Raw genomic sequence first — 288,358 nt, forward strand, 5'->3', positions numbered from 1 at the left:
GATTATCGAATCATGTGTGATGGCAGGCTGGTGACCAACAAAAGGGATCGCTCTACTCCAGTAAAACCCTCTCACACACAAAGACAACACATATGGATGTACAAGAAGCTGAAAGCCAGACTTATGTCAGGTAACACGCCATGGTCACGGTCTGTCCTGTGCATGTGGAGGAGTTTGGGAATCCTCAGCTGATCACTGGAGAGGGTGTAGGAGACGCTCTGATTAATGACTGGTGAAGCTAATCCTATTCATCCCTCCATTCACGCTGCAGTCACATGGCTATTATGGCTTATTCTGATAGCAAGGGGACCTGTGGACGCTATGAAATGTCCATTCACAGCCCAGACTTGGTAAATCACCTCGCCTATCCCGGCATTGTGGGGCTTTTGTCTCCTGATTTTTCGGCTCATTTGTAACCACTGTACATTTGAACATGGTTGATGCTCTGCTTCTTCATGGCTTTCTTTCCTGCAAAGGAGGAAAATTGAATTTTAGCAGCAGCTGAAAAGCATTTTCTGCCATAATGGAGATGTTAAGGAGCTTGGCAGAAGGCAGGCTGCAGCCAGTGTTTTAGGTGGAGTTAATGGGTTGTGTAATCTCCATAAGCAGGTGTCGGGTGGCTGAGGGGTGAGCTTAGGGGATGTAATTTCTCAAGGTTCTTCTGTTACTTTGTTGGGTGCAGGTCTTTTTTGAATTGCATGGCTAACACAGTTTTTATTTACCCATCTTGTTTATGAAACTGGCGGCTGATAAATAGTTTATGACAAATGACAACACGGCATGATTTTTTTTTTCTCATCTCCTCATCTCCTGAGTGTCTCCAATTTTTCTTATTTTCATCCAACATGTTCTCTGTAACCTGACCTACAAGTCCAGGTCCACGCACACAGATATCTTGTTACAGGGTAAAACCTGGAGCTGGTATCTGCAGACAGAGTTGAGGGTCAGAGAGTTTCTGTATTATCCACCGCGGGAGCTCTGAATTACCCTCAGATGTTGATATTTTGGAATTTCCCCGTTCTCATTCAGAATGATTGTTGCTGCCCAGCAGGAACTCTTAAACTGTCAGCCTCACTGTACTATATGGATGTGAGGCCAACCGGTCATGCAGTCAGATAGACTCCAAGCAGCAGGCTGGCTGCTATTGAGGGATGCTGTCAGTTGTGAATAGAAACAGATGAGTCCTTGTCTTGTGAAAGAATGTCTTGCAGTGATGCACACAGATTGAACACCGAACTCTGCAGCTCCACACAGCTTGTTTCCTCTTCGGCAGATTGTTTAGGTTTGATTTGTTGTTTGGTTGAATCCCACCTCTCTGGTACGGCCCCGACATAAAGTGGTTGGCAGACTGCTTGAGAAAAACACTGAATACACGCTGGCTGTGAAGCTTTCAACAACAAAAAAAGAGCCTGAGCATCAGCCTCTGAAGGAGGTCAAGCATCCAACTGACATGACAATCATTCAGGCATTTGTTCTTAATTAATATGATCATATCATCCTTCGTTACCTGACCAAAAACGTAATTATTGCTGACATAGTAGCCTTTTGTGATTCATTAGCAACAGTAGATTGGCAGGAATTGGTTTTGTTTTGGCATCTCTCGTCTCTCCTCTGCTCTTCTTTAAATAACTGTAGTTGTTGCTCAACATTCATTAGCTCCAACATCAACAAAAGATTGGATTGCCATGGTTTCCTGTGCTCAAACAAACAGAGACTGAAGTGAAACTGGTAACTGGTGATGTGATGGATGAAAACAGCAACTTTCCCCCCGTTTGTCACATTGCAGGGAAAATCCTAGAAAGACCTGGTCATCATAGAGAACTAATAAGATGGCTGGTTTCAGCAGGTAGTGAGTTTGGCAACTAAATGCTCAGTCAGTGAGTTGAGATGCTAAGTTGTGGTTACAGCATGGTCAGGTGATGTGATTAGATTGCTGTCCCTGGATACAAGCGCTATGTGAAGGTTGGTTTATTGATAAAGGGTTCTCCTGGTTGACCCGTTACTACACAATCAACAAAAAAAGATTGCCAAAACAAACTGGCTGTGTGTTGGCGTGTAGCGATGTAACCAAACAGCCCTCTCAACATATTGATAGCTTTGTCTTGCTAACCTTTCTTCCTCTTCTACTCCTGTTTTGTTACCAGCTGTCCTTTTATGCATTCATGCTCTTCGACTCCTGGATTTAAAGCCTGGCGTGCAAACTGTGGAGCCTGTGCAGAAAGCCTAGGTCAGTTTGGACTCAATTGAGGTGTGTACACGCAGAGAAAATTGATCCTTCACAGCATTACCTCAATCTGTTTGCCTTACTTTGAGAAATCCAAACCAGGTTGATTTTAGTTGAACTAACATGTCAACATGTGGCTTGAATCTCTAGTTTTCATCCAACTAATGAAATAAGTTTATGTTTGTAACGCATGAAAGTAGAGGTAGACCGATATGGATTTTTTGGGCCGATACTGATTATTTGTAGTCAAGGAGGCTAATAACCAATATTTGAAGCGGATATTCATTTTATAATCATTTTCATTCAAAATGAAAATATTGGCATAAAAACTTGAGAACAATACAAACTCCAAAACTTAACTCCATTCAAATGCCTTCAAGCATATTTTCATTAAATAGCTCCCAGGCTGAGCGGCATATTTTATAAAGTTAAATGAAAATTTAAAGATAAATAGCTAAAGTTTTCTACAGTAAATAAAGACTTCCAAAATTTCTATGTAACTGCAATAAAACTGGACAAAATTGAGTTTGTGCTGCCTTTTACAGGCATGTAATGCAGTCAAATTAATTTTCTGTTTGGTTTTACATGACTGATTTTAAATGACCATCCAGGGCTTCCATAGTGTAGACAGGGAGAAATTCTGTGCAGAGAAGCATCAGAGCCAAAACAACACAGTTTTGAATGGGTTTCATATCAGCTGTTGGATTAAAAAAAAAAGGCTGATGCCTCAAAATTCCAAATATTGGCCCGATAATCGGCCTGGGCCAATAATCGGTCTATCCCTACATGAACGTACCGATTGTCTAATTTTAGGTTTTTAAGTTTTGATAAGCATTCCTTCTAAATAACTACAATGTATCAGTGAATTAAATATATCAACAAAGAAATGTATTGAAAACAGCAGATTATAATTTTTTATGTTTCTCAACATGAAAAAAGACTATTAAAAGAGCTTTTAAAAGATAAACGTTGAAGATAGCAGTATAAATCTTTGTGCATCCAGGCTGTCGAGCATTCAGACTGACTGGTTGGAAAATCAGGATACAACAAAAGCCTCCATTCCCTTAACAACTGTGAAGAGGAGATCATTACAGCTGCAGACTGAGCTGTTGTGTTGAGCTGCCAGGTGTGAATGTGTGGTGAATGTAAAGCAGGAGAGAGCCGATAAAGGGCACAGAAAGCGTCTCTCTGTAAGTAAATGTTATCAACTCTATCCTCAGCTGTGAGAACTGTGAATGCAGCAATGCGCTGACTTCCTCACAAATATTTTTTTTTCTTGTGTGGTTATGCAACAGGTTAGGTCACTCCGTGGTCACAAAGATGTTGCCTGAAAAAAATGTCTGAGACTTAACACCCGCTAAAGTCAACAATGATGTCAGTGAGGCCTGTAGGAGCGCTAGAGCCACCTCTCTGCCGTTTCGTGCACAGTGGGGTTCTCAAAAGGAGACAAACGGGTAAAAAATATACAAGTTTCAAGAAAGTAGAGGAACTGGTGGGCATATTGGGGACATTATGCAGCAGTCTTATCAGTCAAAGTCATGCATGTGGTGAAAAAGCTGGTCTCTGGCCCAGTGCACTTAAGGCAAGCGGATTAGACTCCAGAGTATTATTAGAGCTACTGATTATCCCCTTACCTGATCCGCCTAATTCTCCCTCGAGCCTATTTATTTAGCAGAAAAGAGGAAAAATGTTTGGATTGGGCTGCAGAAAGTGAATTGGCCTTGCCTCGCTTCAGCGCTCTGTCGAGTCCAACATTGACTCCTTTGGTGTTTTTCGGCTGAACTCATTAGGTCCTGGCCTTTTGTCGCCGCCTCCCCCGCTGTGGAGTTCATGTGATTAATGCACTGCTGACCACTGAGGCCAGCAGCAAGGACTTGTTTTAGTGCCAGGGAACAGCAAACAAAAGAAAATTGTCTCTGCAAATAACTGAGAAGCATGCAGGCCTTCAAATCCGACTGGTCCCCAGACTCCTTGATGAATGCAAGCACACCAATATGTCTCGAAGAAAGTTCAACAGTAAGGTTTCCAATCCATTTGTCCTCCAGTCTGTAGCTTTAGTATGTTTGTTTGGATGTAATTACACACCCGCTGCTCCTGACCCTGTGCCCAGAAAACGGCTTTGACTTCTGCATCCCAGACAAGGAGTAGAGAATCAAACGAGAACATGAGTCGGTAAATCCTGTTAGCTGATCTTCCTGAATAGTCACACAGAAGAAGCATAAAAGTTTGTTTCAATGCTGCACCATATGCTTTTGTTTTGCTCGGTGAAACATCAACAGGTGATTGGAGGAGGCAGGAGTGCACAAAATATTTCATCACCTCTGCGCCTGTCTTTGGATAAACAGGCACAAATGGAGATTTGGCAGTTGTGGCTCGATGATGAGTGTGTGTGTGGTCCTGCATGTGATTCAGTGTGTGTCTGTTCTGTACTCATGCACTATTAACCTCCCGCTGAGTGTTGGGACTGCAGCCAGGGTCAAGCTTAACTATCACCTTGTCAACAACAATGTTCTGATGCTGCTGCTGATTATATATACGTGCATTCTCTGCAAACAAAATCCAACACTGTTTTCTGATACTTTGTTCACTGGTGAAGTTTGTTTTGCTGAATAAGATGCAGTAATACAGGACTGATCATGTCCAATGATATTATTATTCATTCAGTGGCGTGCATCACAAAACATTAATATTATGGATGTAGTTTTTACGTCATGCAGCCATGAAGCACATTTTATACCTACATGTACCTACTAAATGTGCTGTGCTTGTCCCTGACTTCCTCATCTGTGTAGCTGGGTAAAGAGCACAGGGTTGATTAACTAGAGCTTCTTCTGAGGCCAAATGACTCCTTGTTACACGAAAGGGTCAGGGAGTCAGCTGCTTTAGTTAAAAGATCTAATACGGCTGCACACTTAATACCAGAAAACACGCAGCCAGTGACTAACTGCTGAGTTTAGAGAAGAATTTAGATGTGAAATAGAAAAGTATTTCACCTCAGGTTAGAGGAATGCAAATGTTATTGAAAGAAGATGGCTAACTGTTTGCTCTTTTGATTTAGAAGTTAGAAACTGTGCTATCATGTAGTGCTGCACGATTTGGGGAAAAGGTGCGATTTGCGATTAGGTGGACAATATTGCGATTGCGATTGTGCTTGCGATTTAATAAAAAAAAGTTGTGTCATGATGAGTCTACAGACTTGCTTGGTTATCATGGAGAAAAATCTGAATTGCATATGCTGACATTGCAATTGCGATTGCGATATCCTCTTTTGCGATTACGTAATTGCATGTGCTGACATTGCGATTGCGATAATCGTGCAGCCCTACTATCATGATAAAGTTGCACCATTCCTGTTGCATTCGTTCAATCAAATAGATTTTTTGTCATATGTTGTTGCTGTCTACTTTTTAAAGGGGCAAAAATTCAACTAAGAACTCTTTATTGCTGTAGGATATCTTGTTCCATATGTGTGACAAGACCCTCATGCAAATTACCCGGCAAAACATGTTGGCAAAAAAATATCATTTAAAAGAATATACTAATTTTTTTTGAAAATTATTTATTCATTTTTTTTTTAGTCAAAATGATGAGCTTACAGTTTTTAAGTAACAGTACCACTGATTCCAGAGCAGTCAGTGATCCCTGGTGATGGACTCTTATCAGCCTGTTTTGGTTGAGTTAACATTAAACTCTCCTCATTCAGCGCTCCTTCTTTCTTCTCTCTTATTTGTAACCATAAGTACCTCTCACCTGTTCCTTAACTGTCACAAGGACCGGATCCACTATTAAAAATATTCATGTTGTTTGGCTGCTGCGTTAGCATGCTAACTAAAATTAGCATTTTAGTCACTGTTCACCAATGTTAAGCAATACGATCATAATGGAAACTAAGTCACATGACAGGAAAGCTGGTTGATATGTATGATGATGATATAATGTTTGATGAGCAGTTTGTTGTAGTGGACAGGGTGAGACAGACCCCAGAGGAAGGGTCATTTGAGGATGCTAACATATTTTTTTAACCACAGTGTCACCGAGCAGAGGTGAACTGTTCTGAACTAGTTTCCATTGATTATCTCAATTTTACTTATGGAATCAATCCTGAATTTATTGAATCAGAACATGGCAGGTGTAGAGAAATAGCTCACCATTGTAATGGGTATTATGTCATAAAGAAAAATGTATCCAAGACAACCAAGGAATAAATAATATAGGAATTACATCCAAACAAAGCTCTAACCTCTCCTCTTTTCTCTTCTGTTCTTTCCTTACAGTGTCCAGGGACATGAAACTCAACCCTCAGCAAGCTCCATTATATGTAAGTATCGCCACTCATGGTAGAAATACAAAGGCCTAACCCCAGTCTCCACTATTAAGCCTCAGCACTGAGCTGTCAAGGGCTTTAATGGTATTGAGCCTGCTGTGTGTGCGTATGTGAGTCCATGAAGGCTCGACATAGTATGAAATGAAGAATAGGACACGCTTTCATCACATCATAGGTTGCCTGGATACAAGATAGGCCATTAAATGATAAAAAATCCCACCTGCACTGTGTAATGGTGGCTCAAATTACAGTGTTTATATATTTTAGAAAACTATCAAAACTCAGAAAATCCATTACTGTTCAACCTTTACAAATATCTACTTGTCTATTATTTATACTGCTTATTCCATTCAGGGTTGTGGGTGGCTGAAGCTGATCCCAGCTGTAATCAGGCTGCAGTCAGGGTACGCCCTGGACAGAATGCCTGTGCAGTGATAAACAAGTGTTCATTATGACACCCTGGAGCAATTAAAAGTCACTAATTAACCTAACGAGTGTGTCTTTGGACTGAGGGAGGAAACCTGGAGACAGCCTGCAAACTCCTCGCAGGAGATCCCAAGACCAGGAGCTGCAGGGACAAGGGAGGGTTTTGCCCCTCCTGCAGATGTCTTAATAAATAAAAAAATAAAATAAAAATTCAAAACACTTTTTTTTTTTTTTTTTGCCTAAACATTTTTTATACCACCACAACACGGGTGATCTTACTGGAAGCATTTAATGAGCAACAGAGACAGATGCCTGCACATTTTTTTATTTTGCAGTGAATTGTCTTCTGAGGAATTCTCCATAAGAGTTTGCAAAGAATGTGGACTTTTATTGCCTACCAGGGGCATGGGTTCCCTGTAATATAACATGTATGCAAGGAGATTGGGATTAGGCCATGAAAGCTGTTTCTGCCGTGCACACACATTTTCCTCCCCTCACATAATGAGTCCGCCCACACAGGTGTTTTCACTTTGTTGGATCACACACCTCCTCCTCTCTGAGTCGATGTGCCTGAAGGTGTGTTTGTTACACCTGTTAGGGCGGATACTTACACCTGTATCATCCTTATTAGTGTTGTATACGGAGCCAGGTCAGCTCATGTAATTCCTGGAACAGCTCCGCCTGTCCTTAACCTGAGAACCGGTCTAATTAACCGTAATAACTGAAAACTACAGTAAGGGTGTGCAGGGCCAGAAAGAGCAGAAAGCAACTTCTGACTGCATGCAAATCAACTGAATGTTCAATGTTTGCTGACTGAGAAACATTTATACCTTTATTGCTCTGCTGACTGTCCTCTGTTCAGGCTATACACAAACAGCTTGGTAAAGATAGCATGAACAAATTAGTCAAGTCTTTTACTTTGACACAATTTTGAGAGCTTTCACCTTGTTGTAAAACAGACTCTTACACTTACTTTAAAAGCAATGCCACAACCAAACCACCAGCCAAAACCCTGACTTTATCTGTATACCTCTTTTTAATGCCCGTCACCGCTGTCATCAGGTCACAGATCCGATTAAATGATTTAAATCAAGCAGGATTAAAAGTCATTGTTTACATTATCCCCAGCAATGTTTCACAGGAAGAAGTACAAGGGGAGATCAAACAGAATTTTTTTTTTGTTGGAATTTGTTGTGTACTTGATCAGCAAAGTCAGACACATGGAGGCTTTTTTCTTTAGAGTTATTTCATACCAAACAAAGTTCAAAGCCCAGTAAATCACGGTAAAGGTAAAGTAGCATAAGGTATGTTTCAGACCGTGTTTATAATTTTACATAGGTAGAATTGTAAAATTTGGAAGAGTTTTAACAGTAATCTTAGAAAACTTGTAACTGTTAATAAACCCATAAAAACTAAGGAGTATGAATAATAATAAATAATTGATTCCAAACATGACTCTATATTATAATTCATCAATTAATAGAAAGTATAATTTTAAATCTGCCTGTGTATTTACTTAAATAAACTTAAAATAAACTTTGACTCTACTCAGGCCCAGTTCATGTGTCAGTTTAGCTAATTCATCACATTCTTTCATTGTATTTCCAATATCATTTAATAGGGGTGTAACGGTACATGTATCCGTGCCGAACCGCTCCATAAGGCTGTTGGGTTTGGTACAGTGCTGTATTTGAACGAGTACAGTAAGTTTACGTTAACCGCTGCACATGGCTCTTTAATATTCACGTGAGTACTTGTCTATGATTGGCTGAGCAGGGAAGGCGTTTTAATATTCATGAGGAAAGCACTTTGCGATCATGTGCGTATCATGTGGACGTGACGTCTCAAGGTGAGCCAATCAGAAGATAAATATCAAAGAGCTTCAGTAGCCACAGGAGCTTGTGTCTGAATTGTGCATCATGGCTGCTGCTAACGACCAACCAGAGCTTGAAGAGCCTCCCCCCTCGCTGTATAATGGCAAGTTTTTGGTTTAATAAACATGCTAAACAAGCAAATGGTTTTGCGTTGTTCCATACTGTACCGAAAATGTACCAAACCGTGACCCTAAAACCAAGGTATGTACCGAACCATGATTTTTGAGTACCGTTACACCCCTATCATTTAAATATGTAAATGAATAAAAGATAATAGATATTTATGAGACCTGGAATAGAGATGTAGTGTAGTGGTGATTTAGGCCAAGCTTACCTGTCTTTATAAAAACTGAGGTAATCCCTCAAAAACAGAGAATTATGAGGTGCTTTATACTGTGTGTGCATTGAACAACAAGCACACAATAAAGTTTGTATTTTCTCGTCACGGTGTTTGATGAAAAGTGTTTGCTCCATATCTGATTTCTCTAAAGTCATTTCATTCATGTTTTGTAAAGCAAGTGTTTACTTTTTAATAAGACACATCCATCCACTTCACCAAATGCTTTAAGTAATAATAATAATATGCTAAATTAAATGGGTCAAAATTTTAAGAAGTCCCTTATAAGCACAGTCCATTTACCATACTGTGGATTCCCTATGAGGGGAACACCTGGGTGGCCGTCTCACCAGTGGATGGAGGGTTCAGGTGGAGAAGGTGCAGCTCGTGGCTGAGCTCCTCTCAGATAACTGATCTACCCACCGTGTCACAGAGTGTGGCAGCCACCCTGCAGAGGTTATCCCAGCAGCTCCAAATCCCCTGTCTTATTCTTTGTCCCTATCCAAAGCTTGTTACGTCTGCTGAGGGTCAACTTATTTGCTGAAAGGTTTTCTTTGTGGCTCAAGTTCTTGGTTGTCATCGCAGGATACTTAGAGTGGAGCTCTATGCACCTGACGACCCTGAAATGTCATGACCCCTATTACCTGAAGCTGTGAATGAAGCTTTTATACCTGGAGCAAGTGTGCTACTTTATTCAAGAAGTACTCAAATATTTATTTATTTATTATAGCTGGATATTTATTGTTGTTATTGTTTTAGCTTTTAGCATTGAGAAAACCACCTCTTTTTTTCTCCTTTAACGGTTTGCCTCACAGCTGATTGACCAATGCTGCCGTTCTTGACCCCAGGACTAAGGCCCTGTTTACACAACTTTTCATCCAAAAACACTAAAACCCAATGAAAAAAAATCTGAGTTTACACGTAAACGCTGAGGGTCTATGAACGCTGTAGTAAGCATGCCAGGCCCGTAGGTGGTGCTATAACTGTCTTGTCCAGAGTCCGTTTTTGGTAGATCTCCACTGAAGTAGAGTTGAGCTGATCATCTGGTGTATTGGTGAATACTAAATGCAGAGGTGGAGCAACAGATGCACATTTTGTATGAAGACAGTCAGCAGATTCAGCAGTACAAGCACAACATGGTAGTCTGCGACGCTCGTAATTTCCTCTGAAAACTGTTTACGTGGCAACGATGTCGGCAGCGTTTCAGAAAAATTCCACTCTGGAGGCCGTTTTCAAAAGTTTGCGTTTTAGGTCGGCTGTTTTTGTGTGTGAAGCTGAAATGCAACCAATTTTGCGTTTCAGGCTTAAACCGTTGTTGTGTAAACGGCCCCTAAGACTAAAGCACAGCTCAAGTTTTGCTATTTCAGGACCCGTGACTTCATTTGGAATTGGGCACAGATGAGTGGAATTAAAGTTTGACTCTAGTAAATTAGACGTTGTGAGACTACGGCTAGAGCTCTGAATGAGTTATTGTTCAGATTTTTCTTGTTTCTGTTACTTAGATTTAGTCAGTTCTGAGCAAAGGAATGACGTGTTCACCTGCATTTACTTTTTCAGCAGCAGGATGCTCTGAAAAGGCATCATGAATACTTTGGTAAAGGGAATTTAATTCATGAACTGAGGCAGGGACTAAAGAGACTCCAGACTAAAGTCCAACTCAACCTTTTGGTGACTTGACTTGGACAACGTGCTGCTGGCAGAGGGCGTACCATTAAAAAAAGGCAGTAAAAAAATCACTGTGTGCTGTTGAGGTCAGCTTGGATTGTTTGGTTTGGTAAAGGTTGGATTCCTGAGCCTGACTGAACAACAGTTACAGAAAGCACTCGATAAAGAGTTTAACAAAAGTACAAATGTATGAAATTCACAAATTTTCACCCAGATTTTTAGGCTTTTACTTCATGTTACATTGAACCTAGTGAGCCCTAACAAAAAATACATGTTCTCCAATCGTACATTTATAATTCATATTTTGCCTGTAGGCGTGTGTCAGAGGGGGACGCTCCTCGGTGAGTGTCCAGAGGCCATGAGGAAGATGCACGGGAAATGAGATTAGTCAGAGGGTGTGTGTGTGTGTGTGTGTGTGTGTGTGTGTGTGTGTGTGTGTGTGTGTGTGTGTGTGTGTGTGTGTGTGTGTGTGTGTGTGTGTGTGTGTGTGTGTGTGTGTGTGTGTGTGTGTGTGTGTGTGTGTGTCTAAAGGCTGGAGTGGCTCACACATTAACCAGCCAGACAACCTTATCAGTGATTTACAGTGGGACTCTTCAGAGGATCCAGGCGGGCCGTCAGGCCTCATTAGACTTCAGATTTCTGACACTTCAAGCAGCCATTCTCTGTGAGATAGCTCACAGAGGTTAAGTAGTCTGCTCCTAATTGTGAGATAGGTTTTAAAAATGCACATTAAAAGGACTGAAAGTTGGATGACTAAAAGTGAGGATTAGCAAAGTCCAAGTTTCAACATCAGAGCTTAAGAAACAAACAGGATGTAAAGGTCAAGGCCTTTTTGCTCATGTAGTGTAACTTCATCCTAAACTAATGAGGATGCCCTTGTTTAAATAAATGATTTATTTCAGAGGAAGGAGCAGGATGCATTATTTGTTTTGAGGATGTAAGTAGAAGCTCTTTAAAAAGTCTTCTTTCAATAACAGAGAGCAGCTCTGTTGTTTTGAATGCGTGTAAACATGCTATTTACATTCCTGACATTCAGCAGACAGTGTTTTCCACTGTGTCTTACAATGAAATGAGCAGGTAGAGGTTCAGTGTGTGACACAAGACACATGACGGTGGTGAAGGAACCTGTGACCTCAGCAACACGATGCTCTGCAGCAGAAACTGATGGAGCTCTGGATGCTACAAGCCTTTGTGAACAGAAGAACATCTGTAGCTTTTCTTTGCTAAATGTCAGAGTAATCTGCAAACCAGAGCTGATTTAATGGGTCCGTCACTTAAATTTTGCTAGAACATTTGTAAGATTGCAGTAAATTGTCCTCTGCGTTGTCCATTGGGAACATTTCTGGGTGAGTTATGTGAGTGAAAAAATGTGAGTTATCCTGCTTCCAAGAAAAGCATCTGCCACTCTTCACTTCTGTCACCAGTAAAACTCTTACAGTATTTGTAAATGCCAGCAGGTATGAATCATACAGGAAGGCAAGTGTGGCTGTAAACCTTTAACTTTTTTATAAGCTTTTTAGAGAACATCAAATTCAGGGTGCTGTTCATGGTCTGTTTGTGAAGATATAACGTTTCCAGGGAACAGGGCTGGATAAAAGGGTGAAAGGTTTGCTTGTTGGACTCAGGAGCTAAAGAGAAAAACAACTTCAGAGGTGCTATCATATTTTATTTTTACAGTTAGGTGGAGCTCAAGATAAGGAAAAATTAGATTGTGCTGCCAGAAGTTGAAATTATATCCATGAGGCATAAAACGTAATTTAAAGTTGGGAGCTTCTGCTTTATGAAGCTGACTGTAAGACCTCACATACCCCCCGTCCTTAACTTGATGGTTGAACCCAGCTCTGTAGCAGAGTGTAGGAAGGCTACACTCACACATGCATATTTAAAAAGAAAGGGGGCTGGGTTCATCGCCTCCAGCTGTTCTTTTGATGCTGCCTGTTCGCTGTTGAAGCCCCATGATTAGCAGGTCAATACCCCAGCAGGTCACTCTGTTAAGCACTTATTACCAGCAGAGAGCACGCTGCTATGCTAGGTTGGGAACACATTTGCCATTTGTGCTCGTGACACACTTCCTGTTTCTGAATCAAACCAGAAACATGTGCATCACATGAAAACTGTTTTATTGTTCCCATTCCACTCAGCAGTGTTCACTTTCAGTTTGTGTGTCTCTCATTGTCCAGCTGTGCTTCCAGCATCTCCTGCAGATGTTTCTCATCCCTGTGTCTCCACCTCCACCCCCTGCCAACACATTTGCCTCCACAAAGGACAACAATGGTCTCATTCAGAGGATGTCCTATTGTCTTTCCAGTGTCACTATTTCCATCTAAATCAATTTGAATTCATAAGCCATCAAACTCCTGAGGCCCTGGTGGAGTGAAGACACATGATACAGACATCATTCTAAAACTTAACTCAATCAGTCAAACGCATTCAAAGACAGCAGGAGTTTATGATGTTGTTTATGGAGATATGATATTAATTTTGACTAAATAAAGCAATACTGGAGCCCTCAACAATCATTTGAGCAGCCAAAGAGCCAATTCCAGCTGGATGACTTAGTGCCTGATATGATTTACCAAACGTCTCCAGCAGCACAGAGAAAACCATTTCCTTCTCTGGTTTTCTTTTGTTCACAGTGAAGATGTGGAACGTATTCCACACTAATACATTTTCTTTTTCACATGAAGTGCAAACTCACAAATCCACTGAGTCACCAATCAGTTGAGTGTTATCACAGCTTAATTTTCAGTCTGGTCTGGGGATAAAAGATGAGTTTTTAATGGAGGGAATGTCATGCCTGCTGGCTTCCACCCATCTACAACTCATTTACGCCCCAGTCTCTGCTCGGCATGTTAAAGTGGAGGCTCCCCCTGCATAGCATGGTGAAGCAAAGCCAGCATCCCTCATGCTGCAAGTGTGTTTAGTCGTGGCTCTCAGAAAGTACCTGCAGGCTGTTTCTCTTCCTGTGGCCTCTGGACTGTGTAGTCGCCTTTGAACACATTTTTCTCCCTCACTTTGCTCAGCAGCAGCAGCAGCAGCTTGCCAAACATAGACTTGCCAAGGCTGCTGGTTAGCTTTGCTGCTGTCAACCCACTGATCCCTCCTGTATGGAACAAGGGCCTGAGGCTGCCACTTTATAAGAGGGAGAGGAAGCACCTTTAACCCCGACTGTTAAGCTCACCTCAGCGGCAGCCTTCACTTCCTGCTACTTCAGGCTGTTCATGTTTGACCGTGCTGCTGAAAAGATCCAGACTCTCAGATAGAGTGGGATGAAATGTCCCATTATCCCTCCTTGGTGTCATCAGGCTCAGTCCCCCAGTGGAAAACAGCTAATTTTGAACAATATCTCTGTTTTGTTGCCTCTCCTACTCCTCAGTCTGTCCTCGGATGATTCCACTTCTTTCCCCCAACGCTCCCGCCACAACAAAGACTACTGTCTTTTGGAAAAGAGGCAAACTGCTCAATAAACTTTGAAGAACTCAGACAGTGACAAAACACATTATGTTATCAAGCTAATACAGCGTGGCTCAGAAAAGCATGCATGAATGTATTCTAAGTTAAAATTTGTTCTTAAAATTACTAATTATAATAATAAAAACTGGTGCCGAAGGTTTCCTCTGGTTTAATTTGACTAGATCACAGATTTATATCTATTCTGTTCTTTTTAAGCCACTCTGCTGCAGGTCTGATCCCAGATTCTTTTACATCCACTAGTTGTTCCTGTTGCTAATGTTGTTTCAGATTAATTACTGTTACATATTCCACCATCTGGGACAGGGACCCAATTTAATCTTTATTATGAAAACATTAGTAAACAATGTTAAAGTCATTCAGGGCTTCATTACACTGTCTTTGAATGAGAGCAAATTCAATAGTACATTTTCACAACAAACTTTAATTAAAACCCTTTTCACCGTAAAAGAGAAACAACAACAATTATGTTTTAAAGTCCCTCAGCTGCTTTACAATCAGACACAAAAGAAACATTATTTACACAGTTCAGAATAAACCTTTGTGAAAACATTCATGCCACCGTGTGACTATTAAATCAAATTTACTCAAAAAGCAGAAACATGAATGGAAACCAGAACCTACAGCTTACTGTCTTTTACTGGAAATCAGCTGCTCTGATTGACACATCTTTCAGATTTGTAAGTCCAAAGCAGATACAAGTAGCTTATGATTCCTTATGCAAGCAGATATAGATTTAGGTCAAGTTTCATTAAAACTCTTTGTAGCATCAGACTGTTTTTGGTTTGAACATGACTAGGCATTAGGGGTACACCAATCACAATTTTCTGGCCAATCCCCGATCTTTAAAAAGCTTGACCTGCTGATACCGATTTGGGCCAAATGTGATTTTTATTTTTTATTTTCTATAACTGACAGCATTTACCTTCAATGTTCTTATCTTATTTTATTGGAAATCATTGAACAACACCTGTGAAGCAATAAGATCTTTTTGTTTTAACTTAAACAACCAATAAAGTGTCCTGAGTTTTAGGACTCAGGGCAAAAAGCAACAAAGGCTGGCTGTCAGACCTCACTGAAGGTATTTAAGGTCAGTTTGGATGGATGGATGTAAGGATGGGCCGATCACCGATCCCTGATCACCGATCACCGATCCCCCAAAATTAAGGAAATTTCTATTTTAAATTAGGTACTTTTATAGGTACCGACCAAATTCTGTCAAAAGTACCGGGTATCGATTCACATGAAATCGAAAGGCACCATGTTTAGGTACCTAAATGCATCTTTGTGACTGTGAGGGAGTGGAAAAGTAGGCTATGTATCAAAGAATAAATATTTTGAATTAAAAAAAAAAGATTTCACCATTAAAATCACAAGAATTACTACATAAACACAAAAAGTACAGAAAACTGGTACCACTGAGTACCAATACCGATTGCCAGGTACCGGGCATCTGTACCATATCATTTCTGATGTGAAAGATACCCATCCCTAAACATGACGTTGGTCTGAACAGTGACGGCTGAGCTGGTTCAGAATCTTAAACAGCTTTCCTTCCATCTTTGTTAGGGCCAACTTTTATTATGCAGACTGAGTGATTGGTTTATTGAACCTCACTCTGCTCTGTCAGGCTGCTGGAGTCTGTTGTCAATAAGAGCCCAACACACTGATTGTGTTTCCCAATGTTACTCTGTGATAGCTTTCAGCACTGATTTCCAAACTGTGTGGAAATCCCAAATAAGACCTGTTCTGGTTTAAATCCAGGTTTTTGTGAAGTACTTGTGATCCTGTGCTCAGGAGAAAAGGATCAGGCCTCAACTTAAAGTAACACTTGCCTTGTCTCATCTTCTGGAATTAAACTTCTCTGACTGTGAATCACAGATTGCTCCATTTTAATGTAGGTGAAACTGTTAAAGCAACACCCCATGAAACAGTAGTGACTTCTCCTTCAACGGGGCTCTTGTGCTATACTTTCAATGACAACTGAAAAGAGAAATGGCTACTTTTTTATCATCTGTTGAAGATATCGTTTTGGGCGACGGTCTTCAAAAATGTCTGAGATGTGTTGGTAATTTTCTTCTGGATTTCCCCATGTCCCCCAAGGGACCATTTAGGGGTCTGAATATAGGCAAAGCTTCCTTGGAACTGTGACTTATTTGATACCAGAGAACAACAGCAGCAACAACAGCAATAACAGAGACCATGAAACTTTTTGCTGATGGGAAACTCTGAATTCAGAGAAACTCAGGTGAAGTGGTGAGATCACCTGCAGTGTAACAGAGCACTTGCTGATGGCTGAAACTGAGATTGGTATTGGTATGGAAAAACTCTCAGAAATAGCAGTACTGAACAGAGACAGGGCCAGGTTGTCATGTGGTACAACTTAACACGGAGTGGTTGAAGGACACCTGAACACTGTTTACAAACTGTCATTACATAAAGAAGAAGGCATAAACTGAGGTAGCTGGTCAAACCGGTGCAGCTGTTTGAGTTTCAGAACTGGAGAGTATTACGAGGATTTGTGTTTATGTCAATAGTCTCAGTGTGGATCTCCGCTTAACTGACAAAATAAGGTCAACTTTACTTGTTAACCCAGTAGAGATGTGAAAAATATTGATACAGCAATTTATTGTGATATTTTGGTCCGTGGTAAAATATTGATATTACAACACTTATTATCAGTATTTTTGTTTAAGTAAAAAATTATTTATGTTGAGTTGGAAGTACAATATGTCTTCCTCACTTCCACTGCAGCAGATGGCGCCAAAGAGCTATTCCACTGTATGTTTCCCATAAACCGTATTGTAAATATAATCTCAATGTCTATTCTAAACATTTTACTCCTAAACTTAATGATGTGGGGTTTGATGCTCTAAAAATCATTATTTTCTCTGGTCTAAGAATATGAGACAATGTGGAAGTGCCAAATTCTCGAGTGTCCGCTTGAGGCTGGCTCCGGAAGTGCCGGAAGTCACATATATACCAAGCCAAAAAAACAGTTTTCAAAGCAGAAATTAACGTATTTATAGCCTGGTTCAAAAAACATCTCACACTAAGCGTCTAACACTATTGACACAGTACGGGGGATGAATTTTTTTCTATCTCGGCCGTTCAGAGGATATTAAGATCGCAAGCTCGCCCAATCAGAGGCACAGCTCAGGGTCACGTGACCGACAGGTGCCCTATAGCTGTACGCAAAGCCCTTGCCACTGCCAATATGGCCGCTATAGTCGACCTGCTTCATTTTCTGTTTAAGAAACTGACGGGTGACGTTGGGAGATTATGTCCATGTTTTATACAGTCTATGATAGTAGACTGATAATATGATAATCATTGTCATGTGTTGCGCAATCTTAGGTTTTTTTATGAGTAACATTGGTTACACCAAGTGACATTTATCAGTTTCACCACCTGACCACATCTTTCACCAAATAATTTCTTTGCAACATGTAAGTTTAATGTCACAGTAGTTTAATGTCACAGTAGTTAAATGTCACAGTAGTTTAAGTGACAAACTTGACTCACTTCATGTTTTCAAGTTAAGTGTGTATGAAACACTGCATCTGACTTTCATTATTTCAACCACAACAAAATAGAAAAGCTGTTTTCAATTAAATAGATACTTGTTTATATTTCACAGTATTGTGATATCATGACATTATCGTATCGTGACCCAAGTATACTGATGTGTATCATATCCTGAGGCTCTTGCCAATACTCACCCCTATAACCCAGAATATCTACATCCTACGGTATGTGTGTGTATCAGCACATAGAAAACTCTTTGTGTGAACCTTTTAAGGGTGTAGACTTGGCCCACAGATATCCAGTCAGCTTGTGAAGGACTCCATTTCACATCTGACATCAGCATTTTCCTTCAAATGATAAGCTGAAATTAGATTCCCCTGCTAAGCGCTTTTGATTTAATCAGCGTGAGACCCACAAACATACAGTATGTTTACTGTAAAAGAGAATTTAGATTAAATTTAATCTTATTGGTTAAGTTGTGTGAATCACATGCTTTATTAAATGTGAGTGATATTACTCTTTAACTTTTTATGCACTGTATACAATTAAAGTGGAGGTAAAAGTATTTATGCATGGAAATATTTAAGGAGAATGGTCACAGTCACACTTTCTACAGTTATCCATTCCTGCTTTCTTTGAGCAGTCATGCAAACTTACCCCTTTAATCCACCACCTGTTTTTCCTCCTCTCTCTGTATCTGCAGGGGCGGTGTGTTCTCACAGTGCAGCTCTCTGATGAAGAGCTGGCTGCACACGATGAGGGTGTGGACTATTTCCTCCTGTTTGCTGGCAGCACACAGAGACACCTGACCAGCACCCTTAGGAGCAGTCATGACACCTTGCAGGCCCTTTGTCCGGGTAAGCTCACCTGCACCTCAGCTCGATTTACAGCCTCACTGTTACCTCCAACAGACCTGTGAGGAGCAGCTCCACCTGCAGCTTCCAGCACGTGTTGAATCTATTTTTAATTATGTTTGTCTGGCTGCAGAAACCCATGATATCAGTGCTGGTTAAAAAATAACCAACATGAATGTTAAACCACAGCAGCAGACTCCTTTTCTGGTGAATTCTCTGCAGCCGTAATGAGATATTTACAGAGAGGTTGATCAAACATACACAAACCTTTGGACTGGTTCAGTTAATCATGAGAGAAAGGGGTGTGTTATCCTTCCTCCAAATCACTTACAGAAAAACATAATGCAGTGAGGAGTTGCAGAAAAAATAGCAGTACTGAACGATATATCATCCATTGTTTTCTGCCGTTTTTTAAACCAATGTTGTGATTTTGAGACAGAAAAATAGTCTTAATTTTTCTTTTTCTGGAGCCGGCTCATTCGTCAGTGTTATTCAAACACACCCCACCTTTTCACTTTATTCAGAGTGTTAGTCAGAGGCTGAGGTCAATGGTGGCTCATGTGAGAGAGAAGAATGACAAAAGGTGGAGAAATCAAGGGTCATATGTCATGATGAATGGTAGGTGGACGAAAAAGGCAGATCTGCTGTGACACTGGGATAACCATTAGTGGTGTAGTAAAGGAAGAGGTGTTTTAGTCATGTTTTTCCACACAACACACTGTAGCTGAAAGCTCATGGCAAACAAACAAACAAACAAACAAACTTGTTTTTGTGGTGTAAAGTGACTTGTAATTCACAAACTGACTGTTGTTTTGAGTTGACTGTTCAGCTCAGGAAAAACAAATACTGATTGAATTAAAGTATCATTGTACCAAAGATTGTTTATCTAAGTTTTTCAAAAGCACTTTCTCAATGAAATTGAAGTCCACATTGATATGAAATAAATGCACATTATACAGATTCTGTGAAAATTTGACAATTGCTATTTTTTAGTATCAGGGTAGTGCCCAGGGTTGGGGAAGTTACTTTTAAAAAGTAGTGTTTGCTGTTTACACATTACTTCTTGAAAAAGTAGTCCCTTTCTTTACTTAGTTACCCTCTATGGAAAAATTTTTTTTTCCATTACTCCTTACTTTCACGTTACTTTTATGGTGCTTGACTTTGGGCAGAACCCCATCTCATTTCCTAAACGTGTATCGGCCTACATAAAGTTATACTATGGAGGACATAATGGGTCATTCTCTTGTGCTCCTTATTTTGAAAAATGCCACAGAGCACTTGACAAGAAAACAATAATACCATGATGACTGTCTGCTCTTTGCATTCTGTTTAGAGTACCAGCCTCAGTGTGGAATGAGAACCTGCTGCTATTGCGTCTTCGCGCAGCTGAGGCAGTGTTGCTGCCAAATAGGTCCCTGGGAAAAGTAATATTGTGCCCAACTGAAAGAGGAACTACGTTTTGTTACCATATTTTCAGTAGTAACACGTTACACTACTTTTTACCCCAAATAGTAGTTATGCTCAGTGGCGGACTGGGACTGAAAAACAGCCCTGGACTTTAACGCGTCCTCACCGGCCGTTCATACACTGACACGACCCGCCCGACCCGGTTTCTTTATTTAAAGCCTACCTTGCGGTAAATTTGGTTTGCAGGCAGGAACTCAGTAGTCCAGACAAGACACACAGATAAACAACAATACAACAATCAAATACAATATGTCCACCATCACTACAAAATAAATCACAGAAATTGTTTTGAGCAGAGGAAAAAATAGATCTCTTTTCTCTCTATTGAACTCCATCAGTTGGCGTGGTGTTGTCATAAAGACTTCAACATTCTGTAAATCAATCCAGTCCTGTCCGACCAAATTGGGAAGCTGAGAAATAGCATTTGTTGTTGAAGCTGATAGTCTCATTTTAAGCTGTGTATTACAATCAGGCATAGCACAGAAACTATTTTGAAGTTATTTGTAAAGTCCTCACAGTCCCTTTAATTTTTTTTCTTTTGTTTCAATGATATCATTATTATTATTCTTATTGTTGTGTTTATTATTATTATTATTACTATTATTATTATTATTATTATTATTATTATTATTATTATTATTATTATTATTATTGTCATTTATTTATTTAATTATTTATTTATGTAATTAGTTAAAGCTGTATCCTTTCAATCCTGTATTTTTAATACATACATGGCGAGTGCCCAAGTCGGGGCACCCCATTCTAAAATATCTGGACACACCCCTGCACGTCAGCGCAAATCTGTAAATCTGCAAATCTGCAGGTACGTTATGTTGCTTCGCTCATCAAAAGATAGATTTATGCTGAACAGAGGGTTCAACTTGTGGATTAGAGGGAGTTACAATGCAAAATGGGACTTAACTTTACCCAGGTAAGAGTCAAACAACTCCCCAAGCATGCGACGCGTCTCTGTCTCTCTCTCTCTCTCCAGGTAAATTGATGTGGATCGCCCATCTGCGTCCCGTCTGCTTCTCCGCAGTCACAAACAGGATGAGCGCAGACGTCTGTCACAAAATACTCAAAGGGCGCGTAAAAATAATAGAGACCATTATAGAAAGTTGTGCTCTACAAAGCCAGCAGTGTGCCTGGACATATCGTTCGCTTCTAATCCCTCCAAGACCGACATGTTAGTCCGAGACCCATCGAGACCGGTCTCGAGACCAAGACCGGTCTTGAGAACTACAAGCCTAGTGTATGAACGGCCGGTTATGCCCGACGACGGCCGCCGCTGTCGTAGGGGGTGCTGTCACCGGTCGAACCGGCCGTCAGTAGACCGGCAGCACCGGCCGTTCTGGACTTCTCCAGAACGTCCAGATGGCCAGTCCGCCCCTGGTTATGCTACTGTAACACGATACTTTGTAATTTGTTACGCCCAACACTGGTTGTGCTGGTCACTAATCCATTTATGGCATGCAGACCAAAAGTTCTTTTGATGACACTAAGCTGCTCATCAAAATGTGAGAAGCAAGATCTGACCTTTTTCTTGAAGAAAAATAGTTCTTGGATTAATTTTGTTGTTATGGTGGACACTGGAGCTGAACCGTCAAAAAGAGAAAGGAGGACAGAGCAGAAGAAAGCTGAACAGGAGACTGATAGAGTACGAGTTCAGGGCTTGAAGACCTCCGGCATAGTGCCGGAAATCCGGCGTAGACAAACCTGCCAGATTGTGAAATCCTGCAGGTCGGTCTGGCTGCCCTCCGTTGATTTCACTCGATCGAGTTCCAACTGAACCAGTCAGGAAAGAGAGGCGGGAGCTGCAGAGAGCAGCTCCCGCCTCTCTTTCACAAACAAGCAGCAGCGGCCCAAATCCGCTACGTCATACCGTGGCTTGATGCGTATTGGTCTATGATGAGTGTGACTGGCAGAACGATCGTCCAGTATGGCACTGTCCGTCTAATTTGTCAGATAAATGTGCTTCGTGAAGAGAGTAATTAATGACGGAGGCGGAGAGCAGAAGCAGCGTAGCAACCCCTTATAATGAGGCAGTGATATTGAGAGATGTTTTTGGACAACAAAGAAGCTTGGCTTCAGAGAGCAAGTTTACCACGTAATCGGGATACCCGCTCGAAAACTGCGCCGCCAGCGAGTCTGTAATCACGCAATCGGGCGCGCATGGATGTTTTTTCATCCATGCGAATTTCAATAAAACCGTCACTCCTACTAGCGACTTCGGCGGGTTGAATTATTTAATTGTAGTTTTCTGAAACGGCATCTGAAATACTAAACCCATTGCAGTATGACACTACGACACCACAACTCCCACGAGCACTGTCTGCACACAGTGTTTGCTCATTGGTCCATTCGCAAAGTCTTTTACTGAGAGGCGCCCCACACGCGCTGGTCTTCAGCCTTCGTCTCGGACACTGTGACAGCTCCCGGTGTTTAGCGCATGATAACGTGTTTTAAAACTTCACTCGCGTCTTGTTTGCTCTCTATGGTAAACGGATTCCGGGATTTAAGTCACAATCTAGCGCCAAATATTCCGTAACTTGTTAAAAGTGAGGACATTTATCAGACGGAGCTCATTTAAGCTCACATTGCACCGTTCTTACCAGTAACACTCACCTAGAGCAGGGGAGGAGGAGAAGACAGGAGCACACGTAGAGAAGTGAAACTGATCATAGATATGAGAAGCCGTAGGAACAGTATTTAAACCTCCTAATAAACAAACATTTTAAAAGTTATATGTAATAAGTTCACTCTGGAAATACTGTAAACAAACCAAATCATTCTAAATAAATGAAACTTATGGTCCAGTGTGACTTATGTAGGCCTACGTTATTTTCGTCTTCATGACGCATTTTTTTGACTGATACTACCTCAAAAAATGTATGATAGTACTACGAAGTGACTTGTAGTCCAGAAAGTATGGTACTAGTTTATTAGTGAAAAATTACTGTTGTAAATAAATATTAAAGTAGACAGTGTTTCTAGAAAGCTTTTTCAGTTTAGTTTTTATTTTTTCAATTAATCTTCAACCTTCACAACTTTCATTGAATGCAATATTATGCTCCTCCTTTAATTACTTTGTTTCAATAGTCTGCATATTTTCATATTTAAGGAGCACAACCATTTCAGAGCTGAATACCTGATTTAGGTAGTCTTTATTTGAGTGTGCACAGGGGTCATTTAAATTTAAAAAGGTTTTAAATCTATTTCAGGTAAACTTTAGCATTTCATCATCCGCCTTGATCATATCAAACATAATTATCCAACAACAAAATTGTGGACCCTACCAGAAGCGATGGCCACAGGTACTTATGCTGTATCGCTGACTGACCGTTTGTGTGAACAAAAAATTAGTGTTACTGTGTTTAATGTTGTTTTTATTATTATTATTATTATTATTATTATTATTATTATTATTATTATTATTAATAAAAACAATATTAAACGCAGTAAACGCCCCCCCCCCCCCCCCCCCCCCCCCCGCTTTCAGGCACAGGATTTTTTCCTGCTTCAAGCCCTGCAAGTTAAAACATGAGCTAAGCTGTTTGTGATAATGTTCATTCCAATCCACAGTCAGCAGTTATTCTGCAGTGGTCTGTTCAGACTTGAGAGTCTATCAATAAAATGAAGAGTGAGGTTACGTTAGCTCTGATTGGTGAAGTTTGAGTTGGTAGTCCCAAGTTGGAGTCCACTCACCTGCTGAGCACTAAACTACACAACTACAATCTAAGTTTATAAAGTTTGATTGTTGCCACATTTCAAACAGTAGAGCTAGGTAACCACATATAAAGGCATCATCTCGTTGCTTTGTATCCTGGAAAAAGTTGTCTCGAACAATAAGAACTAGAGTTAAATGAAGATCTGTTCCCCATTAAATTGATTTGAAACAAATGCAAGGCTTGACAAGAGTCATGTCTTTAGAACAGAAGGTGATAGTGCTTATGGGAAACAGAATCTTCTTTCAAGACAAACAGTACACAGGTGTCACTTCATCAATATCACGTGGATAGTTCTGACGGCGCCTATAACCAGTAGGGTTGTGTTTAAGTCTATCCGGTACAAGGTGATAGGATACGTGAAGAGGAATTGTGATTTGTTGCGCTTTAAAATGTGCTGTTTTACTCGTCAAGTAGAAAGTTCTATTTTTATTCAGTCCTAATATGATCTCATATGTGATAAAAGTCTGGTCCAACTTGAACCATGAGCTTAGTGATTCACTGCACCCTTAATAAACTGATAACAGACTGCTAGGAAAGACCAAGAATCCCGACTGGAGAGACAGATCTGTGTAAAAAAAAGTTCAGAAAAAAGAAGGTGGGGCATATTTAACAGTTTTATCTTGTGAAGAGCTCGGCTGAATTACAGCCGGCTGAAGGAGGGAGTCGGAGGAGGAGGTGTTACTCTCCTCTAACAGATTAGCTCTGCTTCACTGCTCTCTCCATCATTACACACAGAGCTCAGAGCGAGCAGCCCTGTGACCCAACACAAGGTCGCAGGATACAATTCCCAAGTGTCCTGAGAGAGTAGCTGCAGATACTGCACAGTGGATCTGCTCTCTGGCTTTGATTTAAACACCCCCAAGCAAGGCATTCAAACTCTAATATTTAACTAAAGCAGCTCATTAGCGTGTTTGTATGAACAAGGACAGAGGCTAAATGGACCACAGCGTGTCAGAGGTTTCAGTTAGAGGTGTCAGATCTGTTTGATTCTCTTTAAAGATTCACATGGAAAAAAAAAAAAAAAAAAAGTTTTGCGTCCAGAATGTGGGGCTTGACATTTTAGGGGGAAGTAAATAGATGCAGAAGGCCGTGTAATGCTCTGTAAATTAGAAGCAGCGATGTCGGCAGCACACACATTCAGGAGGCAGCCATGCAGACTTTTATTCCCTGTTTGTTGTGTTTTGACACCGGCTACGCATGTGGACTACAGTCCTCTTTAATCTGTCTTTTTGTTGTGACAGCTGAAAACACATTTCCATAAATATTCAGTTAAGTGATGAAATAATGTGTTGTTAATTCGCTGGCAGGTGCTGCTTGATCTGAGAGCTGAAAAGGGATTAGAGGAATAATTTAACATGTTTCATTTGAAAAAAATAAACATTTATTGGTATTAATTAGATATGATTAAGGCCAGTGGTGCAAGTCTGCACTGTATTGTCGCTGATTATTTTTAGAATGAATGCTGTGAAGTCTAAATCACTTTAATGCTGTCAGTGAGCTGTTGTCTCTTTGTGGTAACTGGTTATTTCATGAGCTTTGCTATGCTGAATTCATGAAAACACACTGGGATAGAATACATTTGTGCTCATTCATGATGTTAGCAGTAAACTGCTCATTGAAGATGCCCTCAGATTTTTTTGTGTTCTTTGTTGATTGATGCAGAGTGAAACTTTCCCACAGAGAGGGACTGTTAGCATTTTGCAGGGGCACAATTTAAGGGGAAAAAAATTACACTTACTTAAAGAGGCAACATCATTCTGCCAATACTTAAAAAATATGAAATTTTCTGTTTTGTACATTTTCACACCATTAAACTTTTTTTCTTAGTTTTTTTTTCCCAGCAGCACCCTGTTCTTCTTTGGAGCAGCCACTTGTGGAGAAATAAGAGACCTCAGAACATTCAGTAACTGACCAATCAGAATCGTGTGTTTACGACAGCAGTTTAATAAGATTAAACCTCCTCACCTTAGCTGATCACAAATTAAATCAATGAGGTGAAGGCCTTTTTTTCACGGCAGACGTATTACAAAGTCAGTGTCATTGAGCTGTTTCACATTCAACCAGGGCCCTGAAATTGGAGCACGTAGCTGTTAAATCATTTTTTAGAAATTGATTATTAATACATTTATTTTTATTTTTCATGCCTCTACTACTGATGCACTTGATATTAAATGTTTTTTTCTTTTTATATTTTTATATTTAGGAGGAGTGGGAGCTTTTCTTTTCTTTCCTTTTTTTTTTTTTTTTTTTTTTTTGGAATTATCTGATTGTCCCCTCTTCTTCAGATTTACTACTTTCAACATGCTAGCTTTGTGATGACAGCTAACATCCAGTACCTTCAGTATCTTCTATTTGGGCTCTTTCCATTATTTCCCCAGAGTTGCAATGCTCCAAAAATGTGCAATCACACACCTTTTTTTTTTTTTTAATAGTTGATAGTGCGTCTACTGTTGCTGAACTTATTTTATCGTGTAATGTTGCTGTGACCAAAATGTTGATCAAGTTACTACCCAAATAGAGCCAACTGCATTTAATGCTTTAGTGAAAGGTTTATGCATGAAGTTATTTCAAAAATCTGTTATCAGTTTTGCCAGTCAGTGCCAAAATTACTGGTCAGTTCGGACAATTGGTAGCTACAGCGTAGACACAACAGGGTTCAGCAACCTGTGGCTCTGGAGTCTCGTGTGGCTCTTTGACTTCCTTGCAGTGGCTTTCTGTAGCTTTAAAAAGATGTTGTTGAAAGAAAGAATTTTTCTTACTGTGGGTATTGATAATTGAAGACATTGACACTAAATAAAATCATGATTTAACATTTTGTTGAACTTAATGCATCACATTTTCCAATAAAAGCCTGTCACAGCTCTACCTCATCTCCCACAGCCCATCAACTTTTCTTGCACCTGTGGCTAACCTTGAGTTTTATATACCTTGTTAGACAAATAAAACACTGAAAAGACAAATCAGGAAAAAAACAGAGGTTTTGATAGTTATTTAATATATTTCAACCGTATTGTCTTTAATGTGAAGGTAAAATAGATTTTGTGGCTCCAAAATGACCTTAATCCAGGTGAGATGAGGCAGAATGGCTTATTTAATAGCAGACCCCTGGTCTAGAAAATTGAGAAAAAGTTAGCTGAGACTGTTCGGTTAAACTGGTGTATATTCACTCAACTGGAGCAATGTGTAACTGGTACAGGCCTGTGAGCTGGAGGACTGGAGGCTGGGGCTGCTGGCTTTGCTTATGTCAGCTACACGTGGCACATTTATATGACACAGTTTACTCACTGTCTGTAGTCTGCTGATTACTCATGGTAAAAAAAACATGGTTTTAATTTTCTGCTGTTTTTTTAGTTCTTTTTTGGTGAAATTTTTTGGAAATTAGCTGTGAGCAACCCTGGCTTAAATGTTACAGGGCTATTACTTTCTCGAAGTGAGACAGTGTTTTGGAATTCAGTACTCTGTCCTTTTTTATGGTTATATGGACGATTATTGACGTGGAAAGATAAGATACTTGCTCTGCACGAACATGTCAAAGTTTTGTGGGTATGATAAATAAACTGATTTTTTTTTTTTTTTTGAAAAACTCTCATCTTTTCATAAACTAATCAATATACCCATTATTAAAAGTCAGTTTTCCACTCTGAGCGTGGGATTGGATCATGTATTTTTCCCAGTTCCTGTTACACTCACTAACACAGTTTTTGAGTAGTTTGATCTGATTCATTTTTTTTCCACATGAGAAACAGTTGAAAAATTTCATTTATTTATTCATTTATTAATTTTGTTTTATCCTGGTTGATCATATAAGTAGAAACACACACTGACAGGTAACATAAAGTCAAACTTTTAAAGGGCCATCGTATTGTGAAAACACACATTAAGTCAACTTCTATGTCTCTTTCCTCCCTGTTCCTCACTGTGTTCTTTTCTTGATCCGTCCTCTAGCCCATGACTGCTGCGAGGTGGTGTTGGTCACCTTGTGCTCAGTCAGCCGAGGAGTCTCTGAGGACACCGAGGACGCTGAGGACTCCGAGGATCCAAAGCCCTGTCTGGGTCGCGTGGCTCCGTTGGCAGAGCATCGATTCAGCTTTGTCCAAGACTTGGCCTTTGACATGGCACAGTTTCTGGTGAGCAGCAGCACGGATCATTTCCATTTCTAAGACGACAGTGAAATAAACAGAGAAACTGGGGCTTGTAACAGATCAGGAGGGATGTAGTTACCATGGTTACAACTGATACAGCAATGTGGTCCAAGTGGCAGAAAGACAAAAGACCGTCATTTTGTGGTTTTGTCCCTGGCAAGACTTTCTGTCTCAGTCCTTGGTTTTCAATTAATGAATTTTCTTTTTTTTTTTTGAACTGTAATACATTATGAATCATTTGCTTTGCCCAGAAGATAATGTGACCAAAGTCTCACGATGTAGGCTAGAAAAGAAACATGTTCCTCATAAAATCTGAGTGTTATTTTCTTTTTCTTTTTCTTTCACTCCCCAAATTGAGCTCAGTAATGCATTTAGATGAGTCTTACATCATTTACATCTTCTGTTTTGGCATTTAGTTAATGCTCTTACGCTGAGCGTCTTAAAGCCACCGCTTCCAGCAGACTAAGCCTCGCCTCTCCCTCTGTAAAACTTGACTCATCTTTGTGATCAGGTGAGCACGGCGGGCAGGGATGACGGCCTGGATGGAGCGCTGCTGCTGGATGAGTGTCAGATTCCCCTGCAGGAGTGTGAGCGCCTGGATGAGAGCCTGGCGCTGGCCCTCCACCACCTCGCCCTGCCGCCAGGATGGAGCTTACTGGGGAACAAACTAACCAACAACACTGGTGAGACTTGGGGGCAGTGGGTTGTGTGTAGCATGTAATTTCCAGACACACCGAGTCAGACTGATTGTCTCTGCAGTGCTGCAGAAACATACTAGAAAATTATAGCTGCAGTGTCTGTGATGACACACATGGCATCTCTGGTTGTGTTTGTCTTCATGTGTCACGTGTGCAAAAACGACAAAAAAAACTTTAATTTGAAAAAAAGTTTGGATAATGTTTAACAGCAGTGCTCAGTAATGTATGCACTCAACCAGCGGTACGCTCTGTGATTGTTTTGCTCAGCGGTGAATCCAGTGGACCTTGGACCCTTCATTGATTAATCTGGCAGCTTATTTTTCTTCGCCACAACTTCTGTTACTGTTCCAATTGAGAGTTTGCTACAAGGTTGTTGAAAAGCTGCATTAAGGTTAATCAAAGTCGGGAGTGACATCATCTCAGACGTTGCAGTTTTCTAACCGTGAAAGTTAATCAGTCAAAAAACTATTCCTGATATTTTTAAGCACCTGACTTTTTGGAAAGAAATCATCCACAGTCTTGAAATCAAAGTGTTGTGTGGACTTTTCTATCTAAAATCTATCCTGCTTTCCTTAAATGATTAAACCCTTTGGATGTACTCATGAATCAGTTGTGGATTGGTATCGGTGGATATTTGGATACATCTGCAGTCACTGTGCCATGCAGATGTCAGGAGCCAGTGTTTATCTCTATCTGTCACATTTTATCTTAATCATCAGCACATAAATTCAACAGTGAGAAGCCAGCATAGCTGACTTAAGATGATTCAAAGAGGAGAGTTTTTAATGTTAGTGGGAGTCACTTCTTTGACAAACTTTAATCTGTTTTTATGGTCAAAGGTGAAAGAGAAATATTGTCAGTGTGAGAGGATTGCATCAAACCTGAAAAAGATCAGGGACACACAGTTTGTTGTAATATTAAAAGAGGAGGGATGTTTAGAGCTATATTGATGTATTGATAGCTTATCCGACAGGAAGACATGAAGAGATTATTTCTATACGTAACAGTAACATAGTTATTACAATCAGTGTTTCTATATTTGAATCCAGTATCCTTCAAGAAAAACAAAAAAAACATTTTAATGTAGAGAATCTTATGTACAACCCGATTAGACATCCAAAGATCTGCTGTGTAGTAAATCTTCATTATTTCAATAAAGAAGTTGTTATATTTGTCAAAGATAAATATTACAGGTTTGCACCTGTTACTTCTATATTCTCCCCAAAAGCCTTGTTGTTGATAGAGCTGACAGAAAACCACACACAAACAGACCAGACTTCGAGGAAATTGTTTGGCAATAACATTTGATGACTGTATTTTTAACATATATCAGGTTCCTCTGGATTTCCTGAATGATTTCTTTAAATTCTGTCTTTTACACATCAAGGTGTTGTAAACAAGTTTAAAAGTAAGACATCAACCCAGCACTGCGAGTTGATCTACGTCTGTCTCCTACGACCTGGATAGTCTATAGTAACAGGATTTTTCTATTAGGATCAATAATTGATTAACTGGGTAATCATCTGGCTAATTGCGCCAAACTGGTGGTTAGCGTTTTCTGTGTAAAGCGTGAAATGACTGTGAAGGCTTTCTGAGTCTGATCCATTGACTGTATATAGAGTGGACAGTGTGGCTCCACGATTTACCATTGTACGGTTTTGAAGCCAAAATTCCCCCGTCACAGGCGCAGCCATTGAAGCAGTTGTGCAGCCAAAGTCTGCGCAATAAAGACTGTGAGGGATTCTGGGAGAATGTGAGTGGAGCCAGGTGTCAAAAACAATAATTATTTTTTTTCTTTCGAGAGTCTAATCACTTCTTGACCCTACCTCCTGACATATATTACAATCCCCCCAAAAAATACATGAAATTGGCAGCTGTCAATCATCGTTAAACGTGACGTAGGGCCTCGTTTTTGACCTCATATAACTAATCAATATAACTCTTCAAAAAGAAAAAAAGAGGACTTGTATACAAGGCAGCCAAGTGATATCTTCAAATCACCACAACAATTGGATGTGAGACACATTTCTACGTAGTGCATTCATTTTTTTAAGTTTGACCACAGCTCATCTGGAATGACTGGAAAGCCAGATTTTTTGACCTATACTGCAGCCAGCCACCAGGGGAGCAGTTTTTGTGGCGACCTCACTTCGAGCTGAGCAAGATGACATACGTTTTTTTTTACAGTCTATGGTCTGATCCTGGTTCTTGAAAACAAATGTGGTGTCTTTAAAGTTTTAGAGATAATTGTGTTTGGATGTTAGAGAAATGCTTTGAAGCAAACTGACGCCACAGCTGAGGAGCATCACTTGTGAAGCTACAGGGCTTTAATACCTGCACAGCAAATCCTCAACATGACATGATCCCTGCGTTCTTTTATCACAGTGAATGACTTTATGTAAACAACATGATTACACAGCAGTCATTATTTCACAAGAAAGTCACCTGAAAGTGCTGAAACATGAAAGAGAATGAAAGCATTTTTCAAACAGCATATTCTGTTTTTTGACGTGATGAATACCGGAGTGAAGGTTTGCCATGGTCTGTAAGTGCTGCTCGATGCACACAGGAAATATTCACAGCTCTGAACAATAAAAGACTCAAGGCCAAAGTCAGCGTGCTGTGTAGATGGTGGCTCATAAAAACAGAAAACAGAAAGGTTGAAATCATGTCTCTAAAGAGGCTTTCATCTGACTGGAAATACGATCAAACAGCCGCGTGCGTCTGTGCTGCAGCCCGGGGCCAAACAGCGGTTTGAGCTGTGAGAAGAAGCTTTGTCAGAGCAAACAAACCCGCAGTTTTTTATTAATATTAAAGTGCCAATTTTCTCCAGCCATTGACTCTGATGACTTGAATCAGTTAAAGGAAGCCAAACGAGCTGATGTGGATGATAAACTCTGCGAGATAATTGCTCTCCGTGAAGCAGCGTAAACAAGACTTTTGGGAGCAGTCAGAGCGCGGCCTTTGCCTCGGGCTATTGTTAAGATAATGGCTTATGGTTTAACTCTGACTTGGATATTAGAGTAAACTAGCAGAACCAGCTGGAAATTTGGCCAGAATGAAAACTCTGTAAGTGTGTGGTGGAGATTGCGAGTCCACACACACGCCTTCAGATGTTTTATTCATTATTGTTTGAGCCTGAAAAGAAAAGTCATCAAATCAAATTTCCAGTAATGACCTCCCTGCCGATTAGATAAGAACTGCTTGTTATTGTTGAGGAAAGTATTCGGCTCTTTGTGGACACGCGCTCACACACACACCCAGGCTCCTTTATATTGAAGCCAGTTGTTTTGTTGTTGATGTTGAAGGCAGTTTCCTGCTGCGGTGAGTGATGTGTGCTCTAATAGGCTCTGCTTCACAATATGTCACCGCTTCAATGCAAGACGTTGAGCTGCGGTGAACTGCGGGGAGGGATGAGAGGAGCTACTTTGCTCTGCATTTATCAGATGTGTCAGCTGATGGATGGCTGCAGTCTACAGGTGGAGGTGGCGGTGGTTTATCTCAGTCATCCGTCATGTCGTGGACACGCAGCAGTCACTGATCTCACTATGGCGAGACATTTATTTCTCCTCTGGAAAATTCACTGGAAGAACTGTGATCAATACACAAATAATTTACTGATGTTTCATGGGATGTTACAGGATGTTTCACTCAGAGTCAAATAATCTTCAGCTTGTAGTTTGTCAATAAACTACTTTTTGAGTAAATGACTGAAATCCTGTTTACTCATCCTTTTATTTGCCTTGGAGTTGATAATTTAATGCAACATATTTAAATGTTTTAAGCTAAATAGTTTACTTTTAAAACCCACAGAATGAAGCCATGGTCTCACTCGTTATTATCTCCTATCTCAGGGTAAACTAGAAAAGCACTCAGAGAGCACAGACCTCCACCAAGCATATTGTGGTTGTCACGCAACACTTTAGTCCTACTTTAATGTTATACTCCCTTTCAGCAGACTGTCTGCTACAATTTGGTGTTAGTTGCAGGTTTGTACAATAATTTATTACCTGACAGTGTTGAAATTATGATGACCCAGTACATATTTCATATTCCTGATCTTAGTATCCAGAATATTGTCAGGATCTGGATCGTACTGTAACATCTGTCAGAAATTATGGTGACCTTGTCTTGTATTGTTATGCAAAGCAATCCGGCCACTTATGGCAGAGTTATATACACATATGGTGCAAATGACCCTATTTCACAATGAAAAGAATCCTTTAAAAATAGTCCTGGATCCAGATCTGGATCACCTCCAAAATTTAATCATTTCTTCCTCATCCTATAATGAGCATTTCCTGAAAATTTCATCAAGATCTGTTTGTTACTTTTTGAGTTATGTTCTTCACAGACAAACAAATATACAGACAGACTCCCCCAAAAACATAACCTCCTTGACAGAGGTAATTAAATATTGCACTGCAAAATCTAAAATCGAAGCAAGTGTTTTTTTCATCCTAATTCTCACAATTATTGTCTTGCTAGACTGAATAAAAGCCTCAATAACTGACATGTGCAGATAACAGAAAAATGTCTTGTTTTAAAACCTTAAAAAGACATAAGTGACTTTTGGGTTGCTTGTAAAGAGTATCAAATCCAGCCAGTAGGATAAGAAAAAATAGTTTGTTTAGTTTCTTAAATTGAAACACAAAGTTTTTCTAGCTCCACTGGCTGATGTATATGTATAATATATATATTTTTTTCTCCTAACGAGAAATCCTGGAGTCATTTTTGATGATTTTTTTAAGCGATACATATTAAAGACTTTTTACCAAATGAGTCTTCTATGACATCCAGTGAAACAATTCTTGCTAGAAATTAGATATTAATGCTTGCTTAGATTTCAGTTCTTTGCAGTGTGAATTTTACTGTAAAAGAACAGAGAAAACAGCTTGGAAGGACATCAAATTATTTTCAACAAGCATGGACTTAAAATCCTGCCAACATTGTTCAAATTGCTGGCCTTCAGCTAAAACACAGATAACAGTCGATCTGTTTTTTAATACTTGGACTTTTGACCCTGGTTCAATCATGTGTTTTATACCTAAAGTTCCAGAGTTGTAGCCTTTGTGTGACTGTTCACATTAGAAATACAAGGAAGTTTTGAGAGATCACTGAAATAAACTTCTTTCTACTATGAATTAACACCATATTTTCTGCAGTGTCCCCCCCAACAAAGCTGGATCAGTCTGACAGAAGCCGACTGATGATTGTCATGTATGTTATGAAGAAGCGTCGAATTTTGTGTGTAATCGTGATCATGCACAGAAACTGAGGCAGAGTCCATCACCATCCCAGTGGTAACAGATATCTCACTAGAGCTTCAAACTTTGCCAGCTTACTTAAAAAAAACAAAAAAACAAAAAACCTAGGAGACGTTCAAATCAAATATTAGAAAACACCTCCCAGGTATGTTGAGTGCCTTGCTTGCAGTCTCACTTAGTTTGAAGTACAGCTTAGTGTAATAGGAACAACTTTAATTTTTGCAGGGATTTGGTCACGAAACAGAGAAAAGCTTGAGACCAGGGACACGAGCTGAACAGCACATTTTTGGCAGCAAAGTTAATCTGCAGTTGTCCTCTCCTGAGCTACGCAAGTCTGCTTTATTGTAGTACAGCTCCAGTTGTAAGAAGCAGTCAAACTCTGAATCTTAGCCGACCCCTAATGGGATCCCCCCGGGAAAATCTGTCTGAAACGCAGCATGTTATTCGGTGTGGTGTCTTTGGACATTCTAATCTTTCAGCACTGCAACGCACTCGGTGCAGAGCAAACACATTAGTTTGGTTTTTGAAATTGGTGGTAAAATAAATAAATACTTTTCAGTACTGATAGACAGATTACAGCCAGGCCGATTATCGGGGCAGACATTTGGCATTTTGTGGCATATCGGCATCAACCTTTTTTTTGTCCGACAACCGATATGAAACCCATTCAAAACTGTGTTGTTTTTGCTCTGATGCTTCTATGCACAGAGTTTCTCCTTGTCTACACTGTGGAAGCTCTAGAACGTCATTTAAATTCAGTCATGTAAAACCAAACAGAAAATTAATTCAACTGCATAACATGCCTGTAAAAGGCAGCACAAACCCAATTCTGTCCAGATTTTATTGCAGTTACATAGAATTTTTTGAGAAATTTATTTACTGTAGAAAACTTTAGTTATTTATTTTTTAAAGTTTTCATTTAACTTTATAAATTATGCTGCTAAGTGTGGGAGATGTTTAATAAACATATGCTTGAAGGCATTTGATTGCAGTTAAGTGTTGGAGTTTGTATTGTTCAAAATTTTTACGCCAGTATTTTCACTTTGACTGCAAATAAATTTCGGCTTCAAATATCAGTTATCAGCCTCCTTGTCCACTAATAATCAGTATCGGTATCGGCCCCCAAAAATCCATATTGGTCTTTGTTACTTTTCAGTCCATGTAGGATTAAACTGACGATTATCCTTGCTGGTTTTTGGTTTTAGGGTAGAAAAAGACATTTTCTTTTCACCTGTGCAGGACTGCTAATGTTAACCTCTCTGCTCAGTGACACAATCCATTGCGGGTAAGTTACTAGGTTATGAAAGGTGTTGCAGTCAATATTTGTAATAATGTTTGAATTTTTGTAAGAACTTGTCAGTTTTAGTAAAAGGTGATTTTCCCATTGGACCCGAATCCCAATCACTTGGCAGCTGTTTTTGGGCCGCGGGCCACTTATTGAAATAGCGCTGGCTTGAACTTTACCAGATTGTGGCTGTGAATGAACGTAAATTAAAGCTGGAGTTGATTGAATTGCATTGCAGTTAATTACATTTTTCTGTGGTTAAAAAGTAAAAAAACATCCAGACATTTTGGTGTTCTCTTGTCTTGCTGTTGTGTGTTTGACTTCACAGGGATCTGATTCATCCAATATTTCACTCCATCCCAAGTTTTGGTTGAACATACATTTTCATTTCAAAGCTGCGGTACGAGCAAGAATAAAAAACTCACTCAGAGCCTCTCTGTTATTGAGATTTGCTTCTTTCATCCTGCTGTATTGCTTTATTCGGACATGATTACACAATGTAATCCAAGCATCACAACATAAAGTTGTTGTTTGTATTTAGGCTGAATATGAAATTCCTGTATCATACTACTACTACTACTAACTACTCACTGCTTCCTCATGTTTGGGGCTTGTGGAGCTGACTATTAAACAACTATTTGGACTTCAACCAAGAAGCAGTGAAGTGTTTTCTTGTTGGGACTCTGTTCAGCCATTTCATGTTGGTGGTTCATGTACCGCACCAAATAGCTGTAACTACATGGATGCCCCAAATGCCATCGTACAAAAATGTCCTGGATGTTGTAGCGGCCAGCTCTGAGGAACCCTCATCAAACCGGGCAGTAAAACATTTCCTGCTGCTGTTTGGCACTTCACATTCCAGCCCGGCCCAGCTCGGCCAATCAGAGCGTTAAATTTGACCAGTTGGCTCGAGGTTCATCGGGGCAGGCTGGTTCAGACTGGTCTCCGGTAAATGGAGTGAAACATCTCATCACCAGACACAACCAGCATTGTGAGTGCTGCCCAGTGGTTGTTGTGGTGATGATAGGAGAAAGTTTAGAGACTCATGCAACTTTCAGCTGTTTTATAACTCTTACTAAATAACTGAAAGTCTGCTAAAGGCAACAGGAAAACTTGCTTCTTGTATAGATCACATAAAAAGTTTCATTGTAGAGCTGCTGTGTCTGACTGGAAAACAGAATGTTTGCTTGTTGCCTCAATTAGATATCCAGTTTAGTGTGCAGACACTGATGGAGCAGATAATCCATTCACAGGAAGTGATAAATAAAAGCCTAAAGAGTAAAACACTATTTTTCTAGCAGTGGTGATGAAATGCTGTGTCCAGAGAATCCTGAGTGTAAAGGTTTTCTCTTTGTGCTGTTATTAATCACCACAGACCAGCCGGTGTGATGTACCTGAGCTTACTGACTCTGCATCTCAAAAGAGGAGATTTTCAAAGGCTGGTTTGACCAGCCTAGCGTGAGCAGGATCTGACTTAACAAGGTTCTTTCTTCTCTGTAATAATCCGTGTGTTCATAATAAAGCACATTATGAAGTCTTTGTTGCGAAACAACATTGTCTGACTTTACGACTCAATTTCCACTTCTTCTAAACAAGCAAACGCTTTATCTCATGTCCCGTTAAATGAGCTATAAATTAGCCTGTGGAAAGACTGTAAAAGATATTATTATGAACAGAAAACATGAAGCAACTCCTGCAGACACGGGAATTTGTTATTAATCCATCCCAGATGATAAGTTTTTTAATCATGCTCATTAATTTTGATATCAGATTACCTCTGGAATAACTCATGGTTGCAGGGAGTCTTTTTGAGTACCTGTTGCTGCAGCAGGAAGATGGTGGTCCCTGCCTGTGTGTGTGTGTTTGTGTTTTCCCATCAGTCTCCATCATGGTTGTTCTGGGGGTTGGTGTTTGATGAGGTTATTAAAAGTTTGATTGATATACGGGTCAATAATGACCTTTAATTAAAACGGGGACATCTTGGTGCAGCTTGCCTCTGCTGAAATGAAATGCTGAACTTTGATCTTGTCACATGTTTCCTCATGGCGGTCTTTGCTGTGGTAGCTTTGTTATTACATGGGAGAGGCTTTGTTCAACACTGACTCAAATAAAGCGTGACGTATCGCACTATAACACTTGATTTGTTAGCTTTCGTGTAGCCTCAAAAAATGTGTCCTACATTGTTGAACGCTCATAGACACAAACTATGTTTTCCAGAGTGTAAATGTGTACAGGTCTTTTGTTTACCAGCTCACTGTGGACCCCGTGCTGATTTAATTAGACAGCACATGGTGTTGCCAAGCTGCAGGAAGTGCTGGTATGTCGGCTACCCTGCCACAAATTGCCTGCTTGAACTTGTGCTGTCTCCCATCTCCCGTCTGTGTGATTATTTCAGTGCTTATGAATTTATTTATTCATTTCTTGTTTTTTTCTGTCTCCATTGTAGACCTGGAGCCTCAGGAGACTCTGCTGCATTTCTCAGCACGTCGGGGTCTTTTTCGAGTTACGCACTTCCTGCTGCAACGGGCTGGAGCAAGAGAGGCCCTGAGATTGACCAACAGACAAGGCCACACCCCTTTGGCTATCGCCGCTGAGCGAGGACATGAACGTCTCGTTGAGCTCCTCACAGAGTAAGCAAGAAGTACACAATATTGTGACAGTATTTAAGGTTTTGATGCTGCATGTTTTTAGCTCAAGTGAAAAAGCAGTTCAACTTCAGGTGGGTACACACTACAGGATAATCGGGCTGATTTTTGTCCTGATCTCCCCCTTACGATTAAAGCCAGCAAAGGCCAGATTGTTTGATGACATCATGTGTGATTTTCCTGTGGTGTGGGGTGTGTTAAGAGTGATTTTTCTGGTCGGAGCTGCTCGGAAGGCCTCAGATTCAGAGTTTGTAGATATTGAACATGTTTGATATTTGCAACTGTAGTGTGTGGGGCGCTCCGAGAGGAGCCAAGCAGGTACAGCGTGTAATGTCACGCATACCGGATCAAAGCCAATCAAGACGCGAGCTGACGCTACATCTTTCATGTTTGTTAACACTGAAGTCACGTTTTACTTTGCAAGATTTGGAATATTGAGCGTGAAGAAACTGAAGCTCTGCTGAAGAATCTGTTAGTGTGTGGTGTCCTCCAGAGTGCAGACCACACACTGTAAGATCAGAAGAGAGAAATCTTATGCGTTCTGTCTTTTGTTATCATCAAGTGTGTGCTCTCTAAATGTGTGAAGTTTTGTAGAATCCTGTAATGTGTACCAGCCTTTAGGAGAAGAGAAAAGCACGTGAAGTTTGTGACGGTGAAACTTGCTCTGAGTGTCAGTGAACATTGCCCTCACCGCAGTACAAACAGTGTCATGTTAATATATCAGAAAACAGACGGTGAGCTTCCTTTAGGGCTGCCTTGTTTGTCTGCTATCCTCTGTGAACTATAAAGGCGTCCAAAGAACATCACCACAAAGCCCAGCGCAGCCCAGGTTGGTACTCTCGGCTGCAGCGGGATTGTTGGAGGCCAATTGAAAATGTGTGTGCTGTCACTGTTTTTCAAGAGTCCAGAGAGATGGAAGCCACACATGACTCAAGCCTTCGACTTCTGTGTCTTGAATGTCTCCACAACATCTCCGATTGTTTAAAGTTCCCATATTCTGCTCCTTTTCTGCAGTTTAGTTTTCATTGATGTCTTCATGAAATGGTAGTAACATGTTTTGGTCCAAAAAGCCAATAAATCATTCATCAGCATTGTTTCCAGACTCTCATAGCCCCTCTGTTCAGAACGGTCTGATTTAGTGGGCGTGACCTTCATATGTAAATGAGCCACTGCTGATACCCCCCCGCTCTTCCGCATCACTGAGAGCAGCGCCACGAGCTCTGAGTGCACAATGTTTAGAAAACAGTGAAGCTTGTTAACCATAACATTACAGGCTAAAACAACAGGCTAACCACAGCTACAGTTAGCATCCTGAAGCTAACTCAGAAAATACTCACATTTCCAGGGTCCGAGGTTTGTTGGTGGATGGTTGGTAATGCGCCTGGATTCAGGACCAGTCTATTCACTAGCCCTCTGTTGTACTGTCCAAAGTTGGAAAAGCAGTCGGCTATGAAGTGACTAGCACACACATGCAGAGTTTTACTGAGTGTAGCTGGCACATTTCCTTGATAAATGAACTCTAGCCACTTAGTCTTGTCTTCTTCCAAGATGAGAAGCTCGTGCATGATGGAACTATGTGGCTGTTTACAGCCAAAAACAAAGCAGTGATGGCTCTTCAACTTTGGCATTCTCCTCCCGGGAGGGGAGTGGGTGGGGAGGGGATTTAGGGGTATCTGCTCCAGTGGACCAATCAGGTCAGACTTGCTCCTGATAGGTCAAAAAAGCTGACGTCTGCAAATCCCGGAAATTCCGAACAGCTCGTTTTAGGTCAGGATTTTACATTCACAAGCACTACTAAGTACAGGTTTTGTCATGAAATATCACATTTTGTGGGCTTGGAGGAAAGCCAAAGACCCACAAATTTCACTAAAAGACTTAATAAAGTGATTTTTGCATAATATTGGACCTTTAACTTCACTGTTATCCACACACTCTGCTGCAAAGTGTACTCAAAAGAGACTGTTTTATTTGCTCTTGTCAGTTTTTCCCCCTAACACTACCTGAGTGATAAGTAAGGTCATATTCCTTTAACATTTAATGATGAAACATTCAACTGAAGTGAAAAAACAGAGACAGCCCAAGACAAGCCTTAAAGTGGAAATAGACCCTCTTTATGTTCTTTAAGAGCTCTACTTATCCGCTGCAGAATAGTTTTCACTTAGCTCAAAATGAAGATGCCACAAGCTGAAAGACAACTAGCACTTAAAGAGCCTGCTCATTACCATATGTGCTTTACAGCTTACAGCTCAGCCTTTATGTGTTGGTAATTACATCTCCCTCATGAAAAGTGAAGTCACTCGCAGCCGGGCTGGTGACCTCAGCTGCCGGGCCTCGCAGCTAAAGCAATCCACCCAACATTACGCAAACAGATCTGCCCGAGTGGGAGGCGTCTCCTCTCTCCAGCGCTGTCTTCATGAACAGAAACACTGCACATGCTTTCACCTTCTACACTTGGAGCTAATGCAGCAGGAGGAGTGAAGTTTTCTCTGTCAGCTTATCATCTAGGAGTAGTCTCGGTGTTGGAGGCGCATTATTTTATGACAGGTAACAGCATCTGGAACTTTTTAACTGCTTACATTCATAACAGCACGGCTATGAGATGATTGATTAGGTGCTAAACTGCTCAAATAGACTTAACATAACCACAGCAACTGCAGGAAAAGAAGTCAGTAATGCACATGGATTATCACAGGGAGAAAGGGGGAGTGTAGATCAGCTGACATCACTGTTTAAACTTTCTCCTGAAAGCAGAGCTGTGCTGTGTTAGCCAATCACACCACAGACCATGCAGGATGATCTAAGTGTTTATTTCACGGCAGGGCTGAGACGGACGCAGAGACGGACAAAGGGACTGAGACCGTCCAGCAGGTTTCTACAGACGCCCGCGTGTTTTGCCACCTCCCGAGGCTGAACACACACACTCTGACTCTGAGGACCCAGCCAGGCCGTGACCTCCCGACCCTTCAGAGGAGTGTCGAGCAGCTGCTGCACTTGATCTGCCATCTCCACACTAAGGTGAGCCACAGCACCCTGACCTCTCAGCTCTCCACTTCCACTCATGCCAGTCTCACCCAGTACCTGGGCTGCTGCTGGGCATTGTTGGATTGTTTGTCTTTTCACTGCCCTCTTTTTGTAACCTTCAAGCTCAGTTTGTATAACCAGTGGAACACCTTATGCAATCACAGAGCTGGTGATTGATAAGAGCTAGAGAGCAACTCTGAGGGAAAAGCTAACGTTTATCCTCCTTCTCTTCTGTATTCTGCAGGGAGTGTCTGTGCTGGAGCTGCAGTTTGATTCTCTGCACACAGCAGCTGAGTGTTGTGATGGTGTAGAAACTGAGACAACCTGTCTACAGCAGCCTTCTTCAACATTCGAGTGCCTGAATCTGACAACAGAGGAAAACTGCTCGGTGGAAAGCAGCAGCAGCAGAGTTGATTGTGGACATGGGGAGACTTGGAATGAAGAGGGAGCCTGGAGTTTGTCTTTGAGCAGTCAAAAGCCAGAAGAACGTCCCCATGAGTATGGCCTCGGCCCCCCAGAGGACTGGGTGTGTCTCAGTTCAAACACTGGGAGAGATTGCAGCGAAAGGAGTCAGAGTGAGGAGCAGCCCGGTGTTTCCTCCCCGAGTTTGAGTGCGTGTGAAGAAGCACAGAGCGAGGCAGAAGGAGAGAGCCCCACTGTGGGAATCCAAGCTTCAACAGGCTGTGGTAAACAGGCGGAGGAAACTGATAGAGAAGAGGCTGCGATTCGGGAAGGACAGGAGGCCACGGAGGGAGAGGAAAGATCAGAGCAGGAAGTGGAGGACAGCACTGCTGGGAGGCCGGAGGAGGAGACAGACTCCACAGATCTAATAACGCCCAGTGGAGACCCCGAAGCTTTAGTCATGGGCCAGTCCCCATCGTCGGAGGGCTCAGAGGTATCTGAAGGCTCTGATCCTGAAATGAAGGATTGCTGTCAGGAAGGAGAGCACGTTGAGGAGGAGATGAAAATCAGTGAGGATCCCTGCGATGGCCTCTTTCCAGACAAGCAGGAGGCAGAGGGAGAGGAGTTTATAGACCCTGTATCAGCCCCAGGGGACCTCCCCAGCCCATCACTGATAGACTGCGGTGATGTAATCAAGGAGCCTGAGTCTGTTGTTCCACCTCTCTTGATAGAAGGCCTCCACGAGGGGGAACCTCCACCAGACACAAACAGCCTGGAACAAAACCAGGAAACAGCTGGTGGGGATTACGCTACGGAGCAGCAGTGGGGCTCGGCTCCAGAAACTGGCTGTCACTCTGAGATCTGTGCTGGAGGAGTGAGCAGTGAGGAGCGGGATGTTGAGGATGTAGCTGAACCCTCTGGATACAGTATGGAGAGGACTATTCTGTCAATGTATGAACCTTACAACACAGATGCTGATGAGGCTGCTGATGTGTCTGCAGAACATTTTCACGCTGATCCTTCACCTGAAGTAGCTCCTAACCCAGGACTGGGTGATCTCAGCTCAGTTATGACCCAGTCTATCTCTAGTGATGATGATGGCAGTTTCCAATCTGTTGCTAGCTCCACGACAGAGATATTCCACCCCACTCAGGACAGTGCTAGCTATGAGGAACAGGATCAGACGGGAGCTAAAATGGAGGAACCAAGTGCTGAGGACAACGATTCACAAACCGTGGACACAGGGCTCCCCTCAGAGCTGGACACTGATGCTGCACTGCCAGAGACAGACTGCAGCCAGACTGGCACTGAGCCTGAACCACAACTGTCACCCAGTCCCCACACAATGGAGGCTCTGTGTCCTGAGGGGACAGGAGAGAAATCTGACCCAGAGCTTTCCAAAGAGGACCTATTGGGTCAGGGGTTGGCAGAGACTGTAGAGGCCGGTGACTCTGAGCTGAACGCAGAGTTGGAGGATGTGGCGTTAGAGGTCAACGGTCCAGCAGGTGACGAGGAAAGTGATAAACCTACATTAGCGCCTTCTGAAAAAAGTGATGTGCATCTGGTGCCACAAAACCCCAAACAGGACGATGCAGAGGTGACTGTGGATGAGATTCCCCCATCCTTATCAGATGACACCATTCTGTCGGATAATGCAGAGGTCAATGCCTCTGAAGCTGAACCACCTCCTTCGGACAATGAATCTCACGCTGAGAATGAGACGACAGAAAACCCAGAGATTTGTGACACAGTGGACGGAGCTGAAGAGAACAAAAACAGTACGAGTGAAGGTGAGCTAACTGTGATTTATTTCAGTCTTCCTCCAGGTTTGTTCTACTTTCACACACTCACATACATCACAGGGCAATATGTTTGTCAACGTCCTGTTCCTAAACAAATATGCTAAATCAGATTTGTTCTTCCTGCGGAGATTAATGGCAGCAGCTCCACAAAGCTAAATGTAATGTAGCTCGCCATAATTGTGCTTCTTGAGGTTTTTATTTTATTTCTATGTCATCCTGCTGTGATGTATTGCTTCTTCAAGGGAATCCTTTTCTTATTATTTCTTCTGTTCTGCTTCCAATTGTCTCTGTAATGAGGATTCAGCTCAAAGTGACTCTCCAGGGTTTAATTTTCTTATTTAAAAACAATTAAAAAAAGACTAAACTGGGACTCTAGCACAATACATTTGCTGCATCACTTCATGGCAGGACACAGGATACTTTGTGACATGTTACATCACTGGGGTTAGCAAGCTGCTTTATATATTTGATACCGTAGGCAGTGTGTAGCTTTAACAGCTCTTCCCTTTATATTCATATGTTCTGAGTTTGACTCTGGCCACAGTATACTGCACGTCAGCAGGCAAGGTCACATTACCCATGCATGTGACGGAGTCTCCGATGCAGAGCTAGAAGGCTGGGTTCTCTAAAACAAACACAGACAGAGCCGGCTGATGGGAGTATGAAACAGGAAGTGAGAGTCTCCCTCCTCAGAGTGAGCATCCAACACTCCTCTGTCGCTTATTTTCACTCATCAGGAATGATTGTGCTGGACCCAAAGTCCAATAAAGAAAAGGTCAAGGGTGAGGTCGGTGCTGTGCGTCACAGAGTGGGGTGTCATTACAGCGAGGGGATGTATTTACAGCCTGATGGAGGGCCAGCACAGGGGATCAGGGACAAGCTCTTCATTGTTCTTTGCTTTTGAAGAAATCAAAAATTAAGAAATCAAATAGAAGAAATACAGATGAGATGTTAAGCTGTAACAAAATGTATACAAAATACACAACAAGCCTATTTTTTAGAGACTTTTCCACTTCCTTTGGCATTCATCAAGCCGTGCTCACCGAAACGAGCTGTAGAAGATAGATTCCTTTAATCCATCTCAGATAATTACACCGAACCATCAATGCACCATTTGGTTTCTGTTTTCATAATCAAAGAATGATTAATTCATTTACATCCAAATGGTTATTGTGCCCCTGGGAAATTTCCTTTTCAGGAGAGTTTTAATAGTACATAAAAACTCCAGACACAAGCTGCTATGGCACTATTGTACTCTGAGAAACTTCCCGGAGCATCTGCAGTCAGGGTGTACAGGCCCCACTTCCTTTCACTCTAACCACTTGTTATTGATTTCTATATTTTGAGCATTTTACGGGTGGACTCATTGTGTTGTTCTGTGTGCATTTCTCCAGAGGTGATGCCGGCTGAGCAAACTGTGGTCTGTGCAGCTGAGGAAGAAAGTGTATCAGCTGAGGAAACAGACTCCACCACGGTAAGATCAAAGTTCCTAAAGTCCTCATCAAATATCAGACTGTATTCTTATTGACACTGGTTAGATTAACTTGAGTCAGAGTTGAGTCATTGTTTGCCAAATGTGAGAACCTCCCTGAGCAACCTTTGGCATAAAGATACTGTGAGCAAACAGGCAGCTGAGCTGCCACACAAGAGAAAGCGGTCTTCCTCTGAATGTAACTTCTTCAAACTCTGGTGTGTCTAATTACTTCATTACAACATCATTAGTTCCACCTGTACCTCACCTTCTGCATCAAGTCAAGATGTCTACTGTGAGAAATGCCTCTCAGTCTGATTCATTTAGAAGCTACCGGCAGCTACCACGGCTATCAAAACAGATCAGCGGGGTTTATTTTGAAACGAGAAAACAAAATGTACTTTAAAGAGAGGGAGGAGTAAAAACAGGCCATGCTAATCAAGCAGACACATCAGTCAAATGGAGGATCTATAAAAACGTCCAAGCGCACTGTAAGTATGAAGGAAAGTATTCTTTCATCGCTTGAACAGTATGTTGAACATATTTCTGTCAAGAGATCCATTACATCAGAGACAAACATTCCTGTTGACATTTTTAACTTAAGCACTCATTAAACTCCCACCCCACCCAAACATCCCCTTCATGGATAACCAGTGCAAACATTAATAATAAGGATTGCTTTAAACTACTTAGAGAAGCTAGTGAGCACACAGTGACAGTAAATTTGATCAGACAGCCGTGAACACAGCGAGCAACATGTTGAGCGTGACAGAAAAACTTTGTAGTCATCATGTGTTCTCCAAAGTTTGTCTGCCTGTTTTCTCGGACTGATCCCCGCATCCTGAGAGCCTGAATGCATCTCATTTATATCCCGTGCAACATGCAATGCCGTGCATGACTTCTGCTCAATGTGGTGATGATAGGGCTTAACAATGAACTGATTCTGCATTCTGTCTGCATGGACAGGCAGCACGGCAGTGCACAAGAGTCGTGCTTCTGCAGACTCCAGATTAAGTTTGTACATTTTTTATCTGCTCAACAGATTGAAATTAATGTTTTGGAAGAAACAAAATATTTGTGCTCAGTAAAACAAAGCTGTAGCTTCATTAGCATAGGTCTTTGCTTTTGTTGATTTGCAATGCAATATTAGGAAGAGCTGGCCAAGAATTATAACTAATGCGTATGAGGAGCATAAAAACCAGAGATCTGCAGAGTGTAGGTAGAGAGCTGTCAGAAACATTGAGTAAAAACTGCTGTCTTTTTTGTTTTGTTAATACACAATGAGCGCAGATGTTTGTTAAGATATAAATGACTGGTCAGATGTCTCAAAGTAAGAGCTCTAAATTCACTTTTCTCAAGAATCCATCAGGATTTCCCAAACTCACCCTGTAAGCCGTGTTATTCAGTTCATTCTCCGCTCGGCCACAGAGCACATGGATGTGATCTTCACTAGACGAGGTTTTTACTCTGAAATGTTGCTGACTAACAGATTCCTCAGCAGCCTTAGACTGGAGAGGCTCTGCTTATTCCTGGGCTGCGGTTTAGGTCAGCGGCTTGTTCTGAATGCCAGATGTTTGACTGCAGGAGGAAACATGCAGAGTGAGCAGTGTGCTGAGGGCGCCAGCAGAGGGCGTTGTAGACCTTAAAGGCAACACTTGAGTTTGTCCTCTTGACAGATTGGAGAATTTAATGATACGCCATTTGATTCTGTTCAAATCTCCTGTGATTTATATGAAGAGCAGGCAGTTTGGATACATGAAAGGGTCACACAAGCTAGGGTGAGAGAAAAGATGAAGATGAGTCTGATCAGATCTGTGCCATTTTGATTATATTTGATTATAAAGGAAGTGATGAAAAGTTACAATTGAATCCAGTGAATCCTGTGGGATAAGGGCCACTGGGAAAAAAACCCAACACTTTTTTTTTCGAACAGAATTTTAACTTCAGACTTCTGAGATTAAAGTCAGAATTCTGACTTTTTTCTCTGAATTCTGACTTTAATCTCAGAAGTCTGAAGTAAAAATTCTATTAAAAAAACAAAACAAAACAAGTGTTTTTTCCCCCCCAGTACCCTTATCCTGCTCTGTAAAGTCTGAGGCAAAAATTCTGATAATTTTTTTTTAAAAAGTGAGGTTTTTTTTTCCCCAGTGGCCATAATCCTGCTCCATAATCGCAACATTTCTGACTTTAATCCCAAAAGTCTAAGAAAAAAATCTGAATTTTGATTTCAATCTCAGAAGTCTAAGAGAAAAATTCTTTCAAAAAAAAATAAAAAAAAATAAAAGATAAAAAAAGTTTTTTTTTTTTCCCCCAGTAGCCTTTATGCTGCTCCGTAATCCCAGAATTCTGAGTTTTATCTTAGAAATTTGAGAAAATAGGCAGAATCCTGACTTTGATATTAGAAGTCCAAGAGAAATATTCTTAAAAAAAAAAAAAAAATTAAATAATCCATAATCCTGCTCCGTTATCTCAGAATTCTGACTTTAATATTTGAAGTCTGAGAGAAAAGTCAGAATTCTGAGAAAAGAAAAGTTCTGTAAAAAAAAAGTTAGTTTTTTATTTTTTTTTCCTCAGTGACCCCTTATTCTGCTTTGTAATCTCAGAATCCTGATTTTTTTCTGAGAAAAAAATTGTAATTTAAAAAATGTTGGAAAATGATTTTTCAATTTTGTTTGTTTATTTTGTTCCAGTGGCCTGAATCCTTTTCTGTAGATATATGTTATATATATTCATAATTACAAAAAAAGTTATTTTACTATCATCTGTAATAACAGAGTTGTTGTTACTTTGAAAGGGAACACCCCGATAAAAAGAGGTATCTTTAGTGAGGCTCATAAATCTGAAGTCATCAGCTTTAAGAAGATCAGTCTAAATGATGATAGCACATAGCTGCATAAAGCGATATGGGAGGAATGTGTGAACGATTGTGTGTAAATGGCAAATAATTCAATCCTGCTTGAACCACCATCAAAAGCTTCTGAATCTTCACAATACAACAATACACAGATCCATAGTCATAAACGCTGTGACCTGTAGGCAGTCAATGCAGGAGTGTTGATGGTTTTCTTTCAGATAGGATTCCTGTGCACAGAGAAACATCTTTAACACCTGCTGTAAGAGGAAAAAGCAGCAGTTAAGGTTAATGTGCTGCTGCCAAGGCCTTTTCAATAAACACTTTGAGCCACCAGTGTTGCTTACCTTTATGTGTGCAGTGTCTGCATTTCACAGCAGCTCTGGAGATTTCACCTGTGATATTACATTTTCCAGAGTAAACAGCTCATCGAGTGTGTGAACTTCACAGCCAAGGGCCTAAAAAAAGCAGCCCTAACAATGTATTATATACTGTAATATAGCCTATAAATCACAGCCTTATTTACCACATTGTTCAGGCTTGACTTCACTGCTATATGTTCTAAACCTCAGGGAAACATTTTCTCTGTTTGTTCAGAGGTAAAAAGTATTTTTCTTTACTGATATGATCGGTCACAGTGCCCTTACCTCGATAGGATACAGTTCATTTTTTCCTATTTGTGCCTCGGTTTCTGCACTTGTTCTGCTGAAAAGCTTCTCCCACTGCTTACAACAGATGAAAGTCGAGCACAGAGGTTCAACAGCAAAATATTTTGTGGACGGGAAATAATTTCTGGTCATATTTGATTCATAAGCTGCATTAGCAGGAAACGTCTGACTCCTGTGTTTGCTGCTGTGGTAAGTTGACCCCTTGGCTGTTAAAGACAGGCATTAAAGAAAGAGTGTGAGGGATGTAAAGAGGATGAAAGAGCCAGTGGTTTGGGCTGTGAGGAGGAGCCGTTTTGCTCTCTAACATGACTCATTTTTTGTTTGTGTGTGTTTAGATGTGTGTGGCTCTGTGCTGTTCTGCCTCATCGTCTTGTTGGGAGTTGGGGTTATTCAAGCCAGGAAGATGTTTGGGGAATTAACACAGCATTATGTAACTCTATGTGACCTTAAAAGAACAGCTTTAAAGCCATTTTGATGGTACACTGACTTGTAATAGGGATCTGTGCTGCCTTCATGCAGTAACTCATGTGCAAATGGAGCCTGAACTTCTCCAGTGACTGGGGGGGTGAGATCAAACCTTACCTGTCTCACCTCAATATTCTCACTGTAGACTTTTTCAAATCTTATAAAAGGTGCAGCTTATTATTAAAATTTCATATATTGTGTGCAAACTGTGGTTCACCGGGTTCAACCGATTGTTTGCAGCGTCTGCATGAACTTTGAAACACCTGCTGCTCTGCTGGTGAGTGTGGATTAGAGGGGACTTTTATTTGTTTGTGGCTGCTGGCTTTGACACCTGAGTGTGATTGGCCGGCTGATTCGAGGATCTGAGATGGGAGACTCGTGTAAACAACCAAATGTTTACATGAATCTAAATATCACATGCTTTAAACACAGTGTTTCCCAGACCCAGTGCTGATGTGAGTGTAAATGTTGAGGTGGTGGGGACAGAAATCATTCACAAGTTTTTAAAACTTTGTCACATGATGGCAGACTGTGAGGAAAATTGGCGTAGAGTGTGGTGTCCTTTCAAAATATTGAAAATAATGATGAAATATTCTGCAATTTGACAGACAAACTCAAGGACTTGTGGGGGATGATTTTGCATTCATTTCCACATATTAGGGTAAACATTTCTTTTTTCTTTCAATCTAGCTCTTTTTGCATTCTGGTGTTTGATCATCATACTGGGTTGGCTCTTTGGTGAAACTGCACTGAACATGTGCAGAGGCTGTAGTCCTTGAAGCTGGCGACCCGGGTTTGTTTCCAGCATGTGGTCATTTGTCTCTCTGCCAGGTTCTTTCTCTATCCTCTGTCCTGAATCTCTAAAAAAAGACACAAAACCCCCAAAATAAACCTAGACAAAGACAAGAGCTTTATCATCATGTATAATTTATTGAGAGAACATAGATCATAAAATCACAGATGAAATTAATCTGCCAACCTGTCTCAACATGTGCCGGCAAGACTTCTCTTCAGCCCTTATTACATTCACGTCTGCAGCCGCCTCATCACCTTCGTGCTTTCATATCTGTGTTATAATGATGTTCCAGTGTGTCTTTTCAAGTTGTGTCACAGTGTCGGGGAAGCTTTGGGGACACACACACATACTCAGACACACACACACAGCAGTATACCGTCCTGCCCAATCCACTGACTCACAGTGATGTCATCTTGCCACAGCAACGCCGCCGTTATAACCTCTAATTCTGGCACTTTCCCCTCTGAGGATTTTATCATAAAGGTGATACATGAAAGAAGCATGGATATCTTGCAGGAAAACACTTCACAGAAGTAAAAAAAAATCAGAGCTAGAAGGCATGCAAGGTGGTTTCTCGCTGGTGCTGACAAGCTGTCTTGTGAAGCCCAACTGTAAATCTCTCAAACCAGGGATGCACCGACCTGATTCTGGTTAAAAGTTAAATCAGATATCAGTGACAAAGAGCAGATCCACAGGACCTAGTAGGTCTGTGTGTTTTTGCCAGGCAGAAATAAAATATCAACAAGGAAGACAACCACAGCAGCTAAGCAGTTTAGAGACATTTCACTTGTTTCACAAACAACTCTGATGAAAATTGACAATATGTGCAAGTTTATTCCCTTACATATCCACTCTTGAGGTTTAAAGTTAGTCTGTAATCCCACATTTACACATTTGTGAAGGCAGTTTGAATATATCTACCTCCTCCAAGGAGGTTGTGTTTTTGGGAGAGTTTGTCTGTCTGTGAACAACATAACTCAAAAAGTAACTAATGGATCTTGATGAAATTTTCAGGAAATGTTCAAAATGGGATAAGGAAGAAGTGATTAAATTTTGGAGGTGATCCAGATCACCGTCTGGATCCAGGATTTTTTTAAAGGATTCTTTATCATTGTGAGATAGGGCCGTTTTCACCATATGTGTACATAACTCCATGATAAATGGTTGGATTCCTTTGCAAAACAATACAAGACAAGGTCACCATAATTTCTGACAGATGTAAAAGTACAATCCAGATCCTGGCAATATTCTGGATTCTAAGATCTGGAATATAAAATGAATAAAATCACTTTTCAGGGCTTACATTACCCCACTCTACACTGCTCATTTGTGGTCTAACTTCAAGGCACTGAGTATGCAGCGGTTCAAAGTAGCTTACAACGATGCTCTGAGGCTTCTGCTTCATGTCCCAAGGTGGCATAGAGCCAGCCAGTTATTTGTGTCCAATCAGGTGCCAACATGTGAGGCTCTTTTAAGAAAGATGATGTTCAGTTTTATCTGTCAACTTGATCAGTCTGAGAACAACATAATAGAAGCCTTAGTCAGCCCAAAGAAAAGCTGCTATAGATTTACTTCTAAGCTGAGGCGACATTGGTGCAATAGGTTATATAAAATCTAATAGCTCTATAACCTGTACCTTATGTTTCTGGGCATCTTTCTATGTATTACTGCTTACTTTTATGTCTGTTTTGTTTGTTTGTTTTTTTTGTATATGGACCTGTGTCTGCAATAAAGATTTGTTATTATGTACTGGGTCATCATAATTTTCAACACTGTCAGGTAACAAATTATTGTCCAAACCTGCAACTAACACCAAATTGTAGCAGATAGTCTGCTGAAAGGGAGTATAACATTAAAGTAGGACTGTGCTTGGCGGAGGTCTGAGCTCTCTGAGTGCTCTTCTAGTTACATTTTATTTTGGTTTATTAAGTTCAAAAATCTTGAAGTTGACAAAACATCTCTCATTCTCATCTTCTCATCAAGGAATAGAGAATGCAAAATTAATACTGGTACCAGCTTGTATCACTATTAGTATGAGCTGGTACCAAAGCTGAGGTATTGGTATTGTGGCTTATAAAGTTTCATCAGTGCATCCCTTCTGAAACACGGTTAAATTTGTAAAAATTCCTTTTTTTTTTTTACACCTGTTTAAAAAAGGGGACCAATGCCCCTTTAACCACATCAGTGACACCATTAGCCATAGCCTCTATCTCCTCTGACAGAGTGCTCTGTGTTAGTTGAGCTCTTGTGCTACTGAACCCATCCTGCGACTATAGGAAGGCACAAATACCAAAATACTGATATTTGTGCAGGAGTGATTGTTTTTAGGTTCGATCTCTTCCATGATGCTGGAATATCATCAACAACTGAAACATAAAACACATGATACTCATCCAAAAGTAAATATCCAGGTGGGCACAATGCCTGTATTCCATGTCAGCCAGGTACAGCCGTAACGAAACGCATGTGCATGTGAGCTCCAGAGACTAGCTTGGGAGACTAGCTCTGGAGACTAGCTTGTCCTGCCTGCCCTCTCATGTGGATTGATATAAAAGCTAGGCTGTTTTATTTACTTCCATAACATCACTGTGAAGTTTTATCAACACAGCCACAGGCCATATCCATCATCTGAGAAAAGTGCAATCACTCCCTGTCGGCGTCTCACAGGTGGCCTGAAGTACGTCCTCATCCAGCAGGGGGGGTTACATCTCAACAGCATGAAGTGTGGTGATTGAATCAGTTTAACTAGTAAAGTAATAATGCCCTGCTGCCATCTGTCACAGTTTAACAATGCACTACTTTCACTGCCTGATTTATACAATGAGAGACAGAGAGAGCAAGAGATCCTCAGTCACACTGAGGGAGAGACTGAGAGAGAAAATACAGAGAGCAGGAGCATGAGTCAGGAGAGAAGTTTAGAGGCGACAGAAGAGAAGAAAAGGCAGAGAGGCAGGCAGGGAGGGAGGGAGGAAAGAGGAGAAGGAGGGAGGGAGTAAAGCCTGAGTCCTGGTGAAGTCTGCCTCTGTGGCCAGATGTGAAGCTTAGCAGACAGCTTCAGCTCTCCTCAAAAGTGCTTCTGCCGGATTTTAACCTTCTGTTCACTGCATCTGCTCTGGATATTTGAGGGGAAAATGTACGAACGACACAAGCGGAGGTACAGCCTCTGTGCTAAAGGAGAGAGGGCTGTAGACGTGGTGTTGATTAAGGTAGGAAACACATCGGCACTTCTAAACAAAGTTACGTGGTTCGATGATACTGCTACTGCTTTGATAATAACCGTCATTGAGGAGAAGCTTTGAAAACTAAGTGCTTTAAACAGGGAACACGTTATGGCTGAGGTAATAAAAGCAAAGTGAGGAATAAAAACAGAGACTGAAATCATAAAAGGAAGGCATAAAAAAGAGGCCAAAGTTAATTAATGAAGTAATTACAGAATTAAGGGAGCTCTGGGATGTGATTTAAAAGCTTAAGCTCCCTGGACAGATTGTTTCAAAGGCCTGATCAGACTTTTCTGGAAGTTGTTGAGAAAACTTATTTCTTCAGTAAAATTTAATCTGAACCATCTCAAAGTTTCCCAGCGTGTTTGGGCAAATCGGCAGCTGTCTGCCTGGAGTGTTGTGATGGGTTTTTGCTGTGTTGCACCCTGGGAGATGATTGCATGGTTGTTGATAGTGGCCCTGCGCACACACAGGGTGCTGATTATTTTGGGGTGGAGTGCGGTTTCTGGATGCATGCTGCACTCCGTCCATCTCAGTGGAATAACCGTGTATGAAACTTAATGAGGCTCAGACAGTTTAAGGTCTTTCCTGGACTTTTCAGTCAGAGAGGTCTGTACTTATTCTAAACCTATACATCTAAAACACAATAAAACATCCAGCAGGGTTTTCCGTATGTGCCGTCACACCTGGAAGCTCCTGTTGCTTTACCTCATGTGCTCTGTGGTCTGAGAAACTTTTCTGAATGGAGGCTTTAAGGGATCCCGCAGCTCTCTGAATGTCAACATACAAACTGTTTATTCACTCCAGCTTGAGTTTGTGTTTTGGCTCTAGGACAGGAGCGAGTCCTGTTGACTGTTTTGGTTTGAATCATAAAGAAGTTTCCATCCAACCGTGGAGGTGGACCTGCTCCAACCAGTGTTTATACTCATTGTGACTCCTGCATGCAGCTTAGATCCTTAGCATACTGCAAAGTTGGAACAGGTGTCATTGATTTGTTTTTAAAGAAACATCTATGGATGTACTACAGATGATGGATAATGATTAAACCTCTGATCAAGCTTAATCAATCAGTGAGTTTCTTCTTGCTGCTGCGCTGTGTGTTAGCAGAGATGGAAATTTTGTGAGTTTGTTGGTCATTCATTCTCAGTCTTTGATCCAAACTTGAACTGTATCAGAAGCTCTCACCACTCACTTTTCAACAAACCTTGCATGATCTTCAGAGCTGTGATCCAAGGCTATCGTCTGATCAAAACTTGTTCTGGCTGAAACACCTGTTTCACTCAGAGGTTAAAACCCAACCTGTTGACCAAATACAGCAGCTGTACTGGCTCATTGTCATAGTGGTCTCAGGTTCAACTTCTTGAATGATCCTTTGCTGCATGTCACCCCCCACACACACACACTTTGCCCTAATTTCCTGTGTCTCTCTGTCCTGTCAAAAAAGGCAAAAAGTCCCCAAATAACTCCAATAATGAATAATACATGATCTCTGGTAGTGACCAGGTTTGTGAACAGATACTTTTAGAAGAAGTTCAGTCAGCATCAGCCTCTTTTTATGATATGTGGTGATGAATTCATATATAAAATTGTAATGATTTAATAATTATACTACATTATGGGATTTGGAACTACAGTTAAAAAAATAAGAAATAAAAAAAATAAAATTACTCACGCACTCTTTCAGTTATGTGTTTCCCTTAGCCTTTCTCATAGCCTTAAAATGAGCTAAGCTGGCTGTTATCACACATTAAACTGAACATTTCCACTGATAGTGAAATAAAACATGACGCCACAAATCAGTGCTGCACAGGATTCAGTCTCTTTTCCATTTTAAGTCCCTGAACACTGACGTCTCCCACACCCTGCTCTGTTAAATGTTCAGCAACGGTCTCTTCATGCCTGCTCTTTAGAAATAAATAAACCACTGCTTTGACATGTTGCTGTGTAATGGCCAGTCACAACGAAGTACCTAACAGAGACAAATAGAGGGCAACTAAATTGTTGAGCTATGACAGAACACAGTAAAAACTGACACCTGCTTGACATCAGTGCTTTTAGTTTGCCTATGTGTTTCCTCTGTGTTGTAAATGTATGTCATGTAAATGCGTTACTGCAGATAAACAAAGTGTATAAAAAAGATATATAGTTATCAAAATAAACTACTTTAAAAATGTAAACCTTAAACCTGTTTGGAGGTACCTGAAAGTTACTCCACATAATCCTAGAGAAATTAAGTCATGTGCAGTGTATCCTGAGTGCTTTCACTGTTGTTTCAAGTGTGTTATTCTGTTTGCACATTTAACATGTATCAGGTGATTTGGTCCTTTCCTGGTTACTTTTTTACTCCATTTCCTTTTCAAGCTAATTTTGGATTAATGATACAAGAAATAAATCTGATTTTAAGAATAAATGGAAGTAGCTTCATCCAAACATCTCACCCTCACGTAAAATTAAAAAAAAAAAAAAAAAAAATACAGTCTCAGTGCTGATGGTGTCGTTGGCTTTCATCTGCAAATATGTTTGTTTTAGTAAGAGGTAAAAACTCCTAATATAGCATTTAATTAAGTGGAAAAAAGCTGTTCATAGTGTAAACGACAGTGTGCTAGCTATTAGTTACTAATAAATGTCAACCACAGAAGATAAAACTGATGTAATCCAGACAAAGTTACTGACTCAAGTCTGAATAATTTCCTATTACCGGATGAGTATTAGTGATAATCCCAGCTCTTAACCCCTGACCTGCAGTGCGTCATGGTGACAGTCACACTGTTTGCCGGTTCAGACTGAGGGGCACTGAGAGGAAACATCTATGAAGTGTGTCTCTGGTTTATGTGACACCTTTCTATAGTCTATTGTCACTTTCTAAACTTGTGCCTGATGTCAGCTTCTCTGCTTGGGTGACATAGCAAGGATAGCAGTGTGTATGACAGACAGAGGGACAGAGACAGAGAAAAACAGCAAGAGTGAGGGAGGGAGGGAGGGAGGGAGGGAGGGAGGGAGGGAGGGAGATATGGTGGTGTGGGAAAAAGGCTGTGCTGGGCTAACGGTTTCCTCTGGCCTCAGATGGAAACAGGCGTTGGGCCAAATGACTTCATTCCAACCAGCGTTTCACATCCCAGCATCTCTGCTGGCCTGCAGTCACAAAACACATCATCAGTCTACTCACTAAGTACAGTAACCCAGAGTCAGCCTTCACACTACACAAACTTACAAACCCAGTGCATTCCAGTGTTTTATTATATTATATATAAATCCAGACAAAATCCAGACACTTTCAGCTCTCACACATATCTAAGGTTATTTGTTTTTTTTCTGATCACAGAAATAGTTGCTCTCTCTGTCAACAGAGGGGACAACTGTTGCTGATTTGTGTCCTTGCAGCTGCTGCTTCATTCCCTGACTCTTCATTCCTTGCAGTATTGATGATTTTCTCTCTGTAGGTTAGAAAACTTCTGATTCAGGACAAGGTTCTCCAGGAGTTATACAGGTTTCTTCCTAAAGAATTCCTCACTGAGTAAAGAACCAAGGGTTACCCTTTTAACCCATCAACAGAAATGAGTCAGTGTGCTTGTTTTGATATTTGTGATATTTGTTGTTGCTTTTATGGTGATGTCATTTTAGGAAATATCTTCAACACTGCCTTTATCTGCTTCGTCGACTTCTTCTCTTGGTTTCTTCTTTTCGTGCCACTGCAAAAGATCACTCATTTTCTGTTCTGCAAACTAATTTGGCAAAGTTTTGCATCGGAAACTCTTTCTGGCTCAACCCTCCTCATTTATCCAGGCTTGGGACCAGCACTAATAAGAACAACGGCCTGTGATGCCTCGAGTTGATGGTTTGAAGCTGTGTTGTGCTTTCCTTGCAAACTTGACGCATGGAAATGAAACGCACCTGATTTGCGCGAGAGAAAGCGTGAGGCTTTTATGGCTTTAACACCCCGTGCTGCGTCCGTTGAAGTCCATTCCCAAACTGCAGGGGGCAGTGTTTCACAGACGCACGTCTACCAGAGTACTAAATCTGAGTAGAGGAAGTTTGCATTTGTTGACAACATGACAAATCTGTCCCAGAGATTTTTCCAGATTCTTTTAACCGATACCTCTTCTCTGCTAAGAGTGGCCACAATTTCACACCATGAATTATTTACCACTCGGTTATTACAGTGATCTCTGTGTGACGAGTCACACAGGTGCCTGTATTTCTGCACTTCCACCACAAGGAGATCCTGTTCTTCCACCATCTTGTCTGAGTGTCTCCGTCCAGCAGGTTAGAAATTTTCTGTGTAAAGAGGACTGTGTGAAGGGGTGTAGATGCGAAAATGGCATCATTTGTGCGCACAAAATCACTTTTTACTTTATACACTCATAAAACTTTAAGATAAAACTCCTACTTTGCTGTCGGAAACAGAAGTCAAGTCAAGTCAAGTTTATCTATAGAGCACCTTCAAGAAGGCAGCAGTCGATCAAAGTGCTGTACACAAATACATAGAAATAAATGAATATAACAATAAGAACAATAAAAATAGAAAAACATTGTAATAAAAAAGTTACAGTATAAAAACTAAAGAGTAAGGTGCCTGTAATTTGTATGAGCTTATTGATGAAACACTGGGGAGAAAAAGTGGGCCTTTAAGGAAGATTTAATGACCTCTATGGTCTGGGAGGCTCTTGTATGGATGGGGAGACTGTTCCATAGTCAAGGGGCATCCGCTGCGAAGGCCCTGTCACCTCTCAACCAAAGTCTAGTTTTGGGGATCTCCAATAGCAGTTGGTCAGAAGACCTTAGGGCTCTGGTTGGGGAGTTGCGATGTAGGACTTCAGACAGGTACAGAGGGGCAGGACCATTGAGGGCTTTAAAAGAGATTTAAAGAATTTTAAAATCGATGCGAAAGCGGACTGGGCGCCAGTGGAGGGGCACTAAAACTGGTGTAATGTGGTCATGCTTTTTTTTTTACCAGAGTAAAGTCGAGCAGCAGCATTCTGAATGAGCTGAAGGCGGTTAATGGATGACTTATCCATGCCAATGTGTAAAGAGTTACAATAGTCCAATCTACATGTAATAAAGGCATGGATAGTCTTTTCAACATCTGCCTGTGAGAAGTAGGCCTTGGTTTAGCTAAGAGATGGATTTGGAAAAAGCTTGCTTTCGCAACGGCACTAATCTGCTTATGAAAAATTAAAAAGGTTATCAAAAATTGATATTGGAATTGAAACAATGCAACAGCTTAACCAGCTGGGTGTCTTATTTACTCTCTGTCACATTAAGACTGCTGCAGGATGAGGTGTTCACTCAAAAAAAGATTACCTTATCAGGCAAAAAATCTCACACACACACTTTGTCCTCAGGGGCTAAAATCAATGTTTAAGCTAAAGTCAGTCACAGAGGCTTTAAAGGTGATGTAAGCAAAAGAGAAGCAGGACTCAGTTAAAGCTGTTTTTTTAACTATACGTGAAGATCAATTTGAGCTTGAACGTTTATCGTTTGCCGTACACAGTAGATTGGGGCACAGGATTTGAAAGTCCCATGTGACATGAGAGCTGTTACAGTTTTAGTTTTACTTAAGCTGATGTTTGAATAAACAGAGTTGTAATCAATTTATTTGTCTGTCAACACTCTGTCTTGATCTAAACAGTGCAGTGTAACCACTCAGGTAATGCTCCACTATCAAACAATGAGCTCAGGTTGTTTGTTGTTATCAGTTCCCTTGTTAAGTTGGAGTCGATGTTCCACCATGGCACGAGTTATCTTCAAATTATCAAGATTTTATGCCCTATCCACTCAGACAGGGTTAAACAAACACTGCATACATTTCAGCTGTTTCTCTTGGATGACTGTCCCTAAACCAGAGGATGCAGCTCCTCATTTCATGCTGTGTTTTTCAGTAAGTCCTTGTCAGCTCTTGTTTGCTATCAGAGTGTGACCTCTCTCTGAGGGCAGTGTAAAAAAAAGAGGACTCCAGCAAAGGCAGCATTTCATAATTTGTCTTAAAATGTAAATTTAATCTGAAACAAATCCTGAGCAGCTTTCGGGTCACTGTCTGACAGGTGGTGTGTTAGCTCTTATCCTGTTTAGGTTAAATTGAGTGCACTTTGGTGCTACAGAGACTTGCCCTCAGGCGTGCTGCCAGCGGCCCTCAGGGTGAGAACTTTGTGTGTACATACCTGGCTGGAGTCAGTCATTCAGTCAGCCATGGCATCCTCCAGCGCTGTGGAACCTTTCTGGCCACCTGCCTGTTCAGAGGGGAGGCAGTGCTCCAGGTCCTGCCTGCCCAGCTAACACACAGCAGCCCGCCTTTTTTATTTTTAAACCAGATGTGTTTTTACTGGGTACAGTTGAGATTCCCTCGACGCTACAAATATGCACTGCACTGTTCAGACTCTGCTGCCAGCTTCCAGAGGGGGGATCAGGTCTCACTCGCTCACTGACTGGCTGGTTGGTTGGCCGGCACGCTAACTGACTTAAGCACTTGTTAGAAAGATGTATGGTGTGCAGAGTGGGGAAAAAGACTTGCTGCCTTACTGGCTGCCACATTGTGCTTTCTGAGGCCTTCAACTATCAAAAATCAAAACACCATGGGTATTCTCCTGCTGTCTGGCTTCACCTACTCCAACGAAAACAGCCTCACTCAGCTGTCACTTTTCAGGAGTGTGTTGCATAAGAGGGGCATCATAGCAGCATATGAACTCTCACAAACATAAACAACTACAGCAGCAGAGCAGAAAATATTTTACCACCTCAGAGCTAACTTCATTGTAAAACAGATCGGCAGAAGTGAAACACATAATCCGGGCTAGAAGCAACACAGCTGCAGCTCAGAAACTGGCTCAAAAATCAGTGAGTGTGTATGCAAATGAAGGCTTATAATATTACTGCCCAGTTATTAAGGCATGAGTGGATCTGACGATAATTACATCTGTGTTTTCCATTAAGTTGATGTCTTTCCCTGATGTAGTTAAATGGTGTTTAGAGTTTTAAAGTGATTCTTTCAGCTGTCGCCCCGTCTGCATCAGATTGACTTGGATACAAAACAAAAGAACAGAATTACAGGAAGAGGAAGCGTTTTGTTGGTCCTTTAAAAATTTTGCCCCTAATTTTGCAATTTGCTCACTGGTGGGAATCACAGTCCGCACTGTGTGGCCCAATACATCACAGTACAGCACTGGTGTTATAACTGCTATATTCAAGGAATGAGGTGTAATTTCCCCTTAAATGAGAGATATTGAACACCCCCTTTAAGGAAAAGTGAAGGGTGAATACATTTACTGAGCGCACTCCAGTTTTGTTTCACTTTTTTTTTTTTTAAACACGTAAACCTGTTAAATGAAATTAACTTCAGCTTTTCTCTGCTTCATTTCAGCTGCTGTCTCTTTAAGGCTTAGCAAATCCTCTACCGTCCAATGAGCCAGGCCTCTGCAGGCCTGTTGGGGGCTGCACTATAGTCAGACCTTGGTGTTTGAGGCCCATCCTTCCAATGTGTCATGAACTAGTTAGGAGATCCGTATGTGATGATCTTATTGTTTCAGCAAGTCTCACAAAGATCTCATTGTTTTTTTTTTTCTTTTTTCTTGTAGTAATGAACCGTTGATCAGTTTACGGACAAATTCAGGGATTTCTTTTTTTTCAGATATTTTCAGATATTTTTTTCAGAGGTGTGTACAGAAAAAGAAAAAGTCATTTTAGGTACACAAAACAGAACAACTTAGGAACAATGAGAACATTTTCATTCACACTAATTCACACTAAAAGAACAAAAAGGACAAGACAGCACACTCAATTGACACAGAGTATCAACAAGTGGACAAGTGGTCTCGAGAAAAGGAAAGACAAGGGGAAATAAAAGGAAGAGAAGAAAGACAAAATACACCTTTATATATAATAATATTCAAATAAATAAATAAGTAAATAAATGAATAAATAAATAAAACCAGATGGATTTCTACAACATATGAATAAATGGTAATTGAAAGATCTGCACACATCAAATATGAACATCCAACATTATTACTTAATATCTGTGTAAAATATGAGAAAGCAAAACACCCCGTCTTTAAGACATTTTAAAAACAAGTACACATTTTTGTCTAAAAGGTCATAAAAAGTCATATTACATGCCTAAACCAAAACATTAACATATTTTATGTCAACCTGTACAACTGAACCCATAAAAACCACTCCTTTCCTCCTTAGCCTCCAGCAAGTTTGTAGCATGTAGTATGTAGTCTTTCATTTGGCAGCAACTGTCATATATTAGTCCCCATAGACCATGGGGTCTGTTGGGGTCCTGGACTCTGGAGTGACTGAAACCCTTTGTGTCAACTCTTTTTCTTTCTTCCTCTGTCTTGTTTCAGTGCATCTCTTCGCTTCTTTTTTTCCACTGCTGTCCAACAATGTCCAACTCTCTTCTCTTGCCATTATGCTGCTGTCAACTTTATCCTCAGTCAATTAACTCTTACTCATGTTCCCCTCATTTATATCATTAGCGGCTCTTCAGGGAGTCAGGAAGTAGTGATGCAGTGAGTCAAACTGACAGGCTCATCTGTTTAGAGCGCTGTATTATTTTTCAATTAAAATATCGATAATTTAATCATACAAGTTGGTACGAGGATATATTGCTGCATCAATATTTTGTCCCATCCCTGCTGCACACAGAGCTCTGTGGTGAAGAGACCTGGTTGGCCAGCAGGTGGTCCAAAGGTTTGTAAAGATGTTCTTTTGAGGAGAGTGCAGGCTCAGAACTCCATCATCTGACAGTGGTACAGCCTCTGTGAGGGATTGCTTCCTTTCTGAGGCTTCCTGTCTGTCCAGCAGAAAACCAGAGAGACTTTCTGCGAAGACTTCCTCTTCTTTGTGTTGTCTGGATCTACCATCTGACTGGCAGCTTAAAGCTGCTGTGAGGAGCCTGAGTTTGTGTTAATGTCAGCCTCTGTGTTGGAAAAGTTGTGCACATTATCACTTTGTTATCTTGTCCTGTAGATGCTAGGTTAAGTTTTCTCCCCCTGCCCTGTTTTAAAGGGTGAAATATGTCACTCATTTAAGTCTTAAAGTGCAGCTTAAACTGCAAACAGGCCGTTTCCAAAGTGTGACCATAGACCATCGTACGGTTTTGAAGCCAAAATTCCCCCGTCACAGGTGCAGCCATTGAAGCAGTTGTGCAGCCAGAGTCTGCACAGATGTGACAAAATACTGATTTTGTTTTCTTTCGAGAGTCTAATCACTTCTTGACTCTACCCCCCAACATATTTTACAAAACGGCAGCTATCAATTATCATTAAACGTGACGTATAACCTCATTTTTAACCTCTCATAACTGATAAAAACGAAACTTTTCAGAAAAAAAGAGGACCTGAATACAAAGCAGCCAAATGATATCTTCAAATCACCACAACAACCGGATATGAGAAACATTTCTAGGAGGTGTATTATTTTTTTAAAGTTTGACCACAGCCCATCTGGAATGACTGGGGAGATGGATTTTTTTTTTTTACCTTTATTGCAGCCAGCCACCAGGGGGAACAGTTTTTGTGGCGACCTCACATTAAGCGGAGCAAGATGACGTCCATGTTTTTTTTACAGTCTATAAGTGTGACACGTCCTCCCCAGCAAGGTTTTTTTAGGTGTAAGGCATCACAACAAAGAATCTGTGAATTTTTTTTTTTTTTTGTGGATTTTAGAGGAAACATCAGCATAAATTCACGTCTGTGTTAAAACGAGTAGAAAAAACCCCACCTTAGTTTTAAGGAGCAAGGGCTGAGTTATAGTTATAGACCAAGTCTGTGAGCTCTTCTCAGCTACACTTACAACAGGTATCTGTTTAAAGACAGTACTTCAAGCTAAATGTCATTAGATGATGCAGATTAGTCTAAGACTACATCATGGTAGATTATGTTGTGCCTTTTTAATCCACCTATGGTTATAAAGTCACAATGCTAGATGGCCATCCCTGAATCTGAAAGGTTGTCAAACTCAGGCATTATGAGTCAGACGTTGTTGACATTTGGGGCCAGGCCTTATTTGGACAGAAAAGCACTGCAGCCTTTGAGACAAGTATTTCTGTTTTTGTTTAGTTTGTAGAGCCGTTTATGACTGTGGTATTTAATGCAGTATCCAGTACATGCTAATCACAGCTGCTCCTTCCACATACATGCACATCAGGAGGTGGAGCATGGTGGGATGTAGCTCAGTGGAAGAGTTTCCTTCAGACATGTTTGTTTCAGACAAACAAAAACAAACTGCTCTGAATTTTCATGTGGTTTTTCAATACAACATGAAGTGAGAGCTCACAGCCTATTGTTTAAACTGACTGGAACATATCCCACACTGTCTCTTACTGTTAGGCGGTGAGATGACAAAAACATTATATTGGTATCCTAATAACTTCAGATGTTAAAGCTGGTCTAACAAGAGGGGTTTGAGGCAGATCAGATCTTGAAGTTTTGAATAACCCGTTTCTTCGCCACACTGAAGCCTGATTTATTCTTGCCTTTGATCTGCGCCGTAGATTTGCATCACCCTGTATCTGTGCAGAATCCTAAATATGTATCCTGACGTGCACCTCCTTGGAAATGCAACTGTTTACATAACTTAGGCCCAAAGCCTTGCTCTTGGTCCCCTGGAACAAAACATACTTCACTTACCATCTTACATCTCAACGTGTCAATTCAGGTGCAGCCACATTAATTCAGTAAACACATTTAAAACAAGTCCTGTTTTGTAAACTTAGATAAGAGCAGAGAAGCAGTCACGAAGTACAGCTCTACTTCTTATTGAAAAGTTAAGCATTGCTCATCCTTAATGCTACTCGTTATCTTTCAGATCAGAAAGCTGAAAGTAAGGTCACTAAGCTGCTTGGCAGAGTGAAAAATGCTATAACCAAAGTGGAAAGCCTCTCCCTCTCAGTGCTCTGTGTCTGAAGTTGTTGTTTGCAGACACAAGGTTAAATTTCTCAAACAAATGACTGTTGAAGCAGCTTCAGGGTTGCTATGCAACAAGCATCACTGAACTGAGTGTCGATGTGAAAGAAGAGGTTGATGCTGTGATTTAAACTGAAGACACTTCTCTCTGTCCACACTCTTTTATTCAGGATTTTCTCATCCATTCAGTCTAACACTCTGCACATAACCTGCAAAAATAAACGAAAAGGTGCGAGTACAATACAGGTTACATGAACAACAGTTACTTCCACTTAAAAACTCATCACAATGAGAGTTTATTATTAGAGAAGGGCTTCTGTAACAGATCAAAGAGGCCTGTAAAACCCCTAAATCTCCTTTTTGTCCCTTTAACTTTGATTTAATCTGCATTTTATTCAGGAGCCTTTGATTTCATTTGAAGTTCTTCAGTCACTGCTCTGTTGTAAGGTCAGGTCATGTTTCCTTTTGTGATTTGTAACACTGGCAATCATTCGACTTCTAAGAAAAACCTGTGTGTGCGTCTATGTGTGTGTTTTTATCCATCTGTGTTTGTGTGTGAGTATGATGCTGTGTGCACACTGGCGCCCTCTGTGACCAGCTAATCTTTCCTCGTCAGCGTGTTTGTTCTCTCTCAGCGGGCCCCGTTTGATATCTGAACACAGCTGTGAGAAAAGAAGGAGCCTGTGTGTGCATGTGAGGGTGTGTGTGTGTGTGTGTGTGTGAGTGTGTGTACTGGGGGTGGTGGGATTGTTTGTGATGTGTTTGAGACTTGATGAGTGAATAAAAGGAGCATAAGTGTTTGTAATGTGTGTGCATGCTTGCTTGCAGCCCTGTTGGCTGATTGCAGTGCGTGCACACTTCGCCAGTTGTTTTGTGAGTGGCTGTCGCTCTCTTTGTGTTTGAAGGAATGTGAAAGTGTTTAGTGGTTGTGGATTCTTAGGGACACACTCACACTGATACTCACACACCACTCCCGGGCTGGCAGAACAGAGCTCAGTGTTTGTGTGGCTCTCAGCGGGGCTGTCAGTAGTCTGCTCTGGGACAGTTGAGGCTTGGTTATTTAGAACTTGAACTCAGCTCCCTCAACCCCCCAAAGCTTTCTGGGAGTTTGACCTTGCTGGTTTGTTGGGACTCGCTCATCCTCTTCAGTCTTATGTCCCTGATTAGTTTTTTTTAACCTCCTGACTTAGATCGCTGTTTGCCTCTGAGTTTTTTTTTCCCTCAGTACCACTGAACTGTTCCTCTGAAGTTTTGTTCTCTTTCTTTTTTTATTTGTTTCTTTCTCTGTCTGACATAAACCCATTCCTCTTCGGAAGTTAACTAAATATTGTGTGTTTCTCCTATTTAATTAAGACAAAGTAAAAACAGACTCACTTCAGTTTGTAAACGTAATGTGGACAAAAGGTGGGTTTAAAATCAGTGCTCACTAATAACATAATGTTATATGTATAGCAGGCTCTGGTAGATTGGTACAACTAGTCTAAAATTCCCTTCACAGGTTAAAAACTACAGAAAGTCAGAAACCAAAAAGCAGAATCAAAATTCACACCTAATTAGATCAGAGGATCTCAGGAATCAAAGGCACTGCAAAAATCTGAAATCTTATCAAGTGTTTTTGTCTTCTTTTCAGTAGAAAATGTCTTTTTAGGCGTAGTATGAGTCACATTCGCTTGACTCCAGAAAAAATGTCTTGTTTCAAGTTATTTAAAGACAAAAATTAGGTCTGAATTGCTTGAAACAAGCAAAAAAAAAATCTGCCAAAGGGATAAGAGAAAAGTTACTTGTATTAAGACATTCTTCTAGTTTCAAGCAAATATTAGAGCAAATTTCTCTTGTTTCATTGGCAGATTTTTTGTACTTGTTACAAGCGATTCAGACCTCATTTTTGTCTTCAAATAACTTGAAACAAGACATTTTTTTGGACTGATAAGTTGAATGAGGCTCATATTGAGTAAAATAAGACAATTTTTACTTAAAATAAGACTAAAGCACTTGATAAGATTTCAGTTTTTTGCAGCGTGGTTCCCAAATTGAACTGGTTTCTCATACCAAAGCTAGGGATGGTTACCTTTCACATTTGAAACGAAATGGTACAGATGCCTGGTACCTGGCAGTCGGTATAGGTACTCAGCGGTACCAATTGTCAGTGCTTTTTTGTGTTTATGTGATAAAAAAATCGATTTTTTTCATAATGAAATATTACATTTTTTCAACTTAACATATTTATTCTTCAGTATATAACCTTGTAATGCTGTGTTCATGTCCAGCATGGAAAATCACAGTTTCTTCCTCTCTCTCACAGTCACAAAGATGCATTTAGGTACCTAAACATGGTACCTTTTGATTTTACGTGAATTGGTACCAGGTACTTTTGACATATTACGGTAGGTACCTATAGAAGTACCTAATTCAGTACCCATCCTGGACCACAGTCTAATGTTGTTCACAGATGTGTATCATATCCCTGATTTGATGGAGATTCAAACTTATTTGCATCCAACAGAGATATTCCAGCACATTACCTGCTTATTTCCCTTCCCTTTGCTTTGTTTTTCCTCCATTAGTAAGGTTTTTATAAATGCACTGCTCTTTAATATTCACACATTCCCTGTCTTTATGTGAAGCAAAGCCTGTCAGGTGTGAATTTCATGTTGTAACGACACATGCAGGTTGTTTCTTTGTCTCCAAAGCACTCGTACCTCTTTCAGTCAGAAGACTTAATACTGACTCCTATCCAGTTTGAGCTCTTTTCTGCCCACGGGGGAAAGTTGTTTTCATTTAAGTTCTTCTCAGCGTGACAGAAAAAAGGTTAAACGTATTATCGACTCAGAGGACTTCACCTCCATAGAGCTGATAAACACTCCAGGATCCATACAGAGCTGCCCCCTGAAAGTCCATAGTTCAGATTGTCTGTGGAGAAGACCCTGGTCAGCTCCCACTTTCCAGTCAAATCTCTGCACTTTGCAGCTGCTTTGTCCACAGATAAATGCAATTAAAAGGCTGGCTGTGAATTTTATCAACAGTCTTAAAGTGACCCTTCAGTGTTTTTTACAGCTCTTAACTGGAGACTGAATTGTCCCCAGAGGTCTCCTCTTCTCCCAAACAAATGAACCTGGTAATTAAAACTGGTACACATTGAATGAAACACTTGAAGCTAAGAATCAGTGTTTCTCCGATGGTCAGTGGAGACAGTTTGTCAGGACAGGCTGAAGCTTGGCTAGCTTCTTTGTTTGCTCAGCTCTTCAGTTAATCATTCAGAGTTTTCAGACAAACTCTGTTTATCAACAGAGATGTCCTCCTTTTCCATCAAGACCAGACAAATGAAAAGTTATAAATCCTGTGTAACTCCATCATACTGTGTTACTGTAACTAATACGTCATTCTCTTTTTGGTGCTTTTGATTTTGTGTTTCACGCCTAAAGATTCAGTGCTTCATTTTTATGTTAGCTCTGTTTTTTTTGTTTTTTTTTAGAGTTTGTGTCAGTGGGTGGTGACAAACAAACATTGGGAAACATTCATACACTACACAATAAAGATGACTTAACATATAAAAATAAAGTCCAATAGTGATGCAAAAACAGTCCTTCAATAAATTAAAACTAATCAGATCAAGAGATATGATAAATAATACTGAGGTAATTTAATACTGGGGCACCTGTGTAGAGCTTAGCAGCAATAAATGGATTATAAATTGAATTATGAATTAATGTGTACTGTGAATATTTAAGAGTCCCAGACTCAAAATCAAAACCTGTGCAAGACTATTAAAATCTAAATAATACTAAACGTGTTTTGAAGTGTTATGGATGGCCTGGGGATATGTGCTGCTCTGTAATCCACATGTTCTGGTCTCAATGCTTCTCAGTCTCCTTTGTGAGGAAGTTAAACAGGCAGTTAGCTGGGTAGGGCAATGGAACCACACATCAACACATTTTAGTATAAGATCCTGAGGGTGCTGGGTAGCTGGCGAGGTTAATCCTAAATCCTGTCTGTTTACCCATGTCTGAGTTTGTCTTCTTGTATGTCTTGGACGGGATGTAACTGAAATTAAATTTCCCCTCAGGGATCAATAAAGTTTTCTGATTCTGATTCTTTTAGTAAAACACAAAACCAGCACTAAGAAACGTGGAACTCAGCTCAAGAAAAAAAAGAAAATCTGCCAATTAGATGAGAGAAAAGTTACTTCTATTAAACCATTTTTCTATTGTAGAGAAACTTAACAAACACATTTTTTCTTATTGGCAGTTTTTGTCTTTACTTGTTAAAAGCATTTCAGAACTCATTTTTGCCTCTACATAACTTGAAATAAGACTCATTTTTGGACTGGTCAGGTATGATATGTAGCTTATATCAAGTATAATATACTTTTTTTCTACCAAAAATCAGACAAAAACACTTGATAAGATATCAGTTTTGCAGTGAATCTGGCCAAACACTCTTCCTCTGATTTAACTCTTTAAAACAGAGCTATATCCTCTGAAGACCAGCGTCCACATGTGCGAACATTCTGCCTCTCAGACCCATAATACCTCATTTTTTAAACTTTGACTGATTAGCCACATTCAGAGACACTGCCCACATCTTTTTTTTTTTTTTGGTGAAATCAAAACATTACACACTTTTTAGTAGAAAAAAAAAATGAAGTAGAATAAAACTACTAACAAACAACTGATAAAGAACTCATAACATAAATACCAAACTTCACATTCAAATAGTTTAGTTATTTTACTTGTTAGGTCTTACTTATCCCAAATAGCAAGGTGAATTAAAAATCGCACACCAAAAAAAAGTTTGGGTCTTAAGAGGTTAAAGTGCAATGTATCATATATGAGAAAAATTCTGACCATTATTTTACGTTATGTCATTTTAAACTGTTAAGTTAGAATTTTGATATGCGTGTAAATGAATTTTCCTTGACTTTTCGAGCCGACCTGAAGTGGACACTGGAGGAACTTCAGTATTTTACACTTCTACTTCTGCTTCATTTTTATCAGCGCCTCTTGTGTTGAACAGCCCCTTCGCCTTGTTTGTCTGATTCCTCTTTCACTTGAAAGGTTGTGGTTTCGGTTTAGGGACCTGTCTGAACCTCGCCTGGAGGTTCCTTTGTACAAACCTCGTGCTGCAAAGTTTAAAGGGCCTCACTAAAGCCTGTTGATCTGAGCCAGACTTAACCTGGGTTTAATGGGTTAGGAGGGAAGATTTAAGGAGGGGAGAAAACATGACAGAAGAAACAAAGCTTTGAAGGGGAGGTTTCATCTTCACTCTGTCACAGAAGCTTCAATTCAGAAAAATAAGACTCTTAAGAAAAACATGTGTTAACCAACAAGGCTTTTGTAACTCTTATCTCTTCTGAAGAGCAATCTGGCTTTGTCAATCTGTTTTAAACTCTCCCTGTTTATGTGAGGGACACTTCCAAATCAAAGCTCATCATCATCTTCTTTTATCTACACGTCATTGATGGAGTTCATTAAAACACAATGAGCTCCTCTGAGTCTCTGCGAGCTTCTCATTCAGAGCTGACAGTCAGCTCTGCACAGCTTTGGCCAAACTGCTGTAGCTTTTGTGCCGCCTGCAAGAGGGGGGTGCCTGTGGTTTGTGTAGCTAAAACCAACACACACACACGCACACACTCAAACACCAACACACACACAGCTGTTCCATAGATATTCAGACCACAGAGGAAGCAGAGCCGCAGCATTGTGTGTTCACAGCCAACCACAGTTCCCTGTCACGCAGCGTGTGTGTGTGTTTTTGTAAGTTAGTGTGTGAGTTTCAGTTGTAACTGTGAGTTACAGGAGCCTGCGTGTGCCAAACAAACCCAGTGAATACTCTTAAGTCATCTGTTATAAAGAGTGTCTTGTCGTTGCCTCCCATCCTGTGCACGGAGCAACGCTTCCTAACTGCCACGCTGCTCTGCATCATTATTTCTTTGTGGGTGACAATCACATGTTGCTGAGGCTGATTCAGTGTCTTCCTGTTTCTCTGTAGATCCACCGAGACAGAGAGGCGTCTTTTCATCAGCCTTGCAGCACTCAACACTCAGGTAAGAGCTGCTTTCTACCGCTAATGATTGAAGCTTTGTGTTGGATGAGAGGATTATAGACTTAAATGACTTTTTTGTACACTCCTGTGTTTTTTTATTCTTTAGTTTTACATGTTTTTGTGTAGTGTGATAAACCACCGCATGGTTATTCTCTCATCTGTGACTAATGTGCAGAAGTAGGTCATTTGTGCATCATTGTTTATGCTGGAAGAAGCTTCATCCTCTGTCCTATGGAGCCCGTTTGTTTGAAGTGACAGCAGCTGGATGTTTGTGTGCTGACTTTTTCAAACTGTCTGTGGAAAGTATCACTGACACAAAGCAAAGGCACTTTCATCGTTTGAGCTTCAGTATTTTGACAAGAGCCTCTTCTCGGTAAATTCAGTACTGTAAAGCCAGCTTAGCAGCCACTGTTTGCCTTTTAATGCTCAAAGAAGAACGTTCACACCACCAGTCTTCACTCAGCTGGTGAGAAACGAGTTAAAACTTGAACCACTTTGACTTTAAGTTACTCGGTACTGCTTTTGTTTGTGTCGGGATGAAGCCTCAAATCATCCCTGATTGTTTTTGTATTTAAAATGATGATGTTTAATTTAACTTGAATAACTTTAATTGGTAAAAAATATTCAAACTACCTTGGCATTGCCAGTTTTGTCATCATGAGTGGAAACTGAAATTGTAATCTATCTCAGAGAAAGATAACTGTTGTCTTTGTTGGTTTAATCTTTTGTCTATTTTTTACATGAAAACGTGGCTGGGCTAAATGCTACACCTGAAACTGAAACCTTACTGAACAGTTCTATATTTATACATTAAACAAGTTCAACACTTGTTGGAGGCGTTAACTGTATGACCATTTTGAAAAAGGGTGCTTATCTCTATAAACTGTCTGTAAAATAAACTTTGTTGCAGCATCTTCATAAAGCAGAGGGAAGCTCCTTACAAATACTTTCCATCTTATCGTCTCATCAAGTGTTTTACAAGTGATCAAACATCATGTGAAGTTTCATTTAAAGAGGCTGATGCTGGCTATAAGCATAAAGATGAAACGATACTGAGCTGCTCAGGGGGGAAGTCGTGGTTTTTCAGTTGGCCCAGTTGCCTCAATGCAAAAGGCTTTGTTAACACGACTAATTAACACATGAACTAGTGGTGTCTCAGGGGCCCCTGTCATGCTTCAACCATTGACATTGTGTTTATAATTTCAGGCGAATCAGGTTCTAAAATTGTAAACAAAACTTGCATTTTTACCTTTACCTCACAGTGGGAGATTCTCCCGATCGCATGTGCTCTCACAAACTGGAAACTCTCAGGGCTTTTTTAGCTTCTGCTGAAGGGAGAGGAGGCTGAGGATCTTACAGTTTAATCTGTTAGTTAGAATAGAACAGAATAGAACAGAACAGAACAGAACAGAACAGAACAGAATAGAATAGAATAGAATAGAATAGAATAGAATAGAATAGAATAGAATAGAATTGAATTGAACAGAAAAGAATAGAATAGAATAAAATAGAACAGAAAAGAATAGAATAGAATAGAATAGAATAGAATAGAATAGAATAGAATAGACTTCATTAACCCCCAAAGGTTATGCATCACGTGCTAACATAGTATAATGTGCCGCACTGGAATAGATTGTGTAGTTTATATACAGTGGCTGAAGTTCATTTAATTCACATGCTCCTACAAACCATTTATGGATGGAAAAAACAAGACCACACATATTTATAGGTTAACAACTGTAGAAACGGTTTGTCACCTACCTCATCACTCACAACTGACTCTTGTCAGCTAAGACTCCAGACTAAAGTTAACTTTTATCGATTGCTTGTTCCTTTTATCTATTTTAACAACAATATAGGTTAAACAGATATGAATTAAATAGAAATTGTAAAAAAATGTACCACATAATATTAGACAAAAAGTTAATAGAAAATGACAGTTACACGTTTACACAGAAACAGCGTTTCAGCTGACCTAAAATGAAAACTTTTGAGAACAGCTTCCAGAGTGAGATTTTTCTGAAATGCTTCCAACACTGTTGCCGTGTAAACAGTGAGCCGGTGTTTTCAGTGGAAAGACCAATGTCACACTCGGCTTCCCGTGAGCACATACAGCAGGACAACAGTACCATTGTTACGATCGTCGCAAACTACCGTGTTGTGCTTGTGCTGCTGTATCTGCTGACTGTCTTTCAACAAAACGTGCATCTGTTGCTCCACTTTTTCACTTAGTATTCCCGAATACACCAGATGATCGGCTCAACTCAACTTCAGGGGAGATCTCTCAAAAGCGGCTTCTGGACAAGACAGTTATAGCACCACCTACAGGCCAGGCAGATTTTTTCACTTCGTTTTAGCGTTTTCAGATGAAACGTTATGTAAATGGGACTTTATTCTCCTCACAGACTGCTACAAGAAAACCACCTGTCAGTCAAGTCAGCCATATCCTTAAATGAGCAAAACTCTTAAATTTAATAACTTAAAAAAATAAAAAGTTGTAAACAGAAATAAATAAAACACCTTCTGTGAGCTGAGAAATCATATACTCAGCCTCCAATAGGTTTTTTGAACCAGGCTGTAAACATGTTTATTACTGATGTAAGAAACTGCGCCTTTGCCTTGCTGTTTGTGGTTTCTGGTCTTTCTGCCACCAGCCTCAAGTAGAATCTCTAAAAACAAAACAGCACAGGTTTCACAGCCACTACAGGCAAGAGCAGGTCTTACTTAGCTCATTTTAACAAACTCTAATCAAAGCACCAGACTCAGTGAAACTGAGCTCTACATTTGGTCATTTTCAGAGCTTTTCTTTGCCAGGGAGCCCATTCGTTTTTTTCATTATTTGCAGACTTGACACATTCATGCCTTTCTGCACTGATCAGCTGCTGGTGTCTAGGATGTACGAGTCACTTATATAACGCTGTTACCCCACCCGCCGGCTCAGGGTGAAAACTCCCAAATATTAACTGCTGTATTAGCTCACTCCAGCTTCCTCTGATGAAGTCAGGGAAATTTTAGAAGAGCATTGCAAGAGCAAAAGGGTTACAGTTTTATAGCACCCAAAGCTGAAAGCAGTTGACACCAGCTCAGAGTCTGCAAGTGCAAATATCCCTAACCTGAGCGTCTTTAAAGAGCAGGAGGAAGACGGGTTACAAAAAAAGAAACCCACACAAGCCCAGGTGGAAAATGCAATCTTCACCCTGAAAGCCCCCACTCTTAGTACTGTCTCTCTTTTAGGTGACAGTGTTATCAGCTGCACCCCCCTGTCAGACAAATCCTAGCCTGCAACATTTTGGATCCTGACATATACGGGTACATAGATACAGACACAACAAGAAAGGAAAACGGATCCTCTGACCTTCACGAGATGAGCCTGTCTGCAGAGGGAGCAGTCTCAATAAAAAAGACCTACAGATCGATGAGCTGCGTGAGGCCCAAAACAAACTGCTGTTTTATCTGTGCTGAAAACAGATGGACCATCACTCTGTCACAGAGGAAGAAAAGAAACATCATAATGGATCAAATGAAGTCATACCGCCGTAGAGAAGAAGAAACAAAGAGGGGATGTCAGGGTACTGAAAGAAAAAAAAAGTGTCACACAGAAATAAAGTGGAAGGGAGGGTACGGGTGGGATTTCCTCTGAGGCGGCTGGAACAGGTTGACATCACTTCCTCTTTGGTTGAAATATATCTTCTCCCAAATTTAACTCATCAGAGTCTCTCAGTGTCTGTCTCTTTATTCAGGTGATTAACATTCATCATTTCAGTTTGCTTGTTTGGGTTGTAATGAAGTTAAACTGGCTTTATTAACACACAGAGTGCCCTGAAACTCCTCACAGTGAGTGAAACACCAGTAATTCTCCCACCAGCCTCATTAATGATTATTTCATAATTAATACCTACTTAACATGAGCTTTTTAGCTTAGTCCCTGTGATGTTTTGAATGCTAACAGCTTTTATTTCTTGTCAAGTGATGCTGTATTAGGTAAAATCACACTGGTTGCTGGATCTTCTTATTTTAACATAAATTTACTCAGGAGAAGCTTCATTCATTTTTAGATTCATGATTTGAGAAACTGCCAATAACCTGCAACCCAAAGCTGTGAAGATGTAAAATGTACATGTAGGTGAAGTTAATCAGAGAGATGATAATTTTTACTCAAGAAAAAGTGAAACACAGCATTTATAAACCCGAGCTGCAAGAATATGAATCTATGTGATGCTTTGAAGCAGGCTGTTAGGAAGTCAGGGGATTGACCTGCTTTTGTCAGGGTCAGAGGTCAGTGTTAATGGGTCAACTCAGGATATTGAGTTACAAAACCACCCTGGTCAAGGTCAGGGGTTGGGGAGCATGATTTATAGTCCAACCAGTTTGAAGTTTCAGCCAATAGATTTCCTCTGTCCGGTTCTTTATGTGTGCTTCATATCCTGACATAAAAAAAGACTCTTATTAAATGAATTAACAAGACAAAGATTTCAATTTGTGGAGAAAACACAGAGTGTTATCTGTGGTGTATAATGTGTGCGTCTGCATCCTGTAATGCAGTGGTTTGATGTGTTTTCAGAAGGCCACAGTGTGCATGCTTTGCTGCCTGTGGCTTTACATTCACGCTAAAGTGTTGTTTGTAATGTTGCATGCTATGACACTTATCAGGGCTGAATCTGCGTCCTGTTGGGCTCAGCTGGATTCAGAAACCTTTATTTATATAGGAGGAGACACGCAGGGTGTGTCCTGGCTTCCAGGCAAAAATAATACACTGAGCATGGAAAACAAAGATATAAGGGTAAATGGTGGTTGCATGAATCAGGGTTAACATTTAAATTACAGTTTGGTTAAGTAGTGTGGCAGGATCTGTACGCTTCTGTGCAAGGAACACCGTATATACGGGGTATATACGTTTGTTTTCATGGAAGGCTCAGTGTCTTGACTTGTTTGCAAGAAAGTGCATCTCATTTCTTTAATGTCATCACATTTAATAGATTATAATAGATTTAATCTTTCCTGGATTCCAAGTACTGATCTGGTGTTACTTGGAAACCATTCATGAAATAAATCAGTGAATTTAGCCTGAATTGAATTATATCAATCTCCCCCCACAGTCTGTCTGGAAACTGCAGAGGCATCACTCACACTCTCCCCCTCTGAATATGAGCTGACTATGCGTGCAAAGCGACCCAAAATGTGCTCTCTTTTTGTGTCTGTGGCTTTTTCTAGGCTGTTACAGCTGTTTCAGAAACAAACTGCACCTTGCTCTTTGTCAGCTATGTGTGCCACAGATGAAGTGTTTCCTTGATGGTAGTTGAAACTGAGCCACTGCTGTTTGTGACCAGTTGAAATTTGTGGCTCACTATGGGCAAATATAAGACCCCCTTGGATATCTTTGCTAATCACTATAGCTGCTTTCAGTCTGCTAATGAGTGTTTCCAAGCATCCTTGTTGAGTTGAGATGGATAGATTTTTTTTTAAAAATTCAAGTTGTGGTAAACTCTACCCTGGCTCCAAGAGTCTATCCAGGTTGCCTTACACTTCGTTTTTTGTGTCTTGATGCCAGATTAGTACCGCTCCCCTTCAGAAGCTTTTGTAACTAAATCTGTTTTGTTTTTGGCTTACTTCACCCCATTTTGGCTCAACACAACAAAATACAAAGACCTACTTAAATGTTATACAGTTAAAACAGTTTCATTAAGCAGACATACAACCCAAGGGAGGGAAAACTTTAGCTAGTGTGACAAAGCGCCAAAAGTTATTTGGCTGCAGGTGCTGCCATCAAGTGCAAGATGGCTTTTTTTTGTTGTTTTTTTCTGTGTAGAATAACTAACCATGATTCGTCACTGCAATAATATAGTTCAACCCTCAAACTTATATATATTCCCTAAGAGCTGGGTCTGAGACTTTCTGACTCATTCTACCCCTGAGGACAAAGAGGAGAAGGCTCAGATGAAGTGTCTCAGTGTTCCCTGAACAGATGAGTCTTCAGACATCTCATAAAGTTGAAAGGGACTCCACGGATCGTGTGGAGTTAGGTAATTCATTCTACCAATGTGATGTTGTATACATTACATTGCTGTATTATTTGTTTATTCATTTAAGTGTTTATATATCTTACCATTATTTTAAAAAAAGTTACAGGCAAAGACACACAGAGGGAAAAGAAGCATCAACAAGCATTAAGATTTTATGGAAAAGTTCAAGTTAGTCAGATGTGTTACCAAGTTTACTAGAAACAATGACATTGTAAAGAGTCAGCATCAAGGTCTTTAATTTTAGATTCAAAAAATATTTAGTGACACCAGCACTTTAAGTTCAGACGGCGCAGAAAGCCCTAAAGCCCTAGTCCCAGTTTCCATTCGACCTTATGGCACAGAGAGCTTAATAAAAAGACAGAACTGCAGAGAACTGGATTGGTCAAATCGTCCCTTTGTCATGAGCTCTGATACCTGATTGAACTGTTTGAGCTAACCGGCTGATATCCAGCATCATTAACTGTTACATGCTGGATGGAGTCGGTCGTGACCCCTGCTTCAATGTCAGCCTGAAAGAGTAACTGACGGCTGGTCCCTGTTTATTCTTTAGCTATGAAAACTGAGGACAATAAAGCATTAGTCTATTTGTCCAAATAAATAAGGTTTTTATCTCAGTGTTTAAAAATCTGACTGTGGAAAACACTTCAGGTAGCCTCAGCGAGGTCTTATCTCCTCCAGCAGTTTGAAACTGTGCAGAGGAGAGTGATTTGCTGCATGGTGCCATGATGGATACTTCATCTTGTCCGTTATTACTCACGACATTCACTGTTTGAGACCCAATGATTTGTTTGGATCATATCTGCTATGAAATTCTTCCTCTGCCATATTCATCTTTCAACATGCATTTATCCTCCTGAGTTCTGGCCAGTGTCCCATTTTACTGATATTTGTCATTCATTTTATACCGCAATGAGAAGCCCAACGACCGTCAAGCCGCCGTTTGCATTTTGAACAAGATCACCTCTGTGGTGTCAGCGACTGAAAAAGCTGTGACAGTTTCCAACAATCTGTGTACAGCTGGAGAAATTAATCAACTGATTTATGAGATGGTTGGTGAAAAAAAGTTATTCCCAAACTGAGCTGATAATTTATTACTTGTTCCAGTCGTTGTCAGGGAGAAATGACAGACATTTGCTTGTTCTAGCTCCTTAATGTGAGGCTTTTCTGCTTTTCTTTGTGATTTATGGCAGTGAAGTGAGTGTTAAAGAAAAAATACGCATTTTGAGGATGTCACGTAGGAGATTCTGAAACTGTGATATGATCTTTGTCCTGTTTGCATATATTTATCTATTTATCTACTTTTTTTGTGTAGTATATTATAAAAAAAAACACAAGATATGACTCTAGACCCAGGGTCTTCAATCTGTGGCTCTGGAGCCTCATGCAGCTCTTTGACTCCTTTGCAGTGGCTCCTTGTAGCTAAAAAAAATATATTATTAAAAAAGAGAATTTTTATTTTTCTTACAGAGGATAATAATGATTAAAGACACTGACACTAAATAACATCATGTGTCAACATTTTGTCGAATTAATCATGCATCACATCTGTCAAAACAAGCTTTCAAAAAAATTTTCAAGATATTTGAACATTTTTTGAATTTTATTTTTGCAAATTTAGAAAAGAATTCCAGTTTTTTTTAAGTTTGTAGATTTTTTTTTAATTTAGCAAATTGCATTTTTGAAATTACAATTTTAATTTTTTGGGGGGAAAATAATACAGTTTGGCTTTTTTTTTTTTTTTTTGAAATTTCAACTTTTTTATGTTTTGCAAATTTGTCACATTATTTAGATTTATTTTATTTTTTTGGGAAAACTTTGCAACTTATTGAAATTCCATACATTTTGCAAAGGTATAAAATTTATAAAATTATTGTTTAAGAAAAAATTAAAAAAAAAAATTTGCAAATTTATTGAGAATAAAAAACCAAGACATCGCATGTACAATTTTATAGTCACAAAAAAAAAAACGTTGTGTTTCAATAATTATTTACTAGATTTTTACTATGTGTAGAATTTTATACTTTTTTTTGTCTTTATTGGGACCATACAGTAGATTTTGTGGCTCCTGAATGACTTTAATCTAGCTGAGCGGAGGCAAAATGGCTCCTTTGAATGTAAAGGTTGCAAACCCCTGCTCTAGACAGACCTGTGAGTCAGACCATGAAGACTTGGTGAGTGTCGTTCAATGACATGTTGTGGTTTAAATGTGTCTCCTTTTCCTCTACAAATTGAGCTCTCCTCTATGTCGATCCTGCGTGTCCGCCTCAATCAAAGTCAGCTGAAAGATAAAAAATCTGTAGCATATTAGTCACTGTAATGTGTACAGGTGTTCACGTTCAACCAACAACCTCAACCACCCACTGACACATCAGAGGGCCTTACACCTGTTCTCTCTGCTGATCCTCTGAGTGTGTGTGTCTCTGTGCGTGTGTGTATTTAGGAGAGCAAAGACAGCTGTCAAAGCTCACAGTCCCCTGCTAGTTTTGGTGGACAGGTGTGAGGGGGTGGAGTCAGTGAAAACTCCCAGAATCCACTTCTGTCACCCCAACTTACCACTCCCCCAACACCCACACACACACACACACACACACACACACACACACACTTCACATTCAGTGATGCTCCTTTCACAATGGGCTTAGATTTGATTTAAAACCATGAAGAACAGATAAAAATGCATCTACATCAGCGCCCTAAACCACCCTGGTCAAGGTTAAGCTCCGCCAAAGCTCTCGAGGTCAAAGGTCAGTCAAGTTTTCTGGTTGTTCAAGCCATTTCTTCTAACTTGGTGTAAAAAGAACTATACTAACTTAATGTTATGATGGGGAGATTTATATGTTATCCTCAGAGATTAGATCTGGGATTATTTGACAGGAGAAGATATATTTCCAGCAATAAAACTTGTGACCTTTCTTCTGCAGACTTTTTTTTTTTAAGAACAGATATAATCCTCTTTCTGTCACACAGTGGAAACGTCTCTGTTCTGCTGGATTTAAACAGCTCTTCAGCCCTGGTCCAAACATGAATTCACTAAATAAGATTTGAAAAGCTGACAGAGCTCATTATGTGGTACTTATTTGCTCTACCAAGCCATGTAATTAATATTATTGATACTTTGCAGCAGCAGTTTTCAGATCTTTGACGGGTAATGCAGAAGTTAGCATTTCAATCAAATGTTTGCTGATTAGTTCCCTCTCTCAGGTCAAAAACATCTTAATCAGGGGCTCAATTGATAAAGTAAACACGGATACTTGGCTGCAGAGCACGAGAACTTGAGAGCTGTTAATTAAGATGTTCTTGAGTTTTGATATTCAGATGTGTGTATGTGACTGCACTGCTAGTTTGGCAGTTGTGTGTTATAAAGTGAGTGTAAAGAGCAAACAGTTTTAGAAAGTCTGTGACCTCTACACCATTACAGTTATTATCAGACAGAAAACGGAAAAATATATATATATATATATATATCAAAATCATTTTCTGTTTCTCATTAGAAAACTAGAATGAGGCTTTGCAAAGACTTGATAACTAAACAAAACTGAACTGTTTCCTTTACTTATATGTCTTCTTTTCCTTTATGTCACTTTACTTCCCACACATCCTGATACATCCTTTAGTATCTGTCTTTTTTGAAAGATTGTGGTGGGTCATTTTGTGTATGTGTTCTATCAAAGTGGTTCATTTTCCAAAATGACACGTATCAAGCAATTTCAATAATCAGTCATAAGCAAAGTTAAGTTTTAAGTCAGTATATAAAAATGTCAGACAATTCCTACCAGTGTCTGGAGAAGGGGATCAAATGAATGACATCAAATGTGCTTTTATGATCTTTACTTTTACATTTATTTATACAATTGTAAAGATTTTTTAGGGGCTTTGAATGCCTCTGTTTGGAAAGGATAAAGTGGGGAGTGTCATACCTAACCTACAAGGCCACATTGGCCTCCTTAATACATTTATCTTAACAGCATCAAAGTATTTATTTTGTGAGATACAGCATTATCTTTTTATTTTTCATAAAGATTACATTGTTACCCCTAAATGCTTCAGCTTTTGCGATGTAGTTGCTTGCTGTCATCAGTCTAATTTGCTGCACCTCTAAGTGTTTGTTGAGTTAGCTCATATTGGAAGGGCCTGGTTGATGTTTTGATTCCATTTGATATGAACAAAAAATGTACAATTGTATGGTAACGGGACAGTAAGACATGCGTTTAAAGAAAAAATACAAAGAAGTCAATTTGTACTTAAAGTGATCCGATATCCACACATTCACATGAACAGCCTTGTTTTTTTTTATTTATGTTTTTATGTTTCAGCTTATTTATTTATTTATTTATTTATTTATTTATTTATTTATTTATTTATTTATCCATATATTTATTTATTTATTTATTTATTTATTTATTTATTTATTTATTTATTTATTTATTTATTTATCCATATATTTATTTATTTATTTATTTATTTATTTATTTATTATTATTATTATTATTATTATTATTATTATTATTATTATTATTATTATTATTATTATTATTATTATTATTATTATTATTATTATTATTAATTTATTTTTCTGACAGAAATTTAGTTTTTATCTGAAATTACCACATCTGGTAAATTTGCATCAGGGCAGTATCCCAGTAAGAAAAATAAACATACCTAAACTGACCTCTAACTTTTATCTTAAAGAAAAAAACAGTAAAAAAAAAAAAAAGACAGAAAAGAGAAAATAAAATTCAAAACCTCCACAACCCTACCCTTCATCTTCTCATTACTTATCACAGTCACAGTCACCACACTAAAGCTAAGACTTGATATACAGAAATCTGTCATGATGAACCCTTTGTTCTCTCTCCTGATCCCTGACAGCCTCGTTCCTCTGAGCAGCTGACTGCAGCTCAGCGCTCTGCCTGCACCCCTCTGCCCACACATAAACAGCCCTGATCTGTATTCATTACAGCTTTCAATCCGTCTAATTCCTCTATCAATTGTTTCCCATTTTCCCACCACATCCAAGTTCTTAAAGGCCTGATATCCTGCGCTCACACGCAGACAGATACACATTAAGAACTTCCTCCGGCTCACATAAACGTGGGGAAAATATTCCTCTGGGATAAAGAATAACTTCCGCTTCTTCTGGCAGAAATAGAGCTCAGAAATGATGCAAAAGAACACAGTCAGTCAGTGATCTCATGCAGCTGTTCTTGGCATGTGGCTTAAATAAGCTCACTGGTGTACCAGACCATCTCAGTACAAACTTCCTCTTTTAGTTTGTCCTGGGATATTATCTGAACATGTCCTTACATGTATAAAGTCTGCAGAAATTGTTGGGCTGTTGCATAATAAATCCTGTATTTAGTGCAGACTTTGGAGAGGGTTGCTTTTTTATTAAGGGGGGCTTAAAGAAACGTCTGAAATAGTTTTTGTCAAACCAAAAACGCCTCATGTGGGTTGCTTTTTTCTACCTGCTGTGGCTAAAGAGAGATCAGACTTGTAGAGAAGCACTTCATGTGATTACAGGACGAAGGTTTTCAAAGCAAGAGCTGATCTGAAGTTGATCTAGTGTCTTCAAAATGTTCTTTGTGTGTTATCACTGACTCTGATTTAGATCTTAAAGTGTGTCTGTGTGGCTGATGTTTGCAGACTTTGATCTTAAAATTGTCCACCAGATATCTGTAAAACCGCTCTGATCAAACTTCTATCGACTGAGATTTATGTATCGTCTATTTTTAAGCTAAAGCAGTGAGCTTCAGACAGTCTCCATAGGTCTCTGCCGTCCCTGAGATGATTGATGTGATGCTGCTCTTTCTTAAAAGCAGCTCAGAACATCAATAACATTTAAAGTTGTCATTTTCCCTGAGTGGGAATCTGACTCCAGCTCTGCACTCAGACCTTTTACACACACAAACAGTGGCTGTTTTTCTTTGCAGTTCAGCACAGAAGGCTTTGGTAAGGACAGGCGGCCATTGATCGGCCAGGCTTTTTTCACACGTTCTCAGATTCCCAGAAGTCTTTTCACTGATCTCTGACAGACCTGCTTATGTTTTAGAGAAGTGAGAGAAAACACATTATTCTGAAAACATGGTGTTTTTCTGTTTCGACGACTGAATGCTCCCATTGAAAGAATATTAGGTTACAGTAAGTGACAGAGGGACTAAAAGAAAACTGTGTTTGATTATTCTGCTGTTGATTTTCATGATTTGTTCATTCATCTTTGGCTTTTTGAAGCCCAAAGTGATGTCTTCATATCCCATCTTGTCTCAAACCAGTCATCTTTCAATCAAAGGCTCTTCGTATACTGGCATAAATGACTTGGAAAAGCAGCAAATCTTCCAACTTTTTAAGTTTTAAGGAGCAGGTGTTGACATTTCTGCTCGATTGATGGTTTGAATTAGAGATAGACGGATATGGATTTTTTGGGGCCGATGCTGATATTGATTATTTGTAGGCAAGGTGGCCTATATCCAATATTTGAAGCCAATATTTATTTGCAGTCAAAGTGAAAATATTGGCATAAACAATTTTGAACAATACAAACTCCAACACTTAACTGCATTCAAATGCTTTCAATCATATGTTTATTAAACAGCCTCCAGGCATAGCAGCATGTTTTATAAAAGTAAATGAAAACTTAAAAAATAAATAACTAAAGTTTTCTTCAATGAATAAAGTTTTCTAAAATTTCTACGTAACTGCAATAAAACTGGACAGAATTGAGTTTGTGCTGCCTTTTACAGGCATGCAATGCAGTCGAATTAATTTTCTGTTTGGTTTTACATGGCTGATTTTAAATGACCATCTAGGGCTTCCATAGTGTAGACAGGGAGAATTCTGTGCAGAGAAGCATCAGAGCAAAAACAACACAGTTTTGACTAGGTTTCATATCGGCCATCGGGATACAAAAAAGGCTGATGCCGATATGCCCTAAAATGCCAAATATCGGCCCTGATACTCGGCCTGGCCAATAATCAGTCTATCCCAAGTTTGAATAATGATTGATTATCAAAGCAGAAGACGAGTTTTTGATGAGATTTTGAGTAATTTTTACTTAAAAATCTCACCCTACTCTGTTTTTACATTCAAATGTCTCTCATCTCAAATCTTTGCTGTTAAATGTATGAAAACATGTATTAACATATAGCTGTACTGTCGTTGTGTCTTGCAGGATCCTCACAGTCCTCACCCTCTCCCAGTTTGACCAGTCGATCCACCAGTGCCACCAGCTGTCCCTCCACGGCTCACAGAGACTCCGGCAGCGACATAGAAAGCTTCCTGAATGCAGACACAGGATATGACAGCGTCTTCAGAAAGGTCAGAGTTATTGCTGCTTCTTAGTGAAGACGGCTCTGTGGGAAAACTTTGTCTTCAAGACAAACAAACTGAACATTTGACCAGACGTATGTTTGGCTTATACGCTGGGAAAAAACAATGCACTGATGTCAGTGTGTGGGTGATCCATCCTGGAAGCTGTAAAAAAAAAATATTGAAAAATTCAAATACTCTTAAAAGATGCAGTGCCTCATGCTCTTTATTTCCATACGAGGGGAAGCCTATGTGTTACTGATTTGACAACTCAATAATCAATAAAATAAATGTAAAATAAGTGGACAAGGCATTCACTTTGATTTAGCAGAAAATCCAGGGCACAACAACTTTTACAAAATCCTCTGTAGGCTGCTGTCCAAACATCCCGCTCCCTCCCGCTGAACGGCGAGAACATTTTCTGTGTTTGCCCCCGCAGCTGCTCCTATAGGAATCATACAGTATATATGAAGTAGCTATTTTGTCAGCCTATGCTTGGCTTTTTATTTATCAGCACCCCAAGGCTGAGATGCCAAACATGCACTAAGCATCTTTTCAAGCCGGCAGCTCTTCTCGGCTGCTGGGGAAATGCAAGCTGCGGTCCCTGCTGTCACTGGGCTGATGTTTAAAGTCTGTTTGAAGCCGGCTGCCCTTTGGTTATCGCTGAAATACTTGTTTCTCTCATTTTCTGCAGCCTTGGATGCTTGAATCATGCTTTTGGTTATGTGAACACATCTTTTTTTCGTTGGAAACAACAATTGAAGAAGTCAGTACAGATAATATCAGCGACTACAGTCGGATGTTAAGGGTCAGGACACTGTGGATTGACAGGAATGGGCTTAAACTCCACAAAAAGACTGCAGCAGCTAAATTCAGCTTCAGAAGGAGAGGATTAATGTCTGCCTTGTCTTTATTTCTTAAGATCTGATTCTGAAAACGCTGTAAAAGCCATGAAACTTTGCAGAGAAAATGTTATATCACTAGTGTGAGTCAAGGGGACTTTTTATGCTCTCTAACTGAAGAATAAAAAAAAAGATCATCTAAAACTTCAACATTTTAATAAAGTCTGGAACTAAACTGAGTTTTCCCTCTACTTTTGAAGCAAAACCATGTGACCTCTCCAAACATTAACTGCACTCACATGCTCTCTGGACGTATGCACACATAAACAAACCCACACACTCTCCCTGAGGAAGTTGTGTCGGCAGCATAAAGCCGATCTTTCATTCACAGTTCACCAACAGAAGCGACTCTGTGCTTGGCTCTCACTCTGCAGCTGGCTGCACAATAGACCCAGTTAAAGCTCACACCTACAAATTAGCTCCAAATGGACTATCCCATACCTGTGTGTGTGCATGTAGGAGCTGTTTCCCACCAAAACACAAGGCAAGGGCTGTCTACCAATCCTGTTTGTTCTTCTGACAGAAATCAGAGCTTACACCACAGAGAATTTAGATTATTAAGACTCAACAGGGAGAACACAGGAAGTCCCCAAGAAGGAAAAACATGTTGGTGTTTTCCACCATAGATTTAGCCTTTTCCTTTTTGCCAGTACAGTTTTAATGTGCTAAAATGTGACAAATGCACTTGAGGCTCAACAGCAGCAAACTAAAACAGAGTAGGTAAATCCTGTTGCAGAGAACAACACGAGAAAAGATTTTTGTATAGCTGACATTCGCCCTGAGAAATGTTTATTTTCACAAGGTGTGCCATCATTTATTGGTGTTTTGTTTTAATGTCAGTGTTGCTGTAAAGTGGCTCAGGCTCATTATCTTTAAGCCGTGCCATTTGGTCCTCATTATATCCCATTCCTGTGGGTTAAATAGCTCTCCAGCTCTCTTTTCATTCACGGCATGCATCAGTGAAGAAATGCTGATAAATATACAACATCAGAGGCTTCATGAATTAGAGAAACTGGAAGGACCAACGTTTGGAAGCAGTTTTATTTTTCTATTGTACTTTAATTATAAAAGTACTTAAAAAGTTTATTTCTCTGTTACATTTTCTGGTTTAACACATTCTTCTTCTTCTTCTTCTTCTTCTTCTTCTTATTATTATTATTATTATTATTATTATTATTATTATTATATTATATTATATTATTTTATTTTATATTATATTATATTATATTATATTTTTATATTATAATATTATATTATATTATATTATATTATATTATATTATATTATATTATATTATATTATATTATATTATATTATATTATATTATATAACATTATATTATATTATGTTATTATTATTATTTTGGGATAGACCGATTATCGGCCGGGCTGATTATCGGGGCAGATATTTGGCATTTCGGCATCAGCTTTTTTAAAAAAAACGTTTAATAAGACACAAATTTAAAACTGTGCTGTTGCAGCTCTGATGGCTGCCGCGCTGCTATCTGCAGTCACTATTCAAGCAGTATCCCAGCACTGTTTCACCAGCAGTACCATCTGATTGGTTACAAGCAGAAGCCATTGCTTGGGAAACAGCCAATCAGCAGTGCATTTATTACAGTTATTGCAGTTACATTGAAATTTTGAAAGACTTTATTTACTGTAGAAAACTTTAGTTATTTATTTTTCAAGTTTTCATTTAACTTTATAAAACATGTTGCTGAGCTTGGGAGCTGTTTAATAAACAAATGCTTAAAGGCAATTGAATGCAGTTAACTGTTGAAGTTTGTATTGTTCAAAATTTTGACACCAATATTTTCACTTTGACTGCAAATTAATATCGGCTTCAAATATCGGTTATCGGCCTCCTTGACTACAAACCTTCGACGGTACCAACCCTTAAAAATCCATATCAGTCTATCTGTGTTATTATCATTAATGCAGCTCTTTAAAATACAGGGAAGCTGACACTTTATTGACATTTTTCTGATCATCAACTGAAAAAAAATCCCAAGTAGCTACAGGTGTATTTTATGTTATGTTTAATGTTTGAACAGCAATTTGTTTTCTACCCTGAAGCCACTGTCACCATACAGCTATTGCTCAAGCTCACTTTAACCCCAAACTGTTAGCTAAGAACGGTGAAAGCTAACATTTTCAATCGAGCTTTGCAACTCTTTAGGTCGTGTGCAAAGATCTAGCTAATACTAGTTTTCTTAGAGAGCCGGTCACAGCTAACATTACAGCTTTCAAGCACTGCTTAATATAACATTTTTTTTTTCTTACTAACTGTTGTGTTATCAAAAGCTTGTTCATTTCCTGTTAATTTTTGTTCACCCAGTGGGTTGTTAAACATGTTAAAGGTCTTGTGAGGAGTTTTAGCCAGTTGTGAATCAGGCTGAAATGAGTTCTTAAGTTTCTTTATGAATAATGAAAGCAAAAAACCATCAGGTCACACACTTATCTCTTTTGTGTAGCTATTTTTAAAGACTGAAACCACTGCTGTGGGCGTAGCTTTCAGAAGAAGTGATGAACTACTCACTTTTGAAACAGCTTTGTTTACATTTTCCACTGCCAAGATTGTTGTTGAATGAAAGAAACTATTCACACATACAGAGAAGAAAATGAGATAAGTGATAAAACCAAAACATCACAAACAGAAAGCTACTGACTTTCAGACATGCCCCTGGACTTCATTATTCATTGTAGTTCTTGTGGCACCACAGTTATCTGGCCCTAAAGTGGATAACAACTGTAAATATCCCTGATGTGCATACATCCCAGAGGAAAGTGATTGTTACCAGAGCAACAACAGCATAAAACTATAATGACAGTTAAATAAAGTAAAGTGTGGTGATCTTTGGTTACATGAAAGAATGAAATGAATGCAGATGAAATGGTTACGTTGTCTCTTTTTTTCCCTTGAAATAATCAAATATTGAACATTTCATTAGGTTTCATCACTTATCTCTGTCTTTTTTAATTAATGGAGCTACTTTTGATTAACTCTGACAGTTTCCCGTGGGCACAAAGTGCTTGGGAGAGAGAATTTTAAAGAAATAACTCTTTTTTTTAATGATGTCTGCAGAATGACGAGGCAGTGACAGGAGACAGCACCAGCGAGGTTTCTGTCTCCTGTTCCTCCACAGACGACACCACCAGCGTTGGTCCATCGAGCTCCAGTCCAGAGGGCAGCCAGGGTTTGGAATGTAGCTGGAGCCCAGAGGAGGGTGTCCGTACTGGGGCTGCTGTCTCTACAGGACTGGACAGCAGTGGTGGTGGTGGAGGAGGAGGAGGAGGAGAAGCTGAAGAAGAGGCCAAAGACAGGGTGACGGAGGTGCCTAGGCGGTCCTGTCTCTTCAGGAACAGCCTTCGCTCTTTGTCACCTCTACGCCGTCACAGCTGGGGTCCTGGGAAGAACAACGGAGGAGACGCAGAGATGAACCAGAGAAGGTGAGACTGATGGAGCTGATCTTATTGTGCTTATTCTAGAAATCTCAGTTGTATCTCTTTAAATTTACTGCTGGTGCTGGTTTTGGGGATTTTTAGGCGATGTCAGCAGACCTGATGAGTGCAGATGTCAGGATTGTTAGGGCTTGTTGATTTCACTCCCTCTGTGCCATGTGGAGTGTTTCCTCCCCCTGCTGCACACAGATGTGCTAACATTTGTCTGCTGTTGGTGGGGTGTTATCATGTCTGTAGTGTTGCACACGTGTGGATGCACAAGCTGGTTCACACTCACAGCAGCACGCACAATAGTCACCAGTGAACACTTTATACTTGCAGTTTATCTTGCTTTGTATTCAACCATTTTCCTCACCAAAATTTGGCATGGAATCTGCTTTGCACACAAAATGCACTGAGGGATTACAAAAAAAAGAAGAGTTAAAAAAAAGAATGAAAATGGGCTATTAGATAAAGTGCAGCTTAAGGTTTTTATACTCTGTTTTTTAAAGATAACACACTTTCAGACAACTGTCTTGCTATTTGTTGTTAGTTTTAAAAAAAAGGGATGTAAACACTTTGTACCAAAATAAGAAGTTAAGGTTCAGAATATATAATACTAAAGACAAAACAAGACACCAGCTGAAGTTTCAGACAGTAATGATGATACTGTCACCTTCATATGAACCCACTAACACTAAAGCTTCTTACAGTAAGACTGACATCTATTCATAGACTGTATAAAACATGGACATGGTCTCCCCAACGTCACCTGTCTGTTTCTGAAATGGAAAATGAAGCACATCAGCTATGGCGGCCATATTGGTAGTGGCAAGGGCTTCGCCTACAGCCGAAAGGCGCCTGTCGGTCACATGACCCTGAGCTGTGCCTCTGATTGGGCGAGCTTGCGATCTTAATACTATCTAAACGGCCGAGTGTGCCGATAGTAAAATTAGTGACTCAGATAGGAGACGTTTTTTGAACCAGGCTGTAAATAGGTGAATTTCTAGCAAGGCAAGGCAAGTTTATTTATACAGCACATTTCAGCAAAGCAATTCAAAGTGCTTTACAGACAGAAGAAATTAAAAGAAAACAATTAAAATTCAATTCAAAAGCAGATCAAAATGAGAAAGATGCAATAAAACAAAATAAGATTAAAAGAAAAGTTAAAACAGATTTTAAGATAAGAGTCGTAGTGCAGAGTTGCAAAATTGTGCGATTTTTTTTTTTTTTTTAAGGGAATATATTAAAATGATGCGTTTGAATGCTCTAATAAAAGGAAACTGTACAAAAGGCTGCTTTGAAAACGTCTTTTTTTGACTTGGTGTGTATTTGACTTCCCGTACTTCTGGAGCCAGCCTCAAGCGGACACTCGAAACAGCAGATTTTAACATTTCCGCATTGTCTCATATTCTTAGACCGGAGGTTGCCGCTTGCATCTATTTAGTTTTGTTCAAACTTGACTGTATTTGCAGATTAGTCATCAGAGGATAGAGAGGACAGTGCCAAAATCTAGGATTGAAAACAGAAACGTGACTGCTTTGCTCTTTATCAGCTGTTATTTTATGATACCCAGGTTTGGCAGAAATAGCTCTTACAACAAGCTCTCTTCATGGTGTAACTAATGACACAAAGCAGAATCTTTAACTGGAGGTGCCTTGTATAGATAAACACCAGGCACCTGGGGCATAAAAGAAGCATGGAAAGGGATTAAGACAAAGCATTCAAAGCAAGCTTCCTCCGGCTGCTGGAAGTGCGTGCTGTTTGAAGCACAAAGACTGCAGGGAAATCCCTGTGCTTACAGAGGCATCTCATTCATTTAAAGCAGTGGGAAAATGAGAGCAATAAGAGTCAGTTAGACAGCATGTTATTACCACCTCCTGCTTGATTTGCACCCCTTTATTACTAAACACATTTTAAAGTAATCCTTTAACATATGGGGCATATAATTATTCCTTCCCTGCTGAGACTTGGATGAAAAGATTTGTAAGCTTTATGAATTTAAAGCTACAGCCTGAAGCCTTTTTTGGCACAAAGATCAGAAATAGGAGGCTGTCTGGTTAAGTCCAAGGGTAACAAAATCCACCTACACTTAACCTTAAAGAGACGACCTTTTCTCCTCAGAAGTTCATGAGTTTACCCCACCATAATGCTACAATGCCCTCTGAAATTTCTTTGAGGCCACGGTCCTTTTCCCTTTTCTTGTGAACATGATCTGACAGGGATGCTCTGAGGGCTTTTTCTGTAAAAATATCACAAAAGTCCACTTGAGCTCAAAGATGAACTGAGAATATTTGGTGGTCAATCCAGCATCACGTGTCACATTATGAGAAGTGGATTTCCCAGAAAAGATGGGTTGGAAACTGTATTAAATTAGTTTTATTTTTATGTTTTCATCCATCTGAGAGGACAAAGCCATCTGTGATGGGTCCACAAACAGTCTTTGCTTGTTCTGCCCCTCTAATACCTGTTAATTCAGCTGTCGGAGATGCAACAAATGTTCTGCAAAGACTCGGAGAAAGAAAGAAAAGGAATGAAATAGAGAGGGGGTTTGATAATGATCCTACTCAAATAAAAAGACTGTGATACATATTCTCCTTTCTGACAGACACTCATGAAGCTATTTTTATTTACTTTTTTATTTTTTGTAACTATGCAGTCTATCAAAGGTTCTCCATAAAAAGTACAACTTATGTACCAAGTCTTAAGTGTTGAGGATAATGGCGCTAAAACTAACGGCGTTAATAATGCCATTACTTTTTCCAATGATGGGTAATCAGATTAATTACTATTTTAAAGGTCAGAAACCTCTGGTTTCAAAATACAGCCACCGGCCACTTTATTAGGTACACCTGTCCAACTGGTCATTAACCCAAATTTCTAATCAGCCAATCACATGGCAGCAACTCAATGCATTTAGGCATGTAGACATGGTCAAGACAATCAGCCATCTCTAGGGTTACAGAGAAGGGTCCCAAAAAGAGAAAATATCCAGTGAGCAGCAGTTCTGTGGGCCAAAATGCCTTGTTGATGCCAGAGGTCAGAGGAGAATGGACAGACTGGTTGGAGCTGATAGAAAGACAACAGTAACTCAAATAACCACTGGTTACAACCGAGGTCTGCAGAAGAGCATCTCTGAACACACAAAATATCCAACATGTGGTGGTGGTGTAATGGTGTGGGGGATATTTTCTTGGCTCACTTTTGGCCCCTTAGTACCAACTGAGCATGGTTTAAAGTCCACAGCCTACCTGAGTATTGTTGCTGACCATGTCCATCCCTTTATGAGCACAGTGTACCCATCTTCTGATGGCTACTTCCAGCAGGATAACGCTCCATGTCATAAAGCTGGAATCCTCTCAGACTGATTTCTTCAACGTGACAATGAGTTCCCTGTACTCAAATGGTCTCCACAGTCCCCAGATCTCAATCCAATAGAGCACCTTTGGGATGTGGTGGAACGGGAGATTCTCATCATGGATGTTCAGCCGACAAATCTGCAGCAACTGTGTGATGCTATCATGTTAATATGGACCAAAAGTTTCCAGTACCTTGTTGAATCTATGCCACCAAGGATTGAGGCAGTTCTGAAGGCAAAAGGGGGTCTAACCCGATACTAGCAAGGTGCACCTAATAAAGTGGCTGGAGATTTACAGCCTCGTCCATAAAAACCATCTTGTATCTGAATGGCTCATTTCTTCATCAGCATGCGTTTGTAAGGGGTGAGGATTTTGTCACTTTTTTTTAAGTTATTAAACGGAGAAGCTGTCTGCAAAGAGGCCAAAGATACACCCTCATCCAAACTCAAACACAATTTAGTTAAGTTCAACATTTCCATTAAGGCCTTTGTCAATGATAGCAATTCAGAACTTTGTATCTAAAAGATATGAATGATGTCATCCAGACTACATTCATATATCACACAGTCAATGAGTCACACTAGGTATAGGAACAATATCTGGTCCCAATATTTGGCTCATCTCACGCCAACTCAACAATTCATCGATCCTCTTAACACTAGAAGTCCCACAGCCCAGCCATTTGGCTTTTCTACCTTCCATGCCCAAGGGGCAGCCAAATGGCTGGATTAGTCTGGAATCAACATCTCTACTTAAGGTGTGAACAGCCATCTGATCACCATTGTTTTGTAAATGAGGCAATTACTGTCTCCTGAACTACTGAAAAAGGGAAAGATGTTGCTATGCCTTCACCTGAATAAACCAATGTGCTGTAATGTTATGAGAGAGAGGTAGAGGTTTAGAACTAGTATAAAAAGGTAATGACTTCATTTTATGTTCAACAGGCTATAATTAGTCCACTTTTGATCACGACAGAAAGTTATTTTCCCCTCCCTTTTCAGTATGAGGTCAACACAGTTTATGATTTTTATTTCTTGCTGAGATTTATTGCTGATGCACAGGTTGAGTAAATGAACTATCATGGGCTGTGAGTGAGCTTTTTATCCACTTCAGGTCCCTAGTTTAGCCATCGGTCACAGCCACACCCACCCTTCCACCTTACATCCAGCTGGCCTGCTTTTACATTTTCCATCCATCTTTCTAACTATTTATTTTCTTATTCTATTGTTTTAACCAGGATTTTCTGTGTCTCTCAGGAGTAAATGTCAAATATGGGTAGATGAAGATAAACTTTATCCAGGCTACTCAAAGCACCCCATGTCAACTTTGCATGCTTGAAACTCAACACTCTATTATAGTGAAAAAAACACTGGATCTTTTTCTTTTAATATGCGTGTGTGTGTGTGTGTGTGTGTGTGTGTGTGTGTGTGTGTGTGTGTGTGTGTGTGTGTGTGTGTGTGTGTGTGTGTGTGTGTGTGTGTGTGTGTGTGTGTGTGTGTGTGTGTGTGTGTGCATTTGTGAAATGTGAACCAACAGTTATACAAGCAGATATATTGTCAAAAAAAAAATAGCAGCCATGCAAACAGTGGACCTGACAGGAGCTTCTGACAGAGGCAGTCAGTTCAGTTTAGGTTTCTTTTATGTAGCAGCTTACAGTGTTCACAGTCGCACAAAAGGCTGTACACACATAAACAAAGTTCTATCAAGAAGAATATAGAGATAGTATAGCAAAAAAAAAAAAACTTCAAAATAAATATAGTCAACAGTCAACAGCTGTTTTGGACAAGGGCACTCTAATACGGGTTATGGAAGAAATATTTTTTTCTAATTATATCAGAGATATTTACAGCTACACTTGCCTCACACTCCGGCAGCCCGATGCAAAAAGTTTCAGTAGATGTTGGAAGCTTCCAGGCTCTTTTCAGGCACACCCCTCCCCCCTGATCATGTATCACATCTGTGGACTGCCAATCTGTCAGGTAAGGGCTGCATTTGCAAAACATTGGTGGCTAATTGAAGGCCGTTCAGTTGTACATTCGAACTGAGCAGCCTTTTGGCTGTCCTCTGGGCATTGCAGCAGGGGTAAGAAAACCCTGGGACTTCTAGTGTTAAATTGTCTGATTTAAAGAAGGCAAAAAAGTACATAAAGAAAAACAATAACATCCTCCCTCTTCAAGAGTCAGTGTGGTGCATTCAGGAGACCTGGCTGAGTGCGGGGCTGGGAGGAAACAAGCAGGCAGAGAGGGAGGGGTCTTCATCTTTGTTTAATGAGTTAAAGATTACCTGTTCACTAGAATATGTTGGTAACACTGAGAGCCAGGCTAGCTGTTCACCTCTGTTTACAGTCTTCTTCAATCATATGCTGATTATATTTCTCCAGTGTCTCCACATTAACATATTGACTGGACAGATGTCAGACTGGCATCATTTCTTAAATTCAAATGCTGACAGGAAAGTGAAAAAGTGTATCATCCAACACATCAATTGTGTGTAAGAGGAGTTTTCTTTCTGACTCAATGGGTTGTTCCCTAGAGTATCACACACTCTCTCACACACACACACATAGAGGGAGATCTCAAACACACTCAGCAGGATTAAAACCCCACCAGTGACTAAAATAGCCCATTCTTTTATGCATTATGTTCGTATTGACCCGCCATCCCCTCATATCTCCACTCATCTCAACCATCATCCCTCACGCTCCATCTGTCTCATCCATCACCTCCAGCTCCACATGCAGTCATGGTGAAGGGAAGCTGACCTTTCACAGGAGAAGGTACTCATAAATCACATTTATCAGATCAGGTATAGAAAAGATTGACTTGTTGCTAGGTGACGTACAATGGCGAATTCATGTAAGTGAAGTCTTAGTCAATCAGCGCTATGGGATGTATGCTGGACGATCTGCAGCAGCTGCCCTGAAAAAGTCTTCTCTCTTTTTCACCTGGGATGTGCAGAAATGCTGTGGTTCATATGTTGTTGGTGTGTGTGTGCGTGTGTGTGTTATTTTTTCCTTTTTGTGTCAACAACAAGCAGCCACTCTGAGTTTAGCTCCGGAGGCTCAGAGGACTATGCTGGCAAATGACTGAAAATAGAGAAATTTTGGTGCAACAGGTTCCTGCAGAGAAATTTTCAGTATTGGAGAGTAGTATCACAGGAGTTTAGATTCAGTCCTGGAGGAGACTGCAGTGGGAGAAAAGCTGAGCTTTTGTTGTGCAGGATTTCCCCAGAGGGTTGAAAAATTGCTGCACTGACTAGTTGAAAAATGCACTCTTACTCCGAGGAACTGGGGAAGAGAGTCCTAACAGCCATGAATTCACCATCAGGTGATGTTTTTTAAACCCAGGGGTTGTTATTTCAGATCTGGAGACTGAAACAAACACCTGACATGGACTTCTTTTATAAAACTTGCATCCATACCCCGTTAACCTTTTCAAAGAGAGGTTGATAGCCCTCACTGTCTGAAGGTGTGAAACCTGTATTTGTTTTGTTAGGATTGGACTCAAGCTGGTCCCATACAGAAGGAGGATCTTAATACTATTGCAAAGCGGAGTTTATAAAGTTTTTTCTTTTTTTTCTTTTTTTTTAAATTTCACACATACATGCGCCCTGAAGTGCTCCACATTGACATAGCATAAAGATACGTAAAATTAAAGATAGGATAGTGACCTCAGCCACGAATGAAAGCAGGTAACTCTTTAAAACTCAGTTCTTAGTTACAGAAACAATCCAATACAATAAAATGGGTATGTATCATGTGATGTCTTCAACAGATTCTACAGATAGTAAGAGAAGGATATAATCACGTAGTTCCAAAGTTTACTTTAGGTGCACTAAAAAAAAAAAGGAAAGGAAGCCAAATCGTTTCTTTCAGTGAGTGAGATTAGCCTTACCATCTAAAGATCACCTACAGCATTTATCCTGCTGAGTGCTGCCGGATGACAGGGGCAGACCCAAGCCATAACTGGGCGAGAGGCCAGATACACTCTGAACTGGTCCCCAGTCAATCACAGGGTTGACTCAGTGACAGAAGACAGCTCACACACATCTACAGGCAATCTAGAGTAACCAGTTCATCTAACAAACACGTCATTGAACTGTGGAGGGGGAGATAGAGTATTCCACTAAGAAAGGTCTGACAGGCTGAAGGACTCAAACTTCAAATCTTCTTACGAGGAGGCAAAAGGTACAACCAACTTTTACCACAAGTTAGCCGACTGGATTTTTTTTTTCCATTTTAACCTTAAAAAGTAACATGTACTTACATAGATACAGAACTAGTGACTTGTCTTAATGTTTTCTTCGATCATTATTTGACCTCTGCTTTATCAGTGAACAGCTGAATAGATACAGAAAATGTGGAGCAGAGATTGAAGGATGGTGTGTGCCTGATAGTGGCAGAAGGGTTGGTCAGATCATCGAAGGTGACATGCTTACATTTAAAAAAAAAGAATTTAATTTATAACAAGACAGGAAAAAAAATGTTGATTAATGACTTTTCCGGCTTTTCAATATGTCAAACAGTTTTTTTTTTGTTTTGTTTTGTTTTTTTTATTTTTTTTATTTTTTTTTTTACATTTTTCAATGTTGCTAATTGTGCCATAAAACAACTGTTTGACATTGTAGAAGAATAGAATAGAATAGAATGGAAAAGAAAAGAATAGAAGATTTTTTATTGATCCCCCATAGGGGCATTTTTTTTTTCTTCTTTTTGCCACAGCAGTTTACAAAGTGGAAAAATGCAATAACAAAAAAAAATAAAATAAAAGAATAATAAAGATGTGAAACTATAGATTTAAAGAAACATAGAAAAGTAGAAAAATATCACAATTTACATATTTACATCCGAACAAAATTAGTACAAAGATCAGCATGTGACAATGAACAAGGAGTGCTGACCTAAACTGACTGATATCGGTCTTCTCCTTCTGTTTCTTCTCCTTCTCCTTCTTCTCTCCTGTTTGTGCGTGTCAGAACACCAACTTTACATCAGGGGAAGTAGAGACTAACATTGGTTATCTTTGATATCCTTACACCAAAATTCATATTCTGGGAAAGCAGCTGATTTCCTGCTCTTGTTATTACCGCCATACTGCAGCAGGAAATGAACTTGAACCCATCTACAGTGTTTGCCATGTGAAAAGCAGCAGTATGCAGGAGCACATCCCACTGTATTTGCTTTATTTAGATTTGCTGTCCATCAGGCTTTCTTATCTCCTTTTCCTTCCCCTCAATAATCTCGCCCACCTCACACTTCAGCTGCTGCCCTCCTGAAGCTCCCCTCAGCCTTTGTGTGGAGGTAGTTGGTCCCCTCAGGTACGGAGTGTTTGTGTATGCAATGTTTTGGCACATGACCTACTTTGAATGGAGCACACTTACATGCTGTCTGATTTGCATTTGCCGTTTTTGAGGGCGTGTGTGCCTGTCTGCATGTGTTGTTGTGTGTGTAGGAATGCCCTGCCCAGACAATCAGTCAGTGTGTCAGTGTGCAGCAGAGAGCATTTGCAGCTGCAGGTTTTATTCATGTGTCAGAGCTGAGGAGGACCTGTAGGTTAGCATGTAATAACACAGTGGGGAGGCTTTAATCCAGCTGATAGAGTCATCTGTATTCACAGCGTTGTCTGCAGGTGAGTGCTGCTCTGCGTTGGTCAATGATAATCACATAGTCATGACTCTTTGGGTCCAGTTTAGGTTAGTGATGTTTCAATGTTGGCCTGATGATTTGCTGGATAATGGGGAGCCATACAAAGCCAAGAGCAGGAGATAAGAGAGATTTACTGCTGGAGCTTTAACTAAAAGCGAGACTGTCCTGCAGCGAGTAGAGCTGCAGCCCTGTAACATAGCTCATCCTGAAATGTAGCTGTAGTTTTCCTCTCCATAATCATTGCATTGGATTTTTCAAGGCCTCTTATTTCCAGTCATAGATCGATGTAATTGGGTTTGTAAATCACGGCGTAGAGCTCTCTATGCTGATGCTGATGTTGGAAGTCATTTGCTGCTGCTTCAGCTGTAAATCTGCTGTGGAGCCTGGTGATAACTCAGCTGGCTAAACACTGTGCAGGACCAGCAGTGTGTGTGTGTGTGTGTGTATGTATCAATCAACAGGTGCATGTGTTTGATGCAGTGAAAGATGTGATGGAGTAGAGTCATCCCTCCTTCTCTCAGGTCACCTTTGCGTTCTGTCTGTTTGTCCCTGCAGCTACAGCCTGGACGTGCTCACTGGGTTCCAGGAGGAGCTGAGGGGACCCTCGACCCAGGTGCCTCGGATCCTGGAGCCTTTGAGGTTGCCCCGGAACGACAGTGAAGACAGAGGCTCTCTGGTTTCTCTGACAGAGGAGCAGGAGGAGCACGGGGAGCGCATCAGAACGCATGACCTGGTCAGCAGACACAAAAACACATACACATCATGATTTTTGTCCTTGCTGTTTTCGTGTCCTCACCCTGTCACACAGTCTGCCCTGAAGAACGCTCGGAAATGTTTTTATCTAATTCACATGAGGGAAAAAATGTGTTTTCTTGCGCTTTAACAAAACTTGTAAACAGTGACGGGAAGTTTGAGACAGTCAGTTTGGGGATTAGTGAGAATTAATAAACATGACTCTCCTCAGGCGGCGTCTTTCTGTACTCTCTGTGAATCCAAACAAATTGTGACACACAACATCACAAATCCTTTCTCTTTCTGGTTTGTCGTTCTTGCCTCTCGTTACGTAACAGATGATGAATTGTTTAACTGTATGTGGTTCATGCTCTTTTCCTTCGAAATGATTGTCATTCACTGTATCTGACTCAACCTCGTGTCCCTTGCTCCAGAAAACAAGGCGCTACCGGCCTCTGCGAAACAGCTGCTCTCCCATGTCCCTGCCCCTCACAAAGTCTGTGTCCATGCTCGCCATCAGCCAGAGAGACATTGATGGTGAGTGACAAGTTGTGAGGCTGTTTTTCTGTTTTCCATCACTCATCATGGTGTCATAGTTTTGAGTTTCTCTGACCTCTTTTTAGCAATTTTCCTTTTGTAGTTTCTTTTTTTCTGTTCAAAGTCACAGATTGTGAATCAGGCAGTAAAGGGTTAAGTTTCTCATTGAGGTTTCCTCAAATTAGTCTCAGAAATTAGAGCTAAAGGCTGCAACACATTACAGTATTCTCCAAACCTTCACACATTTAGAGACCACACATTCAATGATAACAAAGACAGATCGCACTAGATCTCGCTCTTCTGATCTTGAAGTGTATACACTATAGTGTATAGCGCAAACAAACATGACAGACTAACAGGAAAAAAGTACTAATGGTTGTTTTAACCTTCTAAAATTAAAAAAAAAAGAAAAAGGAAGATAATTATGGAAAAAAGTTGTAGAGATGGCGAGGATGTGGGCTGTATGAATAACAATGGGAGGTGGAGGTGGAGGTCACAAGTATTTCAGATAGACTTACTACTTCCTTTTCGGTCAGTCAGCTGAGTGAGCTTGCGTCCTAATTGGCTTTGATCCAGTGAATACCAGGGCTAATTGATTTTGGAAAATAATCTAATTGTGATTTTTATGGACCAATATGCATGCCTTTTTTTTTTTATTTTTTTTTTTTTTTTCTTTTTCTTTTTTTCTTACATTGTTCAGTAAACACAAGCAATAAAACAAAGGATACTGTCAATATTTAAACAATTCTTTCCTCTAGGCCTACATGTATAATGAAATGACGTGAATTGAAGATAATAACTTTTCTTTATTTAACTACTACAATCACAGCAGAATATTTACTGATCGCTCTAACTTTAAGCCTTGTAGACGTGTAATAATATGATCATTAATTTCCTTAAATAAAATCAGAGAAAGTAACAAAGCACTACAGGACAACAGGCCTGGTCCGAACAATAATAGTCACAAATATTAAACAAGTTTATTATCTTCGACCTCTCAATCGGAGGCTTTCTGAGCTGCTCCGACTGGGAAAGATCACTCCTAACACACCCCACACCACAGGAGAATCACACACAATGTCATGTGCAAACATCAGACAATCGGGCCTTTGCTGGATTTGATTGTAAGGAGATCGGGACAAAAATTCAGCCTGATTATCCTGTAGTGTGTACCCTCCATAACGCTGTATGCTGATGGGAAGAACTTGAGTATATAATGCAGTGTAAAGGTAGTTTGACATTTTGTAATTTATTTAAGTTCCAAGTAAACATGTTTTTCTAGATGTTTCTGACTGAATGGATCTGTGTCTGTGCTAACTGTGCTACCTGTTCTTAACTGACATTCGTCTGATGCTGGGGTATTTTAGTCCAGCAGGTGATGAGATCTCTTCTTATTCTAACATTGTTTGACCCAGTGAAGCAATAAGCAGAGATCATATATGTGATAGCATCTGTGTTTGTGTGTAAACTTGCAGAGCTTCACACACCTCTCTCATTTCTTCATTATTCCAATTGTCTGGTGTTAAAGTGTCTCTGTATCTTGCACTATCTCTCTCCCCCTCATCTTTGTTTCACATTTACTCACTTTAAACCGAAACTCTTCAGTCAGTTTAATCAGTTCCTGCTGTGGTTCTTTTCTTCCTCCTGCCTCCCTCTCAGCTGTGGGACGCCTGAGACGTAAGAGGCGAATTTCCTTCTCTTTCAACCTTTCTCCCATCATCACCAAATCCAAGTCTCAGTTTGTTTACGCGGACTCTTCGTCTAGCGATAATGATGGTGATGGTGATGATGGTGATGACGATGATGATGATGATGATACGTTGAGTAAGTGCTGTGATGTGCATGTAGCAGCTGTAGAAAGTAGCTTTCAGATTCAGAGCGGTAGCTGCTCCATTTAGAGAACCAGAGCTCCCTCAAAGAACAGACTCCTCCTGTTAAATATACCTCAGCATGTGGACATACGGTGTAAACAAGCATGAACAATGTGTAATAACAGTAAACACATATGAAAAGGGTCTGTTTACACGGTAAAAAGCAATGTAGCAAACAAAAGCTGTGTTTTGATCCAGAGTTTCAGTTTTTGAGACACATATTTTACCCAACGTCTTCAATCTTAGAGTGTTCAAGCACAAGCTAAGTGCTTATTTATCCGCCTATAAGATGTGAATGTTCACTCTGTCAAGGTTAGAGAGGTGTCTGAAAACACTCTGACAGATGTAGACCAAGATGACTGAAGGAAAAGGCTTTTATGAAAAGTCTTATTTTTTTTTTTGTTATACTTCATCACAAAATGCACCTGATGGAATATTTAAAAGCCTGGTACGTTTAAACAGAGCTGAGGTCATCTCAAACTACTGTTTTTGCACAGTTGAAGGCTCTGTGGTGTATTTAAGGTTTTTGTAGAACAGAAACACTAAAACCTGAACATAATTACACTGTGGAGGACGAGGGAGCCCAAAAGTTCAGCTGCAAATTACTTGTCATCAAAATTTCCAACGCTGCTGCTTGTTTTAAGTTTGCAGTTTGAATTTTTAGTGAGAGCTCATTCAGGAATCAGTGGTGTAGAACAGTGATTCCCAACCAGGGGGTACATGAACACATTGCAGGGGGAATATGGAAACATTTAATAATCCGTTTCCAACTTGGAAGTACCAGGTTAAGCCTGTCAATGTGGTAGGTGTGTGATACAACTAGGGAGCCAATAACCTGTGGCAAGGCCGTACCAAAATCCAAACAGATTCTGCAGCCAGGTAAATATGAAAGACAAGCAAGCTCAAGTGTCTCATTAAAGCTCAGATGACTGAGGAAAAGAAAGTAAAACTGCCATAATGAGTCAGGATATTCTCAGAGTTTCAGAGTTTTGTTCCTAATTTGTAAAGTTTAAAATCCTGTTTAAAAGGGAGCTCCATTTCTTTGTGGTAAATGTTACAAAAGTTATACTGTATAAAACAAAGGCAAGATGATTGTTTTGTTTACGTATGTATTCATTACTTTTGTGTTTTTACTTTGTTTTTAAGTCAACTTAACATTTATCTTTATGTTTAGACTGAGTTAAAAAAAAAGAGAAAATGCCAGAAAATTAAATGTTTATATTAAGGAGATAAAATAGTTTTTATTTAATTATCACTTGTGTTAAGTTCTACTTTTGAAGAATCATCAACACGCATTAGTAAAGGGGTACACATGGCTATGGGTACACAAGATAAAAAGGTTGGGAACCACTGGTGTAGAAGACGAACTTTCACCTTAGCAGCAGGCTTTTATTGATATTTCCTGCTGATTTCAAAGATGCCGTGTGGACTTTTTAAGTGATCTTGAAATAGTCACTTTTATATGTTTGCCTGCTCACGGTGCGCCGTTTAAAATTAGATTATCAGCGTTAAAATCAGTTATCCCTAAATGCTATGTCTCAGTATCCATGGTTGGGCCAGATTTTCCTGCAGGAACACCAATCCAATGGTCCCAAACCTTTTTGTGCCACAGACCAGTTTATTGTCAGACAATATTTTCACAGACCAGCTCTTCTTTTGTCTCCTCACTGGCTCTTTTAGCCTGCCTAAAAATTTTTTTCCAAAGATCTTCACTTTTTGTTCATTTCGCTAGCTTGGGGGTTTGGGGTCAAGGAAGAGTCATAGATGGGTATGACTGGGAGAATCCGGTCATTTTTCTAAATAAAACATAATTTAGAGTTAGATTACAAATCAAACTAAAACAATGTAAGTTGATTACTTTATGTGTGGCCCTATACCAATTGACGGACCAGTACCGGCCCACAGCCGAGGGGTTGGGGACCCCTGCACCAATCCATTAATTGCATGTAGACAGCAAAGATTAGCAGTAAGAAGTGAGATCTGTGTTTTTCTCTGTCAAAGATGATTTTTTGGATTAATTCTGTAGTAATGCCGGACAATTACACTGAGTAAAAAGTTGTCCTGAACAAATAAATGTGTTAAAAAAATCTGCCCTTTTTTATTTATTTAAAAATGCTTTGGCAAGAGTCACTTTTTAAGGCAATGGGTGATGGTGCTCATTGGATACTGGGAATGTCTTCATCTGCCTCTTTTCCAAACTCATCCCTGTATTTATTCATTTCTTCTTGACTTAGTTTTCTTTGCTGTTTCTATTGCAAATACTCTTACTTGAGTAAAAGGAAAAACACAACTCTCTATATTTATGTGAGTCCCAGAATATTTTGTACAGAAGTTGTTGTCAGGAGTCGACTCCTTGGAAAGTGGTATGTCTCCTTTATCTCCCACCAAGTATTCAGTTGGCCCAGCACAGCAAGGTAAAAGATTACCATGACTGAAAAATTGCAACAATGCCAGAAGGTCCAGATTTGTGAGGCTGAGTCTAACAGGCCAGTTTTCACAGTTTTTGTGTAAACAGCCAGAAGTGTGAATGAATACAGCAGACGGTAATGCAGAGACTTTGGTATCTTGAGGGTTTACAAACACTGGGCTTTGTAATTTGACATTTTATTTTTTGGTTGCTCCTCACTGCAGCCAAAGATTGTTTTTGGACCAGTATGTTGCAGCGATAATTGGCACTGGGTTAAAGGCCAAACTTCTGCCTCGGCTTGAAGCCGCAGAGCTGGCTGCCCTCATCAGTACCTGAATCTCTCAGTTTCTGGCTTGAACAGAGCTCCCATAAGACCAGGCAACGTTTAACACCTGCTCAAGGACATTAATGGTAGTTGTTAAAGGACATTGGGATGTGGGCTGTTTAATTCTATGCTTATTCATTTCAGCCAGGATGGTAACTAACAGGTACAGGTACTTAGTGGATCATTTCAGGTCATTCAGACCCTGATATTTTCAGGAACTTGTCATACTGAGACTCACTGCACAACATACAATGGGTATCGTGTATGAAAGGAGCAGGAGGCTTTTTTAATGGTGACAAGATTCAGACAGCTGAGACGAGCAGTGACAAGTACGTCATCATCATCCAGTCCATTCACTTCTGGTGCATTTTCTGGCCTTGTTCCTGATGTGTGTGTGTATCTGTGTGGATGACCTGGTGGTTAGCGAGGTCAACCCTTTAAAAGCCAGCTGTAGACCTGACCTCAGGCTTGAGAGTATAAACACAGTGGATGAAAAAATGTTGAAAACCTCTGCCCTTCAGCTCACTTTGTGTCCTGTTTCTTGCAGGTATGAGGTCATTTTCCAGTGCCTCTGGGTCACTAGCGTACAGGTTGGTAACTCTACATTTCAACAATATCTGACACCAGCTCCACCAGAGTCCATAAAAACATCAAAGTTTTTCCAGTAAGTGTGAACGTTGAAGTGTGGTTAACGTGTGTATATGTGTGTGTGTGTGTGTGTGTGTGTGTGTGTGTGTGTGTGTGTGTGTGTGTGTGTGTGCGCGTGCTCCAGCATATCAGAGGAGGAGCCTGGGCCTCTGCGAAGCGACACTGAGGGGAAGAATGTGACAAAAGTCAGCCGGACCTTCAGCTACCTCAAGAACAAGATGTACAAAAAGACCAGGGTGAGTGTTTCAAGTGATCGTTACAGAAAAGTTGAAAGACTTCTTGGACGTATCGACCTGGATTCAAACATTGATTCCTCCCAGCCGTGCTGACTGACAGCAGGCTGCAGTTCAGCTCCTGCTGCTCCACATTCAACGTTTGCATCTCCCTCTGTTGGTCTCTGAGCGACTGCAGACAAACAGTCAGGGGTGACAGGTCTTGCTTCAGGGCTGGTTTTTCTATCTGAGAACACCGTCAGTTCAGTAAGTCTGGGGTTGTGGCTTCCAAGGCTCGCGATGTGATGGACAGACACGTGAGTCTGTGGTGTAAAAGGTGGTATAAGTCATCTTTGTTCTGACACAGAGACGTGTAAGGAAACTTTTTTGTGAAAGGTGTTTCCCCTGTGAGGGTTTGGTGGTTGTTTCTTTTAAATTAAGTGATGACAATCCTAAAGTAAGATTGAGTCACTGGTGCTCTCTTGAATGGGAAATTGAGGATTTTACAGTTGTTTAGAAAGAGGGTTTTAATGTTTGTGCACTTATATTAATTGTTAATATACTTTTCAACATCTAAACTTAAAGATCTGTAAACTGTTACAGAGACTTTTGTTTTCTGTCAGTACTGATCTTTCTGTCTGCAGCTCGTGCAAAGAGACACAAGGGTGAACAGGAAGTAAAACAGGAAGTCAGCGTTGGCTGTGGTTTTATAATCTCATCTCTAACCTCGGTCATCCCTTTGCATTTAAAGAGACAGGATTCCCACCACAAACTGCGGCTGATCCCCCCCATACACTGTCGAGATTATTGATCACAGCTTCTCGGGATTCAGGACAATCATGTGAAGCTCTGCCCAAACTGCCTGAGGGTCGTTTTATTACCACCTCAGCTACCACTGTGTAAAGAGCGACCTCTTAAAATGTCTAAATAAACACCTGAGTATCCTACATTCGTTATCTGGCTCTAACAGGAGTCAGAACACCCTGGAAGGGGATCTAGTTTGTGCTGTTTTGACACAGTGTCTGTACCAGTCTGAAAGGTCATTGCAGTAATAGCACGTCCTGTAGCAACCAGTCACTTCCTCATTGCTGCTCTGCTAATGGAGCCTCAGTGCTGCTGGTAGCGTCAGCCGCTCGGCCGCAGCCCGGGATGGTATGCAGGAGATTCACAGGGAGCCATGGCTTCTCGCTGAGATGGAAAGGTTGGGTGGAGGTAGGCTAACAGAGCACTCTGGTTTCCCAGCCATAATTGTAGTGAAGGGACTGTCACAATATCATGTTTAAAGAGAAGCAGTGTTCCCCTCAGGGCTGATGTCTTTTTCCAGTGAAGTCATACTCTGTTACACTTTGTTACAGCCGAATGTCTCTTTGTTTAAAGCTCTGGTTTAGATGTCACAACTCATTACTTCTCCTGCTGTAAAGGTTGTAGCCAAAAGAAATGTGCTGGGAACAGTTTTGTGTTTGCTAATAAGTTGAACTGATGGTGTTTTGGTTGGATATTTCCACGTGTCATCTCTAACAATGATTCTCACTGATGTTAATGCGCGGGGTAATTCTATGTATGGCATCCTTTTTACGCTTTTGTCTCTGTGCTTCATGTTTGGTTTGATGGCTGCTGTTGTTGCAGGAAGTGAGAGTGAAAGCTCTAAGTGTTGTAATGTCTACAAAAAAAACGCAGCCGTGTGGTATCTTGAAGCGACTGTACAAAAAGAGCTCCAGTATGTTAGAGCTTTGTGGTCCCCTCAAACCGAGAGGCCCTGAGTGAACCATTAAAACAAGCTGGAAACTCTATTTTCCCATTTCCTCTGGGTTTGGGTGGAGGCTCTGTGATGTAAATCCAAAAGAATAAGAGCTCTGTTCTTCTCTGCATCACTTTTTGGGACTGTGATTCAGCTCAGTGTACAGAGATGACCAGCAGCTGAGGATGACCTCGTCCATGAATGAAGAGCGAGCAGAAAGGCAGCCCTGTTGTGGAAAGGTCACAGATTTGATTCCCAGACGGTGCGTCTCCGTCAGTAGTCTAAATGTGCTTCCGTCCTCGCTGCTCATTCATCATCAGATGGGTTAAATGAGGACTTTTGAAGCCAAATAAAACAACTGAATATTAAAAATTACAGTCTTATTGGTAAAAATGGCCATCATAGTTGCTAACTTTTGCTCTGCACTACCAGCATTATCCACCCCTCTGAAGCAGTCTTGTAAAAAGAAGACATCAAATTATCCAAGAATTATTAAGAAAATCCGATTGTCTTTAAATGAAGCAAAACAGCACATTTAAAACAGTCTCCTAATGAGACAATTTGTCGTCGGCATAAATAATGCATCACTTAATATGCAAAACCTCCTGCAGCGCAGCACATCAGAGTAATAATGTCGCTCTGCTGGATTCAGATTGGGAATAAACACAAACAACCGGTCAGACACTGAGGAGCTTTGTAAGCTCTGTCTGGTGCATTATTCTGCTCTACAGGTAGCATAAGAGCCTTATATCAAATTGTTCAAAATAAACATACCAGCAGTTTAGGTAGCTTAAAGTTACTTTGTTTTGTGCTTTTGTTTGTCTAACTCTGATAATCTCACCTGTGCAGGAAAAGGATCGAGACAAAAGGGAGAAGGAGAAGGAGAAGGAGGTCAAGGAGAAGGACAAGAAGTCGACGAATGGTCATCAATTCACAGCCGTCATCCTGGGCCCGACAGCCCAGTGCTCCCAGTGCAATAAGGCTTTCAACAGCAAGGGGGGTTTCTATTGTGCAAGTAAGTGTCTGCCTTCACTTCTGTATTTTTTTTTTTTTTTTTTTTTTAAGTTTTCATCTTGAGGTTGTTTGAGACTGACCTGTGGTGCGTCTCAAAGCTCCAAAGTTCCATTCTTCCTTCCTCCACTTGCGTCGTTCACTTGCATCTTCATCCCTCCCACCAGAGATGCATGGGAAAGACGTGAGGAAATGAAGAGAGGAGAGAGGATGAAGGAGATTTGATTTTAGAGCAATGACACATCCTCTCCTCCGGAGCGTCACATAAAGCGACGTGTTTCAGTGATGACGGCATCAGCTGATCACCTCTGGATCATCTGTCAGTCAGCTCTAACAGCTGTTTGTGTGTCTACACATGTGTGCTGTAATAACTGTGATTTGTCTGTTTCTTTAACCTGTTTATAAAACACTTTATCATGAAGAAAACATGCTCTCTATTTATTCTGTGTGCTCTCGGATCGCTTTACCGGTAAAATGTGTCATTGTTAGATTATTTATGAATTATTTAGCCTTTATCTAGAGCGCATCTGATCGTGAACTCTGAAAATTATTAATATAACCCAGTTTATTGTGTCTCAGGAAGATATTATTTATTAGATTCCAGTTTTCAGTATTAATCGTCTGTTATATTAGCTTCATGATGGTTGTGTTCAGTATTTTGTGCTTTTAACTCACAACAAACACTTTAGAATCAGATTTATGATCTGTTTCTAAACGATCCTTCGCTTGTTTTCAGCTCATCTTTTCTCTCATTAAACTCCTTTGTGTTTGTGAAGTTTCATGTAAAGTCTGAGCCGCTGCAGCATCCAATCAGAGAGTGATGTTCCATATGGGGGCGTGTCTGTCAGTGAAAAGACTTCCGTAAAGCCGGCTCCCGTGTTTCCTCGATCATAGCTCCCCCGATCAGTCTCCTCCATCCTCTCTCCTCTCTTCTCCGAGCACAATTATCGCTTTGGGACAGCCTTCAAAATGGTGACTAAGAAAGTACCTCCTGTGCCTTGGAGGAGAGAGAAGGCATGAAATTAAAGCTCTGAGACGCACTGACCTGGTCTCCTGATGCCTTACGTCAAATAAGAGTCAATCAGAATTGAAGTCTGTCTCAGAAATAGTTCAATATTTCTAGTTTATAAAGAATTACTCTTGCTTTTGTCTTGATAACTAGTTTTCTACTGATCATTTTAATCATAGTTTAGCTGTAAAACAGAGCTTGAGACACACTTATCTGAAGCTGCTTCATGATCTGTTTGAAGTGGTGAAACTCTCTAAAGAGTTTCTCCTGATGTCTGACTCCGAGTTTAGTCAACAAAACACTTTTTTCATTGTTTTCCACTGAAGCAGCAGTGGCAGCAGCAGCAGGCTTAAAGAGGATGTTGTTTATTGCACAAGTTTGGCGCAACACCAAAAAAAGCCTAAAAAGGAGAAACCAGTGGATCAGTGATACTCTCAACAGTCACAATCTGCCTCTGATAGTTGAGCCTGGAGAACAGTCCGTGTTGTGTTCAGGCAGTCTGGTTTGTATTGTTGGAGTCAGGGTGTTTTTTCCAGAGGTTTGTGCTCGCAGATGTCTGGCTGAAGTCCATTCAGCAGACTAATACAGTGATCCTTTGTCTAAGTTTAGCTGGAATCAGTTAGACGACCATGAAAAGCCGTAAAATACCCAATAAAACTATTTTAAAGGAGGAAAACACTACAGGAATTTCAGCTGCTTTTTCTTGCTGCTGGAGCCACTATTGGATGTATTACATAATCTACACGGCAGATACTTTCCTCCATGTTTTTCTTTTTTTTTCTTTTTATAGTGACACAACATTTCAGGGTGTAGGTGAAAGTGGGAACAGGACCTTTGAGCCGGGGGCTACATAGGATTATTTTCTCACTCTTGCTCTGAGCGAAAGAGCGTTGATGTAATCCTAGGAGCGGAAATGTTGTAGTGTGTTAGCATCAATGACGAGGATGGTGGTTGGGGTTGTGGGTGTCGTTTATGCAATACGTCTGCAAAACCCTGAGAGGAGACTAATGGTGAAGCTTTTCTTACGTACTGTGTGTGCTCATTGAATATGAGAAGGTCCAGCTCCTGTGAAATGATCCTGCAGTTTCAGATTTAGAGCAGAGAAATTAGATTTGATCTCAGAGCAGATGTTATCCTTGCTCCTAAATAGTGATTTGGGAATGTTTACGCAATAGAGCTTTCCCATGCACCCCAGTTTGTGTGTGTGTGTGTGTGTGTGTGTGTGTGTGTGTGTGTGTGTGTGTGTGTGTGTGTGTGTGTGTGTGTGTGTGTGTGTGTGTGTGTGTGTGTGTGTGTGTGTGTGTGCTCATTCTTCCTCTGCCTATCTCTCTTTTTTTCCCCTCCGTAGTCCAGCAGCAGTATTGCCCCCTGATTGCATCACATGCTCAGCTCAAATCTGGCTTTCATTAGCGGGCTGGTTGAGTTTCCTGGCCGGCCATGAAAACCAGTCAGAATTTCTTGCCCCCACCTTTTCACACACCCTCACCGTCTCCTCCGCCTCCTGCACCATGCTCTCTGTTTTCACTGACAGTCTGCTGCTTTTCTTTCCAGACTGTAATGCTTCCGTCCATAAGGGCTGCAGGGACGGCCTGCCCGTTTGTGCCAAGGTGAAGATGAAGGTAAAAGTTCCCTCAGAGTGACTCCAACCCCTGATTCTGCTCTGTTTTTCGTCTTCTTCAGCAGCCAGTATTGATTCAAGCTTCTCTTCTATTCTTTGTTTTTCTTGTAGTTGCCCAAACAGCAGTTTACGGTCCCAGACTCCTGCTCTTTTCCCACAGTCACGATGAGAAACAAATGTAAGTGTTGCATCTAACTTTAACACAACAGTTCTACATTTCTAGACTGAAGCTGTTCATTTAATATCTGAGTTTTCCTCATTTGTGCAGATATAGGGACTGAAAGAAGCTGAACTACACCAAGTTTCTGTTCTGTGCTCTTTTCTTTGACACTCATAATGAGTTGAGGATGTTTGAATGTCAGGGGATTTAGTAAACTGTATATTCCTCAGTTAGAATCACATAACATGCTCCACTTGCACTTGTCTAGTGGTTTAAGGTGAATGGGAAATAAACCTGCACAGATCCTCCTCAGAAACCTGCCTCAGCGGTTGAGAAAAGGACTCATAGAGCAAAAGATTTAGTGATCAGATCAGTTAAGCTCTGAACACAACCTCACAGGATGCACACTCATTTTCTTACCTCCCAGACTGGATGGTTTTAACTCTAGTTTGCCATGAAGCAAGTTGAGTTTTTGTTCATAAAAAGCAACTAAATCAATCAAAATCTTTTGGGTTGCAAAGAACTGAACCTGAATCAATATGTCTCAACAAAAGCCTCAGCACTGCAGCAGGTTTTGCAGGAAACTATTTGAAATAGAAATAATATTTGGAAGCTCCCCTGATGCCAGTAAATCAGACTTTTTACGGGGTGATGCCTCAGATATTTATCACCAATAAAACTTCTTTCTCCGATCCAGCTGGCGGTACAAGGGAGCGTCCCTGGTCGGCCATCTTGTCCCCTGAAGACCATTCTTCCCTCATGCTCCCTTCGTCCCGGAGACACACCAGTATCATGAACTTTCATGGCAACAACCTCTCCAAGAGTCTCTCAATAAGCAATATTGCTGGGTGAGCCCTGATATGAGTGTGTTTGAGAATATGTGTTATAGATCTTTTACCGTTTGACTTTATAACAAAGCGATTTGAACCCTCGCCATCCACACAGTATCATGAGGGTTTAATGAAACTGTTATTCATAATACTTTTATTTTATTTTTTTCTCTGTTCAGTCCTGTGTTTGACGAGATGCCCATCAAAGGTCTGCGGTACCTCTCCCAGTCTACTGACTCCCTCAACAGAACCAACCAGGTCACAGAGTCCATGGAGTCACTGACTGATGAAGGTGAATGCACACCCACGGTGTTTTACCCTTATATTGCGGTCACAGTGTTTTACTGAGATGCTAACGTTACAGTTGTAGTTGGCCTATCTCAGTGTTATCTGTAGTTAAACAAGAGGTATAGGATAGGAAATTTCCACTCGTAATGATGTAAACAACCTGTTTGATGAAAGGTTTTTACCTGAAGTACATCTAAACGTTCAATAGATAACACTGACTCACCCAAGGTAACTTAAAAAAAATGAAAATAATATTTGATTTAGCCCTGAAAAACACAACTGTTCAGCAGAACAGAAATGTATACTGTCCAGAAATATTTCAAAGCTGTAAAGCATCAAATCACAAAGTTAAAATGAGTATCAGAGCATTGGTTAAAGCTGTGTTGTTGGTGCAGGGACGGAGATGATGGACGGGCAGCTGATGGGGGAGTTTGAGGCCGATGCCAAAGAACTGGAGTCCGACTCGTGGAGTTTAGGGGTGGAGCCTCAGTACCTGCAGCAGCTAGACAAAGAGCTGGTGAAGAGACAAGACGTCATTTATGGTACAGCTGCACATCTATTCATGGTTTTCTCTAAGATCTAGGAGTTTTATTAGATAACTTAAAAAGAGCAGTTCAGTGTTTTCAAGTGTAGTCTCATTTGTTTGTCATGCTGTTTATAATGAAAAAAAAAATCACCATACACATGAGTTTAAAGTAAGAACTTTTTGACAACTGTTGCTGCTTTGGACATTAATGCACAGGACAGAAAAGAAGTGGTTTGAACATTTTAATATTCTGACTTGGATGAACTTTGAACCCTGATGAATTTAACCTCTGCGTGTTTCTGTGGTACCTGCAGCTCTGAATGGTCTTTTAATACCCCATTTTATCACATTTTGTGATACATCCTGTTTGTGTGGAGAGTCCTTGGGTTGTCTCTAGCTTTGAATTATCAACTTTTTGTTGCATATAAATGTGATTGAAACAGTTTTGAAAAGCACATACATTGGTGTATGTATGAATGCACTGAAGCGAGACCTCTGTGGTAAAGTAATAAAGCTGAAGAGATGTTTGTGAAGCTATAAAACCTTGTGCTTTGACATCCACTGAATAAGTGTTGCTTCATCCCTTGTTTGTCCTTCAGAGCTGATGCAGACAGAGATGCATCACATACGGACGCTGCGCATCATGTCAGAGGTCTACAGTAAAGGCCTGCAGAAGGAGGTGCAGCTGGAACTGCAGACTGTGGAGAGGCTGTTCCCCGTTCTAGATGAACTCCTGGAGCTCCACACGCAGCACCTCCTTCGCCTCCTGGAGAGGAAGAGGGAGAGCCAGTTGGAGGGGGGGAACTCTGAGGGGGGCTTCGTCATCAACAGGATAGGGGATATCCTGGTTAGCCAGGTACGAACAGAGTAGAGATGAAGGCCCTGAAGCTGTTTCATCACATGATGACTAAATTACTCTTTCTTTGGAGGCCGATTTGTTTGTGATGGTACCTGTAAAACCTGAGGCTACAGAGTTGTCTTTGTTACATACAGTAAGATCTAGTCTGTTTGGGTTTCTGGGATCAATTTATCACTTCTATCTTGAAACATCGATAAGAAAGGATTTGACTCTTATGATTCAGAGGTGAGTAATTCAGCATAGAATAGGGGTTGAATAAAGAGCATTAAAACCATCCTACATTCATCTGCTCTGTCAATGGTTTTCTTTTGCTCATCTGGGCACAGCTAAGACATTGGAGAATTTCAAAAACCCCCCAGGCCAGATGGGATATATACCCCCTTTAGTGAGCTCTGGGTCCAGGCAGTCTCCTCCCAGCTGAATCTGTTTGGAAACCTCCAGAGGGAGGCGTCCAGGAGGTGTTTTAATCACCTTCTTAGCTAGTTCCTCTTCATACAAAGGAGCTCCTGACGTCCTCCTCCTCCTCTCTGGAGCTAAATCTATCCACGCTTGGAGTAAACCTGTTTTGGCCAATAATATATCAAATATAAAACAGGTATAAAAATCTGTATTACCCATTACTGGATGGATTGCAGTTGTAAATTCACTCGAGGCCCTCGGGAGGTGAAATGTACTAACTGTATTTATGAACAGACTTTTACTCAGATGAATATTTCAGTTTTCTTCTCTGCTCTGATTCATAATGTAAAACCTTTCAAAATAAAAGAGCTTCAATCAGCAATGTGTAGGCTTTAGCGCTTAATATGTGAGATGTTAGTGTGCCAGCATCCTGGACTAAGATGGTAAAAAGCTTACACATAACAAGCCCCTGAAATCAGAATATTAGCATTTCCAGTCCGAGCATGGAGCTCTGAGCAGCGCTGTGAGTAAACCTTACAAAGCTACCAGCACGTCTGTCATCTCCCTCACTCTCAGTCCCCAGCTCCCAGGAAAACAATGCCAACAGCTTAACTCTTTTACTAATGCCTGTGTTTGATTATGTTTTATAATATTCCTCCAATTTAACGCCTGTTCAATTCTGCTCCAGTTCTCCGGATCCAACGGCGAGACGATGAAGAGGGTCTACGGGAGATTTTGCAGCCGGCACAATGAGGCGGTGAACTTCTACAAAGACCTGCTGACCAAAGACAAACGCTTCAAGGCCTTTATCAAAGTAAGGTTTGCATGTTGGGACTTCCAGATCGTACTCTGGTTTAGTAAATATGAGGAGTCAGTTTTGGTGCTTTTGTCTTGTCCTCTCTTTTTGCTGCTTTTGTGCTGCAAACACGTTTTACTTGGAGATGTCTGGTTTTCCAGACAGAATTGTTTCTTGTTGAATAGATGTCTAACAAATGTGCTTTTCTCTGCTAAAGAGTGCCACTTATTGTGTCAGCAAGAGAGTTCAGACTAGCTTTTTTGTCTTTTGCATGCAGGGATAGAAAAGAGTGGTAGAAAAGAAATAACCCCTTGAGACTTGTTCTATTTTGTTTATTTCTCCAAAGTGTCCGTGCTCCTATTCACCTCTGTGTATCATCTTCTTTGCCTCTGAAGAAGTAATATCCATAATCACAGCAAACAGACTGAAGTATTATTACTGTGTTCTTTAGTAGATGGGTTTAAGGTGTCTTTTTGGTCATTGTAAACTGCGTCTTCCTTTGACGCTTGTTGTGGAGCACATCTGACCACAGCTTTGTGTTTGTTTTTCCAGAAAAAGATGAGTAGCAGCATTGTGCGACGGCTTGGTATCCCAGAATGCATCTTGCTGGTGACCCAGAGGATAACAAAGTACCCGGTGCTGATACAGAGGATGTTGCAGCACACGAAAGGTTAGCTTCATGATGACCTTTCCTCACTGATATGTTTTTAAATGCAGACACTTTATTTAGCTGCTGTCGTCCTGAGGTCTTTAGATTAAAACAGCAGCAAACGCAGCAGAAAATAGATAAATATAATGTATCATGAAACCATAGAGTGCTTCATAAATCAGGTGCATCATGACATGTATTTGTAGGGTGGTAAACCTGGTAGCTTCGTCTTGTTTTTGTTTTTCTACTTTGTAGTTTCCACAGGTGACATTTAAGCCTATAATCTTGTGCTTTCACGCTGTTATCACCCTGCAGAGAACATACATTTCAAAACGTTTACACTGAAACAAACATTATTTCTCACACGGTGCAGAGCAGAGGTGTGATTTCGAGTCATAGATATAAACATAACAAAAGGAAAAAAAAGTCTGATTCCTTGTTGTTAGATGTAACTTTTGGCTAATGGGGTTTGTTATTTATGGATGTAAAACATTTCCTTTAAACAAGTGACAGTTAACAAGACAGAATAGGGCCAAACACTGCATCAGTTTCAAATTGTTGTTGTTGTTATATTGATCATTACAGAATCCAGCTAATTTGCACCTCAAACTGCAGAAAAACACATGAGTCACTTTGTTATCGTTTGATAAAGTTTGAGGACTTGTTCTGGAGATTTTTGTGTGAAATATATATTTGTCAAATCCATCAAACATGTGGAGGCCAGCTTCACACTAAGTAGTGTCAAGGCTTTAAAAACATGCTATTAATTGTTCATCTGAAGTGACGTGATTGATTCCATTTTAAAGGAATATAAACTTTAATCATTTAACATTTGATCGTGTCAGTTTTTGTAGCAGGGTTTAGTTTTGCTCTGCCTGTAAACTTTATATCATAAAAAAACTCATTCCAGTCACTTGGTTAAGGAATCCTCAGGAAAAGTCAAAGTTTTCACACATGGCTTTATATGTTTTTATAGAAATCATACATATGTTGTCTGAGAGTCTTTTAGGATAATGGATCAAGCATATTTTCAAGGAGCAGAAGTATTTCACACCATATTTTCATCTGATTTAAAGCAGCTCTTGTCAGCTGCTCTCCCACTGTGTACATTCACTCTAATCCTTCCCCAAAGCCTGTTTATAGTTCTATGTGGGACCGGGAAGCTGTGACTTAATCCCCAAGGTGCTTAAAGAAGACTCTCTCCTGCCAGTTGGGATATATACCGAGCACTGAGCAGAAATCACAGGGCGCACTCGCAGGTTTCAGATAGTATTTAGGTGCTCAGGAGCCCTGAAGTGAAAGAACCACAGGAGAAAAATATTACACTTTGGGGGAATATCTCACATATTCAGTCCAACACCAAACTGAGCTCACAGAATTTAAACCCGAGGTGTGTAGACTCCTCTGCTGTTGTCAGTCAGAAAGAAATCCCACTATTTAAGAAAAGGAAGAAGATTTTTTTTTTTTTCATTTGACACCAAATTAACCTCTGCTAATTTAAAAAGTTAAATTATTCAGTTAATGTGTGATAACCTTAAGGTAACAGTAGCTCAGGAGGCTGAAATAATACAAAAAGAAGTTTTAACTAGGGGTGGGTGATATGGCCTCAAAAGTATATCACGATATTTTAAGGAAATTTGGGATAACAATATTAATGACGATATGGGGCAAAAACCAATCAACTTATTATCAGTGGTTGCTGCTTTTAAATAACAGCGTTTTTATTGCACACAGAGTATGGAAGCCACTTTTCCAATCATTTACTACTACTACACAAGCTTGAAATGTAAACGTAGTAAGTAAGTCAGACCCAGAGAAAATCTGATGTTTTTGGGGAGAAAAAGTTAATCTTGCAGGTGAAAAACTAAATAAATCTATATAACACATTCTTTCTATAAGAACATCAACAGAGAGCAGAGGGCATGGACTGAAGGTGCTGAAGTTTTAGGAGGGCCCGATGATCTTAACATGCAAATGAATCACCATGAAAGTACATTGTGGGATTCCTGCAGAGACATGTGGAGCTTCTGTGACCTTGTGATCTTGGTTATCCAGCTGCTATGAGCGCTGCCCTATGCTGCGTGGCGCTGCACTCCAGAGTCGCATCCAGTATGATTTAGCCCGCGCCCCAAATCTGCGAAACTGCGCTGCACTTAGATTCATCTGCGATTATGAGGTAATGCTGATGTAGGGGTTAGACGTCCGGCTCAACCACACATCCGTGGTAAAAGCAAAATTTTCACCGATAATAACGAAGCTTTCATGTCCTCCTCTCGTGTCTTGATGGAACATGTTTGTGGTGTTGCCACCCTTCACAGTAAATAGTTCTTCTGCACATTTTGCATTTAATGTGTTTTGCTGCGTGTCTGATCTTTGGTCAGTCAAACCACCTCCACATCACTGAGGTAGCTCCTTTTTTAGGCACTAAATCCTCATGTGAGGACGAAGTTGATGCTGCCGTGCTACTTTCGCTCTTGGTTATTGTTTTGTACACAGCAGGTAGCGTCATACGTCATTTTGTCTCTGCATTGTAAATATGGCAAAATGACAAATTTATATCGTCAAAGAAATTATACCAGTATTACCGTAGACGGTATTATATGGCACACCCCTTGTTTAAACTGACTGAAATAAAAAGAGCTGGAAGTGAGGATGGTTTTGGTTTTCTCATTCACCATGTAGCTGAAAGTAAAGACACAGCCAGAAGCTAGCTTGGCTATGAAAAGCAACTTCAAAAAAGGGGAAATAATTATTCTGACAGTTTTTGGGGGTAAAAAGCACAAATAAAACTTTCAGTGACAGCTTTCAGTGAACTTTGTTCACAATAGTAAAAAAAACAAAAAACAACACAAGGTCACATGCTATTTAGTTTAAAAAAAAAAACTTTGTCCCCTCCATACAGAGCCAAGCGAAATATTTTCATTCAAGTCTTTGGGCTCTTATTTCGTGATGCAGCGCAGGGGGCTCAAGCCTGGCGCACCCCATGCAGTGTTAATTTTTGTGTGGGGCACTGCCGTGCACTGCCAATTTGACAATTTGGTAGACCGTCTGCACAGAGATGGGTGTGCACCAGGGGGAGGTGTCAGCAGATTCATGTTGGAGCAGTGACAATTTCATGCCAAAAACAGTGCAGAAAGTGCGCTGAAAGCTCAGCAGCTCCAACCTGGTCTATTCTCAGCGCAAAGCGGAGTGCACCCTCGCAGCTGTAATTTGATGACAGGCGCACATGTGCGCAGATGTCTCAGAGCGAAAAGCAACAATGGCTGGCTGTCAGACCATCCCGGAGGTATATAAGATCAGTTTCATATGTCAGGATGGGTCGATCACTGATCACCCAAAATTAAGGAAATCGGCCAGCTGATCTATTTTGTGCATGTCTACACACCTTAGAAGCAGAAACTGTGCTGTCCAAGCAGATTTATATTCATTCGATGCCATGGTTATTCTGAAGGCTTGAAAAACAAGGCAACTCTGCACAGTCCTGCTGCTTGATCCTCTAGTCTTTATAATGACAATGACCTGGATGAATGAGAATCTACATGAAAATTTTGGATTATACTTCAGGTTGAATGCCTTTTGGCTGGTTTTGGAGCATGAGGATTTTGATGAAGCTTCTTAGATGAGAGGTGAAACATCTTCCTAACTCCACACAGTCCAGTTGCCTTGTTTTCCAAGTCGTCACAGAAACCGTGCTGTAGTGTAAACAGATGTCTCCATCATTTCACATCATGTGAACAGGTGGTCCAGTGACTCTTAATATTCAGGAAACAATGATGTGGTTAGGGGAGAGTTTATGATGCAATCATCCCGTAATCAAAAAGAGCAATGTGGAGGAGGTAAACAGGTATTCAAAACATTACTCAGCCCAACACAGCATGAAACAAAAAATGTGCTTTTTTCTGAAATAATCAAAGTGAGAGAGAAGATTATGTAAGAGATAAACTTACGGTTGAAGTATGTGTGATCGTACAAAGCGCTGTGTATCTAACTCCCATAACTGAAACCATAAAGAGGCTTTCATTACTCTCTGAAATGGTGTTTGCAATATGAGGTTTCTCTGTGAGTGGCAATGCAGAGCAAGCTAAATGCCAAAATTTGACGGCACCTTCTGCTGCATATAAACACCTCCTCAGCTGTGCCTCTCTACCCATCTGGTTCAAGTGTGCTAGTTTGGAGCCATTAAATTTCCAAATGGACCTCTGCATGCGCCTGCTGGTTTTGCACCTGCATAAAAAGAAATCCCTAATATATAAAGCTTTTCACACAACACGGGTGAAACAAGCAGATAGTTAGCTCATATTGCTCTGCCGCTGGCTGTGTGACATGAAGCCAGTGTTATATGTTGACTCTGTGTCCGCCGTCTAACCTCTCTTGTCACATGTCAAACACAGAAAGCGAGGAGGAGTATGAAGACCTGACAGATGCTGTTCGGCTAGTGAAGGAGGTAATCGCAGCTGTTGACAGCAAAGTGAATGAGCACGATAAAAGACGACGTCTGAAGGAATTTCACATCCGCACGGACAGCAAGTCCATCATGATGATGAAGAGTGGTCAGATTTTCGCCAGGGAGGATCTGCTAAGGAGGAGGCTGATCCACGATGGAGTGCTGCAACTGAAGAACAGCCAGGGGAGACTAAAAGGTGAGGAGACACATATGGACTGCCTGTCCACACAAAAACCTCACCATGTATTCATAAATCTGCTAACCTCTCACTCATTGTGGTTGTTTTCCAGATGTTCATGCTCTGTTACTATCCGACGTCTTTGTCTTCCTACAAGAAAAGGACCAGAAATACGTCTTTGCAATGCTGGTAGGTCCCTGCTGTCTCCTCTGTCTATGCTTCTGTCTCCATCTCCTCAGAAAGTCAGGGCCTGTACTCACAAAGCATCCTAAAAGTAGAGGAGGAGGGAGGACTTTTAAGAAACCTAAGAGTGAACACCGATACTGATGTCACACTTTTGCAACACGCTAAACACAGCTGTTTAGCTGCTGATCCACCCCCTAAATCTATAACGTTCATACTTCTATTATCATCAAAGAAACTGTTGTCATACCCTGAGTGGTAGCTCACAAAACTGTTTAAGAACAACTTCACTTTGTGCTGTAATCTCCACTCTAAGAGCAAGAACGATGCATTGATTTTTTGGGCGATGCGCTCCCAAGTCTGTTTCTTCTCTTGTGCCGTGACCCCGGGACCCAAGTTCCCTTTTAGCACTATTTTTTTTAATCCATGTCATTCATTGTTTAGGTGGTTCTGCCAAATCAAACCGCTTTTTAAAAGGACACCAGCAATCACAGGAAGTGCTGACAGCTGAGTCACTGCACCATTAAAATCAAACACATTGAGTAGCAACATGAGCAGCATGGACAGATCAATAGGCAAATCAATGTATCGGTGTGTGTGAACATTTTGAAGCTGTGTCAATATTAGTTTAATTTAGCTGAGTTTCATCAGTATGATATAAAATTTGTGTCACAAATACACATTTCTTAATACAGTCTGAGTTATGTGATACAATAGTTTTACTGTCCATTCATTATGAGGAGCACAGAGCATTTTTCCCCCTCATCTTTTCCTCTTTTGGTACCAACCAATCACAGCTTTCAGGAGACTGTGTCAAACTTAGCAATGGGGTCAACCACTCCTCCTCACTAAGATAAAAGTTTCTGTCTCTCAGAAGCTTCCTGAACCAATCTTAAGCTAAGACTCCTTGCTAGGAATATTTTAGGCTGTTAGGAACTCTCTGAGAGCACTCTGAGAAGCTTTGTGAATATGGGCCCAGATCTTTAAAGGTCTATTAGAGCTATAGTTACATTTTCCTTTCCCACTCATTTCTCTGCTGTTTGCATGAGTTGGCCTCCTCAAGTTTTCCCATTGTGTAGCTTATAGCTGGCTGCTCCTGGTTGAACGACCCTGGCACAAAGCACCAGACCCACCCACTCATATACTGTATGTTTGAGTCATTTTTTCCATGTTGACGAGACTTACAGTTTCATGGCACAGGGCACTGAAACACACCCACGCTCCCTCGCAGCATGGGCAAAGAAAACAGAGTCAGGCCTGTGACATAATAATTACATCCATCATTAAAACAGGTTGGTATGTAGGAGCTGAGGCTGGTGACATTAAAAAGAGAAGAACGTGTTTCTTAATGGATGACAGCCATGTGAACCAGGCTGAGTTTTGGGTTGGATAAGATCACAGAAAGGAAAAACAGCCAACAGCAGCCAGGTCACCAGTTCACCTGGACAGAGGACAGAAAACTAATCCTGTGAAGCTGAATGAGTCAGAAAAAAGTGGGAAACACCCAGAGTTAGTCCTTTTTAGTAGATTGGTATTAAAACAGAGATGAAATTTGAAGTGTCTTCAAAATTTAACCCTTGACTCTTCTTGATTATTTTTATTTATTTTTGCTCAAACAAAAGCTGTGCAGACCAAACAAAAAGCCAGCTTTAAAACATCTGAACCTGTCTTTCGTTCCTCAGGCAGCAGATTGTAGGAAAATGTTGGGATGTGGTTTGAGAGTTTTCAGAGTTTTTCTGGGTAGAGCAGAAATGAAGCAGCGGTTTGTGGTGCAGAAGCACTAAATTATGCCTGCTGAGGTTGTAGAAGTCAGCTGACTCCCATCTGGATGATAACATTAACCAGATTCTTGTTTTGATTTCTCCTTCCCTCTTTTCTCTGTGAACCAACTGCTCCTTCAATCAATGCTTTTCTTTTTTTGTTTCCTTTCCTGTTCTCTCCTCTCTCCTTCTCACTCCCTCCTCCTTCTTCTCATCCTGAACACTTATCGTCCCTCCGCCCTTTTTCTCCGTGACCCTCCCACTGTCATCTCCTCTTTTCTTCACTGTCCCCCCTCTCCATCACTCCCCTCCCCTCCCCTCCTTCCTTCCTCTCCTCGCCCTGTAGGACCAGCGCTCCACAGTTATCTCCCTCCAGAAGCTGATTGTGAGGGAGGTGGCTAACGAGGAGCGCGGTCTCTTCCTCATCACGGCGGGCATCGAGAAGCCGGAGATGATGGAGGTCCTGGCCAGCTCGAAGGATGAACGCAACACATGGATGCAGCTCATCCAGGAAGCCATGCAGTCCATGTGAGTGAGATTTATCTGTGTGCTTGTTTACAGGAGGGAATATTCAGGCCAATATGCTAATACCTGAATGATTTTAAGGCCTTTTGGGAAGCATGCAGCAGACAGGCTCAAGGATTAATCCTCAGTTGAGGGTGTTGTGATTTAATTTTTAGAGCTTCTTGTACCAGAGGAACAGTTTTGACATTTTTTGCATCTGCATGTAAGCCCAAAGTCAGAGCCTGACCTCACTTACCCTCTTTATTTCACACAAAATCCCTCTCTTCTGAACTCACTCTGCCCTTAAATGGCTTTACATTCAGTCTTGGCCTTATGGGATTCACCCATACTATATCTGTGTTGTTAACCAGGAGTTAGACCCAGCCCAGTCCTCTAGTTTGTAATAAACGGTAAGCTGCGACATGCACTTTGCTGTCAGGAGGATTAGCTCTACTCTACCTGGGGATGGGATGTACTCAGGGACAGTCTAATGCTGGATCGGCTTCAAGGGCAGCTCGCTACAAGCAGAGGATTATTCTACCACAGCCAGCAGGAAGGAGAGAGATTTGGTACTCGGTCCCACTCTCCCTGTCTGACTTTTGTCAAAATACTAAATTGAGATCAGGCCGTTGGCAGCGGAGGAGAGAAAGAAACAGAAACACTTAAGCCCAATGTTCTGTGTGTCTGTCTTTTTTTCAGTTGAAACATTTAATACATCCAACTTTTTACTCTCCCTGAGTTTCCTAGTCTGCCTAGTTCTAGTTGGATGTAGAGGCAATGGTTATTTTTATTCAACTTTTGGAAAAGAAATGATGAATCTATGAATATAACAGACACAAAGTGAAAAGTGTCATCACTGACTTGTGAATATTCTGAACATGCCGTTTGTTTAACTCACAGTTTCTGCCAGGGTTCAGTGTTGCCTGTGAAGTACATCTGAAACTTGTAGCCTTTGTTGACCTCTAGTCCTGCAAACTTAAAAATGATGTTTGTTTTCGCGTCTTTTCTTTGGTTTGACAGGGAGAAGGACGAGGATGAAGGGATCCCCAGTGAGACAGAAGATGACAAGCGACAACTGGAAAGCAAAGCCAAAGAGATGAGAGGTGAGAGAAACATGTGGAGCTTTGGTGTGAAAAGAAAAAAAACAGGAGAAAGTTTTCTCTTCTGACTTATCTCACTCTCACTGTCTGTCACTCTCTGTTGGTCAGACCTGCTGAGGCAGAAGGACACAGAGATCATGTCTCTGCTGGAGGAGAAGGTGCGGCTCTTCAGGGGGATGTGGGAGGGGTTGAACCAGGGTGAGGAGGTCCCCCGGCAGGTCGGGCCTTTCTTCAGGTCAGCCAGCAGTCAGGAGCCGCCAAAGGGGGCGTCTGTCATGAAGGATGCTCTGCAGGAAGGTAAGACAGTAACAGAGTCAGCGTTTAGGAAATGTGTGCTGTGGGTGAAGTTAGTTTGCAGGGTTTTACAACATTCAGGGATGATGAAGTGAGAAGTTAACAGTACATGGACTCTTTTTCATCCGCATATTTAAGATTACGCGTGCTGAAAAACATTTAACCTTTCATCAAAACAGAAAAAACGTTTAACAAACAACTACACCTGAATCTCTGATTTACTTTGATGCAGAGGAAAACTTGGGTGTCATCCTCTTCTTAATTTCTCTTACTTTGAAGTAAGTTAAATTTCATCCGTTTGTAGATGGTATGTGAATCATATCTATGTTTTATGATCTATGACTCCAGGAGTTCAAACTGCAAGACAGTGGACAGTCTCTGTCACAATCATAACACTGCAAAAAACTGAAATCTTTTCAAGTGTTTTTGTCTTATTTGAAGTAAAAATGTCTTATTGTGCTCAATATGAGCCACATTCACCTGACCAGTACAGAAAAATGCCTTATCTCAAGTTATTTAAAGACAAAATGTGGTCTGAATTTCTGTAACAAGTAAATAAAGATGTACCAGTGAAATAAGAGATAAGCCACTTGTATGATGACGTTATTCTAGTTTCAAGCAAATTTTCCAGCAAATTTCTCTTGTTCCATTGGCAGATTATTTTTACCTGTTACAAACAAATCAGACTTCTATTTCTTTTTGAATAACTTAAGACAAACTTCCATGTGTTTGTCTCTATCTTTGCATCATGCCTCTTCCCCTGCATCTCCTTTAAACTCCTCTCCATATGTCTGTCTTAAAGTGTGTGGCTTGAACAATACCTCCTGGCATTGTGTTTTAAGATGCTTTTAGTCTGGGATTAGAAAAAAAAAAAAAAAAACCTTGGGAGGGACCGTACAGGATTAGTTCTGTTTCCAGAATTTGCCTCCATTTACACAAACTAAGTCCATGCACTGCAAAGACTGAAATCTTGTGTTTGTGTCTGTTTCAGTAAAAATGTCTTAATTCATTGACATTATCCTTATTTCTAGAATCAAACAAGCATATTTTCCCAATCTCATTGGTAGATTTTTTTTTTACTCTTTACAAGCGATTCAGGTGTCATTTTTGTCTTTTAATATCCTGAAATGATATAATCATCACTTAATAAGGAAAAAAAATCATAAAAAATAAAATAAGCAAATTATAAAATACTAAAATAAGTAAATATAATAATAATAATAATAATAATAATAATAATAATAATAATAGTAATAATAATAATAATAATAATAATAATAATAATAATAACAACAACAACAACAACAACAATAATAATAATAATAACAATAATAATAATAATAATAATAATAATAATAATAATAATAATAATAATAATAATAATAATAACAATAATAATAATAATAATAATAATAATAATATTAATAATAAATCTGAGATAAGAGACTTTTTTTTCTTTTTCATTTATTGCAGTGTTGAGACCACTTTGCAGTATTTCAGGCTAGTGTTACAGAAAGTAATTAATGTGTGTTTTTTACACACAAAGATTAGGAAAGGTCAAATTTTTCATATTTGTGTCAAACTAAACAACCCTGAAGAAAAATATTGAAACGTAAAGACATCAGATTCTCACGTGTAGTCGTGGATAAACTCTGTGGACACACTCAGACTCACTCAGAGGGAGAAGCACTCACCTTTAACTAACAGCATTATCATGGCTCTGTTCCATGACGACCGTTTCCAGGAAGTCATGTCAGTGAGCCAACATGTCCTTAATGAAGGGCCTGCTGCTGCTGGAGCGTCCTCTCTAAACATGGCTCCAGTTTATTGATTACACCTCAGGTTTTTACGGTGTCACAGGTCAGAACGTCTGCTTAGGAGATGCTCAAACCACAACTGGTCGCTTAATAAATTCATTTTGTCTTCCATCTGTTTTTAAAGATAAAGTCAGCCCTCTGTTTTAAAAACTGACCTAGATTATTTACTGAAGTCAGGTGATCTCACACTAATAATCTGAGACAGCTGGACTCATTTGTTTGGTAGTTTGTTCTCTATAGAGCTTCAGCTTTGTGAGCTGTGTTAGGAAGTTTTAAGAGAGCCTGGAAGTGGAAATAAAAGTGTCAGAGAGAGTTTGTGGGGTTATACTTGAGCTCTGTATGCTGCTGTTTATCGAATGTATTTAAAAGGAAGGCAGCATGAATAGAACTGTTTGTGATACTGTAAATTATAACAAAGAGGGAATAAAATCTACAGGAAAAAAGTCACGTCACATCCTCTGCACCTTGACTTTACTTCAGATTTAAACTTCTTCAGGAACTTTTAGCACATTGAAAAATACTACCTCAGTGTTTTTGGTGAAACAAGGATCTCAGAATACATCCTTTTACTGTTTTTTTCTTGTTAAATCATAACACATCACTTGTTTCAGAGCAATAAGATTTGTTTCAGTGCTTTCTTTTTGTCGGTTGTAAGAGCCTCTTTCTGAACTCTCACTCGAAGGCGTGAGCTACAAAGAGAAAGCTGAGAAACTTTGCACAGATGCTGCAAACTCTCACTGATTTCTAAGTACTGCCGCAGGCAAAGACTGTTCCCTGAAAACGTGTACTTGGTCTCAAAATCCAAGGAATTTGTTTTCTAGTTTACAGGTTGCGTAACTGACATTCAACTAAGAATAGTTTTCAGCTCTTATACGAGAAAGATATATGAAGGAGAGCTTTTTAAAAAGGTTTTCACTTCCAAACCAGGGAAAAGGTCTGTCTCCACTATAACAGAATGTATTTGCGCTCCTTCTGCTCAGCCTGAGGCAATAATTGTCCTTATCTGATATGTGAATTGGCAGCAGTAATGTTGTTTCTTCTGTGAGGTTATTGTGTTTTACTGTGAATCCACAACAAACAGCTCAAAGGTCACATCCTCTGCAGACGTGTGGAAACAATACTGTAAATGTGTTTCTGGAGTTTTATATATTTTCAGATGGTAAAGACATTTCAACTTTTAGTGAAGCAGCCCGGTGGCTCAAATAGGTTGTCAATAGTTGCTAAGCAACAAGAATGATACCAGGTTCAAGGCAGGGTAGGATTCAAGAGCCCAGAGCTGAACTGTAACACAGTTAGTCAGGATAATTCACTTACTGACCTACACACTGATGTTTGCGTGTGTGTGCATGTGTGTGTATGTGTGTGCGTGTCTGTGTGTGTGACAGTGGAGACATTGCAGGCGCTGGTGAATGGCAGTCTGGGCGGGGCGATGGCCAGCGTCCAGGAGGGAGGGAGCACAGGGTCGGTGTGTTTGCCGCGTCGGGCCGAGACGTTCGGAGGCTTCGACAGTCACCAGATGCACAGCAGTAAGAGTGAGTCTGAAGCTGCTTCACCTTCATCGTCACAGAGATCACACAGACTGCTCTAACTGTCAGCTAGGCCACGTTTCTGGAGCCTGCAACAGTTGAAAACTTTAAGTCCCAACCTGCTGTCACTGATAACAAATAAAAAGCAAAACTTAACCCACTTTAACAAGTAAAATATCCCTCTATTCAGACTGAAACAGATTTTTGAGGACATATAACAGCAGGCACCAAACCCAGCACTTCCCACAATGCCCCTCTTTAGTGCAGTTAGATAAAACATTTCAGATGAGGACTTGGACAGCAGAACTGGTTCACCCTGAGGGAGACGGTGCCGGGGGCGATACCTCAGAACTTATGGCTTTCAAGCTCTGAGTGAAACTCTGCAGGTAGGCAGGTATGGAGCCATTAGAGGTACAGACTTCCCTGTTCTTAAACATGAACCGCTTTTCAGCCTGAGCACAAGAACAGTCATTATTTTCTTGAACTAGTACAGGTTTGCCCATTTCTACCTGTCTGTCTGGTAGAAACTCTAAAAAACACTGAAAACTTTATTTTATTTGACCTGGTTTTCTGTTCTTCTGGATGTTGTTCTTTAACGTGATGATGACCCCGCTCCAGTTAAAGCTGGAGACATCAGGTCTAAGAGTGATGTTACCAGGGCTTGACAATAACTTTTTTGCTCACCAGCCACTTTGGCAAGTGGTTTTCCAAAGTTACTAGCCACTCAGAATTTTCACTAGCCACAATTTTGTTGTTGGATAACCTTGAGATTTTTGAAGTCGTATCAGTCAGAAAATGCATCATGAAGAGGAAAACAACATATATAAGTCACACTGGACCATAAGTTTCATTTATTTAGAATGATTTGGTTTGTTTACAGTATTTCCAGAGTGAACTTTTTTCATATTACTTTGATATATGTTTGTATATCAGGAAGTTTAAATATTGTTCCTTCAGCTCCTGATATCTGTGACCAGTTTCTCTTCTCTTTGTGCACTCGATGTGAACGGTGCAGTCTGAGCTTAAATGAGCTCCATCCAATGAATGTCCTCACTTTCAAAAAGTTACAGGAGTTTTGGCACTAGTTTGTGACTTGAATCCTGGAATCTGTTTGCAATAGAGAGCAAAAAAGACGCGGGTGAAGTTTACAATCGTGTTATCACGCGCTAAACACAGAAAGCTGTCAGGCTGTCCAAGGTCTGGAGATGAAGTCTGAGCGCCTGTCAGCAGAAAACTTTGCAAATGGACCAATGAGCAAGCACTGTGTGCAGGCAGTGCTCATGGGATTTGTAGTGTCGTGGTCTCATACTGCAATGGGTTTAGTATTTCAGATGCTATTTCAGAAAACTACAATTAAATAATTCAACCTGCCAAATGACTAGTAGGAACGACAGCGTTACCCGCCACAGAAATCCAAAGCGACAGTAATCCATCATATCAGAAGTGGATGTAACCTGTTGGTTTTTCTAAAAGCTCAGTTATCTCAAATCTGGTAAACCCCCAAGAAAGTCTAAGTGCCTGCAGAGCTGGACTCTGCTGGTTCAGAAAAAAAGTAAATTTTTATAAACGTTGATTAGAAACAGTAATTCTTAGATGATTTATTTGTAGTTTTACAAACACAGTTTCCTCTGTGGTTAAACTGATTTTAATTACTGTGCCCTGCAAGGTGTAGCATGTCTTAAACCAGTCTGTGCAGAACAATATCCAACCCCCCTGTTGTCTTTGTAATTTTCTCAATGCAGCTAGATTTAAAGATCTAAAAATGGTGGTTGACAAACTGCTGGATCATATTATGATTGTTCAGTCTTGTTCAGTCCTTTTTACAGAGTATAAAAGGTGACTCAGCCTGATGTTATCACACAACCAACTTGTTCAAATACCGACACAAATCTTTCTTCTAGACTGTGTGATTAAACCTCCCCTCTGCCTTTCTCTTGGCTTATGTTCTTCTTTAACACAGGGATTGTTAGGACACCTGTTGACAGACTCTTAACTATGTCTGATAAAGTACAGAGCAGAAAAGAGGCCCCTTGATCACTTTGATCCCAGAGCCGAGTGTACAAAGATATTAAAAGATTCTATATGTTTCACATCAGTGTTTCTCTCAAAGTAAATGTCTGTTCTCAGTTTTTCTGCTGCCTGACTCACTCTCGTCTCCCGTGGTTTCCCTTCTTTCAGGTGGAGAAAGAGATGAGAGCGAGGATACGGCAGGAGATCTGCGCAGGACGGAGTCCGACAGCGTTTTAAAGAAGGTCAGCATCTCAGCAGCCAATTACTCTTGACTTCGAAGCCACTCCGCCCCCACGCCTCCATGAGAACCTGAGGCTGTGTGTGGGGGTGCATTTGTCCTCCAACATTAACAACATCGCTAAGATGAATTTAGCTGCTTCCCTCCCTCTAGCGAATTAGCCTCTTGACTCTTCCTGCCAGGTCCCGTTGCTAATAGCGACCATCAGTTGTGTAAGAATTCAATAGTGGATGAAAATGAATGGTCTGCCTTTAGGTGCTGCTATTGTAGCTCTGCACTGGATTCTGGCCTTCGTAGTCATTTATCCTGCACACATCCAGCAGCTGGACGGGGCATAATGAGGTCTTGAATGTTTTAGAGGATCCGAGCTACTGTAGTGAACTGATTAACAGAAACAGCTTTTAGTCTCTGAACCAACTTGGCCTTTCTCTGCTAATTTGCAATCACAGCGAAAGAGCTGCGCTTGGTTTTATCCATCATTTCAGCCCCGCGTATGAAGCCAGAGTTCAGGAAGTGTCAGTGGTAAAAGATGGAAGTGTTTGCAGAAGCCAGAATCACCATAAAACGTACAACGTGAGGTTAAATTCAGCTTTTCTCTCTTTTATTCACATTAGCTGATTCTTTTTCTCAACAAACTTTGAGCAGTGTTAACACATCCTCATCGAGGATACAGCTGGAAGCCTTCTGTGTTACTGCACCAGCAGTGCATAATCAAACCCTGACACAATTAGATTTTTACTGCACACCCACACAAGCAGCTGTAATCACATCCACACAGCAGTGCATACATGCTCACACAGTGAACACACACTCAGTGAGACACATTATATAACGTGTGCATGTCTGTGTTCTCTGCCTGTAAAGCACTGAGTGTGTGTCTTTGTTTGTGTGTAGGGAGGAAACGCCAACCTGCTGCTGCTGCTGAAGAGGAACAGTGAGGTAACAATGACTTCCTCTATCTAACTCAATTACACCTGCTGTTCACATGGAAACTGTCATCATTGTTCTCAGCATCAACAAGTGCATTTGCTGAAACTGTTGGAATATAAGCAGAAAGGCTGTAGAGATATTTGTCATTGGTTTTAAATCTCAGTAACGCTTATAAAAACTAGAAAAGCACTCAGAGAGCGCGAACCTCCACCAAGCATATTGTGATTGTCACACAACACTTTAGTCCTACTTTAATGTTATACTCCCTTTCAGCAGACTGTCTGCTACAATTTGGTGTTAGTTGCAGGTTTGTACGATAATTTGTTTCCTGACAGTGTTGAAAATTATGATGACCCAGTACATATTTCATATTCCAGATCTTAGTATCCAGAATATTGCCAGGATCTTGATCTTACCATTAAGTCTGTCAGAGATTATAGTGACCTTGTCTTGTATTGTTTTGCAAAGCAATCTGACCATTTATCTTGGAGTTATGGACCCATGTGGTGAAAACGGCCCTATCTCAAAATGATAAAGAATCCTTTAAAAAAAAGTCCTGGATCCAGACAGTGATCCAGATCACCTTCAAAATTTAATCAATTCTTTCTTATCCCATTTTGAACATTTCCTGAAAATTTCATCAAGATCCATTTGTCACTTCTTGAGTTATGTTGTTCAAACAAAGAAACAAACAGGCAAACTCTCTTGAAAACTTATGTTTACCTCTTGGCGGAGGTAATAAAGGGCTGACATCAAAATCACATGGTAAAACAGGAAGTAGTTTAGGTTGTCTTCTATGAAAGCAAACATTCAAAAGTTGTAAACAAAGACAAGATGAAAATCTTGATGTGCTTGTGAAGAGAGCGACCTCTACAGAATATCGTGGCTACATAAACAAAGAAAAAATATAACATGAAAAGATATATACAAAAATTATATATTTACAAGCAATGTGAGAAACTATAATAAGAATAAATTTATAAAAGGACGGAAATAAAGTTTTTATTGTTTAGTTTATCATTTATATTGTAAAGGGGGAGCCTGCATCAAAACAAAGTCCAAAACAAAGCTTGTGAAATTAAACTTTTGTTTAGGTTTTTGAAGATAATTGTAAAAAATAATAGTTTTTATTTTAAACAATCTTCTTTGAGACCTTGTAACAATGTGATGGTCAAAAAGATGAATCATTTCATGTCACATCTACTGAAATACATTCAGTACCATATACAACTACATTCAAAACATAATGCCTTGCTAAAATTACAACTCAATCTTTGCTAATATTCAACTTATTATGAATTAGCTTCTTTTTCTCTCATAGCTTTATCCCACTTTCATTTTTTTACCCCTAAATTTGGCCCTAATCATCTCTATGATGTAAACATACTAACATTTTCCAGTTTTGCTAACCAGAAAGTGCAGCTTATTCCTGGTTAAGTGTCTTTGTTTGGTCATGATTGGTCAAAAAAAGAAAAAAATATCAGATAAATTAAGACCAATCCATAACATTGGTCTAAGATGTAAAGTCAAGATTCTTACAAAGTTTCATTGTGGATTTCTGTACAAAAAGTATCAAATGTGCTGCAAGAAAAATCAAAACAACCACATTTAGTTGGATAATACAATGAGGAGCTTTATCCTGTGTATGAAATTTATTTTAACACTTTGAAAAACTTCAAGATATTTCACCTAAAATCCCCCCTCCTGGATTATTTTTATGTTTTGTTTGAAAGTTTTAGCATAATATTGTTTTCTGAAAAAAATAACTCATGGAATTTTTAAAGTGGGTGCTCGATCCAACGTCAATTTGTGTTGAATATTCCCTTCTGTTGGAGCTTGCAGGTTTTTGCTTGATGAAAACAATTTCTTAATGTCAAATGTGCCTGCATTTAATCTCAGCTGACCAAAACAGTTTTCTCTTTTTTCTTTTTCTTTTTTATGATTAAAAAAATATCCGCTGAAAGATGTAGATAAGTCAGAATCTGGCTGTTTATCTCATCTTGACCCCCCAATTAAGCAGCCTCTTGTGGACACCTTTTGTGATGTGACAAACTTTCTCCTGAAGTTGTGCGTCATTAAAGCTTTGTGCGCTTGGCTTCTTGTGAGTCTTAATTGGAGCGTTTTGTGTGTCCTGGTAAACACTGGTGACAGCTGAGAGCTTCCCGGCCTTGTCTCTTTGTCAGTGTCTGAATGCAGAAAAGGTCACATCATTTTTAAATTCAAGTCAGTTAAATGCTGCCTTTGTCAAAGAGTCAACTGGTAAATTCAAATTACATAAAATCTTTTGCGAGAGCTTATTAAAATAAAAGAGTCGACGTTAAAGTGACGCTCTGCTGCCGTCCATGGAGCATTTTAATGAGCAAATTTAAAATGAGCTCAAAGCAAGAAAACATGTAACAGAAAGTGTTTTACCAGAGCAAAAGTAAAGTAAGAAGATGCTCAATGCTTTCTTTTTTTTCTAACAGCAGGTCCTCCACAGTGTCTCCAATCTGCACCTCCTGCTCAGCACTCTGCAGGTAAGACAGCCTCTAACAATGCACACATGTGCCTCAGGTAACAACTGAAGTGATGCACTTTGTGAAACTTTTGGCCTCTTCTTTACGGAAAAAAATCAATTCTTGTGTGAAACATGGAGAAAATCTTGATGTACTGTATATGGGACATGTTTAGCTGCAGTATGAACCTGTGTGAGACACTGGCAGAGAATAGCTGCAGGACACTTGCATGTTAGACGTGTCTGAGCTCATCGATCTCTCCTGTGGCGCTGCTCGTGTGTCTCTCAGGCGGTGGTGGTCCAGCAGGACAGCTTCATAGAGGACCAGCGGCAGGCCCTGAGCGAGCGCTCCTCCTCCTGCTCGTCTTTATCACGGCCGTCATCCCGGCCCAGCTCGCTAATCGAACAGGAGAAGCAGCGGAGCCTGGAGAAGCAGCGGCAGGAGCTGGCCTCCCTGCAGAGACAGCAGGCAGCTCACGCTGAGGAGAAGAGGAGGAGGGAGAGGGAGTGGGAGCTGAGGGAGCACCATCTGATGGAGAGGGAAGCAGTGGTGCACTCACAGGTACTTTACATCATTTTCCACCAGTGTGGATGGATAATATCACTTCAGACTGGTGAAGCAGGCAATTTAAGCCCGGCAAATTTAGATTTTAGTAATACGCAGGGTTGCAAAAAGGTGAAAATTTCCTGTAAATCTCCAGAAACTTTCCATGGGAAGTCAAGCCTGGGAAATTTGGAAATATTCTGAATCATTTTAGCAAAACATACCTGACTTTATGTTGTCCTGAGGTGGTACCTGTAGTGATCTTGTGCAGTTGGCATCTTGCACAGTTCATGAAGGAAGTGTGGCCTCAATAGCCCTGCAGTCAGCAAAGTGCTGCTGTGTGGTCAAGGAATAGCACAGATATTATCAGAACCCGAGTTATGCTTCAACATATGTACCCTTACTATGTTTAAGTTCCTGATTATGAATTCCCAGTTTGCTCCCATAAATTCCTCTGGAAAGTTTCCAACTTTGAAAATTCTTGGAATTTTGCAACCCTTGTAATAAGCTCTTCACACTACAGCAGTTTAAAATTCTACAGTTTCATTTAACAGATGCTTTTGTCTAAAGCAACGTACAACACAAGCAAACATTTTGACAGAAGCAAATACCTTAATGTGTCCATAACTAACCACAATTAATCGCTGCAACAATATATTTCAACCTTCAACGTATTCAATAACCAGTGCTAAATACTTACTAAGAGCTGGTCTGAGACCTCCTGATTCATTCTACCCCTGAGGACAAAGAGGAGAAGGTTCAGCTTAAGGGCTGAAGTTTTCCCTGAACAGATGAGTTCTCAGACATCTCTTAAAGCAGAAAGAGACTCTGCGAGTTAGGTAATTCATTCCACCGTTTGTTCAGAACAGAGGAGAAGAGTCTGGCTAGAGATTTAGAGCCGCGCTGGGAGCACCAGGCATCTTTCACAGGCAGAGCATAGTGAAGAAAAAAATTATATTTACAACAACTTGAATTAGTAAAGCACTCATACACCTAAAAAACAACTCAAGCGTTTGCAAAAGTTCAGTGTCCTAGAGATCAACACTACTGGAGGTCAAGCTTTAAGACCAAACTAGTTTACTTGCCAGTGTCTGGTTCATCCAGGCACTTTGTCTTGGTCATGCCTATCCAGTGAAAAATGGAAGAAGAGGCTTTTCTCTGCTGCATCTGACTGAATTTTTTATTGTTCAAAAAATGTTAATAACTCTACTGCATGTGTCATCTTAAACATAAATCAACTACAGAATTTTGTAATTTTTACCCTATTTTTGTAGGAGTTTAAATACTGTACATGTTTTATGCTGACAGTCAAACCCTGTTGTCTAAATTTCAGTATGTTAGTGGTGGGTGTTCCTTTTCAGCCAAAAGTAGCAGTGGTGTAAATTATTAACCTTTTGCAAAAAAACATCAAGCCCACAGTTACGTTTAGAAGAAAAGTTCAAAGTTATGAAGTCAAGTGTTAATTTTAAAAATTAAGAGCTGTTCACAATGATGTAGCTTGTTCAATTAAAGGAAAACTTTCAAAGTTTTTTGCTCTAAACATCTTGTTTTTTAAATCATTACTTCTTCATCATATCTAGAATTAAAGTCTGTAAGAATTGTCTATTATTAGTGCTGTCAGGCGATTAAAAAAATTAATCTAATTAATTACAGGATTTGTAATTGATTAATCTAATTAATCACATTTTAATCTTATATCTGCTTGAGGTCCCAAAATAAAGAATTTGAATTCCAGGACATTAAAATTACATCAAAAAACATTAAAAAAAACATTTAAAAATAAGTTGGGAATATATACAACACATTTTTAGGTACCCTGAGGCATAAGGAACACATGAAAAAGTTTTATGGTTCTGTCTTTACAAAATCTACACAGTCCTGCACCTAAGATAAGCTGATTTGATTTTTAGGACAGTTTTTGCTTCTGTCACATTTTTACTTGATGTGGACTCAATTTTCACTGCAATATGAACTTCTATACTTCTATGAGGTCAGGAGAACCAGGGCTAAAGGCTAAAAACTGTGAGGAACTATGTACAAAACACTTTTTTCAAGTCTTGGATCAAAGAAGAGTGAAGTATTTTCAGTTTTACGTGCTCTGAACACACAAACTGTTGCTCATTGGTGAAGAGCAGCCCCAAGCTGAAACATGACACCAGGAAGATGGAAGCAAATTTTCAAAGAATTCTTTAGATTTAAATACAGGATATATATCGATCATTCGGGGCTTGTTTAATGCAGTAAAAAGTGTAGAATTATCTGTTTTTACAGAATTGAGCTAGAGCAAACGGTTGATTTTCTGCAGATTTTCAAAAAGGATGTGTGAATAAACGAGATGTGGACGGCAGTCCTCTCGCTTCCCCCGGTTAAAAGCACGTGTGATACATTCAGGGACCGTCGGAAAATTGAAAATCTGACGAGAACACCTCTTTTTCCAAGTAGAACAAACAGTTTGTAAATGCCAGTCATTTGAAAATAAGTGCGTCTTTGAACGCCCCGCGGGTTTGGATCCAGATTAATCTATGTTAATTTTTATAACGCATTAATTTGCGGTGTAATTAATTAATCTAATTAACGCGTTAAAATGACAGCCCTATTTATTATTAGTGAGTATTTTTTGGAGAACTATTTATAATTTGTTAATAGCATATTGGCAGGTATTGCAGAGCTACTTTAAAGCAGTCTATTTTTTTTTTAACTCTGACTGATTAATTCAGTCACTGAATCAGTTGACCCTGTCAGCTCTGCGCTCTGAAAAGGTTAATTTACCTGAAAAGAAGCAACATGTTTTTAAATTTCTCCTCAAATGCACTCAGTTATTGGGAGAAAATGTGCTGAGAATTTAACTTTTAGTTGTAATAAAAAGAATTTCTAATATCCTTAGCTCTTTTGACTTTTTACTTTGTAATTCAAAAGCTTTATAATTCAGCTTCTTATCTCAGTGGAAGCAAAAAGTTTTTATTCACCCGTCTCAGTCTGTGGTGCTGAGCCCCATTCTATAGACCCCTGCATGCAGAGGAACTTACATTATCAGAATGTATGTCAGAGCTTTTTGTTTGTCCTGAACATTTCAATAAATCCATCAATGCACTTTCCAACCACTGCAGGAGGAGGAGGTCTCCAAGCAGAACAAGGAGCTGCAGGAGGAGAAGCATGAGCTACAGACGAAGAAGGAGGAGTACCAGAGGGACTTGGAGCGGCTCAGGGACGCACAGAGGAAGCTGGAGAGGGACAGGGAGGCTGTTCAGCGACACCTCCAGAAGATGGAGGAGCTCCGTCTGGCTGAGGTGAGCAGGGACACTCTCAAAACAAAAAAGAGAGGAGGCGTCACTCCCTGCAGGGGGACTGCCTCTGAGCTGTTCCTCTGCGGCACGGGGAAAGACTCAGTCCGCCGGGAGGGAGCTTTGCTAAATGACACTTCAGGAGGGCTGATGATGAGGGATGTCATACTTTCAGAAAATTAAAAGAAAACTCCTGAAGGATACGCCCAGTGTTTAACTATCAAAAACAGCTGTCTACAAACAGAGTTTAACCCTTTAAACTAGGGGAGGAATATGACCTCAAATTTCTATCATGGTATTTTTCCTTCATACTGGGACAACAATATTATATCCCGATTTTCCAACATGAAATAAGGGAGTCTTTTCAAAACATGATTCTGACTCTGTTCTGTGCTATAAGTGTACACATCCTATCTAGCAGGTGGAAAATGTGTAATACTGTATTAGAAAAAGGCTTTTGCCCATAATGTGCTTTTGGAAGACTAGCTTATCCCATTTCAAGCTTGAAGTGCACTATACTGGTGAGCAAACTGGTTCTAAGGAATGAGAAAACGTACTGACGTAAAAATGACTTTTATTTAAAAAAGGGTGAGCAATTAACTAGTAAAATTTTGGATGGCAATAAATTAGTTAAAATTATCATGACTAGCTTGTTGCTCCTTGAGTTTTCCTACATTTATGTTCAGTATTGTTTCTGAAGCCTGTTAGGTTGTCTAATGAAGCACTAAAGCAGGGCTGTCCAATTTGGGGCCCATGGGCCAAAGCTGACCCGCCAGCAATTTTTTTTCGGCCCACTGCCCAGGTTTGAATTTCATATATATATATGTATATATATATATATATATATATATATATATATATATATATATATATATATATATATATATATATATATATATATATATATATATATATATATATATATATATATATATATATATAATTATTATTATTATTATTATTATTATTATTATTATTATTATTATTATTATTTTCCCACTGTTATATTGGGAGTAGGGTGGCACTAGTCCCGTCAGCTCAGATCTGGAAGTCCATGACCGGAGAGTGAGAAGATGCAGGGTCATGGCTGGGATGGGAATGACAAAGTTTAATAATAGTTGGGAACATGAGTACTTTTTAACAGTACTCATGCCCCTAATATGTAGGCAGAAAGCTGCTGTTTTAAAAAAGTATAATCTTTCTAAATTAATGTAAATACAGTAGTCATTTATAGGGGAAAAAAGATCTAAAGTAGGTTAACAGTTTTATTACTAATCCTTATTTAGAAAGATGGAAAATGTACTGTTTTGGTTTCATGGGAGCATGAGGAGCATGCTGTGTCTCATGTTGTTTAGGTTAAATTGCACTACATGTCTTGCAAGACAAAGGCCTAGTATTTGTGCCATATGGATGTTCAGTAATTTCATGCTGTGAAATACACTAGAGAAATCTGTTTTAAAAAGAATTTGGGCACCCTTGCTCTAAGATTTCTGAGTTTTTATTCCTCCAAACGCTGCTGCCGTATGCAGACTACTTCCTCTGGTAAGCCGTGTCACTGGCTCGGTGCTTCTGGCCTTAAAGGTGTATGGACGTTTATTTTCAGAATGGCTGTGGCAGAAAAGTGACCTCTCACTGCGTCAGGAGAAATAAATCTCCCACATAGCTTAACCACTGCTTGGACTAAATTATGTGTAACAATGCTTTACCAATTCATTTTGTGGCATCATATTATACCAGCAGTGACAGTAATGAAACCGGTATACCACCCACCTCTACTTGAAACAGCAAAATGCATGTACCTGAAGAAGAGTCACTGCAGTTTAAGCCTTGTTACAACGCTTACAGAGTGAAAACAGACCTGGATATCTTTTTTGATGCTGTGGGAGTAAAACATGTATAGTTATTTTGTTTTTGATTACCAGAGAGCTTGTTCAGAAATATTTCACAGACCAACACTTTAGAAACACTGGGTTGAAAACAGTGAGACACTTGACAGAAATCCCTCTCTGTTATCACTCCTGACCCACTAATGGTGTGTTACCGTGTTTGTTTCTGCAGAGAAACTTACTTCAGACTGTATTTATCATATTTTTTATCATGTTGTTTTGTTTTTATGCCAGTCATAGAGCAGAGAAGTGTAGCTTCAGTCCACAGTTATGGACTTGAGGGAAACACAGTGACCAGGTGACATCGCAGTCTCTGTCCTCTGCTCTCAGCCTGTTTACAACCAACACTTTGGGATAACTTGTGCATCTGATGAAAGAGACACCAGATTGTTGTGATAAAGCGTCATTGTTTGCTGACCTGTGAATGAGAACAGTCTGGCTGTGAAAGAGCTGCAGGTGTGACAGAGGGCAAAGCAGACACACACACACACACACACACACACACTCATAAACACACATACACACAGCAGGCAGGGTGAAGCCAGGCTTCAAATCCAGCTCTCTCATGCAGGGCTGAGTAAAGATGTGGACATATTTGTTTCCTTTTTGTGTTGTTGTTTTTTAAGAAGTGATCCAATGTTTAAAGATAAAAATGTGCTTTTATTTCTTCTTTGTTTGTATTACACCGCGCTCAAAACCTCCTCCTCTGTTTTTACCAGACAGCTTTGAGTCATAAATCTGATAATAGGCAGGTTCTACTTAAAGGCTTCTCACTTGTCAGGAGAAAAAGATAGAGAGGTGTTAAAAATACAATAACCATTCAAAAAGGAGTGAATGCTTTAGTACCTTTCACGTCTCCAGGTGTGGTTAATGAGTGTACATCTCCATCTTTACTTACAGAGGACTCCCTCCACAACTTTGGATGATACCCAGGTCCCTGCCAGCTCCACCTCTCCAGAGCTGGACCCCTCAGAGCTCTCCTCCTCCTCTTCCTCCTCCCTATCGAGGCTGCAGTCCCAGAAGTCCAAACCCAAAGTGAAAGGCCTCAACCCGTTTACCTCCACCAACACCAACCTCAAGAGCAGTGAAGGCAACAACCAGCTCTCTAAGAGCCTGCTGCAGCTGGCAAAGAACAAGAGCAAGGATGGGAAGGAGAAGAAAAAGAAGAAGGGCAAAGGAGGGAGCCCGCAGACAGCAGGTAGAGCTGAATTATTCAGTGTCTTACCATGAGTCAGCAGGTTGGAGATGAGTGCCTTTGTCAAGGACGCTTCAGATTAGACACATGACATTTGATTATCGGGGAAAGGGGAAAAGTGAGAGGTGGATGTGTGGATAATAGAAGGACATTAACAGACGCTGGAGTGGATGACGAACAGTGGGAGAGTTAACCCCTCGAGGCCCTGAGCCTTCTGACAGATGCGTTTAACATACGTTTGAGTGGTAGTTTGGGTTATGGTTTGGGTTTGGACATAGATGTACAGTATGGAAGTTGTATCTGCAGTGAAAACATCATGACACTAACTTGGTTTTCTGTACCTTCAAACCATCAAATACAGTTAAATTAGACATTTTTAGAATATGAGAAAATGTGTTTTTGTGTGTTTAACCTTCTGCCGATTGAAGAAGCTCTAAACTCAGCATTAAGCTATCAATAATCAATCTGTTTTAAATCCACAGAGGACACAGCGGCAGTGTGTGAAATGTAGATCATTTGTTACTGAATGATACTGAACATCATCTCAAACTATTTCATAATAACTCCTCATCACAGCCTGTTCAGCCTGTCACTGGTGTACACTCTGGTGATTTATGTTAAAGACATTTAGCTTGTAAGCGTCAGTTCATATCAGACGGCCTCTTTCTCTTCTGCACAGGGAGCAGCTTCAGTCCTCTGCGCTCCAGAGGTCACTCATTTACAGAGCAGCAGGCTCTGCTGGGTCCTAACGCCAGGCAGACTCAGACTACAAATTTGAGGCAACAACAGATGATTCAGAACAACTTCTGGCACACATGAAACAGCAACTGCGGAAACTCAAATGTGCTAAAACAGTAGGACATTATTTAACTTTTCGGGCTCAAATCAGTTTTAGTCCATGCATTAACAACTAGGTATAGAAACTTTTTTTTTACTTATCATACATTTTAAAGGAACAATTTTAAAGAATCAGAATCAGAATTGTTTTTATTCACCAAGTATCTCAAGAATATAAGGAATTTGCCTCCAGTTAACCACACTCTCTCTGTACAGTTATTACAGTGACAGTTATTATAAACACACACACTAAATATTGCAAAAATATAAAAAAAAATAGAGCTAAAGTAGTAAGAAAAAATTAAGATGATAATGATAATAATAATAATAATAATAATAATAATAATGATAATATAATAATAATAATAATGATAATATAATAATAGTAATAATAATAATAATAATAGTAATAATAATAAGGAACTTTGTACAAAGGAAAATATATATATACACACAAGTTAAAATAAAAATAAATAAATAAATTTAGTGCAAAGAAAGGATTTTATATTTGCCATTTGTCAATTTCTTGCTGCCTGAATTTACAGTCATATAAAAATGCTGTTATTTGTGTTTTTATGCATTCTTACAGATGCTTCATTAAGTGGAGACTGTGAATTTAAATTTAGCACACACACTAGTTATGAATAATCTTATCAAGTGTTTTTGTTTTATTGTTGGTAGAAAATGTCTTTTTAAGCTCAATATCTGACCAGTCCAGAAAAATGTCTTATATCAGGTTATTTAAAGACAAAAGTGAGGTCTGAGTTGGATCAAGAAAAAGGTTACTTGTATCGAGACGTTATTCTAGTTTTAAGCAAATTTTCTAGCATTTTTTCTTGACATTTTTCTGGACTGATCAAGTGAAAATGGCTCATATTTAGCATTATTTGACAATTTTTACCTAAAATGAGACAAAAACACTTGACAAGATTCCAGATTTTCGCAGTGTTGACATGGTGCATTTGATATGATCTGTGTTGTGTAGAATATGAATCAATAGGCATTAGTGGGATACAAAGGTCATCTCAGCTGCATCAAGACCTGACAGAGTATGTCACAAATTTGCGTTAAGAGGTTAATAATCCACAATCTAAAACCGGTATCAGCGGTTGGGTCAAACTTTCATGGAGAACTTGAATCTGTTTTAGTTGTTTTGATAAAACTACGCCAGCCATCAAAGTTTGGCAGTGAGAAGTAAGACCTGCCTTTTCTGACCTGTCTTGATTGATTTTGTAGTAATGTGAGACACTGGAGCTGAATGTCAAGGTTGTCGGAGCAGAAGAGCACGGGCTAAAACACGGGTTAGGCTGTTTGTGATAATGTTCATTCTGGTCTGGTTAAAACTTGAGAGTCTATCAAAAAACTGAAGAGTGGGGCTACGTTAGCTTTGCTTGGTGAGGTTGGAGTTGGTAGCTGAGCACTGGCAGGACATAACCACGATTCACAGACACGTCTCAGAGCCCAGGGCTGAGGAGCACTAAATATGAGCCGACGACTAAACTATGGTACAAACTGAGTTTAACAGTTTGCCTGTTAACACGTTTCAAATGCTATGTAACTGGTAATAAATAAATTTCCTCATCGCTTTGCATCCTTTGAATGAACAAAGAAAAGTAGAGTTAAAAATATCTGCTCTCCTTTCATTTGCTCCTAAAACAAACACACGCTAAAGCAAGAGTCAAACCATATCAAATGCAAGAGACACCAAACAGATAGTCCTCAGAGCGCTTCTAAAAGGAGTTAAAACTTAGGATCATGGGTGTATGACAGTGTAAAAACTAAATACTGCATTCACTTTCTGTTTTTGTGTTTGAAAAGCACTGACACACAACACAAATAGAGTTATTCAGCCAGATAAATTGTGTTACTAATCCAGCTTGAGGGGAGTTAGTTTGGAGCTGATTTTTTACATAAAAACAAAAAAGATGGCAAATTAAAAAAATGAGATCAAATGTGAAACAAGGTCTGAAATTATTCCACAAAGCTGCCTCTAATTGGATGAGTGGGTACAGAAAGCTGCTTGTCCTTGGGGAGAAATAAACTATTGAGCAAATCAGCAACAAAACCTTCCTCATGTAACAGTGACGATGACTCCTCTCCTCTCTCCTTTCAGACCCCCAGCACCTCCCTGAGCCTCCTCTGGACGGAGAGATCTTCTTCTGCTGAGAGGAGTGCCTCTCTGTTTTGTTCTTCGTCTGATCCACCAATCACAGTCCTCCTGGCATCCAGAGGAATACTGCAGTGAACTACGGCGCACCTTTTCATCACCATGAACAGACTTCAGTTTCTTTTCTGACTCATGACACAAAACATTTAACATCACAAGCAATCAAATGGACAAGATGTGTTTTGTGTCATTTTAGATTAAAGACCTCTGCTTTACCTTTCAAGGTGAAATATTTGAAGGATTGGGTTATGGTGCGTTTAAGTACAGTAGGAGAGAAGGCAGTACATTTTCGGTATGTTTCCAAAAGAGCTGTTCCTTTCTCCAAAGACAGCACAGTTAAAGATGGAAGAGTAATTTCTTCATTTTGTGGAATCATAAATTTGTGATAGAGGATCAAATCAAAAGCATTTCACAGTAGATTGTCTCACAGGCTCTGCCAAGTGTGTCACTGTCTGTCTGTCTCTGTGTTCATGAGCCTTTTCAGCAGTCCGTCCTGGCACCCACTCCCACTCAAACCGGATCCTCTGTTCATTTTTACAAGCCTGTTTCCATGTGACTGAACCCTCACGTACAAGGACATAAACAAACCCAAATACCACTTGGCAACAGATATGAATGTCAACAAGCTCCATGTGGCACTGGAAACTCTTCACTCCTAATCATCTTCATTGACAATCAATGAACGACTGAAGCCACAGAGGAAAATCTGCCTCCACTAAGTGTCCTAACAACGTGTGAATCAAACGAGTCCAGTGTTTTCAGTGTTTGCTCCAGCGTTGCTTCCTCTAAAATGCTGCTTTATGGATCCACTTTGAGAGAAATTGCAGCATAATTTTCCTTTACCCACAATTTGAAAAGAGGGTGTGATTACATCCACTAATTTCCAGAATGAAAGAAAATGGATCTGCTGCTTTATGGCACCAATAAGCTTCAATGAGGACTTTATGTCATCAGCCGTGGGTGTAATTTATTGAAAGTATAAAATCTGTGTTTTGAAGTGAAACTCCTCAGATGTCCTCGTCTATTTTCTCTGCTCAGACGTAATGAAAGGATGGAGACGTACTGTATCTGCGTGTGTCTAACAGCTCAATTCGTATCCTTCAGTGTTTTGCAGCCTTGGATGGATATTAACTTGATCCCTGTTTTATCTGCCTGTCAATGGGCTTTTTACGCAGCCATCATCTTTCATCCGAGCACCCACCAGCGAGGCTTCCCCTCGTTTTTTAATTGCATGTAACTCTGCAGGTAGCATGCTAATGGAGTCTGTCTGTGAAAGATGCACGCGGCTGATGGTTTGAGGAAATGGGAGCTGTTAAGTTGAGGGATAAAGCAGCCAGTACGAGGGTAAAAAAAAGAGAGGAGGTGAACTGAAAACAGAAATGAGGGTATGAGTCCCTGTTTGGGCGTTTAATGACTGAACCCACTCTGCCGGTATCACCTGGCTCTCTAAGCGTTTCAAATCAATCAACACTCGCGGGTGTTGTTAAGCACTTTGGTCCTAATATATTGATGTATGTTTTTCTCATCTGAGTGAGATATCAATCAAGCAGATCTTTGTATTCTGTGGAGTTTTTTAATCTAGGGCACTGATGCTAATGAAAAGCAACGACGCGCCAAAGTGAGAAAACGTGTTCAAATAAATAAGAAGCCGCGGCTCAATTTAAAAATTATGATGAGAAAGAAAAGCTTTTATGTGACTTCACCAAGGTGACCTGTCTTCATTTTTAGCCCCACTGAGCTCCCACATAGTGAGCCACTCACTCTACCTGCTGGACAGGTGGGAGGTGAAAAAGGACCGTGTGTTTCAGTGAATCACTGCCGCTGAGCTGCTTTCTCGCTGCCTCTTTTGTCCGGTCTGTCTGTGCTTGTTTGTTAACTCGCTGTCTGTGATGAGGATTTGACTTCCTGTCCGGGCTGGTTTATTATAGTGTGTCTTCTAAGAGGCTTACAGGGCCAGCCAATTAGTTGCTTCATGACTTTTGTTTATGGCTTTGGTGTAATCCTGTCAAAGAAACAGAGGAATGGCCTGTTTTTGGTCCCTCTGTTGCTTCAGGTGTGTTCTGACCACTCAGGAGCACCTTTGGCTATATTCATCCCCTCCTTCCTTCACACAATAGACACACCAGAAACCTAATTTTGTTTTCTTTAATTTCCTTCTTTCTGTGATTTCTCCCTGCTGTGAGAAGCGAACATATTTCCCTCGTCAGGTCAGCGATAATGTGCCGAGTGTGGGCTTTCACACTCTGACATTTCCATCGTAGCATTTGTAATTGACTGCAGAAACAAATAAGTCGTCAGACATTGTAATGGGTTGTTCAGTGAAACCAGTCAGCAGAAGCTTTAATATGAAAAGAAAAAAAAAAGGTCGAACATTCAGAGAGATTGAGCAGCAGAAGCACAAAGCTCCTCTCTCTGTAAGGGACAATCAGCAGACACCATGAGGAAAATGAACCCCCCTCCCTGGTGATGATAGGCCTGTCCACGAGATGAGCGTGTCCGTCAGGTGAACCCTGTAGCCTTAAATCTTAACGATAAAATGCACTCAAGTAGAACCCCACATCTTCTCAGGAGGGGGAGGAGAGCTTTTATACCTCTGCTTCGACACGAAGGAAATGTCTGTACTCTAAACCCAGGTACAGAATCGTTTCATTCCCAACCATGTAAAAAAGGGCAAAGACAAATATGTAAATATGATTGATGTAAAAAAAAACAAATCAAGTGTAAAAATATGTTTTGTTTGATTAATTTCATCATTTTGTAATAATGTTTTATTTATGTTTTATTCTCACCTCTGTGGTGATGTAAAGTCATATTTCTCTCATAATAAAAAAAAATACTACAGACATTTAGAGTATTGGTGGTTGTTTTTTCATACACTGGTTCACATTTCTAACAAAGTGCTGCAATGGCCCCTTTCACCTTTTTTTGATCAAACAAACCTCATCTGATTCATGTAGTCTCAATATATTTTGTATTCCAATAACACATTCCCACTCAACAATGTCAGTCATCGTCATGTCAGATCACTCAGAGAGCCGGTGGTTATGCAAATTCAAGTCCCAACAGGTTAACCCCCAGTTCCATACATTATCCATTTTATTACACAGCTACTGGCTGAAGCCAAGTTAACAAGTTTAATTTGATGATTTAAAATCAGATTTGGATCTGTTGGATATTCTAAAGTCCCTGATTCCCAAATCATTTACAGTCTTAGTTCTATCCATCTGACAAGTCTTAAGATAAGAAAAGAAAAAAAAGAGAGCAAATAGAATTGAGCACAGTTTTTCGGACTTTAACTTAAGATCTGAGGTTCTGCAGATAAGAGATGTGAGGATGGTTTGCTAGCTTTGGCTAAAGTTAGCAGAGCTAGCACCATCTTCATTTACCAGGCTAAAAAACTGCCAGATGTCATACACCACCAGCCTGTGGCTGGGGCTGGAGTAACAGCATATATACGTCACATAACTTGCATCTTGGACCTCGATGGCCAGACTGCTGGCACTGTGCCAGTTTGTGTGGAGACTCCAAGTTAGTCAAGGCGAGGGAAGATTTACCATAAAAAGCACGGCATCCTCAGACATCACTGAGGTTTAAAAGTCTGACTGAGGTTTATTTCCCAGGATCAGGTCTCAAAATGTCTAATTTTAAGATATTATAAGACAAAAATAACAAATATTTCTTGGCAATTTTTCTGTAAAGGGAATAATGTCCTCATACAGGAAACTAAACAATAACATTTTTTATACCCTTTTAAAAGCGGTTCAGGCTTCTTCTTTTTTCAGTATCTTTATAAAATAAGACATTTTTCTGGGCTTGTTAGATTAAGATTGTTAGATTATGGCTCAGATTAAATCTAAAAAACATATTATTTATTTATCTACTCATACTAAAATACAAACACTTGCTTAGAGTTCTTTTAACACAATGAATATTAATTATTGTTCTTTTCTTTCTTTTTTTCTTTTTTCCACCTTGAGAGATATTGAATCATTTTCTATAAATTCTGTCTCTATTTTGAATCTGTTTGCTTTAGTGTGGTCCTGCTGTTTGAGCACTGCCAGAGGTAAAAACTGACGAGGATGTTGCTGGATTGACAGCAGCAGCAGCAGCTCACAGCTTCTCCCTCACTGAAGACACCACTCTGCATGCTCTGCCTGTTTGCCTCCTCAAACCTCCACCCTGAGCCTGTTTCTAATGTTGGCCTTATTTGTGCCCTCTCATACAACACATAAACATCTCTTTCCCTCCAGATCCAGTTTATTGATTGCACCATGGGAACTCTTTACAGCCTCACTATTTCTCCATTTCTCTGTTTCTCTCAGCATTAAGAGCAAGAACAAAAAACAAACATCATCTGATAAGAGCAAACAGAAAGTCTGCACCTTGATGTGTTAAATTTTTGTTTACCGGAGCGAAAGACTGTAAAAGCCTCTCTATCTCTTTTTAGATTATTCAAACAAATCAGAGTTGTGCAGCAGCAAGTTTTGTGAGATAAACTGGCAGAAAAGAGAGATAGCCTCACCTGCCTCTGGTTACCATGGTTATGGAGATAACAGTGTGAGACCACTGTTGCAAATCAGGAAGTGAAGAGTGAAAGTGACAGAGAGGGGAAGTAACATCATGATGATATAATACAGTATAATTACTGCAGATTAAAAACTCCATCAAAGCTGAGAAGAGAAAAAAAACATGCCTGCTGATAAATGTGTGAAGCTTGAATGACAAACAGCTGAGATTCACACACATGATTGTTCTGCCACAGATGAGATACATCTTAACTAATTATTGTCACACCACGAGCCACTAAATCTGTCTAATTGATAGTTAAAAGAAGCCATGAATTACACTGCGATGACAGCAGACTGTTCACACAATCCTAAAGCTGTCAGCTTCATCTGAGCATCAGCATGTTGATCTATCGAGGTTACTGCTGCTGAGATCTTCAGATGTAGTGTACTTATCAATGTACCTATGTGACAACAGAAAATCAATCAGCCTTAACTGACTGACTCATCTATCAAGGAGTTTTGAAACTTGAATATTAAAAAATAAATCTTAACGTGATCTGCAAAAACCTACAGTTCATTCAGTTTCCACTAGGGGCTTGCTCCAAAGGCTGGGGAAATTACCAAAACCCAAATTCAAATGTTGTGTAATTTAACAATGTTAAACTTTTTCACCTTTTTTTTTTTCCTATTTTCGTTTTGTCTTCAGCTTGGGTTAGATTGAGGCCAAAAGTCATGGCGCGTATTAAAAGAAGTGTGACTAATTTGGCTGACAGGTGGCGCTGTAACTACTTGACATGATGCTGGAGGCCCACCTCAGCTTCATCTGGTTGTCTGTTTCTTCTTTTGGTTGGAAGTTTGTTTGCCAGATTGTGTAAAAAAGATGGACCATACAACTGCTTTACAGAAGTGATGTCAAAACATTTAGAGCTCCCCCTGCTGACATTCTGCCGTATAGTTCCTACAGTTCACTCCCACGTTTCATCTGTTAAAGCACAAACTAGGAAGGGGTGAAAAAATCTTTTTTCTATCATCCGCCTCTCATGTATGACTTGACCGAGTTGGTAGAGTGTTTGCCAGATTAGCAGCAAGGAGGATGAATAAAGACAGGTAACATAATGAAAACTAACAAGAGTCACCAAACTTTCCACATATTTGAGTCTGTTTGAATCAACATAAGAATCTGATCTGCTGTGGACCATACCAAGCTGAGGAGTCTTTGACACCTAATCTGTAAACCCCCCACCGCTTGGTGTTCACGGTTTGTCTCAGTACAAAAACAGAGAAAGGTCCCCAAATTACTGACCCATACCATCCCACTTTTAAAACCTCTCTGCTGAGGCTGCCAGACATACCAATCTGATCCCATAAGGTGGAGCTAGAAAAACCACAGTCTGCTGATTGGTCGAAAGAATTGTGACTTGCATTGCTGCTCTTTGTTTACTGTCGCGGCTTTCATGCCCCTCACTAACAAAGGCATAGTTGGCTGTGGAAACACAAATAGGAACAGGTTATACTGATCTGACCACACTGTACCGATCTGTACCAGACGGCTTGGTGGGAATGACGCTTAAGATTCAACTCAAGGCCCCGTTTCCACCAAGCGGGTGTTTTAAGTTGGCTGAAGGGCTGTGATGTCAACCACTCAGCCCAGCCAACAGATCACTTTTCTGTGTGATGAAGATCTAATGTGTGTCATTAGTACAACATCAGCCTGTTATTTTGGCTTCACTTTTTTGCAATGGGTGGAGGTTCGTTGTCTAGGTTTAATTACAGTCAATAGGAGGTAGCAGCTACCATATATGTGGTCCAGATTGCAAGTACAGGTTTACACAAAGTAGCTTTTAAGCTACAGGCTCCTGGTTACATTCAATTAACTGAACTGAGATCCTCGTTAAGTAGCTTAGTTTGGAAGTTAAATGTGTCTTTTTTTCCCCCACCATGTTGTTTTATTTCAGTCAGTTATGGAATGAATTTCCTATCTTAAATCAAGAGCATTTTTAATTGGCTTAAGAGCATTATTTGATTGATTTCATGCTCAGATTTCACGATTCATGATTCATGATCAAAACTCTGCACATGCTCAAACTGTGTCCTTACGCTCGGTTAGAATATCCCTGTTTGTATACGGGTGTGTTTGCTGTTCTTCACGGAGCATTGCTTACAGGCAGGCACTCTTTTAACCTGGTTTATCAACCCCCTGACCTCCGGGTCTGTAATAGATGGGATTTCTTTAATTTTTTTTTGCCCACTGTTGAAATCAAATATCACTCTGTAGATAAAAAAGCCCAGTGATTTTCACTGAAATAGCAATGTTGTGTCATCAAAGTAACATGACACAGTGCTCTTTGCGGTGTGCTGATGAAGAAAACAATGCCACCATCATGAAGCAGGAAATCTGCAGCATTGTAACTGAGCACGAGGACACAGTTTAAGCATGCGCAGCATTGTAAAGAAGCACGGGGACACAGTTTCAGCACGCGCAGAGCAAATTTGAGCGCAAGAGCAGAGTTTTGAAAGACAATATCAAAAAATCTGAGCATGAAATCAATAAAATACTGCACTCAAAACAATTACAAATGCTCTTGATTTAAGATAGGAAATTCATTCCATAGTCAGTCTTCAAAGGAATTTATTTGCATGCAGTATGTAACATTTTGTGGTATGGCTCTGTGCTGGGTGCTCCCTGCCCTTCCTGGTCCCCGTGTGGAACGCCAAAGCCTTAGGCGGGGCGAGCACGCCTCCCTTCTCTCTGATGTGCATACATGAAAAGCTGAGGCAGGGAGAGCAGTGAGCGAACAGAGTAGGCGGCCTAAAGCAGTCTATCAACTGAGCTCTAAGCCGGTGGGGCTGCCTTTAAAAGAAGCTGATGCTCTGTGGGCCAAGCTTGACTTTGTGGCCTGTGTGAACTAATGCTACGTGTAATGTTTGTATCTGTAGAGTCAGTCGTAATGGCAGTTAAATGCAGGTTTCTCTATATTAAGCCATACACAGTATGCTTGTCTATAAACGCACATTTTTGTGCATGTGTTATATTGTAGCTGAAATGGACTACAGTAGTCTGAGGCATCCTTTTGCAAGCTGTAGTTCTCTGTACTTGGTAAACTTTAGTTTCCAGGGACCTTTTTTATTTATCTCAGTTAAAAATAAAACATATAAAGCCCTGACCATTATTTTCATGGTCTGGGATAGGTGCCCTGGGCTGTGACTATAACGTTCTACCAAAGCTCCTGTTTGGGACTCTGCACACACAGACAGAGAAACCTACAAACACGCTGTGGTTTCATGTCATGCCACCATTTTTCCCCCTCCTAAAACAAAAACAGAAAAGAGACATCAGTGTGCTACTGCTAACTTTTTCAGGTATTTTATCAGCTTTAAAGAGGACAAACTTCCTGTGCTGTTCTGCTGCATTACCTTGAAGGTAAAAAAAAAAAAACCTGTTTCTCATACTGTAAATCATTTACCTGCAAAAAGTGTTGAGTTGACTTTAGGATGAGCGTTTTTAGCCTCTTCATGACCCTACATATTGTTAGACAGAACATGAATAATGAAAAACAGGAGCAGAGTAAGCCGCTTCACCTCACACATGGCTTCCTTTTTGGGACTCAGGATGAAAAGTTCAAGAACAAAGAGCAGTATTTGAGGATCAGCAGCCGAGCACACATTCAGTAACTGTGGCACCGCCGCAATGAACTGGAGTACACCTCCCAGCGGATATTTACAGAATGCTGAGTAGATATTATTCCAGTCCTCCCGGAGGTTTGAGGGGGATCATGGCTGCGAGCTGTAGCTGTATCACAGTAGCTGTATCACGGTGGGGAGAGCGCTTATAGTTGCTGCGGGGACGGAGGGCGGGAGGAGACGATGCCAGGTCCTCCATCTTGCTCAGAGATGTGAGGATGATTTAGGAGGCCTGTCTGTGCCGGGGTGCCGAGAGAGGGAGCGGGGCCGAGCAATCCTATTACTCCTCAATGACCCTGCCTTAATGCAACTCTCTCTGTCTCCCTCATTCCCTGTGCCTGCATGGTCCACGCACTATTCAGGAAGCACTTAAAGACCACACTGTGTTCACGAGCCAGCTGGAAAAGTAATCACACACACCAGAATACAACTATTCACAACAACTCAGGCTGAAATTCTTCAAAAGCAGAGGACAACACTCATTAAAAACAACTCATTTGTAAATCCTGCTGAGGAAAACAAATTGAGAACACTGAAGTTTTAATGAGATGAATACTCATTGCATGTCTCTGTATGAAGCATGTTATCTCAGCTGTCATCATACGACCACATACACCCCTGGGAGCAGCCAAGACCAGTTGGTGAACCAGTTTGTCTTGCCAAGAGTCTCTTTTCTGTGTGCTGCTCTGTTTCAGCCCAGTCAGCAAAATGATAAGTATCTCTGTGTTCAGATTAAAATTCTCCCTCCAGATGTCAGCAAGTAAACTGCCATTTCCTGGTTTATTGTATCTTCCAGAAGCTTCATCTGTTTCTGGTGAGTCTCAGTTTCACTGTTGGCCATTTTTTACAACCATACACACCCATCATGCTCCAGAATTAAAGGTAACAGAATCAAACTTGGTCAGTTCTGTACAGTGGCATATTGGCATATCTTATATAACAGGAATTGATTTATTCTTGATTTTCCTGTTTTAACTAGATACTACCTTGTAAAACAGGATTTCCCATGATGCTCTGCTGCCACTAATCCAGGGGTGGCCAACCAATCAGAGACCAAAAGCCACAGAAATTATTGTGGTAGAACAAAGAGCCATATCACACGTGGTCTTACAAACACACTTCCTTTCACACAAAAACGAAATGACATTAAAAAAAAATCAATACATTTCCAATTTTCAAAGCGAGATTTACCGTTTAAGTGTATTTAAATTTGTACCTGAAGCAAATTTCTGTTTTTTACTGTAGAAGAGATAAAGTTCTTCCTATCTCTCTCTCTCTCTATCTATCTATCTATCTATCTATCTATCTATCTATCTATCTATCTATCTATCTATCTCTCTCTCTCTCTCTCTCTCTCTCTCTCTCTCTATCTATCTATCTATCTATCTATCTATCTATCTATCTATCTATCTATCTATCTATCTATCTATGAGCACATGAGTGATCGAGAGGAGAAGATATAGAGAAGAGAAACTGAAACTTAAGTATCAGTCTCATTACCCAAGTATTAATCAATACTGATCCTAATGTTGGCATCAATAAATCAATATTTAAGATTGATCAGCACCTCTACTCATAACAATATACATATAAGTATTTTTTTTTTATAAATGGATCAAAGAGCCGCACACTGAAAGGCAAAGAGCCACATGCGGCTCCTGAGCCACAGGTTGGCCACCCCTACACTAATCAGAAGTGCAGGGTCATTAGAGGTAACGTAGGCTTTTTAATGTGGTTTAGTTAACAGTTACATGTTTCATGTTTCTTCACTGAGGTGTCAATTACAAATTTTCAGGAATTCCTTTTACTTTTCAAATTCCTGTTTTTATGAGGTACTATCCCATAAAAACAGGAAAATTAAAAATAAATTTAAAAAATCCAGTTTTATGAGATAGTTATGATGTAAAAACAGGAGGATTTGATTTTTAATATTTTCAGATGAATGCAATTCACCAATGTAATTCTGTCTTTGAGTGGAAAAAACAACAACTTTTAAAATGTTGAACAGCGGTCAGGTCTGTCTTTTCTGGAGCATTCTCATAAGTCTGTAAATATTAATTCTGATTGGCTGCTGTGACACAACACCCAGCAGATTTGTCACTCTGGTTGAAATTTTGGATGTTGAGCAGATAGTTCAGCGCTCTTGCATGAAGATATGGGTTTGTGGAGATGGATTAATCGTTGTCAGATTAACACAGAGGAGCAGAGGTGTCATTACTGCTGTTTGCCTCTGCCTGCTCCTCTCCACCGACTGTTTTACACCTGAGCCTGCTGATACCTGACAAGTCAAACCTCCTCAATGGAAACCAGATTACCAAGAGTATCAACCCAGACAGCACAGGTCTAACATTATCGTAATGAATTAATAAATAAAGAGATTAAACTGATGTTATCAATTCATTAAGTTGAGTTAAGTCTTTTCGTTTTCTCTCAGGTCTTACATTGAGATTGAGAGAAGACTCAGATACATGCGTTTAAGTTCTAGGCGTGAAATCACAGAAATTCTTACTGATCTAGAAGGCTGTCTCAGACTATCAAAGCTAATTGTTTTACATCAAACCCCAGAGGTAATGAAGCTGTAATTTGACAGGAAAGGGGGAAAGCAATTTAAGAACAAGGGGGCGTTTCTAAAAGCAATCCCAAGGGGATTACCACTTAGATCACCAACCAACATAAGGGGAGAGAAAAATGGCCATATCACGTACTTCTTAAACAAAACTGAATTTTAAGAAAAAGTAACCACTGCTGCCAATCAGCTGACTAGAAACTAAACCCACTGGACACACTTCTTACACAAAACACAAAGGTGGCGAGGTTTTCCAAAAGAGCTAACACAGGGTTGAAACGGGTCCAGACGACCATTGCTCTCTCGAAAGACAAGCCAGACACCGAAGAAGAGTGAGGTGCTTAAGAAGACACAGTACACCCAGGAACACCCAAGCAACCCTTCACTGCCTCTGACAGTGAGATAATGAGTCAGCACAGAAAACTACAGAACAAGAGTGTGTGTACTCAGCTTCCTTCCTCTGCTTCCAATCACAGGTAACCAGACACACACATATAAAGGGCGCCAATTGTAAAGCTGCACATTACAAATAACATTTCTCCACATTTAGCTCTAAAACATCTCTTTATAGGCCTATGCAGATTTAGAAAAATATTTGCAAAATACATCTGTCAAATATTATATACAAATGTTGAATGTTTTATCTAAATATTCAGTTTTTTTTTATATAAATGTTATAAATACATGACAATTCTTAATATTTAGCTAAGATTTCTAAATATTGAGCTTAGACAAAATATTTCTATAAGACTTCTAAGCATTTAGCTCTGGTGTCTAAATATTTCCCAATGATTTCTAAATATTTACCAGATTTTTAAATCTTGAGCTAAGATTTCTAAATATGAAGTCAAGATTTCTACATCTTGAGGAACGATTTTAAAATATTTCGCTGATATGCAAATTCACACTCCCACCTCTGGAAACACCAAAACAAGGAAGTGACCCAGCCAAGTGGGATTTTGAGAATATCAAGCTTTACTTCTTCGATGTCGGCCACAGGATCCTCGACAGTGCCGTCACAGCACTTGGTACCTTTCTCCTCTAACGGCTGATTTAGGCTACTGTATTTGACACTCTTTTCCACTGGGTTGGACCACTTTCCTGAACCTTTATTTTGGTGCTTCCGGCAAGCAGGAGTGTAAATTTATACATTAACTAAATATTTGGAAATAGTACCTCAAGATTTAGAAATCTTAACAAATACTTAGAAAGCTTTCCTTAAGATTTAGAAATCTTTGTTAGACATTTAAAAATTCTTGAGAAATACTTGGATTTTGAATCTAAATATTTAGAAATTTTAGGTGAATATTTAGAATCAGGACATTTACTTATAACATTTAAATAAAACATTTAAAGATGCTGTGAGGAGCTTAAGGGTGATTTTGAAAATGGCTCCCTTTCAGATATATGCCTGATATTAATCCACACTTTAAAACGAGATTATCAGCGCCAGTATTGCTGGTTACAGGTTGTTTTAAATTGCTACTCCTTAGCTTGCAGGTTGTGTTGACCAGGACCAGATTGATCTTCGGCATGTCTAGGTCTCTATGACAACATCACGCCAGCTAACAACGTTTAGTATTGAGAAGGGAGAACTGTGTTTTTCTTTGCTGAAAACTATTTCTGTGATTGATTTTGTAGTGATGGTGGAAACTGGAGCCTAATTGTCAGACAGAAAAAAAGACAGAAGAGCAGAGGAAAGATAAACAGGGGCTAAACTGTTTGTGATAATGTTCAGTCAACCCCCAGTCAGCAGTTATTCTGCAGTGGTCTGTTCAAACTTGAGAGTCTATCTATAAAATGAAGAGTGAGGTTACGTTAGCTCTGATTGGTAAATGACTGGCAGGACATAACCAGGATTTACTGATGTTACACATTACAGACATGTCTTAGAGCACCGGGCTGCCAGATGAGTTAAATACAAAAGGCTATTAAACTACATACAAACTGACAGTGTTTACTTGTTGTCACGTTAGCCTACAGATATGTCGGAGCACCAGGCTGACGATGGTACTAACATAGCTGGCTACGACATTTGCTTGATGTCACATTTCAAACCATAGCGCGACGGGTCCAGTCACTCCACAATGGGGTGTAAGTGCTGCCTTAAGATGTTCATTTCTGACACATGTACAGATAAAATGGAGTTTGTCTTCCTTCCAAAAGCTGATTTTGTAATTTTCTTCTCACTGTCAGTTTTACAGGATGTTAATGAAAACCCAACACCACTACGTCAGAGCTGAATTTTCCTTTAAGCCTAGAAGTGCAGGGTACAATGTGTGATCTTTTGCACCTCATAAAGTATACACATGTCAGATATGACTCCAGAATGAAGCCGCTGCTAATCCACACAATTATTATAAATCCTCCACACGTGTCCAAGCAGAACGAATCCGGTGTGAAAAGAGCTGTAATATCTTCCCCTCTCATGTAGAGATATTAGCCGACATCCTGCCTTTACAGATCACAGATTCCCTCGAGGACAGGATGATTTGGTCATACTTCTATGTTCTGGTGATGGAGGGTACTTTTTTAGTGGATTATATTTAGACCCTAATTCAGACCCTGGAGTCTACGTTAAAACGCAGTGAGTTTCTCCCTCCTGTGGTTTAATGTGGATTACATGAAACTCTTCATATCCAGACAGGAAGTGAAAGTAATCTGTTCTGTCAGTGACAATATTTGCTGTCACTTTCTGCTTTATATCAAAGAGACAGAAAACCTTCCTGTGACTCAGCAGTCTAAAACGGTAAAGTAGAGCACCGTCACACTCTCACTGGTCCCCCCCGCCCCTCCCTCCACCTCCGGCTCCAGCTCCAGAAACCCAGCACGCGCTCTCACAGAGCAGCCTGAGCTTAAATATGAAACATAAAGTCCCACAGCCACACATGTAAACACAGACATTTGCAGACGCACAGATGTACACACTCTCAGGTTGTCTGGGGATCTCTGGTCTGTTCATCGCTGTAGCCTGTTGCCTGGGTAACCGTCAGAGGGTCCTGATGACCTCAGCGTTGCTTATTGAGCTGTGATCAACATGTTTGCTTGTGTCACTTTGAATCCTCTGCAGCTTTTATCCTGAAAAAGAGGCAGAAAGTACAACCAGCCAGCTGTTTTTTTAACCCAACAATCAACAGTACATATGTGTTTCTATTCTTCATCTGTGTGAAGGTGAAAACACTGACTGACTTTGAACACTACTAACAATATATGAGTGACTACATCATCAGATTATTCGAGTTTTTGCAGTTTTTAAACGCTACCTGCTCAGAATGCAGATTCTCTTGGGACTCAGCTGGAAAATAACACTCAAATTGACCAGATATGAAAATCAGAATGAAATGTTGAAAAAACTCTCCCCTGGTTTTGTCAGATTTAGCATCAGATATAAAGCTGGGAGAACAAACTAAAGGCTACAGACACAGTCAGTCCAGGATGATGTGCTCAGAGTTTCACATTCAAAGTTCTTTTTACTTCTGGTGCTTCTAACAAATCTCAGTTTGTCCTGCATTTACATACAACTAGCAGCAGCCCATTAAAACCAGCCTCAGAACTGGACAGTTGGACATGCATTGCTCATGAGCAAATCAACAAGAGATGCAAAGAGAGGAAAGGACAAAGCCCAAATATCATGGGATACAACCAGAAGGACATTTAGTAGGCTAACTTCTACTTTAAGACCAGCCACAGAATCAGCAGCCTTTTCTACATCACCCTCTACCTCATCCTCCTCCTCTTCCTCCTCCTTGTCATCTCCCTCTTCCTTAATAAATCAGGATGATTGATACAATGGGTTCTCACATTCTTCTAGATTAGAGTGACTAATTGTCATTACAGGAGTGGCTTTAATGCAGTTGGAATCATATCTGCTCATTCAATCTCAGTTTGTTCATGTTAATCAATAAATGCTCTATGCACATCAAGGTTAGTTATTGAGATCCACAAGGTTCAGTGCTTGAATGAATGATATTAGTCTTATAAACATCCAGTGCATGCTTCCTCTAAACATCATCATAACAAAAGACTTTATAGATGTTCACTGTTTTGCAGATGACACTAAGTTGCATCCAGTGGCAGCTGGTGAAAAAGTATTTTAGGTGGGCTGTGCTGCTCTATCTATCTATCTATCTATCTATCTATCTATCTATCTATCTATCTATCTATCTATCTATCTATCTATCTATCTATCTATCTATCTATCTATCTATCTATCTATTGACATATTACTAATAAGCTGATCTATAGCCAAGTTTTTTTTTTTCCTTCTATTGCTCTAGTTTTCCCTTTTTTGCTGGCTCGTGGCCAATCCAGTCCAGTTTCTTTTATCAGTGATTTTTTTACTCAAAGTTCTCTTCTAAAAGCAGATTTTGGAGAAGAGAGCATACAGAGTTGTTTACATTATCGACGCCCATCAGTGCCAATCAGACTTCAACCACAGAGACTAACCAAACTAACAGATTATTTTCTATGACACTGAATGGCCAATTTCCTTCAAATACGCCCGTATGTTACCCTATCAACAATCCATTACTGGCTATTTATCTCTGAACAGCATAAGTAGTATGCCTAGTATGAGTAGTATAAGAAGTATGTGTAGTATCAGTACTTAAAGTAGTATGTCAAGTAGGAAGAGCGGTATGTGTAGTATGTGAAGTATGTGAAGCACAAGTAGTATGAGTAGTATGCATGTATGAGCAATATCGGCAAAATGAGAAGTATGCCTGGTATAAGTAGTATGAGCAGTGTGAGAAGTATGAGGAGTAAGCATGTATGAGCAGTATGGGTAGAATAAGAAGTATGAGTTATATGAGCAGTGTGAGAAGTATGTGTAGAGTGGGTTGTATCAGTCGTAGAGATGGGCCCCTTTCAAATAAAAAAAAAATGGTACCAATGCCCAGCACCCAGCACACGGTAATGATTCTCAGGGTACCAATTTTCGGTACTTTTGTGTGTTTATGTGGTAATAAATATTAATTTGACTGATAATAAAATCTATTCTTCAATATATAACCTTGCAATACCATGTTCATGCCCAGCATGGAAAATTGCCTGTGTTTTGGTACTGAAATATGGTTCCTTTTGATTTTATGTGAATCGGTACTCAGTACAGACAAAAACTGGTTGGTACCTATAAAAGTACCTAATTTGGTACCAATCCCGAATGAGCAGTATGAAAAGAATGCATAGTATGAGAATTACAAGTTGTACGCTTTGTATAAGTAGTGTGCCTGGTATGAGTAGAAAGAGTATTTTGAGCAGTATCTGTAGTATGGGTAGTATGCATAGTTCGAGTAGTATGAGCAGTTTGTGTAGTATGTGTAGTACGCTTAGTATTAGTAGTATGCCTAGTTCAAGTTGTATGAGCAGTATAAGAAGTATGTTTAGTATCAGTTATATAAATAGTATGTGCAGTATGAGTAGTGTGCCTGGTATGAGTAGTCTTCTTGGTTAATACTTATCAATGTATAATGAGTTCAAGCATAGTATCAGTACTATGCCTAGAATCTTTGAATACTTTTCCAACCTAGTATGCTAAGTACAAGTAGTGTGAGTAGTATGAGTTGTACACCCAGATTGCCTTGTATATGTAGAATTAGTAGTATGAGTTATCTCACTTATATAGTCAACAGCCCTTTTTAGTTAGCTAGTGCTACAAAACAGTATCTGTTTCCTCTCAAGAAAAAGTGTAACTTTAGCAGTTTAGTGGCTTGAATGACAGCAGCCAATCACCAAAACCACTTTTATCTGCCAATCAACCCAAAAAAATTGGCGCTTTAGCTGGGCTGCAGGCTGTGAGCCCCACTCATAATTATTTAACTGAATGTAAATTAAATAGAAAGGCACCCTGAGCCTGTACACACACTAAGCTGTGAGAGAGGGGCTGGTCCCACACTGACCCATGACCCACCTGTCCCAAATGACCGGTCACCACTGGGTGTATCTATCAATAAAATCAGAGAAAGGCTAAATAAGAAACGTGCCTCTAAGATGTAAAAATCCATATAAGTTAAAGTTTTTTTCTTTTTTTAAACGATAAACTAAGATAAAAACTAAAGTTACTGTTCTTGGGCCTCAACACCTTAGAGATGACCTTACATGGCGTCAACTTGGAGTCCAGCTCCACTGACAGTGAGTAACTGGAATCTTCCTGTTTGAATGGGAATTTAATTTTCACTCTTAAATTCAACAAGTTTTCAGGGACAGCCTTTCTTCCCACCTTCTTTACATAAAGTGAAATAAAAAAATAATAAAAAAAGAAAACATCTTCCAATGGTCTCAGAAGATGTTTGATTAACATGAGTCTGGTTCTACTCAAGGTTTCTGCCCATGAAAGGACATTTGTCTTTGCCATTTTAACTTACTAAATACTGCAAACCACCTTGTTTTAGGTGTTTTATGTAAAGCGTCTTGAGACAATGTTCGTTGTGTTTTGGTGCTGCAGGAATAAGGATTGATTGGCTGATTGATTGATGTCAATACTTCATCCCGAGATTTCCCAACAGGATGAATAGCTGTAATAGAAAAGTTTTAGGATAAATAGCTCCTTTCCCTCTTAAAGTTCACCCTTACACACACCCTACACACACACACACACACACACACACAGATTTTGTAGAGACAAAAAACGCCCTTATCAAACTTTGTAAAAAAGACTGTGGTTGACAGTTGCATCCTTCAAACTGAAGCTGACAAAAGTGCAGAGGCCTCCACCTCCAAGACATTTATGCTGATCTGATTGGTAAGATGGAAGAAATGTCAGCCAGACTCCCAAAGGGCAGCAAAGAGCTCTCTTCTTTGGATCTTCATTATGTTTTCAACCACCTCCAACTTTATCTCACTTTTAACAGCTGGAGTAAGAAGCAATGTGGAGCTAAAGGTCGTGAAAAGTATCTTGAAACTAATAACTTTCACACACATTCCTGTAACTGAGTAGAGTTTGCTCCTCATTGAACAAAAGGATTATTTGACATGCTGCTTTGAGTTTCTGTATCAGCAATATGCCAAATTATAACACTGAAATTACAAGAAAGATGTCCACCATAATACAATTCCACCATAGATATTTGAAACTCTCCATTTTCCCTTGGCAAGCTGTACCTGCTATGAATTCTAATTCCCTCTGATAAGACTTTTTGTATGACACTCCTCTACACATGCATGCTGGTTAAAATATGTCCAGTTTGGAACAGCAACCTCAGTGAGTTCAAAGTTTTCTGCTTTGGGGTGCTGTAAAGTCCTCCAAAGCAGAACAGTTTGTGAACCATGTTATGGCACTTTGACATTGTGCCTGTAAATTCTGTTATAGGAAGACTGAGACATTTCAGAAAAATAACAGCTAATACTCCATTCAACCTGAAAATGTTTAATTTTTTGGTCAGTAAAACACAACCTGGACTTGATGCATTTAAGATTTTGGCAATTGCAACCTTGGCCCTGGTTTGCTGAGTTAGTCAATTTGATGTTCTGCAAGAGACATGTGTTGAGGACACAGCTCCAGGATGACATCAGCAAACCATTAAATGACACAACAGAGCCATCATATGTAACCAGATTCCTTTGGTGAATAAAGCTAACTAATACAAGTGAAAAAGGTACTATTATTGCTCTCTATTATATTATATTATATTATATTATATTATATTATATTATATTATATTATATTATATTATATTCTATTGTATTATATTGTATTATATTATATTATATTATATTATATTATATTATATTATATTATATTATATTATATTATATTATATTATATTATTATATTATATTGCTGTTAGAGCTTTCAGAAACAACCCAAAGCTTCTGTGAGTTTGTCAAGAATATCAAAAAGCTTTTTATCTACCTGTGTTTAATTCTTGGTTCTCATCGGTTAAAACTCCATGTCAGTGATGAATTCCCAATTCTCAAGATGCTTGCATAAGAAGCCTTTGGGAATGGGAGCATCAGAAACTATTAAATCAGGGAAATTATATACTTTTTGTCATATTGTTGAACTATTTTGAAATAAATAAATTTCTTTTTTTTTGTGTCATCTTATTTATGTCTTTTAATAGCACTTGGGTGATAAGCAGGAATGTGTATGATGAACAGGTGATGAAGCAGGTTAGAGTCCAAATAGGGTGAGCAAGGCACCATCACCTCGTAAAACACACAGAGCTACAGGGGTTATGTTATACCACATGTTCAGGATGTACTCATTGTAAGTAAGCTGTTAACATGTAGAAAGCTGGTTTCATCAGACCAGAGATATTTTTTTTTTTATGTATTCATTTTCTTTACCAGGTAACCCACTCTTTTACAAGGGCAACCAGGCTCTGCTTCCATTGGTCAATTTGGATGATTGACACCTCTGAAGAACCACCAGGGGCAATAGAATAAAGTTCAGGGGACCGCCATTACATCTCATGCACCAATAAAGACCCAGGAGGCAAAATACGTGGTACTAATTGACTGGCAACTGCCGTCCTCCAATAAAACCACTTGAACAGTTTTGAAAAAAGGTGACAGAAATAGAAATTGTTCATGCTGATGCTGTGTTTTTTGCTTCCTGCTGTTTTGATCTCTTTGTGTTTTAACTGAGTTTGATGGTCATAAAAATGGTCTATATGAACTATTAGTCAAGTTACAGAATGTTCTGTAGATACGCTACATGTCTATGCAAGACAGACTGACTTTTAGACGTGTTAGTGTGGCTGCACCCAGTACATAAGCTAGCTCTTCAAGAAAGAGCTAGCTTATGTGGATGCTTCTGAATGACTTTATCAACAAACAGAAACGCAAAGTAACTTAAAAATACAGCTAGTTGCCGTTCTATTACTGCTCAGCACTGTTATTTTCTAAACCTCTCCATGACATATGGCTGTTGTTAGGTTTCAGGTGGTTAAAAACTGAATGTGTCATTTCTTCATTGAAACCATTTGCACCAAAAGTGAATTGTATTAAAAAATATCATCTTCCAACATGTTTGGCAAAAACTGAGGTTTGTCTCCTTTTTTCAGCCTGATCAGCAGTTTTGTCTTTTGATGATCCTTGAGACTTAAATAAAGTATTACTATCAAAGTCTAACCTTTATTATGGTTGGTATAATGTGATTAAAAATGCAAAAAATAAAAATCATAAGAGCACAGTTAAATCAAAGTTGATATCAGCTTCAGTCTGCTTCATTTTATTCATTTTTAATAATTCAGGATAATGACTGGGGTAGTCAAAGGTTAAAGGTCTTGTCCTTCAGACGGCCCAGTTGAAGCACAACGGGTGTAATCCTAGATAACTCATGCTGCAGTGATTAACAGAATGTGTGTTTGTTAATAATGCAGTAGCTATAACATCTTTATGAAAATGTGTTCCTCTGACTGCCAGGACAAACTGGCTCCACGCACTAACAAATGTACAAATGTTTAGCCTTCCCAAACCTGTGTCCCTTCAGTAATTAGTCTGATATCTTTTTACATTCACCACCTAATACAACAGAGCAGCCAGGCCTCGCAGCTCCCACTGCCAGAGCACGACTTAGAAGTTGGCTCATTTTGCCATTAAATGGAGCTAACAAGGTCCTCTGGGATCACGCCGGCACAGCAATTGATGTCAGTTTAGAATAGTTAAGAAGCGCTGATAACACTCGCAGGAACATCCCAGTGGCCCAGATCTCTTGTTTTTTTTTTTTTTCTTTTCCATAGTGGAGCTGATAGGAGTGGAACTGGACTCCACACACCCATGAGCTTTCTCTTTGACACTTGAAAGAGTGGCTTTTAATGGACTGGTGTCCTAAAATCGTTAGCACTTCATCTGCTAATAGATTCTCTTTGAAGCCTGCGTCTCAGTCTGCATTGAGGCATCCGCTGCTGAACATTATTGTCTCTGTAATCAGCATGTTGAGCGTTTGATTTAACCTTTCTTAACCTGCGGTGATTGACTTGTCTGTCTGACGAGTCGCTGTACATTGCAGAAAAACAAAAAGGATGCTGACGCTGTCGCAGCCTGTCACCCCCTGTTCTCCTTCTCTCTTATTCTTAAGCTTGTTGCATAGTAACACATTTGCATGTGATTTACTCTCAACCCAGAGTTTTGATGTTGCAGCTTTCCTTGAAGCCACGATCCTCTGGGCACACGCAGACATGAGCATGCATTTGTCGGATACTTCCCTGAGCTCATTGCTAAGGAAATAGGTCAGAAGCTGAGTTTAATTGAGTTCAGTGTGTGGAAAGAGGTGGAAGGTGGTGCTGCCTGGCAGGAGGCGGTGGGGGATATAGATTAAAATACTTTTTTCTTCAAAAAGGCTCTTTGAAACTGCCTATCAGCCACAGTTCAATATTCAACCGACCCTGCTCCTGGGTTAACTTACACTACTTTCTGAGCAGGGCAGAGTAGTGCAGAGCGGGGTTTCTCTTTTTCGTCAGATTCACAGGCCTGAAAGAGGAGCCACATCACCCATCATTTAGACCACCTTTGAGTTTATTTCGAAAGACTCAATATTTTACTGCACTCGTTACAGATGCATATGTTGCAGTAAGGTCTTGTAATAATATATTTGAAAATTATGTGTCAAAATATTAGAATATAGTTTTATTTTTATTCTTATTCTTCATTAGCATCACTAATTCCCTTGCCCCAATTTCTACTCCATCTCCAGGTCTATATCACTTCATATAATGTATTGTGTTCCCAGTCATGGGAAACAAAGGACATAACATGTGGTGCTCTCTGCACTCACTCTCCCATTCACAACAAAGACAAGGGAACATGGTTTCAGCATTAAGCAGCAGTTTATTCATTTTCAATGCGAGCATTGCCTAACATACACAAATTTTACTACTCTAAAAGATGCTGTGAGGAGGATCTGTTTTAATTGGACAGCCTTGCCACCTTCTGGCCTGGAGTCTCACGCACTCTTTCATAAATTACTTTTAGAGAGGTGTGTGTTTGTTTTGGAATTAAAGATCGGATTAAGACGAATTTTCTTTTTTCAAGACAACTTTTTACTAGATACAATGCGCCGAGGAAAGGGACTTATCAGTAAAGAAGCTGGCTATATGTAGTGCTATCGGCAGCCCTTTGCTCCAACATATCTACAGGCAACAAGTAAACACTGTCATTTTGTATGTGGTTTAGTAGCTGTGTATATTTAGCACAGCTGACAGCCTGGTGCTCTAAGAAATGTCTGTAATGTGTAACGTTAGTGAATCCTGCTCATGTCCTGCCAGTCATCTACCAAGCAGAGCTAACGTAACCTCACTCTTCATGTTATTGATAGACTCTCAAGTTTGAACAGACCACTGCAGAATAACTGCTGACTGTGAGTTGGAACGAACATTATCACAAACAGTTTAGCCCTTTTAGCCTTTAGCTCGGGGTGTATCTCTCTCCTGTTTAGCTTTCTTCTGCTCTTCTGTCCTTTTTCCGTCTGACAGTTAGGCTCCTGTCTCCACCATCACTAAAAAATGAATCGCAGAAATTGTTTTCATCAGAGAAAAACACAGATCTCCTCACAACTTAACTTCGTCAACTACCCTGGTGTTGTCATAGAGACCTGGACGTGCTGTAAATCAATCAGGTTCTGCTGGACCCAATCAGGAACCTAAGAAGTATCTTTCTGAAATAACCTGTAACTTCTAATATTGGTGCTGATATTCCCATTTTAAAGGTGAGGGGAGAGACAGATAAATATAAAATACACATATTGACTGTGGGTTATTACAAACGCTGGAATGATATTCAAGCAGCATCTTCTGCAGCTCGCTCTGGTCAAGGAGTGTGATGGAGATGAGCTGCCACTGCTCCACTCTGAGCTGCACAGAGCTGCGCTGAGGTCCGACAGCCCTCAGTCCTACTCGCCTTTAAATTGCTTGTAAACAGTGTACTTCTAGACGTAACCTCAGAAATGCCAGCTTGACAAAACAAACTAAAAACAAAGTCTTCATGAACACTATTGTGCAGTTACGACCTGTTGTCAGCAAACGGCAAACATTCAATGTATTTAAGGCTTATTTGCTAAGAACATATTCTGTTCATCTTTTATTTATACAGAAACAGAAACAAGTGTCACCTGCAAGAAGTGCAACTACCCCCTCCCCCCTTTTCTGAGTTGCTTGTAAAGGGTAAAACAAATGCCAGTTGAGTAAATAATATTTAAAGAAACTTGAAGGAAGATTTTTTTTTCAAACCGAATTTGAAGATTTTAAGCAAATAAGGGCGTATTCAGACCTGGACTGTTTGGTCCACTTTTAACGGACTAGGATTCGTTTCCCATGCTGGTGCAGACTTTCCATGCAAGTGTGAATAGACACAAACAAACCCTGGTGCGGACCAAACAACCGGACCGAGACCCACTTTTTGAGGTGGTCTCAGTCCGCTTCCAAATGAACTCTGGTGCGGTTCATGGTTCTCTGGTGCAGGTCTGAATACAAACCAAGGTCCATCTGAACTAACTACAGGGTATAAGCGCCTTTTGGGCCTATAAAGCCACCGTAACCCAACTGTCTTTGGTTCATGCCTGATCCTCCGTCTTCTGTTTAGCCACGCTGTTGCTGGCAGGTTGTGGGTCAGGACATGCAGAGCATAGCATCTCCTTGCTGCGCGCATTCGTCTTTGCTGTTACAAAATTGTAAACGGTGTTGTTAAGCCTGGTTTGAAGGAGCTGCTCTTGAAACTGAAAATGATTTTGCAGCTCTAATAAGAGCACAAACACACAGACCAGGAGAGCGGCATGTAGGACTTCCATGTTTACCTCCATTTCCGAGTCTGTACTCTGTATGCCCCCTTTGTCAGTGCTGTCCAATGAGAGCATAGATGGTCACACACGTGGATGTGTTTACAGAATATAGTCCACTTGCAAAAAGTACAATCTGAATACGAACCGCACCAAACAAACAAAATAAAGTCCGCTTTTGGTACGGACCAAACAAGTGGACCGAAGGACTTTTCTGGTCTGAATTTAGCCTAAGGCAACTTTTTTTCTGGACTTTTCAGGTGACTGTGGCCCATATTATGTCTAATTAGACAATTTACACATTAAGTAAGAGATTCACGCCTGCTCAGATTTCACGTTTTGCAGTTTTCCCCTTTTCTTATTGGCTTCACAAATTCATGGAGATAAATGAATTACAAAAAGTAAACTGTGCAGTGCTACAGGATGTAATAGTTTTGTTTTCATAGATTGAAATGTCTGCAGTGATAATCCTAACTCTCCATTTGTGGAGATTTATTTTCCTTGCAGGTAGAATCAGAAAATGTATGCCTTTTTTAGTTGCAGCTTTCTTTAAATGTAAGTAAAACTAACAGAAAAACTTAACTGAATAGTATTTTATTCAAGCTAGCCGTTGGATTCCAGTGATTGGTCAGCAGGTCATGCAGCTGCAGACGAGGTTAATGATGATCAATAATGACTGAGAAGTTCATGTGAAGCCTAGAAGCTGCTTTGAGCCCCTGATATTTTCTGAAAACTTTCCAAGCCTCAGCAGCTACCCTCGCTCCTGAAGAAGACACAGCAGTCTGTTTGTTCAGTAGGAGTGTTGTGTAGCTGACAGAAGCATCCACCAGCAGGAGTGTGTAGATGTGTGTGTGTGTGTGTGTGAAGCAGAGCGGCGCTGACAAACAGCATGGAGCTCAGCTGACTCTCCCTGAATAATTACAGTCCGTTCTAAAAAAGAAAGTGAGAGCACGGCTGCAGCAGTGGCTTATCTGTGTCTCTCTGTGTCGCCTCCGCTTCTCTAAGTGCAGCATCTGTTTCTGCATTGAGTCTGTCTGAGCTGTGACACAGCTCCAGTAAACCGGTGTGCTTCTGATCCCGCTCAGCAGGTCACCGTGCTGCTGTGCACAAACCTTTCTTCAGCCTTTTGAATGAAACAGAGCAGCAGCAGCAAAGTTTGAGAGTCATAAAGAGCTCCATTGTCTTATATTTTAGTTTTTAAGAAGACAGATATTATTATTCATTGCTACTTGTTATTGCCGACAAGACCCATTAAACTTCAGTTACATATCATTTGAAACCCCACGGGGTACTGTGCGGGTGTTTTTTAACAAAACGAATCCCTTCTTAATTAGATTACATTGAGAGAAATCTTTGTTTTGTCACCGGGTGAAGTTAATTGCTGGATTGTAAAGGAAATGGCAACAGATTACTGCAGAGACCTTCTGTTCCCCTGCACACTGCGGGGAAGTTGGAAAGCATCCATGTGAACCTGCTGACTGGAACGAACATACAGGGGAGAGGCAGTGCTCCTCTTCCAGCCACGGAGGAGGAGGAGGAGGTGTAAGATCCTGGTGGCTTTGTTGGCTTCACATGAAAAGTATTGTTGTTGGAAGACCACTCCAGTTTAAAGAGCCATTGTGCACTACAATGTGCAACATTACAGAAGAAGGTGTTGCCTTGTGTTTGGTATGTCTTCCTCTTTTATTATTTTCTATTGGGCATCTTTGTTTATTGTTCTAGATTAATGTTGAGAACCAAAAAAAAAAAACACCCTATGGTTAAAGGTAGGGTCTGCAGAATTCTACTAAAAAATAGGAAGTCAACTTTTGTGGGAATAATCCTACCTGTTTGTCTCTTATGGGCCTCTATACATGTGTGTCAGTGTCTGTGTCTGCTGCAACGTCCTCCCTCTGCCTGTATGTTGATGTTTGGTATTTCAGGAAGTTTCTGCACAGTGTGGGAGTGACTTTGCTTGTTGATAATTGTGAGTGGAAGAAGCTATCCATGAGAGGCTACTGTAGAGGGCGTAGCCTGTAGTAGGAAAAACACAACCAAAGTCAAACGAAATGCCAAACATTTAAAAGCTTTTTTTTTTCTAAACAAAGGTGAAGCTTGGCTCGACTTACTCCCAGCTAGGGATGGGTACCTTTCACATTTGAAACGATACGGTACAGATGCCCGGTACCTGGCAATCGGTACCGGTACTCAGCGGTACCAATTTTTGGTACTTTTTTGTGTTTCTGTGGTAATAAATACCAATTTGTTTAGTAATAATTTTTTTTTTGACTACAAATATTCATTCTTCATCAAATAACCTTGCAATGCTGTGTTCATGTCCAGCATGGAAAATTGGCTACCCTTCCACTTCCTCACGGTTACAAGTATGCATTTAGGTACCTTTTGATTTTACATGAACTGGTACCCAGTACTTTTGACAGAGTTCGGTCGGTACCCATAAAAGTACCTAATTTGGTATCCATCCCTACTCGCAGCACAGGGGAAGAGTGATGCGATTTGGTTTTCTGTTAACCAGGTATGTGTTAAATATCAATGATTAGCTTGTGCCAACATGCCAAGTCAGGTGCACAACTCTTGAGTCTCTTGCATGTGGAAACATGATTGCTGAGCTAGTGAGTGTGTTCACATAGTCACGGTCAGAGGCTGTGGGTGTTGTCTGCCACTGGCACTGACCCAAGGTGGAGGAGCCCAGTTCGAATGTTGTGTTTATTAGCGAGTGATGGAAATTTCAGCAGATCCTACCTAAAAGTTGTATTTTGATAACAATCAGTTAAGTCTTGGGTTTTAGGATTGTTTAATTGGGATAAACATGACAAAACCTAATGCTGTTAAATATTTATTCCTGTAGTGTTAGTGTAGTTGCAGTTTATGCGGGAGTATGATTTGAACTCTTTTCTTATGATGCACAGGAGTGAAATTTCCAGGAGTGCACAAGTTTAATAGAAAGTTTTTCTCCAACTTTCCCTTTGTTAACTATCTTTCTTTTCACCTTGTAAACAGGCAAACTGGTCATACGTATGAAGACATATGTGATGATAATCACAGAAAACACCTGGGATCAATGTGTCCCTATGATCATCTTTTTTTTTTTTTTTTTTGGGGGGGGGATCATCATTTTTGTCCAGGCCTGTTTCTCATTTTGTATTTAAGATGGATTCTGTTGAGCTGTTTTAAGGTCTTTCAGAGAACATAATGAGTTTTTCAATCTTTAGTGAGGGCTACAAACAATGTTGTCCTCTTCCTGTGGGTTTATTAAAGGCTTTCTAATAACTTCGGCCAAGAGTTTAAAATCATCAGAAATCATGTTTAGATATCTCTCTGCTATTGACCTCTGGGGTGCCCCATGGCTCAGTATTGGATTTTCATTGTTGCTTTGATGAGGACATGATCCTTTGTTTTCTTCCTCTAAAGGGAAAACATGAATAGGAATCTTCATGTAAAAATAATACATCTAAATGATGAAAAATTCCAACACCCATACTGTTATTCTATCCTGGGCCAGCTTCCTCAAACTCTCAGTAACTTCTTGTAAATGTTGAGAACCACTCAGATTGAGCCCTAAAACTATGCATGCACTCACTTGTCTTGACTTCCTGTGGGCCAACCCTGCATTTGGAGACAACATTGGATCCGCATCTCTGCAGTGACTTCAGCACGTCAGCATCCACTTTTAAAAGTCTTCCAAAGAGACACTTTAAAAAATGTGTATTCATTATTGATTTTTCTCTCATTCTGTGAGCGGTTCTGTCAAACAAAATGAAGTTGTGATAATCCAATTAAAGAAGAACATGAGACCAATGTGAGATGTGCATGGGGTGAAACAGAGCTGATTATATCTGCCCTATCAGGTGTGTAAAGCTGATAAAAAGAGCTCTCAGTGAAAATAACGGGAAGTGTAGAAGTCAAAACAAACTGTCAAAGTGTCTCTGCTTTCATTCCCTGATGTGTAGTGTAGACAAACTGACGTGTTGCTATCATGTGTGGCACAAACACAGCTAATTAAAAGAGTCTTTTCATTCGAAAATTAGGGAAATGAAGACAGGATTCCTTCACCTGAATGATGAGGAAATGTTTTCTTTGACTGGAGGAGAAACAGACTCTCCTGGGAGAAAAGGATCTGATTGCAGGATGAACACATTTCAGCAATATGCTTTTTTGTGGCATCTTGCTCTCATGGGATTAGAGATTTGGAGAGAGTAGAGAGGGAGGAATGACGTGCAGCAACAAGGTCATGGCTGGGAGTTCAACCAGCAACTGCAATGACAAGAGAGGATGGGCACGACACTTTATCAGCTATATTTTGCAGCATGTTTTTCTAAATTGAGATGATCTGGGCTGCTGCACCCTGGATTACCAACAATAAACTAACCCTGTGTGTTTATGTCTCTTCACAAACCCACTCATTGACTCACACAAACCTGTAAATAGCCTGTACCTCCTGTCTTTATAGGGCAGTTCAGTAACTAGCTAAATGAAAACTTCTAATATGGGACGGAAACATCCATCATGAGCCAAGCTTTCCTCCAGCTGAGGTAATAAGGACATTATTAAACACCAGACAACTTCCTAATACCACTGATGTAAATGGAGCTCATATAGTGTAAGTGCATCTCTCTAATATTTCTCCACAGGCTTATAAATGCTCTCAGTCATCAGTGGAGAACAGATGGGTGTTATGAGCCCATCCTTCACAAGTGGACACTTTCCAACGATTACTCTTTAACTCTACCTTTAAAGATCAGTGTTACAGGAGAGTTTTAAAGGCAATTCAAAATATAGTCCCACCAGAGAAACTATGCATTTACATCAGAGGAGATGTGAGCAGGATACAACAGCCCAGCTGTAACACCAAGTTCTTCTGCTAAGCAGATCAGGAAGGGCATGCTGTTGGATGTGCTCGATGCTTATTCCATGTAACGTTTTAGGTCATACAAGCTTTCTGATTGTAGATTTTCTACTGTATCTCACTCCAAAGGCTGTTATGTAACATGCACTCTTAGTGCTGGGGAGTGGTTTGAAAGAAGAAGGAAGGAGCAGACTCTTTGCCCGGGGATGTTGGCCCGGGTCTGTCATGTTTGTAGAGAAAGACTGGAGCATGAATGCCGGAGACATATGCTCTGCCCAGTTCAACCATATGTCCATTCTGCTGCTGCCGTTTCCCAACAAACTGCATCACTTTAGCACAACAAGTCTGTGTCTGGCAAGCCTGCTGCAGCAGTATTAATGTGGACAGTGGCTATATTTGAAACAGAGCCTGCGAGGCAGAGGTTAACTGGAAAACTCACTCCAAATCTGCATTACAAGCATCCTTCTCCAAGGATTTTACAGAGTTTAATAGTGACCCGAAAGCACAGACAGTCTTCTCTAGAGGTTATGAAAACATTTATCTGGATGGAAAGTTTAGGCCCTACGATAGAAACAGATTGTATTAATATTTATTTTAAGAGGAATGTTTTCCCTGGAGTTACAAAAATCTGTTTAACAAAGTAGTCCTAGAAAAAACATGACAAGTTTTACATTAAATCTGCTAAAAAAAGGAAGAAGAAAGAAACTGACTTATATTACCAAAATTACAACAGGGAATTGGCTGCATGTAGCTGAAGAGAGTTGAAATCAGTGTCTTTAGAAAGGATTTAAGAACAAGCTGATTAAAGAAGATAAAAAAAAACCCTCTATAATTTATTTTTTACTTATGTTTATTTTCCCGAGTTTCATAATATTGTTTCTCAGCAGTTTCAGTTTCTATTGAGCTATTCCACACCCATCCACTAGGGGGCGCAGTGGCGCTGGTGGCACAAAGTAGCGTTTGAGCACAGAGGAAGAATAGACATTGCTTTTGAGATGTTAACAGCAGTTCAACGTGTGTCTCTCCTATTCATGCCACAGGTCAGTAAAACGCACTCAAAAGTCACAAAAACAGATTATAACAGTTTTAAAACATTAGCACTGAGCACTTTGCGTTTGCACAAGTTACTGAATGGGATCGTTTTTAGTTATGAGTGTGTAAACATGAGTTTAAGTCTGAATGCTAACCCTGCTAATGCTAGCGGTTTGGGCATATTGAGTAGTGAGAACGTATTTAAATAAACTTACCGTGAGAAACTGGGAAACTACTGAACTGTTTGATGAACTTAATTCACTTACACTTGAAGACTTTTTCATGCATGTTAATTTTCTGGACAGTTTTTGTAGCAAATACAAGTTAAAGGTTTAATGCAATGACCAGGTGTATTTTCATGTTTGTGTTGTGAATTAATTATGAATGCGTTAGTAGAATGTTTAAGTGTGTGAAATCATTGGTAAAGGAATATTACACCTATTATTTATGAGACTGTTGTTACAAAAAGGGTTCACATATGTGTTTCTGTAATAAATACATGCAACTATTTGTACAGATAGTAAAACAACAGGATGAACAAACAACAATACAGTATAGTATCTTCACTAAGGATAGTTGTCCTGCTGAAAGATGAACCATGGCCCCAGTCTAAAGCTGCACTTCCACCAAGCAGACTGGTTCGGTTTGTCTCGAATGCGGCGCACACTGACTTATCCCGGGACAGATCCCTAAAAACCGAGACGAGTCGGCCTACTTTCTTGGGTCCGTTCTGTATGGGTGCCAGACTGAACCGATCCACTCTCGGAAGGTGTAGCAACACACTGCAGACCGTTGATTGGTCAAAAGAATCGTCGCTTACCCCAACAGCAGCTGCATTTCTCCTGGTGGCACACAGACTTCTCTGATACAAAAACTTCATTGCACTTTGTACCAAAGAGCTACCTGCCAATCACAAAGAGGACGAAATGCTGCATGCCTTCCATCTGTGCTCCTTGTTTACTGTGTCATGTTTTTCTTCTTTGTTGGATTTATTAGCGGGGTAAACTGTGTCACGCTGCTACGGCGTCACGCTATTGTTTAACGGCTGGGGCTTGCGGCATCCAGCTTACACGCCGCTTATCACAAGAGGGCACAGTTTGCTGTGGAAACACAAATGGGATCAGGCTCAACCATGCCAAACCGTACTGAACCGACCCGGACTGGCTTAAGGTTAAAAGCGCTCTGGATCAGGTTCGGTCCAGGATGTCTTTGTACATTGATGCATTCATCTTTCCCTCAATTCTGACTCATCTCCCAGTTCCTGCTGCTGAAAAACATCCCCACAGCATGATGCTGCCACCACCATGCTTCACTGTAGGGATGGTGTTGTCCAGGTGATGAGCGGTATCTGGTTTCCTCCAAACATGACGCCTGGCATTCACACCAAAGAGTTCAATCTTTGTCTCATCAGACCAGGGGATTTTCTTTCTCATGGACTGAGAATCCTCCAGGTGCCTATTGGTAAACTCCAGGTGAGCTGCCACATGCTTTTTACTAAGGAGTGGCTTCCATTTGGCCACTCTATCATACAGGCCTGTAGGCTGTAACATCACAAAACAAGGTAAAAGTGTCTTACTTATTTAAGTATTGACATGTATTGAAAACTCAATGTGTTGTTGAACCCTTATCTTTAACAATTCTCCTCACAGCAGCTTTGTGCTGACACTGTAGATAAAACCAAAATCAGGGAGCAAAAATTTTCAAAGCATTTTCCAAAGGGTGAGATTAAAAATGACAAACATTCTGTGTCTGTGTGACCTCTGGTTGTAAGTACTGAGAGTTTGAAAAGTTTGAAGAGAATATAAATAAGAAGCATAGGTGAGAAAGTGTGCCCTTACAATCAAAGATGTGAAAATGTCCAATCCTACATTCGAATAAGGATGACAAACCACTTTTTCTTTTCATTCAAGATGAAGTAAAGCTCCTGACAGACTTGTTGCCTCACCATTTTTTTCAGTGCAAGACATCCAGTCCATCTTGTGACAGCTGTGAATCACAAAATGTCCCTGAACCTCAGTGAAATCTCACAGCTGCTGACACAGTGTCCCAGCAGTTCCTCCATTATTCAGTGTCTTCAGCATCGGTCTCCGGACGACCTCGCTGCAGATCTGTCTCTCTGCGGATTAAAATAAAGGCTGGGTAAAAAGGCGTGGAAGTCCAGCTTAAGGCTGGATTTAGTCACCAAGAAGTAAAAAAAAAAACTGTAGATATTCACATTTGTCTGTTAGAGAAATGTAGACACAGTCTTGAGGACGACTTGGAAGACCCACACAAACCTCTTACAGCATCCGTCTGTGTGTAGTAAACCTCTGAACCTTTGTGGTGCAGACGTGGATCCACTCTTGCTCTATTTCTGAGCTCTCCCCTGGCAGCCTACAAATGCTTTACATGGAAGGATGAATATTTTCCATCTCAATGGTACACATTCACATCCCTCTATCATGTAAAGCTGTTTTCTATCAAATGCAACCCTGAAATTGAGTATGCATGAGCATTGCACGCACTGCCAAACACTTGGCAGAAAATCCTTTTCATATTCTGAAGGGATGCTATTCTCTGAGAGTCCCATGGCTGTGTGCACAAATGCCCACCCCTTGGCTTTTTGCTGCTGGATGGAGAGCCAAGGGTAATGCTTTCTGCTGGGTGTCAGTGCTGTTTCAGCCAGTAGGGGGCACTGTGACTTTGTGGCAGCCCTGCGCCTGTTGATTCTCTCCTGCAGCAGCTGAGTGGAGTGGCCTCGGCAACATTATATCTGTCTTCTCTCAGGAGCTTTCAGGGCTGGGAGAAAATCACTGGGTTTGCTGATGATAATGCAATTAATTAAAGAGCCAATCATTTTAGCCTGGCACGTCTAAATTTGAATGGAAGTTGTGACATATTGCTGTGTGTTGTACATGCTGACGCCGTGCTGTGTCTCTGCTCATCATCTGCAGACTTACTTTTTGTTTTCTTCTCTGACGGACCACCATAATGCAGATCGTGTTTTCTTGTTAATTTTGATTCGGGGTGCCGCACAGTGAGGCAGGAGGAGAAACAAACAAAGGCACGCACAGACCCCTCCCTTGTCTTTCTCTGAGCTGCTTTTAAATTGAATTCCATTTCCCGTCCTCTTTGGGTGTATTTGTGAGGTTTAATGTATGTCTGTGTGTTCTGTAGCCGGGGGCAGCTCTGGAGATGAGATCCTGTTCCCTTGCCAGATGAAGGCCTCTGCTGCCATTAGGGCTGCGGTGGAGTTAGAAGCTGCTCGCATAATGCAGCGACTTACCGGGAAAGGACGTAGAGAAGGAGGGGAAAGATAAACAAAAATGAGGAGTATATGCAGAGAGGACGGCAGAGCCTCTCACCAACATCCTGGGCTTTACAGGCGGGCAGAAGGAATGAGTGAGGACAGTTTGGTCCCAGATTTCCTGTAACGCTCTCCTCTCCCCTGCACTCCATGTGTGATGGATAGCATGACAAGGAGGGGTAAAAGGGAGGCGGTGTAAAGACGTGTTTTCATCATAGTAGTGTGTGTGTGTGCGTGTGGTGACGTGTGTGTTGACAGGGTCTCCTCAAGTGATGAGGTTCACTGGCATGAGATCAAGTCTGTGAACATTATTGCATGGCTTACTGGTGAAGCTGCAATTCTTCTGTGATGTCAGAGGAGACGGAGGCAAGAAGAGTGAGGGATAATCAGACAGCCAGAGAGAAAAGAGAGGAACACGTACAGAGAGGGAGCAGAGAGGGAGCAGAGGGGAATAGTAATAACGTCAGCTGCAAAATGCTGCCGGGGTTTTTCTGTTTTCTTGCCTTCCAGCTAGCGTAAAGGGAACATTCATGTAAGCTATCTAGCTCAGCCTTAAAATATGAACTTGATGTGTGCATGATTTTCCTCTCACTGCGTCCACGGGGATCCAGTTCACAGAAGCAAAGTGCAAGCTGTTTGTCAGGCATGCACAGTCAAACCTCCAAACAGACCGAGCTGCAGGATAAAACTGTAAAATGTTTCTCTGATTCGCTGATTATCCACGAGCTATAAATACCCACTGTCGCTCACTGTATTTACTCTGAGAGAACATTTGCACCAAAGCAACGAGCGATCTGAATGCTCAGGACAGGCAACAGCTGCAGGCACATTTGTGGGGGAGCACGAGCTCTTTGTGGGTGTGTACATAGCAGCAGCTACTTCCTGGTGTTTAGGTTGCATTTGTGCTTCATCAATCAGGAATCATGGTGCTGGTTGTCTTGGTAACTCCACCGTCAGCTCGTTTGTAGCCGGTCTGTGAGAGGCGTTTCTGAGAGACACTTTCCATCAGCTGTGAATATTGACAGCTTGAAGAGAAATAAGCTTTGTGACAGAATGTGCATGTTCCCCATGCAAAATGTTCTCGTGTCACTAACATCAGTTTGATGAAACAGGAAGGCCACCTGAGACCATCTGATCCACTGACTTCAGGTCACCCTTCACTGAGCCCCCTTCCTCATACTGTCACTGCTCCGACCGCTCCATTCCAGCACAACAAGGATGCAGTCTCTGAAAACAATAGGGAACAGGATTTTAAATTCTCTAGAACAAACCGTGTTCACATGGCGGCTAATTCCCCCTGACATCACACTCAGGGTAGGAAGCTCAAATATGGTCATCATGTGGTATGTGCTGTTACATGTTGTACATATAAGACCTGATAACATTTTATTACTTAAAGCTTTTAGATTAGTGGGCAACTGCAAGGGAAAAGGATAGTGGATATATTGTGCCACATTTAAAGCTAACAAATTTTGGGAAATCCAAATTTGTTATCCAAATACAGCTGATGTTATACAACTAACCTTGAATATACAGCTTCTTAAAGCTTAGACACTACATAACATTTTGATGAAAACTGAAGCTTGCAAATAATTTAATTTATGTCTTGAATTTTTATAAGAAGTCTTGGTGGAGAGTCCCGGTTTTTGTTGAAAGGAAGGGTACACCCTGGCAAATAACAAATAAGCTACTAGGTAGAGACAAACAACAGGTCATGCACGCGCTCATATCCACAAGCAATTTAGAGTGAACGATCACTTGCAAGCATGTTTTTGGACTGGAGGAGGAAACCGTGCAGAGGACCCACACATGCTCAGGCAAACAGTGTCCACTCCACAGAAAGTCACCAGCCGGGGATTCAAACCTGGAATTTGATGTAATTCTGTTCACCTGACTTAGATTTATTAAAGCTAAAGCTAGCTGTGTTATGTTGCCTGTGTTGTTTTCTGTTTGAGCACCACGTATGTTTAAATGTTCATAGCTGTCATCATTGCAGGCTTAAATTAAGCAATGACATATGGTTGTTTGACTATAAGCTGACTACTTTGCTGACATTAATCTTAAAGTTCTTGCTGAAGTCATGGCTGGCGGTTAGTTAAATGCAGTTGCTGCTGGCCAATAGAGGGCACTACTGTACCACCCTCCCTAATGAAGTGTGTGTGTGTGTGTGTGTGTGTGTGTGTGTGTGTGTGTGTGTATATATATATATATATATATATATATATATATATATATATATATATATATATATATATATATATATATAGATATATATATATATATATATATAAATGTGACATTACATGATTGATGCATTAATCAGATAAATTAGTTACAACACAAAAAAATGCATTGTAAGAAATAGGGCGGTTAACTACCTAAGAAGAGTGGACTCTCTTCCTTTATGTCTCTCTTCTTGATTTTGATCCTAAAAACAGACAAATGTACTTTCTCTGATCATTTATCTTGGGCTAGCGATGGGCACCTGTCACATCTGAAACAGTACTCAAGGGTACCAATTTTTGGTACTTTTTGTGTTAATGTGGTAAAAAATATCAATTTGTTTAATAATAAAATATAAAAATTTTCAATTTAACATATTTATTTTTCAGTTTATAACCTTGCAATGCTGTGTTTATGACCAGCATGGAAAATCACCAACACTTCCACTCCCTCACAGTCATAAGGATGTATTTAGGTACCTAAACATGGTACCTTTTGGTTTTACGTGAATCGATACTCGATACTTTTGACAGAATTCAGTCTGTACCTATAAAAGTACCTAATTTGGTACCCATCCCTATCTTGGGCCCTTCATCCTTTGGTCCTCTACATGATCTCCATTGTCTTTTATCACAATCGCTCCTACCTTTACTCTGAACTACTGCAACTCATCCTCAGTTGGAGCGTGAGCTGCTTGAACTTTTCTGACTTGCAGTGTCACACTTTGCCTTTGTCATCTCACATCTCCTCATATCCATGCTGATCTCTTATCCAAAGAGTGCACCGCTCTCACCCACAGTAGTTTAGGAGCATGACTTTGATTGACAAGCTCTGCCAGACACTGCTTCCCCTGCTAAAAAACATTATTTACTTCTATAGACACAAAAAGGTAGCAAACACATTCATTTTAATATTGACCAGTTAATAAAAATAAAAAAAGACAAAAAATGGGATTTAAAAATCTTCTCTTCTTCATTTAATCATTTTATTAGTCATACACTACAGTTTTGTAATGTCCTAGAATTCAAGTTCTTTGTTTGGGGACCTTAAGCAGATATGAGATTAAAATGTGATTTATTAGATACATTTATTACAAATCCTGTAATTAGGTTAATATATATATATATATATATATATATATATATATATATATATATATATATATATATATATTTATATATATACATACATATATATATATATATATATATATATATATATATATATATATATATATATATATATATATATATATATATATTAGTCAATGTGTTTTGAGTATTCTTTTACCTTGGTATTCTGCAGTTTGTGTCAAATCGTATTGAGTTGGTTGTTGAAACTAATTATAGCACAGCACAGCCCAATCTACAATATGATTCATCATCGTCTTCGGAATATTAAACTGTTTCTTCCTAATTTGTCAGCTCTGATCAAACTTCTACAAAAGCATAAATCCTCCTTTCCCTTAAAATCTTATCTCAGTAAAAAAACTTCATATTTCTGCTTTCTGCAGTTTTCTGTTGTTTAAGTAGAACATTGGGAAGACTTAATGGTGTTCCTATTTCCTCCGGCAGTTTTGGTCATTTCCTTGCAGTCTTGGTGCGCTGCTGCAGAGTGATTCAGGGGAAAATGGAAAATTGTGCTTGTGATTATTGGGGTAGAGAAAACTAATGGGTAGTCTTCTGTTCGAATGCATGCATCCCCCTCAACACCAATAAAGACTGGGAAGTGAAAAGAATTCAGTAATGTACAGACGCAGCAGTAGCCATATTCACTGTGAGGTTCTGCAAAGCTGTGTTTGGCTTCATTCACAAGGCAAATGGATTGAAAAGAAAAACTCCCTCTTTTGTCAGCTTAACTTCTTGCTTATGAAGAATTAATGAATAGCTAGGATGGCAAAGGATTTATGAAAGAGTGAAGCGTATCTGTGCAGAAATTGTGTGAAGGAGGCAGTCATGCAAAGGCCTGTGAATAAACAGAATTGTTGCATGTTTAGTGACGTGTTTCCCTGCTCACATGTAAGAAATGTGGAGGAAAGCTGTGACGCCTTGAACCCTGTCAGTGCTGTAAGAGAGCAGCGCGCTGAAGTGGGACAGTATTAGCTAATGTTTGTCTGTCTGTTTAAATGGAGCACAGGCATTATGTGTACTGTACAGCTGTGTTCATCCAGGTACACAGTCTGAATTGACCGAGCTTAAAGAGTGTTGGCAGATCCATTAATGCAGCTGAGGAGACTGGGGAACTGCTTTTTGTTTTTGTTCACTACTTTTACATCCCTGTGTGGTTTCTGGCACTCCTGCCGATGTGAAAATGGAAATCTTTCTAGTTTTCTGTGGTTGATATCTGACAGACTGCTGGAGTAAACATGTGGAAAAAGATGCTTGGAGAGTGTTTGCATTCATCACTTGCATCAGTGGTACATTCTCAAACAGTTAGTGCAGCAAACATGCTCAAATGTCTGCCTGATTAAATAGCACAGATTTACTCATTTGTTTTAATTTCTCTGCTGCTCAAACAGAAAAGGCTCTGCTTCAAGAAATTCCAATAGTCTGAGTGACTTTTCAGTGTAGAGAATTGAATGTCTCGAATCTCTCAGGGACCAGACACAACAGTTCTCTGGTCAATCTTGTTCTCTGCTTTGTCCTTGACAGTAAACACATTTACATATCACTTATGGCATTTGTCTTTAAGTAGTTGTGTAAAGTAAAACTTCCTAAAGCCATAAATTTCCTAAATTCTTGTCTCTTGAGTGACTGAGGAATTAATCTGACACCAGAGAGTTGACTGCTGCTTCAGAAACTGTTTCAAATGTGTTTGTAATGAAGCTGCTCCAGTCATTTACAACTTGACAGAAAGTCCCAGTGGCCTGAAAGATTCGTAAGCAATAAAAACGGGCTGGGGTCCTTTGTTTAGACTTATATGTGACTTTTTGTGAATTAAAATTTCACTTAAAGTGCTTAGCAAATTTATTAGACCTGTCATGGAAATGGGAAAACCACCAGGCATCATAAAGTGCTTCAACTCTGACTCTTTGTTTTCCAGAGATTTTCATTCTTGAGCAGGAGGGAAGAGTTTCAAACTGATCTTGTGTTTGTCTACACAAATATGAGCCAGAAAACAGGAATTATCTGAGAAGTCAGAAATGAATAAAAAAAAACATACAAACACTAAAACACATTTTTCTGTTCAGAAATGAAAAGTAAATAACTGTGATTTGTAAATCAAAAATTATGTTATTTTACTTTTTTCTGATTTTTGTAAATCAGTACATTTGATAATTCATTGATAACAACAATAATTTTGTTTTAGCATTACACAAACAATTTTGATTATGAACACTTATAAAGTGGTTTGGTGGTCAACTATGTACCGTGAATTTAGGGCCTTGGTGGCAATCATTGTACACTGGGTGGTGAACTAATAACGATATAACCCTTACTAACTTCATACACTTCTAAGTCAAAACTGGTGTTGCCTCTGCCAGCTGATAAGAGCAGAGCCGACTGTGGGGGAGGCTTTACCTTTCTCGGCGTGTCTTCACCAGCTCAGTTTACAATGCTAAAGATGTGTGGCTAACTTATGCTAAAATCCATTGACAGAGTCAAACCGTTCGACCAGCAACATTTAGTCATTAGCCAGTATAGGCACAGACTCACCAGAGTTATTCAGCTGACATCTCCCACTGTGGTAAACAAAGTTATTACCTGTTCAACAGAAATTCAGCTGTCTCAGCGTCAGTCTTCAGTCCCAAATCCCTCTACAGCTTTTTCCACCGGTCGTACATTTCTCCAATATTCAGTCTCTGTTGGCAACAGTATCACTCATAATTCTTCCTTGCTTCAGCCTTTTCCTCAAAACTTTTTTTGTTTTCTGCCCTTTGCTGTGGAGGGTAACAGAAACAGCTTCCTGGTTTCAGTCAACTCTGGCTCCATGACGCTTCAGTAGCTGAGAAGCTAGCTGACGTGAGAGGGGTAGTGGGGAAGGACGAGGCGGGACCATGGGCAGTACGGTGTGGAGCAGGGGAGACAGGGGATTGGATGGTCTCACGCATAAACCCGAAATTAGGGTAATGGTGGTTGGGATTGGTCAGTTTTTGTGCCGTTTTACAGCTGATGTACTGACTGGATTTTTTTTCGTTCTTTTTGCTTTTTATATTGCATAGATCGGACCATCAGACCATAACAGCCTCACAAACGGTGTTATTAATAATTACTGATCTTCCAAATCGTAGACCTTAGCTTTGACAACTTTTCCTCCAAAGGTTCACCATTTTAAAAGTTTTATACTTTGTTGTGTTTTGTGTCTCTAGTTTGAACTATTGCAGCTTCACTGCAGTGTTGAGCAAAGCAGAGGATGTCAACATGATCACACCTTAATGCACAAGGCAAGACGATAACTACCAAGGTCCAAACAAGGACCCTTTTGGGACTCCTCTGAAGATCTTAGGGTGGGAGCTTTGGCAGCAACCACAACACACTGTTTTGTTTGATAAATATGACTTTAGTTCCTTTATAGTTTGTTTAGAGAGTGGGTCAGTTAAGTTAGTAAGAACCCGCGGCAGGCGGTACCAGATACGTTTTTTAAGGCTGTCAGTCAGTTAAAATATTTAATTGTGATTACTCGTATAATTGTTCATAGTTAACCGGTGATTAATTTCAAGTAGATCGCACTTTTTTTTTTTCTTTTTTTTTTTCAAATTTACCTTAAAAGGGTATTTTTTACGTTTTTTGAATGAAACAGACTGTTTTTTTTTGGAGAGCTTACCACAAACTGATAGAGGTCATGAATCACAACAACAGACGCATTGTCCAACGAGTACTTTTAGTCAGGAAAAGAAAAAGATGATTCCCTAGACACTTTACACTGACAAAAACATCTCAGTTTTTGTATCTCTCTACACACAATGTATCTCTCTGCAGCCCTGTATGCTTGGCCAGCAAGTGGTATTTGAGGTGGTGGTGGTAGCTCCGGCAAACTGTACCATGCTTAAGCACGCTTCAACTCTAAAGCTAGTGTGACTGCAAGTGTGCCGTGCTTAACCACAATACACCTCTCCACTTTGGCACGCTTTGAAGAGGTGTGCTTCAGCACAGTTCACCACGAGCACGAGCACAAGCACGTGGACAGCGTGTACGATCCATGACGTATGATTGCTGTGAGCGATTACGGCTGTGTTGGACCAAAATGACTTAACATCATTAAAAAAGTCTATAAAGTTGTAGCAGTGCCCTCTGTGTCTCATTGTGCTATGATGAGATTGCGCTTCATGTAAACAGACGCTTCACAATGACGTAGGCGAGCCATGCGCGTGTGTGATACCTGCTAATGGTTCATATTGGAGTAGTGTGACCGTTTGCTGTACTCTCCAGTGGGGGAATGGCATAGTGGGGGTCAATCATGCTTGAACACTGCACGGTCTGGATGACCACTGTGCCATCTGGCCGTGCTTTGGAGCTGAATTACCCATTCAAAAAAACGTCGTCACTCATTTCTGCTTGTTAAGCACAATGTTATGTTAGTGCTGTATTGATTCCTGATTTTTCAAACTAAGGGGCGGGCTGAAGGTCATACAGAATGCGTGCAAGAGTTAAACAAGTTAGTGGGGTTAGGAGATTTGAATGAACGCATTAATTTCAACAGTGCTAGTTTTTTTCCATTTCTAAAACCCAGCAAAATATGAATACTTAATCTATCAGCATGAGCAAACTGCATGCTATTATAGAAAGCATGTCAAAGAAAGCTTTTTTTTGACCTCATTATCAAGCTCCAGAAGAAGTTCATCATCATTGGAAAGTGGTCCTCTTGACTGCTGGATTCAAAATGTTCTAATCCATCTCTTTGAGCACCTAATTAAGTTATTCACACGTCACCTATGAAAGCAGATCTCTCAAAAGAATGACATAACAACAGCCTCCATCCTGAGCCAGAGCAACTTTGATCTTGCTCACTTTGAACTAGAATGTTACCAACTCTGACAGTTACTGCAGTTAATTGCCAAACAACCAAAAGATAGATTTTAGAAAACTATAACCAGAGGGAAACTGTGTGGTAAATTTGACCAGTCAAGACTAAAATAAGTAGATTTAGTGATATTTCATGCTTCTTAAGTGTAATCTATATAAAAAAATCAGTTGCACTTTTAAATACGGACACTTAAAGGAAAATTCAGTGACCCTCAAGGTTGTATTTTTTATCTAAAGCTATGACAGAAAAAAAAATCCTCAAAGGTCAAAATGATTGTAATAGGGACTCTGGTGCTAATGTCATTTCAGTTTTAAAGTTTGATACATTTCCCAACAGCTAGCATGAAAGAGGTGTCTGTAAGCCATGAAGATTTTGGCTTCACTTTCAGACAGTGGGTGTGCTATCCAGTCATCTCACACAGTCTGTGGTCATGATTTGATACCTGCTAACCAGATAAAACAAGAAATCATGACTAATGTGAGGCTTTGCCGTATAAACTGAGTTTATTTACATAACTCAGGATCACACACTTCATGCAGCTTCATTTCCCTCTCCACACTGTGGCCAAACCAACATAGATTCAAATGTAGCAGTCAGATTTCTTGGACATGTAGCACCATGGTGAACAGCTCCTCCTGAGAGTTTCAGCAGAATTCACTGAATCACTGTGAGTAAAATAGAAATGTGTTGCTGAAATGCTCAACTTGGCAGCTTCAGCTTGTAGTATCTTGTCGCTATGCAAAGCCGGTGGTGGAAATGGCATGCAATTTTGCTCATGATGACAGCTGGAGTGACTTCAAGTCTCCTCTGAACAAAACAATTTTCTATAATTAAGAACATTGGGCACCTTCCTAATCCAGAGGCTCTCCAAAGAGACCTGTGCAGACTCGTGAAGACCCTCTAAATGACTAAAGGAGTGGCTCCATTATAGATCTATATGTCAATGCAACCCAGGCTCAGCCTTTGACAAACACAAATTGGCAAGCCATTTGGCGGCCCCTTTTCCCTCATTACATATGTATTTATTTCAGCAGCTTCTCTTTTCATGCTGTCTGCTCCTGTCACAGGCTGTGCATTGGTGTGCATCAATAACGGGAACATTTCTGACTTGGTGCTGATAGCAATACAGGAACGAGCGGGGAAAGAGACAGATACAGAGAGAAAGATGAGGATAAAGAGAGAAAAAGAAGAAGAAGAAGACAGACTCAGAGACAGACACTGACGCAGACAGAAGGTCTAAAGGAACAGTGGAAATGAAATAATCTATTAGTGAAACAAAAGTGAAAAACCTGCCGAGCTGGCTGGTATCCCAGATATCTTGCACACAACAAAGCCAGCTATTCATCTGTTCTCAGCCTTATTGTCTTCCCCACATCGTCTGCATGTCTGAGAAAGTAATACCAATGTTTACCCATGTTTCTGGATGGATTAGCATGCTCATAACTTCTCTTCTCTGTAGCTGAGCCCATGTTCATAATCATAACCAGAAAGCCAATTTCAGGCAGACAGAGGGGTTTAGGCATGAACACACAAAGGCTGAGACAAAAGCACAATATAGAAATGACTAACACAATGCATGCTGGGAAATCTGCATGTATGTCCAGATTAAAGTGCAGAAATGCTCTTTAATGACTGATATAAACACCTTTGATTGGTTGGAAATTCATCACACAGATATTTGTGTTGCATGTTAATATACTTGTTCTCATTTGACGGTTGGGTACTTTTAAGAACAATAAGTTGCCAGCACAAGACAGTCAGCAATAACACAAAGGGGTTTGTAAACCACATTATGTAATAATGCCCCAATATGTAATAAAGCAATACATTTTCACTTCATTATGTAAAAATGCGGCATTTTGTAATAAAATTCTTAAACACAATTTGTAATAAACTTTGCGGCATTTTGTAATCAATTCTTACATATTGCGTCACTTATTACAAAATGCAGGTTCCTGCATCTAATAAGTAAGAACTTATTACATAAAGCAGCAAAGTTTATTACATGTTGGGTTATTACAAAATGTGGCAGATTATTATGAAATGCAGGGTTACGTTCTGGATCATGTATCACTTTGGATGCTGTACTGTTCTTTGGTTTTACCATATTTAAGTTACTGTGCTGAGGTTTAGGGCAACACCTACAAATGCTCACTGCATTCATTATTCATACTTTAAAGGTGACATATCATGCTTGTTTCTCTTTTCACTATGCCAGACTAGGATGCCTGTAAAACATTTCTGCCCTCAGTACAAGTCATTTAGTTCCTTCATTGCCCCACAATAGTGTTCTCAATATCCTTGTTTTAGGCCATTCTGAAGATCTTGTTGAAACGCTCCGTTTGGAGAATGACCTCCAGTAACCTCGCAACGTCACAGCCCTTTGTGCTCTGATTTGTCAGTTCTATCAGAGGGGCTGAGGGGGTCGAGTCAGGGGGGCGTTTTTTGCAGCATGGCAATATTTACAAAATCGCCACATTAAATGGGGCAGACCGAGCGAGTTTGCTGTTTGCCAAAACTTCACCGTGAGGCATTGATAGCACTAATAAAATGGCAGAGTGTAGGATACGCCCTTTTGTATTGGACCCCGAGTCAGACCCAGAAGGCTCTGCAGCTCAGGAGGAAGAAAATCCACCTCAACACAGATCATCTCAGGACGCTTCAGTGTGGTGAGTCAAACTGGTACTGTAACATGTAGAGTTTATACATGGAAATATAGGCAGACTTCACCAATAAACTATTTCTATAACAGGGCTCCATCCTGCTCCTTCACTTTTCTCTGTCTGTTTTATCCATCATGCTGAAAGTGTAGTCTAAAGATCGCCTCTACCGTCTGTTCGTCACTATGTTAGCACTCAGTCAAGTTAGCCAGAGCTAGTAGGGAGCTTATTTATACTCGGCTCTTGGTGGGTGTATCCCTCGGTGGTGGTTGTGTGACTAACTGACTTCACAGAGGAGGAGCTGCTTTATCAGATTACTCCAATAAAAAGAAAGGATCCTCGTGTCGTCACGACGGTTGAAATCTCGAAGCCAAATGTCAATGACTTATTTTCAGAGGCATCAAATCTCGTTCTAGGATATCAGAAAAAAATACAATATCTTATTTTTTGAAAATTCAGGGGGTGAAAGGTCTTGTTTTCAACTTTATTATTTTATATGTAAGTATTAAATTACAGATCAGCATGATATGTCCCCTATAAAAACAAGCCGTAAGAATTATTCATCAAGTTGGATACCTGGACCCCACCAACCCATTATTTACAAACTTAAATTTTCAGGTATTGTGAAATACCAAACTGAGATAGTCATGTTTAAGGCCAAATCTCACTTATTACCTGCCAATATTCAAAAACTGTTTAGGGGACATGGGGAAGGGTTAAGTCTAAGGAGAGTGATGAATTTTAAAACATCTGCTGTGCGCACCACTACCAGAACCTTTTCAATGGCGATCACTGGGGTGAAACTTTGGAACATTCTGTCTGTAGAGCTACAACAATGCAGGAATGTCTATAACTTTAAAAGGAAGTATAGAAACGTGATTGTCACAAAATATAGGCTGGAGGATGGGATGTAAAAACCACTGTGTGAGGGCAGGAAAGCTCAGACCCTGAATGATAAAGCTGTCTGTTCACTGAGGTTGCTTATGTGTATGTGTGTTTGTATACATGTATTTAGGTATGTTGGGGTATATACATGTTTGTACATAAAATGTATATGTGTATGTATGTATGTATGTATGTATGTATGTATGTATGTGTATATGTTTACTTTTGTGTGTGTATGTTTTTATATATGTATATATATTTATAGATACATGAAAGGTTGGCTTGCTGTATAGTAATTAAATAAAAAGGTGGAGGGGGTGGAAATTCACAAGTTTAACTTCTTTCCACGCCTTTTTGAAAATGTAAAAGATGGTAAATTAGAGATTTATAATTTATTTTTTTCATTTGTTGCTGTCTTTTTCCCTAGTGATATTCTTCTACATTTTCAAAAAATAAACTTTCATTCATTCATTGCAATTATAATGAAGTTAATATTTCTTTACAGTGTTATATATTGGGGCGTTATTACATGATGTGGCACTTCAAGGTAAACAGCCATGACATGGTAGGTAAAATTTGATTCAGAAAGAAGAAGGTATTTCACATTAAAAAGTAGTTAGGCTGCTACATTGCGGTGTAATTTTATGAACTTGAACTAAGAACTTGTCAATAATAAATGTAATAGGCTCCTCTTTTGTGTTCATGGCTTGAAGGATGTGGAGAAATGATTTTTCAAATTAATCATCAGGAAGCTGGGCTGTCTACCGCTGCAGACAGGGTCAGTTTAACCGTGTCATTTAGTTAATTTAATGTCCGACCCAAACAACCAGTAGAGGTGAATGTGCTTGTGATATTCAGATTTTGAAAGCCAACACAGCAGCAGTGGCTGTAGAGTTTGTTGTTTCAGCTCAGTCTTCACCTTCAACCCCATGGGGTTGTGTCACTGCACAAAAGAACAGCAAGAGAAAACTTCATCTGAAGACACATTTCCATTGAGCTTCTCAGGTTTTCAGATTTAACTTTATAAACTAAAGAAAAGGGGTAATACCATAGGGTTTATAATGGCAGGGAGCTCTGTTAGACGCGTGATGCAGACTGCAGCTCCATGTGATCTGCTGCTATCCTCTGATTCAGAGGCACCCTGCACTAACTTTCTGTATCACCAGGTAACTTGAAATATCTTGTCTTCTCCAGTGACCACAGAAGTTTCTCCCCTCCCTCTTTGGTCTGCTGAGTCCTCGGTTCATAAATGTGTGTTTTGATGTGTGTATATCTTTGTATGTTTCAGAGCCAAACACGTGTTGCATTGCAGGAAAAGGAACATGAGTAGTTTCTGCAGATAACGCAGAAACGAAGTGGCTTTCTGACAGCTACAATTCTAAATATGGTGTATACTTACATTGACATCAGCATTAGGGTCAGACTATCTTAATATGAGTTTAATTGCACGGTGAGACCTCATGTGATTGACAACAGCAGGTAACTTAGCTTCTGCCTTGTTTCTCAATGAAGAGGCTTGTAACTGACAAACACTGTTTACAATTTTACTTATCAACAAAAGAAGAGAAGCTCTCATTGTGAAACATTAGAAGCAGAAAAAGGGATCCAGAACGAATATGACTTACATATGAATGTACACTGTGTGACTGCAGCTAGTAGAATTGTAACACAGACATCAACTCACTAAATCTTAATGTTTGGTTGTTCCAGGTCTAAATATGAACCCTTCACAATATCCACTCAACCTCACAGTAAAAGGAGACGTGTGACTTACTGGATGCTGGTGCTAAATATATACTCTTGTCCACAAATCCCCTGTGGTAAACCTACAATCTATGTATTCAACCACGATTACTCCCGTTGTGCAGTGGAGTGTGCTCAGGCGAGGCAAGGCAAAGCCAATTTATGTGCTTCAATCATCAGCTAAAGACAAAGAGAGATGACAGAAGTTGATCACACATACAACATACTTCATTATCCGCTTCAGCTGCAAGGGTCGTCATGCATATACACATGTATGACCAGCTTGATCCTTTTACGTGTATTGGGCAAAAAATATCTAATAAGTGAGCACTACATCACTGCCATAAAATAAAAAAAAATAAAATACAATCAAGTAAAATGAAATAAATAAATTAAAAAAGTAAAATAATGTAAAATAAAGTAAAATAAAATAAATAAATAGTGATCAAATAAATAGTGATGAAGTAAAGTTATGGCAAATATAAGTTCAATTTATTTTAGGAGTATTTGTAACACATTTTGTGACTGAAACAGCCGTTGCACTGTTTGGTAAATTTAAATCCTTACTGGTTTCCTTACATTCCTCTGTTTGTGAGCACCCTTGAAGTGACTTACTTCATAATACAAAGATATTTTTGTTATGTTTGCCTGTTCTATTTTGTTGCTTTCTGGTACTTTATTGGCTCCGCAAAACACCCAAATGTTTCCCTCCATCATAATACACAGAAACCTAATGTTGAACACTGCTACCACCTTATCAGTCTATTACAAACAGGGATTCTTAAACTTCTGCAGCCCACAACATGTGGCACAGAGACAGGTCACCACTTGTGATGGGACTCCAGCTGCAGACTAGACAAACAACAAAAAATGTCATCTCTATTTTTGTTTGTAGGTTTACAATAATGAATAAAATATACAACCATGAATATTTTTTGATGTTGGGAATCATTTTGCAAACCCGACACCACAGTGAGTGATGTCATACTTAACATGTGGCCACGAGTGGTCTGTGTGTGTCACATCACTCTCACCTGCCTGCTCCCCTGGTAATTTTCCAGTCACCTGGATCACTCGCCCCTATCAACACAACACCATTCACCTGCCTATCATCACCTCCTGCCTGTACCACACACACACACACACACACACACCTTTGCTCATGCCAGACTTTCCAGCACCTATTTCCAGACCTTCTTGAACGCAATCTCTGTTATTCTTTGCGGCCCTCCTGTTTTCTGGAGTTTCCAAATGAACTTTTGTTTTTCTCTGTTGCTGGACAATTAAAAGACTCACTGTATTCCCTGTGCCTCCCTTGTTGTATGCTCTAATCAGAATGACTTCCACATGATTAACAGCAACGTCCTCACAGAAAATGCAGTACCAACAGGTGTGGTTGAATCCTCCATCTCTTTGTAAATATTTAACTGCAGGGTCTTCCCATTGCATGACTTTTGTCCAGAAACACATAGATAACAGATATCACATAAAAATGTGATGAAAAAACACAGTTTACAGATTAATATTTAGAGAAAACTAAGCTTGAGAGAAAGTATCTGCCTCAATATCCTGCTCCATAGAGTGCCCACAGAGAGGTAGCCGTGTGGCTGTCACACTGACTAAAGTCAATCAAGGACTTTTTATTTGCTGATTGTCTTTAAGTAGAAACTGCGCTGTTTATATAACAAAGTACAAAATGATACATTTACTTACCTGAGCAGGAAGAAAAAGTCTAACCTTCAACACCTCAAAGCCTTAGAGCCTCGTATTAATCTAAACATAACTTTGATGCAATGTTTGTGTTGCAGTAAAGGAGGCTTTATTATAAATAAGATGTAAAGACTTATTTCTCTTTTGATTAGCTACTCGGCTTTGTATTTAATGGATAAGATAAATTTGAAATATTTTTCATAGTAAGAAGTTAGTCATAAGTTTTTGAGTTTGAGCAAATCCTAGCTGTCATTGAGCACAATGCTAAGCAAGTTGCCAACCATTACAGGGCTAACATGAAGAGACAGAACCATTAAAACACAAACTCACTCTTGAGGGCAGTTCAGAGCCACCAGTCCACCTGATGATCATGTCTTTGGACTGTGGGAAGAAGCTGGGGTGCCACCAGCCCTTTTGTCCAGACTCAGAAACCTGGTTTGACACCCAATAAAAGTGTTTGGTGTTTGATAAATTGTGACCCAAATGTGTTTATCTTCCAACACTCTGACTAAATCAGCCAGTGGTCACTGTGCATGAACTCACCTCGGCCTCTTCCTCTATGTGTTTTAAATGATGCCTCCCCTTCATCTTCAGCTTTGTACGACTCTCTGAGAACACTGTGGCTTTCTGCCACATATCAAAGAAAAAGCTTTTCTCTAAGTAATCACTTGCAAGACAAATGGTTGGCATTGAGACATCTTACATCCCTGTCTAATTAATGGCTCCCCCCCTCCTCCCCGTAATAATTCACGATGAAGGACAAGAAATAAATGGTGCTGCCACTGCACAGGTTTTTGTCTGAAGGAGGACGAAGGATTCAATTAAAAGTAAAGCTTTGAGACCATATTTACCTAAAGTTCTCCCATCGACGTCAGCTGTATTGTGTCTTTATGTCAAGATGTTTGCTGAGAGACAATACAGCTCCTCACTGTACTGAAACAGAAAATGTTCTTTGGGCAAATATTTAAAAAGGAATTTCACTCTTTTTTACCAGAAGACAGGCGGACCTTAAGAGAGAATAAGCAAAGAAATACTTCTCCACAGGCAGATAAAGAACCAAGAGCTGATAAACCTCAAAGAGAAGGCAATAAAAACAAAGCAGATAGAAATAAAGGGGTCAGCTGGGCAGAGGAAAACAGAAGATATTCAAAGTCAACCCAGAGGAGAGCAGCACAAAAACAAAATCTGGATGCAGAACAAGAAAGAGAAATTAAATTAATGAACCGTGTGTAAGTGGGCGTTGTGTTTACTCTCAAACTTTGTGTGTGTAGGGGTTTGTTCTTGACCTGTGTGACACGTGAATAAATAACTCAGACCTGAGAGTTTAAAAGGAATCAAAGTACTGACACTCTATGAATCAATGTTTTTTTTACTTTCTAACACAATAGTTGAGGATATATCCTGCAGAGCTTTTCTGAATCTGTCTAATGAATCATTTCTGACATTATTATTGGCGCATCATGAACATAACGTACAGTTTTCTCTTCCTAAGTATGCCTCTGCCCAGGCACAGGAGGCTGGTGATGGTGAAATGTCTGCAGCAGCAGCTTAATGAATGAAGAGTGTGAACCGCACCAAAAACTCAATTTCATTAAATGTGATTGCTCCCTCTGAGCTGATGGGGAATGTCGCCTGCTATTTTCTTTCTCTTTATGTTCAAAGTGCTTTTTTTAACCACACCTCTCACCTTCGCTGAAGCTTCAGCCAATTAGGATAGAAAACAAGGTTAATATTTCATATCTTAGTGCCTGAGAGGAATCCTAACCGTGTCTGGATGCTTAATGTGCTTCCTTTGGATTCCTAAGTAGCCATCTGCCACCTTAAGGAGATGACCTTCAGGGAGGTGATTTGGTTTAAAATGATTAATCCTGGCGCTTTGCTGAATTAGTTTGAATACAAATTCGTGACTATATTTTCTCTGTTAGTTAAAAAGTTAAACTAGTGGCGCAGATGGCCTGGTCGTCTGGGTCGTGCCCTGTGGGGTTCACCCTTGAGCAAGTGGCCGTGTTTGAGTCCAACCTGTGACCTGGTTCCTGTATGTCACTGTCCACTCTTGCCCCCTTTCCTACTCTATCCACTGTCCTCTCATTTAAACATTAAAGGCATGAAAAATCCCAGAAAAGTAATTAAAAAGTGACTTTGAACATGGCAAAGCCCCAGATGGGCTGGTCTGAGTATTTCAGAAACTGCTGATCTACTGGGATTTTAACCAACAACCATCTCTAGGGTTTACAGAGAATGGCCCCAAAAAGAGAAAATATCCAGTGAGCAGCAGTTCTGTGGGCCAAAATGCCTTGTTGATGCCAGAGGTCAGAGGAGAATGGACAGACTGGTTGGAGCTGATAGAAAGGCAACAGTAACTCAAATAACCACTGGTTACAACCGAGGTCTGCAGAAGAGCATCTCTGAACACACAACACGTCCAACCTTGAGGCAGATGGGCTACAGCAGCAGAAGACCACACCAGGTGACCCTCCTGTCAGCTAAGAACAGGAAACTGAGGCTACAATTCACACAGCAACACCAAAACTGGACAATAGAAGATTGGAAAAACGTTGCTTGGTCCGATGAGTCTGGATTTCTGCTCCACATTCAGATGGTGGGGTCAGAATTTGGCGTCAACAACATGAAAGCATGGATCCATCCTGCTTTGTATCAACGGTTCAGGCTGCTGCTGGTGGTGTAATGGTGTGGGGGATATTTTCTTGGCACACTTTGGGCCCCTTAGTACCAATTGAGCATGGTTTCAAGTCCACAGTCTACCTGAGTATTGTTGCTGACCATGTCCATCCCTTTATGAGCACAGTGTACCCGTCCTCTGATGGCTACTTCCAGCAGGATAACACTCCATGTCATAAAGCTGGAATCATCTCAGACTGGTTTCTTCAACATGACAATGAGTTCACTGTACTCAAATGTCCTCCACAGTCCCCAGATCTCAATCCAATAGAGTTCTTTTGGGATGTGGTGGAACGGGAGATTCTCATCATGGATGTTCAGCCGACAAATCTGCAGCAACCGTGTGATGCTATCATGTCAATATGGACCAAACTCTCTGAGGAATGTTTCCAGTACCTTGTTGAATCTATGCCACGAAGGATTAAGGCAGGTCTGACGGTAAAAGGCTGACACGCTGAGCGCAAGCGTGCCGTGACGGTTCAGATGATGTGCGTCATGATAAATGCCCATCATATTCAGAAATGCTGCACATTCAAAAGCAAATGCGAACATTCAAAGCAGATGCGACTAAAACACGCTGTAAAGGAAACAAAAGCGCTGCAAGAAGGCAAAACAACTGCATTAACATCAAATGCGGAAACGCTGCATGTTCAACTTCAAACAGAAGTGCTCCAGGCCTGAGGGAGCGCTCTGTGGTACTGCTCACAAGAGAGAGACACAAAGAGAAGAGGTGCAAACTTACCAACTTTGTTGCTGTATTTAATGGCTTTTCAGACCCCTTGGCCAACTTTAGTCAAGAGTAGTGGCCCTTGTTGGCCACTGTAGTGGATAGACCCAAGGCAAAGACATGTAAAAAAAAAAAAAAGTACAACCTTGAGGGTCACTGACTCAGTGTCTTTATTGTAATGAGCAATTAATTTTTATGTAGATCACACTCAAGTGAGCATGAAGTATCACTTTGTGTACCTTTTTACACCATAAATGGTCATGTTGACTGCACAGTTTTCTCATGGTTATTGCTTTTAAAATGTACCTACACAGCTTTGGTTGCCTTGCAACAGCCACTGAACAGAAAGATGACGGTTGCTCAGGCCTTGGAGATACTGTAAGCTTTAGAGGGTGGTGAGTCATTTGTCGTTGTGATGTCAAAGATAAATGTGTTATTAAATGTGTTAAAACATAATCCTGGTGTTATTTCATTCTTTTGAAATATATGCTTACATAGGAGATATGTGAATGACTGAATTAGCTGAAAGTCACATTAGTCTGTTTTGAATGAAGCAGCCAACATGAGTAAGTGATGGGATTCCAGCGCTTAGTTTAACATGTCTGCAGGCTAGTTGTAACTTATTAAGGTAAATACATGAATACGTTCTCACTCTTAGTGTAATTTTGATTCTTCCGCTACAATCTTTTTTAAATCTATTTATTCAAACTGTACTCCACCAGTACACTTATTTAATCTTTCTACATAGATGGAGGGTGGAAGAGGCTCTCCTGAGGGAATAATCGGAATACTTAACCTGTAATTTGATGCTATTTAATGCACCCTGGCAGCTCATTTACATTCAGCATACACTGTACATCTTATTGGATGAAAATAATTTGAGATGTGTACCTCACGCCTGCGATCATTAAACTAATGACTAATGATCAAAGGTGGAGAATAAGTTGAATGTATTTATGATACCCTGAGGTTATTTCAAGTTCACACGGCTTTTTCTACTGTAACACACATTTTCAGAGTAGAGTCAATGAATTTCACCTCTAGTCTCTGCTGTTTGATGGTGTGTCTCCTTCATTGTGCATCAGCAGCTGGTTGTGCAGTGCACCAATCAAACAGCACAAATCTTATATTTCAGCATATTTTTGGACTCCTTAAAACAATCTGAAGAAACAATACTGCATTAACCCCCAATAACAAACATTTGTCTCCTCTCTTGTTGTCACTTAAGTTGGGAGATGTAGTGAGTTAGTGGTTGATTAAGTATAAGACAGAGACTGCTAAAGTAACACTGTCGTATTTCTACGACCGTCCCTCTTCAATCACGGAGTTTCTGAGTTTCCATTCACCCAGAGCCCTGTTGTCAATAATAACCCAAACTCACAAGACCAAGCTTCTGTCAGTCACATCATATTTAAAGTAGTGACTCATATACATACATAAATATCTCATTCAAGACTTTTAGTTTATGACAATGGCCTCAAATTATGGTTTTAGTGCAGCTTATCCCTTGTAATGTGTCGGAAAAGCTGAAAATATCTTAAGTGTTAGTGGGTCAAATTTGATCTGTGATTAAACTGAGCTTGATTATACTTAAAAACAATAGCCAACATCTATTTTTTTTCCATTTCATAGCTAACTTATTATGTATTCATATCCATTTTAACACTGTTTTTTAAATTTGTTTTTGTTGCATAGACTTTTTATCTTGTAATATACCACTCATCTTTAATTCTTTAATTTAAAAACTGATTATTGTGTTTTATTTCCTATAGAGAAGGTCATGGGTAAGCACATTATTCGAGTCTACTACAAAAAAAAAAATGTTTTTTTTTATTACTATTATTGAAAATTGTAACATCAGTGGTGTTTTGGGTAAAGACTGACCCCCTCTAAATTTATGATAGGGAGAAGGCAAAAAAAAAAAAAAAATCATAAGATACATAAATAAATAAAAAAAATAAAAAAATAAAAATGAAACAAATAAAAATAAAACAAAACAAAACAAAAGACTAGTGCAAATTAAAAAAATGATCCATAAGTTTAATGTGTGTTTGTGTATGTGTGTGTGTGACTGAGAGAGCAGGTGAACTGATGATGAAGATTTTCATTCAATGATTTGTCAGTGTCTGTTTTGAGTTGGTGTGGTCACGGCCAGTGACCAGTGATTAAAATCACAGGTGTTTATAGTGGTATAGCCATGGACGTCACGTTATTTTAATCAATTTGAGCGCAATTGTTGCTGTAATGGAAACACCTGCAGGGTGCAAATGTACTTTTTTTGAAACTTCAGAAATATTGCTTTTATTTTGTAAGAAAAAAAAAAGTGTAATGGAAACCCAGCTACTGAGAGCAAAAACAGGTTTTGTCTGACAGTTGGCTGTTTACTGGTCAAAGGGAACAATCTTTTCTTGGATATCCCTTTAGTTTAAAGCAGGAGAAGCCAGTGAACATTTTGATGCCTTATTTGTCTGTGGACTGTAGCTTGTGGATTTTATGGCTGTTTGTTTGGGGGATTTCTTCAGTTTCATCAGCAGGTCCCTGACTCTAACTGGTGATGTCATGCACTGTGAGTTTTTCATGTAAAAACCCAAAAACTCATGTTGCTCCAACAGTAAAATCTGAAAAACTGAAGACGATAACAAAAAGTTGATTACAAGTTAAATGGTGGAAAGATTTGTGAACGTTTTAATTCCAAAATGTAGTTCTTAGAATTCTCAGAATTCTTTAGACACCAGCAGCTGTTAGTCACTTCAGTCATTCTCAGTCGCTTGTTGATGCAATTTGTCAGCAAATTCTTGTTTGTCATTAGATTGCAGATCAAACAAAAATTGATCAACATGCCAAGGCTAAAATCAATCAAAGGCAAAGGAAAATGTCAGGAGGACCTCAATAGTGTATCAGGTCAGCAAAGTGTGGATGAGAGGGGGAACTCCGGCAAAAAGAAAACCAAGAAAGCCCGACTCACACAAGAGGAAAAGATTAAGGCTTTACTGACAGAAGAATCCTCATGATTACTCATGATTTAAAGAAAGAATTTCTGATTTCTGATCAAAAGTGGAGTTCATGGAGACCATCAACAGCATGTCCAAAAAGGATCTCACGAAGGAATATCTGAGGGTGAGAGAGGATAACTCATCGATGCAGGTGAAGATGGAGAAAAAAACTGCTTCATATGAAGAAGAAAAGTGAAAGTCCTTAAGAAGAGCTGGAGAACAATCAACAAAAGAAGGGTAATTTCTTCAACTCTGAACCTAAGGAGAAGATAAAATCTCTTGAAGACAGAGTGATGGACTACCAGCAGCAGATCTGATAGCTGAACACATCTTCCTGGAGGAAAACGCTGCTGAGAAGGAGAAACATCTTTTGGAAGAAGTGAAGGATCTCAAGTATGAACTCAGCCTCCAAAAACTTCTCCAACAAGAGAACAAGGAGCTGAAGAACAAGCTCATAACCAGCCAGGAGGAGCTCAGTGCTGAGAGAGAAAAGAACAGGCTTCTTCAAGAGATAAAGATCTCAGAGCTTCCTTCAAAGAGCTCACTGAGAAGTATGAAACAGAGGTCGTCACTGTCAGACATGAGGCTGATGGGAGACCAGAGCCTCATACAAACTTTAAATGACCAACTGAAGACCGCAAAACAGGACTGTTTGAGAAAGGAGCAAGACCTCACAGAAAAAACCGAGAAGCTCACTTTGTGTCTCAACTCTGAAAAAAAAAAGATCCAGGAAGAGTTGGAGGGGCTGAAGGAAATTAAAAAAAATCAGTCAGGAAAAGTTTGATGCTGAACTTCAGATGGAAAAACGTGACAATCAACTTCTCAGGGAGAAACTTATAGATGCCATCAAAGAGCTTAATGACAGGTTTGTGACAGAGGCCGAGGACAAATGGGAGAAGGAGGAGTTCATCTCCCTCACAAACAATCTGCTGGTAGAAATCAAAAACATCAAGAGAGTAACGTCTGAGAAGGATGAGCTGCTGAGGAGTATGTCTGAGGAGATCCAGACTTTAAAGACAAAAATAAGGACGGCAGAGGACACACATTTGGGTGAGACTGCAGCTGTGAAAACTGACGAGCTGATTTCTCTGAGAAGATATGTTATCCAAAACGATCCACCCAGCAGCCAAGAGGAGACAGAGCCCCAGGATCTGACTGAGGTCACTGAGGCAGCGACTACACCTTCAGCCTGGAAGAGGTTCAGGCACACCTGGGGCCTGAGGAAGCCACAGCGCTGGAAGGGGAGGAAGGAGGCTCCAGCAACTCCTCAACCCCAACCTTCTGAGCCCTCCACAGGCAACTAGTCCTCACCCTTTACTTCACCCCATCACTCTACCCCTTTACTGTAGGTTTCCTCCAGGTGTTACGGTTAACTCAATTTAAAAAGGAAAAAAAAAATAGATCTTCTCTAAAATATGTCTTTGATTCCAGATCATCAAAATAAAAAAAAAATAAAATTAATTAAAAAAACACATATATAACTAATTTGCATAATCTGTGAAAACTCCACTGCAAAAAATCATGTTTCACACTCACAGCTCTGTGTGTATTGTTTACATGCATGATTCGCAGTGTGTGACGGTTTTTGTGTGCTCCTTGCATAAATATTTCTTACATGTGGTGCTAGTTTTTCTGTCCCTGTTAAGGGATGTGCAGGTCTTTCTCATGCTCCCCCCTGGCACCACCTGCCTGGTTCCTTGTATAGGATACTGGTGTGGGTGTGGGAGTGGGCAAAGTCTAAAGCTCCCTCATCAGACTGATAGAGGTTTGGGTTCAGGGCAGCCACTGTTGTCTTTCAGCGTTTCTTCGCTCTCTGTCTTCAGTATCACTCTCATGACCAAAGCTTTGATCATCAGCCCCATTGACGGTGAATCTCTTGGTCATGTTGACTGATGGTCCTACGGAATGAAAGAGAAAACGCGTCACCCAAACCCTGTTTAAAGATGCCAATATTGATTTCTATTTAATATGTATCAATATCTGCAAGAAAGTTTGTTTACATGATTATGTGGATTATGTGGTGCACTGTGCACTTTTGAGGCCTGTGGAATTTACTTATATGCTGAAAATTTATTTTGTTGTGTCAAAATAGTTCTGTCTGAGAATTACATTAAGCTTCATTCAGGCACAAGAAAGTATGACAATGGCTGAAATGCAAAACCACCTATCTGCAAAATTCATTTTTTTTTAATATGACTAAAAGAAAAAAACATGCTGTTTTCTTGCAGAATGCTATTTGTCAATGCATGACACACTGATTTTAGACTATGCTACAATATAAATTACAGACTGAATGTGAGCAGCATTCCTTCTTCTCATCATCCAGAGTGAAATCAGTAAATCAGAATATTTTGCAGATAGGAGGTTTTGCGTTTCAGCCATCAATAAGGTACTTTTTACTAACCTAAAATTGAAAACGGGTAGAATTTAACCGAAACACAATGTAAAGGTTAAAATGGTGGAAAATCTTTACAGCCCTACTGCTTGTGCCCTAATAAACCTTCAAACCACACTTGGGTCCTTGCCTTGTTTCCAGGCTCGTGCCTTATTAATAACCCTATCAGATACAAATAGGTCCTCACAGCATCGCTGCCCAAGCCCTAATTAGTGAAAACAATGATTGTGCTTTTAAGGTTTGCTAACTATTAATTCAGAAGGACACACAAGTGTGTCTGTTTTTCTTATTTCTATTCATTTTTTTTTATCATCCAAACCCGGTTTCCTCTTTGACAGCCTCAGCTGACTTTATTATCCTTACAGTTTCCTTAAAGTATACAGCCTTTCCATGGTGTGTTCAATACTTTTTTCCTGTGTTATCGCACTTATTTCCACATAATCATTATTTTTGGATCTGAATGTCATGATTTCTTTTCATGTGTGGATTATTTGAGTTAGTACCGATGTTTGGTAGAAATTTTGTTTGAATTGCAGCTTTGGAAATAAATGTAAAGAGAAAACAAACACTTGTTTTCCCCACTGTAGGTGATTTCCAACTGTTCCAAAATATCTCACTTTTTGTTGATGTCAAACCAATGTTAGAAGACTTTTTTTTAAAAGGTTTCAGGGACCTGAATGTGTGTACAGGTGAAATGATCCTGAGGGGTTCACACTAAAAGCATGGTAGTCGTCCAGACTTTGCCTGGCACATTTTTGTGATATTTTGAGCATTTTCAAGCCCTCAAAAAGTCAGTTAGAAGGATAATGATATAACGACAAAATATTTCTGTATATTTCTCATATTCAAGTGTATTTAGCATTAGATTCAAATCTAGAGGCAAGTGTTACGTCTGAAAGTCAAGAAAATCAGGTTTGAACAGGAAAAAAAAATCTACAAATTTGAACATTTTTAAACGCACATACCATATGAAGTCATCATTGTTACTACAAGACTGAAAACTCAGTCCAGGATTCATCATGTTTCTCAAAAGGCAAACCAAATGTATTGCATGAAATCATTATGGGCATGTCTGAGATGTGTTGGAAACATCTGAGATTCTTTAACGACACAACTCAACATAACACTGCCTAGGTGTTATCTGTACTTTTTTTTTGTTTTGTGGGAAAAAGTTTTATAGATCTTTCAGAAAATACAAGTTTTAACTCCAACACTACACCACAATATCTCAAGGGAAATATTTGAAAAGAAGAAATAATGCTGTGAAGTGTTACTATCAGCTTCTATCTACATCCCTTATCATCTCATCCTATCATATCCCATTAAAGCTATGGTATCTCCACACCAACACCCAAGACACAAATCACCGCAGACCATCTGTTTGTCATCGTCTGTACCCGGAGGCTGGCGCTCTGTCCTCCTGTTAAAAGCCACCTTCCCCAAGCAAATATTTCCAATAGTAAGACACAAGGGAGCACTTTGAAAAGCCTGTGGATGGCATCCAAAGCTCTGTCCCTCTGTCTTGTGTCTCTGTCAGCCTGTCTGAACAATATGAACTCAAAAGCTGACTGAATCCATTTTGATGCTGTCAGCTATACACTGAAGCCGAGGCTGGCACTGACCCTCGTGTGGCTGCAGGAGCTGAATTAAACAAAACATAAAAACCAGCGAGGGACTCCAAATGTAATTTTCTTTTCAATTTCAATCATTTTGAAACGGAGGCTCTCATACTCTGCACTAATATCCCTGTTGTTCTGCATTTCTCTTTCATCCATATAGAGGCTGTGCAGCTGCTTTACAGCTATCCAGCCTCGTCATGGACGGCCTCTGGAGAACCGACTCTGAGCGGATTTTCAGACATAACAAGATGTCGGTCTAATAAAAACACAAATCCTGCCAGACCAGCCACTGCCTGCCCATAATAATTTATCAAGTCTGTGACATGTTTAATAAGCTCTCATGGTTTTACTGACACATAAAGAGGAAATATTTAACAAGACCCCACAGTACTAGCGCTTTGCTTGCATATGCTCCTACAACTGGGTGTGTGTCAACCAGAATGTACGTAATAAGCAATGTGTGCAGGCAAAGACTGAAGATGACAACATGAATTTTAACCTGGCACTAATTGTCACTAAGAGTCACATTCACTATTTACCGATAGAGCTGGTGTGTAAGTTAACCACCCTGAAAGACCAATCAGAGTGCCTGACACCTCCAGCCCACCTGGAAATTAATGACCCCTTATTCTGAGTGAAACAAACCTACAGATAAACAGAGCTCAGGTGGGATTCAAGTGGTCCAACTAATTAGGCAAGGATCAACTGAGTCGGCCAAGGTTAATGTTAATGGAGGGTGCACACATGGCAAGATCGTAGGAGGAGGCAAATCCACTGAATCACTGAAAATACAGAGAACTCCAGATACTCAGTAGGATGTACAACAACACACAAAAGACTTCAAGAAACAACCATGGAATAAAGGAAAATTTTGCCAATTAATTTTGAAATTAGCATTTTTCATTGTTATGAAGCTGGCTTTCCTTTTTGGATAATGATATCACAAAGCTTGCTTGGTCAAGTCAGGTTATGTTCAGAGTTTGAATTGGCTGAGAAGCACTTTCCTTCAATCGACTCTAATGTAACGATATACTCTATGTACAGTTTAAAAATAATCTTATTAAATTGAACTTTTAGAGCTGTAATGTTAAAGGGGCTGTGAGGAGATTCAAAGTGATTTTGAAAAAGTTCCCCTTTAGATATATGTCCAATCTTAATCCACACTTTAAAATGATGTTATCAGCGCCAATAAAGGTTATTTCTAGTCTACTTCATAGCTTCTCTCGATCGGGTCGAGCAGTACCAGACTCCTTTGGGGCACGTCTAAGTCTCTAGTAGTTTAAAAGTCGACAATAGAGATCTGTTTTTCTCTGCTGAAAACAATTTATTGGATTAATTTTGTAGTGATGGTGGACACAGGAGCCTAAAGGCTCATTTTCACCGAGCGGTTCAGTTTGGTTCATCTCGGCATGGCATGCATTGTATGGCGGTTCCACTCACTAATCCCAGGACAGATCCCCAAATAAACGAGATGAACCGTCCCACTTGTTGGCATTCTTCCGTAGAGGTGCCAGACTAAACCAATCCAATCTCGGCAGGTGGAGCTACAACACTGCAGACTGTTGATTGGTCAAACAAATCGTCACTTACACATTTCTCCTGGCAGCACACAGTCTTCTCTGAAACAAAGCTTGATTGCACTTTGTATCAAAGAGCTACACGACAATCACAGAGAGGATGAAATGCTGCATGTCTTCCATCTATGCTCTTTGTTTTCGATGTCACATTTTTCTTCTTTGTTGGATTTATTAGCAGGGTAAACTGTATCGCGCTGCTATGGCGTTAACAGCTGCGGCTTTTGGCATCTGGCTTACACCCCGCCTACCACAAGAGGGCACAGATTTGCTGTGGAAACGCAAATGGGATCAGGCTTAACCGTACCAAACCGTGCCAAACTGTACTGAACTGAACCGGACTGCTTGATGGAAACGCGGCTTAACTGTCAGACAGAAAAAGGACAGAAGAGCAGAAGAAAGATGAACAGGTGAGTGAAAGAGCCCGAGCTAAAGGCTAAAACATGAGCTAAACTGTTTGTGATAATGTCCATTCTAACCCACAGTCAGCAGTTATTCTGCAGTGGTCTGTTCAAACTTGAGAGTCTATCAATAAAATGAAGAGTGAGGTTATGTTAGCTCTGCTTGGTAGATGACTGGTTGGGAATAGCTAACCAGGATTCATAAACGCTACACATTACCTTGGCTAAGTAGCACTACATACGGATAGCTACTAAACTAGCGGACAGTTTTCTTGTTGTGACGTTAGCCTAAGGATATGTCCTAGCAATGGGTTGCTAGTAGCGCTTTCAAAACAACAGCACTGTGTAACTGTACTGATAAATAGCTTACCTTGTCATGTCGATCCAGTAAAAAGTTATCTTTAGCAGAGACAGATTTTTTGAGACAAACACACCCCTGGTTAAAAATTACATCTGCAGGACAGTGTAAGTGAGACTCTGGGTCCACTTAAAACGGATCCTCCTCACAGCATCTTTCAAGTAATTTAAGCAATTAAACAAAGCTTTTCAGGTACCTACCAAATGTATGAACCTCATCACTGAGCTTCTGCATTCAGTTAGAGAGGTTTCATAAAAACAGAAACCATATTAACTGTTCATCCCTGAACAATTTTTTAAGATCATTTTGATAAGAGAAATCATCAGCTGTTCGTAGCCAACATGACTGTCAACGTGCTGGGCTATTTGAGAAATGAAGTAAAATAATAACAGTAGCTACTAATGACCTGTCTCTATTGGAGAGTAAAACTGCATGTCTTTAAAGCCAGCTTCTGTTCTGTTGCAGAGAATAGTGTGGAAATATGATGTGGGAATTACTGCACGGGATAACAGAACGTGCCCTGATTACTGTGCTTACAGAGTTCACAGAGAAACAAAGAGGTGAGAGCCGCTCCTTCTGGATGTTTTTGGGATTTTAACACAAATCTTCCTCATACAACAATCATCACTGGGAATCCAATCCTGGATCTGAGAGGATCCCGAAACACTTGTAGTTTGTCAAACACACAAGAACACCTTCTTTGAGCACATCTCCAAAGGTTGGCAAAGCTGTTGGACTGCAGTCTCCCAATCAAAAATGGAGTCCCTCAAACAGAGGAAACAGTTTTGTAATTCTTCTAAAGTTGTCTCCAGCACAGCAGTACTGTGTAAATATAATTTTAAGGTCGTTAGGACTTTATTTTCAGCTTCATTGAGTGCTCATTGTATGAAATCATCTAAAGCCACACGTATTCAAACTTGTTTTACCTGCCCTGTATGTTGGACAGAGCAAATATTTCATTGAACTAAGGTGTCGCAAGAATGTATTTGCTCATATCCAAAATATCTAACTTACTTTTACCCCGTTAAATTCTCTGCCCATTGGCTCATTAGTCACCACCTGATTCTGATTCTGATTCGCAGGGAAAGCTCCAGAGAAGCACTAAACAAACCTCTTTTGAATTAATCACTTAACTGAACTGATCTTATCTCAGCTCATATCTTACCCCTTAGAATCTGGTTTTCCATGTCACTTAAAGGGGTTTCCCAATTCTCCGTAAGATCAAGGGGAAGGGCTACACAACCCTTAAAACAAAGACAAATCCGGAACTCACTTAACCAAGGGGTATGACAAATTTCCCATGATGTAGAAATTTATTTTATCAGATATCCAATAATTTACTCCACGTTAGTATTAGCTGTTTTGATGTTGGTTGTATTTTCAAATTACTTGTTGTAACGATCTAGCAAATGCTGCTATAGCGACAGCTACAGCTAATGATAGCTACATCAATGTCAGACCAGGGTGACAAATTCACAGCAAACAGACTTCATAGCAATGACCTGCATTTCACGAATGATTAGACAGCTAAGCTGCAACCAGGAGCTGCATCAGCTACATAAGCTTTGAAAAGCTAATCTTACAGTATTCAGGAGCTACACGATATAGCTTAGCTGTCTTATTACTCATGTATTGCAGTACATCATAGTAAAGTCTGTTTGGTGTGAAATTGTCATCCCAATCTGACATCGGCTTGTCAGCCCTGTAAAAATATGCTTTGTTTGGAAATGAATAAACAGTAACTCTACCTGCGACAGTCAGCGAGTGTCTAGGGATGATATCATTGCTGGGATTGAGTGGCGTCTTGTTTCTCAGAGAATCTTTTTTTTTACCCCTCACCCCCAGCCCTTTGAAACAGAGGGCCAAGGGGAAGGGGCTAATGAAGGAGTAAAGCTGCGTTTCCACCAAGCAGTCCGGGTCGGTTCGTCTCGGTACGGTGCGCTTTTAGCGGCGTTTCCACTGACTCATCCCAAGACGGATCCCTAAAAACCGAGACGAGCCGTCCCACTTTTTAGGGACTCTCTCGTATGGGTGCCAGACTGAAGCGATCCGCTCTCCGGAGGTGGAGCAACACACTGCAGACCGTTGATTGGTAAAGAGAATCGTCACTTACCCCGACAGCGGCTGCATTTTTCCTGGCGGCTCACAGACTTCTCTGAAACAAAGCTTGAATGCACTTTGTAACAGGGAGTTACATGAAAATCACAGAGAAGACGAAATGCTGCATGTCTTCCATCCGTGCTCTTTGTTTACTGAGTCGCGTTTTCTTCTTTGTTGGATTTATTAGCGGGGTAAGCTGCTACGGTGTCACACTTTTGTTTACCAGCTGCGGCTTCCAGCATCCGGCTTACACGCCGCCCACCACGAGAGGGCACCGTTTGCTGTGGAAATGCAAACGGGATCAGACTTAACTGTCCCAAACGGTCCCAAACCGTACTGAACCGACCCGGACTGCTTGGTGGAAACGCAGCTAAAGAAAAAGGGCAAGGGGTAAGAGTGACAATCAGGTTTCTGTTTTTAATGTTGATCAAAGAACCAGTTATCCTCTCTTTTTCTTCATGATATTTTTTGACTTTTCCTCATTTAGGGTCATCAACCTGTGTGTAAAATCTGGACACTTTAGTGTGTAGTAAAATGTCTGCGCACAGTTTGTATACAAAGATGATGCTGTGGGTCATTTTGACCCGGACCCTATAATATGGGTAAGTTAGCTGCTCAGATCCAAAATAAAGATGTTTCTTTGATGTAGTTTATTTTGATGGCCCAATTATTTATATTTTAACTGCCTATGAAGGGAAATTTACACTCAGAGACCCAGGTGTGTGTAGAGGAGGAACTTTCTCTTCTTCATCCTTGTCAATGCTCTCATGTCATCTCTTTCATGTATTCACCAAAAAATGAGCTCAGGTATGTTAACAGCTGAAGAAGCTTTACCACAGATTTTGAACTGTCAGAGTGTTGCTGAGGAAAGAGTTCAGATCCAGATTGTCAATTTTCCTACAATAAAGACAATTTTGCCTGTCTCTCATCAGGACATGGGCATTTAAAGATGATAATATGAAATGGTCAATATCACCAGTGGTGACCAATGACCTTTTGATGGAAAGGGGCAAAAATGAAAAACCACAAGACAAAAATATATATATATATAAAAAGGGGAGAGTACTTAAGCACACACTTTTTCCAGCCAAAAGGGCAGTTTATTAAATTTAACCAGCCAAGGGGACAATTCAGTATGTTTGCATACAAAGAGGGCACTTTAGCAGAGGTTTTCGCTCAAATGAGAGCACCTGAGTGTGTGTTCAGGCTTCAAATGGAGCACTTAGTGCCTGTTTTGGCTCCAAAGAATGCACTTTAGTGCCTTTTTTGGCTCCAAAGAGTGCACTTTAGTGCCTGTTTTGGCCCCAAAGAGTGCACTTTAGAGTATGTTTTGGCTCCTTAGAGAGTAAACATAGAGAGAAAAACATCAGTGTTTTCATTAACCCTGCTACCATGAGTGTAAAACATGTCAAAAGAAACCTGTCGTAAAAACAGGAAAACTTCAATCTGCTGGTTAACTTCTCTCAGCCAAACTCAACTAGCAGAGCTCCAAATAAAGACTCTTTATGGTGAGTGCTGAGTATTGACTCAGCTTGTTTGGCCAGAAATCCAGCTCTGACACAGGCACTAAAAATCCAGCGCAAGGAAATAACCAATGTTGTGACTGATAATCGTAGTTGGTGATGTAGGTCATGAAGAGGCATCAGTAGAAGAGAGAGACTATTCTTAAACCCATCACAGACTCCTCACAGTGCTTTCAAATGAACAGGAAATAAATGACAATTATAAAGTTGTTTCCTGTATCACTTTTTCATTCTTCTCATCTCTTTGCTGATTCTGTCATACCTCCAGTTTTAATTTATTTTCATTGATGTTTTCCCTCTACCAACTTTATTGCCTGTGTATGTGTGAGTCATCTCAGTATCATCTGTATGTCAGTTTCCTCAAGGTTTATCCCACTCTCTTTAAACTGTCTCATCTCCTTCATCTCCATCTCTCCTTCATGAGAGAGGTGGATTTAACAGGTAAATCAATCAGAGATCAGAGCTTTCACTTGGATTCACCTGAGCAGGCTGATTGATGGAGACACTTGCTGCTCCTGATATCATCATATTTTGTCCACTCCGAGGATTCGCCCTGCTGGGGCCTCGCCACTGCTCGCCATGCTCAGTGGATTTGAGCTGAGGGGTGATTGATGTTCAGGGCTTAAAAATAGAAGAAAAAAAGGAGATGAGGAGCTACGGAAGATGGGAGAAAAAAAGGAAAATGTGAGGAAAGGAGGTGAGGAGGGAGAATGCTGAACTGATTGTCTGCACACATTGTCGTGTGTGCGTAATGAAACGCTGGTCAACATCCGGCTGCAGCCTGTGGCTCCCAGTCCAAACACCCCCCCCCCCCGACCACAACCCTCCAACTCCCCCATCAGACTGATTAATACTGAGAAGAGCCAGCTGCATGTCTCTCCCCACAGAGAGGTCGGGCATATGGCAGACTGGAGAGTGGAGCGGCAGAATTATCATATCAAACCTGGTTTCTACTGAACACTCGGGGGAGCGAGCGTCGAAGCCACTGATTCAGGAAAAAAAAGAAAAGGTAAGTATTATGAAGATCAAGGTGCTCGAGCCGTCTCTGACATCCACTGTTAGCTTTGAGATTATGGGTCCTCTTTTTTTTTTTTCAGCCAGGCTCCGAGAGAGCAGCCGGACCTTTTCATCTTCGTTGCTATATCTGTCCTCACACAGGTCGTGATGTAAATTATGCATGGAGCAGCAAGGCCAATTTCCCAAATGTTTAAGCCTGTAACCTCCGAGGCATTGTCGTGACCTCGGTTATACACGAAAACTCTGCGGTTGGCGGCTGTAGATCAGCGGGACGGGGGGCTCTGGTGCCAGAGCAGCAGCAGCAGGTTCACCCTGTGGGAAGAAAGAGCAGCACAGGAAGTGTCAACCTTTTGATCCTTGACTTGTCAAAGGTTTGTCCAGGTTTTATTCCACACCGGTCTTTCTTTTTGGAGAACAAAATCACTTTCTTGACAGCTTCCAAAATAAAATAGATTCCCCATGACTCTTCCCGAAACTGTTTGTCAAGGCACTGAGGAAGTATTTACTGCTCAGTAACCTTTTCCACAAAGGTTACTGAGCAGTAAATAGAGTTAAGTTTCGGAGAAAATTAAGCATTTTAACTGGGTTTGATGAATCTGTACTTTTAGAATTTTATTACTTAGAGTAAATCATTAGATTTCAACAGCCTTTGTAGGGCCTGTTTGTTTTTCCTTTATTTATTTGTTTGTTCGTTTATTTATTTTTATTAATTAAGCAACTACTTCTATCAGCGCTTCCCTGTAAACCCACTGTACTCTACCTGCTTAGTTTAATAAATAAATAGATAAATAAATGAATAAAACCCCGCCAATAAAAATGATAAACGGCATGGAACACTGAAGTAAGTTTTTGTTGTTTGTGTAAATATATAACCACAAACACATTTTCCACATTAGCTTAGAATAGAATAGAATAGAATAGAACCTTATTGTCATTGTAAAAAGTACAACCAAATTCAAGTCACATCAGCAATCAAGAAAACAAAAGGAAGAAAGTGTATAGAAAGTGCAAAAAGGTCCATAAGAAAACAGATGATGACAGCTTGTCCATCATTCTCTAGTTCAGCCAGTCTCCACCTCCACAGGGTCCAGGACTGAGCTTCTTTAGTCATGCTCCATCTCTGTCTCCTGGATCCTGTCTGATCACAGCAGGTGAAGTTCTTCCAATGTGGCGTTGGTGTCTGGTGTTAGCTCCGTTAGCTATGTCTGTGAAAAGCATGATGCTACTCTGCCCTCTGGTATTCCCTTGGTTGCTGGGTTAGCACAGCTAGCTCGTCCATCTTATTGGAGATAGATCTTACGTCTCCAATAACAATGGACGGAAGGACAGGTCCATGTCGTCACTTCTTAGCTCACACCTGAGAACCAGCACATTGTCCTCACCTCCTTCTCCTCACCTTGTGGGGAAACATCAGGCCTTACACCAGTTAGCATTGACATGCTACAGGCTGCTAACAGCTGAGTTCACATGTAAACAATGCAACCATGGATACATGTGGGATCTCCAGACAAACACAGGAGAAGAGTAGTAAAACTATCACTGAAGCCACAAAAAGTTTGGTGTCCATGACCAACAAATGAGCCAAACAAAGTAATGATCCACTCCAAATACAAAGATGACAAAAAAGACAAAAAAAATTACAAGAAACAGACAAAGAAGAGAGATCTGCTGCAAAAGGCAGCCATAGCCAACAGGGCTGCGCCTAGGGATTAAACAATGGGATTAAATGATGACACTTAATGCAGGGATTGAACTTCCTTATTGTATTATTTTTTTAATATTCAAGCAAGAAGTTTAGTTAATAATTACCTCTCCATGCTTCTTACTAAACCAAGTCACACTGTCCATGACATCCCCCAGAAGGGCGCAGAGCTCCCTTGATTTCTCCACCTTTTATTTGGACATTTAAATTTGGAGGACTCGTTCATCCATATGGAAGATACTTTCCTCTTGGAGCCTCGGTGCAAAAGCAACACAAAACCAGACAGACTACAAACAAAGAGCAGACAGCAGTCTGGACTATCTTTAAAGGCACTGTGAGAAGTTATTCCCTGATTTGAAGTAGTGTCACTCCTAGGCTGAGGCCTCTTCATGACCTACATAGAAAAATAAGATTGTCAGCGACAAGAATCTTAAGTTCCTGTGCTCAGGTCGGATTTTTGTAGAAAAAGGTGAGTCAGCATTTGGCTCTCACACTGACGGATCTGTGTTCAGAACTCTGCTGGTAAAGTTTGGCAGTAAGAAGTTTGCTAACAAGTGGTGAGAGTTTTTTTATATTCAAGCCTTTTTTGTACATAATATTTTGTCCTCATGGCCCCCTTGTTGAAGTAATGTTTTAGGGAAACTCAAGCACTAGTGCTCTGCTGGCTGAAAGAGCAAAGTGGCTCTGAACAGGATCTATATGTCTTTGAGGACAAAAGAGTTGAACTTTTTGCATATTTATGTTGTTTACACATTTTTTTGGCACACTGCAGCACACATCACCACACCTGGACTATGTCATGGTGGTACATCTGATTCCCTCTATGAGCTGGTTGACTGTTAAACCAGCTGGGTAACTGTTACGGTACAGTGGATCATTTCATGTCAACACAATTCCATACACCACTTCATCACTCTGCAGCTTTTTTTTCCTCATGAACAAATTTAAAGTAGTCTTAAAAAGATCTGTCCATCCATACACACTTTGACAAGAAGCACTTCTTTGTGACGGGTGATTGTGCTCATGGGAAATGCAGTTTTTATCTCAGCAACTCAGTCCAAAGGTGCCACCAAATCACACCCATGGAAACTCCTCACAGTGCCTGGGAATACTCTGTTTTTAAACACTTAATTAGTCTTAGCACTCGGAGCTCAAAAAATTCCATGTCACATTCAAACCAAGTCAACAAAAACCACAGGAACTTTAAACAAATAGTTTTACCTCTTGTTTTTAATGACAAATGATTTTTTTGGTCTTAAAACAAACCTCATTCAGCTGTCAAGAAAAAGTGTCAAATTATGAAACATTGAGCCAAAAATGAAAGGTTAATTACTGTAGTGAGTAATAAAGAAAATCTGAATTGGGACAATTTCTTAATTCAAGAACTCTGGCTCAGTTTTACAAAACACTGGACATTCCATTGTGGTGTTATCTCAGTAGCATAATTTGTTACTCATTACATGCAACTTAGGTCATATATTTGGTTTTCCATACCTTGAGTAATACATCAGTCTTGATTCATGACAGGCATATGTGGTCAAGATTTAATCTTAAAAGAAATTGAGATGAGAAATTAGATCCAAACACATACTGAGTTTTGAGGTTTTCGCACTTATGGCAGATTCTTTGTAGTGTGGTCATCAGAATTGACACATACATTCATATAGCAGTCAAGCCAGTCTTGAGTTATGGGCTATGGGGTTTAATGTTTCAGTCAGGGGCATTTTGACGTGTAACCACTAGCCTTTGGACTGAGAGATGACCCCACTCCACAGCTGAACTACTGCCTCTAGTTGATGTTGTCAATGACCAATTGGTCCTGTGTTTGACAGCATGTACTCCATACCATGCGTGTAAAATACAAGCATTGTCAAGTATCTGCACCATGTCAAGCAAACAGCTTTATCATGTTCCCTTCTCTGTAGGAGCACGTCTGACTACCCCTGCACGCTACTTTAGCTGCCTCCACTTAGCTGAAACGATGCCAGTGTTCAACACAGTAAGTGTATAAAGATAGTTGCCACATATTTGAGTAAACTTGTGTACTGGACAAACAAATCATGTGTGAGTGATGTTTACAATGGAGGCTGCAGGTTCTATTAGACCAACCACATGACCAGTTAGCTAGATCTGGCATTCGGATCCTACTTTTTAAAGTTATTTTTGGGGCATTTTATTAAAGTGGACAGGGGCGGTGGATAAAGCAGGAAATGGGGCGAGAGTGGGGAGTGACACGATATAAAGGCGTGACAGGTTGGGTTTAAACCTGGGCCGCCTGCCCATGGAGTCCTGGTTTGCCTCCATTCTTTGGATCTTAACTCTATATTTCCAAAGGTATTATGTTTGATACATGAGTTTCAAAGACCTCTGTCTAATTAACATGATAAACAGTGTCCTTAAAATCCTGTTCAAAAATAAATAAATAAAGTGTGTGTGTGAATTCTGTTAATAGGGTCAGCCACATCTCAGTTCCAAAAAACAAAACAAAACAAAACAAACAAAAAAAGAATAAATAAATAAATACTACTAATACCACTACTACTTCTACTACCACCACTACTACTACTACTACAACTACTACTACTACTACTACTAATAATAATAATAATAATAATTATTATTATTATTGTAATAATTATAATGATTATAATAAAATGAAATGTAATTTTCTGGCTATTTTTCGATGGGTCAGGCTTTACAGGGTTAAAGCGACTCAGACATTAGCATGGAGAGGAAGAGAGATGAGGAGGAGAGAGACCAAGTGGAGGTACATGTCTCCTCACAAACTTAATGCTGCTGACCCCCTGAGAGCTCATCAATAATTTCTAAAAATGTTCTGAGTTTTATACATTCTGCATGTGATTGGTGTACCATAGGTGCAGAGACCTAAAACAAATGCTCCGTGATCACTTTAACAGTGCATATGTGTGCCTGCAATGTTGATCAGCATCAGGATATGAATACACTATCTTTACACCGCTTGATTGCTTAAGAGTTCACTCAGTGTCTTTGACAGCAGCGATGTCTCAGGCACATTTATATTTTAAAGTTATAAACACACTGATTAAAACTTAGCAGGCACAGGGGTCAGTGCTTTGTGTGTTCGAGTGAAGGGCTGCGTTGAAGTGACATCAGATGGATGGTTAAATATTATTCAAGGAAAAACAAGAAACCCACCACGTGGCTGACCTCACATGAGCTGTGCTGTGACTATTGTACATGAACACATTAGTTATGATGGCAGATGATGTGTCTTCAGTCTCACCCTCAAAGCATCTCAAAGGAAGCCGTGAAAAACAGTCATACAGAGTTCACGAGAAGCACTTAGTGGTGACAGCAGGCAGAATGTAAACAAACTACAAAACTTCACTCCAGGGTGCTGTCTCTTGTTTTTCTCATTGTGTCTCTATTTGCAGCTTCACCACAGTGAAAACTTTCAAGTTGAGGAAGTTTAATGTGTGCAGAGGATTTCTGTTTGAAATAAGTGAGCTATAACATGGGATCATGCTGATGGTGTGCCATGAAGTCGATCCAGTTTGAATTAATGCCAACAATGCCGGAGTGTGTCTGGCATGGTGGTTTCACTCTGCGGCGCTGATTATGACTAAATATCTATTTAGCCAAAAATCCTCTTTAATAATGTCCCTGTTTGGGGAGACCGTGTTTTTGTTGTTCTTATGTGTTTACACGCTCACAGGCCACTTAATTAGGTACACCTTGCCTTCAGAACTGCCTTAATCCACTGTGGCATTGATTCAACAAGGTACTGGAAACATTCCTCAGAGAGTTTGGTCCATATTGACATGATAGCATCACACAGTTTCTGCAGATTTGTCGGCTGAACATCCATGATGAGAATCACCTGTTCCACCACATCCCAAAAGAACTCTATTGGATTGAGATCTGGGGACTGTGGAGGCCCTTTTAGTGCAGGGAACTCATTGTCATGTTGAAGAAACCAGTCTGAGATGATTCCAGCTTTATGACATGGAGCGTTATCCTGCTTGAAGTAGCCATCAGAGGACACACCAATACATCACCACCAGCAGGCTGAACCATTGATACAAGGCAGGATGGATGCATGCTTTCATGTTGTTGACACGAAATTCTGAAGACCAAATGTGGTCTTCTGCTGCTGTAGCCCATCTGCCTCAAGGTTGGACGTGTTGTGTGTTCAGAGATTCTCTTCTGCAGACCTCGGTTGTAACCAGTGGTTATTTGAGTTACTGTTGCCTTTTTATCAGCTCCAACCAGTCTGGCCATTCTCCTCTGACCTTTGGCCTCAAAAAGGTAGGAGACCTGCCGCTCACTGGATATTTTCTCTTTTTGGGACCATTCTCTGTAAACCCTGGAGATGGTTGTGCGTGAAAATCCGGCAGTTTCTGGAATACTCAGACCAGCCACGTTCAGATCACCTTTCTTCCCCATTCTGATGCTCAGTTTGAACTGCAGCAGATCGTCTTGACCATGTCTACATGCCTAAATGTATTAGGTTCCTGCCATGTGATTGGCCGATTAGAAATTTGCGTTGACGAGCAGTTGGACAGGTGTGCCCAATAAAGTGTCCTGGTTTGCAACAGAAGCTTGGTTGGTATAAAAAAAGAAAGTTTCTTTAGACTGCCATCCTCTCACCAGAAAAAAATGTAGTTCAGGTTCTTTTCAGTTCTTCATACCTCAGTTAAACAAGTGAAGACACAGTTTAATCCAGCCAAGTCTCCCTCCTTGTGAATCCACAGCATTACAGCAGTTTCGTTGAACTAAAAATACCTATGGCTTCAGTTTGCGCCTGTCATTTATAATTCATCTACATGAGATAATAGCACTCTGCCTCCGAAGGGTCTTTGCATCACAGAGGCCCCACCTCACTCTCATTAGGACATCTTATTCAAATTGTATGTTGTCAAGGAACCCTTGTGATTAGCATTGCAAAGATACTTAGCAAAGTTCTGCTTAAAATCAAACAAGTAACTTTTGGACCTCATTAATATATGCATAACAACGGCTAGTTCCCTCTCTAATATGTGAGCCTTTTTGGGGATAAAAATTCATACATGATTAGAAAGAGGTTTTGCGATTTGTAGCAGCTAATTGCACCTTTTGCCTGAGTGGAGATGGTTTCTCCCTCTGAGCGCAGCGGCAGAGTAGAAAGCGTACTTCTCAGATGGTATCAGCACTGCAAAGAAAGACAGCTGATTGGAGAGGCTGCTGATGATGATGGACCTCCGGAGCTGTGGGAGCTTGCTCTGTTTGTACTTGACAAGACAGGACTGTGTTTTCAAGGGGTAGAAGAAAGAAGTGGGTTACAGGGGGACAAAAATGTACCAAAAACATTTCCAGGACAAGATAAGAGAGAAGCAAGAGGGAGACGAGGTAGTCCAATTCCTGCAGCACTTTAGGGAGAATCTTCCTCGTCGCCCCTTGTTGGAAGAAACACACTTAATGTTTCGGTTTGTTTGGGCATTTTATTCCCTGGAGGTCTAATTTAGAACGAAGCGATCTGATTAGCCCAGCTCCCCAGGAGTCTGTCTCATGGGAGCAGCCGCCCAGGGCATCACTTGAATCAGAATCAGAAGACGCACAGACAAATTATGCTTCTTACAAAAAAGAGATGTTTTTCTAATCTTTTTCCTCCAGAAACCCCAGATCAGTAGAGATCCTCTCCTCTCTGGCCCTGCTGTTCAAGGGAACATTTCCTCTGAACTGCTGCTCCCTGCTTTCATTAATGTGTGAGAAACCACAGTGGTGCTTTCACATCTGTGCCTCTCACAGTGTTCAGCAAAGGCTCCAGCATAAATACTAAAGCAAATATCCAAATTAAAGATTTGAATGGTATGTGGGCTCCCCTTCAGTCCAATGACAAAATATTTATGTTGAACATGTGAATGTTTCTATTACATATATTTGAACACATGACTTATTAATGGCCTAAAACTGTTTGAACTACATGGGAATTAGCCTTTTGACTAAATCTGGTATAGTTGCAGAAATGTCAATTTATGTGCACCGTCCCTTTAAATTCAAATGCAGGAAAAGCACTCAGAGAGCACAGTCTTCCACCAAGCATATTTTGATTGTCACGCAACACTTCAGTCCTACTTTATTGTCATACTCCCTATCAGCAGACTGTCTGCTACAATTTGGTGTTACTTTCAGGTTTGTATGATAATTCGTTACCTGACTGTTGAAATTATGATGACCCAGTACATATTTCATGTTCCAGATCTTAGTATCCAGAATATTGCCAGGATCTGGATCGTACTTTTACATCTGTTAGAAATTATGGTGACCTTGTCTCGTAGTGTTTTGCAAAGCAATCCAACCATTTATTGCAGAATTATTTACACGTGGAGAAAACGGCCCTATCTCACAATGGTAAAGAATCCTGGATCCAGACGGTGATCCAGATCACCTCCAAAATTTAATCACTTCTTCCTCTTCACTTTATCCCATTTTGAACATTTCCTGAAAATTTCATCAAGATCCATTTGTTACTTTTTGAGTTATGTTGTTCACAGACTAACAAACAACCTAACAAACAGACAGACAGACAAACTCTCCCCAAAATATAACCTCATTGGCAGAGGAAAAAAAGAAATGTCTATGTGCGGGACCCATAATAAGCATGTATATGAACATAGACACCTCTTACACTCATGTCTGTTTAGCTTTTTAAAGATAAGTATTCATGTACAAAGACAAACGTAATATTTGAGTAGTTTAAAGTTGGTTAAATGAGCAAGGCTTCATCAGCCATTCTGTGGAAACTTGAGAACTCACGGGAACACACGCTTCATCCAGCAGACTGGGATGTACTGCAGTGTGCAGCCACGTTAAGCTGATGTGCTTGTGTTTCTGTATTTACAGGTTAGCAAAAGTGATGACACAGTGTATAAATGTAGATTGTCTTTAAATCTTGAATATTCTTTGGTGCCCTCTGGTGAACCCTGTTCTTTAGTTCTTTCCACAAATGTTCAATTGGATTTAAGTCAGGTGATTGACCAGGCCATTCAAACAGATTGATTTTCTTTTTTTGAAACCATTTGAGAGTCAACTTTGCAGTGTTCTTTGGATCGTTGTCCTGCTGGAAGGTCCAGCCACGTCTCATCTTCATCATCCTGGTGGATGGCAGCAGATTCATATCAAGAATTTCCCCATACATGGCTCCATTCATTGCTCCGTCAATTATATGAAGTTTTCCAATACCATGAGATGAGAAACAACCCCATGCCATGATGCTTCCACCTCCAAACTTCACTGTTGGTGTAGTGTTTTTTGGGTGATGTGCAGTGCCATTTCTCCTCCAAACATGGTATGTAGTATGACAGCCCAAAAGTTCAATTTTGGTCTCATCTGATCAGACAACAATGTCCCAGTATTCTACAGGCTTGTCAAGATGCTGTTTAGCAAACTTTAAACAAGCTTTAACATGCCTTTTCTTGAGGAATAGAGACTCGGGGGCTGAGCGTCCATAGAGGCCATGGAGGTGGAGTGCACTGCCTATTGTTTTCTCTGTAACAATTGTACCTGCTGCCTCCAAGTCTTTCTGGAACACTTTCAGGGTGGTCCTTGACTTGTTGAGTACTCATCTGACTATCTTTCTGACTTCCTGGTCAGAAATCTTGCAAGGAGCTCCTGTGCGTTGCCTGTTAATGGTAAGGTGGGGCTTCTTCCATTTGCAAATAATGGCCCCAACGGTGCTGACTGGAATATTCAGGTGCTTTAATATAAGTCTGTCCATTAATTTGCTCTGATGTTGGTTTGCACTAATAAGGAGTTCAAGTAATAATTACCAACAGATTCCAGGTGGTATGGTGCATTTCCTTGCCAAAGTATACAGCCTTTCCATGGTGTGTTCAATACTTTTTTTCCTGTGTTATTGCACTTAATTCCACATAATCATTGTTTATGGACCTGAACGTTGTGATTTATTTCCATGTGTGGATAATTTGAGTTAATACCAATGTCTGGTAGAAATTTTGTTTGAATTGCATCTTTGGAAATAAATGTGATGAGAAAAAAGTTGACGTGTTCAATACTTATTATCCCCACCGTATTAAGCAACAAACACTTTAATGTTCAAGGTTGTTCTTCTTTTTGTCTCATTAGTCCTCTTTCAATGCAGGTGCCTTTTTGTTCACAACACTGTTATGTTTATGTAATAGTTCAAGTTGTCTTTGCTTGTGTTGACTTCTGCTGTATCAAGAAGCCAGATTATAAGAACAAAGGCCATACCCACCGAGTCTTTTAAGAGCAGTAACAGGTATTTTAACATCCTGTTTGTGTTGGGAATTATTTTCAGACCATTGCAGTGAAATTGTTTCAAACCATTGAATAAACAAGGTCATTATCTCAAACCTACACTGAGCACTTCTGCCTCCCAGCAGGGCCCTAAAGCTTTCAGAGGTATTACAGCTGAGTAGTCGAGTCAATGCAAATATGTTCTCATGTTGTGCCTCGTGGGAGTATTTGTGTGTTGTTGTCAAGTGATCTTAATGTCACCGTGTGTGGCTGAGGAGATTGTTTCGTACAGCGGTGTTCACAGAGCCCACCAGGAGCAACTGATGTCTATTTATGAGCAGCAAGATGACAAGGACATGACTGAACACCCTGTACGTGTGTGTCTGCAATATTGCACATAAAAGCTGCTGTTGTTTTACACAAAGACAAAAGAGGTGTCTAGGATGAAACAGAAGGCGTTACATGCCTGCGTGTAGTATGCAGCGTGTAGTGGGTGATAGAGACGTCACTCGGAGGTGTGGCGATCAATCAGGAGCTGTGATTAATGTGATCATCTTATTGCTTGGAGCTAAACAGCCTTTGGGACGGAGTTAATCTACCTGTCAGTGCCTGTTGGTTTTCCCAGGCTACAATGCTGACTGTCAGTTTGATATTTGTTTTGTTTTTCTGTTTATCCTCTTACTGCTGAATCATTTAACAGAGTAACAACTGTATCACCGCTGTGAATCATTGTTCAGAGCTGGCTGTGGTTAGTTATGCTCTCCCGCTTTCTGCACCTCTCCTTCTGTCACATGTACATCGAATTTCACACACAATCATACACAGACTCACACACCACCTTGCACACATGCTCTTCCACGTTTCCACCTGGAATGGGAATATAAATGGTCCATTTCCCAAGCTGGAGTCACAGTGCTCATAGAGGAAAATTAAATCCCATGCCTGGGGCTGATGGGATATCCATCTCTCCCGTTTTATCTACTGCTTTCTTCCCTCAGCAGTTGGAACATTTTCCATCAGTGGCACTTTCCTCCAATCAGTTGCACTCTGTGTGAGCACACGGGGACAGTGCAACCCTCTGAAGCAGGTCAGGTTTTTATTTTTATTTTTGACAGGGAGCAACTGAAATCACACAAATCCTCATGTTAGACAGAAAATAAAACAATGTTTACTTCAAGCGTGTGCAAGGAATTCTCATTCTGTGTGGATCTCTGCAACCCCTGTGAATAAAACAGTAAGCACTGTAACTGCATATCTCATTTGAATGCAGAAGAAGACAAGTTATATTTTGTTGTTTTGTGATAGTTAAAGTCATCACTGACTATACATTTTTACAAAGTAAACAGAGAGACTACCAGACTGTACTGAATGCGTTTTTTTTTTTAAACCTTCTTGTGGCAGTCATTGATAACAGGCCTTAAAGAGTATACTGTGTGGAGATGTCTGCTATTTGTATTCCAAAGAAAAGAGTAAAATGAAGAGAAACTAAGCAGCAACCTCTGGTGTAAGAATATGAGACAATGTGAAAGTGCTAAAACCTGCTCAAGTGTCTGCTTGAGGCTGGCTCCGGAAGTATCGGAAGTCACATTCACCAAGCAAAAAAAAAGCCATTTTCACGGTAGAAATTATCCTATTTACAGCCTGGTTCAGGAAACATCTGCTGTCTGAATCGCTGATTTCACTATCAACACACACTGTACGGGGATTATTTTTTTCTAACTCTGCAGTCTAGAGGACATTAAGATTGCAAACTTGCCCAATCAGAGGCACAGCTCAACTCACATGACTGACGTGCGCCCTATAGCTGTACTCGAAGACCCTGTCACTTCCAATATGGCTGCGATAACCAATCTGCTTCAAAAATCCTTTTCAGAAACAGACAGATGACATTGGGGAGACTTTGCCCATTAATTATACAGTCTATGAGAAAAACACAAAAGTAGAATTTGATTTTAGAGGTTTGGTGAAAGAAAAACAAACACTGCACACGCAGACAACAAATCGTACACATACATACAACAACATTTTTGAGTCTTTGTGCGAGTCTTTTGTAAAGAAAAAAATGTCTTTGACAGCATCATTAGAACCACAAGCATCCCCACAGCTCAACCTCTCTCGGCACACAAGCCATTCAAGGATGGCTGCTCCTCATCATGAGACAAACTGAGAGTAAAAAAAGATACTTTCAGTTGGTCACACACTATGTATAGTACAAGACATGGCACATTGTTCTATAAAGGTTAGCACACAATACAAGCTTCAAATCATACACAGACCACAAAGGAGACTGTACACTATTCTAAAATAGCACAAAAAAATAAGCCCCATTCTGTGCGATGTACAATGCACACACTCACCCACAATTCACACATAAAGCGTGTCCCACTCATGACAACATACTTCCATGGTGATTAACTAGCATGCTAAAGTCACCTGGTCCTTCCTAAACTTCAGCAGCTTCAGTCCATGCCTTCTCCTTTCTGTTGGTGTCCTTAAAAAAATGATGTTGTGTCATATAGAAATATGAAGTTTTTCTCCTCCAAGATTAACTTTCCTTGTCCAAAAGCTCAGATTTCATCTGGATCTGACCTGCTGCTGACTTCAAGTAGTTTTGATAAACAAGGAAGAGGTTTACGATCGGGAGCCAGAACACGGAGCTATATTTTGAAATGACCAGATGCTCTGATCATTTTTGTGTCTGATTTCCTGTTTGGTACGATCTGCTCTGCAGAGATTGAGAAACAGCCGTGCTCAGCCATTGGTGCTGGCGGACCGCAGCGTCACTTAATGAAATAGGTAGTTCATCCTGAACTTCAACCTACCTAGAGGTAAAGGGTTATAACAACCAGAGATTGCAGATACCAGCACAAACTGACAAATGATAACCACTGTAAGGTCCATGGTTTCAGTGAGTGGACAGAAGACTCAAGCTGGTAGACAAATGTTCAGTGGTGAGTTATGAACATGATTTTTTTTTTTTTAAAGACATACTGCCTCTGGGTCTTATGTCTTGAAACCAGGAAGCCACCCAAAAACACATACAACAACTTGGCAATTAAGTTGTCATTTTCACTGGCTAGCCAGCATGGTTATTTCTTTAATGGTGTAACAGTAAAGTGAACTTTGGCTGTTGTAATGTGGTTTCCAACTGACTTCAGTCTGATCAGTTTTATGCCTTGCTCACGTAGACTGTATATAGAGTGGACAGCATGGCTCTGCCATTTACCATTGTACGGTTTTAAAGCCAAAATTCCCTCATCACAGGTGCAGCCATTGGCAGCAGTTGTGCAGCCAGGGTCTGCGCAGTAGAGACTGTGAGGGATTCTGGGATAATCTGAGTGGAGCTGGGTGAAAAAATTAGTAACTTTTTTTTTCCTATCGCAAGTCTAATCACTCCTTGACTCTACCCGACATATTTTACAGTCCCTGAAAAAAATACACAAGACTGGCAGCTGTCAATCAGCTGACTATAAATGAAAATCTTCAGAAAAAAGAGAACTTAAATACAAGGCAGCCAAATGGTATCTTCAAACCACCACAACAATCAGATGTGAGAAACATTTCTACGATGTGTATTGATCTTTTAAAGTCTGACCACAGCCTATCAGGAATGACTGAAAAGTTGGATTTTTTACCTATACTGCAGCCAGCCACCAGGGGGAGCAGTTTTCGTGGCGACCCGAGGAAAAAGACGTCCGTTATTTTTACAGTCTATGTTTGGTCATAAGTGATAGCTCAAGTTATAGAGGTTCAGTGGTATTTTAAATTCCTAAATTTAGTTTTAACAAAAGTGCATATTACTTTAACCATGTCATTTTTATTTTTATTTTATAAGTGAAGGTGCCATTCATTGTGCAGTGGCCACCAGGAGGACTCTGTGGCAAACTAACTACTGTGTGCCAAAAGGGTGCATTCATTTTTTACCTTAATCACATCCTGGTCAAGAGATTAGCGGTGATAGCCCTGTTTGGAGGTCAAAACCTGACTGGACCAAAGCTTGAAACAGTGAATAATTTAATAGCTTGCAGTCACAGATGCCACCAGTCATTTCAGGCTAAAAAGTGACCCTGTTAATTGGCAACTTTCAGCCAAATGCATCTGTTAGGAAAAAGCAAACTAGGATACATTCCAGAGGACTCTTTCTGTTTTCAGCAGCTGCTGTAACCACCACCACCAATGATGCATTTGGCTGAAATGGGCCAGTTGGCAGTGTTACTCGTTGAACTGAAGCATGGGTTGCCCTGAAAAAGTGATGTTCTAGTCAGAGTTCAGTGAAATTTGAGTCTTTCATTTGAGGGTACATCCTGAGGCATGAACACACAGCAACCAGATCCTCTTTTTCTAACATGCCTCCTCTGGCTGAAAGGAGATAATACACATGCAGAAGATTTAGATGACTGACTTTTAGCCCAGCCATGCCCCCACCATGTACTCAGACAAACAATGAACATTCAGTGACAGGCCCTTTGTCAGGTGACACAGTAGGAGGGTGTTGATTTTTGGAGATGGAAAGATCCCGAATCATCTTGTAGTCACCAAAAGGGTCTGAACTACACACGAAAGGGGTATATTAATCATTTTATTTTCAAAAAAGCTTCAATTAAAATCAAAATTTGCTGTCCCCAGTGCAACCCTGATAAACCGCTTCTCATTGGCATCACCTTGACCACTAAAGTTAAGGTTTTTGGCTCAAAATATGAGAAAAGTACAATGGCCCTTTCCCAAGAGTGTTTTTCCATTAGTTTGGAGCTACAGCAAAACATTTGCCAACCTTTGTCATCTCGGCTGTCATAGATAAGTTAATGAAACCAGGCTCCAAAAGTTCACCTTAGTTTAACTAGAGCCCTTTGGACAACAGCTAACAATGATGTGCGATCTCCAAAGAATGAAAAGTAGAACAAAATAGACCGAAGCACCCCCAATAAACAAAATGACATGATGAACAACACAGCTAGGAGCTAACAATAGGTTAACATGAGGGTTAACAAAGTTAAAGTTAAAAATGTTGGAGATAACTTTATTTCTTTCCAACAGAGTGATAAAATGTTGCTTCAAATATGTCCGCTTACCTTAGAACAGGTAGAGACATCCTTGTTTATTTTTCCACACTGAGTTGATGTGATCTGCTGCACAACTTCATCCTAAGACGACACACTTCTCAGCTGAGATGTGGCTTCAGAAAGAGTAACAAACACACCTCGTTGCTCAGCCTCTCAGGATACCTTAAGTAAGAGTTGCATGAGCCCAATGAACACCGTTTGACCATTTTAAAACCTAAAATCTCAGACAAAAGTCAGAAGCCTGAACAAAACCTGACTTGCTGCAACGCTTTTCAATGGACATACAGGCAGAGAATTACAGAGTGCATGGGGATGACTATACCCTCTGTGATTGGATCATTGCCTTTAAGGGCGGGACTTAGCCATATGTCAATTGTAGGTCTCATCACTATGGGGTGCCGATTGTAAAGTTGCACCCACTTCAAATAACAACAACATTTCTTCACATTTAGCTCTAAAATATCACTTTTTCTGCAGATTTAGAGAAATATTTGTGAAATATATTTGTCAATTATATATAAATCTTTAATGTTTTACCTAAATGTATAATGTTATTTCTAAAAATTAAATGTTATTTACAAATGTTATAAATGAATGTCCTGATTCTGAATATTTAGCTATATTTGTAAACATTTAGTTTTCATTCTAAATATTTAGCTAGGACTAAATTTTTCATCAAAGATTTATAAATCTTAAGCAGAGATTTATAAGTATTTACCAAGGTTTCTAAATATTTAATCAAGATATCTAAATCTTGAGCAAAGATTTCTAAATATTTGCAAAGATTTCTAAATTTCAAGTCAAGATTTATTAATCTTTTGCAAAGATTTCAAGATATTTGCTAAGATTTCTAAATATGAAGTCAAGATTTCCAAACCTTGAAGAGACGATTTCAAAATCCGCTTAACTAGGATTTCTAAATCTTGAGGTACAATTTCTGAATATTTAGCTAATTTGCAAATTAACCCTCCCATCTGCTGGGTAGTACCAAAGTAAAAGCCTGAGAAAGTGATTTTAAGAATGTTAAGCTCTGGCTCTTCGATGTCGACCACAGGATCCTCAACAGTGCCATCACAGCTCTTGGTAGGTTTATTCTCTATCAGCTGATTTAGCCTACTGTGTTTGACACTCTCAAAATCTGCTTGGCTGGACCACTTCCTCGAACTTTTGTTTTGGTTTTTCTGGCAGGTGGGAGTGTGAATCTGCACATTGGCTAAATATTTAGAATTCTTAAATATTAAGAAATCTTGATTAGATATTTAGAAATCTTTGGTACATATTTAATCTCAGCTAAATGTTTGGAATGACACTAAGTGTAAAGAAACATCTAATATTCAAAATCAGGACATTCATGTATAACGTTTATTAATCACATTCAACATTTAGATTTTAAATTAGATAAAAATTCAACATTTATATATAATTTTTGACAAATATATTTCACAATTTTTTCTCTCAATCTGCAGAAAAAGTGATGTGATGGGGCTAAATGTGGAGAAATGTCGTTATTTGCAGCGTGAGCAACCATAAAATCGATGCCCCATACATCACTGATGATCTTTTAAGTCATAATAAAACTTTGCAGTTGATATACAGGCGTGTCACTCCACACATGAGCTTTAAATGGAGACCTAGTAACATCTTTCTTTGAGTAAATCTTTAGAAACTAAAGAATAACGTTTATTTCAAATCCCTCTTTAAAAAACATGGCTGTTTGCCTGGAGGTAAAGTCGCAGCTCAGTCCTAATAGGTCAGGCCACTTTGTGTCTGGTTACCAGTGGCTCTGCATGTTAGGTGTTGACTCCTCTGCTGTTTGTCTGCCCACAATTAGTAATGATCAATTCCTGATGACTCCGAGGCTATTGGCCAATCACCTGTGAGTAATTGCAGCCCCACCTACTGGAAAACAATATGACTGCTGTGTGGGCTGACTTCTGTTGTTTTCTATAAAGTCTGTTATTTTGTTCTTTGTGTTTTATGTGGAGTGATGCTGACAGCTGTCAGTAGCAGCAGGTGAGAAAGAGCCATCTCTCTCCTCAGTGCCCTATCGATAGAAAGTGCTATTGACCGAAGCGCTGGTGTGGAGGGAATTGAACAGCAGGATGTCCGGGCTCCTCTGGATTCATCAGCCCATCTGCCTGTCAGAAGCCGGGTGATTGTGCTGGCAATCAATGAGCACAGTAAGTAATGCATGCGCCCTGATGACATGCTTAAGACTCACAACTGGGCTCCTAATGAGGGCCGGGGATGGCTCCCATAGGCCCAAAAACCACTTACTGACACCTGGGACACAGAGAAAAAGGTGATGTCTCACATAATGGAAGCATTTGTAAGACATCACATATTTCATTAGTTTCTTGCCAGAAGAAGGAAAAATCAATCACTGCTCTCATGTAGCTCACACCACATACGGATGAGAGTCGATTTATCTCGCTTTTTTATGTCATCATTGGCGATGCGCCGGGAAAATAAATTCATATGAAGCCCATATTTGTTTTATAATCCACCTGTTGCTCATTGAAACCCTGTCCTTTCCCACCTCAAATGACGGACGTGTGCAGAAATTCTCGCCATTTCATAACGAGACCATGCCGAGTGAGGGTGGCACTGATTGGATCTGGGTTTGAAATCAGACTCACACACACAAGAACACACAGAGAATTGGAAATGACACTTGTGTTTTGATCTGTCTCAAAAGTTTCCATCATTAGCTTGCCTGAGTTGCTAGGTATTAGATGACAGTCTGCTCCAGCATTTTTCACTGTTGAGTTTGAAATATTAACACAGTGCTTGGTTGAACTGACAGGACATTTTTGATGCTAACCAGAGACGGAAGCTCCCTGAGAATGCACCAGAGGTATAACCAAACATTTAAGGATCTCCTAGGAAGGTGTTGGCTATGATTCAATCCTTACTTCTACAGAGCTGTGTGGATGCTTGATTCTGATTGGTCAAAAGCCTTCAACAGAAGCAGCGCCAGGAACAACCTGTTACCCGACAATAAAAGATGATTGCAGACCCTGACACACGTTAGTTTATGTCAGGAGATTAAGTGGAGGTGTCATGGAAAACGCAGACCCCAAAAAATCTCAGATAGAGAAAAGTGGAGTAACATCCTGTCCTGTAATCCAGGGAAAGGCTGCAGAGTGAGAGCATCACTTTGCCGTGTTAAGTTTGGTTGTACAAAACTAATCAGAAAAGATGTTATAAAATGCTTTATATCGTAGAAACCTGTTAAAAAGAAACACAGGAAATAGAGAGACTTACTAATCTAGCAACATACTGCTCATCAAGAAGAGCCCCTCTACCCAGCTTCAGTGTCTGCTCACCCTATCAGGATTCTGATCTGCATAACCACCTGCTCACTGTACATTATAGCACTGTTTACTCGACACTGTTTCATCCGAAAACGCTAAAACACAGTTTAAAAAAAATCTTCATTTACGTGGAAACGCTGAGGGACTGTAAACGCTGTAGTAAGCATGCCAGGCCTGCAGGCGGTGCTATAACTGTCTTGTCCAGAAGCTGCTTTTGGTAGATCTCTACTGAGGTAGAGTTGAGCCGATCATCTGGTGCATTGATGAATGTTAAGTGCAAAAGTGGAGCAACAGATGCTCATTATGTTGAAAGACAGTCAGCAGATACAGCAGATTGAGCAGCACAACACAGCAGTCCACAGTGACCAAAACAACGGTACTGTTATACGCACTTGCGCATGGCACCGGTGTCTGCAGCGTTTCAGAAAGATTCCACTCTGGAGGCTGTTTTCAAAAGTTTGTGTTTTAGGTTGGCTAAAACACTGTTTCTATGTAAATGTGTGGCTGAAACGCAAAAATAATTTTGCGTTTCACCCTAAAACCATTGTTGTGTAAACAGCCCCTATGTCTTGCTTATACCACACAAATGTTCACAAATCATGACATTTTATTATCACAGAACATTTAAATATAGGGTAACCCCCTCAATCTCTTAATGATTTGTCCTTTCTCGTTAAAGTTTTGAGTTTATTTTGTCTTTCAGTTATCTCTCCTGTTTTGTTTTACAAATGTCCTCTCCCTAAAGCAATGCTCTACATCCCTCCTTTGAACCCCAACAATTCTTAACACACCCACTGTGTCTGGATTTGTAGATTATTTTTTGTAATGTGTTTGTTGCAGTATCCCTCTTCAGATATTTACCCTGTGGCTCCATCACTTTATTCCATGTTCAGTTTGTTTTTGTATGTATGTATGTATTGATTTATTTATTTGAGTTTCTATTTCCAATTCTATTGAACTCTATTACATTTTCTTATTTTGACAGATTAATGTCATATCATGAGTAGTTAATTTTTTCTTGTGAAGTTATAGGATGGATAGAGAGACTTAAACCATGTAAATGTTGAAAAGTTTTACTTTGCACAAGTTTGATCTGGTTACATAAGACAGAAGTTCTCCTCATCTAACTTTCTTAATTTAAGTGTTAAATCTTCCAACGGTTTAAATTTATACTCACCAAAAATTGGCTGACTCGTTTGCATAATATTTTTATTTATGGACTCTTTCTTTTCTCTACCCATCAAGAAAAAAACTGCTATTAAGTACCGCCCACAGCAGAGGGGGAAACTATTCATAGCTCTCCATTGACTTGGTTTGAAGTGTGGGAGTCTTGTATTTTCATTCGCTGGCAGCTGCAGCCCACCACACTGCTGGGTAGTGGGCTGCACTGCCAATGGAGTAAACACAACACAGACCTCAGATTTTATAAAGTTCTAAACAGGAAAAATAAGTGTGTTATCAGATAAAAGAAGACAGAGTAACTGACGCGTTTATTTGACAGGGACAAATGCTTGGACATTGTTTCATTTAATACAAAGTAGAACATACATCTAGTCATGGCTAATTTTCAGCCTCTGTCCTTTAGATTTTCAAGATTAAAACAGATGACACAGTGCTGCCAGAGCCGGCCCGTGGCAAAGGCAGTATAGCCAAATCCTAGGGGCGCCGGCAATCATGGGGGCGCCAGCGCAGCGCCCCAATGATATGCTGGCAGATAATAAGATCATCAGTGTATGATAAGAAGAAAAGAAGAAAAAATGCAGACACCAAGTTAAGGTTATCTTGTTGTATAAAAGACTTTACAGACTTATATTCTGTAATGTTACAAAAGAATCCAGCAAAACACTAAAATAACCTATAAAAGGCCCTATTTTCCTGCACTTGGCTTGACCCTGAAGGGCACGTGATCACAACATCAACACTGCTCCTCCTCACCTGCTCATTTGTAGACAAGATGGACAGGCAGTTTATGCTGCTTAAATGACACTGACCAACAGTACGCTAAATAACAGGTATCATGTCAAAAAAGCCAAAGCTTTTTATGAGCCCGGGGGTGAAAGAGAAGAATAGAGGAGGAGAAGAAATGCCAAAAAGACAGAGGTATGTGCATAATGTTATTTAGAAGTTTTACTCTCAGTTATGCTAGCTTGTTATTGGTTGGTGGTCACATTTGACTGTGTAAGTCCTAACTTCCAATAAAGTTGACGTCAGTGATTTTTACTGCATAGGGCACCAAATTGGTTAGGGCTGGCTTTGAGTGTTTCATCCCAGATTCAAAATACAACAGGATCCACATGAGCAATAAAATCTGGGCTTTAAAAAAATCTTGACGATTAGCATTAAAATACAAACTAAAAGAACATAAAGTGAAATAACATCCACATTTTTTGTAGATTTACTGAATCAGTCTGACTTTGAACTGTAGACATTTTACAATCCTCTTGATACAGTGCTGTCAGAAACAAGTAACAAGATATCTGCCCCTCGCAGGGTTTTTACTTACACCCATAAAGCATGTTTTTCTGTGTTAATTGCACTGAAACACTCTCATCATTGAGTTTACCATTCATTACATGACTATTATAAAACTCAGATGCTCTCTGGCTTTTCCAATCAGCATCCTATGGCTGCCCTGGGAGTGCATTGCATATTCCCATGGGGATAAAAACAAAGCTTTAGTGAGCAGCAAAGAGTGAGCAGCAATTTGTAACAAGGATCAGTAACAAAGAGGACCTAATAAATGGACCCCCCTGTACTGAGAGAGGGCTGTGATTGGTTTGTAAGTGATTAGTGTTACGTCCCCGGCCTAGGGGGAGCCCGGGACACAACATGCAGAGCCCTCTCCACTTGCCCAACCCAACAAAGGCCAACGAAACAAGTTTTTAAATCAGGTCAGGAGGTTTATTATCTACAGCCCAAAACAACAAACAAAACGCTCCTACCAACCTAACCTTACCTGTTGAAAATGAACAAAGGAAAACAAATGACAGGTGTCTCACCTAACTAAATCTAACAAAAACAGGAGAAAAGTAGGCTACTGATAAAAGAAAAACGGGCTTCTCCCTCCTGAAAACTCGACTGTCAGGCTTTACACAACTCGTAGCACTTTACACGGGGACAAACACACACGGCTCTTTGTTCGGCTTGGCAAGTCAGGGAGAGAGCGAGGGCGGGGCCTCCTCCGGCTTTTAACGATGGAGACTCCTGATCCCTCCAATCGGAGCTCTCCCCCTAAGAACCCGTCCTCCAGCAGAGCACCAATCACACTGCTCCATCTCCACCTGTTGGGCTCTCGCACTCACACAGAACACATAACAACAAAAAACATGACCGAGGGACATAACACCTCCCCACCCAAATAAATCAAACATTTCCCCCCTAAGAAATGTTTGATTTTAACACCTCGACAGAGCATCAGCCATGATATTTTCCAAACCTTTTTTGTAGCGAATCTCAACATTGAAATCCTGCAGCAGTAAAGACCAACGCATGAGACGCTGGTTGCTGTTCTGCATCTGAGTCAAAAACACAAGGGGATTATGATCAGAAAACACAATGGTTGAAACAGGACTGGACCTCAAGTACACCTCAAAGTGCTGCAGCGCCAATAATAATGCCAGGGCCTCTTTTTCAATAGTGCTGTAGTGTAGCTGGTGTTTTAGGAACTTTTTGGAAAAATAACAGACAGGATGATCGATACCACGGTCATCCTCCTGCAATAACACTGCGCCCGCACCGAGCGCGCTGGCATCCACCTCTAGCTTGAAGGGGCGCACAAAGTTTGGAGCGGCGAGCACCGGGGCACTGCAAAGCAGGGCTTTGGCAGCTTCAAAAGACAGCTGACATTTCTCTGACCACTGGAACGGCGTTTTTGGACTCACTAAACTAGTCAACGGAGCTACAATGTCAGAAAAATTGCGGCAAAACGCACGATAATAACCGGCCATTCCTAAGAAACGGCGGAGCTCACGGCGCGTTTGGGGAGTCGGAAATTCTGAGATCGCTCGCACTTTTGCCGCGACCGGGGATACATTACCTTGACCTACCTGTTTGCCTAAGTATGTAACTACTGCTTTCCCAAACTCGCATTTGGCCAGATTTAAAGTTAGGGAAGCAGAACACAAACGGTCAAAAATCTCCTCGAGTGTTTTCACATGCTCTGGCCAAGTGGATGAATAAGCAACAATATCATCCAAATACACTTCACAATTCTTAACACCGCTCAGGACGGTGTTCATCAGCCTTTGAAATGTGGCTGGAGCATTTCTCAAACCAAAGGGCATGACTGTGTACTGAAGAAAATGGTCGGGGGTTACAAAAGCACAAATTTCGGAGGCGCGCTCAGTGAGTGGAACCTGCCAATAACCTTTCAGGAGGTCGAGTTTTGTAACAAACTTTGCAGATCCCACACGATCGACACAGTCATCCATGCGCGGAAGTGGAAAAGAATCCGGTTTAGTGACGGCATTTATCTTACGAAAATCATTACAGAACCGTGGGGTCTGATCTGATTTGGGCACAAGAAGAGAGGGTGAGCTCCAAGGGCTACTGCTTGGGACTGCAAAACCGTTATCCAAAAGATACTTGACCTCTTTTTGCATCACGGCGCGCTTCTCTGGGTGGACTCGGTAGGCGTGCTGTTTAATCGGTTTGTGCTCCCCTACATCGATGTCGTGTTTAAGCACATTTGTTCGTGAGGGGACATCACCGAACAGGCTCGGATGGCTTTTAATGAGCCCAGCAATGTCACAACGGGCTGAATCCGACAGATGTGCCAGGTGCACATCCAGGTTGGATAGGATCTCAGAATTTCCGAGGCGCGCACAGGACACTGAACCACGCCTGTCATTTAGCCCATCATCACTCGGGCTGTATGCAGGCCGAGCGGCAGAAACTGCAACAACAGGGGAGACCGCCGGATGAGAAATAACAGGAGAAACACGGTCCACATACCTCTTCAACATGTTAATGTGGCACACGCGGCTTTTTTTCCGACGATCCGGAGTTTGGATCACGTAGTTATTTTCGGTGAGTTTTCGATCCACCACGTATGGACCAGAAAACTTAGCTTGCAAGCCAGAGCCAACGACAGGTAACAACACGAGTACCCGGTCACCTGCCTGGAAGGACCGAGTAACGGACTTTTTGTCAAAGTATGCTTTCATTTTGGTTTGAGTGCAAGCGAGGGCTTCACGGGCCAAATCACACGCGCGGTGTAGTCTCTCTCTGAACGAACTCACGTAATCTAAAATGTTTTTGTCTGATTCTGACTTACCCGAGAGCCACCGCTCTCTCAGCAAACGCAGCGGACCGCGCACAGTGTGGCCAAAAACTAAATCAGCCGGACTAAACCCGAGAGATTCCTGCAGAGTCTCCCTAACAGCGAATAGCAACAGGGGTAAACCTTCATCCCACTCACGGTTTGACTCAGTGCAGAATTTGCGCAGCATACTCTTCAGAGTTTGGTGAAAGCGTTCTAATGCGCCCTGGCTCTCTGGATGATAGGCGCTGGATGTATGGTGTGTGACGTTTAATTCTGACATGACTTGGGCAAAGATTTTGGACATGAAATTTGAACCTTGGTCACTTTGGATACGCTTTGGGAGGCCAAACGTGGAGAAGAACTTTACGAGCGCTTTCACTATGGCGCGGCTCTTCAAGGAGCGCAGAGGAACTGCCTCGGGGTACCGAGTGGCCGCGCACATCATTGTGAGAATATACTGATTACCGGATTTGGTTTTAGGTAATGGACCTACGCAGTCAACAATCACTTGTTCGAATGGTTCACCCACTGCAGGGATTGGTTTTAATGGAGCAGCAGGAATAACCTGGTTTGGCTTACCGGAGACCTGGCAGGCATGGCACGAGCGACAAAACTTAACTACATCGGATTTAAGGCCAGGCCAGAAGAAATAACGAAGGATACGGTTATAGGTTTTCCTGATACCCAAGTGACCGGACATGTTATGGTCATGAGCTAGGCTCAGGACCTGGAGACGGAAAGGCTGAGGGACTACAATTTGGCAAACCGTATCGTGCACAGAATCAGAGCCAGGACACCAGCGGCGCTTCAGCACACCGTCATCAATCAGGTAAGACACAGGCTTATCACAGACTGGGTTTTCTGCAAAGGAGAAACAAGACAACAAGTTAGGATCTGCTTTTTGGGCTTTGATCAGCTGCTCTCTCCCTACTGCAAGCTTAAGTGTCTTATCATCAGGCTGAAGCTCGATAATCGCAGGTGTACTTTTTTCACACTTTAAAGGTGAGTTGGTGGGATCGGAGGGATTCAAAAAAGAGTCGCTGAGATCCACCAAGTCACCGAATTTGCGTGCCTGAGCACGGGTCACCGCGCAGACAGGAAAAAGGGGCGGCGGTTTCGACGCAGCGGGCTGTGACACACAAGTTTCAATAGTCGGATCTTCAATCACCTCAGGAGACGGAAAAACTTTTCCTCCAGCCAAATCATTCCCCAGGATAAGATCGATTCCGGCGATCGGCAGCTGAGGGCGCACTGCAATTTTGAATTTACCTGACACAAATTTGGATGACAACTGAACATAATGCAACGGCGCACGCAAAACACTCAGCTTTACTCCCCATGCCAACACATCTGAACCACAGTAGGACTGAGGCGAAAAAGGCAACACACCACAACGAATTAGGGATTGTTTAGCCCCAGTATCTCTCAGAATGGTGATTGGAATTTTATTTTCCCCACCCACCAAAGAAACAGACCCTTCAGACACAAACGGTCTAAAGTCTTCATCGATGTCTTTCACTGTCAAACTCGCGTTTTGTGTCAAATCCGGTTTGGTGTGGATGAGACTGATAGGAGAGGGCGTTTTACCATGCTTGGCCTGCTGCTCTTTTCGTTTAAGAGTGGGGCAGGCAGCAATAAGGTGGCCCTGCTCATGGCAATAAAAACACTCTCGATTTTCAGCGGTGGCAGGGGGGTTGCGACGAGAACTTTTTGGAGATTTAATTCTCCGATCCACAAATGGATCACGACGAGCGGGGGAAACAACATTTTTGTGCGTCAACGCAAACTCGTCCGCCAACACTGCAGCAGCAGTGAGCGACGTGACTTTCTGTTCATTTAGATAAATTACAATTTTTTCCGGCAACCGTTTTTTGAAATCTTCCAATAACACGAGCTCGCGCAGGTTTTCCAAAGTTTCAACTTTGCTGGCTTTGCACCATTTATCAAAAAGTACACCCTTCTCTCTTGCGTACTCAACATATGTCTGGTTGGCAGCTTTTTCACACTTTCTAAACTTTTGTCTATATGCCTCCGGAACTAATTCATAAGCCCGCAGGACGGTGGCTTTCACAGTATCATAATCCAGGCTTTCTTCAATAGACAAACACGTGCAAACTTCCTGTGCTTTACCCACCAGCTTACACTGCAGCAGCAGGGGCCACACATTTTTAGGCCATTTTAAAGTAGCGGCTATGCGCTCAAACGCTGCAAAGTATGAATCGACTTCAGACTCTCTGAAAGGTGGGACAAGAGCTATGTGCCTGCTTACATCAAAGCTTTCATTAGGGTTTGGGGACCGCAAAGAGGTTGATGGACTGGAAGTCAGAGCAGCTCCCTGCTCCAACTCCAGAGCTTTCAACCTAAGGTGCATGGCCTCCACCTCCAACTCACGGTTCCTCACCTCTACCTCCTTAATGCGCAGAGTTAGTGTTAACTCCTCCGCAGTCATACCCGCTTGGGCTTGAGGGGCTGGAAGGTCAGGTATTGGGGCAGGAACTTCACCCAGTTCACCCAGTTCAGCTCCATCTTTTAGAGCTGGCTTAAGCACACCCTTTTCAATGAGTTTTGTAAGCAGGAGCACTTTTATCTCTTGTTTCTTCAGCTGTGGGGGCACATGGATATCATAAAACTCAGCAACAAGAACCAGATCCTTCTTTTTACATTCATCTAACTTCTCTTTGGAAGGATCAACTGTGAACTCATTCAAATCAAACACCATTTTATTCCACAACTTGCCCCCAACCTCACAAGAAAAAAACTGCAAACCAGACAACAGAGGAGAGAAGGGGAAAAAACGAGTTATTAACTTACCACTCACGACAAACGGACAAAGAGAAACGGACGAGCCCCCAAAACATGTTACGTCCCCGGCCTAGGGGGAGCCCGGGACACAACATGCAGAGCCCTCTCCACTTGCCCAACCCAACAAAGGCCAACGAAACAAGTTTTTAAATCAGGTCAGGAGGTTTATTATCTACAGCCCAAAACAACAAACAAAACGCTCCTACCAACCTAACCTTACCTGTTGAAAATGAACAAAGGAAAACAAATGACAGGTGTCTCACCTAACTAGATCTAACAAAAACAGGAGAAAAGTAGGCTACTGATAAAAGAAAAACGGGCTTCTCCCTCCTGAAAACTCGACTGTCAGGCTTTACACAACTCGTAGCACTTTACACGGGGACAAACACACACGGCTCTTTGTTCGGCTTGGCAAGTCAGGGAGAGAGCGAGGGCGGGGCCTCCTCCGGCTTTTAACGATGGAGACTCCTGATCCCTCCAATCGGAGCTCTCCCCCTAAGAACCCGTCCTCCAGCAGAGCACCAATCACACTGCTCCATCTCCACCTGTTGGGCTCTCGCACTCACACAGAACACATAACAACAAAAAACATGACCGAGGGACATAACATTAGAAACAATGATTCAATGAGCAGGGCGTCAGCTGATTTCAGCGAGGACTCATGACTTTTGTGTCCTGCATGAACCAACACCGAACTTCACACTTCATGTTTCTGCTGCTGACAACCTAACTGCTAATGCACATGCAAATGGTTATCATTACAGATGAGTAAATGGTTAAGGAAATACAATTTGAATGATGGCTGTTGGCACAAAATCAAGAAAACAAAATGGACCCAGTTCAGATATCGACTGCAATGATGAACAGAGCTCTGAGCCCAGACTGATTCAAATCCCATCCCAAGACATGACATCAACATGCAATTACTCCATACACTCAATAAAGTAATGCTTACCTTCAAGAATAAACTGGTACTAATTCCCAGCCTCATTTAAATGTAAATTCTGTTAAGAGGTCCCTGGCCATGCTCACAGTCAGACTTGAGTGAAGATATGTTTTCTGACTGCAGTGTTTCCAGGATATGACAGGCCACAGGGATTCGGCTGGAGGTGTGTGTTTGGGTTTATGTTCTTGATGATTGATGCTGCAGCTCACTCCTCCAAGCCCTCTGTGTCTAATATAGCTGCAAGACTCACCAAAACTAATCAACCCCTGCAAAATCTGCTTTACTTTTTTAGACCTGCCTTTGGTTGTTGGTTTCACTACTTAACAGCTGAAAAGAGGAGCGAGCCAACTTTAAAGTTTCTGCATAATTTCCCCAAAGCGTGTACATAATGCTGGCTTTTGTTTCATGTCCTGACCTCTGCCTTGTTGTGGCTTCCCTCTGCTTTGTCTCCTCACAGCCGGGTCTGTTGGGAAACTTGTTCACTCGAGCCTGCATCTCGCAGACTTCTGCAACTTTTTCCACATGAAGGTCAATGAGTGAAAGGAAGTTGAGCAGAGAGAGAGGCTGCTGCAGTAATAGATGCTGTGCTGCGCCTCTCTTCTCTACAGGAAATGCAGAGAGAAAACTTTCTGAAGAGATCATGTGACCTGGACTAACTGAGGAAGATAAGAAGACAAAAGCAAATGTTTTCACCACAGCAAACAATAATTAACCCACTGTTCAGACTGAGCACTAATTCAATTAACAGTATGGTGATACTGCAAAGAAACATCAAACAATCAAAGAGCCAAAACAATTCAGCATGCCAAATTAGACTCATAGGATTTCTATGAATTGATTCTTTTTAATGAAGAGCAGTTATTTAAAAAGGCAATCACCAAGTTTTTTGTTTACTGCAAATGATGTAAATGTTTACTCCACAAAGCAATATCTATAAACCACACAATAATAAGACTGCTCCATTAGAAGCATTGCTTTATTATGCAATTTAACAAGCACCCAGGTATGCCCTCTGCAGAAAATGAATGCTCGATAGATAACACAAAGTGATTTGACCTCACTTGTAAAGAGAAAAAAGAGAAGCCTCATGAACAAAGAGTTGCTCCACCCTTGAAGACACTTCCTGAAAACATCAATTCTTCTCAGAATATCTCTTAAAAAAAATAGTTAAAAATAGATCCTGGTAAAGGTGAGTGTTACTTATCTCAGCCTTTATGAGCACTCTGGAGGTGAAAACTGTTAAGACTAGTGAAGAGGACTTTGCAGCAGTTAAAGAGTTTCATGAGCTGAATATAGTGAAATAGGTGAAAAATGGCGAGGAAGGACAGGTATCTCCAAGTGCTTAGTTTTACGAAGGTAAAGTACCTTTGTAAAACAGAACAAAACCCTTCAAACCAATACCCCCTGTTCAAAAAAGGAAAAGGTCAAAACAAACAACAAAAACAAATAAATAAGAATAAATTAAAACTAACTCTAAAAAACAGCCATTGTCAAAACTTGTTGTTGCACGATCTAGTTAAATTGTGCATAATAAGAAGAGGTAATATACGAACAGAATTAATTATTCCTTCCTTCATTCATTTATTTTCTATACCGCTTATCCTGTTCAGGGTCGCGGGTGGTTGGAGCCTATCCCAGCTGTCTCGCATGGATTAGTCTACACTAAAAAAACTGATGTTTAACTCCACCACAAACCTCTCTTTGCAGGAAGCAGGAATGGTAGAGAGCCTTGAGTTTTCTTATACCAAGCCTCAAAGTGACCATAGAGAGCCACAAGTGGCAATCAGTTATGATCAGCCCCTACAGGGAGGCCATCTAACACCATTACCTTTATCATTCTAAACATGGTGTCTTTCTTTTTACAGTATCTGATAACTAAACCACTTCATTTAGCTTATCAGGAGAAAACTACACCACCAAGGTGCACGTATTGCTTTGTTTCCTGAATTAACCTGCTGCATCTGATACTGTCATTACCCTGGCTTAGTCACCTTGAAGGTCTTATGACAACAAAGAATATATAGATAGTAATACATAGTTCAAACATTTTCTGTTTGCACTGTTTATATGAAATTTAACCCCCTCTTGTTTACATTTTAACAATATCATGAGCTATACAACTATCTACAGTTTTTTACTTTGGAAGGCGACCCCCAGGAGGTCCAGACCCAAATTTTGGGAACCACTGGTCATGACTATCAAGGACCAGCACAATTCACTTCTATATGTTCTTATACATCCTGAGGGGAACACAAGAGGGTTGTGATCAGTGTAAACCTTAACTGTGCACTCACACCAGAAGCGGTCTGAGCGTCGCGGCGTCCAGCCTCCATTCATTTTCTATGATCGCCGGCGTCGAGGGGCGTTAGAGGCGGCGGCGATCACGAGCGTCGTGGAGCGTCGCGAGCGACGAGCTGAAGTTGGGAGAAACTCAACTTTATGCAAATGAGCAGCAGCGCAAACGAGGCATCAGCCAATAACAGGCTGATCTGTATTCCCGGGCAGAAGATTTTGAGGGGGAGAACGAGGATAAACAATGGAGGACAAACTTATTATTGCTGTGTCCGGCTTCCCGGAGCTGTATGATGTGTCTCTGTTTATCTACAGGGACATTAAAAAAAGAATGATTCTTCATATGCAGAAAGAAACATGGTGGATCCCGCTCTCCTGCAGACTGATGTATATGTGTGTGATGTGATTGACAGACCTGTGAGGAACAATGTGTTCACCCCTGATTTTGTATGTTGTTTGTAGTTGATGATTGTAGGAAGAGGTAGAAAAGCCTGTGGGACACCTACAGAAAGGAAAAAAAGGGGGAAAGAGAGGTCTAGGAGCGGGTCTGAACGTTGTCATCCAGAGCACAGCTGATCCTCCCAGGGTGACACATCTGCACCGCAGCTTGTAAGCCCCGCCCCTTCAGCAGCTCGCAGCGATTCCCCTGCCTGCATGCTTTTGTGTGTCTGTGACTGTCAAGCAGCGCGATGAGAGCGGCCAGAGCGTCGACAAGCGAATTTGACGCTTCTGGTGTGAGTGTACGATAACAGACAAGACAAGGTACAATTCAAAAGTTTTCATTGCCATTATGGAGAAAAAACTCAAAAACTTGATCAATGACATCGCCATCTGCTCCAACCCTACTGGCATCCTCTTCATGGTTGAACCATGAGGAAAAACCTGAAGCAGGTAAAAGTAATTGTTTGTTTTCACTGGACCAAACAAAAGGTCTTGACAGGCTGGGTACCTCTGTCGCTGGAGTTTTTACAGAACTGTTCATGGCACCAAAACATCCCAAAGAATCAGACTTTGGTTTTTCATTGGGGTCAGTTCAGGAAATGTACCTGCTGACCAAATTGAGGACAGAACCCCTTCCCTGTGAAACACCACAGATGTCAACTTAAGGTGCTGCCGTGATACACCATACCTGCCAGGCTGGTCCAAGTATCGGCGATGTTATGATTACTTCTTTAACTATCAGCAATTAATTTAGCCATGTCACGAGATCTCAAACATTTCCCCTCACCAGAATTAAAGAACATTACAGCTTTGTGCTGTGGTCAAACTTTAGGATCAGTGGGTGAGCACAGCCAAACCCAGAGGTATCAGATTGATCTATACCCGACCACATCAGGTATCTAAATTGGTGGATTTTGGAACAAATGCAGTAAAAGTCAAAACCCTCCCCTGTAAGAGACAAAAGGCTTAAGAAGGAGACAAAGAGGCAAGGAGGGACAGTGATAAAATCGTGGTAACACAAGAGTAAACCTGGGATGGACATTTATTCGATGAGGGGAGCTCTGGGACTTGGGAGGGCTCCAAACCGATACTCAGTGAGTGTTCATTCAGCTGCTTATAAATGCTTTCAGGCGATTTACACTGCCTTTATAGCAGCGCTGAGATCAGTCTTTCTTGTTCAAACTTGGATTAACTCTTGTTTCTAGTTTACTCTCTATCATTACTCAATACAGAATTATGACAATTTCATTTTACCTCTTCAGTGATCATGCTTCTGTCTTCTCTCTGATTTCAAAAGAGGTATTGATCGCTTCCTTAGACCATTTTGAAACAAATGTAGTGTGTTCTGTGTTGGCTCTGAGAAAAATGAAAATTGATCTGCCTTTGCTGACAAAAAGCCCATGGAAATGACAACGAGTAGCTTCAAAGAAAACAGGCATGGCTTAAAATAGTAACATGGTCAATTATGTGGTCACATTCACGCTCTGACAACCAATAATTAAACCACACCAGCATGCAAAGTGAAAAATTACACAACACCTTTCCACTTCAGTGTACTTCAGTGAAAGTTCATTGAATATCTGCTGCTTCTGTGAATGTTACCACCTTCACTTTTATTCTTTTGCAATGACTGGGTCATTCCAATGATTACACAACCTTTTAAAATCACATCTGTAACAGTTTTTAAATGAGTTTAAAAATTGAGTATAAAGGTTTTTTTTAAGGCTTTATTCTGTCCCTCAGGTACTTTGTAGTAGTTTTACATAATTTATGGTTCAGAATATATATATTTTTTCACTAATGTTTTAAAAAGCTCATATTTCACCCTCGGTCTGAAACACTTTATTTTAGCTGCTGTCTCATTAGGCTTCCTGCTCCACAAACCTCGTCCTTCCCTCAGACTGGATGCCTGTCTAGGGAACAGCTATGGGCAGACCTTGGTGTTTGAGGCCCACCCCTTGTCATAATTTCAGCAAGTATTGTGAAGATCCTGTGATGATCTCGTTAAGATCTCATGAATATCTGGTGAAGATTTTGTGAAGATCTTGTGATATTTTAAGAATGGACTGTCATGATCAGTTCATCAGATTCGAGGAAATCTACAACATCCAGCATTGTTACTTTATACCTTTGTTTGTGAAGAAGACTTACATCAAGGGCTGAGAGTTTGTCTGGGAAGGACTGTGGGTGCCTGTTTTAGCATAACACGTGCCAGAACAACTAAACAAATTCAACAAAGGCAATTGAGAAATTAAATTAAAAAAAAAGGTTCAAAGATTTGCTCATACTGAATGCCACAGGCATTGTGTTATTTTTGAGGAACAATCCAAAAAACTTAAGAACTGTACAGCATCTTACTTAGAGCAGTCAGCACAAGCTAAAACTAAGGAATGTCTATCAGTTTAGACTTAGATGACAGTCGTCCCTCCTTCCCTCTCAGCTTTGGGGTAGGAATAAACAGAATCGTCAATAACAGAATGACAGGTGACAGACATTGTTTTCAATGCCTCAAGACTACAGGGGATGAAGCTGGACAGTGCCCAATGGATGAGCTTGCTGAATGTTATAATGTTGCTGTTTAGATCAATAATCCTAAAGGATCTCTGTTTCTTGAGTTACATTCTCACATTTAAAGATTTCCTTTTTCTGACTGACAAATGAAGACAATATTACGTTCCACCAGTCTCCCTCCTGAAGTGTCGGCTGACATGCAGGTCCAAGGCCAGCTATGACCAAAAAAAACATGGAAACATCTGAGGACACTGAACCTGAACCTACTCCAATCCAGGATGCAGCATGAGTTTCTATTATGAGCTCAAAACTGACTGATGCACACCTTCCAAATTCAGACCCGAGAAGGACAGCATCTGTTGCTCAGAAAAGAACAGCCGATCAGCACGTTGTATTGAGGGAAACAATGTATTGCAGTTCATTTGGCATACCCAGCACCAGGATATTAAAGAAGCTGCCTCTGGCTTGCTGTAGAGTTTTTTTTAAGGTTTTCTTAGGGTCTGTGGAGGTTTTTCTTGGGGTCTGTAGGGGTTTTACTGAAGGTCTTCAGGGGTCTTTAGAGGTATATAGGACCTAGGGGGCTCACTTTGTTCAAGATGGCTTGTTTTGAATAAAGTTTTTTGGATTCAGGCTGACTGAACTCCTTGGCTGTTTGGACTCCACATCTTCTTCCTCAATAGTTGCATATCAAGGTATTAGAAATTCAGTTATGAAGTATTTAGGCAGAGGAATTAGAGGGCCATCCCGACGAGGCCTGCAGCAGGCCTGAAGCACCAGAAAAAGTTACTACAGAAGCAGTTGGTTCCCCGCTGGGATCTGCTGCTCTCCTTCTCATTTTATTTCTCATTTAGTGCTCTTTAACCTTAGGTTGCTCCGCCATTCTATCCTCCTCTCAATCTCTTCCTCAAACTCATTTTCTCTGTTTTGTTCATCATATGTCACCCAGGATAATGGCGTTAGATCAAGGCTCAAACTGTGAATGTCTTTTTCCTTTATCTTCGATATATTCTCCCTTCATAAGGCTGCATTAGAGCCGGCCTTCTGGATTGAGCTGGCCTCTTATTAACCACGCACAACAGGATCTCTGTGTCCAATCTCCTCTGCAATTGAATTCTATTAATATCCCTTCGGCAGCTGTCTGTGAAGTGATAATATTCTTCCTTTTTCAGTTATGTTGGGTGGATGAGGTGGATGTGAGTGAAGAAGAGGGGTAGTTGTGTTTAGGTTCAGCTATTAGACGCATGTGTTTGATGCAGTGGTTCATGTGGCTGCAGGGCTGACCGTCTCGCTGGGATTTGGCTGTTCGCATCATAGACTCCTCTGGCGTGATGTCTTGATGCTTCCTTCCGGTGGGGATTTTGTCACAGTTACTCAAAGGCAGCTTTATGACAGCAGCACAGAATAACATGCGACCATGCTGTGAGGAAAGTGCATCCAGCTGCAGATGAAGTGAGCACACTGGGAGAAAGCTTTACGTGCCAGCGGAGCCGTTGACCTTGAGACAAGCTGTAGAAGGAATGGTCGAGCTGCGCCCCTTGAGCGCTGAGGTGAATATGGAGTCCTGTCAACATGAGGGATGTTGTTGTGCTGCTGTCTGGTAATAAAAGGAGCCATCATTCTCCACAGAACATCAAAAACAATGTTGTCACTGAGCATGCACCACAACAACATGGAGAAATGGACCACCCACTAATGCACGCATTTCACAGCTTTGCTCCTGTATTAGCTTTTTGACATTTATAAAAACATTGCTGATGAAAGAACTGAAATACTCTTCATCATGAGACAACAGAGCTTTTTATTACCGGTGACTATTAATGGTCAATTTGGCATTTGCTGTGGCTCTAAACTACCTCCAGGCGGTGCAGCTGTTTATTAGAGCTGGGGGCTAGGTAAGGACTTCGCACGGTAACATTTCATTTTACTGCATATGCATTTCATGCTAGTAACACAATTTATAGATAGGTTTCATTTCAGTAGCTTATACTGCCGTGGTAAATCTCAGTGTTGTAAGAAGCAACTGCTTGAAAAGGCATTAAAATCATTGCACTGTTAAAATCAGCGTCATCCTGCACACATGCCCATTCCCCCCAGGTGGTAAGAGAAAGCAATAACAGAGTGACAGTGATATAATTCAAACCCTCTACAGCAGTGACGCTTGGAAAGGTGAACGGTGTACCAGACAAAAAAAAAAAATCAATTTTAATATAGCAATTTAGCTGTCAAATCTTCCTTGTATCTCCACTTTTTCAGATCAGAAACAGGCACAAATTGGACGGCAGAGGTTCCATCAATTCTGTTTTGGACAGACCTCCAGATCTATGAGACTTCCAGCCATTTATCATATCATAGAAGAAGAGCAGGAATCCACGGTGAAGGGGCGGGGGCGGCAGAGCAACACACAGCAGGTCATGCTGAGTCGTGACGTTGGCTGTGAGAGACGTAACAGAAGAAGCCGAGAGGGGTTAAACATTATTGAAATGTTGGATCCCTCCCTTGCCGTCCGAGCCGGTGACATTGACTTATGGTGACACCCTCCAGCTTGTTTTGCTTAGACGGTTAAATGACAAATGGTCCTGCCTGTCAGACAACATCTGTTATTCATCTGAAGCCTGGACTGGCACTGCCAGGCCAGCAGCGGGCAGACGGCCGGCCTGGCAGCTGCCTTCAAAGCCAGCCTCCTACAGCTCACTTACACCTATACAGACCCTCTGCTACCAGACGCTTCACTCCTCCAGATGCAATCACACCCTATCTTTGGAGTGTGCAGAGCTGCAACTGGTATTCAGAGAGTTACCTTGGATCAGGTGGACTGAGAAATAAATTCATAGTGTCAGGGAGATTGATTGCTATCCGTACCAAGTGAATGAATATGGATTTTAATTATTTAACATTATTCACACGTGGACAACAGAACATGGAGAACACAGTGTATGTGATGTAAGTGAAGAGAAAACACTACATTTAAGGAAACACCACCATCAATAAGCTGTAAATCACACAAGCTGAAATATATGATGAAACTATTTTTGGATGTGATAAAATATCTCCAGTTATTAATGTATTCATAGAAATGTATAGAGTAGGGTGATTGAAGTGTAGTGGAGACAGGTGTGGCTCAGCTGCAGCTTCAGAGGGGAGAAAGGGAAACCAGCCAGCCACGCCTCCTGCCATGGACACTGAAGCAAAATGAAAAGTGATGGAGGGGGTGAAACAAGGAAAAATCCCAATCAAAGATCCAGACCATAACACCACCTGCATTAAATATCTGCAGCTCACTGAGATGCTGTATTTTTTTCTCACTCTTAGGCGGTAGCAGTAGATGGAAGTGCACGTATTGACGCACAGTCAGTGGTTTAAATCAGCCTTCACAATCTTTAGCACCAACAGGTTTTTGAAGTTGTCAATAAGATTGAACTTCAAGAGGCAGCAAGAACTGTATCTGACAACAGCTACATACTTTGCTAACCAGTACCGCTATCAGAAGGAGCAGGTAATTGGGGGGATATTTACTTCTTCGGTCTAAAACCCTTGTTACAGAAGCTCTGCTTTACTAATCTGCCTTTGTATCCATCAAAATCTTGTTTGTATTCATCTTTGGTAACACTTTTTTTTTGATAGTCCATCTGCTGACACTCAACAAGCTTTCAGCAGATAAGCAGTTGCATATCAACCATGTATCAGTTAATATAGAACAAGACTGGGCAACAGACAAGTAAAATACATTCACCTAACTATAAATAGATAATAAGGTACAATTTCAATAGATATCCAGTTTCATATAAACAGTTAATCAGTTTTTATTTAACAAGACTCATCAATCTGTCAGTTGAAATTGCTACCACAGATGAGACAAAGTCAAGCTGCCTCTGGTTTCCCGTATGGGATCTTCTCAGAAAACAATTTAACAGCTGTTTTGGGGAAAAAATAAGAATGATTTTAATGAAATTTTACCATAATTTTGTGTGACTACTGAGTATACTTTGTAGTTCAAATAAATTATTCAGACTAGTAGATTGTCAACTTACAACAAGAAGTTGACAATCTATAAATAGTCGAATAACAGTTAATAGCCTGTTTAAAAAATTAGTCGGGGGAAAATTTTTGTAAAATGTTGTAAAACCTTGAAATGCACCGTAAAGTCTACTCATAATCAGATGACTGTATGTTACTTGTCTGCTGAAAAATTCACATGGAATATCTACCGATAGCTTGTTGAGTGTCAACAGACGGACTATCAAAATAAAGTGTTAGCTAATATTTTATTTTATTTTATTTCCTCTTTTTACTAGCTGTTTTAATCCATCTCCTTCTACAGAATTTATAAAGTTGTGGGATTCAATTAAATGAATTGGTAGCCTGCAAAGAAATGCTAAAAATGATGATTTAACTTGAACAGCTGTTAAAAAAAGCCAACCTCTAGGCAAATGCTAGGGACGCCTGCAATCATGGGGGCGCCAGCGTGGCTGTCCTCTTTGTAAAAAAATAATTTCCAGACTTATATTCAGTAATGTTACAAAAAAAAGATTCTGCAAAACATGACAATAACCTAAAATGGCTCTATTTTCTTGTACTCGGCTTGACCCTGAAGCACAACATCAACACTGCTCCTCCTCACCCGCTCATTTGTGAACGAGATGGACAGGCAATTTATGCTGGTAAAATGATACTGACCAACAGTACACTAAATAACAGGTATCATGTCAAAAAAGCCAAAGCTTTCAGGAGCACAGGGGTGAAAGAGAAGAAGAGAGGAGGAGAAGAAATGCCAAAAAAACAGAGGTATGTGCGCAACGTTATTTAGAAGTTTTACTTGAAGTTGTGCTAGCTTGTTATCGGTTGGTAGTCACATTTGACTGTGTAAGTCCTAACTTCTAATAATGTCAACATCAGTGATTTTCACGTCTTTTTAATCAGGTAAACAAACATTTCTATACGTGTAGATAAAATAACCAGGTATAGAATCAAGCTTTCTCTTTTGTGAGGCAGGTATCGTTGGAGTCCTGCTTCTTATTAAAATCATTGTGCACTAAGTAAGCTAAAATTCAGCTGATTTCAAATACAAATATTGTAATAAATAGTTTCAAGCACATTTGCCCTGCTGCTCTGATGAAGAGAAAACATACCTAGGAACCTCAGGATTTAAGCTTTTCAAACATTAGTTTTATTATCAATAAAAATTGACTGATGGATGTGACTAACTTGATTTCTTATTTATTGTATTTTGTAATAGATTCCTGTGATATACATATTTTCAAAACTTCAATTTGCTGTTATAGATCTTTGTATTTCAGTTCCATATATATATATATATATATATATATATATATATATATATATATATATATATATATATAATCTATTTTATATTTTATATTTATATATTATCTATTTTTTATTTTTTGTATTTATTTGAATTTGATTAAAGTGTTTATTTGCAGGTTTTTCTTTTATACAAATAAAGTCACTTAAAATGTAGCGCTGTATGATAGTTTTATTCAAGTATGTAAAAATAGTTATTGGTGCTGGAACACAAGGGGCACCGGATGAAATCTTGCCTAGGGCACCAAATTGGTTAGGGCTGGCGCAGATGATGATTTGTGCTTAATACAGAGTGTTATAAAAGTCAAACTTGCAAAATTACAGCAATCAGTATTTTATGGTGTGATTCATTAACACTTAGAGATTTTTAAAGAACTTTTCAGTTTTAGTTTGATGAGTAAAAAACAACTTTCATTCAAACTATGCACATATTGAAAACATAATCTATTAACATTGTTTGTTTGTTTTGTTTTCACTTGTTTCAAACTTGCATATGACCATTTTAAGGATATTGTTCTTAATTGGCACAGTACTTTGGTTAACTGTGGTTTTTCGGTAAGGAAGTGTTTTGCTGCCATGCCAGAAATAGTAATAATAAAAAAATATCTGAATTATCATGAAACAGAATTTTACAAACAGCTAGAAACTCCCCACAAAAGTCCAACATAGTAAGTTATTAAGTATCAATAGAAACAATTAAGAAGTTTACAGCAGATTGAATCAATTTAACACAATTCCCACTATGGAATCTGGGCTGTATTTGTTTTTCTTTACGTTGCACTACAATCATCAGCCTAATGATAAAGTAAAGAATTCCATCTGGCCTCTGAGACCCTGCAGAGTTGCCCTAATTACTCAAATGCTCAAATGAGCTGCCTAATGCAGCTTCCCCTGAATCTAAATGCTTGAGAAATGATTGCCCCCATTATGTTGGTGTTAAAAATACCAGCAGCAGCAGAACTCTGTGAGAAGAAGAAAACACACAAAAACAAGTAAATTTAATCTGAAATAACTTGATGGGAATAATTTGTAGTTCTTGCAATAAGTGCAACAAATGTAACTTTTAGAAATGAGGGCAGAATGTGAATATATGAGATAAAACTCTGTGAAGCCAGCTTGCAGTTTGATGTAATGTCCTGTTTTCCTCTAAATTACTCAACAAACAGTGAAACAAATGTCACATTCTGCTTTTCCCCTCCACTGGACGACGCAGCCAACATAAATCGTCTGTAGGTGGAATAAGATGTTGAGTCAAGGTTAAAGGAGCCAGTGTTTGTGCTGTGTTGTGTTTGAACGCTGTGTAATGCACAGTTTCTTCAACGATAATGGACAGTAGAAGTGAAGCAGCAGAGTTTAGGGACTGTTTATCTGCAGCCTTTTTCCATTCATGATGGTTTTATAATGCTCTCTCCTTCATGGATCACACTCTCTGAGCCACAATACCTCATAATGCATATTTTATTATTTTCAGAAGAGGTGAACCACACTAAACACTTTGTCGTCTTTGAAAGTAAGCCGCAGTGGTAGGTACGCTGTAGCTTTGCAGAGAATACAGAAAAGTGATGTGAAGTGATGTTTGTTCCTTGAAGCTGCATTAGGCACTGTTTGGTTTTTCATTTAAAGAAGAAATAAAACAGTTTTTGAACAGATGAGATTCAGGTGTTGGATAGTTTCTCATGGGCACGCATCCTTACCATGAAGCTACTGAATTCAGCCCACGATGCTCAAGGTTTAAACCTTGAGACTTTATGAATAACAGACTGTATTCCCATTTATCTTGTTTACCTGCTGTGGTTTACAGAGCAGAGTTTGCTATTTTTTTTGCCACTGTGTTGTTGATTTTGAAATCCAAACCTGAACTTACTTCAACGAGAGAGTGGCAGAGGAGAAAAAGCAGAGGACTGGCTAACAGGTAGTTGTCATAGTTACTCATATGGTTGATGAGCTAGTTGGGGAATGAGTCCCCCTTCCATTTTCCATCAGATAAAATTCTACATTTTAGAGATAAGAGCTAACAGGAGATGCTTATTATTGCAGACTAAAGAAGCTTCAAGAATTCTAAAACTTGCTTTCTTCTGATTGGCCAGCCCTCAGTGTTGCCAACTCCTCTGCATCGGAAGTAGCTAGAGGCATGCCCAAAAGTCGCCAGATTTTTCTGTCCGGGGGGGCTGAACCTGTGCCTGCCTACCTGTCAACTGAGTGGTGCCCGTTGTGTACAGTTGGCCATGCAGGCAGGCAGCCACACACACAATGTATGGCGCACAGAGAGAAGGGAGCGACAGAGAGAAGCCTCCAACCACCAAAAAAGTCGCTAGATTTGTTGCTAGTCGCTTTTCTCTAATTTTCTCGCTGGGGTGGGGTTTGGGGGTCCAGAAAGTCGCAAAAAATAGCTACAAACTTGCTAAGTTGACAACACTGCCAGCCCTTTGAAGGCCTGTCAGGGGCCTGAGCTATGAGTACACCTTGGAATTTGAGGCCCACCCCTCAAGTGTGTCGTGAACCAGTTGGGAGATCCTTGTGTGATGACCTTGTTAATTTAGCATGTTCTTGTGCTGTTCTTGTAAGAAGTTCTTGTGCCATTTTTTTTTTTTTTTTGAACGTATCAGTTCTAAATTCAGTTCACAGACAGATCCCAGGGTTTCCATAATGAATGAATATGTGGCTTCACACTTTTAGTTTAAACCAGTGTTTCTCAAAGTGGGGTCTCAGTATCCTCAGGGGTCCATGAACCATAGCTTGGGGGTCCGTGGAATAATTTAAAAACAATTGTAAAAATGTGCTACATCACTGAAAAAGCATATCAACAAACTGGGATCTCTTGCACCATTAAAATCAGTTATTTTTTCCAACACTCCAGCCTAATTTAGCTATGTGCCATGAGATTATTTCAGATATGATTGTGACATGTTTATCACTTCATAGTGCCCAATGATAGAAAAAAAAAACCTCAACACACGCACACACAAACAAACAAACAAACAAAAAACAGCAGAGCCAACATTTTCTCAAAGTTTACAAAATGAATAACTTTGAAAGCAGGGTTTCCGCTACATGTGAATGACCGTGACGCACCGCCATGCCAAAATAAAAGCCGCCATGCCTTCAGAGCTATGATCTTTTTTTCCTCAGATATTTCATATGTGAATTAAACTGTACTGGGCTCTTGTACATGCCACACAGACATAGTATTAATATTATGCTAATCTATGTTATAATAATGAGATGGTCCTTGGCAAAATGTCTAACCTGGAAGGGGTCTGTGGTACAAAAGTTTGAGAACCCCTGGTATAAACATCCAGGATTGATACATTATACCCATGTTTAAAATACAGGAAAGTACAATACCCCTCTTTAAACTTGCTAGTTCGATAAGGTTTAATCTGTATTTTGAGACTGAGCATGAAAGTGCAGACTATGAGGCCATGGACACAATTCAAGTGTTAAAGCTTGCTGTTTTATTTTCATAACTGCAGGAAACATTTCACTATAAGTTTATTGAATACAGTAAAAATGTTTGTTGAACAAAAGAGGCAGAACAAATAGGTTGTAAAAAAGAAAGCAAGAGAGTTAGGATCGTCTTAAGTTGCATAAAATCAATAATACTTTAATTAATGTCTACTAACATAGATCTGAATGCAGAAAAAGCAAACAATCAACTCCCAGAAATTGCTTCTTGACTACAGCTCCGTTCTCATCTCTCAAGTCGTGAGTTATTCTGTGAACAAGAGCTACAGAGAGAAAGGAAGTCAAGGCCATGATTTTCTTTCTCTGGAACAGGCTGGGCTTCGGATAACACAGGGAAGGTTTCTTCAAATCATCTATTAGATAAGGTAAGACAAAAAAAAAAAAAAAAATAGAAGTTTCTATGAAACAGCACAGGACACTAACCAACATGACATTTCTAGTACTAGCCCGTGTTGTCAGTCAGAATGTCCTCTTCCCTTCCCTGTCTACAGTCTTTCCCTCAGGGATGATGAAGTCTTTTCATGCTAGATTTGATGTGTAATTCCTCCAACTTTGCTGCATCTACCCTGGAGCCTCTTCCCAGTTGGACATGCTTGGAATAACTCCACCAGGAGCTGATGGGAAACATGCTGATCAGGTCCAAGAATGACCAAGACTGGCTCCTGTTTTAGGTAATCCATCAAAAGTTCATGTAAGTATCTTATTTCCTTAGTTCAGTCTGTGAGGAGGCACATGATTGATGTTGACCCATGATGTAAATAATAAATCCATTCATCAGCCAAGGATAAAAACAAAGTTTCCATGTGCACATAAAGCTTATATATGTCTTGGATTTTGCACCTATGATCACATCAGCTATTGGTCAAATATTTATACATGTCTTCATTTAATCCTGAGTTTTGCTGTAAACACCCAGATCTGAGCAGTATACCCAGCTGAGGTTAAAAAAGACCAATATGCAGCTATCTCATTCTTTGGAACAATCTTCTGACTTCAAGCATAAAACTGGTTTTTGAGACTATTTGAGTTTGTTTCTTGGGACTTGGACATCTAAGACAGACCTTCAGATATATTTTTGGAAGACTGATTTAAAACAACAACATGTCTTTCATTCACCCAAGTGTTACCTTGTGTCGTCAAGATGTTGTGTCTTTCCCCAATAACACAGAAAAGTTAGTGAAAGCTTTTATACTTGAGAGTGTGACGCACACAAGAGGAGTAGTGTAGCCAGTTTTATCTGTTCATGAATATTTATTCTTTAAGCGATGTGATTTGTACCATAAAAATACTGAACTCACACCAAAAATAAACCTTTTAAGGTGAAAAAATACCCTCTGCATGGCCACTCTGGGGTGACTGTTCCTTTGAGTTTACAGGTCACAAGTTATGAATAAAAGATGCTGAAACTTCTGCATGAAACACTGCTTCTGCTGCTTTGCTAGCGTTTATAACCAGGTTTGGGCCAGTAACTGAAAACAAGTGAGACTAACTGAGTAAGTGTGTGGTAAAGTAATTAACTTCTTCAACTTCAACTTCTTCCTGAGTGTAAAAGCTGCAGACAACTGATAGCATGTCTTTAGATCAGGCATGTTTAATCCTTCCTGTTTAACAGGATGTGGAGCTCAGGTTGTTTTAAAATCAAGTCTTCAATGATTGAATGGAGTGGCTCCTCCAGGCTCTGCAAGTGATCAAATTATACTCGTCCATGATCCAGAAACTGACGGCCCTGTTGATGATTTAAAAACAACATTAATATGCACCAACAGGTATTTTGTGTGTTAATGAGCATTTAGAAGTGTTAACAAGTGTTGATATGCAAATAACAACATGGCTAACAGTGAGTGACCTATAGGTCCATGTGATGTGTTGTATTTAGTTTGCAGTTTCATTTAGTGCCAGTCTCTCCGTGATTTAAGGTACGCCATTTTCTGTTAGGTATGCCATGCCATTGTTATTGGTTAGCTTAGTAACATGACGCACCCACACCACGTGTAGGAGACTCTGTCAAGTAGCTACATTGTCCCATGGTCAACCTGCAGCTCCAGCCACCCTCTTTCTTGGTGCCTTGGAAAACATAACTTGTGAGTAAATCCCATCTATAGGTATTTACGTTAGTTTTTGAAAAATATTAGATGCACTGCATTCAATGTATTGCAATTTGCAATTATTTGCAGCTTGTAATTTGAGTTTGTTTTCCTTTATAACATTGCAGTTTTACAAGAAAACAATGTCTGGAAGGAGACTCAAACTTTGCTTCATCGTCCAACCTTCTCTTAACATTCTGTTAGCTATCTGTCGGTTTGTGTACAGGCTCATACACAATAAGAACAGAAAGGACAGAAAAGTTGAGGTGATGCTAAAACACAAATACAGAACTGCACGTCTAAATTATTCTGGTGTCAAGACAAAGGCCAAATAACTATTTTGGGTCACAACACAACCCTAATGCACATTTAGATCATCTGTTTCTAAACACAAAACTTTGACCAATTTGATGCATCATTTTACCAAATGTTTGGGGCTGCAGTGTGCCAAAAATGAAAGGTCCAGTTTTTTTTTTTTTTTTTTTTTTGGTTCATGAATGTTTAGATAACCCTAAGGATTATTAGAGAGTCTAAGACTGTAAAGGACTTTGTGAGAATCTCAGTGGTGCCGGGTGACAAAAATAACTATTGTTTTTTTCTTTCAAGACTCTAATCTCTAACCAAGAACAGCAGCTGTCAATCATTGTTAAATGTGACATAAAGCCTTGTTTTTGACCTCTTATAACTAATGAAAATGAAACTTTTCAGAAAAAAAAGAGGACTTACTTGAATACAAGGCAGCCAAATGATATCTTCAAATCACTACAACAATCTGATGTGAGAAACATTTCTACCAGCTGTATTTATTTTTTAAAGTTTGACCACAGCCCATCTGCAATGACCGGAAAGTCAGATTTTTTGACCTATACTGCAGCCAACCACCAGGGGGAGCAGTTTTTGTGGTGACCTTACTTTGAGCTGAGCAAGATTACTTCCATTTTTTTTTTTTTTAATTTCACACTTAATGTTTCAGAGACAGCCGCTCCAGCAAATATAGCTCAGAGGAGATGTGCTGTTTGCATAGGAGCTTCTTAAGATTTGGTTCTTGAAAAGTGCATGACTTTTGTATTCCTGTACATGGGCTACAACACTTGGGATTCTGGGGCTGCACAATGAAGCAGTTTTCCTGCTCTCCTACTGAACATGTGGGTTTCCAGACAGCTGTGTGGTTTTTTTTCTTGCATTGCCATGGTATAAGCAGTAAAATAATGGACAGATAACATATTTCAGAAGTAACTAACTAAACTGCTACTTTATACAAACAGTAGAAAGGTTGCAGTTAAGTGTTACTCAGTTGCATGTCACTCACAGCACTGACATGAATCATGTTGGCCCAGGTTAGTCAGCATTAGGTGGGCTTTACACGAGTACGAATTTCTACGACTCCGGTAAAATAAACTATCGATCCGGTGATATTGACACACGGAGATGGGTATTTGTCCATGACTCCCCATCTTTTTTGAAAACGGGTCTGCAGGTGGATTTCTGCGTATTCGTCTTCATGCCGTACTTGGTATAAACAGATAAGTCCGGAAAAGACGGTGACCTCATAGCACCCCTCCTACTCCCCGCCCCCCACCCACGATGTCTCACACAACAACAACAACAACAACAATGGCGACTGGCGGACTGACTCTGATATTGTTCCAGCAGCTACAAATATTGCTTCGACTATTATATCACCATTTTCTCAGAGAGCATGAACAAAACCAGCTATGGCAACAACAACAAGTGCTCATGCAGAGACGCAGCATGTTACGTGTGCATGAGCACTTGTTGATGTGGAATCCACCTCGGAGCAGAACCAGACGGTCAACCCGACGACAGTTTTGCGTTGTCATGTAAATGCACAAGCCTATGCACAATACGATGTGTAAACAGCGATACATGTTTTGATGCCGACGCCAAGACGATACGGGGCCGTCCTCGTGTGAGGAGGGCCTCAGAGTCTGGTTGCAGTTATTTGCTGAATGTCTGCATGGCCATCACTTTACCCCATTACCTTATTTTCTGTGATCTTTCCACTGTCTGCTCTCAAATTAGCACTTAGATGAAAACAGAAATTAATAATCTTCAATTAATTTCAAAATCAGATTATAACTGTGTTTTACACAACATAATTAAAACAATGTAACATCCACTTACACTCTTAATGAGCTGAAGTGGAAGTTTTAGGAAGGACTAGCATATTTTTAAATGATGTTAACATAATGTTACATTAATTCTGCTAATGAAAATCATATACCCTTTGAACATGTCCATCATCTGCATGTTTGGCTGCTAATCTGAAAAGTTTCTCAGTAGCTTTTCTCAAATAGAACTTGTATTTCTGATTATGCATGATTGTCAGTCCACACAGCCCATGTCCTTTTGAGCTTGCCACTTTCTCAACATGAATAATGAATCTGATTGTGTCATTGGGATGCTGCTGTGAATCAGATCCACTCCCTGCCTGAGATAACCCCCGCAGATCTCACAGTGACGTCTTGAAAGAGAATATGTAAAGCAGGAGAGCTTTAAATAGAAACATACTCGACTTATTTGCCTAATCTTTGGAGTAGAAAAATAACCCAGCACCCTCTGTGAGAAACCACATGGCTCTGCTGTTTACCCGAGAAAAATTGTTGTGTTAGGTGCAGACACAGGTGGGAAATCTTCTCAAATACAAAGAATGATTGTGGTAGAGGCAAAAGGTGATAGAAAAAAAATGGGGTGTAAAAAACAAACAGAACCCCTTGATGCTATCAAAACGCTGCAGAGCTGTCAGAGGGGTCGCAGCCACAAAGCCTTGAAAAAGGCATCTGAGGAGAAAGTCAGACCCTTGCACCAGGCAAAATGAGAGCCAGGGGAAAAATAAATGTGGGATTTTTCTCTTCCTTTTTCCTGCTGGCTGCATGTTTCAGTCTGTCGGAGGCTACTGCAGTTTTTCGCCTCGTTGACTCGTTAATGATGTGGTAAAGACACGTATGAAACTGGTTAGATGAACTCTGTGAGCCAGAAACACGGCATCATCTGCAGCATAGAGACATTAGTATCATGTTTTGCATAATGCCAAGCAGGATGGGAGGCCGATGCTAATCTTTTTTTGCTGCATGATTGAGACATTAGTTTCTCATCTGTTCAAACACAGCTGGGATTGGTTTTCCCTTCACATGACAATAAGAAAAAAGGCAATTCAGTGCTGTAGAAGAGTGAACAGTTGCAGTTATAACATTGTATGTGTTAAACTTAATGTTCTCATCAATATCTTTTAGGGAAGTCGTCTTAGTTTTGAGAAATTGTTACATTAGGGTGCTTTAAAGCCTGGGTTGTTTGGAGGGGTTGTCCCCAATCACGGTTGTTTCCCTGCTTGGCGCAGGTCATGTGGACATATGTTAGCACAGTAATCATACCCTGATGCAGGACAATAGCAGTAAACTGAGGTAATCTCAGCTCTCTGATTGATCCCTGGTGTGGGCCATTTGCAGGGAGAATGCAACCATCCCAGCAATCTGAACAAATAGCTGCTTAATCAACACAGAAATAGTGACAGGCTTACCACACTCATGTCTCATGATCCAGCATCTGCAGAGGAGCTGGGGCTATGAAAAGCTGCATCACATCATCCATTGTTTTACCAAAAGGACAAGATTTTAGAGACAAGAATTTTGTTAAGCCCATCAAACGGGGAATTTGCCCCTCCCATAGAAACCTTTAAATCAGTATTCTGTTGATTACAAATATGGGCGAATGATGTTTTGAATGCATGCTTTATTTTCTACTATCTCCTATTTCCTAACAAACATGAGGAACCAAAAGCTGTTTTTAAAGCTGTAAACAAAACTTGTGTTCACCTGGTGCCATTTTTTTTCACACCTTCTGGATGTTTTTGTGGTGGAGGAGGTTGTAGGAAAGATGGATGGAGGTAAGAAAAAGCAGCATTCACCCTCTGTCACAGCAGTGTCAGCCTGACAGATGTCAACGCTTAGTGGGATATTCTTATTAGCTATTTCAATCATGGTGTCATTGCTGTAATTGACAGCAGATTTCAAGCTAATTATGGCTTTGGTTTTCTGGTTGATTCTCTTCATTGTCTCCAAATACATTAAAACACTGACATGACAACTGTTGGTGTTGCAAAAATTCTGAGCTTCACACCTGGCAGAGAAAACCTTACCTGATTATCTTGAAATAATCGCCTAAAGAAAGATAAAATATTTATACATTAAACGGCCACTTTATTAGACACACCTTACTAATGCTGGGTTGGACCCCCTTTTGCTTTCAGATCTGCCTTAATCCTTTGTGGCATAGATTCAACAAGGTACTGGAAACATTCCTGAGAGTTTGGTCCATATTGATATGATAGCATCACACAGTTGCTGCAAATTTGTTGGCTGAACATCCATGATGAGAATCTCCCGTTCCACCACATCCCAAAGGTGCTCTATTGGATTGAGATCTGGGGACTTTGGAGGCCATTTGAGTACAATGAACTCATTGTTATGTTGAAGAAACCAGTCTGAGATGATTCCAGCTTTATGACATGGAGCGTTATCCTGCTGGAAGTAGCCATCAGAAGATGGGTACACTGTGCTCATAAAGGGATGGACATGGTCAGCAACAATACTCAGGTAGACTGTGGACTCTAGACCATGAAAGACCACCAGTTTTGGTGAGCCTGTGTGAATTGTAGCCTCAGTTTCCTGTTCTTAGCTGACAGGAGGGTCACCCGGTGTGGTCTTCTGCTGCTGTAGTCCATCTGCCTCAAGGTTGGACGTGTTGTGTGTTCAGAGATGCTCTTCTGCAGACCTTGGTTGTAACCAGTGGTTATTTGAGTTACTGTTGCCTTTCTATCAGCTCCAACCAGTCTGTCCATTCTCCTCTGACCTCTGGCATCAACAAGACATTTTGGCCCACAGAACTGCCGCTCACTCTATATTTTCTCTTTTTGGTACCAATCTCTGTAACCCTAGAGATGGTTGTGGGTTAAAATCCCACTAGATCAGCAGTTTCTGAAACACTCAGACCAGCCCGTCTGGCACCAACAACCATGCCACGTTCAAAGTCCCTAAAATCACCTTTCTTCCCCATTCTGATGCTCGGTTTGAACTGCAGCAGATTGTCTTGACCATGTCTACATGCATTGAGTTGCTGCCATGTGATTGGCTAATTAGAAATTTGCGTTTACGAGCAGTTGGACAGGTGTGCCTAATAAAGTGGCCAGTGAGTGTATTAGGGGGGTTGTAGAAATCTATCCCTGTCCTTTTTCAAAATTCAGCAATAAACTGTTGCATTCTTGAAGTCGACATCAGTGATGATGAAAATAGTGTTCATCATCCAAAAAGACTTTGAGTCCAGAGTGAAGACATGCTCTTCTGGAGAAGCACTGCAGGGATGAGATGATGGTAAAGGTCTCCAGTACAACCATGGTGTGTTCATGGGCCTGTCTTAAAAAAAATAATATAATTTTATACCGTCACATACTTTTACAGAAATTTTGGTTGAACTTGTTTAAATGAATTGTAAAAATGTATCTTTCATTTAGCTTCTTGACTCAAACGACTTTCAGTAACTAGGTCAAAGGCTTTGCTAATGACTCCATGGACATCTGACGACCCTCGGAGGCTTTTATTCTCTAGCTGTGTCCTCCAGTCTGTTCAGAGCTGAGGTAGTCTTTCAGGGGAGAGGTGAAACATCTTCATGAAGTCCTGCTTCCTCTCCTGGATCTTGAATTACCAGGACCTGATGATTGAAAACCATCACAGACAATGAGGCTTAAGAAACAGCAATCATCTAATCATATTTTGAGATTATTGACGAGGTCGTCAGCCTTAACATTGCCACTAAGATCAAATAAAGCACAGTGTGGGATAAACGGACTCCGATGACTGCCACTTTCTCTTCTTCCTGTCCACTGTGCAGACAGACAAACTAAATCAACCAAGGGCTCATCATTAACCATCCTCATTCAAACCAGAGCAAAAACACTAAAATAACTAAAGACTACATTCTTTCTGTGTGATCAACTTCTTTTTGTTGTTTTGCTTTTATGTACACATTGACATATCATTGATTAGGATAACACTGCAGTTAAAATCCAATGTGTCATTGAGTGCCATACTGAAATCTTTCCAGATTCAGAGTTGAGCATTCTTTCCACAAATACTTCCAGATTGATGTTGATATATTTGCTTATGACGGCACTCTCCTGATCAGCTGAGAATCACAACCCCTTTCTTATTCAGTCTGTGTGCCTGATATCAAACAGACAAACTCCTCTAAAAAATGGGACTAAGTCCAACAAACAGGAGGTGTGGCACAGTGTTTATCATTTTTCTTTGACCTCATGTTTAGCTTGTATTGACTTATTTAACCTGATTTAACAACTGAGTAGGCCTGTCAAGATCAAAGCTGTTTTTATCGTTTTTTTTCAGGGAGACCTGACCCGGGACGTGGCATCATGATCGGAATACAAATTCAGAAGAGCAGAAGGCCAGAGGCAGAAGGAGTCTGTAGATTTAGACAACAGAGGACTCATACTTGCTATCCTCACTCACCCATGATGATCTATTGAGGCATTACACATGTACAGATACACTCTGTCACCGTGTCTCTATTGTAAAATGATGATTTTGTGAACAATAACATAAAATAAAAACACATTGTAGGATAGAGTTAATAGTATTTTGAATATAGATATATCTAATTTCTTTACTGTTTCATCTATCTTGGTTATTTCTAAAACCAAATAAGATGTGAGTGTAAGCTACAGTTTAAACCAACTCCTTTCTGACATCTCATGGGAATAAAAAATACTGTGATTGCAGTCTTTTGAAGCCCAGATGAGCCTTCTCAGCCACTTCTCCCATCACACCATGGAAACAGCAAACAGACTCCCATCAGCACAATAACTGAAGTGGTTATTGGATATTTCACATCAGCCATCACTGATATGGTGGGAGATCTTTCTCCTATTTGACCTAGGAATCAAAACTCTTATTTGAAGGTATTATATTTCACAAAGCTGACGGAGAGAATCATTCCTGTGGTGTGTGGAAGTTAAAGTAAACGGCTTTAAGGTCGCCATTGAGGGAAACCATCAGCAAAACCTGTCAGGCAGAATCAGCTGTGCCATACTGATCCATGGAGAATTGAAGTTTCTCATGATGATCTCCAAATAGACATTTATCAGTTATACAGTGCCACTAAAGGCACATATTGATACACACAGTCTTTTGGGCTGTGTAGCTTTTTTCAAAATACAATACAATAGTGAAAAATACCCCGCAGCAAAAGGTCTTTTCAGGAGTAAATGCACATTTGGACACCCCTCATTAATTACAATGAAAGCTCTGTGAACTGTGCTTCAGACCAGCTACAACATCACTGTGCACCATGTGTGAATGAGCCATCACACACTCATTCAGGACTCAGTAATGCACTCAAGATTTTCCAAGATTTTTTTAAATATAGGTTAAAAAAAACTATATTCAATACAAACAAAACTGTACAATGCAAGTACAATATTTCTTTATAATTTGACCTGAGGTAGTGTCATAATATTTAAATTAGATAGTTGTTGATCAGTTGAATGTTTGTGTTGAAACATAAGAATGAAAATTCTTTATAAAAAGCAACGAAACTTTGTCATAAACAAACAGTGTCAAGACTGGACATTGATAGTTTGTATAGTATTGTAGAGTACTGACAGTGTGGGGAGGACCCTTCTTAGACAGAAAGGCAGGCCAGCAGGTCTCCTGTGGGCAACTTCTTTGAACACTTATAAGGCACCATTTTAAGTGATGTAATGATTGAAGGTGAAAAAAAGGTTCACAATCATGCTTCATGTTGTCGCTGTTATCAGTGGAATTTATCATTGAGATCATTTTTCTAGTCGAAACATAAGACAAGAATACTTTATTTGTCCCTAATGGGGTAATTTACAGAATTACAGCAACAAGAAGGCATGGGTGCAAACATTGGGATCAAAATATATAAAACTGAATTATATGATGAGTCCATCTGCTGAGAGTGAAACCCTTCCAATGTGGTGTTGGTGTCCCTTGTTTGCTTCACTAGCCATGAATGAAAGATCGTTATTCACATGAAAGCCATGTGAATAGCATGATGCTCCTCTGGCCTTGCGTATGCTCTCTGGTCTTGGGTTAGCACTGCTAACTCAACCATCTTATTAGAGATGCATCATGCATTCCCCATAATGATGGATGGAAGAATAGGTCAACATTGTCTTTTCTTAGCTTGCACTGCAGTGCTGGCATGGCGATCTCACCTCCTCCTCACCTAATGGGGAACATCAGGCCTGGCACCAGTTAGTATCGGCATGCTTCAGGCTGCTAACAGCTGATCTTGTGTGTAAATAATGCAACCATGGTTACACGTAAGATCCCCTGACACATAGCAGAACAAAAATGGAAAAAATAACACTGCCTAGGTAATCAGTTTGGTGTCCATGGCCAATAAATGAGTCATAAAAGTTATTATAGACTCCAAATACAAAGATTGAGGTGCTAGCAACAAAGAGACGGCTATATGTTGACAGTAATCAGATTGTATTCTGTTCAGATTATTAATGTATTGCTGTATGTCAGTGACAGTAACGACTGATAGCTTGTTAGCATTAGTAATGCAGTATCAAATCCAGATGTTAGCCATACTGTTGCAGGCAGGGGAAAAGGATTGTTTACTACCACCAGAGCGCTGACTGTATCTATGTTAGTCCACTGTTGGTAAGGTAGCCTGTGTGTGTGTGCATGTGTGTGTGTGCGCGTGTGCGTGTGTGTGTGTGTGTGTGTGTGTGTGTGTGTGTGTGTGAGTGTGTGTGTGTGTGTGTTGTGTGTGTGTGTGTGTGTGTGTGTGTGTGTGTGTGTGTGTGTGTGTGTGTGTGTGTGTGTGTGTGTGTGTGTGTGTGTGTGTGTGCGCGTGTGTGTGTGTTGTTACAGATTAAATTGGCCCTGTCTACTATGTGTCCATCCAAGAAAAGACTTTGATCAGAATGGGTTGTGAAGGTGTTGAGCATGACACATACTTTTCCCCACAGGACCATCCCTTGTCTTTTTTCTGAAGCCCTGTCTTCTTGAATCCAAGTCTGACGCCTCTGCTGACAAAAAATTATTTAACAGTCCTTCATTTTCAGCGCCCTGGGCTTTCTGTCTCAACTCCTCCTGTTAAGCAAAGCCTGAGTGTCAGGGGAGTTAAAATGAAATTCACTTTGCAGCAAGGATATAGAGGAGGATAAACCCATCTTAGTTTACTCACCTTCTGACTTGCAGAACACGGCTTTTCAGCTTTTTAGCCGACTTAAGTCTTTATATCAAACATTCAAACTACCAGACCAATTCAAGTATTTACTTTAATCCACTGCTTATCCAGAAAAACTCCAATGAGGACATGTTTTTACTGACAGGTGCCCTGGACAGCCAAAGTTTATAACTGATGGTCAACATGCAGGGGGTCAGAAAGGTATTTATTTATTTGTTTATTTATTTTTATTTTGTGGAGGCTTACCTTATAGAATATAAGATAATCCAAGTTCATTAAAAGCTTAGCTCCACTGTTTTTTGCAACTATGTAAAGTTGGCTTCCACCGGTAATAAACAGTTCATAGAAGCATGTATTGATTTAAGTCTTTTTAAAAAATTCAAAAGCACTCATAGCACATATATAATAAGACTGAAAAGACAAGTATTTACTGAAGAGGATAAATCACCCTTTTTATTATCTATTTATTAACATATTTTCAAAACATCAAAGCTACCATGTACGTCAAAGCTACCATGTACCTACCAATGTGTCAGTTGATAGGTACAGCTCATATATATACACACACACACACACACACACACACACACACACACACACACACACATATATATATGTATTGTCTCCATCAACCTTAGGTCTGCTTCTCGTGTTCCTTCTTCCTGATGTCGCTATTGCGTGGTATTGCTACATCTATCACTGCCACTGTCGTCTGATGTATATCTACCACCACCAGCATGTCTGGCTGATTGACTATCAGCATCTTGTCAGTCTGGTTTTGGAAGTCCCACAGGACCTCGGTGTAGTATTCTCCACTACCTTGATCCTGGGACTTCCAGTTCATACTCGGCACAAATGTTCCTGGACACCATGCTAGCTACCTGGTTATGTCATTCAATTTTTCCTTGGCTGCCAGCATCCTACACTCTACTGTGATGAGCTGTACCATCTCAGGGGCTTCTCTACACAGTCTGCGTCTTGGGTCCTGCCTGGCTTGGTAGACCCAGCCTCTGTTGATCTTGTGTTGAGGGCCTGTTCTTGTGCAGCCATGTTTACTACCTCTGTGTGGTCTCTCAGTCCAGCCTTTTCCAGCCACTACATATATTTATATATAAACAAACCTTGTTAGTGTGCATTCACATGTGGCCATGTGATTGGCAGGGCGATAGAGGCGGGTGAGTGAACCTGCGTGCAGTGTGAGAGAGCTGCTGTGTTGCTGTATTTGTATTTCTGACTGAAAGATAACAACTTTACCCTCTGTGTATGCATTGATCTGTGTCCAAAGACAATTGCATAAGTAAAAATTGAAATATTTAGGAAAAGCTATTTGAAAAAAAAAAAAAAAATCTGCTCCAACAACCATAAATGTCACAGACCCCTGCAAAATATGTTGGAGAAAAGTGGTGTTTTCAGTTACCACCCCATTCAGAGAAGGGAGTAGTACCCCATTCAGAGAAGGGAGTAGTTCAAGGTTACCATGAACAACTTCATGATCCCCTTAAACCAACAACCTTTCTTTTTTTTCCACATTTAAAAAATTAAGGCCCCAACATTGTGGTTTTAAGGAAACCAATATCCAGATGTCAGTACCTGTCATTCACTGTAACATCACTGAAATGCAAGCCTGCAGACATTATGCAGATTTATGGGTCTATCCAAACTAATGCTAAATTAATTCATTGACCCCACCAGAGAGCAGGGTAAAAAGATACATTTGGGGGTGCTGATACCACTGTATCAGTATTAAAATGTCAACACAACTTTAGGATCTAAGCATTGAGCCCAAACATGGTTCTAGCCATGCTTTGTTTGCTACGAATCATACCATGCAACAACTTCTTGTCCTTTGTAAAACTGCTAGCATCCTAACAGGTTAGTGTACAATGAGGATGATAAAGACAACCACAAAATCAGATGTTTTCTGTGAAATTGTCCCTCCTTTCAGTCTCTTCGCCTCAAGATAGTTGACTGTAATTGGCTCCATGCCTTGTGGGAGATTTGACATGCTGTCAGCTTTCAGCACATTTTCTTCTTGTTAGTCCCTTGATTCAGGTTTAACTTCAGGTTGGTGGTGATTCAGCATGTGACTAGCTGCACCTGTATGCTTCGCTCAGACCCAAAGTATTTGGTAGATGTTTTTTTATTCCATTGGACAAAAAGTGCATAATACTTTTGTCCCGTCCACTGACTAATGTATGCCGAAAACTGTATAAAATCTTTTTTTCTTGTAAAAAAAAAAAATAAAAAATAAAAAATAAAAAAAATAAAAAAAACTTATACTCCTTGACTTAGAATACTGTGCAAGACAAGCTTTGATGAAGAACTCAACATTAATTATATATTCATGACTAAAAAAGTGTTGGTTTATAACAGACTGCAAAAATGTTTTTATTTTGGCTATTTTTATAAATCCAAGCAGTGAAAATATCTTTATTTGACTTCTGTATTTTAACCAGAAAAAAATGATACAGAGGTTAAAAAAATAAAGAAAAAAGAGAGAAACCTTGAGATTCTCCAGTGTAGAGATGTATGGAAAAAAAGTGTCTCTCTTTCTGCTTTAAATGTCCTAAATATAAGACTGACCAATCTAGTTACATCAGCACCACTGACGTCATGTTCTACATCACACAAACACATACAGCTCAGGCTGCCTCTGAGGGCCTGTAGCAAAAACAAATAGTTTGAGTTCTTATTTTTAAAACAGAGTCAGAGACAGATATCACATGAAAAACTAGACAACTACATCCTTGTCTGTGGTCATCTTGTTATGTAAGAAACAGTTTGAAAAAAAGGTTAAATGAGTTTCTCTGAAACTGTTATGTAACAGTTTCTGGAACAAACAAATTTACCTCTTCTGACATTAAGCTCATTTTATCAAATGAGTGACAGCATGTGTTTTGTCTAAAACAGGAACTACTTAAAGCAGTAGAGAGTCAATTGTTCCTTTGAAATAATTATTAATACAACACCAGCAACACTGGAACTGCTTCAATTCATTTTCATTTCACCTGTCTCCTCCTGATATTGAATAAGTCTGCCCCCTCTTGCAGGTAATTTTGATCCCTAATACGGCGCAGTCCTTATTTTTTAACTTGAACCTGTGGCAGAAAACCCATTAAAAGCACCACTTAACATTGCTGGAGTGTGGCGCTGTGACACCAGGTGTGACCTAAAAAAGGTAGACGGCATAATTAGACGCAGCAGATTCAGGTCGGAGAGGGCATCAGTCTCCGTTTCACTCCCCTACAAATTAGCAACAGAGCGGATGTATTCAAATAATGAATCCTTCTCCCAGACAAAGTTGAAAGGAATGAGCGGCAGAGGACCAGAGGAGAAAGCAGGACTAGGGAGAATCAGAGTATTACAAAGAAGCAGGAAATCAGACGGTGTGCACTGACCGAGTAACATGGCTGGTTTTTGAATATCAAGTGTGAGCTTTCTTCCTCTGATGGATGCATATGGCCGGGGAGAATGACTCCCTGACTGCAATGATGATGTCTGATGAATGGCAAAGGGAAGCAGATGGTTGCCCACACATTGACAGACAGCTACTGTGGTTATAACATATGAGGGAGTGGGAGAGGGATGAATCATTGCTCACAACAACTTAAATCAGCCTTTTCAGAGCAGGTACTTCTTCCTGAGTGTCAAACTTGACAACATCTGCGAAGTTTATGGTTACTATTTTAGAACGGTTTGAGTCAAGCAAACATTAAAGGCTCTGGATATATATTTTCTATATGTATGTTCTATATGACTGAAGAGGTCCTGTATCAACAAAATGATTTGTCTGCACTTGTGATTATTTCATTTGACTTCCTTCTTTTACTTTTGGCTGACACTCCCTATAACACAGATGGGTGCCACTGGGCTAGTGGTTTAATGTGCACCCCATACACAAAGGCTTTAGCTCCTGTCATGACTCCTGCCTACAGCCATTTACTGTTTGTCTTCTCCCACTCTCTAAACTCCATATTTCAGTCTTCAGCTGCCTTATCAAATAAAAGCAAAAAAAAAAAAAATCCTCATCTTTTACAACTACTTAGTCCACTGTCACCCAAAATGTATCCTTGACCCATCACTATATTGTCATATACACCAATCAGTGTCCTTCAAAATGTGATACTTAACCAAACAAAGCTAATCAATGACAGTTTTTGTGCGCCCAAATGTATTTGGTTAGGTCCATGTCAATCTGTCGGGTTGAATCTTTGAAAGTAAATGCACATTATCAGCAGACAACCACAGTGAGGAAGAGAGGGGTAGAGAGGATGCAGTATGAATGACTATTAAAATAAGGTCAGTTTGAGCACTGATTAAGACAAGTTAAAGTGTTTTTTTTTTTTTTTTAATTACTACTTCCTGAAGCTTTTTTAATAATGAATGATAATGAAAAATAATAATTATAAAATAGAATTTAAAAAAAAGCACTTGTTTCAAGTTGCTGTGTTTAAAGGGACTGTGAGGAGTTTCTAAGTGTTCTTGAAAAAGTCTCCCTTTAAGATATATGCCAGAGGGTAATCCACACTTAAAATGAGATGATCAGCACCAATATAGGTTATTTCAAAATGATGCTTCATAGCTCCCCGATCAGGTCGAGCAGGACTGATTTGATCTTAGTCTCTGTGACAACACTGCGCCGGATGACCAAGTTATGGAATGAGAAGAGAGATCTGTTTTCTCTGCTTGAAAATGATTCCTTGGATTAATTTTGTAGTGATGGTTGACACAGAAGCCTCAGAGTCAGACAGATAAAGGACAGAAGAGCAGAAGAGTTACAAGTGGGAGAGTGATACAGCCCAAGCTAAATGCTAACACAGGGGCTAAGCTGCTTGTGCTAATGTTCATTCCAACCCACATGCAGCAGTTATCAATAAAACAACTTGAAGAGAGTCTATCAATAAAATGAAGAGTGAGATTACATTAGCTCTGCTTGGTAGATGACTGGCAGGACACAACCAGGATTCACTGATGTTACACATCACCAACATGTCTCCCAGCACCGTCAGTGGCGCTACATATACGGCTACTTAACCACTGTACAAACTGACAGCTTGCTTGTTGTTACATTAGCCAATGGATTGTTGCTAGTAGTGCTACATGAAGGCAGCTACTGTACAAACTCACGTTTGCTTGGTGTCAAGTTTCAAACAGGGCGCTACATAGCTGAGCTGATATATACCTTACCTTGTTTTTATTTAACCTTTATTTAACCAGGAAGGTCCCATTTAGATTAAGAACCTCTTTTTCAAAGGAGTCCTGGCCAAGAGGCAGCAAAGTTACACAGTAAAATAATGGTGATTTACAATCAAAATTAATATTGTGAAAAACAGGTACAATGTGAGGAGGCTGTCTCAAGTGCTCTCAGTCTGGATTTAAATGCATTTATAGAAACAAGATCAGTTAATTTCCAGTCTTTTTGCAACATGTTCCATGCAGAAGGAGCAGAGTATACAAATGCCCTTTTACCCTGTTCTGTGCCGGCAAATGGAACTGAAAGTAACAAGAGGTCGTTTGAGCGCAAACCATAGGAATCAACACATCTCTGAGTGATCAGGTTGCAAATGTAGGAAGGCAGTAGTCCAAGGATGGCCTTATAAATGAAAGTGTACCAATGTCCCATCCTCCTGATGGACAAAGAAGGCCATCCCACTCGAGAATACAGTTCACAATGATGGGTCAAAGCCTACAGTTCGTAATGAACCTCAGAGAGGCATGATACACAACGTCGATCTGTCGAAGACATTGATCTGAGGCCGTCATATACAACAAATCTCAGTAATCTAAAATTGATAAGAATGTTGCAGTGACAAGGCTCTTTTTTGACTCGAAGGAAAAACAAAATTTGTTTCGAAAGGAAAATCCCAATTTCAGTCTGACTTTCTTAACTAGGTTGTTAATATGGGGCTTGAAGCTGAGGGAGTCATCAAGTAACACACCAAGGTATTTGTACAGATGAACCTCCTCTATGACTTTACTCTCAAGAGTTAACACTGTGGGGAGAGTTTGAGATATGCGGTGTATCTGGTAAAAAGTTGTCTTGGACAAAGAAAATTTGTTCAAAAAAAACACGCCTGGTTAAAAGTCACATCTTTCCAACAGTGTGCGAAGACTCTGGGCCAGAAGGTGGGGAGGCAGTTCAGCGCTTTCTCTCATTCACTAATTCAATAAATCCCTGACGTTCAGTAGTTCTGTTGCAGATAATTTTTGTCTGACTTAGTTTTCTGAGCTAAATGTTAAAACAGATCCTCCTCATAGCATCTTTAACTTGGGTATCAAAGTTTTTCCAGGTCATATTAGCTAACTTATTAAGAAAGGGTCAAGAAATCCTGCAGCAGATGCCAAAGAAGGGTCTTTAGCACGACACCTCACCTCTTGGGTTGTCATCGTTTGATAAGGCTTAGATAAAAAAGGCTGCTGTAACTCTTTTTCATGGAGCAATAAAGATATCAAGGAACTGGAAATGCAAAAACATCACGTAATATTGTAAAGCTGTGTCCTATTTCAGGGGCTGCATTCTTGAAAGGTTACTTTCAAAGACCAGTTGCATCACGGCAGAGCATTGAAGGCTACCCGTTCTGAAGGCTCTCTGACATGCAGCTGACAAATGTGTCCTACTTTTTCCAGTCTACAACTGATGCATCCAGAGCATCCTCTGTAGCCAAGTATATATAAAGATTCACTGCACACCAGTTAATATGATACAGACCACCTTTCAATGTTTGCAGTCAAAATCAAGCTCACTGAATAGCTGGCAAATTTTATAGAGGTGGTATAATGATTTCTCATATTTTTAACCTTGCTATGAGGTAAAAATGCTGGATGTTTAAACTAAGATTTTCAAACTGCTAAATATTCATATGTAGTGAAAATCCCTGAATCTGTCTGTGAACTGATCAAAATGGTCTGTTCTCAAAATACGAGATCTTCATGAGACTTGCTTTAATGACGTCATTACATCAGGATATCCCAACTAGTTCATGACATGTTTGAAAGTCAGGCCTAAAACACCAAGGTCTGCCTAAAGAGGGATTATTTGTTTATCAACAACACCGGATTCACGCGCAACTAAGTTGCAGAAGCACTGTGAAGTATAATGGTCTGTCAACTTTCGTGGAGGAGTTAACCACCAAGAAATGCATTTTAAACTAAATATCAGACTTATACGGCTGTTAAACAGCTCGCAGGTTTGTGAAATAGCAGTGAGTGAACAGAAGAGTTCAGCAAGAGGAAAGATATTAGGTGTACAGACGTTTTTAGTGCAGAAATTGGGTATGTACACAGAGAGCAATTTAAACACACAACTGTCACTCGATGCTCATGACTGCATTATCCGTGGACACTTACCACACTGTGACAGACCAGGACGTAAACGTGTGTCAATAAATCAGAAACCCTCCCAGACCAAAAAAAGCACACAGACTGCTGAGTCTGAGACTACATCTCGAACCACGTCCAGAGTTAATTTTTAACCAACTTCGCCGGTGTTTCAGTGTAAAGTGTGACCCTGTTAACTGGTGGCTCTCGGCCGTTAATCACTGATACTGCCGGCTGAGAGTCGCCAGGTAGCATGGTCGCTATTAGCTTAAAAACACTGGTTGCTCTGTGACAGTCAAGACTTAATAGACTTTGCCTCTATTGTATAGTATCATTTCTAAAAACTGACCACAGAACAACCGTACATTTTTATGCTGATAACAGGTTGAATTTAGTGTTTAAAGAACGCTAACTCATCTGAATGAAAGGCGCTAAACGCTGCTTTTGCGGTCAAGATGCATGGGCATCTTTATGATGACATAGACTGATAACCCCTCTATAGCTCTACTTCTTAAAGACCTCCAGACAGCTGACCAATCAGAGGTAAGGGGGTCTGTGGAGCAGGGAGCCTTAAAGAGACAGCAGCTAAAATGAAGCATTCCTGTATCACCACTGTGAGGGTACCAGAGGGACAGGATAAAGCCTGAAATTTAACCCCTTGATGCCTGTTGATGTAAATTTGCAACATACTCTATCGGGTCTTGATGCAGCTGAAATGACCTTTGAATCCCAATGATGCCTAACGATTCATACTATACACATACCAAGGGTTGTGTCAAATGCACTATGCCCCAATCTATAGAACAAAGGGTGGACATACTATTCTATATGTTCTATATCTAAATTTACTCCACTAAATTTAGCATCTGTTAGAATGGAAATCACACCAAAACTTTTTTTTTAATATAATTGTAAATTGATTCAGGTAGTAAGGGGATAAAAGAAGAGTTGCTCAAATGTAATAACACTATTTCTAGAGACAAGATCAATGCGCCTGTTAGGAGAAGAATGGAACCATTTTTATCTGCAAGGATTTTTAATTTAGTTTATGTAATTTTAATATAATTCACTTAGAGTTACATCACAGTTTAATTATATTTGTTGTTTCTTTGATTTGCTCTTTTGACTGTGAAAATAAGCAGCTTCATTTTCTTCCCATTATTGACTTTTGTCTTAAAACGGGATTAGAAATATATTCCAGGCTGGCAGACATGATTGAGTTATCTGAATTTTAGTGCCACCACCTCACCTTTAACTTACTATTTCTATCCAAGTTCAAAGTCTTTGATCTCACTTCTTGCTGCCACTGAGCACAATTACCAGACGCTGCCACCGGCGAGGCTCTGTGAGGATGGATTAGTCATCCATACCTGCATCTGTGACGACCTGGTGGATGTCCTGCTGCCAGGTTGACCTGTGTTCAGAAACCCTTTTGAAGGCTGTGGCGCTTATCTGACACCAGTCCAGATACAGAGGAGACATGCAGTGTCGGTGAGCTCTGCTGGCATTGTTCCAGTCCATCAGTGTAGAGATTGGAGCAGCCTTCCCGTATCACTTCAGACACACTGGTGCACGCATTCAGATCCGCCTGAACGACTAGTGGAGGATGTCAGAGGGACAGACTGTGCCTCCAGGCCTGTGAGATGTAAAATTCAAGAGATGCAGGCAGTTTGGTGGCTTAGCCCAGTTTAATCTTTCTGCTCAGTGCCCCTTGTTGAGTTGTGCATTTTTATTAAGCCCCAATGACAGAGAGTGGAGAAGCACAGCATGCATATTCACTGCCAGAGACACTCCTCCTCGTCCTCCACCGCAACTAATTGTTCCTGTGCCCAGCCAAGCGCTACTGCCCTGATTCCCTGTGCATTCATGTATCTATACAGCAGAGCCGGCCTGCTGACAGGGTAAACTCTGCTACTTAGAAAATGCTTGTAGCCAGGTATGACTCTGTCGCCTCCATGTTGGGGTGAATTGTGTTGGGGAAAGTGCAGATAAACAGCAGGGCTGGAGAGGGCAAAGAGGCTCACCAGATGAGTACAATAGAGCATGTATGTGTGTGAGTGTGTGTGTGTATGTGGGGCAGCTGATTGGGTGGAGGTGGAAGGAGCAGATGCTGTTCTGAAGGGACCCTGAGCAGAATACAAAACACCTGCCTGCTATGACAGATCACCTGTGATCTCTGAGAGATACAGCAGCCATTCAGCCACAGTTTGAGATGTCACAGGGGGTGGCTTTGGCTGACTTTTTACTGATAGATTTTTTTACTGAGAGATGAAAGATTGAGCATGACCTGTGACTTAAAATAGCCCAAAGGTATCTACAGCTTTAGGAGGAATAGAAAGGATTTTGGCAGGAGAAAAAGATCGTCATCAGCACTTCCTTCTATACACTGTGGTTATGGTTTATGTGTAGACTTTTCTGCCAAGCTGTACAATAAATTATTTAACATTCACTCTGCTCTGCACCTATTAATCACTGCTGCAAAACCTCTCAGGCTCTCTAATTTTGCACAGTTCATGCATATATGATAATAGTGAAAGCAGATTGAGCACGTGACAGTTAGAGAAATATCTGGAATGATGGGTCTTTTTAATTCAAATAGAAATTGTGCTGAATTTCTCTATCTAAAATGAGAAATGTGCCTAAGCTATTTCATCACCCAAGTTGCTGCAAAGCTAGCTGAGCTAACACTGAGCCATGAAAATTGGCTGATAACTCCTTTTACTTTTGGGTGTTTGCAGAACTTTTGATATATAGCACAGATTATTGACGCACTGTCAAAGAGCCTAAAAAATGTAGAGTAACACCATGTCCCTCATGCAACGGAAAGCATCTTCATGGTCTGGTTATGGTGATGAGGAGAACTGTGAAATAAGAAAGTTATTTACTCAGTCTATTGCTCTATTGGCTGACATAAAGTACTTAAAAGTAAAGTAAAGAGAAAATGAGTTTATGTAATGTGAGGATTTAAGTGGTGTTTTACCTCAGCACCATTACCATGGGAGTATCCAGAGGGGTTACCAAGGGTGGTGGTGTCCACTGTGAAATCTGGTTGGCCACCCCTGTTGCTATCATAGACAGTTGACTATAATCAGCTCAGCGCCTTGTCAAAGGCTGGACAGGCTGCTGGTAGCCTTCTTTACATTTAAATGAAGCATCTCCTCTTCTCATTGATGCTTCTTTTTTTTCCAGAAAAATACCTCAAATATGCATTTCAGTTGAAAACTGCACAGGAATCAGAAATATCAGGAAAACTCCAGGATACTATCTGTCTATCCCACCAGAGCTTACACAATGTGTTTTTAAAAATAGTGTGTTATTAATAGAAAGACAATTTGCTGTTTTCACACAGATACTTGATGCCAGTCCTCAGGAAGTCAACACTTCATAGATACACTCAGCACCTTGAAAAAGTTATATCCGGTGTGTGCTGTAGGGAAAGCTAACCACTAGCTAGCGGGCCCCTCTGCACAATATTGAAAAAACCACATTGATTTTAAATATTACTTGCTTATTTGAGGTGCTATATGTATCACCAAAATATCTTAAAATGTATTAATCTGAATCCATACTTCTCTCACCTCTTTCTGCACAGATCATTTGATGGGGAAGGATGAGCAGGAGGTGTCCTGGTTCTCAGATGAGTTTAAATTTATTTACAATAAGTCAAGAATGTGAGAGAGTCTCTTGGTTCAGTTACGCATCGCTGACAACAACATGTGCTGGGTCAGTTCATGAGGCCTGGACCAGTTTTTCTATATCAGATCCCTTATAAAGTGTAACATCGTTTTTTCTAAGAATATAAGTAGAATCATCATCAGGTGGTTTCTCTTTCCATTGGCTCTTTGTCTCCTTCTCTGCCTCCCAGCAATCTGAGACCTATATTCCTCAGCTGTTTGTCCAGCCCCCCCATCGCTGTCAGCAGAGAAACTGTTAAAACCACACATCCCTCTGTCCACTATTCATTTATCTTAACTACTTTAAATAAAACATATACCTAAACTCTGAAAAGTAAGTAGCTTTTTGAATCACACACAGTTAATTCTTTTATTATTTGGGATAAGCATTACCTTCAACTGTGGTCACCTCTTATCCTTATCCTGGGTGATCTATAACCTCCCTGGAGGTTTTGACCTTCCATCAAGTATCCAACTATGTATTTTACCTCAATGAGTGTATTTGTATAATATTGTTAGTAAAGCACACATACATGAGCCAATGATTTTCAATGTCAATTTAATATGTATTTGAGGACATACAAAAAATCAAAATACTGTTCCTCGCTTCTGATAGTAAATATGAAAAAAAAAAAAAAAGAAAAAAAAAAATTTATATATATATATATATATATATATATATATATATATATATATATATATATATATATATATATATATATATATATATATATATATATATATATATATATTTTAATCACAATGTTTTATTTTACGTTTTTTTTGCAATCTTTTGCACATTTTTTTAATTTAATTTTTATGACAAATTTTTGCATTTTTTACAGATGGGGGGGGGTTTGGGATGCAGATGCTCCCTCTGTTGGCCTACTCGTCACACTTTTGCTGATGTATTTCTGGAAAGCAGGCTATTACACATTTGAAACTCTTTAACATGATCTCTTTTACTGCTACTGTTACATGAATCATCAAATGTGAAATCCAACCTCGACTGACTCTGCTAATTGTTGCTGCAAAGTTATGGAGGCACAATCAATGTATGGGGGAAGCATTTATCAGACGGTGAGCTTGACTCCTACAAGAATGATTTTCCTCTGTGATTAACCGCTGTAAACCTCCCTTCATGTCCCGTTTTTTAACAGCTCCCACTGTACTGGAGGGAGGAAAGCTGCCCCCCCCATCTTGAAGGTTATCCACCAAGGGAAGTGTCACAGTCAATCAGATCCACACCCCACTCTCAGCATAGGTGACAGATCATTACAGTCCCTTACAATGGCACCTCGCCATCCTTGTGCACACAACTTAATTAGGTAAAAACAAATGATGCACCGAGAGCTGCTCACAGAGAGGGAGAGAAACAGGCTGAAGCATTGTGTCTTTGCTTTTTGTTTCCCTCCTATGCATTCTCTTCTTGTACCTATTGTGTCTGCTGCTCTTTGTTTCTGTTAAGCTCGTCTGAGTTGGTTATGCATCGAGCAGAACATGACCTACTGCAACGCATGAAAGAACCGCTGACGCATTGAGTATGAGCACATACTCTTTATGCATATGAAATCTTTGCTACATGAATTTAGCAAGCTGTTCCATGGGGATCTTTGTCCATTTTGGCTCAGCCAAATGACACAGTTGGTGTAGATTTTTTGGCAGCACATTCATGCTGTGAACATCCTGTTCCACCTGATCCCAGAGGAGTGCTGGTGGGTTTAGATGCGGGGAGTGAAGTAGAGTTACTGTCACTTTTCTGAAACATCTTTATCATGGAGGATATTTCCATTTGAAAAGAGCCGAGTGTGGAAGAAAAGCTCTATTTTATTACATCCTATATGTGTATTTTGCACTTTGTATTCATACCTGACTGTCTGGAGGATCCAGCTTTTTGTATAAAATGGGACTAGGGCCTTTTAGAATAGATTCTCGATGCATATGTACAAAAACAGTGTCTCTGCAGTAGAAAGTGACATCTGTGAAGATTGTCAAATTAAAAAGTTGAGCTGTACAGAAACTGCCGAGCCCCCTAAGGGTGATCAGACCACTGGCATTATTGACAGAGCCCTCCACCTCACCATCTTTTCTAAATCTCTCTATAGAAGGAGCTAACAATTTAGTTTTATCACATGATATCCGATGATATTATCTCCACAGAAAAGCTATCAGAGGCTCCGCCATGTGGATTAGCTAAGGTTGACTTCATAAGAACCTGCACTCAAGTGGCTAAAATGATTGCGGCTGACATTTCGAGGAGTAGAGCGATTGAGTGAAACCAGCAGCTGATCCTCTGTGCTCCTGGGAAGAGGCACATCTTTAGAGAGAGCTGAAGACAATTCAAGACAGATTCTCAAAGCATTCATTTATCCAGAGTGTCATAGATGAGAGGAGCAGAGCGACCACACAGAGGAGGTGGAGAGCGGCTCAGCGGGTGATGTCTGCCTGCTGATCCATGCAGCCGATCAGAGAAGTACATTGACTGTAACATGTTTCATTATGGTAAGAGGCAGCTCGAACAGACAGCCTACAGCAGGTATAGGGCTGATATCCACGTCACTCTGTCTAAATATAACATGACTTCACTTCCATCCTAAGCAGTGGCCGTTTCTGCCACCGAGAGTGTGCCAGATCGTTCTTGAGCTTGACGGCTTGAGACTGAATTTGCAGAAAGATGGCACAGGGCCTGATTGGGCTGTAGTCTGGACAGCTGCCCTGACAGACGTCCTGCAGCCCAGGTTGTGAACAGGAAGCCGGCCAAACACTTCCCAGACGTCCCTATAGGCCTGTCAGACAAAATTCTCTGCGTATGGACGTCTATCCTCATATTTAGCATATTTATTGTTTGTTTGGGCTCCAGAGCTGCAGACTGTACTCCATTAAATGTTTTGAATAATGCCCAAAATAGAAAAGCTTATTAGACTTTACAGATTGTTATTAGACCTTCCATCGTCATCTGTCTCAGACTATGATCAACTTTAATGAAAAAAAAAAAAAAAGAAAACATGGGCCTTTAATTATGCTACGCCCTACCTCCCAGGTTGTGATATCCTTACTAATGATGGCACAATATTACCAACAAGTATCATTTGTTTTTGGAGACATCCTCACAGTGTCTCATACATCCTTTTGAAAGGTAATCGTGTGCAGAAGTTTGATTTAGATCTACAATCATCCTGGTCACCTTCTGCAATCAAGGCTGTGTCATTTTTCTGCTGTGAAGGAGAGTGAAGGATGGAGCGCTCAGTCAGTGGAGCCCGCAGCCTCTCTGTCCTGCATCAGAGCAGCAGATATTAACACACCGCTGGTACAAATAACCCCGAGTGTATGACCTGTCAGTGACACGTTAAACACAGCAAATGAGGCGCCGATCAGTGTGACCTGCGGCTGTGGTGAGAGCGCAAACAGCCCTCAGGGAGCGCTCCAGAAACACAGGTTTCATTACCACAGACTGTTTTTTTTTTTCGTGTGTGTGTGTCTCAGCTTTTGTGTTGATTGATTCTAGTCAGATCCAGTGACATTTTTCAAAGCGAGTTTCTAAAATGCTTACTGAGCAAGGTAAAGGCCAAATAGCAAAGCTCTGCCAGGTAAGATGAATCAAAGACGATGCCAGATGTTCTTGGAGAACATTAAGGAGCCGATCGGATTAGCGAACGAAGCAGCTGGTCACCCAGATGTTTCAGGCGCGTGTGTTAGGGCGGAGCCGTAAGACTCAGTGTCTTTGATTAAAAAGTCAGTAGTTATTTACTAAAAACTCTTCAGATGGCTGGCAGGGCAGCACACCATCAGACTGCAAAAGGAAAAAAAAAACAAAGTCAAGTTAGATTTATCCATGAAGAGCCTTTAGCAAGGAGGTCGGTCACGACATGTTTTTTAAAGAAAACAGACTGAAAAAAAGAGAGAAAGAGGAGACATAAATAAAACATAAAATACTAAATAGAAGCAGTCAGAGCTCTCTTGTTTGTGTGTGTCTGTGTGTATCTGTATCTTTGCGCGTGTGTGCGAGCGTGTGTTTCTCAGTTTGTTATTTTAATCCAAAGACAGCCATTACACTGTGATATCTGACATGGACAGATTAACCTTTATCACTGCTATGCAGCTGAATGAGCAAACTTAGACAGCTCCCCAATACAGAACAAGGAGAAAGGGCATTTAAAGTGCCATTTCAAATACCACCATCCCGATGATTAAGCCCGCGCCTGTTGAGCCTCACTGCTAGCCTTTTCAAATCAAGGTGGTGTTAGTTTAATATTTTGCAGTCCTTTTCTTCCCACTCCTGTTAGTCTGAGTGCCTTCGTAAGCCCACGCGACTTGACAATGCTTCAAACGCAGCAGCAAAGCAGCCGTGAAGGTCAGTCTCTTTGCAAGCAGGTTCCTTTTCATACAATATTCATCAAAGCCTAATTTCAAATGAAAGAGACATGACATGTAGGGCTTAAAAAAGCGAATGTCAAACGTAAGAGGATGAACAAAGACCACTTCAATGGCAGGACAGCAGAGAATTCAAGAGAACGGTTCAAATTGTCGTGCTATACAAAGGTTTGTACAAAAACGTACACATGAACTGAGATTAATTCACAGTGAGAAATCCAGTTAGACTCAGATAAAACACTCTGTTACCTAATGTTCTGTTTGTCCTTCAGGGGAAATGAGGTTATTCCGGTGCTTAGCGCAGCGGATCAAAAACATTTCCTCTGATTATACTTCATGTATGTTTCTCAGATAGAGCCTCGACTTCCTGCCTGTTGGCTTCGTCATGGCATTAAGAGAATAGGAGCTTATTTCTCTGCACCCCCTTTCTAAGTCTCCCTGGATAAGACCGCCAGCTAAATGCATCAACTCTCAAGCCACATTTGGACTGGATTAACTACACCTGTATGTGTGTTCCCATCCATATCTCACATGCCAGTAATATTTTAGCGTCACACCAGTAAAAACTCTCCTCTTTTTGAGCCCCTCTTAAACACTCAGTAAAAATAACCTCAGATGAAACTAGACCTGTACAAACTGACGTCCCCGAGGTTGTTGGCAAACTTCTTCCCTCCCAAAGCATATGGTTGGGAGCCATCTGCTCAAATTACACCTGAAAGTGCAGAAAAATTCAGTTCACCCCAAGCTGAGATCAGACTCTTGTACTTTAGTTCCCCTCTTTTTTTTCCTGCACAGCTGTTCTGCTCCATTATTGTTCAAGCTTTAACATTAAGCTGTGTGAATATTTAGAGGGTATTGCTTAATATTAATGCTCCAGGAATTAAGCACGCCATATTCTTTATCTCCTTTTACAGTTACAGCTAATGTGCCTCGTGCAAACAAAAGGAAGTACAGTAACTCACAGGTTCTGTTTATGCATCTTAAAATGCACTGCAGCATGGGGCTTCGTGTTTGACCAAAGGTTTTGCCTTATTGTTTTCAATGCACAACAAACCCAACACCATAAAAATGATCGCTGACATTAGATTTTACTCTTCAACACAAGTTCCATGCTCTGTACTTTAACTGTGTTATTTCAGTACGACATCGAACCCAATGAACAGGTGGTTATGCTAACTAAAATATTGACTGGGTGAGCAAGACCCTGAAGGGATTCTAACTGCATGATCACCCGTTCACCTCTGTTCTATTACCCAGCAACCAACTACAGACATAAACAAGGTAACCAAAAATCTTGGCGTGTAATATATCAAAAAAAAAAAAATGAATGAAAAAATAAATAAATAAATAAAACTAAAACAATGGTCAAAAACCTTTATTACAAATAGATATTGTGGAAAACATTTTCACTCGCACCAGGGCCGGCCCATGGCATAGGCAGTTCAGGCAAATGCTAGGGGCGCCGGCAATCATGGGGGTGCCAGCGCGGGTATCTTTTTTGTATAAAAGAATTTCCTGACTTATATTTACTAATGTTACAAAAGAATCATGCAAAACATTACAACAACCTCAAAAGGCCCTATTTTCCTGCACTTGGCTTGACCCTGAAGGGCACATGATCACAACATCAACACCGCTCCTCCTCACCTGCTCAATTGTGGACGAGATGGACAGGCAGTTTATGCTGCTTAAACGATACTGACCAACAGTACACTAAATAACAGGTATCATGTCAAAAAAGCCAAAGCCTTCAGGAGCCCAGGGATGAAAGAGGAGAAGGGAGGAGGATAAACGCTAAAAAGACAGAGGTATGTGTGTACTCCCAAGACAATCCTGAGATAGACGCTAACGTTTTTACCACAGTGTCAACAGGCAGAGGTGAAATGTATAAGACTCCACTGATTGATTTAATGACACGTGTGATCAGTAAGAGGGTAAATAAGGGCCACTTAAAAATTAAGAATTAAAAAAAGAAAAAAAAATGTAAAAAAGTTGAAATATTTGAGTTTGTAAAGTCGCAAAGTTGCCAGTTCATATGATATTGTGTTTCTTATTTCGAGCATCTGGCCCTTTATTATCCTGCGGGCGCCGGAGGTGTTGTGCTCTTCGAATCATCACACCTTAAGGATCAATTAAATTGATGATAAGACACATTGTGTCTTGTTGTGCCACATTACTCATCTGAATAGCCCGGAGATGTAACCACTGATAGTCTTGTATCCGCTCTGAGGGGTGAATTTCTTGCTGGATCAACTCAATCACCCCCTCCAGATCAGTGTGCTGCTTCCTTCTGAACAGCCCCAACATACAGATATGGCTTATCCAAGTCTGGATACTTTTAACAATGTGATGATTCTGGACTAGAATCTCTTTATTGCTGAGTCCAGGCAGGAAGTAGAATTGGACAAGACTGGCAATTTTTTTGTAAATAGTTGACTTTATAATCTTGACAATTTGTATTTATGTCTTTATATTTTTTAGGTCATAAAGTTGTCAATTTTTGACAAAATGTGTATTTCCTCTCTCAAAAATAATGTGGCTTCATAACTCACGTCATGTTTGCCCTAGATAATGATGGGTTTCAACCATTCGGAATACAATGCCGTTTGGGAATAAACTACTTTTACTGTTTCCTTTAGAATCAGAAATTATGAAATGAAAAGAGCATTGTAAGTGTCTGTTACCCACATTGAGAAATTTAACAAAATAATTTATGCACACTCATTACTCAGAGCACATCTGCTCATTCCTGATAAATGTTTACATTTTCTTTAACTCTCACAGTTTAAACATTTATGCCCGCTACTCCTGAGAAATGATCCAAACACATTAATGTCATGGTTTTTCTTCCTGGTGAAAAGGTTTTCTGTTTACATCTGAGAGCAGCAATGTATCTGGGTTCTGAGAAAGTCTGCAGATGATTAAGATAATCATCAAAGCTGTCATTACTAAAAAAAAAAAAAAAAAAAAAAAAAAACAGCTCTGCGATGTCCACTCATTAAATCTGAACACTTTGTTGATGGTTGAAGGGACGCCCTCTTTGCCTCTACGGATGGTTTGCTCTGTGACATCGAGGTCAGCAGGTTTACATCCATTTACTTATAGATCCACTGCGGCCGTTCTGAGATAAATGGTTTGTTTGTGAGATTATGATGAGTAAAATGTTTAGCTGCATTAAATGGATATACAGAGGCAAGAGAGTATTGAATTACAGCCCACTTTTTCTTTTCTGCAGAACCAACATCAATAGCAAATAAATTAGTCCCAAGTCAGACTTAAAAAAACATTTAATAAGACAGCAAATGAAGAGAAACACAATCAATGGAGAAACAACTAATGGTCTAACTCACAACAAATAATGTTTGAGGAATAAAAAGAGACATGAGGTAAAAGTGATCAGTGAAAGTTTACACTTTCTAAGGCTTCCTAATTAATCAGTGTGTTTAACGGTAAACAACAGGAGTGGCCTAAATATACGTAACCATGATCATTTTCTTATCACAGCATCTGGACGGTTCAATAACCCATTCAACTCTGCGTTGTGTTTCCATACAAAGACGAATATTTTTCTGGACAGGAACGGAATAAGTTCTGGTCAGTCACAGTTACCGTACACACACACCAGAAGCGGTCTGAGCGTTGGTGGCGTCTGGCTCCCATTCATTTTCTATGATCGCCAGCGTTGAGGGGCGTTCGAGGCGAGCGGCGCATTGCGAGCGTCACGAGCATCGTGGAGCGGCGCGATGAGCTGAAGTTGGGACAAGCTCAACTTTATGCAAATGAGCAGCAGCACGAACGAGGCGTCAGCCAATAACGTGGATATACATATATATATATATATATATATATATATATATATATATATATATATATATATATATATATATATATATATATTTAATTTATAAAGGCATGAAAAACAAGAATGATTGTACATTGTCATCCAGAGTACAGCTGATCCTCCCAGGGTGACACATCTGCACCGCAGCTTGTAACCCCTGCCTCTTCGGCAGCTCGCAGCGCTTCCACTGCCTGCGTGCTTCTGTGTGTTTTAGTTTGCCAAGCAGCGCGATGAGAGCGGCCAGAGCGTCAACAAGCGAATTTGACGCTTCTGGTCTGAATGTACAGTTAGCTTGACTCGAAAGCACCCACGCACAACACTACAGGTGGGAGAAGCTAATTAGCTACCTTGTTTGTTTACAATATTTTGCTGTATTGCCATGTTAATTCGTATGAATGACCCTCTGTAATGTCACAAGGGTTTACACACAAATCACAGTGTGTCCTTGAAACCATTACATGTAATAAATATGAACATCAATACACCAATATTGTCTGCAGTGCTATGTATGACAACTCACTGCGCCATATCTTCTCAGAGACTGGTAAAACATTACCCTTGCCTGTAGGAGGGCGCCATTGCACCAAATGCAGAAATAGAATAAATCCTGATTAGTGCTGCACAATTTGGGGAAAAGGTGCGATTTGCGATTAGGTGGACAATATTGCGATTGCAATTGTGCTTGCGATTTAATAAAAAAAGTTGTGTCATGATTAGTCTACAGACTTGCTTGGTTATCATGGAGAAAGATCTAAATTGCATGTGCTGACATTGCAATTGCGATTGCGATAACCTCTTTTGCGATTACGTAATTGCATGTGCTGACATTGCGATTGCGATTGCGATTGCGATAATCGTGCAGCCCTAATCCTGATCATGCAAGTGGAACAACGATTTAAACTCTGTTACACAAAGACTGTTAAAAAAAAAAAAAAAAAAAATGGATGGCATCCAACTCGGCTCAGGGGGAGATCGGCACAAAAACTGCTCCCCCTGGTGTTTGGCTGCAGTATAGGTCAAAAAAATCTATATCTCCAGCCATTCCACATGGGCTATGGGCAAACTAACATAAAAGACCCTAATAACTCACTTACAACAAGTGATGATCCGTATGTTGAACTTAATGCACGTCTTTTTCAGCAACATTTCTGCCATGGATTGAGAGTTTGGCTTCCAGGATGTATAAGTTAATATAAGCAAGAGTTAATTAATGAGGTTAGAAGGTTAGTCAGCCAGTTAGGGTAAGTTAGGTTGATTTGTATAGCACCTGTCAAGAGCACGGGTCAAACAGGGCTTCACAAAAGCATTTCAAGGTAAAATAGAGATTCATGGCTCCAGCAGCTCTTTGGTATGAGACCACACGACGCCATGTATGCAGTAAAAAGAGTTTTAATCTTTTTTCTGTGTAACGAAGGTCAGGCTCGACCTGGCAGCTCTGACCCCCCCAAGGAAGGAGAGGTAACATAATATTCGTGTGTTGGAGAAACAGGCCTGCACCAGAGTGCTTTCCCACAGATGCTCGTTTCGGACCTTCCTTTGATGTAAGTTGGACCCTAGAACGACACCCAAGGATCCAGACACTGCAGTGTAAATTTTGGAACCTCCTTCTGACACTTTTCGACAAATGAGAAAAGACAGACTTTCCTCCCTGCTGCAAGTTGTTTTTCTTTTCCAACAGGAATGCTCTCCGTGGCACTCAACCTTTTGTTTACAACCTTGTGTGACGAGAGTAGGAGGGGGGAAGACCTGCCCCCCTCTCTGTTATCAAGACATGCTGTAAATTTGAGTCCTCTGAGTTGACACCTAGCAGACATGTGAAACTCTACAGACACCTCTCTCTTGCGGGAGGATCCGGGGACCATCCCAGCTCCGTCCAGCATCTCAGGACCTTTGACCTTTCTCTCGGAGGGGAGATCTGCTTCCCCCCCCCCACCTTCGCTTCTAAGACAAAGACTCTGTGATTCACTCCATGGAGAACAGCACACAATGATGTTTTACACTACGACTTACATGTGCATCTTCAATGTTGTAAACATGAACTGTGTAATGACAATCATTGATCATGGGTGTTTGGACACTGTCATTTATGAAGCATATTCCATCTTATTATCTTGAGTTGTATTTTATTGGGTTTCCTAAAGAGAAAAACCTATCATGTTTAGTCTTGATGTGAAGCATAGATCATAAGGAATGTGATTTTGACTATTACATGTGGGAATTTCTTTTTAGTTGAAAGTTTTGTTTAGTTAGTGATCTCTGGTATCATTCCGATCCACGTGCAAAAAAGGGGCTGAGTAGAGAGGTGGGACTCTGCATTGGCGCGAACAGAGTGGCAATAAAATCCTAAACTCGGACGTGCTCTTCGCTCTTCTTCTTCCTCTGCTCCTGAACCTACACACGTCTTCAACAACTTTGCTCCCGGAACTGGCACCGCACCTTCCAGCTCCGAACTTAGCACCGGCTCCAGACTCTACAGGCCGAGACGCAAGTCACCTCAGCCCGACTGCATCCAGTCATCCGTCTCTCCCTGAGACACCCAGCTGATCGGCGGGGATTCCCCCTCACGCGCTGACGTCAGGAGACGAGCGCTGCTCACTGCTTTCCCTGCAGTGATTCAACTTTGGAACTCTGCCAAAGTTCCAACCCGGCGCCCGGCATCATCGCCGCTGGTCCAGCTCCCCCTGCCGCTGTGAGAATCGACGCTACGGACTCCACTCATCGGACACCATCTTCGTGACACTCCGCTGACCTGCAACAGACTTCCTGTGACCGCAACCAACCTCTCTGTCACCCTCCACATCTGCAGCGGGACTCAGCCACCTCTGTCGCCGCCTCCTCTCTCACCCTCGGCCTCAGAACTCGTGTAAGACAATCTTGCATTTTACTGGTATATCGTGGTCAATGCCCCAGAGATCTTGGGTGGGTTAGGTAGTTTATGTGGGTTGGTTTATGTCCTTTTTATTCCATTTATTCCGGTTTTTATGATCAGTTTCACTTTCTATTCCTCATTGTATTTATCCTTTTATATCTTTCACCTGTTCATTTATTCATGCACATTTTCCTCTTTTAATTAGTAAATAAACTTTTCATATATAAAGAAATTGCTTTCTGTCTTTGTGTGGTTGAAATTAACGGCCTCTGTACACCGTTCAAAAGAATTCACGTTTGATGTAGCGGCCTTTTGATATTGAGACATGATAATTGATAATTCCATGAATTATTAACTCACAAATTCTTACAGTAAACCTTTCTAAAGTTTCCCTGTTTTCTCTAAACTGGGTGGTGCCCCGACTTAAATTTAAACTCGCATATTGTAAGTTTAAATGTCTTTTGAAAGTTATACTTTCGCTCCGGTGGAATGCTGGCATTCTGCTGTTAATAATTAACTAGTCATTCTTTGACACCGATTCACGCTACAGTATTTTGGTGCCCCGTGTGAGGCAACGAAACAAGCTGTTAATTACGTAAAAAAGGCTGTAATTTCTTTAATTCCTTCCACACAAACTTCTCCTTCTATCTCTGAGTCCTCTCCTGCAGCCGCCGTGCTGAGCTGTTGTGTGTATGTGTGTGCGTCGGTTGCCATAGTAACCGGTACAGCTGAGAGCAGATGTCCGCTTGAGCCGCGGTATGAAACTTGATTTAAATATTGTTAAATTAAGTTTTTGAAATTATAAAGGGTCCCAGTTGTGACTGGACCGAAGTCACTGGTCTGGTGAATTTTGTTTCTCTTTGTAGAACTTCTTTTTAAGTGATCACTGTCTCTGCATGTTGTCAAATCTTGGATTTGCGTTTGCATTTATTTAATTAAATAGGCCTAGAGTCGACCCCAGCGTTGTCACGAATATCTGAAGCGTCTGGGCGTCCACTCAATCTCCGTGTTGAAATATTGACGTAGCTAATCAGTGTTTTAACGAGCCGTACCAACGCGGCTGGAGAATTATTCTCTGCGCACGTTTAAACTGCGCTAGAAAGGAGTGAAAACCAGTCACTGTACTTTTTGTTGGGTGTGTTGTACAAACTCGTTTACTCAGATCCACAACCGTGAGGTGTGGAGTTTGTGGTGTTAAGCTGTAGAGTCTATGATAGGCTCAGTTAAAGCTTATTTCACCCGGAGCTTGATTCTTGGAGATCGCCAGGATCGCCATTTTGAATTGTGGGCGTAAACTTTCGGAGGCCAGTCCGGAGTTGTATGCGTCGTAGCTCCCCCTCCCGTGACGGAGTCAGCAGTAGCATTGCTAAGCTAACTAGCAGGAACTGCTAGCCAAAGCTAATGTTACTTAATTTCACTGTTTTTGCTGTTGCTTCAGTTCTAATTGCTGTTACTTGCTGCTAAAGTGAACCATTTGCGCACTCTTATACCAAACTGTGCTTGTTTTCTGCCGTTTTGCTACTGCTACTACTGCTTGTTACTGCCAAGTAACACTATTTTGTTGGTTTAAGTCATTATAGTGAATAGAGCTATCATCTTTAAACTCTACTAGCATTTCAAAGCCAATTGCGCCCTCTTGTGACCAATAAATGATACTGTTCTAAACAACAATCCTAAATTCTCTGGTGCTAAATTAGAGTAACTAAATTACTACTGTATTCAAATCACCGTGGAGTTATTTTAATAAATAGTGGTAATCCTCAAAGTTATTTAATAATTTTATCAACTGAAATTCAGGAACGGTTGCAAATTATAATTGCCACATTTGTTTACTTTATTGGAATTTTCTCTCAATTAAGCAAACAACTCTTAACCAAGCTTTTGTTATTTTATTCCCTTTCAGGATTTTATTTGATAACACCTGGTCTTGATTGAATAAGACAATCATAAACAATCTTTACTTTTCTTTAATTCAAATAACTTGTCTTTAGCTGTATTTTGAGTTCTAAGTATAGAATCAAATTAATTCATTAAAGCAGGAATTTCTGTGGGTAATCAATTATTTTATTTTTAACCAGTTTTTCAGTTTTAACTGTAGGAAGACTTTAAGGTACAACTTAATCAGTGATCCTACTTGTTTTGACTCTTTTCAAACAAATCAACAGTACTTATTGTTTTCAATTGATTAATTAAATAAACTTTATTGGTATAAAGCAATTATTTTAGTTAATCAATTTCACAATTATTGGTACAAACCTTACTCGTCCCAAATCCTTTTTCAAACCATTAACAACAATCACTTTGCAGGTTAAGTAATTAAATAAACTTTATTGGTGTAAACCAATTGTTTTATTTAATCGATTTCTCAATTAATGGTACACAAACTTTGAAACAACGTAACCTCTAACTTCATCTGCTTTAAATCTTTTTGCAAAGCAATTAACAGTAGTCACTGTGCTCAATAACTAATCGAATTAAGCTTTATTTGTGTAAACAATTATTTGATTACATTAGTTTCGAATAATTCTACACAGGCATCAAGTGACAACCGAATCTGTCCCCTCACAGATCCTAGTTCCTATCAGACAACTAAAACTTTCTTAATCTTTTTATTGTGTTGTGCAATTTCCACTGTTAAACCTAAAATCATTATTCATAAAGTCAACTTTTACACATCAAGTTGTTCTAGAAATTGCTATTCTGCACTTATAGATTACCTTAAAAGCTATTCTTTGAACAAATCATTAATTCCTAGTTATTAAGAACCACTACAGTACTTAATCTAAAATGACTAGCCCAAAACAGTACGAAAATTTGGAAACCCTTGAACAAATGGTGAATAACCTTACTAAAGATCTAATCCCAGGATTTGCAGACACAGTCAGAGGTGCTAAACCTGAAGACCTTAACGTCAACATGGCAGAACTTATGAGTGAGGCCGAAAGCAGAACTTTAAAGGATAAATCCCTAGCCAAAGTGTTAGGAAGCATGGTTCTAAATCTGGTGGCACAACTAAAATTGAGTGACAAGGATTTAGATCAAGCACAAAGTAAGCTAAGAACTGAGCAACATAAACAAGCACAGACTAGCCATGAGCTAACCAGTCTGAAAACACAACTCAACAACACCGAGTCTCGCTTGGAATCCGTTGAGGCTCAAGTTGCCGAAGCTGTGACACAGCGAGAAGATGCAGAAGCACGTCTCGCTGACGTGTCACTGGAATTAGCCCAAACTCGAGCACAAATAGCTGAGTTGACAGCCGAATCCGATGAGGAAGATGAGTTGCATCTTGAAGGTCGCGCTGATCTACAAGCTAAAAATGAAGAGCTGACCCAAGCTCTTGAATCAAGTAAACAAGCTTCCCTCGAGCAGGGAAGAGAACTGCAAAAAGCCACAGCCGAAATTGTGGAGCTCAAAAAGGAGCTAAATGCAGTTGCTGATCGACCCCCTGAGGATCAATGGCTCAGAGTCAATACTGACTACCAACAAGCCCAACGCTTGCTACGGCAAGCATCAGAGAAAACTCAGAAACTCACTGACAGAATAGATGAGTTGAAAAAAGAGCGCTCTGCAGAGAGAGAGAGAGCCTACGACCTAGAAAATCGACTAACAGTGATGGAGGGCGAATGCCATCACCTCCAGCAGCTCCATAAAGACCAGCAAGATGAGTTGGCCGATACCAAACAGGAACTTCAGCGAGCTCGACAGCTCAACCAGAAACGTCTTGATAACACGTTTGAATCTTTTGGCCCGGACAGTCCCGACCAGAAGCTTCTGCAGGTGAGAACACAGGGACCCTTTAAGTCGTCCCCTGTGTTTGGTCCTGAGCCCACACTGGGCGGGGCTCAAGCAGCTCATCCACCTCTTGCCCCTGCCCAACAGGCAGTACCTCACTCTCATCTTCTTGGTCCACCTGCAGCTGCAGCCTCCTCTCCTTTTGTTGGACAACCAGCTGTCACCTCCTCTCATGCGCCTCCCATGTCAGGTGCATCTCTTCCTCACGCCACCTCTTCCCATGTGGCTCAACAAACAACTGTAACCTCTTCTTATGCACCTCAACCAGCAACCGCAGCTTTCCCTCCTCCTGGTGGACAACCAGGAGTGTCTTTAAGAGAGCTGGATAAAATTGCACGCAACATTCCGAGGTATGAGCCGAAACCTAACGGCACCCATGATACAGCTGCATACCTCCGAGACATCGACTTTCACCTGAGAAGGTTTCCACAGGCCACTATAGACGATAAGATTTATCTTATCAAGATGACAGCTAGTCGAGAGGTGAGCAATTTCATTGAGCGGCAATCCACCCGTGTCTTAGGTGATTACCAAACACTGGGTCAAGCTTTGTCTCGCGAGTTCGATGACCTCTATGCTCACACTGGGCTATCAGCTGCTTTGAACGTCAAACAGGGCAGACACGAACCACCCCAGGTGTACTATTGTCGTCTGCGCAAAGCATACTTTGGGTATCGGAACGAACCTGACATGGAAGAAGAACAACACTTCAAGACGCTCTTTGTGGAAAATCTCCACCCGAACACTAGTCACCACTTGGGCGTTTCAGCCTGTCCCCGCACGCTCAGCAGTGCGCAGCTGCGTGAGCTAGCCGCCAAAGGCTTTGCGAAACAGAAAACACCGACCTCTAAAACTCCAGACTCTGTCATCTTTAACTTGAAATATGACAGCCCCACTTTGGAGCTCGAAGGAGGCCATCAAACTGGTCCAACTGTAGGTCCTCTGCCTACAGTCGAACGGCAATATAATCAACGGGGTTACGCTACCCCTATGAACTACAGAGCCCGTCCACCACCAACTGGTGCTCATGACTCTCAACAACGCTTTCGTGAGAAATCACGACCTTGGGAGGATAACAACTTTAATCCTCGTCGTGGTGCTCGAGAACCTATGGCGAAGACCAACTTTCGCCCGAAACCAAACAATTTGAATAAAGATGATAAAAAACCTTTTCCAAAAGAGAAGCCACAGAAACCAGCAGCCAAGTCAAGTGGCTCCCCAAGAAACGACTTCTCGGCAGAAGAGATCCTTGACGTGCTACGAAAATTGACGAAGGACAAAAAGCCAGACCCGCCTTTATGACTAGGCCGGCGTGGAAGTGGCGCTTCCAATGTTAACTACCTTGACCGTCAACCCACTCCCTGCCAACAACCGGTTGACTCTCCACAGCCCTCTGTAAACCCTGAGAATGAGCCATCTGAGCCAAAGGGGGGTGATTCAAACGCAACCCCGCCTGACAGCTCTTCTCAGGTGCCTGATAGTGCAGTTCTTGTAGTCCACTTGGGCTCCACAGGTCCCCCACGTCCAACCAACACCCCACTTCCGGGCGACAGACAGCCGTTCCGACAACTCTTGGGTGAACTTACCGCAAAAGGCGTGGCACGTAAGTTTTACTTGGCCACTAAGCTAGAGCGAGTGTTGGCTCATGAGGCACTTGTCGATACAGCAGCTGACATCACAGTCATATCTGGAGCTTTGTTCGACCAACTTCAGCACCTGACACAGGAGAAGGGTCGAACTCTTCGACTACAACGCTGCTCTGTAAATGTCCAAGCTTTCTCTTTGCTCGACACACAGTTGAGTTCAGTGGCTCTCTTACACTGGACAATCGGACCAATGAAATTAGTCCACCCTGTCTATGTGTCCCCACTAGACTCTGTCCCGCTTCTCATTGGCCAAGACCTACTTGCACGTTTCGAGCCTCTGATCGACTACAAGCAACTCCAAATATGGGCACAAGTGCGTCAACCCTTACCAGCTTCACTGCCCGATCAGGCAGTGCTTCAGTGTTACGCTTTCAACCAGACCACTTTGTCACCACAACTCCTGGCAGATGTTGGTGACCCTCAACCACATCTCCCACTGGAAAAAGGGGGGTCAGAACCCTATGAACCTGACAAAGCCCCGATAACTCATCTTCAAAACAACGATACCTTCCTCTGTCAGCTTGAGACAATGTCCAGCGATGACAGATACTGCCCCCTTGTTGTAGGCGGGGTAAAGCTACAAGAAGAGTTGATTGAGGACGTGGTCCTGGCGCTCTGGTCAGACAAATCAGCAATTAGTCTGAGTTTGTTTGAGACCCTCCAGCGCAGCCACCCCCAACTTCAGTTGGTGACCAAGTCATTTCGTTTTCCGCTGAACACCGACCCACCGACTGCAGTCACAGCAGTGGGTGTGTGTGCACTTCAACTCCGATGGAATCAACGGGCTTTGGTCCATTATTTCTTGGTCATACCAAACTTGGTCCACACAGTGTACCTTGGCGCAGACTTGCTGGTCCGACTTGCCATTCAGGTGGACATGGTCAATGATGTGCTATGGTCATTTTCAGACGCCAAACCCAACAGGTGTGCATTCGACCCACAGAACATGAAGTCTGGCCAGACCATCCCTGAAGCCTGTGAGGTCGTCAACGAAGATGAACTCATAGTCCCAGCGCTGACTGCAGACTTTCCCATCAGACTTAATGTGCGACGGGGCCACACAGTGGCGCACCCTGAAGCATTCTTCCAACCCTCTCCAGAATTCATGGGTTTCGGGTTGTCCCTGGAGGCTACTCCCCTTGTGGAAGCCTCCAAAGTCACAAGTGTGTTGGTGCAAAATCCAACCCCCTGTAACATCCGCATTCCCAAAACGACAAGACTGGGCCACCTGATCCGGTCTGACTTTCATGACTTCACCCTCTCCATCCCGGTGATTGGTCAACTCCCTCAGACCTGGACACCAGAACCAGTCACTGCCGAAACATGGTGTACGGTACCCTCAAGAACCGTCTCTATAACAACCATGGGACCTGCTGATGATGAAGAAATCGTCCGAGTGGACCTCAATACTGACCAACAATTAGAGATCCATGCCCTGAGCGTGCTGTCTCCCTCTTCTGAGAATGACGCACAGATGTACTCTTCCACGCCCACCAGCCTTCAAGGGCAGGTGGAAGACGTACCTGCTGAGAAGCAACACACAGGTGAACTCCCTTATCCGGAGTTTGAGACTCACCTGCAACAGGTGTTGAAAGAAGCCGATGCCCTACACACTGAGGCGGAACGCCTTCAGTTGCGCGACGTCCTGTTGAAACACTCATCGTCATTCGCTAAAGATTCTCTTGACTGTGGGTTAACCCACCTTCACTCGGTGCGCATTCCAACTAGACCAGGCGCCCCTCCTACATTTGTACGACAGTACAAGATCCCGCTTGCTTCTTACGAGCCTGTTCAAGAGATCATTGACACCATGCTTGAAAAAGGGATAATCCGGCCGTGCAACAGCACATATTCAGCTCCTTTGTGGCCAGTCCTTAAACCAAACGGGAAATGGCGGCCCACAATCGACTACCGTCAGTTGAACAAACAAGTCCCCTTGTCTCGTTGGCCAATGACCCAACTGGAACAGGAACTTCCAAAAGTTCAGAACGCAAAGTTCTTCACCACTATTGATGTGGCGTCTGGGTTCTGGACTATTCCAGTTGACCCAGCAGACCAACACAAATTGGCTTTCACGTTTGCTAACAAGCAATACACGTTCACCAGGTGCCCGTTCGGCTATGCAAATTCGCCAGCCGAATTTAACATCTTCCTGAACAAAGCGTGCCCTGACGCGGCCGCTAGGGGGAACCTCATATATGTCGACGACATTATGATGAGAAGCCCTTCATTGAAAACGCACTTGGTTGAAATCGACCATGTCTTGACCCAACTTGCAACAGCTGGCGCCAAAATCTCCCTTTTGAAAGGACAGTGGTGCCGTAAAAAGGTCAACTATGTGGGACTTCTGGTTGGTCCAGACGGGATCGAACCCCAGTCCAGTCGCATTCAGGGTCTTTTAAATCTCAAGGCCCCAACTGACATTTCCAAGCTTCGCAGTTTCCTTGGAGTATGTAATTACTCCCGGCAGTTCATCGAAGACTACGCTGATGTAGCGCGTCCTCTGACAGAACTCCTGAAAAAGGATACACCTTTTGTCTGGGGTGAAAGCCAAGAAAATGCCATGACAACTCTGAAACAGCGTCTGTGTTCGGCTCCATGCCTGGCCCACCCCAACCAGGACAAAGATTTTGTCCTCGAGGCCGGCTTCTCGGCGCACTGCTTGAGTGCTGGTTTATACCAGATGTA

General features: G+C 40.5%; 1 protein-coding gene across 1 annotated transcript; it reads left to right on the forward strand.

Moving 5' to 3' along the window:
* Positions 1-2,144: 2,144 nt before the first annotated feature.
* Positions 2,145-143,089, forward strand: akap13 (A-kinase anchoring protein 13). The gene is made up of 38 exons (XM_074666000.1): positions 2,145-2,227; positions 6,499-6,542; positions 18,553-18,706; positions 27,844-28,025; positions 28,552-28,723; positions 37,737-37,920; positions 40,755-40,950; positions 41,201-43,148; positions 44,555-44,634; positions 69,525-69,579; positions 82,764-82,909; positions 86,890-87,254; positions 96,804-96,981; positions 97,415-97,517; positions 102,668-102,710; positions 102,893-103,004; positions 105,568-105,733; positions 108,290-108,357; positions 108,468-108,534; positions 109,214-109,364; positions 109,526-109,638; positions 110,030-110,176; positions 110,760-111,016; positions 112,107-112,232; positions 112,767-112,884; positions 117,255-117,503; positions 117,598-117,674; positions 119,775-119,956; positions 120,953-121,035; positions 121,141-121,329; positions 124,529-124,675; positions 126,848-126,921; positions 127,812-127,856; positions 130,313-130,363; positions 130,631-130,903; positions 133,993-134,172; positions 136,953-137,250; positions 140,198-143,089. The coding sequence occupies exons 1-38, from the start codon at positions 2,155-2,157 to the stop codon at positions 140,248-140,250; spliced, it is 7,149 nt and encodes a 2,382-aa protein (XP_074522101.1). The 5' UTR covers positions 2,145-2,154; the 3' UTR covers positions 140,251-143,089.
* The last annotated feature ends 145,269 nt before the right edge of the window (positions 143,090-288,358 follow it).

The sequence above is a fragment of the Halichoeres trimaculatus genome, unplaced genomic scaffold, assembly GCF_033239565.1.
Source record: "Halichoeres trimaculatus isolate MK-OKI-2021-1 unplaced genomic scaffold, fHalTri1.1 fHalTri1_scaffold_3, whole genome shotgun sequence".
NCBI classification, from domain to species: Eukaryota; Metazoa; Chordata; class Actinopteri; order Labriformes; family Labridae; genus Halichoeres; species Halichoeres trimaculatus.

Excerpts from the sequence above, each read along its gene's own strand:
- akap13 (XM_074666000.1), top strand. The coding sequence starts at position 2,155 with ATGCATTCATGCTCTTCGACTCCTGGATTTAAAGCCTGGCGTGCAAAC. Across the intron at positions 102,711-102,892 it reads TCTGGGTCACTAGCGTACAG|CATATCAGAGGAGGAGCCTG; the intron begins GTTGGTAACTCT and ends CGCGTGCTCCAG. Across the intron at positions 130,364-130,630 it reads TCCTGCTCAGCACTCTGCAG|GCGGTGGTGGTCCAGCAGGA; the intron begins GTAAGACAGCCT and ends TGTGTCTCTCAG.